This window comes from Microtus oregoni, unplaced genomic scaffold (assembly GCF_018167655.1).
Source record: "Microtus oregoni isolate MIOR12 unplaced genomic scaffold, Mior012 000001F_ref0000356, whole genome shotgun sequence".
Classification (NCBI taxonomy): Eukaryota; Metazoa; Chordata; class Mammalia; order Rodentia; family Cricetidae; genus Microtus; species Microtus oregoni.
In genome coordinates, this window is record NW_024543060.1 from 2553992 (window position 1) to 2842349 (window position 288358).

The window sequence follows — 288358 nt, forward strand, 5'->3', positions numbered from 1 at the left end:
GGGACTAGGGCTTTATATTTTTAAAAATGCCCAGGCATTTTGGTGGAGTGAGGCTTCAGAACCATCAGACTTTAGGGTATTTATTTATTTTTATTGTTTTTGTTTATTTATTTATTTATTTATTGATTGATTGATTTCTATACTGGGGTTAGAGTCCTGGCCTTCCAGTATGCTAGGCTAGCACTGTACCACTGACCTACATCTTCAGTCTCCACCAAACCTTCCTGCGGAAGGAGCTCGTGTGGCGGTTGAAAGGAAGGGGAAGGAGGAAGGCAGATGGTATGTTTTCTACTATTCTTGATTGGAATGCAAGTGCGATTTGTCATAGTGCTTGTACACTGTAGAGTGTAAGTAGATGCTTCTTGTCCGGACTGCTGATGTTCCCAACTACCTGGCAGCTGTTTCCCAAATTACCACACAGAGGCTTATGTTAATTATAAATGCTCAGCCAATAGCTTAGGCTTATTATTAGCTAACTCTTATGCTTTAAATTAACCCATATTCCTTATTTACACTCTGCCACATGACGGTACCTTTATTAGCATGGCACGTTCATCTCCTGCTCCTTCTACATCTGGCTGGCGACCCCGACTCTGCCCTTCTCCTTCCCATCCTCCTTAGTTTGGTTGCCCCACCTATAGACTTCCTGTTTAGCTACTGGCTAATCAGTGTTTTATTAAATCAATTTGAGTGACAAGTCTTTACAGTGTACAAGAGGATTATCCCACAACACAAGAGCCTTTGAGTCAGTCAGAAAACTCACTCAGGTCCCAAACTGAATTCTAAACCAATTTACACAATGAAGGAGGAAGTTACTGTGGATTTCTTATCCTCAGACTTTTAACAAGTCTTCACTTTTAACAACTTCTAACTTTAACTTTTAAAAGCTGAGTGAGACTTTTACCACTGCAATTTGGTCTGACTCTGATGGTGACCCATGCCCCTTACTAGCAATCCATCCCTCACCATTACATTCCACGGTCTTGAGACAAAGGTGTCACCTCTGTCCCATGTCTTCTCTTGAACTTCTTCCAATTCCTTCCGTCTTGCCCTTGTCCTTTATAGCTGTTCCTTGCAAGATACAGGGATTATTCCTCCAAATGAAGGCTCTCCATTTTTCTTCTTCCTCCTCCTCCTCTTGTATAACCACGGTATAGAGTTGGCACTAGGAATGTCCACAGATGTCAAATACAAGGCTCGAAAGATTTAAGCCATTTGCTTCAGTACACCTTGTGAAGCTCTCATTTCCCATCTCATCCCTTTGGTTTGGAATATCAGTTCCTCTCCCTCCACAGCCCTTTGTGTCTTTCCTCTGTTGCCATGGATTTGACCCTTGCTCTTGAATCCCTACCTGAAGGTTGGTGTATGGCCACCTGCCAGGTAATGTCCACTTATGACGGACCCACTACCCCTATGGGTCTCAGACTTCTGGATGCACCTGGACTCCTGTGTATTTCATCAGACTACTCCAGGGGCCCAGACCCCACCCTGTCTTCTGTTACCAGTTTAGGTTGCTGAATGTGCCAGAAAAATACAAGTTGTTTGTTACTAAAATGGGCTGTGGAGTCTGTTGTGACCCTTGCTTTTCTTGTCTGGAAGTCTTTCATAACTGGCCATTCAAGAGTGAGAAGTTAATCTAATAGAAATCATTTTAATACAATGAGCAAAAATAGCCTTGGTAGTGGGTTACAGAGATGGCTCAGTAATTAAGAGCACTTGTTAGAGAACCCAGGTTTAAAACCAAGCATCCATGTCATGGCTTACAATAATTTGTTTTTTAAAAATATTTATTTATTTATTTATTTATTTATTTATTTTGCAGTATTCTGTCTGCTTGTATACCTACAGGCCAGAAGAGGGCACCAGACTTCATTACAGATAGTTGTGAGCCACCATGTGGTTGCTGGGAATTGAACTCAGGACCTTTGGAAGAGCAGGCAATGCTCTTAACGGCTGAGCCATCTCTCCAGCCCCGGCTTACAATAATTTGTAAATCCAATTCCCAGGGTCCATCTCCTCTGACTTTGGTGGGCTCCTGCATACATGTGATACACATACATATATTCAGGCATACATACATATACATAATATAAAATAAAAAAAATAGTTCTGGAGAGATGGCTCAGCAGTTAAGAGCATAGGCCACTCTTCCAGCAGAACCGTATTTGATTCAGAGTATCTGCTGGAAGCTCACAACTGTCTATAATTCCAGTTCCAGGGGATCCAATGCCCTTCCCTGGGCATCAGGCACACACATGGCATAAGAACATACATGACCCCAAAAAACCCTCAGACTGCTTTAATCCTCCCTTTCTCAATTCTGTGCAGTCACTAATCAGATTTTTTTTTTTGTCCACGTAGTTTTGCCTCCTATGGATATTTTATGTAAGTGAAATCTTAAAATAAAATAAATGACTCTTTATGACTGGTTCCTTTTACTTTGTATTTTTCTTTCAAGGCTCTCCTATGTGTAACATGTATCTATATTTTATTTCTTCTACTAAAGAAACGTTTAGCTATTTACAGCATTTTATCTGTTAGTAGATACTGAGGTTATATGCACATCTTGGCTATTCATTGTTTTCTTGGCATTATCTTTCCAGTTCGCACATTATCTCTTGAACACTCAATGGCTTTTCTAGCCAGAGATCTTCAGTCCTCTACCTTTCTCCCATAGAACTGTCCAAGACATAATGTTGGCCATAAACAGCTAGGGGGAGGAAGGGTTTCTTTTATTTCACAAGTTACAGTCCATCACCTTGGAAAACTAAAGTGGGATCCTGGGGCAGGAACCTGGAGACAGGAGCTAGAGCAGAAACTACAGAGGAACACTGCTTGTGTTCCGCCATGGCTTGCTCAGCTTTTTTTTTTTCTACAAAGGATGGCATTTCCTGTAGAGGGCTGGTCCCTCATTTATCAGTTATATTTCAAGAATATCATCAGTTGAAGTTTCTGTTTCCAGATGATGCTAGTTTGTGTCAAGTTGACAAAAACTCGCCAGCACAAATAGCATATTCAGTTTTGTGTGAGACCATTTTCATCTTTCTTTGGTCTAGATGCAGAAGTGGAATTGCCAGGTCACATGGTATCTGTCTTAAGTAATGTCATGACCGCTCTAAAGTACATTTGAGTAGATTTTTGTTGTAGATACCAGGGAGAGCACAGTCAGAGATTTCTGGGATAGTTCAGCGCAAGGAAGGAAAGTAATAGACTAAAAACCATGGCCAGTAGACTCCAGGCCACGACAAAAGAGAGAGGGGGAGAGTGAGAGAAGAAATGTCAGGGTTAAATAGGAGTGAGAAGCTGGGGGAAGTGAGCTTGAGAAATTTAGAGTTTAGGGTCGGGGGGCAGGGTGAGAAGAGCCACAGGTCCTGTGCGAGCCTGGAGAGCTGGCAGGCACTTTGGTATTTCAACCGGCACCACAGATACCTAGTTTTCAGGAGTTTTTTTTTTTTTCCTCAGAGACCAAGCCATTTCACATTCCCACCTGCAGTGTCTGGAGTTCCATTTTTCCACAACCCAGTCAACGTTTATCATCTTTATTATAGTCATTCTATTAGGGTTTTTTTTGGGGGGGGGGGGGTTCGAGACAGGGTTTCTCTTTGGCTTTGGAGCCTGTCCTGGAACTAGCTCTTGTAGACCGGGCTGACCTCGAACACACAGAGGTCTGCCTGCCTCTGCCTGCCTCTGCCTGCCGAGTGCTGGGATTAAAGGCGTGCGCCACCACCGCCTGGCTCATTCTGTTGTTATTAACTGTCCATTGCTGGGGATAGGAAACAAGAACAGACAAAAAGGCTAAGTTCAAGTCCTTTAGTCATATAACACAAAGAGATGATCGACATCATGATTCCAATATATCCTCGGAGAATCCTGTTTGATTCTCTTTCCCTACTCCCAATCCCCAACTACGAGGGGTGGCGGTGTTTGACACAGCGAGAAGACTTGCTCAGCAGGGTCTGCTCTTTAGTTCTCCCCCTTAGATACTAGCTCTGACAGTGACTTGAGCAATCACCCACAGAAGCCGCTGGGTTTCCTTTTCCCACACCTCTCCTCCAGGGCTGAGAAGTGGGAGTTACAGCCTTCTGGAACAAGGACCGGGAGGATGAAGAAAACTACAACACCCAGGAGTCCAGGCGGTGCTGGCAGGGGCGCGCGCTCCATTCTGGCCGATAGCACAGCGCCCTCCCCGGTGTACTACTGTTAAAGCCTGGAGGCGAGTCTCTCTTCAACTAGTTTAGCCTCTTTCAGGCCCTTTTCCGGCTGGGATGACGCAGCTTTTCCCCGCCCCATTCTCCGTAGTCTGGAGAAGGAGGGGCTCTAAGCAAGCGTCTTCACAGATTTTAAGGGGCGGAGAAGGTAGGCTAGGGACCTCGGGAACAGAGCGCATGCGTCCCAGAGCTGCACGGTTACGAGAGTTTACGGAAGGCGTGTAGGGGGGCGGGATGACGGGACACGGGGCGGAAGTGGCTGCTGAAGTGACGCACGCGCATTGGCCGCTAGTGCCCATCCTCCGGAAGTGGGGCGACCGCCCTGCGACAGGCCCCGCCCCAGCCCCGCCCCTGCTCCCCGCCCCCTGTTCTCTTAGGTGGCGCCGGCTTGCGGCCGGTGTGGCGCCGGTATTGGTTCCAGAAGCCGGAGCGGGCACGTTCCCTGGACAGGCGTCAGGGCTATGGTCGCCAGCTTCCGAAGGCCCGCTTTGCATCTCAGCCCGATCCTGAGCACGAACCTGAACTGTCTCCTCAGCCCAGTCCCCCGGAGCGGTCGGCCGCTCCCCGGGCGCGCCCCCTCCGATGGCGGCGGAGATCCAGCCCCAGCCCCTGACCCGCAAGCCGATCCTTCTGCAACGGGTCGAGGGGTCTCAGGAGGTGGTGAACATGGCGGTGATCGTGCCTAAGGAGGAGGGTGTCATCAGCGTCTCGGAAGACAGGTATGGACTGCTTGCCCCTCGGCCGCGCGGAGGTCCGACCGGGGTTTGGTGGGAGTGGAGACCGCGCCTACTGGTCCAGTTCCGAGCGCGGGGACTGGCTCCTGGCGGAGTCCGAGTGGCCCTTGGGCTGACGGTGCCGGGGACACCAGACCAGGGTCCAGATTCGGGGGTGGGAGGGGCAGAGGAAGGAGCCGCCCGGCCTTGCAGGTGTGTTAGCTTGGAAGAAGCCCGCCGCGCCAGGATGATTTGGGGACGCTAGTTGGTCCAGTTCTTGACTCCCCAGAAGAGAAAGGAAACGCTACTACTTTCTTCCACACAGTCTATCTACTGACCTGTGTATATCCAGGACAGTTTTCACCGAACTCAAGGACTGTTAAATTGTGAAGACAGTAACTGTGGGCTTCTGCGTGTCGTGCCTTTCTTTCCTAATATCTTGGAGCTCAACAGGGAAGTTTCTGGAAGTTGCAAGGCGCCACTTTTGCAGACATCTACTTGAGTTCCTTCCCTTTGCCTGCTTCCTTTCCACTTGCTTAGTTAGCAGAAGTAACTCTAGTTCTTCTGCCGTCAGTGTTCTCCCCTGCACTGCGTTTTTGATTTCCAGAGGAATGCCGCTTGAACGTGGGAACTAGGGTAATAGATATGAAATATATATGAAGTTGGGTAATATCCACAAGCATCCTAAAAACAGTTGTAACACGGGAGAGGAATGTGAATATCTGAGTTTTTAGCTTCAATTAGGTGGTTTGGTTTGGTACCATGCTGAGGTAGTTTTCTTCCATAATGACTCTTAAACTTGTAAAGGTAGAGCAAAAGTGTTCACTTTTTTTTAAAAAAAATAATCGTTTCGGCACTTTCTATGATGTAAACTCAGACATTGTTACTTGATTGGTCTCTTAGGTTCTTGAATATAACTAGGAAGAGCGTCTTACATGTGTATATTACACATCTGCATCATGCTTGGAATAAAGGGCACAGGCTTCATTTCCTATGCAGATCCGTGGGAAAACACTGGCAACGTATGGTCAATGGCAGTCAGTCCCGGAAGAACAGAAGAAGTTAATTGAGGTGAACGTGGGAGCTTTTTGAAATTCATAAGGAAGTCTTATGACAGTGTTTCACTTTTTCCTTTGGTGCTGCATGCTTAGATGGCACCAGACCGCTTCTGGGCTTCCTTTTTTTTTTTTTTTTGTCAAAGAATTATCTTTTGGGAATATTTCCCATAAAATATATTGAAGAACTATATTGATAAATGTCCCTTGCCATTACTGGAGATGAAATTGTTCCTAATTTGTAAGCAATTCATAAGTTCATTGAATCAAGTCAGAGGAGAAAGCTTGTCAGACCTCAGCTCCTTCAGATTAGTTTCGAAGCATCTGATTCTCATTCCAATGTCTTTTCCCTGAAGGGAGCAACTTTAGTGGAGGTGCTAGTTCAGTGTCTAGAGAAGCTAACAGTGTATGTGTAAGAAAGTGAAGAGTAGGTTTCATTTCATCGCAGGACAAAGGAAGTGCAGTGTGTAGTTATCTTTTGCTTCTCTAGTTTGCAGTGTATATAACAGAATTTATCTTATTGTGGAGTTACTGTTGAATCAGCCCCTACAGAAATCCAGGGTCCTTGGCTTCGTAAATCTGATTGTTCAGGTTGGCAAGGCTGTGCTTCTTTGGGTCACTCAATCATGAAAGTAACTGTTTCAGGGAGCATTTTTAGTTATAGTTTTCACTAAAAGAGAATTGATCTGTGTGTTCTTGCTTCTCAGAATCAATGTTAGTGCCTCGTGATATAATGCTAAAGATAGGAAGACAGAATATTGATTTTTTTTTTCACCAGCACTTACAAAGACATTACCATTAGCTGCTTTGCCAATTCATTATTGAACCACGAGGGTCAGCTACAAATAATGCCATAGTATTGTTCTTAGGAGACCCTCATTTCCTTTTCTAGTTCTGGCTCATTATATATGTATGTGTACCTTTGAAAAACACTCAATATTCTTTGTTTTAAACAGTAATATACATACTTCGTGTCTATTTTGTGTTCTGTGAATTCTCTAGGGAGCTTTGTGTGTCTTATCAGTTGTGATCTACACAGTGCCTGGCACACAGGAGCCCCTCAATATTTGTTGTATCAGTAACTGTATAGAACCTCCTTCCACTCCGTTTCTGGAAACACAGCATCTTAACTGTTCTGGATTTAATTGATATTTGTTGAGTGACTACTTTGACGGCCCATGAAAACCTTATGTAGATGAATACACATTTGTGGGGGAGGTATTAGACTAGCTGGCCTTAGACGCTTTAAAACTGAGATGTCCAAACATTGCTTCATTCATCCCATTAGACAGTTGGGTTACTAATGTGTTCTCGTGTGTGTGTGCATGACGGTGATGCACACAGTTGAGTAGCAGAAATTTTAGAGTACAGGTTTTGTTTTGTGTATGTGTGTGGTGCTAGGGATGAACTCTTAAGTCTTGTGCATTCTAGGCAAGGACTCTACCACTGAGTCACATCTCCGGGCCAAGAATATTATGTAACAGAACAAAACCCCTTTGTTTAAGATACAGTACTGGAAAGAGAACTTTCAGCTGGGGAAGGATGGCTGGGCTCCACACTCCACAGCCCTTCTTCTCCTCTGAATCCCTCTTCCTTCGGAAGATTATTTCACTTGAAGAACATTTTCGCCTCAGCCTTCTCTCATTAGTAAGCTGATGGTTCTCAACTCTTCAAGTGAAGAATAGGTAAAAGTAATCTTCGTTTTCATTGTTAGGGATTGTCATACATCCTAATTTTATTTGTTATGTTTCTGGGATTAAACTTGAATAAGACAAAGTGGTTAAAAAAAAAGAAGTCTTTGCTTTCAGGTTCATTGTGGCACAGTTTGTACAACTTGGAACTTTACATGATATCCAAGGAGGAAACACAGGGAAAATAGGGAATATAAGAACAAACGGAGTCCCTCACCAGTTAATCTCTCTGCCCTGACGCAGAACCTGTTTCCAGAACTCACTGGCCTTGAGGACGCTTTGGTTTCCAAGGGCTCCAGGCATTCACACGATGCACATATATACGTGCAGACCCGACACTAATACATACATACAAAATAAGAATTTAAAAAGATGGACAAAGCCATTTGAGAGCAGAGCAGCAACTCAGACCTCTGTGCTGTTTCAGTAGAGCCTAAGGTGAAGAAAGCCAGGCAGAACCTCTGTCCAGGGGGGAGCCAGCCTGTTCAGATCCCTATTTTGGTCTTAGTTAGGTTTCTATTGCTGTAATAAATCCTTTCCTCAGAGAACTTGGGGAGGAGAGGGTCTATTTTGAGCATGAAGAGAAGTTAGGGCAGAAACCTGGAGGCAGTAATTGAAGCAGAGGCCATGGAAGAGTGGTGCTTACTGGCTTGCTGTCCCCAAAGCTTGCTCAGCCTGCTCCCTTGTACTGGCTAGGACCTGCCCAGGGTACCACACCCACAGTGGACTGGTCCCTCCCACATCAACCATTAATTAGGAAAATGCCTCACAGACTTGCCAGTCTGGTAGAGGTATTTTCTCAGTTGATATTTTGTCTTCTCATGATTCTAGCATGTGTCAAGTTGACAGACTAACCAGCACACCTTCCTAAGTTCATTATATGCAACACTATCTTACCATACAGAGTCTCTGTAACAGGTAGTTTCTGTTAGTTGTTGGAAGCTGATATTTTCCTCTGGGTGGTCAGAGAAGTACAGCAATCCCTCCCTCAGATGGGCATTGTAGGATGAATAGGAGTTAAGAGGAGAAAAATGGGATAAGCCAAGCCTGGTGGTGCAGCTACTCTTAGAGGCTACTCAGAGGGTGAGTGAGTAGGGTTACGTGTTTGAAGCCACTGCAGCAATTTAGGGAGATGAGCCTCAAAATAAAACAGTGAGAAATGGACTATGGGTATATCAGTGGTAGAGAACCGTTGCCTGGTATTCACAAAGCTCTGGATTCAACCCCTAGTGCTACCAAAAGCAAGACCAAGATCTGTGGTAGAAGACATAGCAGGTCAGAGGGACTAGCACCTGTGGGCAGGCGCTAAGGAACCAGCTAAGACTGCAGCCAGCCTGCACTAGTCAGGATCAGCTCTGAGAGTTGCTGGGCCTCCAGGAGTCTGGGAAATGAGTGTCTTCAGAGGAATAACGAAAGCCAAAATGAAAAAAAAAATGACTGAAACACCTGGGTGCAAGCAAGCATTTGAGATTCTTTTTCTGGATAAAGGACTTGTGGAGGCAGGGGTGGGGCTGGCAGGATAAGAGGGGACCTGAGGGAGGGCAGCCTAGTTTGATTTCTGTTGGTGTGATAAAGCACTAGGCCAAAAGTACCTTGGGGAGGAAAGGTTTTATTTGGCTTTCTGGTCCAATCGCAGTCAATCATTGTGGGAAGTCAGGGCAGGAACTCCAGGCAGGAACTGAAACAGAGACTTGGTGGATTGCTGCTTACTGGCTTTCTCTCCGTGGCTTGCTCAGCTCATCTTCTACAACCCTGGACCAGCTGCCTAGTGGCTGGGCCCTCCCCCATCAATCATTAATTAGGAAACCGCCACATAGACATGCCTGTAGGCCACTATGATAGTGAGAGTTCCTCAACTGAGGTTCCTCTTCCCAGTGGACTCTAGTTTGTGTCAAGTTGACCAAAACCAACAGACTCAGAGAGGTTAAGCACTGAAAAGAGGACCTTGGAGAACTTCCCTGTACTTTGGCTATTTGGAACCAACCCTTTCAGCAGCTTCCTTTAGGGGAGAACTCATGAATGATAAAGGACATCAGAAAAAGGAAACCTGGTGCCCAATGGCTAGCACAAAGGAGACTGTCAAATGGACCCCTGACTTTGAGTTGTAATGGGCTGAGTTTCCCAGGCAGATATTAAAGCTGAGCCTGAGGCAGCTTGCTTTAGGCAGGCTGGGGTGGAGATGGCAAAGAACTGTACTAGAGAGGACCTGGCTGTCTGTCTTTAAAGCTTCACACCTCTAAGTCTTGCAACTGTCCTGTTCCTAAATGGCCTTCATTACTTAATTTTATTTGGAAAAGATAGGTTAGACTTTTATTTCTTATAAATCATCATAATAGTGGTTAATTTACTACTGATTCTTTCACTGTGAAGTGAAATTGCACAAATACTTACATAAAGCACAGGAGCTGGGCTCGTGATGGAGTTTTATGTACCATGGATTTTTAACATTTGTATACAGTTTTTGGAAAAGAGCAAATCAAAGTTTTTCCTACAATTGAAACATAGTTATGAAAGTTGAGGATTTCTTAGAGTGATGGGCTGAAGTCCAAACTCACTTTTGACTATGTGAACTCTATTGAATGGCATAAAATAAGTAAACTTTCACCTTTGTACTAGAGAGCTGTCAGTTGGCACTAATGTTCCTGTTTTCAAGTCCCAAAGGAGTTTGCGCCATGGCCATGGGATTGTTGAAAGTGAAACTTTTACTCTGCATTCAAGGGTGCCCAGGAATCTGCGGGGGGGGGGGGGGGGGGGGCGCTGCCTGTGTGGCCCGGAGGTCAGGAGCAGGCTGACTGTCAGATCTTTGTGGGAAAGTGTGTTTCGGATTACTAAGACCTCAAGGCTGTTGACAGCTCTGACTTTCTTTTAGATTGTGGAACCGGATTTTCTGCAGGACTCTACAGATCTTAATCACTTGAATTGCAAAATTGGAAAGTGCCAGGATGGCATTTCTGACACTCTTGACATGAGTGATTTTGAGCCTGTGATACATACTCCTAGTATAGAACAGAAGCCACTTGAGAGAGAGAACCTGTCCAAGCAAAGGAGATCAAAACTTCTTCGAAAAGCAATCCTACTTTGTACTTACACAGTGTCTTTCCATTGCCGTTTTTGCTTCGTTGTTTGGCATAGAGATAGGGACATTTTTTCATTTGTTACTGAGCATCATCTTGATGTCATTAAAAGAATTTGGAAGAGTGGGGATGTAGTTCAGTTGGTGGAGAGCTTGCCAAATGTGAAGGAAGCGATGGATCCACTCCAGATCCAAATAAAGGGGGCCTGGTGGTGTACACCTCTAGTATCTGCACCTGGGAGGTGGAGGCCAGAGGAGCTGAAGCTCAAGGTCAGCCTTGGCTAAATATGGAGTTGGAGGTTGGGGGGGGGGGGTGGTATACTGAAAAAAAAAACACTTTGGAGTTTGGAGGAAATAAAGCCACTTTATGTCATTTAGAGGTTAGTAAATTGTGATTTAAGACAGGAGTATTAATCTGCTGATATCTGTAGTGTTAAACTGAATGGTATATAGTATATACTTACTTACTGAGGCAGAAAGCTCCTCTGCTCAACTAGACTGTTGAACGGAGTATCAGGATGCTGAAGGCAGCAACTCCTCCTCCCCTCAAGCAGGAGGCCTCTGGGGTTAACCATTAGTAAAAATTAATCCAGGGTTCTAAGAAATAGCCACTAAGGCCGAAAGAGGAAAGGAAGTGGCCTACTTGTCCTCCGCAAGGGTGCTGCTTCATGCGCTTCTGTTTTTAATTTAAAATTCTTGGAAGAAAGCTGGGGCAGAGGCTGAGACCCCAGCCAAATCCATTTCGCTGCATATTCAGTCCGAGTCTCTTCATCTTGGAAAAGTAGGGAGTTTGTGTCTCAGAACTACTTTGTGCCCTTGGGGTGACTGGATGAACAGAAGGTCCCCGCAGCCACCTCACCCCGAAATCACCAGTGAAAAAGAGTAAGGTGGGGAGAAAGAGGCATGCTTGTGTGAGATTGTCCCCAGTTCATGGAGAAACTGAGAAGCAATGCTCTTCCGAGCTTTTGGATAGCAGTGGTTGTTTCTTCCCGGCAGAAAGCTTGCAGATGTGTTTGTTTTGTTCTGGTGCCTAATACCCAGTCGGACAGGAGTCACTTTATTCCTGCTTCTAGACTGATCCTTAGGTTTCAAGTAGTGAACATTTTAGCCCTGGGTAGCTCGCTAGCACCCAGTCACGCCTTGGGGGTGCAGAGTAATGTTTGGGAAATTGATCAGAAATCATAATATTTAGTGCCCATCTCCCTCCCCCATCTCCCTCCCTCCAAAAGAACTGGGGCAGGGAGTGAGATCCCAGCCAGCTCTGCTCTGACCTCGGCATTTCTTGGGTTTCCTGTGCTGTGGTGACCTTCTCATGTGACTTTCTGCTCTGTCATCTCCCTTTGATTGACTTCCTGACCTGCTAGTGGGCTGGGAACCAGAGTTTGGAATTCAGTTCTCTAGAGGGGCTGCTCAGGTCCTTTCTCTGCCTTCATAGTTTTAGTTTTGTGTTCTTTTAAAACAAAACTGGGTGTGGTGGTTCATGCTCTAGAGGCAGAGGCAGGCGGTTTGGACCTCTGTGAGTTCAAGGCCAGCCTGGTCTAGGAGTGAGTTCCAGGACAGTCAGGGCTGTGTAAAGAGACCCTGTCTCAAACAAAACAACAATATGAAATGCAGGTCAACGTAGGGGCCTATTTCCTATGATCCGACCCCTACCCCTGGTCTTCCCTGCCTTTCTGAAATTTGTACTATAGTTCTGGAACCAATCCAGTTTGAATGGAAGTGGATGGAGTTCACAAAAAGCTGGGACTGCAGCAAGGGAGGAGTTGCTTGAGTGGCCCTTTGGCTTCTTGTGGTGTGTTCCCTCATTACTGATTTATTACTTGAAAAATGATGCATCTTACCTAATTGTGAATGTCATTGCTGACCTGTATGAGGAAACTTTTCTTTATAGCTGGACAGATATGCCTGTAATATGCTGCCTTAAAGACCTTAGTGCATTTTCTTATAACTACATTTATTTTATTTTATTTATTGAAAACAAAGTTGTTTTCATACAGTATATTCTGATCACAGTTTCTCCTTCCTCATCTCCTCCCAGTTCCTGTCCCCCTCCCCACCTTTCCATCTCCAGGCCTTCTCTCTCTCTTAAGAAAACAGTATCTTTTCTCTAATTCTAATGAACAACTTAATTTTAAGTGATCATGATAATCCTTCTGGAATATTCTTTCATCTTAAATGAAGACAGTATCATTACAGTTAAAAAAATACCTGCCTATTGACCTTAACACACTGTGCTGTCATGTATTACCTTCTAGCAGCTTTCCTGAAGCAGGCTTCAGAAGTACAATCTAGTCATACTTGTCTGTAGAATTGTCCCCACTTAAAACTCTGCCAGGAGCTAGCTAGTCCTTGCCTGTCATTTTGAGTGGGGATATGGCTTTCTTTCCTTCAGTGGTCACTGGTGTCTAATTGCAGTGGCCTGTAGCACTTATCGTCGTCACTCGTCTTACTGTTGGTTCTGTGTTTAACAAGATGGAGCGTGGGTGGTGGGGTAGAAACCCTTGTCTCACTCTTGGTTTTAGTGGAAGTGCTTGTTTTTTTTTTTTTCTTTTTTCTTTTCTTTTTCCTGTTCAGCAGGATGTTCACTCTGGGCTTGCTGTATATTGCCTTTATTATGTTGAGATATGTTCCCTCTATTCCTAGGTTCTCTATGATGCTTATCATGAAAGGATATTGGATTTTTTTCTTCATTTAATGAGATGATCATGTATTTTGTGCCCTTGAGTCTATGTGATGAATTCAATTTATTGACTTATTTATTTATATTGAACCACCTCTACATCTCTGGGATGAAGCTGACTTGATCATGGTAGATTATCTTTTTGAAGTGTTCTTGAGTTCATTTGGCAAGTATTTTATTGAGAATTTTTGTGTCTGTGTTCATCAGAGATATTGGCCTAAATTATTATTATTATTTTTTTTATTGGATCCTTGCCTGGTTTTGGTATCAGGGTAATACTGGCTTTGTAAAAAGACTGGGAATGTTCCTGCCTTCTGCAGAAAAATTTCAGTAGTATTAGTGTGTATTTTTCTTTGAAGGTCTGGTTGAATTTTGCACTGAATTCATTCAGTCTCTGCTTTTTTTCATTTGAGAGATTTTTAATTTCTGCTTCTATCTCAGTGAATGTTGTGGGTCTATTTAAGTAATTTATTTCCTCTTATTTTAGCTTTGATAGGCCATATATATCAAGAAATCCATCCATTTCTTTTAGATATTCTAGTTCTGTGGAATACAGATTTTTAAGATACATCTTTAAGAGTCTGAATTTCCTCGATGTTTGTTGGGACGCCTCCTTTTTATCTCTGATTTATCCACTTTGATCCCCACTTTCTTTTTCTCGGTTAATTTGTCTAAAGATTTTCCAGCAGTGTTAAGCTTTTCAAAGAAAGGACTCTGTTTTATTGATTCATTGTGTTGTTTTTTGTTTCTGTTTCAGTAACAGCCCTGATTTTGGCGATCTCTTCCAGACTACTGCTTTGGGTGTTTTTTGTTCTGGTTTTCCGAAGGCCTTTAGGGGCATTATTGAATTATTAGCTGACATTCCCTCAGTGTTTTTGATGTAGATCTTTGTTGTTAACATCAGATGCGTTTTAAGAAGGGTCATGCACAGTAAGAAGACTGAATATATGACCTATTCTATCAGTCAGAATAGAGAACCACTCAGACTCTGACCCTTAGTATAACCAGCTCCCTCTTTCTTTAGACACCATAAAGAGACCCTGGATTGTAGCCTGGGCCCTGGAACAGCCGTATCCCTGTGGCCTGCTATCAGTCTTGACAGTGTCCTTTAATCTACAGCATTGTTTTGCTCCAAATAAAGTTTCCTTGCTGCTTCTGCAAATCTACGTGTGTCCCCATTTTCAACTCTTTGGGTAAGAGGCCAATCTGCCAGTTACCGTCTGCTGGCAAGCTCTCATAGTACTGGGAGGTGCTGTCTGGCCACCTGAGGAGAAGAAGAGCTTCCAGTGCTATTACTCATTGGTGAACTGACCTGCTAAAGCAAGATGTCCCCCCTGGTGCAGTAGTGGTCTGGCTCTTATAGTGGAGTGGCCAACTAATCGCTTTTGTATTGGATTCGAGGTCTGCTCCACAGGAAAGAGTTCCTGTCTGGTATTGTAAGTCTAGTCAAAGGCCCTAGAGGGCCTTTCTGTTGTCTTTCTAAATGGACGTGTTGTCAAACTGCCTTCCAGATGTTTATGTGTGTACACATAAATTAGAGGCTGCCCTCTGCCTTGACCAGAGAACCTCCTCTCTCTGTAGAGCTTGGCAGTTAATGCAGAGACTCTAACTAGTCAAAGTGCTGAGAATAAGGGACTGTTGAGTGCTTAGCCGCTCTGTATGTCACACACTTATCCCCGCCCCTACCCAAGGGATCATAGGAAAGGAGAGCAGAAAGAATGTAAGAAGCAGAGGTGGGGGCTGGAGAGATGGCTCAGTGGTTAAGAGCATTGCCTGCTCTTCCAAAGGTCCTGAGTTCAATTCCCGGCAACCACATGGTGGCTCACAACCATCTGTAAAGAGGTCTGGCGCCCTCTTCTGGCTGCAGACATGCACACAGACAGAATATTGTATACATAATAAATAAATAAATGTTAAAAAAAAAAAAGAAGCAGAGGTGGGGAGGCGTGCTCTGAAGTGCTGTCTTCTGGATGTGCTATGGCTGTTGTACTTGTGAACTCTCTACAGCTGTGGTTACCTACGCAAGACCAAGCAAACAAGATCAGCTAATGTTCAATCAGGCAGCACTTACTAGATTCAGTTAGTGGGGTGTGGGAGGGTGATAACATGCAATGGGGGAGCATGCAGAGGAGGGAGGAGAGAGTTGGGAATGGACATGTTTAAGATACATTATATTATTTTTTGAGACAGTGTTTTTCTGTGTAACCTTGGTTGTCCTGGAACTCACTATGAAGACCTGTGGCTGGCCTCTGATCTCTCTCTCCAACGTGCCACCATGCCCAGTAAGATTCATTGTTTATTTTCCAACATTGTTTAAATGTATGAAATTGTCAAAGAGTAAGTGAAAGGTATTTTATTAATAAAGAGAAAATAAAGTTCCTTACAATTGCCTCAGTGCACTTGGGTGTCGAATACCTGCATTCAGTGTGTGGTAAACTGGGCAACCTGGTCTTCATGGGAACACTTCAGCGGCTTCCGTGGGAAGCTCCTGGGACATTTGAGTGGGAGCTGCATTCTAGGTCTAACTCAGAGTGCACACTGTTTTGTTAGCTCCCCAGGAAAAGTCCTCTTGAACTACTGCTGATAGGTCAAAGATGGATTTGCATTGTGGCTGCATATAGTTCACATTTTCTTCCTGCCCACACCCCATGCCCAAGTCCAGAGGGTCCAAAAGTGGCAAAGGTAGAGTCCCCTATGTGAAAGGTTGGCTGACTTTTGAGGTGGGATATGTATTATTTACTCATGGCTACAATAAAATACCTGACAGAAAAGCAAAGGAGAGAGGCTTTGTTTGGTTTGCGGCTGAAGAAAGAACGCAGTCTGTTAAGGTGAGAAAGACAAATCTGCAGTGAGCATGAGCCTACCACGTCACATCTGCAGTGAGCATGAGCCGACCGCGTCACATCTGACAGTAAGCATGAGCTGACCGCATCACATCTGCAGTGAGCATGAGCCGACCACGTCACATCTGGCAGTGAGCATGAGCTGACCACATCCAGAGTGTTCTTACCCCTTCAGTTAAATCTCTTAGAAAACACCCTCCCAGATATCCCAGAGTTGTGTTTCCATGTGGGTTCTGAATCTAGGCAGGTTAACATAAAGATTAATCATCATAGGATGTGAGTGCATGGCCCTCCTCTTACTAGCTAGAGCTAGTCACAGCCATAAGTGGACTCAGAGTTGTGTCATTGTTGCTGTCTGTCCCAAGCCTATTTGTCTTTCTTTACCATAATGCTCAACTATCTAATTTCTTTCAGTGGTGGCAAATTTAGTAAGCTTTTGAAAGGGGGAATCTTAGCCAGGATATGGCAGCACACACCTTTAATTCCAGCATTCGGAGACAGAGGCAGGCAGATTTCTATGAGTTCCAGGCTAGCCTGGTCTACAGAGCTAGTTCTAAGAAAACTAGGGCTACATTAAGAAACTCTGTCTTAAACATAACAAACAAAGAAAAAAACAAAAAGAAAGGGGTATCTTTCTATCTTACATTTCCCAAGCCAGTCTCAAATGATCCTCTTGCCTCAGCCTCTTGGGCTACAGGTATGTGCCAGCATGCCTAGTTTATTGGTTATTTTCGAAGTCTACACATTGACTTGTTATTCTTAAAGACTTCTAATATTGATTCACACAGAATGCTTGTCACAAAACAGTTATGTAGGTAAGTATTCAGTGCGAGCACCAACAAGCAGGGACTTTGTTCTATTCTTTGTGTTTAGTACCATGTTGGATACATAGCAATACTCAGAAATTTAGTGAGTGTGGATTGAAGGTGTCCAACCACTGAAAACTGTTGCTGCTGCTTCATTTAGTCAGTTTGCATGTGTAGTATTTGAAGAATACATGTATTCACAATAGTTCAATATTTCACATTTTATAATTAGGTGATGGTCATTATAGTTTTTAATTTTGTGAATTTTTAGAAAGTATCTTTTGTTTTCAGAGAATCTCTTCATCATTGAGATTGTCTCTCTCCTTCCTTCCTTCCTTCCTTCCTTCCTTCCTTCCTTCCTTCTTTTTGACAATGTTTCTCTGTGTAGCCCTGGCTGTCCCACTACTCACTCTGTAGACCAGGTTGGCCTTGAACTCAGAGATCCCTTTGCCTCTGCTGCAGCTGGGATTACAAGCATGCACCACCACTGCCCATCTGAGATTTTCTTCACTAAGACATGAAATGTCTCCCTAACTGAATGATAATCTTTACATTTATAAATCATCTTTATTTATTTACTTTTTTGATTATTTTATTTAAATAGATTATTTTCTTACATAATATATCCTAATTACTGTTTCCTCTCCCTCTACTCTTCCCAGTTCATCTTCTCTTCCCTTCCCATCTGAATCCACTTTCTTTCTGTCTCTTTGAAAGAATTGGCTTCTAAGAGATAATAATAAAATATCACAAAGTAAAATATAATAAGACAAAACAAAGCTAACACATCAGAGTTGGACAAGATAAACAGAAGGAAAAGAGCCCAAGAGAAGGCCCAAGAATCATACGCCCGCTCATTCGCCCACTCAGGAATCCTATAAAAACACTAAACTGGAAGCCGTATTATGTACATGCTTGTATATGAGTGACCCGTTGCAGACCCGGGCAGGCTCTGAGTTCACATGAGCCCTGCTCATGCTGATTTGTTTTCTTGCTGTCTTCTGTTTCCTCTGGCTCTAACGTTCTTTCTGCTAACTCTTCATTAGGGTTCCCTGAGCCATGAGAGGAGGGATTTGGTGGAGAAATCCCATTTAGGGTTGAGTGTTCCAAGGGCGTTCACTTTTATAGAGCATTTTTAGAATTGGCAGTTTGTTTTCACGCTTCAGCGTTTGATTCTTACTATAGTACTGTGAAGTCATAGTTTCTCAACACTCTTATCTTCACAGTTGTTTACTTCATCCTTTCTTTAGATTTATTTTATTTTATCTGTATATATGTATGCCTGCATGTATGCATGTGCATCACATATATGCTTGGTGCCCTCAGAGGTCAGAAGAGGGCATTGGATCCCCTGGAACTGTGTACAGGCAGTTTCAAGCTGCCATATGGGTGCTGCGAACTGAACCTGGGTCCTCTGCCAAAACAGCCAGTGCTTTTAACTGCTGAGCCGTCTCTCCAGATCCCATCTTCATTCTTGATGGCTGAGAAGTTAACTAGAATCTTCTGGTTTTTTTTTTTTTTTACAAGTTTTGTTCGGGTTTCTACCCCTGTCTCATGTGACTCTAGGCTGAATCCTGTTTTGTTCAAGCCTGTTAACATTAAGCTCCCTTTGGCAGGATTGGTTTAGGTCTAGGCATGTGATCAGACATTTAAGAAGAAAGACTGATGGAGGTAAAGCAGGGAAGCACACGTTCCCTCTTTGCTTGGAAGGGATTCTCAGAGAAGGAAGGACTCCTTTTTTCCCTGTGCCCGTTATCTTGGCTGGTTGTCACTGTCGGGAGCTCGTATTGCAGAAAGGAGAGGGAACCTGAAAATGTGGACATCTGTTGCATATAGCTGAAGAAAAAGATGGAGAGAGCCAGTTGCCACATTGCCAACTTTGGGGCTGACTTACTTCATGACTCCTAGCTAGACGCTGTCACTCTACAGGAAAGGAATGGAGACCCAGAGAGCTTGAAACGGAGTGACCACCAGCAGCTGATGAAGCCACTCTTGAAGTCATAACTGTAATGTGGTTACTGATTCCTTCTCTGGTGGCCCCTGTTGGAGTGGACAGCATTTCTGGAAACAGTCTTGCTTGGATTTGAGAGGAACTGGATTGACAAGGGAAAGTGTTTTATGTCTGAAATAGTTTTAGATGGTTCCTCATTATTTGATGATTGGATGACCTCTTACAAATGCTGCTCTGGAATTCTTACTGCTGGCCATGGCGGCATTTGCCGCACCATGTCACGTTTGCCACAACCCCAGCCTTCAGGAGGCAGAAACAGAGGATGCTATGGATTCTAGACCAGCCAGGTTCACATAGTGAGTTTCAGGTCAGCACAGCTTTGTCAAGAGGACCTTTCTCAAGCCACAAGCAAACAACAAACATGAATTCTTACTTTGATTTCATTTTCTACTTTTCTTTACCTGAGATGAGGAATAAATCAATATATGTTCTTGGGAAGGATCTTCTTGGTAGCAGAGTGGTTCAGTAGTTCCTCTGCTTGTCCTCATCTGCAGAAACACTAAGAATATGATCGATGGTGGTAGAATTTGGGACATCTTCTGGAATATTTCCTTAATTGCAGATTGATTAATAACCTCAAAAAACCCAATCAGTTTTTCTTTAGTACTAAAAATTCTCCAACTGTTTTCTCCCCTTGCGGTGCCCTGATGAGGGTGCTTTAACACCAGGGGACCACAGGTGACGCCTTGTGGTCCTGGTCACTGACTTCTCTGTAAAGACCACTCAATGTCTGCTGTAGTGCTTCATGATTCGGTTCCTCTTTTTAAAGTAAAATGTGGTTGTGAATGTAGAACTTGCCCTTTAAGCTAGCAGAGCTTTTCTTCAGGAAGTCGCTCAAGTTATGAACGTGGAAAGGGTGTTTTGCTGTGTGGTTTAGATACTAAATTCTGCTGAAGTGATGAGAAACCCCAGGTCACTAGCAGTGTTCTAAGTCAGTTGGTGGGCTGCCCGCGAGTGGTAGGAGGCTCAAAGAAGCCATCCGAGGCCAAGCTGCTTCTGCCTGGTCATGCAGCCATTGCGGTGATCTCGTCTGGATGCTGCTCTCCAGTCATCCCTGGGGCTGCCTTCCAGACAGCAAGGAGGAAGAGAGCAGATGGCAAAGGCATCGCCAGCTGCACCTGTTCTCAATCAGCCCCCTGGAAGCTCAGTTCAGTGACTTGTGCTCACGACTCTTTAAGCATCTAAGAATTTATACCATTGTTGTCTGTAAACTAGCGGGACTTGGGGAGAAGAGAGTGTCCGAATATTTATAAAAAGCCTGCTGCACACTGGATGAGGTGCTGGTTCTTTTTGCGTGACAGCACCCTGAGAGGCCATATATGCATGTGAGAATAAGTAAGTTTAGGGAGGACCTAAAGAGCTGAAAAGGGAGAATTAATGTATTATTTGTGAAAGCATTCACTTGATTGTCATGCGGTTGTAGTGAATTTAGAGGATGATGCCTTGATTATTACAACAGGAAATTTTGGCAAATGTAAATGACATTCATTTCAAAAGCCAGTGTTAAGAGGCTTGCAAGGTGGGTCAGTTGGTAAAGGCCCTTGCCTGAGGACCTGAGTTCAATCCCAGGACCCACATGGGGGGAAGAGAGAACGGACTCCTTCCTGCAAGTTGTCATCTGATCTCCACATGTGAGTCATGGCACATGCACCCCTCCCCTAAATAAACAATAATTTAAAAAAAGGTTGGTGTTGAAAGCCATTATTGTAAATGAAAGCCTGTAGGAAAAGTATTAGAAATATATATTAAAAACTATATTTTTTCAAAATAAAAGTCGCTACAAATACATAATAACAAAAACTCAATTTTGTTAAAAACCTAAACAGGAAGACATTACAAAAATGTTGGAAATAAATAATTGGATCATTACAACTTAAACAATGAAATACACTGAGTTTTCCATCTTGACAAATGTTTTTAAAATTTGATATTATGCAGTCTTGCAAGGCTCTGAGGAGAGAAGGAGCCTCCATCACTGTGGAGAACAGCTGGGCGGGGCATACTAGCTGAGATACAGCACGGCCTTTGACTGGGTAAATTTTAGACAGGTGTTAACATGGTTTCACATTGTGACTAAGAAAAATGTGGGCCAAGCTGTGTATCTGTGAAGGCTTGGATATCTAAATCGATTGTCCATGGGCTATTAAGTTGCAAAATAATGTGTAAGCCGGTTTTATGTAAATGCTTAAATTCCATGTATGTCTAAAAACATGTAGTAAAAGCTCTCGTTAATGGTTTTTATTTTGAGACAAGATCTCATTGTGTAGTCATGGCTGGCCTAGAACTCACTATGTAGACCAGGCTGGTCTTGAACTCATAGAGATCTGCCTGCCTCTGCCTCTAAGTGCTGGGATTATAGGTATATGCCACTCTCCCAGTTGTGATTGTTCATTTTTGATGCTTATAGTTTTGAATTTTTAAAGTTTTACATTATGTGTGCAGATGTTTGACCTACATGTATGTATGTGCCATGTGTGTGCCTGGTGCCCAGAAAGGTTAGAAAAAGGCATCAGGTTCCCTGGGACTGGAGTTATGGATGGTTGTGAGCCATATGGGTGCTGGGAATTCTGGAAGAGCAGTCAATGTTTCTAACCACTGGGCCATCTCTCCAGCTCCATATTTGAAATTTTTGCAAGGGTAAATTGACATGTACGTTTTGCAAGAATGAGTCATCAATTCTTTAATTAATAATCACCTTTTCAAAGGAAGAATGTTTGAAACTAAGAGGACATCTCTGCTTGATTCCTCAAATGTTAGAATGCAGAAAGCGACATTTATGACTTGTCTTCAGGGAGGTGTGAGGGTAGCAAAGGATGGTTATGTGGTGACTAACAATTCTCAGAGAAAGGCCAGCTTCCGTTTCACTGCATAGTGTTCATTTCAGCTGGAGTTGAAAGGCAGTTAGCAGGCAATTGCCCAATCTTGGGGTCTTCTTGGTGATGGTCCATGACAGAGCGGATCACAAACAAGCCAGAAGAAACTTGAGCAGTGTGAGTGAGGGTTTGGGAGCCCCTGCATTTGCCAGCAGGAACTGTGTGGGGTGTGGCTGACCATGATGCTCACTTAGGAGAAAGGAAATGGGTTTGGACAGTTGCTGTGTGAATGAAGGTCAAGCCGTGCGGAGTTCTGTCTTTTCAGGATGGCCTTCTCTTTGTGGCATCCTGCAGTTTCTCTTCCGGTCTGACCTTCTTTCATTTTCCATAATCATCCTACTCTTTTTATTCTTTCTGTTTCCAGGAACTCTGCTCTTGTATGTTTTCCTTTCACTCCTGTTTTCTCACAAATGAAAAGGCTTTTGAGGACTTCCTGTTCCTCATCATGGACCATTTACACAATAGATCTTCCCCTAGAATCCAAGATAATGGAGAAGAATCTCAATTGCTTTTTGAAAACAGTGGGCCGAGTCTCAAGAGATGTCATGCATTATGTCCTTAGAATTCCTCTCCTGAGATAACGCAATCAAACACTCTGAGCCCTGAATTTTCCGTATGCTAAATTCTTTGACTTATTGGTTTAATTTTCTTCTTTAGTCATCAAACAGGAAAAAGCTTTTAAAAGGTCTTTCCGAGATTTCAAGCTGCTTTATAAAACATGAAGTTGTGTGTGCTACTCGTTATTGCTGATTCCCCACCATTATTTAGCAGTCTTGGTCTGACCATAGCATAAAATCCTCTAACGAGGCAGCTACATCTTTATTGATGTAGATGTGTGCTCTACTGTTCAAGTGTGGAGTGCTGTGTAAGGAGAAGCTGCACACACTCTCTGAATTCTACAGAATGTTGAGTCCAAATGTAGCCCCCCTCCAATATTTACTGCTACATCTTGGCAGCACTTCCTGAGGCGTGCCAGATCAGGAGAGAGGACAGGGAAGAGAATTGCTGGACGCATGCACAGACAGACACACAGACACACACATACACACGAGCACTTCTTATGTGCTAGCACATTACTTCAAGAAGTTGGGGCAGTGGCTGACTCTCCTCACGTGATTGGTGATAAATTAAGAATCAAGATGGAGCTTTCTTGGTCTGTTAATAGCTTCTGAGCATCTTGAGAGCTGAGATTGTAGGTACCACACAGGTGGTACATGATGTGTGACCAGCAAGTTATAGAGTCTCCCTGACTTACAATAGGATTGTGTCTGCTTGCTTATGGGAAAGCTTGAGAAACTTGATATCCTAAGAGCTGTGTTCCTTAAGAACAGAAAGGATTAAAAAACAGGATTATGGGGAAAGGAAGAAAAGAAGAAAGGTTCCCATCATTAATAGAAAATAAACGTCAAAAGCATTTATTCCACCTGCGCTGCCTACCATCTTAATTCAACAACACTGCACGTGGAATTAGTTGTTTACCCTCATGTTTTTTGACTGGGAGCTGCAGTTGCTACCATCCAGCATCCGGAGAGAAGGCTGGACTATAAATTGCTACACTATGGAGAGAAAGAACCACATTCAAAGTTGAGTTTCTACTACAAGAGTTTCACTTTTACACCATTGAAAAATAAGCAAGTCAGAACACTGGAAGCCAGTGGCCACCTGTAGTTGGATGAAGCTTGTGAATAGATGGATGAATGAATGAAATCACAAAAAGACCACCCGGTCCTCAGTCTGGAGGATTTTGTGATTTAGATTAGTTAATGGATCTGGAAAATGACTGGTGAATGCTTGAAGCATTTTCTAACTGGTGGAGCACAGTGTATTCTGTCTGTCCTGTGTCAAGTGAGCCTACCCGTTCCTTCCATTCCAAATGCCATTCTTAGTGTGTCGCACCCATCCCCAGTGAACTAACTCAGATTCTCAGGGAATGTTGTTGGAATTTCTTCAAACACACAGAGCATTATAGTTCTAGAAAATGGACACTTGCCAGTGCAAGACAATAAGGACTTTGCCTCCTCCCTGCGTGTGACTCCTGGAGGGAGGGGATGGTGAAGAGGGATAGGCGTCCACATACCTTCACCTAGCAGTGGCCACTTGGCTGCTGTGAAATGGTAGATAGTTGCGAACTGCCGCACTCAAAGGAGGAAAAGGGCCAATGGTGCCTCGCTTTCTTTGTGTCCCCTTCTCTCAGCTGTGACTTCCCCCTTGTTTGTCACAAGAGATCCCTTTTCTGCTGATAGATAGACCAGTTTTTGCAGTGATTCTCCTACCTCTTCCAAAATGAGGTCCTTCAAATAAGATTAGGGATGACTTCCCTAATGCTGCTTCATGGATGGCTAGTCAACCTCTAGTGAGAAGAACCATTTCCTGTTTACCTGTGTAGACAAAGTGAATGCTCTTTTGTTTTCTATAATCTGGGCTGATCTTTCTCACAGAAACATACACAGAGGCATATTCTCAACACACAAACAACAGCTCTCATTTTAAAGGGAGTAAGATGTAGCTTATTCTGGAGCCATTTTGAATGATCATGGCCTGGGGATACAGATTTAGGTTACCTGATATTCTGTGTTCCAAAGTGAAAGCAGTTTCAGGACATTTTATAGTTTTACAAAACAAAGTCACAAATCTCAGCCAGTTCACAGTACCAGAAAGGGAGTTACAGCAAGATGGGAGAAGCTTTTCTGTAGTCCCAAGATGCTCTCTGATGACATTCTTAGCTTGCTTGGTGAAAGTGAGTAGTCTATGTCCAGATGCTGGTCCTTCACCTTTCATTTTTCTAATTAAGATGGTGTCTGGAGAGGGGGAGTGGGTAGGTTGTCTGTGGGTAGGTGGACTCCGGAGATGCTCTAGTCACCTCTGGATCCTTTTTAGCTCAACAGGGGAACAGCTGTGGCCCATGGCCTGAACTGAAGAGTGGTAAAGAACGATTCCCTCCTTGATGTCCCCTAGTGGAGACTTAGGTGGTTCTTGTCCCTCTTGACCGGGCTATGCTTGTCAGTGCTTCTGACCAGCTCTGATTCACAGAACCTTCTGGCTTCCTTCATCTGGTCAGGCTTTCTAAGTCTTGTGGAACCAAAGCCAGGGTGGTAGGGGAAAAACAAACTGTAGCTGTTATTCTGACTGGCCTTATCTCTGGATTTTTTTTTTATTATTTTTTTTTATTGAAGAAAAAAAAATTTCCGCCTCCTCCCAGCTTCCCATTTCCCTCCCCCTCCTCCTACTTCTCTCCTCCTCCCCCCATTCCTCTCCCCCTCCCTCTCCCGTCTGAAGAGCAGTCAGGGTTCCCTGCCCTGTGGAAAGTCCAAAGTCCTTCCCCCTCCATCCTGGTCTAGGAAGGTGAACATCCAAACTGGCTAGGCTCCCACAAAGCCAGAACATGAAGTAGGATCAAGACCCAGTGCCATTGTCCTTGGCTTCTCAGCAGCCCTCATTGTCTGCCATATTCAGAGAGTCCGGTTTTATCCCATGCTTTTTCAGTCACAGTCCAGCTGGCCTTGGTTAGCTCCCAATAGATCAGCTCCACTGTCTCAGTGGGTGGGTGCACCCCTTGTGGTCCTGACTTCTTTGCTCATGTTTTCCCTCCTTCTGCTCCTCATTGGGACATTGGGAGCTCAGTCCGGTGTTCCAGTGTGGGTCTCTGTCTCTATCTCCATCCATCGCCAGATGAAGGTTCTATGGTGATATGCAAGATATTCATCAGTATGGCTATAGGATAGGGTCATTTCAGGTTCCCTATCCTCAGCTGCCCCAGGAACTAATTGGGGACATCGCCCTGGGCACCTGGGAGCCCCTCTAGGTCCAAGTCTCTTGCCAACCCTAAGATGGCTCCCTTAATTAAGATATGTGCTTCCCTGCTCCCCTATCCAACCTTCCTTTATCCCAATCATCCCGTTTCCCCAAGTTCCCCCCATCCTCCCCTTCTCACTTTCTCTCCCCATCTCCCCTTACCCCCCCTCCCACTCCACCCCCAAGATCCCAATTTTTTGCCCGGCAATCTTGTCTACTTCCCATAACCAGGAGGATAGCTATATGTTTTTCTTTGGGTTCACCTTCTTATTTAGCTTCTTTAGGATATCATATTATAGACTCACTGACCTTTATTTATGGCTAGAACCCAATTATGAGTGAGTACATCCCATGTTCATCTTTTTGGGTCTGGGTTACCTCACTTAGGATAGTGTTTTCTATTTCCATCCATTTGCATGCAAAAAAAAAAAAAAAGCGGGCTGCCTTAGGCAGGAGATGGTGTGATACAGCCTGTGCGTCAGTCTTTACCCAGAATCCCATGTGGAAAGTGCGGCCTAATCTTCTGGCCTCTAGGTTTCTTTTACCCCGTGAGTGAGCATACCTCGTGGGAGGGAGGGAGGAGTGGACACACATGCTCATGTACTTCCTCTCCTGCTGGTGACTTTCTTACAGTCCCCAGGTCCCGCTGGCCTCAGTGATGAGGTCCATTCTTTTCTCTCTCTTTCTCATGGCTCTCTAGCATTTCTGCTAGGAGCCTTGCCCAGAGGGCCTAACAGATTGGGGCTATTTGTGTTTAGAACATAGCTTTAAGAAATAGCCCTTCATTAGGTGCAGAGTTAAAGGGGAGTTGATTACCTGGGAAAACAGACTTAGACACACTGAAGGGCTATTTTGATTTAAGAGCCTGAAGGATTGATTCTTCAGATTTTAAACAGTTTTGAGTAATAAATTATTTGAAACAGTTTTGAGTAATAAAGTAGAAATGTCTCAGCACTCTGATTAACAGTTATAAAGGGCGTATTAAAGATTACAAATTGTTGTTCCTGGTTCCCTCAGACACAATTGATCAAGGACAGTTTCCCTTGAGTTTCACTAAAATAAACTGAAGTTTAAATAGGGAAAACACGTTTAAATTTATTGATATATGTAATAATTACTCAAAATGGTTGATTTTTTTTTTTTTTTTTACATTTATTTGGTTGCTTTGTGTAGGGGTAGGTTCTTAGGTGTCAAAGCATGTGTGTGGAGGTCAGAGGACAACTTTCAGGAGTTTGTTTTATCCTTCTGCTATGAGTTCCAGAATTGAACTCTATCATGAGGCTTAGGGGCAAGCATCCTTCACTGCACGAGGGAGCCCAAATGGGAAGATAACATCCTGTAATGAAAGTCCTGGCAGTTCGAATGAGAATGGCCCCCATAGGCTCATATATTTGAATGCTTGGTTTGAATTGCTTAGGAAAGTTTAGGAGCTGTGACCTTGTTGGAGAAGGAGTATCATTGGCAGTGGACTTTGATTTTCCCAAAACCCCTACCAGGGAGGCTTGTTCTCTGTTCCTGTCATGTGCTTGTGGGTCAGATGTGAACTATCAGGTAGCGCTCCAGTGCCATGCTTTCTTTATTGCCTGCTCTGCTAGGTGGTCATAGACTACCTCTGAAACTGTAAAAAATGCTTTTCTTTTTTTTCATGAGCTGCTGTAATTGGAATTTTCTTTGGGCCACCAACCAGCTCCCAAATAAAGACATGGAGACTTATTATTTATATGAATTCTTGGCCTTAGCTTAGGCTTGACCTACTAGCTCTGTTAACTTAATTTGACCAGTTTCTATTTATCTACATTTTTCCTGGGGCTTTTTCCTTTCTTTCATTCTATGTGTCCTACTTTCCTGCTTTCTCTGTGTCTATCTCTCTGGCCCCTGATGTGTCCCTGATGTTTCTTTTCTTTTTTCCCCTTCTTTCCCACCTCCCCAGCCTAAAGTCCTCCACCTACTTAATTTCCCTGCTCCTCCAAAAACATTCTCATGGTGTTCAGAGGCTTGTATCCTAGGTGATTCTAAATCTAGTCACATATTGACAAAGAAGATTAACTGTCACCCCTGTTTTCAGCCCATGCATTTATACATGTGTTACACTGCACACTTGTAGAACCTCAACAGCACCATGAATTTCCTTTTGCTGTGCCTTGTAGAGAATTAGAAGCCTTTACACATAAATCAACTTGAAAGTCCCTACCTGAGAAGCTCAGTTTCTCAAGAAACCCATGAGATATGGTCAAGGGCAGTTGAGCTTCCTCTTCCCTTCAATATCACTTCCCTTTTATTTCTTTGATTTATACACATTTTCCCTTTTTAGCTTATACAAGTATTCTTAGGAAAAATATGAGCGGTCTAAAAAAAGCATAAGAAGCAAAAGATGATGAACTACTCATGATCTTTCCAGTGTGTTCAACCATGATATATCTGTACTTACAAATGCATATTCTTTGTCTCACACTGTAGTACTGACTGTAGCCTGACCTGGCCTTGGACTCATAGCAATCCTCCTGTCTCTGCTGGCCAGTCTGAGATTAGAGTCACAAGCCACAATGCCTGGAATTCATGTATATGTGTATTTATAAAGTTACAAAAAGCTGTCAGGTGGCAGTGCACACGTTTAATCCCAGCATTTGGGAGGCAGAGGCAGGCAGATCTCTCTGAGTTCGAGGCCAGCCTGGTCTACAGAGTGAGTTCCAGGACAGCCAAGGCTATACAGAGAAACCCTGCCTGTAAAACCAAAAAAACAAATTACCAAGAGTTTATATTCATTTAACATGATATTCTCCACAAATCTGAAGCTAATAGAGTAGAAATATGGAGTCTACGATTATGAAGGAATTAAGTTTCTTCAGTCTGGAACCACGTATCTTTACAGTCTTTTGTTTAAATCAAGTCTTTTTTCTTGAAATCATTTTAATTCAATCTTCTGTTAGTGGCAGCTAAATAACACTCTAAACAAAGAAAACTATGTTGACTTTATTAAGTCTTCCCATGTATGAAATTTGTGTGTGTGTGTGTGTGTGTGTGTGTGTGTGTGTCATAGTTTGGGTTTTAATTGCTATGAAGAAACACCATGACCATGGCAACTCTTTTCTTTTTTTTTTTTTTTGTTGTTTTGTTGTTTTTTGTTTCTGTTTTTATTTTTCAAGACAGGCTCTGTAGTTTTGGAGCCTGTCCTAGAACTCACTTGATTGAGCAGTCTGGCCTTGAACTCACAGAGATCTACCTCTCTCTCTCCTGCCTGAGTGCTGGGATTAAAGGTCCACTCCACTGGTGATGTGGGATTCCCTTCTGTATGCTGTGAATACCATTGGTTAATAAAGAAACTGCTTTGAGCCTATAGCAAAGCAGGGCAGAACAGAACTAGGTGGGGAACTAAACTGAATGCTGGGAAAAGCCATGTAGCCCTGCCGGAAAGAGATGCCTGAAGTTTACCTGGTAAGCCACAGCCTCGTGGCGATACACAGATTAATGGAAATGGGTTCATTTAAGATATGAGTTAGCCAGAAATATGCTTAAGATATTGGCCAAACAGTATTGCAAATAACATGGTTTCTGTGTGATTATTTCAGAGCTGAGCAGCTAGGAACTAACTAGCGGCCTCTTACAACACACCTCTGACTATTTTGACCACAGCAACTATTATAAAGAAAATATTTAATAGAGATGGTTCACTTACAGTTTCAGAGGTTCAGTCCATTATCATCATCATGGGGAGCATGGCAGCATGCAGGCAGACATGGTGCTGGAGTTGAGAGTGCTACATCTTGATCAGAAGGCAGCAGGAAATTGACTGGCTATTACACCGAGGGAACTTGAGCAAACAAAACCTCAAAGCCTGCCCCCACAGTGACACACTTCTTACAACAGGGCCACCCCTCCTTTGGGGGCCATTTTCTTTCAACCACCACAGTGTATGGGTACATGTGTTTTTGCCTTTGCTTGTGCATGCTGGAGGTTGATATTGGGCATCACCTCAATAAATCTCTGTTTTCTTTGAAACAGTGACTGTCATTGGCCCTGGAGTTCACTGGTTTAGCTAGGGTGGCTTCCAGTAAGCCCCAGCGATCCTCTTATCTTTGCTGCCCAGCACTAGGATTAACATGCATGCACCTGAGCAGTGGAGCCATCTCCCTGGCCTCTGACTTCTTACTTTTACAGCAATGAACAGTCGAATAAATATAACTAGAACTTCTTGGTTAAAGAGAATACCTGGTCTTGCCAGCTTATTATGAGACTTTAACTTTGTTTTTAATATCTTTTTGAATTTGATCTTAGATTTTATACGTGTATATAGTGAGTTCTGATTAATGATTATTCACCCTTCTCTGAACTTCCAAAATCCTTTTTACTCCCACCCTTAATCCACACATATCTCTAACCCTCATTTATGGCTTTCTGTTTTGTTTGTGACACACTGAGTTTAACCAGGCTGTCTGTGTAACCATGGATGTGGAGGTGTCCAGTTCAGTCTGGTGGGCTCAGCAGTGGGTGTATGACTCAAGAGAATGTGTGTTCCTCCCTTGGCACCATCAATAGTTTTCTTTTAGTTTAGTAAATTTTTTGTTTAAACAGGATTTCTTTTTTCTTGTCATTTCTTTCTGTTTTGTTTTGTTTTTGTTTTCAAGACAGGGTTTCTCTGTGTAGTCTTGTCTGTCCTGGAACTCACTTTGTAGACCAGGCTGGCCTTGAATTCAGAGATCTGCCTCCAGAGTTCTGGTATTAAAGGTGTGTGCTACCATGCCTGGCTTTTTATAGAAGAAAACTGTTCTTTATGAGTTGGGAGTTTTAGTTTTTGATCTTTATTGTAGGTACATTTAAAATTTGAACTTAACATTTTACCAGTGTCTGTGGGGTTTCCCCAAGGCGTATGAGCATTTTAGAATGTTGTTTTCTTTTTCCCTTTCTCTTACCTCCTAAGTTTCGTTGAAATAATAAGAAATATTTTGTCATATGATTTTTAAACAAAGTGTGCTCTTTCTAAATATTTGCACTGTGACTTCAAGTCATACAGCTTTGGGGTGGTATTGCTCACTGTTATTTCCTTTGTACTTCCGTGTACCTTCTAATTTCTTAGGTTCTTCATCTAGTTTGTTTCCCACTTGATTATGTATCTTCCATTAAGAACATTTTCCCAGAGAGAATATACAGAAAGCATATTTTTGAGTCTTTTATGCTATTATATTTTTTCTTTATGCTAATGATAATTACAGAACTGATGATTTAGTCAAGCTTTGAATTCTTTTTTTAACTTTCCATTTATTTTTTGTGTCTTTCATATCATGCATATTGATCCTATTCATTTCCCGACACTTTGTATCTGCCTGCCCTTGCAACCTTCCCATAACCCCCAAATAAAATAACATAAAATTTAAGAGAAAACAAAAAGGGAGAAATCTTGTCTTGGAAGTTGCAGTTTGACATAGTGAGTCACACAGTAAACTCTTTTACCATCTATCTTTGTGTGCAAGTGTTCATTGCAGGGAGTCATTAGTTTGGTTTGAGGCCTCTGGTTTCTGCTACACTATTGATGCTGGGCCCTCATTGGCTCTCCTCTCTTGGTTACCCTGTTGTGTTCTTGGGTTTGTGGATACTGCAGCTTTGGGTCTGCAGGACCGGCCCCTTCACATGCTCCAGCAGATGATAGATGGGCTGGATGTTGGTGTGGGCCTATTCACAATCCCGGTTCTGGGCCTGAGTAGTTGCAGGGCTGGCCAGCCTGTCAGCTCTCCTGCCTTCACTACCAGGATGAGCTCTCCAGCATTGCCCTTGCTAGTTCTCCCCTTGCTGCTATGAATGAGGGGCAGGCAAGTTTCCCTGCTTTTACATCCTCAGAATCAGCTCTGCCGCGCCTACACCATCAGAGCTAGCACTACTGTGTTGCCCAGGAGAGGTATGGGGGTAACTTGGAAGAAAGGTGGGGGGCAGGAACAGTTCTCCCACTCTTATGACCTCAGGGCCAGTTCTCCTACCTGCTGCCGGCAGTGAGGGTCTTGGGGGTGGGGTGGCATCTCTCTCCCCCACCCACACTACCGTATGGCTGGTGAAGGGCAGGATCAGATCTCCCATGCTCATGTTCTCAGGGTAGTTCACCTCTACCCTGTCAATAGGGTCAGCTCTACTGTGCTCCCCAGCTGAGGTACAGGACCCACTTTCCCAAGTGCTGCAGCTGGTAAGGAGAGGATAAGTCAGATCAAGGGGAGGAGGGCATCTTTCCTTTGCCCTCATCACCACTTGACTGGTGAGGGGTGTGTGGCCAGCTATCCCATTCTCACACCCTCAGGGGCAGCTCACCTGCGCCTCTGCCACCAGGGTCAGCTCTACTGTGCTGCCCAGGCGAGGAGCAGGGCCTGCTTTCCTGAGTGCTGCAGTTGGTTAAGAGGGAAGGTCAGTTCCTTTGTCTGTTGAAGGCAGTGAGGGGCAAGGGGTAAGGGGGCATCTCTCCCTGCTGATACCTCCACATGACAGACAAGTAGTGAAGACAGCTCTCCCACACCTCCACCAACAGGGTAGGCTCTACTGTGTTGCCCAGGTGAGGTGCAGGGCTTGTTCTCCCCAGTGCAAGCTTTGAATTCTTATAGGAGTAATGAAGTAAGTCTTAATCCATTGACTTAGCACCTTGTATGGATAAATGAAAAACCTCAGGTTGGACTAAAAGATGACTCAGTGGTTAAGAGTACAAACTACACTTCTAAGTTTGGTCCCTAGCGTCCCTGCCAGGTGGCTTACAACTGCTATAACTTTAGTTTCAGAGGATCAGACTCCCTCTTCTGGCATGTGCACACTCCTCGCTCATATACACAAAATAAATCTTAAAACCCTCTCCGAATGCAGGTAATAAACACGAGTTAGAAAAGAGACTATAAAGCTAATTGTTTTTCTAGGTCTAATTCTATGATGGATTTTTTGTTTGTTTGTTTTCAATGGTGGATAAGTGCATAAGTATGTGTTTGGTAATGAAAGTATAAAATCCGTTGTGAAGCTTCATAACTTCAGAACTGCTGTTCAGACTAATAGTCTCTCTCTCTCTCTCTCTCTCTCTCCCTATCTATATATGTATACACACATATATATGTATATATGTCTCTGCGTGTATAAATATATGTATATACATGCTTTGGGTCTGGTTAATTTTGGTGTGTGATTTTTTTATTTGCAAGTTTTTTTTTATAATAAACTTTATAAAATAAAAACCCTCAAAGTCTATCTTACTCCTCTGTGTCTGTGATGTATATTATGGTGGTAAATTGTCATGTTTTTTTTTTTTAGCTCACCTAGAAGCTAGCTCTGGAAGTAAGGATGACTCTTCCCCGATTTCAGATCTAAGCATGTTTGTCTTAAAGTGTTTTCCAGGGCTTTGGGGATGATTGGACCCCATGAAAGAGAGAATAGTGTTAAAAAAAAAATTCTAAGGCTAAAAGATCATGCCCTTGAAAACTGATTGTAGTTAAACCATCTCCAGCCAAGCTACTGTTGTGTATCCCATGGCATAAAAGCGCCTGCAGGGGAAGAGAAGCTGAAAGTGCAGCCATGGGAAGCGCAACAGCGTATAGAAAGCTCAGCCAGGAACGCCCGCCCTTACTTAGGCAGTTAGTTTCTGTTGGTTGTGAACATTCGATTTGATGACATTATCAGGTGCTATTTCTTCGATTACTTGGAAGCCTCACCCAACAGGACAAACTTCTCTACCTGAGACCCCTCTCTCTATGGGGAACTCATGCTGGCTGCCCTAGGGAGGCTGCCACAGTGGACTTCACTTCTGCTGGATGGTTTGAACACCTGCTTTGATGATTGTTCCCTTCAGCCCTTGCTATTTATTTTTTTGCTTAGGTTTGCTATATACTTAATGTTCCAGTTTGGTTGTTGTTGGTTTAATAAAACATTCTGACCAAAAGCAACTTGAGAAGGAAAGGTTTTGTTCCAGTTTATGGCTAGTCCATTGTCAAGGGAGGCCAGAGCAAGAGCTCAAGGCAGGAACCTGAAGGCAGGAACTGAAGCAGAAATCAAGGAATACTGCTCGCTCCTAGGCTCACATTCTGCTGTCTGTCTGTCTCTCTCTCTCTCTCTCTCTCTCTCTCTCTCTCTCTTTCTTTCTTTTTCTTTCTTTGGATTTTCGAGACAGGGTTTCTCTGCAGCTTTTTGGTTCCTGTTCTGGAACTAGCGCTGTAGACCAGGCTGGCCTCTAACTCCTGCTTCTGGTCCCGAGTGCTGGGATTAAAAGTGTGCGCCACCACTGCCCAGCCCTGCTGCCTTTTTTATACATTGCAGGCCCATTTGGCTAGCCATGATACCACCCATAGTGGCCTGGGTCTGCCTCCATCAATTAGTAATCAAGAAAATGCCCCAAGATACTTGCACAGGCCAGTCTGACAGAGACCCTTTTTCACTTGAGGTCTCCCAGGTGTGTCAAGTAGACAATCAAGATTAGTATCACACTTAATAAACTCACTCATTCAAACTGAAGATACAGCTATCATAGATTACTATCTATATCAAACAGAACAGTGTGGCGTTTGAAGTGTGTGGGTGTGTATATGCAGGTGTGCTCATTCCTTTGGGTGTGTCTGGAAACCAGAGACTGACATCAGGATGTTGGCCTCAGTTGAGACAGGACCTCTGGACCTCACTATAAGCCCTGAGCATCTCCTGTTCATAGTGATTTTCTTTTCAAGCTTTTGTGGAAGTATAGATGTTTATTCCTTTTCTTTACTTTAGAATTTCCCCAGGCATCCACTGGCCTTTTATGGTGAACTTTGCTAACCATCGAGTGAATAATTTCAATCTGATCAGCTCAGGTTTTAAGCTCTGCTCCTCTCCCATTCCTTACTCAGTTATTACATTTGTAACTGTTAATTCACCTCAGAAATCCTGGTCTCCTTAAAACTCATGTTGAAATGTAATTGCAATTGTAAGAGAACTGTGGAGTAGGATGGCAAAGAGGGCTCTCCCCTCATGGATTGGCCAATGCTGATAAAAGTCAGACAACTGAGCCTGGTGACTCCTGACGCACTCATTTCAGGACTTGGAAGGCTGAAGCAAAAGGATTTTTGTTTTGTTTTCTTGTTTTTAGAGAAAGGGTTTTTCTTGGCTGTCCTGGAACTTGCTCTGTAGATCAGGTCTGCCTCTGCCTCCTAAGTGCTGGGATTAAAGGCATGCACCATACCGTAACCTGGCAGAATTTTTAATTCAAAACTTCTCTCAAACAAACAAAAATGTTTGGGTGGGGAGAGAGGGAGGGAGAGAGAGAGAGAGAGAGGGAAGGAGGGAGGGAGGGAGAGAGAGAGAGAGAGAGAGAGAGAGAGAGAAAGCATCTTAAAAGGCTGAGAGTTTCAGCCATTGCGGAATGACAGGAAAGCAGGAGGAGGTCCCTTGACCTTGGGCATCCTGGTATCCAGATATGTAAAGCCAGTGAGCCAGTATATTTCCATTCATTTTAATGCCCGGTCTGTGGTGCCCCATTAGCAGCTACTTGAAGCTGACAGACACTTTATGTCTTTGACCAGCTGGTTCTATCAGTCAGGTGATGAGTTTATCTAATTATTCTTTATCAGTAAATCTCAGGAACCAGATAACTGGGTAAGAACCTGAATGATTAGAAAAGCAGCAGAGAAGTGACCAGTGACAACCTATCTCTGTTTTTCTAAGCTCCACAGGACTACTTCATGTCTTTCTATCCTCAGTCCTCCAAAACCTCTATGGTTAATTTTGGACGGCTAGTAGCTAGCTCTGCCTTCTCATTCAAAGCAGACTTTATTGTCAGAACACAGTCAAAATATCACACAACAGTCAGATCTTCTCATTACGTAATTTCTTGCTTTCCTGTGCATTCAAGACTGGGTTGACCTGGTCTCCAAAGCAAGCAGGTCAGTTGTTCTGCACCAACAAGCCTGAACCTTATGCACTGCTCTTGGGCTAACAGTTCTGCATTCCGCCATCAAATACTATTTTCTGTTGCTTGGTTTTTATCTTTTCTCACGGTAGCCCTGTATTAGTGATTGCAGCATCTTTTTTGGATCACAGAGAGTATTCACAGAGAATGTATATTTTGACAAATGGTTCTTACAGTTACCCTAATTATTCAGGCTTTTCTACTTCTCTTAAAACAATTCGTCTGGCCTGCTAGATTCTCTCTCCTCTGCCAAGTGAGTGGTAGTTGGTTCATTTTAGTAGTTGATACTGTGTTGTCAGAGATTATGTAGGTCGTTGTTAATTCTCCTCCAGGCATAAATGGAGAAGAGAGTTGAGATTTGTCTTTTTTGTTTGGGGGGCAGCTTTGAATTCGAATAGTATGGGATAGCGATGGGGCTGCAAGTAGTGGGAGACAGTTGCAGGACAGAGTGGACCTTTGTTCAGAAACAGTGTTCTTTTGTGTCCCCTTGGCCCCTTGAGGCATGCTGGGGCCTGGCCTTGGCATCTAGGCAGAAGTGCCTACACAGCTGCTTCATTCCCTGGCCCCCTACAATACAGGAGCCACCAGAAGGCTCTGCAGGGAGGATTGTGTGGGGTTGGGTTCTCTGAGGATGGCCGCGTGATGGAGAGTTTAAGCTTGATTCCTAAGGTCATTGTGTTCCTATCCTAGTTTTGCTTCTTGTTAGTGTGTGGCATAGGCTGTCTATTGACTCTCAGCAACAGTTTCCTCATGTGCTTGAGAATCTGAAATTTGCAGTGGCTTAAGGTGCTTATAGGGTGTCTGGATCTCCTAACTGATGAATGGGAGCAGTTTACTGTCAAAGTTCTGGCTGCTGAGTGAACTGTGCCTTTCTTAATCTATTTTTAAAAAATAATTAGAAATTATATATGTATATACACATACATATATGTATTATATTACATATATAAATTTTACATAAATAAAAGTAGTTAGTCATTGGTAGAGAAATTTCCCTACTAAATTAAGGGTACACATACCCTTGAAGGGATGAGTAGAGTCTTAAGTGTCTTGGTTCTAAATGTTCATGTGTAATTCTTTAAAAGTACCTAAAGTTCATTTTTTCAAATCACCTGAAGTGAGTAAAAGTTCCACAATTATTATATAGCTATGATTAAATTCACATTCTGCACATTATTTTTAGTATGTATTCAGTGTGCTTGCTAGTTGGATCTGTGTCTTAAAGTGGCAGGAGAGGACAGTTGGAGCAGGCACTTGGGTGCAGATTCTTTAGGCTGCTTTTGAATTCCTAAGAGGCTAAATGACTTACTTGCTTCTCTTTGCCATTTATCATCTTTAAAAGGGACATAGTGATAATGCTAGCTTATAGGACTGTAATAAAGATTAAAACAGGTAATTCTTTTAAAGTAATTAAAACTGTGCTTGGCTGAGTGTAAGGGCTTTAATAAAGCTTGCTGTTCCATTTTAAGATTTACCCCCTGCTCATTGTGGACTTTCTGTTTTGGATCTAGTTTCAGAACTAAGGAGCAGAAGAATGTAGATTCTTCTATTTCATGATTGTCGTTCCTCCTCATTTCTAAGCAACAACCATTAAAAGACTTCAGTAACACCAAGAGCTAATTTTCTATGTAAGCAGTATTGTTCGTTACTTATTGTAACCATACCTGACCAAAGTAACTTAGAGAATGGTTTACTTTGGCTCACAGTTGGAGAGGAAGTTAATCAGCAGGGAAGGCATGGAAGCCGGGCTGGGATTATAGCCTTGAACTACCAGACCCACTTTAATATGTGCTTCTGAAAATGCGGAATAAGTCTGTAGTCCTATTGCCCTTAAATGTGTCCAATCTTTCTTGATCTTGGAAACTAAACAGGGTCAGGCCTGGTTGGTACTTGGAGAGAGACTGCTTGGAGATTCTAGGCTCTGTAGGTGAAAAAATAAAATAAAGTAAAATAAAAAAGAAGGAAATAAAGAGGAAAGAAGGAAGGAAAAAAGAAAGGAAGAACAAAGAAAAAGCAACATTCTAGCCTTTTTATACTCGGGGTTTTAAAGTATGGACCCAGGTGAGAGTTAATTGAGCTAGTGTAAATTTACAATACCTGCTACACATTAAGACTGCAGAACAATTTTTTTTTATCCTCATGCATTCACTACCAAGAAATAAATACTAGAAAAATAAATACTAAAGAAATCAAGGAAGATTTCTTTGCTAAAACATTTATGTGCCGACCAACTGGACATGTTATTTGGATTAAATGAATTTCCTCTATAAAAAAAAAAAGCTGGAAGACAGCATAGTTGGGGACTGTCTTGTAAAGATCTGACTTCAGAGATATGTCCTGAAGGTTTTGAGTGACTTACGAGGAGCTGGCAGATGAATTATGAAATGAGCATTTTTTTTTATTTTTTTTATTTTTTTGGTCATCCTGTGAAGAACACAGCTCTGTGTAACAGACAAGTGGCTTTGTCATGCCTTCTCCTGCACCTGAAGACTTGGCTTAGGATAGGTGGGGCTAGGTACCAGGAGGCCCAGGAGCTTTTCCATGGTGGCTTCTCAGTCGTAAACCTGCTGCCGTGCTTCTGTACCCACCTCTTGTCCTCTTGGTCTGATTTCCTCTTCTCTGAGTAGTAAACAACTTCAGAAACAATTTCATGGCACATGTTGAGGATCTCCAAAATCTGAAATTGGCAATACTCTTAAGTTAGGACATTTGAGGACCAAGTAAGGCTACAAGTGGAAAATTCCATTCCTGATCTCATGTGGTGAGTCATGGTCAGAAGGCAGATGCACCGAGAATGTCAGTAACATCACCTCGGGCTGTGTGTGTGAAACAGTGGGGTTTGTGTGTGCACTTGAGTCGTGATCCTAGGCTATTTCATTATCTATACACAGGCATACTAAAATATGAAACGCTACTTTCCTATGCATTTCTTTTGCCCCTTTTCATGTGGCCCAGACTAGCTTCAAATTGCCTCTTAAGCCGAGGATGACTTTGAACTTTCTGATTTCTTGCCTCTACTCCCCAAGTGTTGGCGTGCACACTTGTTTTATGTGGTGCTCGGAATCAAATTTCATTCACGTTAGGCAAGAGCCTAGCAACTGGGGCTTCACTCCCAGTCTTAAACAGTTCTGGAGAGATTTGCAGTCTGTAAGAGTTTGCCTTTCCTGTTACACATTGTTTCTGAAATGGAAATACAAATGGGATTGCCATCTTAGAACTTATATGAGAATTAAATGATGTAAACCAGGGAAAGCGTTGTGTGTCCTAAAAGTACATTGTCACTGTTTTGTTTGTCTGTTGTTTTATTTAACTCTCTCTTCTAGTCGAATACTGTGGTTTCGAAGTGGTAGGCAAGGAGAAGTGTGTTGCCAGTCTGTAGTGCTACTAAGAGGTAGGCTTTAAGAGGCAGTGTCTATACATGGATGCCCGGGGTCTGGGATACAGTCTGTGGCCAGGTGGGTGTCTGAAGGCTGGGCCCTGCCAGGGCTATAATGTTTGGAGTGGCCTGTAATCTCCCCGAGGCTATGATGTTGTCCAGGCTAGGGCTGCTGCCTAGGGCCATGTCTGGGTCCATGGCCTTGCGGCAACTTGGGTCTGGGTGATGTCCATGGCTCCTATTGCCACTGAGGGCTCTGCGGATGCCCTGGTCCTGTCAGCCACCCAGGACCGTGTTGGTGTGAGAGTGTGTGTGAGTGGGCTGGATCTGGGGACCTGTGGACAGAAGAACTGGCCATTCTGCCTGTTGCGTTGGGTGAGAGCCTGGACAGTGTTGGAGAGTTTGCCTGGGTAGTGATGATGAGGGAAAGCTGGTAGGTTGACCAACCCAGCTACCACCCAGGCCCAGAACCAGGATGTTGGGTTAGCTCAACACAACATCCACCGCACTATGAACCACATGAAAAGGACAAACCTACCAATCCAAAACTCCATGTATCTCCATGACATAGGACAACAGGCTATCTAAGAGGAGCCCCAGGGAGAGCCCAGTATTGATGATGTAACAGAAGCCAGAGGCCTCAGACCAGACCAAGGACTCGTGGCAATGAACACTTGCAGTAAAGATGAATGGAATAAAGGGTGAATTGTGTGACTCACCAGGCCGCACTAACAGCTTTCACAAGATTCTTCTACCCCCCTTCTTTTGTTTGTTTGTTTGGTTTTTCCTTTTAAATTTTGTTTTGTTTTGGGGATGAGGTTGCATGGGCAGAGGGTGGGAGTGAGGGGATGGGGCAGTAAGTGGAATTGGGATTGCATGATGTGAAATTCACAGAGAATCAGTAGAAGCTGATGAAAAGAAAAGAGATGGGTCTAGAAGGAGGACACTAGCCATTGAAGAGATCACTGGGGCCTAAACTTTTGATTTTCTCTCTTTGCTTCTTGACTCCAAGAAATGAATAGGTTGTCTCTGCCACATACTTCCACTTTAATGTATGGTGCCACTAGTGGCCAAAAACCATGGCTGGAAACTACCCAAAAGATCCTTCCCTCCTCCCAGCTGATTATCTCAAACATTTAATCACAAACAGAGGGAGAAGTGGTGGTTTTGATCAAGCCACCACTCTCCACTTCTCTTCCCGTATCAGGCTGGGACAGACTAAGTTCCCCTTTAAATGGAAGTGCCTCATACACTCTCATTAGCCTTTTAGCTCTTAATGGAAGGGATAGAATTTTGTCTTTTGCTGAGTTTTGCTTATTTTTCACATCCATATGTGGTGTGTTCACGTACTCTTGACTTATAAACGTGTTTTAGACTAACAGGCCCCTCTTTTACGGTTAGCAAGTGTAGACAGAGGTTTTCATTGGGACTACCGTCTCTCCAGTAACCACACAGAGACTTAATAATCGTAAATGCTCAGCCGTTAGCTTGGCTTGTTACTAACTAGCTCTTCAACTTAAATGAACCCATATTTCTTTTTTTTTTTTATTTATTATGTATACAATTTTCTGTCTGTGTGTATGCCTGAAGGCCAGAAGAGGGCGCCAGACCTCTTTACAGATGGTTGTGAGCCACCATGTGGTTGCTGGGAATCGAACTCGCATCCTTTGGAAGAGCAGGCAATGCTCTTAACCACTGAGCCATCTCTCCAGCCCCATGAACCCATATTTCTTATCTACGCACTACCATGTGGCAGTACTTTTTCTCAGCATGTTATGTTCATCTTGCTTTTCTCCGCTTCTTGCTGGTAACTCTGCCCTCTTTCTTTCCCATGCTCTATTTTTGTCTGCAAGTCCCACCTGACCTTTTCCTGCCTAGCTATTGGCCAGTCAGCTCTTTATTAGCCAATGAGAGTAATACATATTCACAGTATACAAAAGGACTATTCCACAGCAATCAGGTTACTTTGCCTGTCATTAATAGACTTGTTTCTGCCAGAGGGGACAGAGAGGGAATTGATCTTGACGTCTTTTGGTATGGTCAAAACCAGTTAGTACTCGTGCTTTAGGCCAAGGAAGATCTTCTTAAACATGGAAAGCAACATCTGGAAGGAGTCAAAAGACTTTGCATAGCATATTCATGTCAGACAGACAGAGGCACAGGAGGCAGTACAGTGGACCTGGTCCAGGTCTTCTTTCATCTGCACGATCTGTCTATTCTTGGATCAGGAGCCATGTAGAGAGATGTGGGCTTGCCAGACAGGTGAGGGACAGACTACAATTCAGAAAGAGACCCACATGGTCAATTTGATTTTTGGAAAAAGAACAAGGGCAACTAACTGAATAGAGAAAGCATATTCTTTTAAGCACACGGCTCTGTAACAGTTGATATCTGTTGTGGGAGCCGCGGGCCTGCTTTTCGTCCTGCCAGGCTCCCGCAGGGCTAGCTTTACACCAGAAATAACAACACACAAACTGTATTCATTTAAACACTGCCTTGCCCATTAGCTCTAGCCCTTACTGGCTAATTCTGATATCCCCATCAACCCATCTCTAATAAACTGTGTAGCACCTGTCTTACCGGGAAAGATTCAGCATGTCTGACCTGGCGACATGTGTCTGCCTCTGAGAGGAGCTGCATGGTTTCTGAGCTCATTTCCTCTTCCTCCCAGCATTCTGTTCTGTTTACTCCGCCTATCTAAATTTTAACCTATCAGGACCAAGGAAGTTTCTTTATTTAACCAATGACCTTCCTCCATCAGATATCTACTCTGAGAAAATGACTTCAGGCCGTTGTGTACTCCTCCACAGACAGATATGGACACGAAACAGTTACAGATCCAAATGGAAACACAGGCCAAAATATTTGTGGTATGAACTGGATTGCAGTGGCACATGCCTGTGACCCCAGCACTCCAGGAGGCTGAGGCAGAAGCATCATGTGTTTGAGCTTGCCTTGACTATGTGTGAAGGCAGAGATCAGTCGCTTAATAAAAGGAATCCCACCCTAGCTCAGAACTAAGGAAACAGATCAGTGTTTATTAAGGGGAGACTTACAAAGTCAGGATGTTCTGCTTGAACGATGGACGAAGATCAGATCCAAAGCAAACTGAACAGCCAAAAACGGGGTTCAGGGGCAAGCAGAGAAAGGAAGGAAGGAGCCAGACATGTGTCTTGGTAAATAGTCCATGAGGCCACGCCCCAGTAGGGGATTAGGTATTAGCTGTAACCTTCCTGCAGCGTGAGCAGTTCAAGGCCAGCCAAGCCCATCTCAAAAGAACAAGGGCTAGGATTTCAGTTTGGCGGGAAATATTCACCTAGCTTATGTGTATTGGTTACTGACAAATATCTGATCAAAGCAACAGAAGGAAGGGAGGGAGGAAAGAGGCAAGGAAGGGGATAGGTTTCTTTGGCCCAGTTTGGAGGTATAGTCTTGCATGGGGTCCTTTTCCCCAACAGGACCGCGAGGCAGCTTGACCATATGGGAATGCTGGGACTCTGTTCATTTTCTCCTTTTCATTTAATTAAGGACCGTCATCCTTGGGATAGTGCTGCCCACATTCAATGATCTTTTCTCCTAAGTTAAATCTTTCTTCAGACTCCCCATTGACACACCTACCTAGAAATGTGTTTCCATGGTGATTCTAGATCCTGTCAAGTACAGGATTGCTACTAACAATCACAATTGGGTTGGATTGCCAACACTGCACACGAGTGCCAGAATACACACACACACACACACACACACACACACACACACGGCCAGAATTTGTCTTTTATTAAGATGCTCAGAAAGTTCCACTGTAAGGTGAATATTGAGATGCACTAGCTAAGCAGATGGTGGATGCTGGGGAGGACACAGTGTTTTAGCAGCAGGCCAGTGTGCATAGGGACACAGAGGAATAATGAGTCAGGGCAGCCAACTGGTGAAACCAGCCTATGCAGGTTTATAAGTGTGCAGTGACACAGAGAGGACAATGCAGTCAAGATTTTTATTCTTAAAATTTGATTTGTGCAAGTTCTAAAATTGTAAGGTTTTATTTTTCATAGCTTTTTAAAATAGTAAAATAAAAGGACTAACATTATAAGGTTTTTTTTTACTTGAATTATTCTTTTATTTGGTGTTTGCCTTCTTCTGTATTACTTATCTTATCGGCTATTTTTCTTATTGTTCCTCCTGATGTATGAAACTGAAAACTGGCAACTGCTGAGCAAGAGGACTAAGAGTAGTTTAGCGAGAACAAGGCATATTGGGAGCTGGGCTGTGTAGGGCAGGAGCAGCAGACATAGGTGAGATCCTGGAAGACCTGGTAAACCATAGAATTGTACTTGGTCCCGAGAATGCCGAATGACTAATGTAATTAGGTCATCTCAGAGAAGGGTGAACTAGGAGCTAGCAGTCTGGCTAGGAGTGTATCATAATCAAAGTGTAGTAAGGCAGTGTGGCTAGCAGACAGGACCCAACTCATACTAAGGATGGAGGTTGAAATGACAGAGGTTAGTAATTTATTGGTTGGTAGAGAAATTATCCCCTGACTTTAATTTTTGGTTAATCTAATATGCTTGAATGAGTGCAAGTCAAACTTAGCAATGGATTGAAATAACTAGAGTGATTGAGCTCTGTGCAGTGTGGTCTCTCAGAGTCAAAGAGAAACTCATTAAAGTGTTATCAGAGAGTTAATCCATCTTCCCAGTAAGTACCCATTCATGAAAAGCTATGCTGTGTGACTCAGGAAATGCAGATCTCATTCAGCGTTTTCCATACATCACTCCTGGGACAGTGCTGGCTGGCAGTCATACTGGGGACCGCTAAGCTGCTCATACTTTCATCTCCGCAGGGCTTCTCTCCATGCTGGTGCCTATTACATAGAACAGGGGTTTCCCCATCAGGCCTGCATTATAGAATGGCCTTTAGTGCCATGGGATTGTGTGGCTTCCCAACTTTCACTCAAGAGTTTTAGGTATTCAGTTCTTTTTGCAGTTTAGTGAATTCTTGGAAGTTTTAGGGATTAAGCTGTAGTTGCTCCTTTGCTTCCCCAACCCCACCCCAAGAAGCATAGATTCACAAATAAATGTTTCATGACCACCATTTCTCCAGCTTCTTGACACATTTAATCAGTTTACTTTTATGTTTTTTGGTAAGTAGAACTTGAAACAAAGGAGATCAAGAAGTAATCAATTATTTTTGCCAATAGTTACTTCTCCAGCCAACATATAGAGAAATTTTTACTGTTTTAGGTCCATCTCCATTTCTTTGTACTATGCATTTGACATGTCGGGGAATATTGATGCTAATTCTTTGGAAATTATAGGAAAGGTTCAATGTGAAGAAAAGCTAATCTGATTTGACTCTGAGGTGTATAAACATCATGAACAGACATTATTTTAAAAACCCACAGGAAGGCCGGTAGGCTCATTCCTTTATTCCCAGCACTCAGAAGGCAGAGGTAGGTGGCTCTCTCTGAGTTTGAAGCCAGTCTGGTCTACAGAGTGGGTTCCAGGATAGCCAGGACCACACAGAGAAACCCTGTCTCAAAAAACAAAACAACAGCAACAACCCCCCCCCCCAACCACAAACACCACCCTCCTCCTTGCAACACAGGAAGAGGTTCTTATGGGGAGGTACGTATATGCTTTGATGCTTTGGTCTGTCTTCCTCCCTCTCTTCTCCTCCCTCCCCTCACTCCCTCTTGAGAAATGGTCACTGAGTAGCCCTGGCTGTCTGAAACTCTGTTGACTAGGCTGACCTTGAGCTCACAGAGATGCTCCTGCTTCTGTCTCCCAAGTGCTGAGATAAAAGGTATGCTCTACTATGCCTGATTTGATTTCCCAAGATGGCAGAAGTTTTGTTGTTTTTGACCCATTCATTCTAATTCATCACTTCATATCAAACAACACTGTAGAGGGCAGTGGCCACTCTTTTTATGTCCATTTGACTAGGCAGAGTAAAAATGTAGTTCATTGCCTTCGATTTTCATGGTTTATGCTTCCTTTGTACAGAACATCAGATTTGTATTAAATTTGTCAGAATTATATTTAGTTCTAGTTACTTTAAGAAATATTTACATGACCAGGCAGTGGTGGCACATGCCTTTAATTCCAGCACACAGGAGGCAGAGACAGGCAGATCTCTTGAGTTTGAGGCCAGCCAGGTCTGCAAAGCAAGTTCCAGGCCAGCCAAGACTGTTACACAGAGAAACTCTGTCTTGAAAAACCAAAAAGAAGAAGAAGAGGAGGAGGAGGAGGAGGAGGAGGAGGAGGAGGAGGAGAGAAGAAGAAGGAGGAGAAGGAGAAGGAGAAGAAGAAGAAGAAAAGAAGAAGAAGAAGAAGAAGAAGAAGAAGAAGAAGAAGAAAAAGAAAGAAAGAAAGAAAGAAAGAAAGAGAAAGAATTATTTACTTATAAATGTGTTTAGGTGCTCCAGAGACCAGAAGGCAAACCTTTGGACTTGGAGTTGCAGGTGTTTGTGATCCATGTGACTTGGGTGTTGGGATCTGAGCTCCCTCCTCGTGCTCTCCACTGCTCAGCCCTCTCTCTACCTGTTCGGTTACTTCCTGAACAAGGCGGAGCTATAATGGCTTCCATGACTCCACCTAAAGCTCAGTATTTGTCTCTCTGTCCTCAAAGAGAGCAGGCACATGTTTAAAATGATTAGATTATTTAATGTGGAGTTATTTTATGTCATAGCAGTTTTCTGTTGGGAGAAGTATGTTGTGTCTCCCCACTCCCCAGGCATTATGGATAGCACTGCGGAAATCATTTCACTTGGGTCAGCTCACGAGAAGCCCATGTACCACTGTGCTTTGCTCCCCCTCCACTGTTTGCTTCTGTCTCAGAAATGTATTCAGAGATTTTGATGTGACAACTTAAATTTTTTTTTTCTGGTGGGAGGATTTGGTACTATGTACAAATTTCTTAACATTTGGGTACATCTGTTAGATAAATAGCACTAAGTGGCCAGTTTTAAAAATATAACCCATGCAAGAGTCTTCAGAACCCGTTACCTAAGAGTAAAAGATATTTTTTTTCTGTGAACTATTTATTAATATCAATAGAGGGTATTAAACCAATTCAAATCACTAATGGATGACAAGTGCTTAGTATCTCTCAGATTAATATCCACTGCAGTTTTCCTATGATCTCTGCACTCGCAGAGGAGGCTGTTGTTGGTAGAATATGCATATATAGTTGTTGATAGAAATCAAGAACTCAAATAATCTAAAAGCAATTTAGTGTGAACAATTCCAAGCATATACAAGAAACAAATATAGTGAAAAATCATTCACTGGCTTCAACTGTCATTCTCTGTCACTCTGTTCCTACATCTGCTATCTCCACCCCTCACTGCGAAGGAGTGGGGTTCTCTTTAAACAGAGTCTAGGGCTGGGATGTAGCTCAGTGCTGCTGGGTGTGCTTGGGGCCATCCCTGGGTTCATTCTCTGATGTATGCACACACATTTCATCTGATAACCCCAACATGTATCAATAAAGGATAACTTCTCTGTGTACCGCTGTCATATAGAAGAACTAAGGTAACAGTAATGTCTTAATATCATGTCACAGTCTGGGGCAGTGTCTAATCAAGGGTCGCATTGTATCCATGATGGCCTGACTGGGACTGGATGTGACCTTGCCCCATCCACCTGCTGCATAACTTCCATCAAATCATTAAAGTCCCCTAGGGTTCCAGTGCCTTCACACAGCCCTTGGGGGTGCCTTTGCTTTGCTCATTTCAGGTGACTGTAAAAGGATTAAGAGAATAGAGGAGGACAAGCAGGATGGATGGTGGTCTTTGTTTTCTGCTTGCTTTATTGTTTTGTAAGTAGAAAATGCCTCTCAGCCCCAAGTTCTGCTCCACTCAGGCCCATCTTATCAATGGAGCTATTCTAACAGTGGTAGTTTATGGACTCATGTAGACTAGGGTTGATTTCAGTGTGTGGGCTTTTTATTTGCAAGCTCTTTCTAATAAAGTTTTAACAAAAAAACTAAGAATTATGTCTAAAATTTCATTTACCCTCAGAGATTCTTATATAATTTTAAGTTGCATTTTTTTTGGGGGGGGGGGAGAGGGGAAGGTGTTTTTTGAGACAGGGTCTCCATGTGTAGCCTTGTCTCAAAAACCGCTTTCTAAGAAGTGAATGACATTGATTTTGTCTGTCCTTCTCAAATGCTGGGATTACAGGTGAATGTATTACCATGCCTGGTGTCTGTTCCCTGCTTTAGTTTCCTTCACTTTTCAAATATTGTTTACTTACCCTATTCATATTTTAAAGGTTTGTTTTATTCTTGAAATAAATATGATTATCTTCTATTTAATGTCACCTATCTGCTGTTAATTATAAATTATTCATTTTTGTTTAGCTTTCTTTGGTATGGGGACATTCTTGGGGGCTTCCTTGAAGGTGGGTGTTTCTAGAGGCCTGGTTTGTTTTCATTCCTGTGTTGTCTGAGGACAGTGTAATATTGGACCACTGGAGACTTTTTTGATGATCTAATTAGATTTTGTCCTTATAGCCTCATTGTTTAGATATCTTCTTTTTATCCAGACATTTGTCCTTTGCTGTCACATTTTTGCAGGGTGGGATTTATTGTCATTCTCCAGAGTGTCACCCTTGAGGTCTCCACCTGTACATCTTGACCTTTGCTTCTGTGCTAGGCCCAGTGGCCTTCAGAGTTCAGGGGGGGGGGTCTTGGAACTAAACCTGGGCGGTAGACATTGGTAATAGGTGTACCTATTACCTTGCGTTTGGGAACTGCAGGTTATTTATGGGCAAGTTGGCAGTGTTTTTTGTTTTGCTTGTTTTGTAAACACGCATTCCTTCATTTTGATGGTTTAGTCCAGGTCTTCCTCTGCCACAACACTAATTTTTCTCTCTTGGAAGAGTGGTTGGATTTTGTGAGGCTTTTTTTATGTTTTCTTGTTTTTAAAATATGGGTAATTCTGTTTTAGTCAGCTAACTTCCAGACTGGAACAGTGGCAACCATGTTGGCTTCTTTGTCCTTTGATTCCATCTTCCTTCCTGTACCTCAGTTGTTACTGCTGTCAAAATCAGTGTCCGGAGACTTCTCTCATGATGCAAACATGGTTCAGAAACTCTTTTTTATTCTTCCTTTTTAGGGTATCATGCCTGATTCTTTGAGCCCAAGTTTCAGTTGGACTGAAATGCTGCCCTGCTCTGGAGTGCCCAGATGGATCCCATTATCACACTGTCAGCTAGGCTGGCTTTGGGTCACTCTGCTTGCTGCTATATTCTAATTGCTGTGTTATTGATGGCCCTATGAAAACGCCAATTTTAGAAATTCTGAGTTGTATTTATTTATTTGTTTAGATTTTTTTTAAAGACAGGGTCTTTCTGTGTAACTCTAGACCAAGCTAGCTCTCACAGTGATCCTCCTGACTCTAGCTCCTGAGCGCAGGGACTACAGCTGTGTGCCACTGCTCATTCCCTTTTTACCACGCATAGCTAGCTGCAGTTTTAAGTATATTTTAGGTGACTTTCCGTATATAACCAGTATTGAACATTAACACTGTTCACTTCCAGAACATCTTCATCATCACAGAGAGACTGTCCTTTCCTTCCCTGTAGCTCTGCTGTGACTTAGGTGACAGGAGAGAGCAATTGCTTCCACTTGCTGATCTGGGGTCCTGACAGTCAGGACATTCTGAGAGTGGCTTCTCTTGCTTCTCAGTGTTAATATGACATTCCTCTGGAGCCTTCATTCCATGCCTGCCACTGTCACAGGTGACAGGAATTTACCCACAGTGGATGGAGTCAGGATCAACATTTAAGTATAGGCCATTCCTCCAGTGACATCCAGGTTCTTCCTTCTGGGCAGTGCTGACAAGCATGAGTGAATCACTTAGGTTCAAGGTTTCTACTCATGGTTCGGTTCCTTTGCTATGAGAACAGATGACATTCCTGACAACCAGGCTCTGCCAGCCTGTGACCTGCTAGCACGTCACTTCTGCTACCCTCTGTTATCAAGAAGATGTTTATTTTTCTCTTTTATGTTTTATTCTTTTTCCTTTATATATTCACCTTAGCATTTGAAAGCAACCCCTCTGTTAAATAGCATAGGTGATAAAAATATCAGTATTAGAACATGTAAACCCAGAGATATTCTTAAGAGTTTAATATAAAAATACTAAAGAAAATACAAAATATAAAAATACTCAAATTTGCACAGTTGTCAGGAGGACTCCTGTCTCCCAGGTGAACAGCCTTGCTTACTGGTGCTGACTGCTGATGTCATGTGTCCTCAAAAGATGCAGCACAGGGTGGTCCTGAAGCTTTGTCATGTCTGACGAGTCCCAAAGGCCTCCTGAGGGCTCTTCCTTAGTGAGACGTGCTGTGCAGAAACACCACAAGCAGGAGGGTGTCGGGAAGCCAGATGCCCACAGTGGTGAAGGACAGAAACTGCAACACTCTCGCCACAGCCTGAGGGAGCAGAACACATAAAAGCCAGACCACAGAGCAAGGACACAGTTTGTAGACACAGGTACTGCTTACTCCCACAGCTACTCAGTGAAGCCCCTGGGACTTTCTCCAGGGCCCAGACTGCTATCCAGAGACCCTGGCCAGAAAACCTGCCTCTGGGTACCAGTACTTGCTCACATTAAAACTATAAGTAAAATGAGTTTACTTATAGTTTTGCCTAAAACTGGGGAGAAGAAAAGGTCCTAGCCTGTCTCTACTTTGTCCACAGCACTCTTCCAGTTTACAAACAAGGTGGCAGGGAGACTCAGAAGTGCTCAGTGTTAACCATGATCTGTTACCAGGACTGGAGCTAGAGTTCATCGGCATTCCCAGCATGGTGTGAGATTTCCTCTAGGAACCCTAATCCCTGGGACTTCATACATGGGTGGTGACAGATGATAGTGCAGTTGTGGTCATCATCTTCGTTATGTGTACCTGTCACATGGGTCCCTTTATCATTTTAAGGCTCCATTTTATCCACTTAAAAGTACTTTCAAACCTGATAGTCATGCCTCTTGTGATTTCTGTAACCAGTGTAAACTGTGAAGGTTCTCCCAGACTGTGGAGTAAAAGAGACACGCCTCCGGTGGTAAACTGTCCAGGGAAGGTGGCTGTCACGTGCACACCTTAAAGCTGATAATGTTTGTTGAGCAGTAATTCCTTCCACTCAAGGAGCTGGGCTGTGGCACTCTACACCTCTTCTGCAGCTACTGACAGATGGCGCTGCTTAGAGGTGCTGCATCGAAGAACATGGCCAGTGTCTGTGAGTCAGCAGAGCAGCGTAGGTCTTTAACAGTGGGGTCCTTGATTTGAGGAATTGAACTCTGAGGCAGAAGCGACCAGGGACTGGATGGCACCCAGCTTTAATTGTCGTTATGCACTGGCAGCTTCTGGGCATCAAAAATACGTAGGGCATCAATGAAGATTAGATTTAGGTTATTTACTGTGCGAGCTGAATGCAGTATTAGGAACAACATAGTCATTAGAAATCTATTATCCAAGCGAGAGCTTTTTCCTTTAGGTTAATCTCTCACATCCACTTTCTCAGAATCTCTGCAGTTGTCTTTGCGTTTGGAACATTTTTTATCCATTAAACCAGTTACTGTAAAAACTACCAGAAGACACTGACTAACATCCCATTGCTCAAACTCTTCCTACTAACAGCTTGCCAGGGCTGCCCTGTTCCTTGTCTGTGTGTTGCCGCGGCAGCCAGTAATCTGTTGGAGAGGCTTTCCCTGGAAACCCAGATTTACCACACACAGTGGAATTTGCTCTATACTCCTTACCCCAAGTTACTTCAGTGATGCAAAAACAGTTGTCCTCAGGGAATTGAAGCTTGTTGCCATGGTAACTAATGAAGGTTGCCTCATTCTCAGGCACATTTTTAAAGCCTGGATTTCAACATGGATTGTCTTTTTTTTTTTTTTTTAGTAGCTTAGCAACCTGTGATACAATGTTTGTTGACACCCCAACCCTCCTTTTTCTCCTCAGAAAAATGAGCTCTGAAGATAGTATTTGTTCACTGTGAGTTTAGTGTAGTTTTTTAGGTATTTAGATGAGAATGATCTTACTTTCTAGATGAAATCAGGGCGCATTCTGTCTCTAAAGGGCCGTTCCTTTGCTTTTCAGTGACCTAAGCTGGGAGATCTCTGCACTTGTTTTTCTCCCACACCCCTTGGCTGTTGGCGCTCTTCAGGGGCTGTGCTCAGCGTTCTCTTCTCATTTACTGCTCTCAGCTCCCGTGTGCTATGACTCCTAGCTCACACCTTACACTGAATCCCAGGCAGGCAGTTCTTGCTATGGCAGCCCTGAGTGTACTCTCCCACACTCAGTGTGTTCCAACGTAAACACTGCTTTCCACAAACAAACAAACAAACAAACACCACTTGCTAATAATGAAAGGTCCCACTGTTCTCAGATAGCCACAGTCAGTCGGCACCAGAGCCTGACACTACATTTCTCAACCACTAAAAATCTGTCCTTGTGGTTTTAGACCCTTGGCATGCTCTCTTTCTACCCCTTGTACCATCACCCACTCGCTCAGTGCTAGGTCAGGATTGATCAAGGCCATATGGAAATAAAATAATAAACCAACCTCAGCAGAAGCAGGACGATGGAAGGACCCCAATCTCTCCCTGGCAGTGGAGTCATTGCACCCAGGCGCAGGGGACTTGGGGCTTTATCGGGAAGTCAGGGGACCTTTGGGGAGGGAAGTTTTATCAGTGGAAGGAAGTTTTATCAGTGGAGGGAAGTTTTATCAGTGGATGTGCCCCTTACAGGCTCAGGGCTGAATGAGTTCAGCAGATGTTCTGTATGCTGTTTTCGGTCAGGCAGGTGTTCTTATCCTTACGTTGAGTTGGGAGTTTCTCAGCTGTCTCGGGTTGTTTTAGGTCATTAACCCCGCACTGTGCTGGAGATATGTTGTACATGATAGGCAGTGCTCTACCACTCAGCAGAGTCCCCCAGACATCTTGTCTTTTGCGGGGAGGGGGGGGGGTTAGTATAAATTGCAGTTTATGGAGGTGGGTATAAAGCCAGGTTTGTGTTAGAGACTGAATCACTGAGTAACCTTTTGCAATTGTTGACAGAATGTTGCAGCTCTGGAGCCAGTTTTCTGGGGCTGCTTTTCAGTCTCTTTGAAAGTCTTTTATTGCCCACTCTGTGTCTGGCCTGACATCCTTTTGACTACCACTTAAACCTTTGACATGTAATTTTTTATGCATTTATTAGCATATGTTAATTATACTTATTAGGCATCATTGTATCATTTTCATGCATGTGCATAATGTATTTTTACCATCTCTTGTCCCTGTCTACTCCTCACTTTTCCTATTTAAGCAGCTTCTTAGCAGAGCACTGGCTTCCACCAGTAAACTAAGAATGTCATCACTCTTGGTCCCAACCAGTGAATTGATTTGGTCTGGCTTTGTTTTGCTCTGTTACTAATAAAAGCACATGTATTTACTGTCAGTGTAGAACACACTATTTGATATAACCCAATTCCTGTTCCCAGACCATGGCCTGTCATAATTGGCTCAGAATAAATTACCTCTGAGGAGAAAGCAAACCAATTACTTTAGGGCAATCAGGACTTTCCCTGCTTCCCGCAAACAAACAAATGGGGTTCTGTCTCTAGCTCCTTATTCTAAGTGGCCTCTATAGCCCTCCATGCCCTTCTGGCTGCTCCTTTTCTCACCATTGCAGCTCATAGGGCAGTCTCCCTGTTTGTCCCTCGGCTGTCCTCAGTACCCCCATATGCTCTCATAGTCTTTAGTCCTTACCTCCCTTTACTGGAGTTCCGCCTCTGCCAGCTATCCCTGTGGATGCCTGCAGCTTTCCCCTACTGACCCCCCACCATGAAAGAGGGCAGGGCAGTCAGCAGGGGCCCAGTTTCCTTTCCCAGCACACTGCCCTCTACTGGCTTAACCCTGTCTCTGAGTTATAGTTATTTTCCTGTCTTCTTTGCTTCCCTTCCTCCCTCCACCACCATCCCCAGGGAAGCAAGGGATATGAGGTAGCTGGTCACACTGTGCCTGCAGCTAGGAAACAGAGATGAATATTACGTTCTGCTTTTATTCAGGGTAGGACCTGAGCCCTTGTGGTGGTGCCAGTCACCTTGACAATGAAGACTAACCATCACATCTTTTATTTGTTTGACTAGTTATCCAGGTTGTGCTGGCAGTGGCTCAAAAAAGGGGAGCATACCTTCCTTCTTCCTAATTTTTAGGGGGAGTTTTCTGTAACCAGTGAGGATGCTCTGAGTGTGAATTTTCCATGAATGCCTAGTGTGGCTCATCTTCATTGTCTGCTTGGCTGGATTTGGAATCACCTAGGAGACGTTGGGCATGTTTGTACCAGCATTTACAAAGAGAATTTCAGAGAGAAAGACTTGCCTTGAATGTGAGTACTTACATCTTGTAGGTGGGGTTCTGAGTTGGATTAAACCGAAGGAAGAGAAAACCAGCTGCTTACCAGCATTTGTCTCTCTGTTCTGTGCTTTGTTCTCAGGTGACCACTCATCGTGTCTTCAGACTGTAAGCCAAGATAAAACCACCCTTTAGCTGCTTCTTTAAGTATTTGGTTTGTAGGGACAGGAAAGTAGCTAGTAGATGCCCTACATTAAGTTAAGGAAGACTCCTTCCACTTGAGGTGTTAAATGCATTCCAGTTAGATCAGCTACTTTCAACCTGTGGGTAGAGACCCCCTGGGAGTCAACCAAGACCGTCGGAAAACACAGATATTTATATCACAGTTCACAATGGTAGCAAAATTACAGCTATGAAGTAGCAATGAAAATAATTTTTTGGTTGCGGGGGTCACCACAACATGAGGAACTATATTAAAGGGTCACAGCATTAAGAAGGTTGAGAACCACTGAGTTAGATGATCAGAGATGCTCTACTTTACTGATAAACTGTGTTATATGGGTTGATTTTCTTACTCTAAATGACCCTTGGATCTTGGAATAAGTCCCAACTGATCATGATGTACGATCCTTCTGTTGTGCTGTTGAGTTTGATTTGCCAGTGTTTTATTGAGAATCTTGGCATCTATATTCATAAGAAATATGAACTTGAGATTTTTTTTAATGATGTGTTTGCCTAGCTTTGCTGATTTTTTTCTTCATTTATGGGATGGGCTGGGTTTTAAGTTTATTTTATTAGTTCTTTGAGGGTTTTTGGTTTTGTACAGTGTGGTTTGATCATACTTGCCCTGCTCCCCTACCTCTTTCCAGATCCACTCCACTTTGTCTACCCACTGACCTTGTGCCCCCCTCCCCCGTCTTTTTAAACAAAGCAAAACAAATCCATTGAAGACCAGTTTGTGCTGCCCAGATATCCTTGCTATGAGGTCTTCCGCTGGAGCATGATCAGCTCATCAGGAGATGTACTCTTAGAAAACTGTCTCCTCCCTCCCAGTACCTAACAGTTGCGTCACCATTTGCGTCACTGCCGGGGTGGACTTGTATGCCAAGCCCTCCCTCCAGGCTGGCGTTTGGTCTGCCTTGATCTGGCACAGGTTTTGTGCTCACTGTCACAGTTGCTGGGAGTTGACGGTGCAGCTGTTGTGCTGTGTCCTGAAGATGCTCCTCTGGAGTCATCCACGTCTCCTGGCTCTTACACTTTGTTGCCTTTTCTGCAACGATCCCTTAGCCTTGGGATGTTTGTGTGTGTGAAGTATATAAATTCCCACTGGGGCTAAGTAGTCACTTACTCTACACTTCCGTCAGCTTTGGGTCTCTGTGTTAATCACCATCCACTGCAAATGGACACTTCAATTAGGGCTCAGAGAAGCCTTGGTCTGGATGCCCGCTTAGACTTTCATTTTTGCAGGGCAGGTCAGCAGATAGTTTTGGTTGATAGTTGTTTCATTAAGCACCTCCCCTCTTTCTGTCCTCCAGTCTGTGAGAAGTTGGTTATTGATGCCCTATTGAATGGAATGAGTTGTTTTCTTTCTCTGCCTTTAAGATTTTTTTCTCCTTGGTGTTTGATGATTTGATTTTAATCTGTGTGTTAAATCTGGTATAGTCTATCTTCTTGGAGTTCTTTGAGGTTCTTGGATGTGTATGTCTTTCACCAAATTTGGTAAATTTCTATCTGTTTTTCCTGAAGTGCTTTTCTCTACCTTTCTCTTCTTGCAGGACTCCCATGTTTGTGTGCTGCTAACCTAAACCATGCCGCCCAGCTCCCCTAAGCTGCGGCTTTGTTGTTGCTTATTTTGTTTCTGTCAGTTATTCTTTTCTGTGGCAGCCTCTCATCAGGGCTCAGTTGTCCTGGCTTCAGGCTTGCCTCTTCTCTTTTGTCTGCTCAGACCTCCTGCAGGTCTTTCCTGGTCTTTCTTGTTTCTCTAAGCAGTTTGGTTTCAGCTACCATGCTCTGCAATATTTCAGCCCAATTTCCTTATAGAGTATCCATCAGAAGTAATACTTTCAGTCCAATCATACATTCATACCGGTTTTGTTTTGTCGTCTGTGAGTTCTTAGGCGGTCTGCCAGTAAGCCCAGTGCTTGGACTTCTTCCTGGTTAATTTTTGTCAATTTTGTTCTCCCCTTGAGATGATCCGTGCTTTCTATTTCATTGTATACTTCACAGTTTCCTGTTGAGAGCGGGTAAGAATGCAGTAACCCTGGGAGTCAGATTCTCTGTCTTACTTATTTTGTGATTTCTACAAGAACTGTATTCCCTGTGTATAATCTTTGAAAACTCTTTTCCGCCGTCTCTGAGGTCAGCCAACAGTCTGGGTCCAATAGGAAAAGGAATGTTTCTGTTATTCATTTCTGTAAGGACGTCCTTCAGCCCTAAGAGGGTTGAGCCTCTGTTGTGGTCACTCACTGGACACTCAGGGAAATCAGAACACATGTCACCACATTGTCGAGGACTTGTCTCCACTCTCGCTCTAGCAGCTTCCATGGCTACCTGCCATATGGAGCCTGGATGGTGGAAGATACTGAATGCTGGAATTCAGTGCCATGCCCCTCCCCCCTTTTGTTCCTAGTTCAGGTTCCTTCTCCAGGTGATGAAAACGTTATTTAGTAGACCTCAGAATTCGAAGTAATTGATTTTAGCAGTTCTTGTCAGCTCGGTAGTTGATTTGGTAGAGAGACTGATTTTTCAGTGTTTTACCTCAATATCTTCTAGGATATCACTCCTGTATTGATTCCTTAATTTAAAGGGGGTTTTATTTATTTGTTTTATTTATGTGTGTGTGCATGTGTGTCCATGCATGTGTACCTGGAAAAACTGTTTCTTGAGATAAAAGCCTGGCTTACAAGGCATGAACTTATTGTTTTGTCCCTTTCCTGTTATATGTTACATATTATTTTATGTGATCTCTGCACTTTACACAGAGCAGTTTCTCTGTGGTGCAGTAGTAATGACCTGTGATTTCCTAAAACAGTGGATGCTTTCAGCTCACTCATGGAAAGCCAGACACTTGGAAAGACAAAACAGTAAAGTGAATTTTTTTTAAACTGTAAGGAATATAAGACTATTGGATAGACTCATGTAGTACGCATCTCTGTTATACCTGCCATGAATCTGTACATGTATAATATTGAAAGGTTTGATTTCTGTGTATTACTGTCTTTGCATGCCTCCAAAGGCTGTGATTTCATGTATCCATTTTCCTCTGCTCTGTTGTAGGACAGTTCGTGTTTGGTTAAAGAGGGACAGTGGACAGTACTGGCCAAGCATATACCATGCAATGCCTTGTAAGTATCTTGGTTTCCTGAGAACACAGATTCTATCCCAGTGACTCTTCCTTCCCTGTTTACCTTTTTGTATTTTTTTTAAAGATTTATTTATTTATTTATTTATTTATTTATTTATACAGTATCCTGCCTGTAGGCCAGAAGAGGGCATCAGATCTCATTACAGATGGTTATGAGCCACCATGTGGTTGCCGGGAACCGAACTCAGGACCCTCGGAAGAGCAGTCAGTGCTCTCAACCACTGAGCCATCTCTCCAGCCCCACCTTTTTGTATTTTTATCTCGAGTTGTTAAACCATTTATTCAAAATTCAGGACACTCAGCATTGAGTATTCCATTCTCAAGAATTGAAACATTCTAATTGGAAGTGAATCTGTTTTTACCAAAATCTTTCTGGAGAAATATGCCCTTGTACTACTAATTGGTTCAAGAGTTTACTGGTTTACATTGTTGGCATAAACCATCAAGGCAATAGTGGACTCAATCAATGGCAGCAACCAGTTTTCCACTCTGGGAGATCACAGATCTGAAAGGGGAGGAGAGGACAGGAGCGAAGAGGTGGGTGAAGAAAAGAATTTCCTAGATTCTAATACAAGTTCCTCTTCAGCTGAAAAACTGACCTGTCAAGTTAAAACATTATTTTTAGTCTAGAAATTTTATTCTTTAAAATTAGTGAGATTTGCCAGGCAGTGGTGGCACATGTCTTTAGTCCCAGCACTTGGGAGGCAGAGGCAGGTGGATCTCTATGAGTTCAAGGCCAGCCTGGTCTGCAGAGCAAGTTCCAGGACAGCCGGAGCTGCAACACAGAGAAACCGTGTCTCAAAAAAGAAAAAAAGAAAAAGAAAGGAAGGAAGGAACAAAAATTAATGAGGTTATTTATTCTATTGTTTGTTTTGGTGTAAAATAATTGTTTGATTTTATACGGTAAACATTTTTTTTCTTTTCTTTTTTGTTAAGATTGGGTCTTACCGTACACCTTGTCTGATCTGGAACTTGCTATGTAGACCAGGTTGGCCTTTTGGTTTTTTTTTGTTTGTTTTTTGTTTTTTTGTTTTTCGAGACAGGGTTTCTCTGTGGCTTTGGAGCCTGTCCTGGAACTAGCTCTGTAGACCAGGCTGGTCTCGAACTCACAGAGATCCGCCTGCCTCTGCCTCCCGAGTGCTGGGATTAAAGGCATGCGCCACCATCACCCGGCTCAGGTTGGCCTTTTGCTTTTGTCTTCCCCTATATCTCCATTGTCAGGGACTGGAGTACTGGGATTAAAGACCTGTGCAACCATGCCCAGCGTCCATTTAAATCTTAATTAAAGTTGGCATTGTAGAAAAATCTCCCTGACTTGTTAGGGCTCATACGCTCTTTGACTGCTTGTAGTGTAGGTCTCGTCCCATCAGAAGTATCCCAGCTTCAGAAGTATATGACACTATACCAAGCCAAAGTAGGTTCTAGGTGATTTATTTATGCCTCTGACAGAGGAATACTATAATATTTTGCCTATTCATGAGTAAATGATTTATTTTTTATAGTTTTTATACAGTGTATTTTGTTTATTTATTTATTTATTTTTTGGTTTTTCGAGACAGGGTTTCTCTGTGGTTTTGGAGCCTGTCCTGGAACTAGCTCTTGTAGACCAGGCTGGTCTCGAACTCACAGAGATCCGCCTGCCTCTGCCTCCCGAGTGCTGGGATTAAAGGCGTGCGCCACCACCGCCCGGCCTATACAGTGTATTTTGATTGTGTTCCCTATAACTCATCCTAGATCCTCCCCATTTCCTTACCCATCCAAATTCTTGTCCTCTTTGTACAACCCCCCAAAAAACAAACAAAAATCACTAAGATCCCATATGTCAAAGCAAAACAAAGAGCCCCCCCCCCCCCCCGCAACCTACCCATTCAAAACTAAACTCATGGAGTTCATTGTGTTGGCCAACTACTCCTGGAAATGGGCCTGCCCTAGAGTATGGTTAATATAGACAGTGACAAATCAATTGAAGGGGGGAACCCCGATTTCCTTTTCCTTGCAGGTATCAATTGTAAATAGCTTCCTAGTTAGTGGTAGGGCTTTGTGTCTACTTGCTTTCTGGGATTTGGCTGGGTTGACTGTGCAGGGCTTGTTTGTGCTACCACAGTCTCTTTGAGTTCCTATGCGAATTAGTCCTCGTATGTCTGCAAGACATTGTTTCTTTGGGGTCACCCATTATCTGTCTCTCATACTCTTTCCACCTCCTTTTCTGCATAGGTCCCTGAGATTTGAGGGTAGGGGTTTGATAAATACATCCCCGTTAAGACTGAATGATCCAGAGTCTCTCATGCTAGGCATATTGTCCAGCTGTAGATCTCTTTGTTAGTTACCATCGACTGCAAGAAAAAGCTTCTATGGCTATGCCAATATGTCAGTTGGAGGTATTATGTTATGTTCCTTTATCAGAATAGTAGTAGTGGGATTTCCCTTGGGCCCATGACTTATCCAGTCTCAAATATTTGGCCACATTAGCAGGGTTAGATATGGGTTCCACCTCTCAAATGGGCCTTAAATCCAATTTTAAAAAGTTGTTGGTTACTTTCATAACATTCATGCCATGGTTGAACCAGTATATGCTCCAGGCTTGTTGCTATGATAGTCAATGGTATTGACAATGACTTTTCTCCTCTGGTAGTGCGCAGAGTGCCTTTTAGTACCGGGAGTACAAGTCAGTATGGGGAAAGCTTCTAGCTGATAACACCTCAACTTCTCTATGTTTTGTGATTTAAGCGTTGTCAATAGCAATAGGCCTTACCATCAGGTTGTGAAGAGCAACCAGTAGACCTGTGATGTAAGGGGTGGGGTTCATGGAACCATTTTGGGCAATAGCTGAACAAGAGCCCTGGCGTGTGAAGTTTTACTTAGTGACATAAAATGTCTAGCTAAGACAATTGTCTTCTCCATTATAAATGACTCCATTTGAATTTTTTCCATTCATGTATATATTTTGGGAAGCTTCTATGGTTATAGATTTCCATCTGGGTTTTAAAAGACGTTTATTGTGAGTTGTCCTTCACCACATTCCTTTCTTTACCCTGCTCTCCCATCCTATTCTCCACTTAGTCCTTCTTTTCTAGTTTCTCCTGTATCTTTATATAACCCTTTATCTTCCCTTCACTGAAAGTTCTGCTTCTGTTCCTCCTCAGTGCTTTACTAGGTGCCTAACATTTGTGGTTATTTGGATTGAAACACTTATCTGCAGGTTAAAAGCTAATATTATGTATAAAAAGAAATAATGCAAAAAGAAATAATGCAATATACATTTTTTTGGGGGGGGGTCTAGGTTACCTCACTCAAGAAGATTGTTTCTGCCTGCATCCATTTATTTACAAATTTTATTTTTTTCCTAGCAGTTAAATAATATTCTACTGTATAAGCGCACCACATTTGTTTGTCAGTTGATGGACATCTAGCCGTTTTCAATTTCTGGCTATTATGAATATAGCAGCAATGAACATGAATGAGCAAATATCTCAGAAGTAGAAGTAGAGACCTTTAGGTATATGTCCAAGAGTGGTATAGCTGGAAGGTTGATTTTCAGCCTTTTAAGGTACTTCCACAATGGTTTTCACAGTGGTTGTACAAATTTCCATTCTTACTAGCAATGAATAAGTGTTCTCCTTCCCCCAAATCCTTTCCAGCATGAACTGTCATTTGTTTTATTTATTTTGACCATTCTGACTGGGGTAAGATGAAATGTCAGAATAGTTTTAATTTGCCTTTCTCTGATGGCTAAAGATGAGTACATACATACATACATAATGTCTTACATTACTTTAAGTGTCTCTCAGTCACTTGCATTTCTTCTTCTGAGAACTGTGCTTAGTTCTTGTGACAGTTTGAATAAAAATGGCCTCTATAGGCCCAAAAGGGAGAGTGGCACTATTTGGGGGTGTGGCCTTGTTGTAGGAAATGTGTCACTGGAGGTTGACTTTGAGATTCCAGAATCTCAGGCCAGGCACAGTGGTTTACTCTCTTTATAGAACTCTCTGCTTCCTCTCCAGCACCATGTCTTCCTGCGTGCTCATGTTTCCTGCCATGATGACAACTGACTAAACCTAAATCTGTAAGCCAGCCCCAATTAAATGTTTTCCTTTGTGAAAATTGCTGTGGTCATGGTGTTTCATCACAGCAAGAGGAACCTTAACAAAAACAGTTCTGTCCCCCATTTTTTTTAAAAATATTTTTATTTATTTATTATGTATACAATATTCTTTCTGTGTGTATGCCTGTAGGCCAGAAGAGGGCACCAGACCTCATTACAGATGGTTGTGAGCCACTATGTGGTTGCTGGGAATTGAACTCAGGGCCTTTGGAAGAGCAGGCAATGCTCTTACCCTCTGAGCCATCTCTCCAGCCCCCCTGTCCCCCATTTTTATATTGCATTGTTTTCTTGATATCCAGTTGTTTTAAATTCTTTATATAGTTTAGATAATGGCCTGCTATCAGATGTGTAATTGGTAGCTTCCTGCTTTGCCAAATGATGGTGTTCTTTGGCATATAGAACCTATTCGGTTTCCACTCTAGCCCGATGCTTTGTCCAAATGATGGTGTCCTTTGCCATACAGAACCTATTCAGTTTCATGAGATATCAATAATTAATTGCTTATCTAATGTCTACAGTATTGATGTTCTGATCAGAAAGTCCATCGCTGTGATAATAATGAGGTCAAGCCTGTTCCCCACTTTCTCTTTTTACCAGATTCAGGGTATCTATGTTATGGTCATATCCTTGATTTGGGGGTTGAGTTTTGTTCTGGGTGATAAATATGAATCTGTTTGCATTCTTCCACATGCAGCCACCCAGCTTGACTACCTAGCACCATTTGTTGACGATGCTGTCTTTTCTCCAGTGTGTATTTCTGTCTTCTTTGTCAAAAAATCAGATGCTCATATACGTGTCGTTTTATGTTTGGGTCTTTGACTCAGTTCTATTGATCAATGTGTTTATGTCAATACAATGCTATTTTTTTATTACTATAGCTTTATAGTACATCTAGAAATCAGGAATGATGACACCTCTAGCAGTTATATTATTATTTGAGATTATTTTAGCTATCATTTTTTTTCTTTTGTTGTGTGTGTATGTGTTTTCCATATGAAGTTGAAGATTATCTTTTCAATTTCTGTGAAGAATTATGATGGAATTTTGTTAGGGATTGCATTGAATTTGTATATTACATTTGGTAGGGTTGCCATTTTTAAAGGATTAATCCTACTAATTCATGAGCATCTTCTGATGTCTTACTCAATTTCTTCAGTGTCTTTTTATTATGCGAGTCTTTCATTTGCTTGGTTAGAGATACCCACATATATGCAGCTATTATGAAAGTTACTATTTCCTTGGTTTGTTCCTCAGAGTGCTTTTCATTTGTGTCAAGGAAGGATACTGATTTTTATATGTTAATTTTCTATCCTGATACTTGTTGAAAGTGTTAATCAGATGTAGAAGTTTCCTGGAGGAATGCTTAGGGTCTTTTTTGAATAAAATTGTATCATCTGCGAATAAAGACACTTTGACTTCTTCTTTTCCTATTTGTATCCCTTTGATCTCCTTCAGTTGTCTTATTGCTCTAGCTCAGTACCATGTTGACTAGGTATGGAAAGAGTAGACAAACCTTGTCTTGTTCCAGATTTTAGTGGAAAAATTCTGAGCTTCTCTCCATTTAAGAGGATGTTGGTTGTGGGCTTGCTGTAAATATCCTTCTGTATGTCTCTTGTATCCCTAGTTTCTCCAGGACTTTTATCATGAAGGGATGTTAGATTTTGTCAAAGGCACTCTTTGCAATGAATGTGATAATTATGTGGTTTTCTTTGAGTCTATCTGTGTGATAAATTATGTTTATTGATATTTGTATGTTGAGCCATTCCTGTATCTCTGGATTGAAGCCAAGTTGTTCATAATGGATGATCTTAATGATGTGTTCTTAAATTGGGTTTGCAAATAATTCTACTAATAATTTTTATTTCTATATTCACATAAGGGAAACTGGCTTGTAATTTTCTTTTTTTTGTTGGGTCTTTATATGGTTCAGGTATCAGGGTAATAGTGGGTTTGTTAAATTGAAAATGTTCCTGAAGCTTCTATTTTGTGGGATAATTGGAGTATTAGTGCTAATTCTTCTTTGAAGGTCTGGTAGAATTCTGTGCTGAATCCATCTAGTCCTGGGCTTTTATTTGGCTGGGAGATTTTTAATTACTACTTTGATTTTATTAGGATTTATAGGCCTATTTAAATTATTTCATCTTGATTTAACTTTGCTAGATTGTATATGTAGAGAAACTCATCCATGTTTTTTTAATTAATTAATTAATTAATTTATTAAGGATTTCTGTCTCTTCCCCACCACCGCCTCCCATTTCCCTCCCCTTCCCCCAATCAAGTCCCCCTCCCTCATCAGCCCAAAGAGCAGTCAGGGTTCCCTGCCCTGTGGGAAGTCCAAGGACTACCCACCTCCATCCAGGTCTAGTAAGATGAGCATCCAAACTGCCTAGAGTTTTCAAATTTGGAGAAATACAAGTTTTTAAAATATATCATTATTTTTTGAATTTTCTTGATTTTTGTTTCTGTGTCTCTGTTTTTATCTCTATTTTTATTAATTTAGATCTCTCTCCTTCTTCAGGTGAATTGCCTAAACATTTGTCAATCTTGTTGCTTTTCTCAAAGAGCCACTCTTCATTTCACTGACTCTTTTATTTTGTTTTCTGTTTTAATTTCATTGATTTCAGTCCCCAGTTTCATTATTTCTTGTCATCTACTTCTTTTGGGTGTTATTCCTTCTCTTTGTTCTAGAACTTCCAGGTGTGAAGCTAAGTTGCTGATATGAGATTCTGCAGTTTTTTGGTGTTATAAACTTGTGAAATTATGCTATGAACTTGCCCCTTAGAACAACCCTCATTGTGCCCCATAGGTTTGGGTATGTTGTGTTTTCATTTCGTTCAGTTCTGAAGAGTTTCATATTTCCTTCCTGATTTCTGCCTTGGCCCGTTTTCCATTCTCTAGTGAGTTGTTCATTTCCCATGAATTTGTATACTTTCTGCTATTTCTAGTGTGGTTGGTATCCAGCTTTACTCAAGGGTATTCATTTAGGATGCAGGGCGCTATTTCACTTTTCTTTTGTTTGTTGGGGCTTGTTTGTTTCCTAATATGTCAGTTTTGGGGAAAGTTTCACAAGCTGCTAAGAATAAAAAATTTTGTTTAGCATTTGGGGAGAATGTTCTGTAGATGTCTGTTAGATTTTTGATTTATGATGCTATTTAAACCCAACATTTCTCTTTTTAGTTTTTGTTTGTATGGTCTGCCTATTGGCGGGAGCAGGGTATTGAAGTCACCCAATATCATTGTGTTAGGGTTAATATGTGATTTTTAGCTGTAGTAGTGTTTCTTTAATGAACTTGGATGCTATGGCTTGGCACATAAATATTTAGACTTGTAATGCCCTCTTGGTGGATTTTTTCTTTAATTAGTATGTAGTGTCCTTCCTTATCTGTTCTGATTACTTTTGGTTTGACTTTTACTGTGTCAGATATTAAAATAGCTACAGCTGCTTGCTGCTTGGTTCCAGTTGCTTGGAATACCCTTTCCTTCCTTTACGTTAGGGTGCTGTCTGTCATTGATGGTGAAGTGGGTTTCTTGGGTGCAACAGAAAAATCAATTGTTTTCTAATCCAATTTGTTATTCTGTGTCTTTTTATTGGAGGAATTGAGGGCACTAATATTGAGAGTCATCAGTGTTATTGATTTCTGTTATTTTGATGTGGTGGTGGTATGTGTCCTTCCCCCAACCTTCCTTGATGTTCTGTTCTGAGATTATTTATTCCTTGTGTCTTCTTTTGTGTACTTAACCTTCTCTTCAGCATGAAGCTTTCTTTTATTGACTTCTATAGAGCTGGATTGGTTTACAGAAATTTGTTAAATGTGGTTTTTATCATGGAGTGTTTTCATTTCCCTCTCTCTCATGTGATTGAGAGTTTTGCTTGGTATAATAGTCTGGGCTCCTTCTGCTGTCTCTTAGAGTTTGTAGAACACTTGTATAGGCCTTTCTGTTTTTTAGAGTCTTCATTAAAAAGTCAGGGGTTATTCCAGTGGGCCTGCCTTTATATGTGATTTGGTTTTTAACTCCATGTAGCTTTTAATATCCTTTCTTTGTTCTGTACATGTAGTGTTTCTATTATTATGCACTATGGAGAAGGTTTTTTTTGAGCTTGCCTGTTTGGTGTTCTATATGATTCTTGTACCTTGATAGGCACCTCTTACTTTGGATTAGGGTACTTTTCTTCTATTTTTGTTCTTTTATTGAAAATAGATTCTTTTCTCACATAATATAGTCTATTACAGTTTACCCTCGCTCTGCTCCTCCCAGTTTTTCCCCATCTCCTCTCCCATCTGGATCTACTCCCTTTCTGTCTCTCATTAGAAAAGAACAGGTTTCTAAGTGATAATAATAAAACAATAAAATATAATACACGTGATAATAATAAAACAATAAAATATAATATAATACAGTAATTATCACACCAGAGTTGGACAAGACAACAAACAGAAGAAAGAGAGCCCAAGAGAAGGAACAAGGTTCAGAAACCTAGTTGTCAACACACTCAAGAATAAAAACACCAAAGTGGAAGCCATAATATGTACACAGAGGGCTTGGTACAGATTCGTGCAGGACGTGTGCATGATGCTCTGGTCTCTGAGTTCATAGGAACTTTGAGATTTAGAGAGCCTTGTTTTCTTGGAGTCCTACATCCCTTCTGGCTCTTACTCTTTCTGCCTACAGTTCATCAGGGTTCTCTGAGCTTTGAGTGGAGGGATTTAACGGAGCCATCCCATTTAGGGTTGGGTGTTTCTGCATAATCTCTGCATAATGTCTGACTGTTGGTTTCTCTAGTTATTCCCATCTGCTGTAGAAGGAAGCTTTTCTGATGATGCTGAGAAAGGCACTGATCTAGAGCATAGCACAATGTCATTAGGAGTCACTTTTTTTTTTTTAAAGACCAGTAGTATTGGTTTTATCCTAGACTATCTAGTTCTTGATTGCTCAAGCAGTGTTGGGTATGGGTTCTATCTCATGTAGTAGGCCTTAAAGTCAAATCAGATATTGATCGGTTCCCATAAGGTTTGTGCCACCATTGCCCTAGCGTATCTTGAAGACAGGACACCATTGTAGAACAAAAGGTTTATGGCTGGCTTGGTATTTAAGGTTTTCTTTTGGTAGCACGCCAAGTACCGTACTGTACCAAATATGCTAAAACATAGGAGTGAAGGTTCTATGTAGGCACCGGCTTGACTTCTCCATGTTAAATGAGTTGTGTAGGTATTATGTTTAGCAGTTGGGCCTTGCTGTCTGTTTGTGGAGAGCAACCTATTTCTCTTGGCAACAGCATGGGTTGTTTGGGGATCCCCTTGGGACCCTTTTGGCCAACACTCAATTAGATGTAACACAATCCCCAATCTGGAAGCTTCATTTGGTTACATGAGATGGCCCTTTGGGACTGAGTCTCCCAATTATTTGACGATTTCATTTAGATTGCCTTCATATGTGTATATATTTTAGGAACATTCTACTATATAATCTACCCCTCAAATGGTTCTTACTTTTAGCTGTCTCTCCCTATATTCCCTTTTTCACCCCCTGCTTCTCTTTCTTACTTGATCCTCTGGTTCCAGCCCCTCCCTCCATCCATAGCTATTCAATTTCTCTTTCCTAATGAGACCTATCTGTACCTTCTAGTTCCTTACTCTTCCTATCATTGGTTCTATAGATAGTAGCCTGATATCATTGACTTAGTTATTAGTACACAGCATGGTATTGACACAAAAGCAGACATGTTGATCAATGGAATTGAAGACCCAGACATAAATCCACGCACATATGGACACCTGTTTTTTTGTTTTTTCGTTTTTTTTTTTTTAATAAAGAAACCAGAAACACACAGTGGTAAAAGATAATATCTTCAACAAATGGTGCTGGTCAAACTGGATGACTGTATGTAGAAGAATGCAGATAGATCCATACTTACAGTTTTGCGTATAACAACTCCAAATGGACCAAAGGCCTCAACATAAAACCAGAAAAACTTAACCTTTTAGAAGAGAAAGGGGGAAATAGTCTTGAACTCATTGGTACAGAAAAGACTTTCTGAATAAAAAATCATTAGCACAGGCACTAAGATGAACAATTTAAGGAGCTGGAGAGATTGCTTAGTGGTTAAGAGCACTGGCTGCTCTCTTCCAAAAGACCCAGGTTCAAGTCCCAGTATCCACATGGCAGCTCACAACTGTTTGTAACTACAGTTCCAGGGCATCTAACACCCTCATACAGACATGAATGTGGACAAGATACCAATGCACATAAAATTAAATTAAATCTTTTAAAAAAGATCAACAATTAATACATGGTTCTTCATGAAATTGAGAAGTTTTGGCACTGCAAAGGATACCATTATTGAAACAAAGCGGCAACCTACAGAAAGAAAGATTTTTTTTCTACCAACTACACATTTGATAGAGGGCAGTTATCCAAAATTATTTTAAAAAAAAAAAGCCTCGAAAACTAGACATCAAGAAAGCAAATAACCTAAGTTAAAAATGGGGTGTAGATCTAAACAGAGAATTCTTAATAGAGGAAATTCAAATGCCTGAAAAACACTTAAAGAACTATTTAGCATCCTTAATCATCCTTTGAGATTTTATCTTATCCCAGTCGGAATGGGGAAGATCAATAAAACAAGTTACAGCTCATGCTGGCAAGGATGTGGAGTAAGGGGAACACTCATTCATTGCTGGTGTGTCTTAGTTAGGGTTTTTTATTGCCATGAAGAGATACCATGACCATAGCAACTCTTATAAAGAAAAAATTAAATTGGGATACAGTTTCAGAGGTTCAGTCCATTGTCATCATGATGGGGAGAACCGTGATGTGCAGGCAGATGTATAGCTGAGAGTGCTACATCCTGCAGGCAATAGAAGTTGACTGGCTGTCACACTCAGGGAAGCTTGAGCAAAAGAGATCTCAAAGTCCGCCCCCACAGTGACACACTTCCTCCCACAAGGTCACACTTCCTAATAGTGACATTTCCTTTGGGGGCCATTTTCTTTCAAACCACCACATGGTGAGAGTACAAACTTGTGCAGCCACTATGGAAATGAGTGTGGCAGTTCGTCATGAAGATGGGAATCCACTTACCTCAAGATCCAGTTCTACCACTGGGTACTTCATCCTAACACAAGGACACTTGCTCAGCAATGTTCATTGCTCTATTCATAATAGCAAGAAATTGAAAACAACCTAGATGTCTTTCAACAGAAGAATAGATAAAGAAAATGTGGTACATTTACACAACCGAGTATTATAGGAGGAGGGGGCTGCTTGTTTGTCCCACTGCCCAGTGTCTGGCCGCCCAGCTAGCTTAGCCCTGAAATACTCACACAGAAACTGTATTCATTAAATCACTGCTTGGCTTATTAGCTCTAGCTTCTTATTGGCTATCTCTTACATCTTAATTTAATCCATCTCCATTAATCTGTGCATCACCACGAGGTTGTGGCCTACCAGCAAAGTTTGAGCACATCTACCTCCTGCCGTGGATCCATGGTGTCTCCCTGACTCCGCCCTTCTTTCTCTCAGCATTCAGTCCAGTCCTTCCTGCCTACCTAAGTTCTGCCCTATCAACAGGCCACTGCAGTTTCTTTATTCATTAATGGTGATCACAGCACACAGAGGGGACTCCCACATCAGAGCATTACTCAGATATTTAAAAAAAAAGACATCATGAAATTTATAGGTAAATGGATGGAGCTAGGGAAAAAAAATATCCTGAGTGAGTTATCCCAGACCAGAAAGGCATACATGATATGTATTTCCTTATATGTGGATGTTAGCTATTAAGTCTATGATTAAAAAAAACCCAAAAAACATTTCCTTTGCTTTTTGACTTGTGTTTCTTCCTTTTCATCTGTACCCATGGTCTTTCTATAGTGTCCCTGATTTCCTGTATGTTTTGTGTCTAGATATTTTGGGGGGGGGCGGGGAGAATTTAACATTTTCTTTCTGAGCTATCCATTTCTTTTACCTTGTTTTCAAGACATGAAGTTGCCTCTTCAGTGTCTTGTAATCACTTGTTGAGACTTACCTCTGAGATTTTTGTTTCACTTCCAAAAGTTTTAATATTCAGTTTGGGTTTCCTTAATGATTCTATTTCTTTGTTAAATTGTGCCTTCATACTGTGATGTTTGAAGTCATGATGTTCTTGACACAGATATCTGCTGTCTCCTCTGTTGGGTGGGGTTCTGTTCCTTGGTTGCTGTTGTCCACTCTGGATCCTATCCTAGTGTGCCTGTGGGGATCCTGATAGAGAATGAGTCTGTGGGTGACCGATTGTCACAGAGGACTGGAAATGGGGTGGAAGAAAGTCAGGAGGGGTTGACAGGAAAGAACTAGGGGGCCCTGGGTCTGAGTCAAGAGGTAGAGTCTCTAGGGGAAGGAGGAGAGCTGGACACATGGGCTTCTGTGGTCAGGCTGCAGCAGGACTGAGAGAATGTGTGGAGAGACCAGAACGGAGGACAGGAAGGGTAATAAAGGTTGCCGCCCTGAGTCCCAGCCTGGTGTGGCCACTGGAGTCCCTTGTGGAGAGTGGTTCTGCCGGTCAGCCAGGGGGTGTCACAAATATAGGTGGGCTAGATGGACTGAAAGGCCAAAACATGCATTATTAAGGATATGGTGGTTTTGGTTGTTTTTCAAATTATCTTTGAGGCTGTCGATGACTCCAGAATTTTCTGTTAAGTAGGTGGTAGCCACAAAGCTGACCCATTTTTCAACCCATTTTCTATGAAGAAGAAACTTTTGGGGATTCTGTGCTTTACCTGTTTTGGTTCTAGCAGACGAAATTATAGGGTATAGGCCTGCCATTTTAGCTGCCTCACCTTGCTAACGTGAACTATTAAGCTGTGGTAGGAATCATGTTTTAGGAGCATGGGCCGGGGGAAGGAAAATTTTTCATTTTTTTTTTTCTTCCCTCATGACTTTAAGTGAAATAACCAGTTTTTTCCTCTGGTCTTGCCTGTTCATCGTATTTGACACATGGCTACCAAGAAGAGACAAGGAATGGCCATAACTGAGCAGGGATTTATAGCTCCTTTGTTGTGCAGAACAGGCAGCAGAAGCACCTGGGCAGTGTGACGTAGGTATTGAGTAAACACCAGTGGAATGATGGCATCTAATAACAGATGTGGTTTCCCAAGAGCATGAGCTCTGCTTCTCTAATTGTGGTACGTTAGCTTTGAGAAGTAAGACTGTTTAGTTATTTGCTCAGCCTTCAGAAGGGAATTAAAGCAGACCTACTTCGATCCTTAGATGGTTTTCAGCATTGCCTGAGCAATTTGTTGGAATTATGCTATTGGGCTCTACCCAAAGCAGCTGACTTCGAATCTGCGTTTTAGTAAAATCTCCAGGTGAAATCAATGTGTATTAAAGCTGAGAATATGATCTTGTAACACTATAGCTTATGCGATGTGTACATATTTAAATGAACCCAGGTGAAGCCCTGTGTATATACAATATTGATTCATAAATACATAAATGATGTTAGTCAAACATTTACAACACGTCTGTTATACATAGGCCAATGATGGGTGCCAGGGGTTTGCAGATGAAGAAGGTTCATAGAGCAAGGCGATTTCTGAAATTTTTCATTCTTGGGTACTTTCAGTATTGCACACAGGTAAAAGAACAAACAAAGTCCGTGTATATATTCGTCACAGTTGTCAGAAATTAGTCTTTATTGTCATAGTGAAACCCATTACGTTATATGATAATTTTAAAATAAGTTGAAAAAAAAAACCAGAATTTGGTTTTTATTTTCTAGGAATCTTACAAATCCAGGGCACATAGTAACTAACTGCTTAGCAAGTATTTCAGTTTTACTCAGCTTGAGAGTAACAATCATATTGCATAAGGAAAAAAAGCTATACTTGACCATAGAGAACCTGAAGTGGATTTAAACTTCTAATGAATTGTTCTGCAAGCTTTCCTATTAGGAGAGAGAGAGAGAGAGAGAGAGAGAGAGAGAGAGAGAGAGAGATTACTTAGTATTATCCCTAGTTAATGGTTAACTGGTATTGATTATAAAATAAATGAAAAAGAAAGAGAACCAATTGAATATATACTACAAGGTAGCTATGACCGTGTTGTGTGTTTATACTGGTACAAAGTAAGTAATATTCCAAATGCAGAAGGTAGCTTCTTGACTTTGTCCTCTAGAATACTTTTAAAATATAATAATTGTTGTGTTTGGTAAGAGAGTAGGTATTCTGTATCTTTGGTAAGAAGTTGACGTTTAACAGAGAAGGGGTCAGGAGCCCCTGGGTGAGAAGAGTGATGAAGGCTGAGTTTGATGCTAAGTAACTGCAAGGCAGTGTGTGATAACACTGAGTGACCTAGGGGAGTGACAAGCAGGCAAGTGATGATCAGCAGGTGCATCCATACAAGTCCCAGCTGCTGTCCTTGCTAGTGTCCTCATTGTTTTTTCTAAGCTGTTCATTTACCTGGAGGAAGGAAACTAAGAGAATCCAGCCCTGTGCAATTAAGGTTATTTTTCCTGAATCAATCTGACTTTTCCAGGAGTTTAGCACTTTGACTAGGAAATGCTGGTCTTGGTCCTGACAGGCCCCTAGAGCTGGCAACATTAAACCCAAGAGCTTCTGGGCATTTGTGCATGGAGATGCAGTAGGAACTGATGGCGGGAAAGGAAGGATGAGCCAGTCAGAGGACCCTCTGATTCCTGCTGGGAGAAACCCAAGTGGTGATGTTGGAAGGCTTCCTTCCTCATCCTCCTGGGCCACCCAGAATCCTGGCAGGGCTCTGCCTGTGAGTGCCAGGCAAGACCTCTTGGCCTACCAGGTGCATCCCATATGCTTCTATTTCCCTGGCTGTCGCTGCACATATGTGTCTAGCCTGCCTGTCACAGTCTCCTGGACCTCTGTGATCTGTAAAGAGAAGGGCTGACTTATAATCCTGTTGATGTCACTGTAGTGTTGAGCTGAACGTGGTCTGGGAGGACTGAAGCCATGGAAAGAGGGAAAGCAGAAAAGAATCGTCTATCTTCCTCTTTAGTTTCCTGGGACAGTTTGTCCAGCTAATGTTAAACACTGCTTCTGCCTGTGTGCAATATGCAGAGGATGTGGTGGTAAACACGGTGGTCAGTTCCTGCCCTCTGGATGCTCACACTGGGTGAAGGAGGCAGGTGCTAGCTGAGCACTGTCCACAGCCCTTGAGATTACAGCTTGAGAAATAATGCAATAAGGACCCGGTCACTGGTATTCCCTGAAGAAAGTCTACTTAAACTGTTCTTAGCAGAAGTTTTGCATATGTCTGTGATGGGAATTGGACCTTGTGCCTGTCTACTAAACACACTTGACTATATCTTTAGTGCTTCTGTGGAGAATTCAGGGTGCTTATTGCCTTGTTTTGAAGTTTCCTTATAAACAAGCTGGTACTGAGGCAAAAGAGAAATTGGAATGCATATTCTTTCACTCCTCCCATGGCGTGTCCATGCTATTGCTGCTAATTGCTGTGGTGGTGTCAGCTTACAGGCTGCCGAGCTGGGACCCTTCCTACCCACCTTGGTTAACTGTAGAGGGACCTTCCTTAGGGCCCAGGGTTGAGACTTCACTGCAGCCATCCTTGTGTTCTAGGCTTGTAATGGGTACTATTTCAACCACCATATTCTCATTATACTACAGATAAAATAGCACATGAAAGTCATGGGTGTCCACGATTGATATATTTTAGATTTACTTTACTAATAAGCTTTGTCATTCGTGGATTTAAGATAAAAGAAAGATAGGGAGGAAACTGAAATGTCAGCTGGGACGGCAGGTGGTGGAGATGTTTGTGTGAGGGGGTTGGGTGTCACAGTTGGGCTCGTGTGTCAACTTCTCCTTTGGGAATAGAGGAAAGGTAAACTCCCTTCATTGCCAGAGATACAGTGCCTAGGAGGTTGAGGGGTGAAAGCCTCAGGCAGGGAGGGCCATTGGAGAGCCAGAAGCCGCTGTGGGGTCTCTTTTCAGGCCAGGCACGTGGAATTTACATTTGCTCCTGAGCTTTTATGAAGTTGTCCCCAAAACAAAACAGAAGGCTGTTTTCTCCCCCCCAAAATAATTACAAATACAAAGATAGACACATCTTACAAATAACCCAGAGAGCTTGTTTTGTTGTCTGTCCAGCTCTTGCATTGGCTGTGAGGTTGTGGTCAGGCCACGCAGATCTCACAGGTACAGCCACTGGACATCTGCTCAGCTAGCAATGTGAAATTCTCTGTGGCTATTTTTTTTTTAAAGGGAATAAGAGACAGTTTATTGTGGAGCCAGTTTGAATGACCATGGCCCGAGAATGTAGATTTAGGTTACCCCAAATTCCATATTCTATTGTGGAAGCAGTTTCATAAAGTTTTATGGTTTTACAGGACAAAGTCATAAATCAAGCCAAGTTTAAAAACATTGGTGGGTACATCAGAGAGGCAGGTACAATGAGATGAGGGAAGCTTTGCTGTAGGCTCAAGATGCTATCTGAAGCTAGTGGTCTGCTAAGTTAGTAGAGTCCTAAAGACTTTTATCCTTTAGTCACGGGGTGTTTGTTCCAACAGAGATGGGCAAGGAGTGTCTGTCTCTGGGGCTAGAACAAGCCAAGATAAAGAGTCACTGTTCTGTTGTCAATCCGCCCATACACACTTAAATTTGTAAAAGATAAATTGTGGGCACCAATGTAATAAATATTGTTCAATTTAAAAGTTATACTCTAGGGTGTTTTAGGTATAAGGAATACAGTAAAGGAACCACCAGAATGGCTGCTCAGCTGCACGCTTCCAGTTCAGTGAGAGACCCTTGTCAAGGCTATAATGCAGAGAGAAGTAGGGGACGACAGCAGGACATTTTAATTGGACATCCCAAATGACCTTTGGATGTGTGTATAAAAGCGCACCCATCTGCACACTTATGAAACACACACATACACACACTCACTCTAATAAGATAAAGTAAAATGATGAATTGGGCAGTTCTGTTTTTTTATAGGGGAGTAGGAAAATCCTATCATTCTGCTAAAGGAACATAGCATGACTCCTGATGACATATTCCTGTAGCCATAGGTCAGTGCATCTCTCAACATCCATAAGGGAAGCTTCTTCTTGCAGTAGATGGCAGCTAATACAGAGACCCACAAGTGAACAACATGCAGAGAGTGAGAGACTTTAAGAGAACACTTTTTATTCTTAATACCACCACACAATGAAGTAACTCCTACGTTCGTTTTCTCAGGCCGCTATAAGGAAGTGCTACCAAGTGAGTCACTACAATAGCAGGGCTGTCTGTCTTGCCTCCCAGCTCTGGAGACTGAGATCTCTGGGGAGGAGGTCCTGTGCAACTCTGGCTTCTTCTGAGGGCTGTGAGGGAGCCTAAGCTTCACTCCCCTCTGACTTCTGGTGGCCTCCTGGGCTCACCCTCAGATGCTGTTCTTGCTGTGTGCATGTCTGTCTAATTCTGCTCTTTCAAAGACTTCAGTGATGGCCTGCATCTTTGCTAATTAAACCACAACTCACAAATAAAACCACTGTGTACCACCATAGATTTCTATGTTTTATTTGCATTTAAACTGAGGTCTCTTTTAGCTTCATATAAAGAAAATGATTCCGCAAGCATTTTCAACACTGGTAGCTTCCATTATACTTCCTGAACACTTGGAGTAAAACCCCCCAGTAGTTTATTTGCTCCATAAATTCTGAACCAATATACTTTTCAACACTGGTGTGTGTATTTGAATGTCTAGCAGTGGAGGGTAAAATCTTTCTGTTTTCGCTCCAGCTCAGAAGACATTGCTTTCTTCTGTTTAAGTTGGGATTTGAGTGGGATTAAGAGAGTGGTGGCCAAAGGTTTACACAGCACAAAGTAGAGTCAGTCTTATGGCCAGCACAGGCCAAGACTTTGGGATTTGCCATGTCTGAGAATGTCTTTCTTGTGTATTCATTAAAAGGACAACTTAAAAACTAGGTGTTTCGTTGCAAAATTGCTGTTTTTCCTTTGTTGTGAGTATGGTTTAAGTGAACTGTTTCAGGAGACAGTGGGATGAACCTAGCCACACACTTAGCTCATTAGACACCCCTGAATCGATGAGAACCATTGTTTTGTTAATTTCATCAACATGTTCATTTCTTTCAGCTCCATGTTCATGCATGTCTTTTAACCCGGAAACAAGAAGACTGTCCATAGGTCTAGACAATGGTACAATCTCAGTAAGTACAAATAAGTAAGATTTCCAGTTGAAATACTTGCCCTCTTGTGGAGTGTTATGAACTGTGATAACAAGTTATCTAATAGTTTTTTCATGTATACAGTCATTTTCTGGCTAAGCGAGTGCCTGGAGCACAGTAAGTTATGGTGAGGGGGAGGTTCTGTGCCAGGAGAGGCTATCTTTACTTATGTGCCGTGGCTCAGCATGCCCTGCTGCTTTGCTGGATGCTAGGCTATGGACCTTAGCAGGCAAAGACAGTAGCTGTGTGTGTCTACATCAGTGAGAGGGAGTGGACTTGCTGTACTGTGATACTGAGCTTACACCGGCTGTGACATCTGAGTGCTGGCAACAGACACACAAGGGAAATGCTTTCTTTTCCATCTGCGCGTCTGATCTTGTGTTTTGATACTCTGTGTTCTCTTGACTTTTTCATGTTGTCTCAGCCCTGTTGTAACGGGAATAGAAAGCTGTAAACTTGAATGAACTTGTGAAGAAAGTACAGATAAAGGTTTTGGAACTAGATCCAGATCAATATTAGACCCACTGGTTATAGGACTTGAGAGAACTGAAGTGCTTAGGGGTCGAACATTTAACAAGTTTTTATTATCTTGTTTCTTACTGACTTTCATCTAGAATATTGACTGGTAGCAAGTGTGATCTGGCCGTTTCTTTATTGAATAAGTTATTCAAGCCGGGTGTGACGGCATATACCTTTAGTCTCAGCATTCACGAGGCAGAGGCAGGCAGATCTCTGAGTTCAAGGCCAGCCTGGTCCACAGAACAAGTTCCAGGACAGCCCAGGGCTACAGAGAGAAACCCTGCTTTGACAAAAACAGAAGATGATCCAGGGCCCTGGGCGAGAGAAGCTCTGCTTTGGCACTTGTGAGCCGAAAGTCCTACACTGACATGCTGTGAACATTGTAATCCAGGTGCTGGGCAGGTGGTGGTATTCCAGTGCTGTGGATTTTATAACCTGGGTACTGGGCGGGTGGTGTGAACTGAAAGTCCTACACTGAGATGTTATGAACCTTGTAACCCAGGTACTGGGCAGGTGGTGGAAGCCTGGAATATGGAAAACATTGTGATCAAGCCCAGGATGGGGGACATAGCAAGATCTGCTAGAGAAAGGGGTAAGGAGGAGGGAGAAGAGAAAATGGAAGAGATAGGGAGAAGGGAGCGGAGTGTTGGCAGAACTGGGGATAGGAAGAAAAGGGTAGACTTGTCCTCTGTGCCACCATGCTATGGTAGGGGACATCAAAGAATCTAAGAACCTGTCCTTCAAGGTAGTTGGAGGTGTATTTGTCAGTATCAAACTATAAGATCATATTTTATTTAATAGCCTGACTTAAAATTTATACATGATAGAATATAAGCCTCTGCCTGCAGCCTTATCTCAGCTCTTACAAATGTTAGAGGTGTGTTTGGATACTTCTTAACCTCAAAGTAGTTGTTTACCTGCCTTTAAGAAATATTGATAGTATTACTAAACATAACAACAATATTTATTGGACTTCTAATGCTGTTACTTGGTAGGATTTTCAAATTGCATTTGTAGTTCTATAAACTGCTCCATAGGAAAACAGAGATTATGTACTGGTCCTTGTTAGCTTTCAGGAGGGCCACTCTTTAAATGAGAGTTTTGTATGTGATAAATTTATTTTAATATTTGTTATTTTAATCTTATGTGTGTATTTTGCTTACATGTATGTATTTTATCACATGTGTGTCTGATGCCTGCAGAGGCCAGAAGAGAGCATCAGATTCCTTATAGGAGGTTGTGAGCTGCTGTGTGCATGCTGGGAACCGATCCTGGGCTGTCTACAGGAGCAACAGATACCACCACAAGAGATGTTCTCTGCTGAATCGTCACTCTAACATCAGTTATTTTTAAAATATGAAAGAAGCAACTGGACTGCTTAGTGAACTGGAAAAGATGAACTGAGATCCACGTGTTGCCCACCAGTTCATCAAATTATGTACAGAGCATTCACTGTCTCTGGAAAGTCTTGGATCTGTGTTACATATGAGTGCTTCTTTGTACTTTTGAAATCAGTATAGATGGTTAATTGGCATGGACAAATTTGACTCTAGAAGCAATTTATGGATAGATGTAGCTATTTATTCTATGGAAGAAGAGAAACTACTGAATCATTAGTTCTCTTAGTCAATGGAACTTCTAGGTAACAGGACGTCAGTCAGGGGCAGGCCTCTTTTGTTTCTCTGGCTATTTACCACAGTGTCAAGATGCCAAACCACCTTCCTCTAAAGGACTGAGGGTTCTGGCTCACGTGAGAACTCCCTTAGAAGTGCCTCCTTTGTCTCACTGAGGAAAATTAATTGCCCATCCTACTGATTTATATCTGAAGCCTTATAAAATTCTCATATGTTAGGGAAAGATAAACTGAGAGACCAGCATGTTTAAGATTCAGGTTTCTTATCACTGTAATAATAGAATTCTTGCTTTAAAAATTTACTTAGAATCTTGTCAGTTTAGTGGTTTATTCTCTAGACACAGGAAATCCTTTTTTGAGACAGTGTGTTTGAATCATGATTAAATTCTAAAACAAGGTGAGGATAAAGCCAGAAAGTAAATCCTTATTTTACCTAGCCAATCCCGTTATCAATGTATAGTGGGTCAGAGATGAAGACTAAATACCTGTTTGTAGACAGAGGCTGCTTGTTAGTTTCCCAGCTGCCCTGTAAAGTTGCAGGGCATCTTTCTCCCTCAGCAGCTACATGGTGTCTCCCTGACTCCGCCTTCTTTCAGCATTCAGTTTAGTTTTCCCATCTAGCTCTCTTCTGTCCTGCCCATTGGCCAAAACAGCTTTATTCATTAGCCAATGAATGGTTCACAGCATACAGAGGGGACTCCCACATCACCCTTTGACCACTGGACCAAGAGTGGAGAGGAGACAAGCAACAAAAGAAGTGGGAATGCTTAGGAGACATTAGCAGAGGGAAGGATGGGGGCAGTTCTGAAACAGAAGGGAAAAAGAGAAGTATCGCTTGGCTGTGGGGGACAGGGAAAGAAAGCATTTTATTCTTTCTCCTGAAGTGATGACTACAGAAGCCGCAGGTGGGGAGGCTCTGTTTTCACCTATCCTTTCACTCTGTTTCAAAATAGCTCAGAACCTTGCTCTCACCAACCCAGGCTGCAGCACTCTATCCACCTTTTAAGATGTTGGCAGAGGTTGTATTTTACATTTATTTTATACGTTATTTCATGCAGATTGTTTCTGGACCCCAACATTAAAATCAGTCACTTGTAATGCTTAGTCGGGTTCCTGTGTTATTGCCTACTTCATTTTTGTTTCATTAAAAGGTTTTTAAAAAAATCTGTCTCTTCTATTAAAGAATTGAGTAATTTCAGATGTAGTTGAGTTGACAACCAAACAGGTAGATAATTCATAATTAATAGGGAGGAAGTGTCAACAGAGAAATAGTTTCTACACAAGGAGTTTTCATTAATCCTGCAGAATAATGGTTCTCGGATACTTATATAACATGTATATGTGTTTATCTATATAAAATATATCTTCACCAAACTGTTACAAATTCAACATTTATATTTTCTTTAATTCTTTAAGGAGTTTTTAAACAAGTACTGTTTTTATAGTACATGCTTTAAAAATTATACTTATTTATGTATTTATTTTGTGGGGATGTTTGATCCATAGCTTGAGTTTTGAGATCAATGACCTTGTGGGAGTTAGTTCTTCTCTTCCACTGTATGGAATACTAGGGATCAAACTCAAGTAATCAGGCTTGGCAGCAAGTGCCTTTGCCCCCTGAGCCATCTCTCTGTCCCTCGAACAGATTTTTAAAACAATATGAAAATTACCTTGGAGTCAGATGTGGTGTCACTCACCCATAATCACTTTTGGGAAATGGTAGCGGTATTATAATCAGTAGTTCAGGGTTACCCTTGTTATATAGTGAATTAGAGATCAGCCTTGATTCTGTGTGATCTGTCTCTAAAACAAACAACCCAACAAAACAAAAGCCAACAAGAAAACACCTCTGAAGGTTATGTGTTAGAGAAGTTTGGCTCAGACAAGAAGAAAGCATTAATCTATATTATTGTTATTACTGTGTAAGAATAAATGTAATTGATCATATATGGATTTACTGTTTGGATCATGGTTTTCCTACATATGTGTGTATATACTTTGTATGACGATCAGAGGTTAAGGTTGCATGTTTTCCTCAATCACTTTCTACCTTATATTTTGAGACAGGGTCTCTCACTGAACCTGGAGCTCACCAAAGAGTAGCCTGACTGACTAGCAAGTCCTAGGGACCCTCTTGTCTCTGCCTCTCTAGCGCTGGGATTTTATGTGTGTGCTGCCTTTTTGGGGGGGCAAGTACTATTGGTGTCAAAGTACGTCCTGACCCACCTCCCTGGCCCCACGATATTCTTACTGCATCACTTTTTGTTAGTTGACATGGGTTGAGGAAATAAAGGTATAAGAACTAGAAATTTATCAGATATATTCCCTGTATAAGACACTAAGCATTGGCACCCTGCTTCATCCCTGCCTCACATTAACCCTGCGGTGTGGGCAGTATTCCTCATGTCTCAGGTGGAAAGAAAGAAGCCTGGAGAGCGTACGTGTTTTACCCAGCTCAGAAGCGGCCGACTGACATTGGGAGTCTGTCAGTGGACTTGGGAGTCATTCTCTCAGTTTGTGAGTCTGTCTCCTTCCCAGTCTGTGAAAGCTTCCAGTTTGTGTTGAAACAGTTCCTTGGAACACCATGGTGCATTGCTGCATGTGAGGTGAAAAAAGAGAAAGAATTTGAGCTCATCTCACCAGGGCATGAGCATCGAGTTCTGCACTGTGCCGTGATGTTAATGTGCTCTCAGTTGACACGTGAGCAGGTTGTGTTTATATGGTTAGCTTAGGCCTATAGATGTCCACCCAGACTCCACTTCTTGGAATCACCAGACTTGTATTAAGGAATCAAGTAGAAAAATCTAAGTAAGATTGGAGGTTAGCTCTTAACATTTGCAAAGCTGAGAGGGAGGGAGGGAGGGAGAAAAGAAGAGAGGGAAGGAGGGCAACATGAATGGACACCAGGGCTCAATAAGTAGAAACAGAATGTGCTCTTGACAGTTTGAGGAAACTTAAAGCATCTTTGTCTTAATGCAACTGAAAATCTCATAAACTTTGGCCTTCTTGCATATACTGTTCTGAAGAGATTCATATTTTGCAAGTTAAATGAACAGCATCCTGGAAATGTCACTGTTTTCTTCTGTTTCATTAGTGGTATTCTTCAGGTGGCCCAGCTTGATGCTGTGTCACATGATGGGGCTCACAGTGGTGTGTGTTTTCATGGAAACCCCAGGGACAGAATCTGTTTTCCCGGTAACAGGAGATACCCAGGTGGACTCTTGAGCCCTGTTCTGTGGCTTGTACTAACCTGCGTCCTGATGTCATTTCCCATCTGTGTATTTGTCTTCCAGGATGCCAGCTTAGTCATCACTAATCCAGTGTGGCCTCATCTTAACTTGTTACATCTTCACATCTCAACCTACTCGGTTTCTGGATAAGGTCAGGTGACTTTGTGACTCAGCTCAGTTCATCTACAATGTCCTCTTGCCGTGTTCTTACAGAGTTGCTTTATGTGAGACATGATTTATGAAGAAATAGCCAAAGATGTTAAAGAGGATGAGCCAAAATTCCTCTTGGGACAGAGAAAGATCAAAATTGGAAAGAACATTCTCCTGCAACTAACACTGCCCTCCTCTAGATAAGTGGCACACTGGGTAGGTCACAGGTCAGGACAGTATGGCTGAGCTGGCCTCCCTGACCCTGGGTGGATTTTCCAAGTATTGTTCCAGGCGGATTTCTTCTTACCATAAGGGCAGTCCGACTCCTAGGAGTTGTGTACAGCGTTTACTAGGGCATTGGGAGCATTTGGCCAACACTTACATGTTTAGTCATTGTTTTTAAAAGAGGAGGGAAGAATTTGACCATTTATCCTAACAAGATGCTTTGAGTAGATTTTGATTATTAGTGCTTGCCATGGAGTATTATGAGCCTATATGGACTCCACCCCACCTATGTGGTGAGGTCACTCTGTGCGGTAATGACTGGCAGCAGGGAGGAAAGCTTTTCCGCTGTGTCCAAGTGTGCAGTCAGCCCATGAGTGCTAAAGGAAGTCCTTTGAACTCTTCTCTTAGCCCAGCCGCAGCACTGTTCTAGCTGGCACATGAGACTGTTCTCTGGGGTTTCTAGTTTGACTCCGTCTAAGAATAAAGCCTTAATTCTGAGATCAAAGACGGTTCTAAAGGAAGCCCCCAGAAGTCTTGTGTTCACAGAAGCGTGGAGCTGGGGTCTTGAGGGGCTTCCTTCAGAGTGGTTGTTCTTGCAGTTACTGATGCTGCCTGATGGTGATTAGTCATCCCAGTTCCTTCCACCACAAGCCATTGTCAGGGCTGGTGAGATGGCCAGTGGTGGACTCCTTGTCACCTGTCAACATGACCTGGGCTTGAGTCCTGAGACCCACGTGACAGAAGAAGAGAACTGGCACCCACAAGTTGTCTCTGACCTCCAAACAAGGCACAAACACGCACCCATGCGTTTACATGCACATATACTGCCCCAATAAATAAACAAACACCATTTATGAGTTTTGTTTTGTTTTTTAAACACGTAGAGTCCCTGAGCTTTCAGGTGAGCTCTTTCTAAAGATAGCCATGTTCTCCTGCTGTTGTGCTGAGTTATAGTGAACTTAACACAGGTTTTAGAGCTTCGCTCGTGAGGAAATGGTTCTAAGGCGCCGACACACGGAGGCTTACTATTCCCCAAGGAGGGTTTTTAATCAAAGAAAACTCTGGTGGTTACTGTACCTTTGGCATTTGTGTGGGTGATGGACTTTTCTGGAACCTCTCAAGACCATACTGTCTTTCCTAGTGTTGTCGTCACCCGTGTAGCCCCTTCACCTTTTGTCTAGTGCCTTAGTGTCGATGTGAGTCTTGGTGGAGCAGTAGTGAGTGGATTTAATATCAACAATGTCCTTTGACCGGAGATTATTTTCTAGTACCTGCATTGTAATTGGGGATTTTTTATTCGTTTGGGTTTTAGGGGAGGCAAAATCTTACCATATTGCTGAATTTGGCCTCAAAGTCTTGATCCTCCCAGCTCAGATTCCTGAATGCTGGGCCACCATACTACCCTGTGGCTGTGGATTTTTTAGAAAACCTTTGTTTGAGACAGGTTCTCATGCAGTCCAGGCTGGCTTTGAACTTGCTCTGCATCCGAAGATGGCTCTGAGCTCCTCCTGTGTCTGCCTCCTGAGTGCCAGGATTACAGGCATGTATGACGAACCAACACCTGGCTCAGTGGGTGTAGTATATATGCACATATTTGTGTGTGAGAGCGGGTGTGCATTCTCCTGTGAGTACAAAGACAAAGATTAATGTTGGGTATCTTCCTCAAATGTTCTACAAAGGTTTTGGACCTGTTTGACTGAATAACTTGTTGGCAGGGTTGAATGCATTTCCTGTCTCTACATCCTGTACTGGAGTTACAGATGAGCTACTACATCCACTGACTTTTACATGGATTCTGGGATCTGAGCTCACAACACAACACGTGTGTTACCCGCTGAGTCATCTCCCCAGACTCCTACAGTAGTTTTCAACAATAGGAATCAATTTTCTTTACTATACCCCTCAAATAAAAGAATATTCTCTGTAGACATAAGATGCTTCATTAGTTTTCACATGGAGTTCATCTCGTGGAGAAATTAGAGCCATGCCAGTTTTCTCCTGTCGCTGTTCACAGCCCAGCTGGTGTGGTTAATCACCTGTGAAGCCATTCCTCTCTCTAGACCTCGACAGCAGCAGAACCACAGATCACATCTCCAAAGAGTCCCCTGACACTTGTTCTGTGCTGTGAAGCTTCAGAACTCACTAGAGCCAGAATATGGGAGGGAGTAGTCATTCTTTCATTGCAGAATGGCTGTCAGCTGGTTTTGATCCTAGGCAGTCATTAGGGCTTACATCATCAGAGAAGGGTATGGTGTCATGTCTGCCCTGGTCTCTGGGGTTCAGTGCTGGGCTGTACAGTGACCCAGAGTGTTGTAATTAGGGTAGGTTTTCTTTCCAAGGCGTGTTCTTCTTGCCATTTATGTTCCCTCCCAACACACACACACACACACACACACACACACACACACGCTAGAATGTGGATGTGCTCCACACCACTCATCTCCAGCTCCTCTGCATTACAGATGGAGGAACAGCTGTTCTCTTCATGTTCTAGCAGCATTAGACTATCTCAGAGATGATCGAAGAGAACTGCTCACCACATTGATGCAAAGATCAGCATGACTTCCCCATTAGTAACCATCGCTTTAGAGAGAAGTCAAAAGTGTTAGAGCAAGTCTGGTGTAGTGGAACGTGTCTGTATTCGCAGCTACTTTAGAGATAGTGGGAGGAATCTCAGTTTAAGGCCAGCACCGGGCTTCCCAGAAAAGGGTGGAGCTGGTAGTCTTGAGCTTTCTGTTTGGGGTTGGACCGGAAGGATGCCTATAGGGTGCTATGTGGAGTGGATTCATGGTTCAGTATTTAATATGGTTTTCAAGTCTCCAAGTCCCTCCTGATTCTTCCATTTGGCACTCTTGAGGTGATATTCCTGCTCCTTATTACTCCTCCCTGTAGCTTCACTTTTCTGTTCTTCCACTCCCTGGGACTGTGCTGTGTGCTGCCCTCCTGAGCCCCAGACTCTGGCTGCAGAAACTGTCTGGACTGTCAACCTCGGTGTCTCAGAGACACTTTAGAGTTAACCCTTTGTCCCTTGTTCCTCTACTAAATGACATCATCTAGAGAGAGCCCCACCCAGAAACATACGGCACATCTTCCCTCAACCCCAGAACTGTCTAGTCTGTGTTCACTAGATTTAAAATTTTTCCTATTCCTTACAGTTTTGGCTGTGGCCCATTGCAGTAACCCACTGGATTGCCCCTGTTGTTTGTTGACTCTTATTTCCTCTTTTCTCTCATATCCAAATTTATAGTTTAATTTTACCCCTCCTTAGGGTGTAAGTTCTCAACAACTCAGGAAGAATGAAGTTCAAAGTACTTTTTTACCCCTACTTGTTAATCTACCTATCATAATTCTGCTGCCCAATACCAGATATGTGTGGTTCACATCCATACCAGGAATTTGGAGCCTCATCACTAAAATCAGATGCTAGCCCTCACCCCTGACCCTGCCCTCAGACCTGCTTTTTAGACTTGCCCTGGAGACCCAGAGCAGCGAGAGGCCATCTGCACAGCTTGGTTGGAAGGTTCTTAATTCACATTTCTACCTTAACATTTATGTATATTCCACTTCTATCCTTTTGTATTTAATGAAATGATACATGGAGTCACTGAAAGTGTCTGAGAAATAAGAATTTAATACGTGTTGTTCCTTTGTTTTCTCTTAGCATAAGTACCTTCAAAGCAGGGAACATATGCAGTGATATTTCCCATATTCTGTAGAGAGAGAGCATTGTGAAATTGAATTCTGAATAATACTTTTTGAATGAATGAAAACCCAACCAAGCCAGGTACAGCCTCGGATCCCAACATGCAGTAGACTGAGGCAGGAGGATCGAGAGTTCAAGGACTGCCTAGGCTACAAGCAAATGAACGAGCCAGTTACATTTGGTTCCATGCAGAAGCTCCCACTCCTTATGCCCTCATTTTTTATTTTTTAAGATTTAGTTTTATTTATATGTTTGTGTATATTTGTGCATATGAGTATGGGTGCCCACAAAGGCCAGAAGAGGATTCAGATATCCAGGAACTGGAGTTCCAGGTATTTGAGAGCCACCCAATGCTCTCAAACTAGATGATCAAACTAGAGTAAATGTAGCACACGCTCCAACTACTAAGCCATTCCTCTAGCTCTGTATTTGTATTCCTATAATCTAGTCATTTCTTCCAAACAGTGTTTGTTGCCAGTTCTCTGGAGGGCAGAAGCCATTCTCTTCCTGTCTTCCCTCCCTGCTTACTAGCGTTCCTGGGAGAAACCACTGTGCCTCCCCACTGCTGTCCCTCATCTGTGTGGCATGAACAAGGTGGCTACGTACATTTACTGTTGGCTGAGGAGAATCATACGTGGAATTGTTGTGATGGTTCTAGGAGTGACTCCCAGTCCTTTCCCAGTAATAATTCCTTGTATGACAGAAGTGGTTTTCATTTCAACAGTAGGTAAACTTTACTTTTTTGACAAACAATTATTTTATTCAAAATTGAATTCCTTTTTATACAATGATTCATCATCTTGAATTGAAATTGGTTTTTTTTTGTAAGCTTATCATTTTCAGACTAGTTTCCTTATTCCCTCCCCCATTTTTGTTGGTTTTGAGGGAGTATGGGATTGTGTGGCTATAACCCTGGCTGCCTAGAACTCTGTGTAGACTTACCTCACACATGTAGTGATCCTTCTTGTATTCTGGGGTCATAGAGGTCTGGTAAACTACTTTGCTTTTTGTGAGTGCTGTTTTATTAGTAAGACTTGATTTTATTTGTAATTTTGTCTTATTGTTGTTGTTACTTATATTTTATGTCCATATTTATTTCATAAATAGTGTTCAGGACTAAAAGAGCTGTGGACTTAAAGCCATAAAAAGATTCATAGCAAGTCAGAGTGGACACCTTGGCTATAAGTAGCTTGAGATGCAGGATATGATGTTTTCGCTGACCCAGGAAGTGAACATTGTTTAATCTTGAGGTTTGAGTCAAAAGTCATTGACTGTTCTAATTGTCAGCACTGACTAGGAAAAGTAAAACCATAGTATGGGTTCCGTTCCTTTTTAAATTATTTGAGTGTCCTTTATTTTTACCCATTTTTATGTAATTGGACTTTGGGAAGCCTTGAATCTCCAGTTGAGAAATCATATTTCCTACTTTAGATAGTCGCTGGTGGACTATTTAAATAGTAAAAAGTTAGTATCTATCACCCTTATTTATAGTAGCTCTCACAGAGAATAAATTTCAGTTTTGTATGGCATGTTACTATTTTGTGTCCTCCAAAATCTGTTAGTATTAATAGAGAACTAACTGCTCTGTCTGAATGGACACGGTCACAGAGCATTTCTTTGCTGCCTCAGAGTCTGGAACCCCAGGACATCTATGCCTTTCGTGAGCGGATCCTAGGTGGAAACAATAGTCTTGCTGAGTTTTTGTTGTAGCAATCATGACATCATTTAGAAACAGTTTTCACTTCCATGGGGCAGCTCTTTTGTGTGTTTGGAATCCATTTTCTCAAAAGTTTTGAGCCATTTTTAGAGCATCAGCAGCTAGCCTTTTGTGGTCTGGGTGAGAATGGTCCCCATTGCCACCTGTACTTGAATATTTGGTCCCCAGTTGGTGAAACTGTTTGGAAAGGATTCAGAGGTGTGTCCTTGTTGGAGGATGGGCATCACTGAAGGCGGACTTTGAGATTTGTAAAGCCAGTACCAACCCCGGTTTGCTTCCTCTGCCTTGCTGTTGTCTCAAGATGTATGCAACACTGCTGTAGTGCCTGGCTGGCTGCCTGCTTACTGCTGTGCTCCCTCAGTGATGGTCATGGACTCTTACCCTCTGAAACTAAGTCCCAAATTAAATGCTTTTTAAATAATTGCCTTAGCCCTGATACTTTAGCACAGCCACAAAAAGCAAACTAAGACACCTATATAAAGTAGGTTCTGATATTATTTCCTGCTCACTATTACAGCCTAACTGATTATATCCAAATGTTATTTAAAATATCCATTCTCTTTCACTGACCATGAGAGTAATAGGGCTTGAACAGGGGCTTTCTTTGTGTAACTTGTAACTCGTCTGTGATTTTGGCCTTGAGATGGACATTCCCATTTATTTGAACACTTTCCAAGGACATTCGTTCTTGACTCAGAAGTTGGTCTGGGTTTCTTGAATAGATGTGTGAGCCGTTGTCTCTTGACCTTCTCCTATCTTGAGCATCAATGTCTAGGCTTATTTTCACTCAGCAGTGGGAAAAGCATAAAAACATTGCTGAGAGAGAAGATGATGGTAGATGATAAATCATGCACCAGGCAAGCCTCTGGGGAACAGCCAGACAGCTGAGCGGTGTAGAGAGATCTTGAAATTTCTAGTTTGCTGTTTTGTGTCTGAACCAAAGTTTGTGGAAGAATTTCTAAGAAAAAGTATGTGTTATATAGTTTTTCTTCACTCTGACAAAATACTCATGAATTAACCTAAAGGGAAGAAAGGTTTGCTTTGACTCTCAGGTTCAGAATTTTCCTTCTGTGATTGCTTGGGCCTGTGGTGGCACAGTATGTCACATAGGAGCACATGGTAGAAGGTCCTTGTTTACTTCATAGTGGCTCGGACACAAAAGACAGGAAGAGACTGGGTCCCAATATCCTAGAGGAGGGCACACTACTTCCTCCCACTAAGCTCCATCCCCTAAAAGTTGTAAGGATAATGATACCCTGAGACCAAGAATACTTCAACACATGGGCCTTGGGCAACAGTGAAAATCCAGACAAGTAGTTTGTACTGTTTCTTGTAGATGATGCTTTTGCTATGGAAAGATGGTCGGCTGCTGTTCCTGCACACGCCCACTTCGCTTTTCCTTACCTTAGTCCAGTTGCATCTGTGTGCCGTTGATCTGAGTAGCCAGGAATGTGATTAGAGGTTTCTTACACAGCTGAGGAGTTTGAAGCTAAAGCTTTTCCTTCCCTCCATCTCTTAAAATACCCTGGTCAGAAGGGTCCCTGGGTCTTTGTCAGGCACAGAAAAGGGCACCTCGCCTCTCGATTCCTAGGTGCAAGATACACGGTAGGCAGCAGAACCCCTTTTCATCATTGCAGACAGTCAGGAACAGCGCAGGCAAGCCAGCAGGGTCTGAAGTCAGGGCTGAGCAAACCTCAGGCCAGCTGAATCACTAAAGCCAGCCACTCCCCAAACCCCCAAACCGAGGTCAACGAAATGGAAGCTACTTTATGACAGTTGTAAGACCTCGTGACAGATGGACAGATTGAGTGAAGGAGCAGCATGAGGCTCCATCCGTCTTCTCTTCAGCCAGACATTAATGAGACTTGTTAATATGCTAAACAGTACAACTATTGTCATGAAGTTTTGTTTTGAAAAAGTTCCACTTTTCATGGACTTTATTAATCAATATGAACTTGTTATTAAGTTGGCTTAAAATTTTGTCAGGTTTTATTTCTAGTATAACAAATATCAATTCATACAGCCTACATAAGTGAATGGTCCTTCAGAGTCCTCAGTTTTCAGATGCATGCAAGCTCCAGGGTACTGTTGTGAAGCCTGCAGACTGCAGCCTAAGAAGGGGAAGCTTAACCAGAGCAGCTTGCAGACCTCACCCCAAGCCTGTCAGCCTTCCTGAGTTCTTATTCAAAAAGTATAACTTTCCTTCGTTCTGTCCTTTTTGAATACCCGCCTAGAGCCAACACATGCTCTCCTTAACAGCATGGCTTCCTCATTGCTCCTCCAAAGACCCTCCCTTTCCAGCACCTACTTGCCTAAAGCAGAATCCTTAATTCTTTTCCCTCTCCCTCCTCCCAGCAAGTGTTGGGGGTTTCAGCTTACCTGCCCTGTTGCTTTTCTCTCAAGCTTTAATAAAAAGATTCTCAAGTTAGAAGGTCACTTTTGGCATTATTATTCTAGGATTTGAAGTTTTATTTGTGGACTTCTTGCGTACTGTTCTGATGTAGAGATGAAGGGGTAGAGGTTCACCCGTGCCCCTGGCGTCCCTCTCACACTCGCATCAACATCTCCCTCCAGAGTGGTGTGTTTATGATCAGTGATGAGCTCATGTGGACACATTATCACATGTGCCCCTGCTGCACCCTCAGGGCTATCAAGCCATGCTTGTCATTGTTGGAGTTCATGGTGGGCTGGGCAGAACTGTTGATTACTTCCCTCCTTTGGAGCTTGCATGGTACCCATATCCACTGCCCCAGTCTAGACTAGCATCTCTGCCTCTGCCACAACCAACTTCCAGGTTTCAGACAGGACCTTTCCTGCCTGTCTTCCAACCTACCTGTCCATCCCATACCACGTCCAGGTACTCCACCCAGCCAGATCTAATCCCTATTCCAACTTGGGGCCAGGGCACACAACTGTACACCAGCCCACCAGACTTCATTCCACCTAAGCTGTTTCCAGCTTCTAGGTCTAACCTGCTCATACATCCTCTCTTATGCCCCAATTATTCTGTCTGTATCAAACCTAGAACTAACAAAAGAAGTCCACATACTCAGGTCTCATCACAAAAATATAAACAATATGAAACATCAAGCCAATATTTCACTTCCAAAATCCACTAGTCCTGTAGAAATGCTTGCCAATGAACCTAGATGAACCCAGGACACAGAATTTAAAAGAACCATCATAAACTTCATTTAAAAAAAAAAAGGTTGAAGGAATTTAAAGAAGATACAAGCAGCTCAGTGAAAATAAGGGGGAAAATTTAAGAATAAATACCTGAGCGATGCCCGAGAAAACACAAACATAAGACTAATGAAGTGAGAGACAGCCCAGAACTTGAGAGTGCAGTTCAATAATGAAATAGAAACATCGACAAGGACCAGGCTGACACAAAGATGGAACTGGAGTTGAAAACCCAAGTAGCTCAACTGGAAACCTAAAGGAAAGCAACAAGTCGAGTGACTCAAGCAGAAGGCAGATTAGGACTTGAGAGAAAGGGGAGGAGCCAGACAAACTAGAAATCAAAACCGAAAGCACAGGGAAGGAGCATGAGAGAAGTGTGGGGTACCACACACAAAACAAACCTCCATTAGGGTCATAGATGAAGAGGAAGCACCCCAAGTCAGTGGCGAGGACCAGCTTATCAAACTCTTGTTGTATGTCTCTCCTCCTTTCAGGAATGACTTGTGCAGCACACACCTTGTTTTAAATCTGGGGACTTCTTTGTGACCTTTTGCTAGGTAATGAAGCATAAGCCAGTATTTTCCCCTTCATTCTTTATTAATGAGGGCTGAGTTCTTTATTTGGGTGTGACCTTGGTGACTGCTTTGTTTATTTTTCTGAGAATAAAACCTTCTTCTGGCATGTAACTATAGTTTTGTTTTCTTGATAAAAGTAGACTTATTGTGCCTTCAGTCAGAATGTCTTTGGTACACCACACACTTAACAGACAGTTAGTTGGTAGCTAATGACCTAATTTTAGATTCTGTTTTTAATTTGTGAGGTGGTGTTAGATTTTAAGAAGAGAGATTGTTGGCAGGCTTTCAAATAATGCAAGAAACTTAATTTAAAAATTATTTATTATTATGTGTCTGATGTGTGTTTGAGGGGAGGGTTACATACATGCTGAGGGCAATTTTGTAGAATTGATTTACTCTTTTTTTTTAACATGAATTCTGTGTTATAAACTAAGCTCACCAGCCATGCATGGCAGGGGCTTTTGCTGTTGGACCATCTTGCTACCCAGTAGATGTTTTAATGTGTAAGGTACTGTGGTTTCATCATCAGGATTCTTACAGATCTGTCTCATTGATCCTTACAAAGCAAGTGAGGTGGTGGACAGTGCTTAGAACTGTGTAATATCCCTTGACTGGTCACTCCAGAAGAGAGAGACAGAATGACTCGACACTATCAAGAACTTTTGATGTGTAGGATCCTAAGGATGACCAGAAACCAAAATGGTATGTTTATTCCAGTGAAAAACACACTATACTACCTACTGTGCTTGGACTGACAAAAACTTATTAACAAATGGGAGTAGTTGAGGGAACTCGATATTACCAAACAAAAGCCGTGGTGTATTTGACAGATGTATTTCAAATGCAAATAAAAAGTGGCAACAGTTCTTGTGAAGCATTCAGCAGCGTTGTGATTGGCGTGTGTCTAGGCAAACGTGGACTTTTTAATACTTTTAAAAATGACAGGACATGTTAACAACTTTAAAAAATACCATAGCCCAATTAAAGTAATTTTACCATCTGATTGACTAATTTTGCTAGGCTTGGTTTTAAGAGAAATTGAGAGACAAAGGAAAGCAAAACCCTGGTTGCAGATGTTCAAAACTGCTCAAACTAGTCAAGGAGATTAAATAGAAAGATCTGAGTGTAATTCCTCATGGAAGACATTTCAGTTGAAGTTATTTTTATAAACCAAACTTTAAAATTATAGTGCTGAGGATATAGCCCAGTTGGCAGAGTGCGCGCACCTAGCGTGCATGAGGGCCTGGCTTCCACCTGCAGCACTTTGTAAGTGGCATGGTGGTGCAAACATGCAGTCCCAGCTCTCTGGGTCACATAGGGAGTTTAAGGCTAGCCTGGGCTACTTGTGACCCTGCTTCAAAACTCCCCCCAAGTGCAATTTCAACTCAGGATATCACAGTTGCTTTTGTTTATCAATGATTTTTTAATACAAAAGACCCAGTAAGTAAAGTTCAAGGGCAGGATATTGGGAGAGGGAAAGGTTTTACTTATTAGACAGTGGGTTACAAAGTCTGGTAGTCAGAACCTTTGTATACGTCAGTAAGAATATTACAGAATATAAGATGGCAGGGGCCACACTGTGTTCATTGCCTCGGGAGTTAAGTTACTGCTATCCAGATCTGCTGGGTTTACTGTTACAGTCTTAACCAAAGCCCAGAGGGCCTGGTTCCTCTGCCACTTTCTCACATCTAGAAACACTGTTCTGCTAGTTAGGAGACATAAGTTCTCCAGGCTGCAGATGGGGCTAGGTTACACTATTTCCCAGTGGGTAGGGGAAGCTGAAGGCCTGCAGAGCTAGTATTACAGTCCAAAGGGAGATGGAGAAAGCTGCAGGGAAATCCCCTCCCCTCCTGTGTCCTTATTTCTGTCTGTCCAGCCAACAACTTCCTGTGTCCTGGAGACCAGCTGGATTTCTCTGAGACTCGGGCCAGCTTGGTAGTGATGTACCAGCATATTTCTTGATTTCTATTTGTTGGGCCTTTGCTTGTGTTGCTGAGACTTCACACCCAGATCTAGCATCAGTTGCAGACTTTCCTTCAGAGTCAGCTGTTCGTTCGTTTGTTTGTTTTGTCTTAGGGTTTTTCTGGGGGGGTCAATAAAAAAATCTAAAGCAAAATCTAAATAGAAATTTATACAGAAAAATGAAAGCCCCCCCCAAAAAAAGGAAAGAAAGAAAAGAAAATAATCCCATATACATGAACATTCGTGTTTATTAAGCCACAGCGAGATGCACTTTCTTGCACATTAGTTTGGCAAAAGTGAAAAGGTGAACACATCTGTTGATGGAAGGGAGTAGTCACTGTGATGTGAAGGTAGGAGCTGGGTGCCGTTAAGTTTCATGGAGAGTGTTATGTAACTCTCAGTTTTGAGTCAGCAATCTTCTGTGTGCATCATGTCATATGGACATGCATGCTGTTTTATAACAGTGAAAAACAGCAGATAACTAACGTTACCGTTTAAAAAGGGCAGGACTTGAAAAACAAATGGTATACCCATTTTATAGAGTTTTGTAGGGTCACCAAAAAGAGTAAGTTAAATTAAGTGATTTTTGGAAAGATAGCTCTGATATGTATTAAGGGAAAGTAGCTGTTATCTTATTTTTATACACCTAATAACAAAATCCATAAATGTGTATTTTTATTCTCTGTGTATGTTTACAAAAGTGTTTATATTTTTAAATAAGGTTTATTAGTACACACCAAATGGTCTAAGTCTGTTTGCTTATAAAGGAAGATTGAAGTGCAGTCACTAACTTCTCCATTGTGCACCTCTTCGTGTTTAATGTTCTGTAAGATGCATTAAAATTAATTAGGTGATAGGTAGACAGTAGAATGGAAGAATGTTTTTTCCAAAATAATTTAAAGTGTATGTAATCTAATTTTGACTGGTCAATCCTAAAGGAAATAAATGTGAGCTTTAGCCAGAATGTCACATTAGATTTTTGTGAGTAGTAATATATTAGATATATATAAAATTCTGACTGGTCAATAATCTATTAGTATCATTAGACATATCCCATCATATAACACACCCTCTGAACAGTACAGCATCCTGTGAACTCATTAGAAAAAGAATGCAGTTGGTGAGTAAAGGATGACTGTCTAATTTGTTAATATTGAAAAAGCATCACCAATTTATTTTTACCTTGCATTTTATTATAGATTTCATTATTAAGCTGTACAATACAAGTATAATAGATATACTTTCAATAATATTTATATCAAAGAAATGATCTCACAAAAGGACCTTTAAATATTTCTTTTGTATATTTAGACTAGCATGTGGTTTCCATAGTATATATATAAAGTGACAGGATCACCCCCAAATTTTCCTTGTCTACATGTTATTATCAGTGGAAGAAAATATTTTTTGAAATTACTAGTACAAAATAAACGTGTAGTTTTATATTTTGTATACATTTCTTAAATCCTAAGTGAAAAGCTGCATCAAATTGTTTTATTGTATGCTTTGCCTTTTTCCAAGAAAAACTGCAGTCTTTGCTTAGGACGATGAACTATTTCAGTATATTTAATATGAACTAAACAGATTTGTCCAGTTATCAGTTGTGTTTACAGCAGACATGTTCTCTCTGTCTCTCTTGGAGGCTCTGGAGAGATAGTCTGTCAGTTCCTCAGAGGGGAGTTGTATATTTCCTTTCAACTTTATCTGTCACACTGAGTTGAGCTCTTCAGAAATGAGTAGATATGGTGCCATTCCGTGAAGGGATTCATGGTTATGAGGTTAAACTGGCAAGTTGAAGAAGCTGAATCCCAGCACTCAGGAGGCAGAGGCAAGCAGATCTCTGTAAGTTTGAGGCCAGCCTGGTCTATAGAGTGAGTTCCAGGACAGTCAGTGCTGTTGTTTCACAGAGAAGTCTTGTCTCGAAAAACAACAACAATAACTGCAAAAACCTGGCAAGTTGAGTAATGTTTTTCCCAAGAAAAACATAAAGAGGTTCCCTTTATAGAAGGGCCTATGGCAGAAAAGCAGAACCAAAGAAACTAGTATATTCTGTCATGCTATTTTACCTTTGTGGCATCTGTCACAAAAATAATACAGTATTTTCACCTAAAAAATTACATAATCTATGTGAACTCAGTAAACACCTAATAGCAAGAAAGGAATGTCCATGTCTGTCCTCCCACCGGCTTTGTCAGTCATCAGAGAAAAATTCTAGATGTTTCCAGCTGTTGTGAAAAGCTTCATTGTTTTGTCGTAAGCCCAGAATAAAGCCCTGCTTTATTTCATGCTGTTCCTCCACCCCTGCTCAGCAGTTCACCTTCAGAGATATGTGGGTGTTTGCATTTGAGAAAGCGGGAAGAGCTCAGCCCTTGGCCAGGCCTTGTAAATACCTGGTTGGAGTCCACACTGGCATCAGCAACTGCATGGGTGCTTAGGTGCGACCCTTTCGTGTGTTCCCACAGGTGTGCTGTGTAGAGACTAATGTCTTCACGGCTTTTGTTATCCAGACTCGGCTCATTAACTTCGGGGGTGCCTTCCACACACTGGCAGACATGGTGACAGCTCATTGTGCCCCTAGACACACAGGGACTGAGCAGGAGCAGCCACAAGGAGCTTGTTATAAGGGAAAGTGAATTGCTAATGCTAACAGTATTTCTCAGTAGAGAACTGTCGCCTAGTTGCTCACTGCTACCGTCTTTCAGTGTTTGCTGTGGCGCCAGTGAGACTTTGAATCCAATTAGGATTGGCATTGACCAGAACCCTAACTCGGAACATGATCTCATGTGAGTTTGGGCTACTGTTGGAGAGAGTCACACATGTCAAGTTGATTGACAAACCATTAATGTTACATGTTTAACTAATGTTAATGTTATATAACATACATTCTATTATGCAGTCTGTTTACCAAAGCATAATTGCTCATTAAATAGTTTATTTTTGCTTGGGAGCCTGAAGATGACTCCACTGTTAGGAGCCCTGGCTGTCCTTCCAGAGGACCTGGGTTCAATTTCCAGCACCCCCATGACAGCAAACAACCATCTGTAGCTCTAGTTCCAGAGGACCCGACTCCCTCTTCTGGCCTCCAAGGGCACTGCGTGTATGTGGTGTGCAGACATACGTGCAGGCCAAACACCCATACACATAAAATAAAAATAAATAAAATCTCAAGAAAAAAAATCCTTTTGCCTTATGGTTTTCTTTTGTCTTGTAGGAATTTATTTTGTCTGAAGATTATAACAAGATGACGCCTGTGAAGAACTATCCAGGTAGGAGTCGGAGCACTGTTTTTAGCTGGCTCTAAAACTATTTCTGGGTAGTTTTCACTCTCTCTAAGAACACTCCAATTACTTGGGGTAACAAAAAGAGAAACCCTGTAAGGTCAGTATTATCTTAGTTGTGAACTAAGTTGCTGAGGCCTGAAGAGCCTGGGTTTCTCGCAAGCCTTGTTCTACAGAGGTCAAGCACAGCCCAGAGTAGGTCAGGGTGACTGCCACGCCCATAACTTTGTCTTTCTATACCATGCTTCCTGGAGTGGTACAGCAAGCTCAGGAAAAGTGGAGTCAGCCTCAGGTTGCTCCAGATGAACTTCATTTTATGTTTGGGGAAACGCTTTGACATGTGAGGGATGGGGTGGGAGGTGGGGTTGGAAGTGGGTTATGTTTCTATTGCATTTTCAGCGTTGTCTTATTGGCCAGATTCATTCTGTCTGTCAGGAGTAGTGTCTGGAAGGTGCCTGTTTTCAGACCAACAGTATCATGTAATCAGAGCAGTAGGCCTTTAAGACCCAGATGTCATTTTATCCAGATATCCTGACCTCATTCATTCTTTGTGTTCACCCAGCATCACATCCATGACCTCCAAAGACACTATGTTATCATGAGTTTGGAAGGTTCTAGACATTGCATTCTTTAAGATTTAAATTTCTTTCCCTGTGGATTTATTCCTTAGTTGTTTTTCATGCATCACTAATGAAATATTTACTGAGTACCTCCCATGTTCTGTTAGCTCGGGGGTGTAATAATAATATTGAACAGACGTGTATGGTGTCCATCTCTAAGCAGCTTATGTGAGCTGTAATAGATCGTGCCCTTCCAGTTTTTGCTAAGTTTGTTAGAACAACAGAAATCGAGTACCGCCTTCTTCTCAGGACAGCCTTTGGCTTGTTTTAAACAGCTGTGGAAAGCCAGCCTGACCTTTCTCCTCCAGTGTTCTTTCGCTTCTCTAACATAAGCATTCTATGTCCCAACCATTTGTGGTCTGAACTTTTGTTCTCTAAAAACGTGTTTGATTGTCTTACAGATTTGAGGTCTCATGTTGTACCATTAAGATCTTTTTCAAATATGACATGATGTCTCATGTAACTTTTAGCATCGTTCCTAATGATCAGTCTCTCACCCCCATTAAGTGTGAGATGGACTTAGAACGTGGGACGAGATAGAGACCACTCCCACGATTATGTGCAGAGATTAGGCATGCGTGACACTCACCTTCCTGTTCCCTGGTTTGCGTGTGTAATGAGGGGAGCTATCTTGTAGAGAAGCCTGTGTGCTAGGGAGCTAGGAAGCAGCAGTCCCAGAGGAACTGGCGCTCCCAGCTCAGCAGCCCACCAGGAACTGGACCCAGCCCAGAGCTGTGAGAGCTCAGCCCTCCCTCTGTTAAGTTTTCTCTTAAGGCCCCCACGCTCTGATTTCCTCCTAGGAAACTCAAGGATTCGGCATCCAGCTAAGCTGTACTAGCATTATGACCCACAGAAACTCTGAGATAATAGAATGCTCCAGGATAGTTTATTACATGACAGAAGATGACTAGCACGTGCGTGTTATCTGCTGGGCACGTCCTACTTCCCCTCCCTCCTGGGCACTCTTCTAAGAGAGTTCTGGCAGCCGTTTTCTACCCTGTGCTCGTGTGGGGTAGGGAATAATCGGTATTCTCATGGGTTGTTTTTAGGCTGAATCCTATGTTTTGGGACTTTCATTTTTGTTTTTATGCCAAACCTTGGACTTTCCAATCTGTTACTTATCATCTCATTTAGCCTGTCCGCTCAGCTGAGCAAGATGTTCCAGTGTCCTTACATAGATACAGTTGTTAGTGCATATGTTCCCAGTGTCATTACGTGTATTAACTCCCTTTTAGTTTTGTTTTTTTTTTTTTCTTGCATCTTTGTTAAATATACTGATGAGTCTGCTAGATGCTCATCTGACATTCCCACCACTAGGAACCGTTGTTCTCATGCTCTTCTGTGGCAGGTTTTCTAGCATAGTTCACGTGCTTTCTATCACATAATTACAAAACTCAATGCCCAGACTCCTGTGGATGCCTTCTTCCCAAACACCCAGAGCCAATGGTAAAATATTGTGTTTTCGTTGTTTCCTTTAATTCAATGTTAAGTTTATGAGAAAATCAAACTTTTCCGTGTTCCAGAGCAGAGAGAAAACTATATCCCGGAGGGCTGTGTATGCACATGCGCTGACTTTGTAGCTGTCCCGTGGAGACAGAGAGGCTGTATGTGACTCATGCCCTTAGCAGCACGAGGTACAGCCTGAAGCCTGAGTAAGATGAAAAATTGGAACTGAGATTTCCATAGAAAGTCCGCAAAGGATCATATCCTTGTGAAAAGGAAGGGGTGGAAATCCTCCATTCATTGGCCCAGGAGACAATAGGGTATTTATTCTGATCTCAACTCTCTGTAGATGAGAAAAATCTCCTATGATAAGTCAAACCCTATCTGAAAAATCCTGCTCACAAATTATAAATCTAAAACAATTATATAGAGCTAGAAGCTCTATGTTTTACAAAATGATCATAAAAGTAGCTATTGATCATGATATTCCCAAGCACCACCAGAAATAAATGCAGACCTCTTTAAGACAAATTGCATATGTGTCCCTAGAGCTGAACAAGAACAGCTGGACTAACGAAGGCTGTATGTAGGTCAGTGGCAGAGCATTCGCTCAGTACACACAAGGTCCTGGAACTGAGCTCCAGCACTACGGAACGGACAAGCAGAAGGACTGCATAAGAGTGACTTTTACCTTTAAAAGTATTACAGAAGCACATGAAGCCACCACAGATATGTGTTAGCAGAGATGACGGACAGAAAACTTAGACCGCCAACAACGCTGGAACATGATCAGTAATCTGAAAGAGATTGTAACATCGCTTTTTAAATTTTTAAAGAAAACTAAAGCTAAGCGTGGTGGCATATGCCCACTCTCTCAGTCTAGGGCGGTCAACCTGGGCTACATAGTGAGTGAGAGCCTGTCTCAAAACCAAACAGAAGAGATAAACAAAAAAATCAAGGTAGGAGCTGGAGAGATGGTTAACTGGTTAAGAGCACCTGGTGTGCTTTGAGAAGACCCAGGTTTGGTTCCCAGTACCTGTGTGGTCGTAACTGTAGCTGTCTGTAACTCCAGTTCCTGGGGATACACTGCCTACTCTGGCCTCCGTAGGCCTTGACCCATATGGTGCTTTTACATGCAGACAAACATTCAAACACATAAATTAAAAATAAATATATTTTTTAAAAAGGCATAGAAACTAGGAGCTAACAAAACAAAAACACTGTGATTAAAAGTCTTTGTGTGGGGGACTTGTCTGTGTAACAGTCCTGCCTGTTTTGGAACTCATTTTATAGACTAGGTTGGCCTTGAACTCATGGAGATCCATCTGCCTTTGCCTCTGTTTCTGGAGTCCTGGGATTAAAGGCGTGTACTAGCACGCCTGGCTAAAAGTCATATTTTTAAAAACATGAAAAATACCATTGAAATTCTAAAAACCAGTGGGGAAGTAGATTAGACCATAAATTATTAAGCTAGTGGTAGATTTGATGTCAATAGAGCAGTATGTTTAAAGTATGAAGGAATTGTTAAAAATAGAATTCTATACTCTGAGAAGGTATCTTTCAAAAATAAAAATTAAATTAAAATTTTTTCAGTCATAAAGAATCCAAAGAATTAATTTTATATAAACCTCCACTAGAGGAAATGTCAACGGAAAATCTTCAGGAAGAAAATGTCAATGGGAAATATGCATCTACTCCAAGACTGAGAACAACAAAATGCTCACTGCAGTGCAGTCTCTTTAAAAGATATTTACTAACAACAACATAGAATTGGTGTCTGTCAGATATGAAATTAATGTGTGTAATGATATTTAAAAAAGTAGAAAGTAGAAAAATAGAAATATGCTGTTGTAAAGCTGTTATGCTAAACATGAAAACTGGTGAATTAGAGATACATACTCTTTCCCATAAACAACTGTTACTATGACAAACAGCTAGTAACCAATGAAATAAAATAGAATTGTAAAATTATTTCAATGCATAAAAACAAAGGCCAAAGTAAGAGAAAAATGGAGAAAGAAAATGGAAAAAAGAGAATAGGAAGGGGATAGGTTTAAACCTAAAATATCAATAATACATTAAATATAAATAAGGTAAAACTAGTGACTAAAAGTCGTCAACTTTTAATCAAGTCTGTTGAGTGAGGATTTGAGATTCAAATGTAACCTGTAGATAAGACACTGTTAGTCATTTGAGAAGCAAGTTGATGGTAGAAAGGTAGAAGTCAGACCACAGGAACACTAACCAAAATGAAGCTCAGGTAACTTTATTAATATCAAAGCAGATTTCAGATCAAAACTAAAGAGCGAGTCCAGCAGAAGGCCATAATGAGTCTTTTTGTATGTTACTAACATAGCTTTGAGATAAGGGTAACAATGAAACTGTAGGGACAAATGGCCACACACACAGTTGTAGTCAGAAATTAACATTCTCTTCCAGGTAACTGATAGAACAGACATGCAGAAGGTTGTCAAGGACAGTTCAGTGCCTTTCCCAGTGGTCACCTATAGAAATTCTGTTCAACTGAAACAGAATATGTCCGATTTCAAACTGCACACAGAACTTCTGCTAGGATTAAAACCATAAAGCAAGTCTTGATAAGTTTCGAAGGATTTAGACGTTTTCTAAGAATGAAATTAAAGTTAAATTTGATGATGAATATAGATTTTTGGGAAATCCTAAAATATTTGGAAGGTTAATAATACAATTCTGAATAATCCATGGGTTAAAGGAGAAACCACAAAGCATAAATAACATGAACTGAATAAAAATGAAAACAAGGATAGCAGTATTTATAGGATACATCTGCAGCAGCATCTGAAGGGAGACTGACAGCTCAAACATTGGCATCAGAATAGAAGCAAGGTCTCAAATCAGTGACCTTGGTTTACTGCTTTGGGAGAAAAAAGGAAAGGAACAAAGAAACCTAAGCTACCCAGAGGGGAGGGAAGACAGATTAGTACAGCAGTTCAGGAGATATAAAGCAGATAGAAGGGAGAAGCCTGCGCCATCAAAGGCTGTTTCCTGAGTGATAAACTGCTAGCTAGACTAGCAAGGGGAAACACTGGAAATTGTCAGTGTCAGGAAAGAGTGACCTGACTCTCTTCCAAGGCTTCAGTGTGCACAGGGTGGTAACATGCCTTGAGCACTGTGACCTGACACTCATCCAGAGGCTCCGTGTGTGAATACTATATTGATATGTGTTGATATAAAGAAAAAATAAAGTCAACAGGTCTTTGAAAGTCACAAACTGCACTGCAGATCACTCAAGAAGAAATAGATGGTCCTAATAGCTCTATATGTATAAGAAGAAGTTGATTTTTTAGTTTAAAACCTCCCCTTAAAGAAAACTTGTATTAGTGAGGGCTCTCTACAGCAGGGGTTCTCAACCTTTTTAATGTTGTGACCCTTTCCTCATGCAGTGACCCCCAACCATAAAATTACTTTTGTTGGTACTTCATAACTGTAAATGTGTTACTGTTTTGAATTGTAATGTAAACATGTGTTTTCTGATGGTCTTAGATGACCCCTGTGAAAGGGTCATTTGCCCTACAAAGGGGTCATGACCCACAGGTTGAGAACAACTGCTCTAGAGGAGCAGCACTGAGAGAATGAATCTCTCTAGACAGACAGCCCAAACATTGGCGTCATAAAAGAAGCAAGGTTTATGCCATTGGGGGGAAAGGGAGAAAAATATATACATATGTAGAGAAAGAGGATTTATTAGAATGACTTACAGGCTGTGGTCCAGCTTGCCAATAGTGGTTGTGCCAATGAAAGGTCCAAGATTTCAGTGGGTTGTCCAGTCCATGATGCTTGATGTCCCAGCAGTCTTCAGTCTGTGGCAGAGTCCTGAAGAAGAAGTCACTAGTAGCAGTAAGGAATGGACTTGCTAGCAAGAGAGAGCGAGCAGGCAAAGAGCAAAAGCTCCCTTCTTCCATTCCCTCTATACTCCTACACCAGATGGTTTTACTGATTATATTTTATGAAACATAAAGGAAGAAAATATGTGAAGCTACAGGGACTCTTTTGGAAATTGAGGAATGAAAGACTTCCCAATCTATTGCAGGAAATCAGTATTTCCTGATACTAATGTTCTACAAATCAATATGAGAAAACGAGGATGCCATTCTCCACACAAACAGATGCTACAGCCCTGAATTTTACTACATGCAGAAATATGCACAAAAGAATACTGTATGGTCAGGTGATGTTTGTCTCAGGAATGTAGTGCTGGATTCACACTAAAAACTAAGTGGCAACTGGTCAGTGGTGGCGCACACCTTTAATCCCAGCACTTGGGAGGTAGAGGCAGGTGGATTTCTGAATTCAGGGCCAGCCTGATCTACTTTGAAAGTTCCAGGACAGTCACAGCTAGGTAGAGAGATCCTGTCTCAACAATTGAAACCACAAAAACTCAGTGCTGTGTTCCCCAAATAAGGGAACTAAAACTCGGACAAATAGTTGTGTGCCCGTTTTCATGGCAGTATGATCACAGTAAGCCCAGTGTGGAAGCCACCAGAGTGCATCAGGAATGGAGTGGAATGATAAGCAATATATATATATATGAAGGCATATCACAGAGCCTTCAGAAGGAAGGAACGCCAGCATGCTCCAACATAGCGAATGCCTGTTCCAAATGAACATATTTTGAAGGAATCCATGTATGTGTGGTACTTACTACAGTCAATGCTGTAGAGATGGAGATGAAATGGTAGTTATGATGCGCAGGGGAGCAAGGGAAGTTGCAAACCAGTGTTTCATGGGCTCAGGGTTTATGTTGAAAAAGATGTGAAAGTTCTAGAGAGGTGATGACTATCATATGTTAATGTGAATGTTTTTAGTTCTACAGAATGCATGTCTGAAAGTGGTTAAAATGGTAAATTATATGTCATTTTCTATAAAAGTTTTTAGAGAGATTTTATTTATGAATTGCCTGTTAATGTGTCTGAAGCATAGTTGACTATGTCAGTAGATATGAATTCCTTTAGAAAAATTACTCTATGCTTGATGACACATACCTAAGGCAAGAGAATTGTGAGTTCAAGGTCTGTCTGGGCTGTATAAGGAGAACCTATCTCAAGTAAAACAGCTTTGAAAGTAATGTGGGTAGACTAGAGTTGATGATGGGAATATGACATGACATAGTCTCTTTGAAAGATCTTCCATCAATTTTTCAAAGAGTTAAAATAGTTATCTTGGGGCACAGTGTTTTTACTCACCCCTGTATGACTAGAATTGAAAAAAAATGTATTGACTCAGGATGTGTAAAGAGATTTTTAGAAACACTATAATAGCCAAGAGAGGGAAGTAATCCTGACTCTTATTAGTGGGTGAATGGAGCTTTTGTGTGTGTGTGTGTGTGTGTGTGTGTGTGTGTGTGTGTGTCTGTCTGTCTGTCTGTCTAACAGAATGGAATGGTGATAATACATGCTGTAACATGTGAACTTAAAAACATGCTTAGTGGAAGAAGTCAGACACAAAAGCCACATCATATGACTACATTTATGTGAAGTGTCAAGAATAGGAGACTCAATAGAGACAGAAAGTATATTGACTCAAGTCAGGGAAAAGGAAAATTGAATTGTTTGGGGGTGAGGGAAATACTCCGGAAGTAGGTGGTGATGATCATGTAATATGAATATGCTATCAGCCAAGGAATTGCTGATCTCTAAAAAGGTCAGAAGTGTAGTGAGTTTTGTCTCAATAAATTCGTTTTTAAAAATCAACCATTGATGATATGCAAGATATTCGTCAGTATTGCTATAGGATAGGGTCATATCAGGTTCCCTATCCTCAGCTGCCCAAGGAACTAACTGGGGACCTTGGCTTGGGCATCTGGGAGCCACTCTAGGTTCAAGTCTCTTGCCAACCCTAAGGTGGCTCCCTTAACTAAGAATTGTGCTTCCGTGCTCCCCTATCCAACCTTCCTTTATCCCAATCCTCCTTTTTCCCCAAGTTCCCCCCATTCTCCCCTTCTCCCTTTTCTCTCCCCATCTCCCCTTACCCCCATCCCACCCCACCCCCAAGATCTCAATTTTCTCCCCGGCCATTTTGTCTACTTCCCATAGCCAAGAGGACAACTATATGTTTTTCCTTTGGTTCACCTTCTTACTTAGCTTCTTTGGGATCACCAATTGTAGACTCCGTGACCCTTGTTTATGGCTAGAAACCAATTATGAGTGAGTACATCCCATATTCATCTTTTTGGGTCTGGGTTACCTCACTCAGGATAGTGTTTTCTATTTCCATCCATTTGCATGCAAAATTCGCGAAGTCATTGTTTTTTACCGCAGCGTAGTACTCTAATGTGTAGATATTCCACACTTTCTTCATCCATTCTTCCATTGAAGGGCATCTAGGTTGTTTCCAGGTTCTGGCTATTACAAATAATACTGCTATGAACATAGTTGATGGAGATAAAGACAGAGACCCACACTGGAGCACTGGACTGAGCTCCCAAGGTCCCAATGAGGAGCAGAAAGAGGGAGAACATGAGCAAAGAAGTCGGGACCACGAGGGGTGCACCCACCCACTGAGACAGTGGAGCTGATCTATTGGGAGCTTACCAAGGCCAGCTGGACTGTGACTGAAAAAGCATGGGATAAAACTGGACTCTCTGAGCATGGCGAACAATGAGGGCTGATGAGAAGCCAAGGACAATGGCACGGGGTTTTGAACCTATGTAATGTGCTGGCTTTGTGGGAGCCTAGCCAGTTTGGACGGAGAGGGGAGGACCTAGGACTTACCACAGGGCAGGGAACCCTGACTGCTCTTTGGACTGGAGAGGGAGAGGGAGAGGAATGGGGGGAGGGGGAGAAGGGTGGAAGTGGGGGGGAGAAGGGTGGGAGGAGGGGGAGGGAAATGGGAGGCTGGGAGGAGGTGGAAACATGTTTTTGTTTTTGTTTTTTTTTTCTCCTTTCCTCAATAAAAAAAAATGGAAAAAAAAATCAACCATTGATAGCTGATACCTGTACCAAAGATATTACTTCCTTTCTGTAGTACAAGAAAGGACAAGTGTAAAAAATAGTCCAAGTACACCCATACATAAATGAGTTTTCCAGCATGACCCAGCAAGAGTTATTACCGCTACGCAGAGCTGTTCAACCAAAAATCAGGATAGTCCCTCACATCAACAAGCCAAAGGAGAAAAACCCTACGGTATATGTCAGTGCAGGAAAGGGCTGGGGATGTAGTGCAGTAGTAGACAGCTCTCCTGGCCTGCACAGGGCTCTTTTCTACCCCCAACACCACCACCAGGGTGGGAAAAGGCAACACAGGAAAAGCATTTGGTGAAATCGTGATTACAGCTCCGAAACCCCAGGGAAGAGAAAAGCACTTCAGCGTGGTGAGGCACTGCCTGCAGATCCTGATGGCCTGACGGTGAGAAAGCTTGCTCCCCTGCTAAGACTAGGATCCTTCTCTGCCCAGTTTCTCTTCACAAAGCCAGGGGTCAAGCCCAGATTTTCCTATGAGTTTCTGAAGTGTAGAGATAACTATCTGTCTTCAAAGGGCTTTCTTCTGAGTAAGAGTTCTTTCTCCTTAGACTGTTTTGCGTTTGTGAGATTTGGTTTGTTTTTCCACTGATAGCCAGACACTAAAAGAACTGACTTTGCCATAGAAATTAAGGTTTACTTTGCTGATGTGTGTGTGTGTATGTGTGTGTGTGTGTGTGTGTGTGTAAGACAGACAGAGAGAGAGACAGAGAGAGAGAGAGAGACAGAGAGAGAGAGACAGAGAGACACAGAGAGAGAGAGAGACAGAGAGAGAGAGAGTCAGACACTCCACTCTCATTCTCCACAGTGACTAAATGAATGTGTTAAACACCCTGAAGTTGGCAGATGGTTTTGCTGCAGTGGGCTGCAGACAGCCACCCACACTGTCTGACGCTGCTTAGTAATCAGGTGGAAACTCTACACCTCACCATACTCAAGAGTGTACTCCCGGCCCACCAGACCACTAGCCAGGCTGCAGAGTGTGTCTTTGTTCATTCTTTAACCGTGTTCCATTGCCTGGCATCACATAACAAGAAAGCAGAACTCACTCTTCCTGCCTGAGCTTATTTAGTAACTGAGAACCATGAGACCTTAGCCAAACCACTGAGCTTCACTGCACCTGTTTGCCCAGGTGAGCAACAGAGAGAGGGCTAGAAGGTATGAGCAGTCTCTTCTCACTCTGAAGTTGTGTGATGCGAAAATTCTTCTAATAGGGTTGCTGTTGTATAAAGTACCATGGGATTATTTTTTTCTCTCATGTACAGAGTTCTGCAAAACAGGTATTTCATTCTTATTGTAGTTACTTTTTTCTGTTGCTGTGGTGAAACACTATGACCAAGTCAATTTATAAAAGAAGGCATTTATTGTGGCGAATAGTTTGAGAGGGAAAGTCCCTGATGGCAAAGCAGAGACAAGGAAGCAGTAACAGTCTGAGAGATCCCCTATTGATCCACAAGCAAGAAAGAGAGAGATTCCACACTGGGAATGGCCTGAGTCTTTGGAAACGTCAAAACCTATCCCCAATGACACACCTCCTCCAACAAGGCCACATCTCTTACTCCTTCCCAGACATTTCCACCAACTGAAGAGCCAGCATTCAAATAGATGAAACTGTTGGGAGCCATTTTCCTTCAACGGCTGCCATCCCTGTTTTGTAATTATTCTCCAAGCTTTTGGTTCTGACAGAAAACTTTGTTAGGAGTTTAAAAATTGGATTTCACCACCACCAACAAATAATATACCTTTCCTTTGTGGGAAGTGCACATAAACTGACCAGTCACTGTGTTGTAAATATCTTTCCTAATGTGTCTTGTGGTCACACTGATCCAATAGCCCTAGTATGCTTGGCCAAGCTTTGGGGAAGGGAGCTCTCTGAGGAAGTAATTCTTGGATGGACACAAGCAAGGATGTGAAGAGATCATTTTTTTAAAGAAGAAAAGAAAAACAAAACAAGTGTCCAAGGAAAGCTGTTGTTTTGTTCTGTCCCTGGTGGCTGTGTCTTTCAGCCTCTTCTGGGATGGGGAAAGGATCTAACAGTGGGCTGCATTTTCCCATTTTCTTCAGGATGCTTTCTTTATCATTTTCTCATCTTTTGATTTTTTTCAGCACATCAGAGCAGAGTGACGATGGTCCTGTTTGTTCTGGAGCTGGAGTGGGTGCTGAGCACTGGGCAGGACAAGCAGTTCGCCTGGCACTGCTCTGAGAGTGGGCAGCGCCTGGGATGTTACCGCACCAGCGCTGTGGCCTCGGGCCTGCAGTATCCTTTGCTGAACAAATCCCTTTCTCCTTGATGCATAGAAATTTGGGATATGTGCATTGTTTTCTATTTTTTATTTGCTGTTTTTCCTTGTGTGAAAAAGATGCTCAGAGACCTTCTTAAGGTTCAAGGTATTGGGGGGGGGGTTCCCACCTAAATGGGGTGAAGTAAGGTAACAGGCCTGCTGACTGCTATGACCAAGTTCTGACACTCAGACAGGACATAGTCCACAGTGTGGTCCTCAGGTGTCAGGACTGTGGTCCACAGGGCTACAACCATCAACAAAATACATTTGGTTTTAATAAACAAGTTATTTCCTTAATAGGAACCCCCCCCCAACCTTATAAATACCCCATTCGTGCTTAGAGAGTAGACCATGAGATTTCTGTTCATTTAGGAATATTTTGGGGAACATTGGGATTGCTTAGCAGGTAGATGTGCTTGCTGTACACGTTTGGAACTGAGTTCAGTCTCCAGAATTCATGCTGGAAGGAAACAACCAGCTGCTGGAAGTTGTCCTCTTAGTCCACATACACACTGTGGAACACGCTAATAATAATAAATTAAATTGTAAATATCTCTTGACAGGCTGCCATGCCGGGGACCAGTAAGCTAGCTGTCTTCTAGGTGGTATCCTGCAGACTTTGTTCCAGGCATGAAACTCTGAATCCATAGTGGGATGTTCTTTCTCCCAAGTTGTCAGTCCATGTGCTTGGGGTGGGTACCTGCTAATACCAGAGAAGCCTCAGTTCTTGCTGGCTGGGCTCTGACAAACCTAGCATCAATTGGTGCGTGACATGTTTCTCCCACGGCAAGGAAGAAAGTTCTCTGGTATAAAAGGTGGATCCTCCAATTCTGACTAGTGAGGCAGGACCCGGAAATCAACACCATTCACAGATGCAGGAGCAGGGGACCTGCTTTGAGTTTTATCTCTGTGCTTACAAAGTGTCTAGTCAGTTGTCGATAATACAGCAGTTTGCCATCATCTCCTTGCGCCTGCATGGCAGTGGGTGTGTTTATGAGTGCACAGAGGCTAGTGCTGCCATTATTCTCTCACTAGAAGGGCAAGATGAGGGCCCATCTTGGTGGAGGGTTGTAAAGGGGGAGAGTGATCAAGACCAGAGACAAAGTTAACAAGGAGAGGGAGCTTGTCCTTGACAGGGCAGCACAACACCTAGAGGCAACGTCCTCAGGCATCAGATGAGCCAGCTGAAGCCTGGAAGGGGACCGCTGTTTCTGAGGTATTCTGCCATGGACTTCTGCCTTGTCCCCTTCGCTCTTGGACATCAGAACTGATAGCATCCTGTGGCTTGTTCTGGTGCCGGCAGCATCCACAGGCCATGTAATGGTGCATCTTCCATTTATCTGTATCTTACTCTAGCCAAACCAGACAGGTCGAGCAAAGACACACATATGCCATCAAGAAGATAACTTTTCAAACTATCTGAAAATGAAAAACAAAAATTGAAGTTCAACTTGCCTTGACCATATTAACATTTGTTTAAGATTATAACCACTAGTTCCAAAAGTCACCTTCATGTTGTGACTGTTTTCCAAGCAGAGAATCATGTTACTGGTTATCAGAAGCCCGGGTGTGTGTGTGTGTGTGTGTGTGTGTGTGTGTGTGTGTATGAGAGAGAGAGAGAGAGAGAGAGAGAGAGAGAGAGAGAGAGAGATAGTTTGGACAGCCCCTTCCAGAAACTGTGTGCCCCACCAAATTCATCTTAACAGCTCCTGTTTTCAAGCCACAATGCCAGCCCTTGCTCCTGAGTATCTTTGCAGTACCACCACTGCCCCAGAAATATTTTAATGACACTTATCCATAATTCACATCCACTGTTGATACTTTGGCCCCCCTTTGTCACAAATTCTGAAGCAAATTCTAGACCCTAATGTCATTTTAACTAAATATATTTCATTATGAACCTCTAAAACTAAATATTTGTTCGTAATCACAAAGATAGAGTTACCTCGGGAAATTAATAATCCCTCATAGTTCTAAATCCTCTATTCTCAGCTTGTGCTTGCTTTGCAAGTCACTTTTTGTAATAGATTTTGTTTGAAATTGGATGTGGACACTACGCCTCGTCTAGACATTGTCAAGTGTTCTGATTCCTCCTCTGGAACAGTTCCCACTGTCTCTGGAAGCTTCTGAATTTGCTCTCTAGATAGTCCTTATTCTAAACTGACCCCTCCATCGACATCACATACTTTGTTCATCTGCCTGCCCCCCGATTCTGTGTACGTTTAGCCTTTTGTCCTTCCTCATGGTGATGGTTCTGTTGCTTCACCCCGCGCTTCCCATCAGGAGCCCCCAAAACTGGGTCGTCATCTTCCATTCAATCTGAGCACAACTCACGACTCCAGGGACTGCAATGGTTTAGAGATTGGGATTGTTGCCCTCCTCTTGTCCCAGGAAAATCAGTGACTTAGCTCCCAGCCCCCGCCAGCATTTCTGTTAAGGTTCTGTTTAGTGGCCAAGCTTTAGCTGAGTCATTTCCTTCATGAAGGTGCAAAGTGGCCATTTTCTAGCCCTATCCTCTTTTTCCCGCATGTGCTAGTTGGAAGTGTCTGAGTTTCCTTACTAACTCGTGCTGTATATTTACCCTTGTAGGAAATTATTGTAGAAGAAAGGTACTCATCATTCTTGTAATTTTGTCATTTTGTGCTTTGGTGTTTGTTTGAGACAGGTCTTGATACACAGCCCAGGCTGTTTTGAAACTCATCGTATAGTTAGCCTGGTTCAAATCTCCATCCTCCTGCCTCAGCCTCCTGAGTATTTGAGGCTACAGGCCTATACCACCACATCTGACTAACTCTTTTTCCTTAACTGCTAGTTTAGGTAGAGAGTTATTATCCTGCCATCCTTCAGAGGAGTTTTTTTTCTTGTAATGTTAGAAACCCTTAGGGTTTGTGTTGTTGTTGTTGTTGTTTAGGTTTTAAAAGAATATATTTTAATAAAATTTAACATATTTTAATAAATTTCATTTTTAAATATTAAAATATTTGACATATAAAATATGTTCCTTCTTTGGATAGTAAGAGTCATATAGTAGTGTGTGTGTGTGTGTGTGTGTGTGTGTGTGTGTGTTTGTGTTTGTATCTGTGTCTGTTTGTATGTGTTGCTGATGACCACACCCAGGCTTTCACAAATGACAGACAAGCACTACCATTGAGCTGCATTCCCGACTTTCCCCCATCTTATTTCATAGTTTTTTTTTTATTTTCTAGGATATTTTATAGCAGTTTTAGATTCACAGAAGACAATTAAATACTGAGATTTCCAGTTCTCCCCATGCGTTACAATTCATAAACCTATGTTGGCACGTGCAACTTTTATCAACTTGTGGGCTTTAAAATCGCCCTGGAAACAAAGCTGTAATCATGAGTTATGTGACACTCTTCCTGGGGAGATGTGAGCAGTTTATCTTTTCGTCTCAGGTAGGGGGCAAAAGACAAACCAAAGTAAGGATGCCACCAGAGTTCATCTTGGTGAACCAGTAAGTTTTATTGGGCTAGGGATTATTTACAGAAGCAGAGATTACTCAGTGATAGCCTCATACCAAAAATCCACTCCAGCCAGATGACATCTCATGAAAGGTGGAAACCTGGACCACACAGCACAACCTGCAGGCAGCTCAGCAGTTGAAGGCTATCTCAGGCAGCTCGGGATGAGCCTCCTCCAGGTGCCTCGCTGGTCACTGCTTCTTTTCAGTGGCCTCGTTAGTTTCTGTTTCTTCTGCAGTTCAGATGCCCTGGACGTCTTCTAGGACACAGCTGTGTCTGTCACTGTGTTGCCATACGCTGCTCTGGAAGTGGCTCTCTGCTGTCCTTACAGCTTCTATGTGCTGGGGAGGGAGGGACTGAGTGAATCCAGTCTTCCAGGTTCTCCCAGAATCTTCACTTCCTAGGGCATTAAACATTAAACGTCCCTGCAGAATGGAATGTTTCACCTCCTTTACAGCAAGCATCTCTGTCATAAGGAATTTCCCTGCAACATGGGAGATTTGCTCTGAGATCTCAGAGTGCTTACACAACACCATCCTTGCGAAGGATTCTAGGGTAGGTTAATTGCCATGAGAAGACATGCCCTAAATGTGAGTGGTGGCATTTCATGGGCAGCACCCCACACAAACACACTGAATGGAGAGGAGAAAGTGAACTGTGCACATCCTCGCTGTCTGCCTACGAACCGCAGGCAGTGTGGTCAGCTGCCTCCTGCACCTGTCACACTGGACTTTCCTGCCATTGTGGACTATATCCCCTGGACCAGGGAGTCACAGTAAACACTACTTAAGTTGCTTTGGTCAGATATTTTGTTACAAGTGAGATGAGACTCCCGGCATAATGGTGCACGCCTTTAATCCCAGCACTCGGGAGGCAGAGGCAGGCGGATCTCTGTGAGTTTGAGACCAGCCTAGTCTACAGAGTGAGTTCCAGGACAGGCTCCAAAGCTACACAGAAAAACCCTGTCTCAAAAAACCAAAAATCAAAAAACAAAACAAAACAAATGAAATGGGATGAGACAAATAACTAAGGTAATACGTCATTCTCACCCAGAATCCCTAGCTTTTTTCAGGGTTCACTTTGGCTGTTGTGCATTGTGTGGTATATGGATCTGAATAAACGTGTCCACCATCATGTTGTCCTACAGAGGAATGTGATTGCCCTAGAATTCCTTCAGTATTCTGCAACACCAAAGGCACTGTGTTTCTGTGGCGGGAGCCCACTGGCTGTATGAGATTCGTCTCCTGTTGCTGTGATAAGACTGACAAAAGCGACATGGGCAGAAAGGGTTTATCTTTGTTTCAGTTTGTTGTGCTGTCTCTGTATCTCTGCAGGTCGGCTTTGCTAAACAAGTGTCTCGGGGACTTGGGCTGTTAGGAATTCCCATCAGTAACCAGTAAGAGTGGCCTGCTCTGTTGGGACCACACAAATGGTAGGGCTTATGTCAAATCCCTGCTTTCTGGAGTCTGCAGTTCTGGAGAAATGGTTCATGAGTTAAGAGAGCTTGCCATTTTTTGTGTGGTTGGAGTTCAGATCTCAGCACGAGCTGCCGAGGGGAGGGCTCACCGATGCTAGAAGCTACAGCTCCTACTGTCCTGATGACTTCTCTGTCCTCCACGAGTGCACGTGTGTGTGTGTGTGTGTGTGTGTGTGTGTGTGTGTGTGTGTGTGTGTGTGTATACACATGCTAAAATAATAAAAATACATAAAATTAGAAGATAAAAATCCTCCAAATTGAAAACAAAGTAAAATGGATGAATCCTGGGTTTCTGTGTTGTCTTGAGTATCTGATTGTAGGCCAGACATTTAGCAGACACTTCCTCTAAAAAGAGCAATCACCAAACTAAAAGGTGGGGATTTTGCACTCAGTAGGTCAGCAGCCCTCCCAGGCAGACAACATACTGTGATCAGGTCATAGAATCTCATCTGTACATTCCTCACTGATTTACCACAGCAATAAGGGCAAAGACTGACCAAAATATATTATATGAAAAAATAATAAGTACAAATTTAAAAAATCAGAACAACAATAAAAAAATCCAGATGAAGTGTTTCACTTTCATTTGCAGATCTTGAAAAATATGCTGAGGGTTCACCTCGCCCAAATATACGCGCTTGAATCAGAAAAAGTGTAAGCCCCACTCCAGACTCCCTTCAGGCATGCATAATTGAAGATGGCCGAGCAGTGACTGGTCAGCTGCCACAAGGACCTCAGTGGAGAGCTCCCACCGGGTGCCCAGCATGGAGGAGTTGGCAGCTATCAGCTCCTAATGCCTGAAGAGCAGGAGGCAGCCCTGACCTTACAGCAGCTGCAGGTTAGAACACGAAAGCCTTGAAACTTAAACGTGCTGAGAAGGTGTTTTCATTAGAGCATATTTTACCATCCCTCTCTAAACAACAACAATAACAACAAAAAACTTTATGGCATATTTTAATATCTGGTAGACATGGCCTCCTATTACATGCTGTTTTGATTTTCAAAGTATTATTATATCTTCTTCCTTCTATTTATTTTTCTGTGTGGAATTTGGAAAGAACATATCATACTCCAGAAAACATGTTGATATTTTTATTGTGGTTATATTAGATGTGTAAATTAATATGATAAGTGACAGGTCAGTCATGTTGTGTCTGACTATCTAGCAATATTGTATGTCCTTCATTTTCTTAAGTCCCCTTTCATGTCTCCCAGGTCCTCTCTTCAAGTTCTGCTAGTATGGCCGTGAACATTCCTTGTTAAACTACTCTAGACGTTTTGTTTCTTACTCTCATAAATCCCCACTTTACAGTCCTTAACGATTACATGATAGATTTGATGTTGAAACCCGTCATGTGTTTATTGGTGATCACTCGGGCCAAGTCACCATCCTCAAACTGGAACAAGAAAACTGCACACTGCTAACGTCCTTCAGAGGGCACACAGGTAAGATCTGAGCAGAGGCTCTCATCACCTGCAGCTTATTCTGGTGCTCCCGTGTTTGAAGGTGGCAGAGAACAACCCGGGCTTGGGTAAAAACACAGAGGATACAGGTGTGCTTAGCTGATTGTAAAATGGCTCAGTAAGAGATAACACCGAACCATTCTCTCCATCCTTCAAATGGAAGAGAAACCACTCTCTCTTAATAATGTTAAGAGCTGGCTTTTGTGTTGCTGTGGAGAAAGTCAGTGCTGGCATGTGTTGAAGGGGTGCTTGAGACATGTGACCATGGTTCAAAACCCAGGAGACTAGCAGGACACTTGTCCTTGTCATACTTGAAGTAAGAAGACAGTGTGCAAGAAGATTCCCACATCCTGACAGAGGAAAAGGGAAGAAGCGAGACTACATAAGAGAGTACAGATTCATCTTTCCTGTTGGGTCCCTGAATTTATAACAAGGTCCTCCCTTACATCACTAGTGTGCACAGGATCATCTCTGCAAGATAAACAATAATCATTCATAGCCCTGGGAAGACTGGAATCGATGACAGTAATGAATACTGGCATTTTATTTTATTTTTGGAATGTCATTGGCTCCAGAAAATATTCATTTTGAGGAAATGTGCCACTGCCTGGTTTTATGGTTGCTAGTGGGCTTTGGTGTGTGTGCGCGCACGTGCACGTGTGTATGTGTGTGTTTCTTTTTTGTAAACAACTAACCCATGCTCTAGTATAGAGATAATACTCCATCTGGATGTCATAGATAAATAAAAGTAGATGGGAAAGGGTGTTATTTAAATGATGCCCATTTAGTCATAAGGGATTTGCAGAGGCAGGTTGGTAAGAGGGCCAGAGAGATGGCTCAGTAGTTTAGAGTGCTTGCTGCTCTTTCAAAGGACCCGAATTCAATTCCCAGCTCCCACATGGGGTGTCTCCCAACTGCCTGTAGCTCCAGCTCTATAGATCTGACCTGTGTGTCTAGGCTCCAGTACCTCCTTCCTTTGCCACATGCTTCCCAGTACCTGTGTCTTCAGTTAATAGCATCCCTCCTTGGTAATCTTGATAATAAGAATAATCTACATTCGTTGCTTGTGCGAACCAAGAGCCCCATCTTCAGGTCACTCTTGAGATTTAGACCATCGACACCATTGCAAGGGCGTGATTTCCTAGCCGGTCTCAGGCTGGCCTGCTTTCCCTCAGCTGTGCTCAGTACACTCCGCATGCCAGCCTCATAACCACCTTTTCTTTTTCCTATCCTCCAGCCACCTCCTTCAAAAGCTGTCATAGCTTTTAAATGGTTTATTTCTTACCGATTTCATACTCTGCAGCATACCTAAACAGACTTTTCTTTGTCTCTTCTCACTTCTGTATGGGAGCCAGCCTTCCCACAGACCCAGGCTAATTCTTAGGATCCTTACAGCAAAATAAACTCACCTTGGGCAACAGCTCCTCTTCTTTTATTAGTACACTTAAATTTCTTGCTTCTCTGTTCAAGAAACAAACCGAACCCTCTCAAACCCATATCCTCCTGTAGCTGTTTCCATTACTCTTCTAATTCTGTTCTTAAATTCCAAGACTTGGGCTGGAGAGTTGGCTCAGTAGTTAAGAGCGCTGCCTGCTCTTCCAAAGGTCCTGAGTTCAATTCCCAGCAACCACATGGTGGCTCACAACCACCTGTAATGGGGTCTGGTGCCCTCTTCTGGCCTGCAGGCATACACACACAGACAGAATATTGTATACATAATAAATAAATAAATAAATAAATAAATATTTTTTAAAAAAATTCCAAGACTTACAGAACATAGAATTTGCAGTTTTAACCATCTTGTTTGGTGGAATTAAGTACATTGCTGTTAGTGTGCTACCATCACCATATCCATCACAGAACACTTCATCTTGTGAAGCTGCAGCCTCTACCCTTAGATGGCAGCCCCTCCCCCATCACCCTGTGATATCTCCTAGTGTGTCACAAAAGTGGGATCTTTAAGTACTTCTCCATTTGCAATTGGATGATTTTCACTCTGCTACTGAGATTCATCCTTTTTTGTTGTTTTTGAGGGTTTTTTTTTTCTTCTCCATTTGGAAAGGGCTTGTTTTCCTGCAGACTGTAGCAGCTAGTTCTTAGAAGACTGCCATTCCCCTGGTGGCTCCAGGGTCCACAGCCTCACCTTCTATTTACCTTCCAGCCTAGAGGCAAACATCTGGTTTGCCTCTGTTATCTCATTTGACTTGCTCTCCCTGAGGTGACCCAGGGTCTTCTGGGATGTGTTGAAGACCTTGTTATGCATCATCGTCTGTGGTGGCTGTCCCTCCCTGCAGTTGCTGGTCATACCTGTGACCTAGCTTTTCTCCTCTGCCTTCTGCCTCTGGCCGTTCTCAGAATTCTCTTCTCCTGAGCCTTTGCTCCAGGTTCTGGTCTCAGTGGATACTCAGTCAGAAAGAAAAGCACAGCTGTTGTCCTCAGATTCCTCAGAACCCAGTGAGAGCCAAGCTCTGCTGTCATGGTGCCTGGTGACAAGAGGCCCGGAAAAGAAGCCCCGGGGACTTCTGAAGTAGAGCATGAGCACAGTAGCTAATTAGGAAGGAGGGGGCATTCAGGGAAGCTGTTGCTTGACCTGAAATCCTAGGGAATGTGTGAGTGTTGAATTCTTTGGGGAGAGCAAGAGGTAATCCAGGACGTCCAGGAGAATGCTAGCATGGTGAGAGCGGAGAGAGCGCAGAGACCCAAGAGTCCACGCTCAGAGCACTGACGCTGCTGCCCACCCCTCCAAGGCTGTGCCTGAAGGAGAGGCCAGAACAAAAGCCACAGTCCCTTCAGATCCCTAATGCTCACACACACACACACACACACACCCAGCCCGTGACTTAACTTTGGCATCCTTGAGAAACCATTAATGAATATGAAGCCAAGAAACAGGCATCCGATCCCCTGGAGCTAGAGTTGTAACATTCTGATCTTCTGTAAAAACAGCATGCACTACTAACTGTGAAGCCATCTCCCTAACTCCAGAAACTGTCTCTTAAAATGGGGTGCTGATAGGGAGCAAGGGGAGGAGTGGATAGGTTCAGGGTACAATGTAGGAAGTTGAAGACTTATCATTCATGATAGTACAGGTAAAAACATACACAGTTGAATTTAAGTTTCATACACATATATACACAGAGTTAAAGCTAACTTATGTTCACACATAAAGTTAACTCAGAAGTCACATGCATGCACACACACACACATTAACAGGAGTTAGGTGAAGTGGATGCTCTGGTGGGCCCTGCCAAAAGCATACCACTGTGTAAAACACACATGTAACAGAGTCAGTAAGAGGAATTTAGAGACAAAAACTTACGTAAATGGTGAGACGAGGCAAGGGATACCTCAGTAAAGATGGCGACTTGGTTACCTGCCCTGCCCTTAGTCAAGATGGCGGTGAGATTGTCCAACCTGCCTTCCTTGTCCTTAGTCTAGGTGGCGGAGGTCACATATTACACAGAGAAACCCACATTTTCAGAGCCGCAATGGAAATTTTAAACAGATAAAAAAAATAAGAGGGACATAGAAGATGTGTAGAACATACATTTAAAACAGAATCATGTCCGTGTGAACACATCATTCACACATGGTTTCATGAATGAAGTAGACAGGAAAATTACTTAGTGCCACATGGGCAACGCAGGTTGGGACTGAAACAGCTGCCTCCTGGATCCAGCCAGTTATGCCGGTTCCTGCTGGACCAGTGAGAGACAGAATAGAAGAGAGAAAAGGCGCAAGGAGAGTTTGCAGGTGTGTGTGGGGGAGCGGGATGGGGAGACTGCCCAGCGAAAGGAAAAGCAGATGGGCATGAGATGCTGGCGGGACAGAGTTTAGCATGGCTGGATAGAAACTTTTCCATCTGCCTGTTTGTTGATAGAAATTAGAAAGCTCCCACTTTAGGTTGTTATTTAAGGGGTACGTAGGTCATTGTTACTGCAAAGGTGTTTCTGCCCTCTGCGTTGTTGACTGGCATGACTCTGTCTTGTGTTTTCTGCATGCCTGCTGCAATATAAACGGTTACTTAGGTGTCGGGTCTTCATCTTTCCCATAGTTTAAAGCATTCTCTCATTTTTATCATGAAGTACCTCTGAGGCAGATGGCATGGCTCAGGAAGGTTGCTAGCTCACATGAGTTAATGGAGATGCTTTAACTTCTGGCAGAGAGGAGCTGCACCAATTGGCTACAGCACAGCTTGCTCAGCTACCTTGGAGGCACAGTTTGCAGTATTCTATGTAGGAGGCCTCGTCTATGCCTTGTAGTTCCAACTTCTAGAAAGGGGTTTTTATTAAGGGCCAAACAAAGACCAAAGCCAGATCCATTAGAGAAGGGAGGTGTCTCATCAATTGAGACCTGACTCACACATAGAGATCTTCAGTGTTCGTGGATGGAGCCATGATCATTCTCCCCATCATTTTCTTTTCTTTCTTGGGGAGCCGTGGCCATTGGTCTGATTGTTCTCATTCTTGGGGATTCATGGCCATTGGTCTCACTGTTCTCTATCGTAGGGAGCCATGGCCTTTCGCCCCATCACTGTCTCTTTTTTTTTTTAAGGCATTTTAAAAACTTATAGTTTTATTTATTCTATTCAGTCTTTACAAAATTCGTATTAAGAGGTTACAAATGAAGAAATTATGTTTAGCATGAGGTAATAGAAAAGCAGAAGAAAGATGTTAGTCTACCCCAGGCCTAACCCTATCCCTGACTAACCCAGAACAATATGAATCCAAAACTTATTTTCTTGTTTGCAAAAAAATCAGACATAAAATAGCATATTAGGTCATTAACATCCACATATTAACTCATGCACAACATAAGAACTAAGTGCAAGGACTTGCTCCCACAGAATACACAGAGATAGTCCTGTTCAAATGGTGGAGGCAGGCTGGAATGGTCAAAGTGTGGGTGACTTGGAGTTGGTGGCCTAGAGCACAAAGCCCAACACACAAATGCCTGTTGGATGAATGAACATCTCATAGAGCAAAAAAAAAAAAAAAGTTTCCTCATTCACTCTAAGTCTCTGGCTAACTCTGATACTCTGATGTCAGAACTTAGCAGATGCTTAGAGGATTTCAGCTAAAGAAATATATTAAAATGTCCCTTAAAACTCCAGAAAAGATGAATAGCTGAAGACGTAATTCAGGCTGAATTACACTTGCACCGATAGCCGTGATTTAAACCACAATGACACAGGCAGAGAACGTGTGTATAAGGCATAGACTAGTGCAAGTCAGGTTGGTCAGTGGAGTAAACAGAGAGGCTTAGCATGGCAGACTAAGCTGCTTTCATCTGCGGGGTCCACGGGAGTCAGGCTCGCCTCTTCTGGCCTTAGATAATAAGTGTGGGAAGGGCGAGCATTACTTCTTAGAGTCCTAATGTGTGCTCTGCACTCCGCTGCAGATTCATTCTTACTGTGACGGATAACAAAGGATCTAAAAGCTTCTGCTTTACAGACTAGGGGAGCCACAAGGAAATTATGTTCTTGTCAATGGTGAATATGGACATGAACTACTGTTATTTGTTAGAAAGAATCACGGAGTTGGAGAGATGGCCCAGTGGTTAAGGACACTTGCTCTTCTTCCAGAGGACACAAGTTTGGTTTCTAGCGTCTATGTCATGTGACTCATATATCTCCTACAACTCCAGCTCCAGGAAATCTGATGTCTTCTTCTAGCCCGTACAGGTACACACACACACACACACACACACACACACACACACACAAAATCGTAAAAGGACAGAGTGCTGGAGACATGATGGTTAGTCAGCCTTATAGACCAGGTTATGGTAACACACACCTTAAATCCCAGTAGCCACACTAACACACACCTGAAATCCCAGTAGCCACAATGACACTCACCTTTAATCCCGGTGGTACATGCCTTTAATCCTAGCCCTAGAAAGGAACGTAAGACAGGGGGAGGTAGCTCTCACGCGTGCAGTTTTATTCCGAGATTCCTAGAGGCAGGATTGCCATTCCAGACTGAGGTCAAGGTAAGAGCCAGTGGCTGATTGTTTTGCTTTTCGGGTCTTCAGGTTGAACCCCAGTTTCTCCCTTTGAGTTTTTACTAATCATGCTTCACTTCTAGAACTAGCTCTGTAGACCAGGCTGGCCTTGAACTCACAGAGATCTGTCTGCCTCTGCCTCCCAAGTGTTAGGATTAAAGGCATGCGCCTCCACTACTCAATATATGTATTTTTTTTATAAATTTATTTATTTATTAAGGATTTCTGCCTCGTCCCCACAACCGCTTCCCATTTCCCTCCCCCTCCCCCGATCAAGTCCCCCCCCCTCATCTGCTCGAAGAGCAATCAGGGTTCCCTGACCTGTGGGAAGCCCAAGGACTGCCCACCTCTATCCAGGTCTCGTAAGGTGAGTATTCAAACTGCCTAGGCTCCCACAAAGCCAGTACGTGCAGTAGGGTCAAAAACCCACTGCAATTGTTCTTGAATTCTCAGTATTCCTCATTGTCCGCTATGTTCAGCTAGTCCGGATTTATCCCATGCTTTTTCAGACCTAGGCCAGCTGGCCTTGGTGAGATCCCAATAGAACATCCCCATTGTCTTAGTGTGTGGGTGCACCCCTCGCGGTCCTGAGTTCCTTGCTCGTGCTCCGTCTCCTTCTGCTCCTGATTTGGACCTTGAGATTTCTGTCCGGTGCTCCCGTGTGGGTCTCTGTCTCTGTCTCCTTTCATCACCTGATGAAGGTTAATATTCCTGAGGATGCCTATGTGTTTGTCTTTGGATTCACCTTATTTAGCTTCTCTAGGAACATGAATTATAGGCTCAATGTCCTTTATTTATGGCTAGAAACCAAATATGAGTGAGTACATCCCATGTTCCTCTTTTTGGGTCTGGCTTACCTCACTCAGGATAGTGTTTTCTATTTCCATCCATTTGTATGCAAAATTCAAGAAGTCCTTGTTTTTTACTGCTGAGTAATACTCTAATATGTATATATTCCATACTTTCTTCATCCATTCTTCCGTTGAAGGGCATCTAGGTTGTTTCCAGGTTCTGGCTATTACAAACAATGCTGCCATGAACATAGTTGAGCTTATACTTTTGTTGTATGATAGGGCCTCTCTTGGGTATATTCCCAAGAGTGGTATTGCTGGATCCAGGGGTAGGTTGATCCCGAATTTCCTGAGAAACCGCATCACTGTCTCTTACAGTGTAGAGAGTCATACAGAAATGTGGAGTAGCAATGGAACCATCCCAACAACTGCAGTTTCCAATCAGTGAAGATTTAGGAAACTAATTTTGTGTTCTTTGCTTCCTCTGTTGGTTTTCTTTTACAAGCTCTAAATTGAGCTGAGCAAATCAGGGAAACTATTTTGACCACTGTAAGTTAATAGCATCAGTAATATCTTCTTTATTTTTATGGTTTTTGTTTTGTATGGTAAGATCTTGCTGTGTAACTCAGGCTGGTCTCAAACTCCTCCTGCTTCAACCTCCCAAGTCTGCCTCAACCTTACTTGAATTACTAGAGTGAGCCACCGTGCCCAGCCCAAGAACTGTTTTAATTAACATAAACATATGAAAAATAAGAGGGTTTGAATAGAACCTGCCAAAGCCTTCTGATTCACAAGCAATTAAACACAGCCTTATTTACTGTTTAGGAGAACCAAAAGAAATACTGTGGCTATTTCAAAAGCAGCTGAGAAAACCAGGAAAGTCCTGTGCAGATAGGCATCTTCAAATGGTCACAATGAGAATTTTAACTTGTGTTAAATGGACACTTGCACCTAGATCTTTCTCTGAGGTCTCACTCAGTGTAGAGACTGCACTGAGTTGATCAGCATTGACTTGTTCTCTGTGTGGATGGTGTCAGTGTATGTGTGTTTGGAGGGTCAGTAAAGCAAATGTAACCCTTACCTCCACTCACCTGCAGTCTAGCCTGCAAACACAGCAGATCAATGATTGCAGGTAATTAATCAAGACGTTGTGTGGGCAGAAGTGCTGTGAAGCCGCAGTGCCTCCTGTGGGAGATGACTCAGCAGTTGAGAGCACTGGCTGCTCTCTCAGGGAACCAGGTTCAATTCCCAGCACCCATTTGGCAGCTCACAGCCATCTGTAACTCCACTTGCAGGGGATCCAGCACCCTCTTCTGGCCTTTGCAGGCACCGGGCATTCACATGGTATATATGCAGACAAACACCCACACAAGTAGAATGAATCAATAAGTTATGCAGGAGAAATAGAGAGTGGGGAGAGCTTACAGGGGGAGCTCACAAATCCTCACCCCTTCATCTTAGAGCAAAAGGTAGTGACTACAGTGGTCTGAGCACTGGCTCGGGCCCTCTGCTAGCCAATTATTAGCCTGCCTAACTTACTGTTGAGGGTGTGATGCCAGACTCTGAGCAAGTTACTTGTCACACTTTGGCAAAGGCAGACCCAGCAGTTTCTATCTCTTGAGTTCACTTTTGCAAGGCTTTTGTACATGCCTCAAAAAAATTAATCATTTAAAAAATAGTTCATAAACATTTTGGTAGTAGGTATTAAATTTCTAAAAACATTTAGACTCTGACCCAGTTTCACATTTGACACTCTTGTTTATGTAACAATAAAAAAATGTAGAGCAAATGGATGGAGTTACACAGCTACCTGGGAAGCTAAGACAGGGGACTCACCTAGCCAGAGTTAGAGGCCAGTACGAACAACCAAGTTCTTGCTGTTTAAAAAACAATAGTAAAGAGAGGCCAGAGAGATGTCTACCCAGCAGTTAGGAGTGCGTGCTGCTCTTGTAGAGGACTGGAGTTGGTTCCCAGCACCCCTGTTAGGAGGCCCACAACCACATGTAACCCCACCTCGGAATCTGACTCCCCCTTGGGGCCTTCACAGGCACCCACATGAAAATTCACAAAAATTCTCAAACACATAAATTTTAGAAGTTGAAAAATAGTCAAAGAATTGTGACTAGTTTTTATTGAAATGCTTATATCTGTAAATTTATAATATTCAGTTAAGAGTTGAGGAAAATCCAATAAGTAAAAATAACCCAGTATGTATATATGTTCTAGGATTTTACGCCACCTGTAAGAATTACATTCATAAAATATCTGTAACACAGATTTTACTATTTCAACTCTTCTGGTAGCTTTTTGTTTTTGCATGCTAGACTGCTCTTTCACTGATGGCATCCCTGGCCTTTTTTGTCCATTTTTAAGTATACAATAGTTCAGGGAAGTATTTCTGTAGTGACCTAATTTGATAACAGAGCCCATCCTCCACCGAGTCTCTGAGTTGGTGGATCTTTTCCTACCATTCTTTCTCGCAGTGCCCACAGTTGTTGAAATCTGATGTGGTGCTTTAAAAAGCCAAGCTACCCATTGTACAGTTTATAGAAGTCACGTCTGTCACCTTGCTTTATCTGTGTCCCTGAGTGGGTAGCAAATGGCTTCACTGGTGAAGCAGGCCACTTCGCATTTCCGAGCATCTCATCGGCCACACTGCTTACCCAGGAAAGAGGTGTTTCGGCCCTGCTTCATCTGCCAGGGGGAAGGCTGAGAGCATTCATTCCTATTCGTCATCCCTCAGCGCTAGCTCGTCTGCCTATGCAGACGGAATGTCTGCCGCAAACCCGGCAGAGACACCGGTAAACAAGCCACAGCTCTAGCCTCCCGGGGCCTCTTGTCTGTGAAGTAATAGCCACTCTGGAGGAAGACATCTGTGAGTAATGAGGGCAGTGGGGTCGCCTCTAAGGACGTGGGGTTTAGGTAAGGCTTAGCATGCACTGGAGAAAAAAAGGTTTCAAATTTTCATTCATCTGCCCCACATTCTGCCCTGGCACTGTGCTTGGCTGGTTGGGGGAAAGTGGAGTGGGTGAGGGTGAGGGTCTGGTTACCCACATGTTGCTAGGGGACGTGAGGCTTGTTGTGAAGAGTGTATGCAAGCAGAGTGCAGAGCAGGGAGAGGAAGAGGCTGACTAAATCCATAGCAGTGGGAGCAAGGGGCCCACGTGTTCCTAAAGGACTCTGCTGCGACAGTTAGGAGAGACACTTCCCTAAAAGCCTCCAGATCATTTTTAAAATGTCAGGTTCCAATAAATATAAGCTACTTAATATTCTTAGAATTTTTTTCAATAATATTTTTTTAAAATGAGCATCTTTGACATTCCTTGGTATTTGTTGGCTATGTGTTCATTTTATATAGAAAATGTGTTTCTATTCTCAGTATTCAAAGAATTGGAGGGGATTGCTGGAGAAGAAACTGTCGTATATTGTGTAGCCATACACTACAGCACCTGCGGCTTAGGCCAGTGGGTCTCAACCTTCCTAATGCTGCGACCCTTTAATACAGTTCCTCATCTTGTGGTAACCCTAACCATAAAATTGTTTTGTTACTACTTCATACTGTAATTTTGTTACTGTTATGACTACTGTTGTGAAAGGTAAATATCTGTTTTCTGGTGGTCTTTGGCAATCCCTGTGAACAGGTTGTTGATCTACAGATTGAGAACCACTGTCTTGGTCCATCTGATTGATCCAGTCAGTTCTCATCCAGGAGGTACTGAGTAGTTGTAGGGTACCACCTTCCTCATGTCACAGTGAGTGTTGGTCTGCTTCCCTTTTTGTTGCTGAAATACAGCATCCTGACTTCAGAGAGGAAAGTGTTGGACTTAGGCTTCCAGACCAAAGTCCATCACTGGGGGAAGTCAGAGCAGGAACCCAAGCACGAATCTAAAGCCAAAACTGAAGTAATGCTGCTTGCTGGCTTGCCCACAGCTGTTGTGGACGTCTCAGAACCACCTGCCTAGAGATGCTGTCCCCCACCATGGGCTGGGTACCCTGCATAAACAAGCAGGAGACTCCTCCACAGGCATACCCACAGACCAGTTCAATCTAGACAGTCTTCAGTTGAGGCATCTCCTCTCAGGTGACTCTAGACTGTGTCAAGTTGACAATTAAAGCTAAGTAGGACAAGGATACTAACACTTAAGGTATAATTGGTTTATAAAGGAATTGTAAACTCAAGTTCCCAAAGAAACAATTTCTACCTCTAATATTGTCCTTAATTATACCTAATACCCAAGTATAAAAGCACATCACAGCATTCTCAAATAAACACATACAAAAAGCCAGCAGTTATAAGGGAAATGCTCAGCATCACTCATCGTCAGAGAAATCAAGCCTCTCTTGGCAGGTACAGTGACGGGCTGCCTAGTTTCCTGTCAGCCTCACAAAAGCCTGAGTCATTCTGAAAGAGAAGCTGCGCAAATGCCCACACCAGACTGGCCTGTGGGCAAGCCAGTGGTGCCTTCTCTTAACTGATGATTAACGTGGGAGGTCCCAGCTCACTGTGGGCGATGCTGCCCTGAGCTGGCAGCCTTGTATGCTCTAAGCAGCACTTCTCCAAGGTCTCCACTTTAGGGTCTGCTTCCAGGTCCCTGCTCTGCTTGAGTTCCTGTCCTGACTTCCCTCAGGGTCTGACTGAGGACATAGTGGAAGATGATAGAATCGCTCCCTTCCCACGTTGCTGCAGGTCATGGTCCTGATGTTGTATCCCAGCAGCAGAAGCCCTAGCTAGGACAAACGGTATTGATACACGGTAGCACGTGGAGCAAAGCTGTGCGACATGGTACTGCACACTGGTGGGAGAACTGTAAATTATTTCAGCCTTTATAGAAAGTGTGATGGAGGGTCTTCAGACAATTAAAAACTAAACTTACATCCAGGCATGGTGATACATGCCTATAATCCTAGAACTCAGGAGACAACACCAGAGAGATCATCAAAAGATTGAGGCCAGGCTAGGCTATGCAGTAACACCCTGTCTCAAAACAAATGAACAAAAAATAAAATCCCACATGATCCAGGTACTAAGGTCATATTCGAAGAAAATGGAGTCGGTGTACCAGATATAGCTGCTTCCATTATTGTAGAATTCCTCACGTAACTGAGGAATGGGAACAGACAGCTTAATGCATTATGAATGGAATTATAAAGGAAATGTTATATGTCTACACATATGACGGAATACTGTCATGCCATAAAAATAGATGTAATTTGTCAACCATGTTGAATGGACTAGAGGACATTATGTTAAATGAAGTAAGCTAGACACAGAAATAAGTACCACATGATCTCCCGTGGGATTTTAGGAAGTTGGCCTCATAGAAGTAGTGGCTAGGTTGGTGGTCCCCAGTTGGTCAGTGTGTACCAGATTGCAGTTAGAAAGAGTAAACTCTGATGCACAGCAGGTAGCTGTTACTGGGAGAATGGTATTGTATCTCTCAAAATAACTGGGAAGGATTTTGAATACTCCCACTTAGGAATGTTTGGTGAGTTGAATATGCTAATTACTCCTTTGGTTTGCTTGTTAGTTGATGTATAACTAAATTAAAACGTCACATTGAACCCCACAAGCATGTACAGTTGTTATGTGTCAAGAAAGGATTGTTATGTGTCAAGAAAGGAAGAGATCTAATTTAGCATTTTAATTCTCATTTTCTTCTCATTTATTATTGTCAGGGTGAGGAGCAGGTAATAGCTAAGAAACAGTTAATACTTCCAAATAATGTGATATTTCCCTTAGAATTACACCAGTGGATTGCCTTCTGTGTTTATAGTAGTTGATTTTATGATATATTACAATGGATGTGGCTGCTTAAAGACTGAGTTTTTTATTTTGGGAGCAGTTTTTCTTTTCTGGGGCTTACTTACGTACCCACTCATTTAACAAATACTTGAGTCAGAGACTGTGTGGGTCCTGATCCCTTCAAGATCCCATTTTGTGGCAAGGATATTGTTCTGTGACTAACACCTGGCTGTGTCTGTTCTCTCAGGAGGGGTGACAGCACTCTGCTGGGACCCGGTCCAGCGTGTGCTATTCTCAGGCAGTTCCGATCACTCCGTCATCATGTGGGACATCGGCGGGAGAAAAGGGACGGCCATCGAGCTGCAAGGACACAAGTAAGGCTGTGGGCTGCTGCTCCCATGGAGTCTTCACAGCAAAGGCACACCCCTGCTCAACTTTAGCTTACTTTCTTAAGACAAGGTCTCTCACTTGTGAACCTAGAACTCAGCTAGGCTGACTGGCCAGAGTCCTGGGGATCCTCCTGTCTCTGCTTCCACAGCACTAGGAAGCATACTTAGCTTTTTATGTGGGTGCTGGGACCTGAACTCAGGTCCTCATGTTTGTGTGGTAAGTACTTTCTGGATTGATCCATCTCCGCATTCCCTGTGGATTGATTGTTGTAGAACCCATTGAATAGCTGTATTATCCTGAAAATTAAGGGAAGTCTTAACAGCTTTGATAACAGTTGTGGATAGTGTAAGTTTGACTGGTTTTAAATGTTTTGTTTTAGATTATAAAAGTAGAATTTACTAGATTGTAAGTTAGACATGGCTTAACAGAAGAGGAAAGACATCATTATATATCCAGAAAATAGAACATTAAAACATCAATGGGATTCTAGACAACACATCCCCAATTTGTGGTCATTTTGTTCTGAGTGAGCTGTAATTCTTGTTCTGCTGGATCCTGGTTTGGTGGTGCCTGTTCATGATGCCATCTGTCCCCAGAACAAAGTGAGTTTCCATAATCTAAGGGAATCCCGATTAGTCCACTGCACAGTTTAAACACTGTCTAATCAGTGCGATGACACTCAGCGGTTTGTGACAAGGGAGCTGCTGTTCTTCACAGTGTCAGTGTTTTCAAACTGAAGCCATCCTGTTTGGGAGTCTGACTTGACCTTCAGACAAGCAACAGAGTAATACAGAGAGTATCTGTAGCCTGTAAAGAGTTACAGAATTCACAGGGCCTCACAAGATAGCCTAGATTGCCTTGGAACTTGGTGTAGCCCATCCCAGCCACAAATTCATGGCAGTTCTCCTGCCTCAACCTCTCAGTGCTATTACCAGTATGAGGCACTATGCCTGGAACTATTTTGTTTTGCCTTTTGTGGTGCTAGATTTTAACGTAGAGCCTCGCCCATACCAGCAGCATTCTGCTACTCGTCTCAGCCCAGACCTTGGTTCTATAAATAGTAGTAACACATGCAGTGCAGTTGTGTGTAGTAAAATGTAATGCAGTTGTACATAGCATCGGATTTTAAGGTGAAGGACCAGATCATTATGGTTTTCCAGGACTGTTGTGTGATATGTTGATTGCATTCTGACAATAATGTTTGCTTTGAATCAGAGGGCAGAACTAGCCACTAGCTGACCAAAATTAACCATAGAGGTTTTGGAGGAGTGAGGACAGATAGAGAGACAGGAAGTAGTAAGACAGGGCTTAGAGAGGATCTCAGGATTTTGGAGGGAGGAGCAGAAGAGATGTCACAGCTGGCTTCTCAGCCACTTCTGTGATCATTCAGGTTCTTATTCCAATATTTGACTCTCAATTTTTTAGTGATAAAGAATACAGTTAGGTAAACACATCACAGGACCTCTCTGGGAAATCTCTTGAGAGAGTTTGACATAAATCATCTAGAAGATTGTATTTTTTTCTGAGTAGTGATTCAGTGTGGAAAGTCAGAATCAACCGTGCTGCTGAGTCTGGGCCTTGCTGAGATAGGAACACTGGCTATCTAAGCAAGGCAGTAATAAATACCTTAACATAGATAATGAAAGGCACACCATTTTAGGGAATGGAGCCTTTTTCACCAGCAAGTGCCTTTTATCTCCCTCCTTTCGAAAGAAAGAAAAAAAGAAAGAAAGAAAGAAAGGAAGGAAAGAAAGAAGAAAGAAAATCAAGGACATTAGTCAAATTAATACAAAGAATCAAACATAGTTCTGAAGACAGATTGTCAACTTGGCAGTTCCACTAACTTGGAGGATCCTCTCACACTTGAGTCAAAGGCTGTAATCAGCACCTCAAAGAAGCATTTGCAGCTGAGGAACATGGCCAACCCTGTAATGGACTTCCTGCAGAGACCATAAAACAGAGCTCACCACCTCCTTCCCAGTCCAGACCTTCCAAGGTTCCACACCTGGGACCTTTGTACATTCTTCTCTCCAAAGTGTATAGTAGGGTTTTCTGGACATTCTTCTCTCCAAAGTGTATAGTAGGGTTTTCTCGAGCTAGATGCTGAGTGGCCTTAATGAAGTAGGACGCTGAGAATACCTGTATTTGACCAAGCCTCTCAGTAGGAACAATGTTAAGGACATCAAACATTGACTTTCTCTCATCACATTTTTTTCTGTTTTGAAAAATTATTTTTCCACTTAATATGCATAAATGTCCAAGTGGAATCGATTCCTCGTTGCAAATATCAAATGAATCTGTTTTATTATTCTCATTTTAATCTAAAAATAGAATAAATACTAGATCAATGCTTTAAACTAAGATTCTCTGGCTTCCTCAGTAAGTTTTAAAAGTAAAGGGACAATGGACTCGGTCCTAGTGCCTCTCCCTCTTACGTGCTGAAGTTACAAGTCTGCATTGCCACAACTGACACGCGCCAACAGTCTTAACCACACCCTTTAACTGTAATAATTACCAAAGTAGCTAGCTGATATTTCATGGAGAGAACCAGGAGGAAGGAAGGTAGAGACAACTGAGAACTGCCTTGTACAAGCATTTCAGAGACAAGCCAGCAAATGCACCGGTTTCCACTGTGACACATAAATTCCCTCAAGGGAGAATCAGCAAGATGTTATAGTCAGTTCAGTAATCATCTATTATTTGAGTGTCTGTAACTGACCCCAAGTACTTTCTCGTGGGCCTGAGAAGGCTAAGGCAACATTTAAACTCACTTTAGGTCTGGCCCTTGCATGTTGAAGAGTCTGCAGAGATGCCTGGCTCCTCGGAGCTCGGTGTCGAATCTGAGCTGTCTGACTCTGATGGCCTTTCTCCTGTGGAACCTCTCGTTTGCTCCCGAACCGGCTCCAACCCTTGGTTTCTTCCACAGTGACAAAGTCCGAGCCCTCTCCTATGCACAGCACACAAGGCAGCTCATCTCGTGTGGCGGTGACGGTGGCATTGTTGTCTGGAACATGGATGTGGAAAGGCAGGAGGTAAGTGAGTGGCACCGCACTCGGGGGAGGCCTGCAGCTGTCTGCTGCCCTCCTGCTTGCTTCTGCTGTGATCAAGTGCGGAATAAGACACTTGATGTCTTAAGTCAGGAAATGCTGAGGAGTCAGAGCCCTTGGTCTAATAGTGCCCAAACATGATGCCTTGTCCTCTTCGGCACAGATTTAAATTTTACCATGACACTTTTAACATCAACTTTGCTTTTTAATCTATAAGCATTTTAACAGTTTATATGTTTACTGACTATTCCCTTGACGAGCATTTTGAAGTTAACCGTTTCCTGCTGACCTAGAATTTTTCCAGGTAAACTTTCCCTTTGACAACCAGCAATCTTGTCATTTATTTCTTACAGGGTGTAAGAATTAAATTTAAAAAGCATGCTTTATAAAGACAAAATCTCCTCAGTTTTTTTCTATCCCCTCACCCCAGTCTCATCTCAAGGGAGTCACTGGTGTAACCCATAATGTAATGCCTTCAGATGCTAGTAATTAAATGCTTAGGAAGATTGCAGCTTTGCTTGTGGAATCATAAATCCACAGGAGTTCTATTAGTAACTCATTAAAATGATCCTTAGTGGTAGGAGGCCGGGAAATGTAGAACATTGCTTTTGGAAAGTCCATTTGGCCCCATCCGTGCACTGGCAGGGGATCCTTGAGGCTGGTGCTGGTCATGGGAAGCAGGTTCCCCTAGTGCTGGGGCTTGTGTCCTGGCTTGCTTTGGGTTAGGGACAATCAGGCCTGACACAGGCCTGGCTTTTGTGGCCTTTCCTCTTAGTGGAAGGACAGCCCAAAGGAACATAACAGTGTTGTTTCCAAAGATGAAAGCCGGCGTTTGGGAGCCAGCTTTGAACCATTTTGACATGCATATATATGAACATTCAGCTCTTGCTGATGGGTTTAAAATCTTGTTAATTAGAAGCTCTGATGAGCAGTGGGAATGATTCCATCCATCTTTTACAAATGCCATACTTCATACACGTCTGGGAATTGCTTCCTAGTTATGGCAGGGGCTGCGGGCTGCTAACAATAGTGAAGTTTGTTCTAACCTGGAGAGCTGACAGACTTAGAAAGTCCAGAGTACTAGTAAATGGTATAAGTAATGAAATTACAGTCAGCACTGGGAAGACAGAATGTCAGTGCTGGGTACAAAAGGGACGTTAGGACTGGCTCAGTGGGCCTGCACTAGGAGAGTCATAGGCTTTACAGGCTAAGAAACACCAGGAGTAAGAGTGGGCTGGGTGTGAGAGGCAGCTGTGTGTGTCAGTGCTGATGGGAAGTTAGCAGCAGCCAGACATCAGAGACGGAAGACAGTTTGGGGCAGGCGAGGGGAACCTGCTTGTCTGGATGCAGGTTAGCACGGCATCTCAGATGCTAAAATGAGTTTGTCTATACACCTGATGGGTTCAGTTGCTTACGTATTATTAGATATAGTACATACTCTTTTAGAAAAGGTAGAAAATACTTTTAGGAAAGGTAGAAAATACTCATTAACAGCTAGAAAACAGATCTGTTAATCATGATACTTTCATCAAGAAATACCATATTTACAAAATCTGTGACTTAACGAAGATTCCGTGTTGGCAAACCTCCGTCCTTCTGTTTTTCTCTACATTTACAGAAACTCTTTTGACAAAAATGGAATCCTAATAAATGTACTGATTTCTTCTCTGAATGCCTTCATCATAGGCACCCACTGTGGTGCATTTTACGCCCATATGTGTGTGTGTGTGTGTGTGTGTGTGTGTGTGTGTGTGTGTGTGTGTGGAATGTGTGGTGAGAGTGTAGATGTTTGTTGTGTGTGTGTATGTGTGTGTGTGGAATGTATGTGATGTGTATGTGTGAGTGTGGGGGTGGAGGGAGGGTAGTATATATGTATGTGCATGTGAGTGTGTATTTGTGAGATGCGTGTGTGTATATTGGAGTGAATTAGTGTCTGTGCGAAATGTATGGGTGTGTGTATCAAAATATGTGGTGTTTGCACAAACAGTGCTGTACTACAAGTCTAGTTCTGTCTCCACCCTCTGTCCCAGAACCATTTTGAGCTCTTCCCAACCTGCTGTAGCTCAGTGATAGAGTTCTTACTTAACATGCAATCCCCAATACGACACCCACACTTACACACGTTCTCAGCATGTATGCACATGGACACGTGTAAGATGTAGACAGCACACACATGCAAGATCTGCTAAAGAATGCCTTCAAGCAGAACATACTTTTAAAACCTATCTGACAATTTATTAGACTAATTACGGTGCCGTGACATATGTGTAATTAGACATCATAGTGTGTCATTAGAGAACAGGACTTAAGTTCTCAGTGTGATGGCCAGGAGCCTGCAGAGTATGGCCCCGCCACTCCCCCCAGCTCCACCTCCCCTCTGGTCTGCCTCTGCCTCTTCTCCTCCCTTCCTGCTTCAGGTCTCAGCTCACGCGCCTTCTACAAAGACTCCCAGCCTGAGTCAGAGCCTGTGGTCTACCTCACCAACCCCTAGCCTGCCAGAGCCGCTGTTACCCTTCCACAACACTGCTTCCCTTAGGCTTTCAAACCCTCAGACATCTTGATTGCTAATAGTATTTCCTGACATCTTCCCTAATGGATAACAGTGTCTATGACTTTAGGTTCTTTTTATCTCATCCTCGGGGCCTGGCAATTAGCAAAACTTCTGTAACTACTTTTGACTGAGGAATCTGCTGTTTCTGATAAAAATGTTGTGATTCTGGAAATCTAGCCAGTGCCCATGGTTCCTTTGTTAAACTGTCTCTCACTGTGGCTGCTCTTGTTTTATTTGGCAAGACCCCTGAGTGGTTGGACAGTGATTCCTGCCAGAAGTGTGACCAGCCTTTCTTCTGGAACTTCAAGCAAATGTGGGACAGTAAGAAAATTGGCCTAAGACAGGTGGGTGTGCTCTGCTAGAGTGTGATTATCCGGGAGGGACTCTGCCGTACGGTCATAGAGTAGTAGCCCCCTGGGTAGGAGCTGTAGCTGACTAAGTGATTTTATACCTGTGATACCCAAGTGTCTTCGGCAGCCCCGCCCTCATAGATTGGGTTTCCTAGTGGCTTGTTCTGAGTGCCTGAGGGTACAGTTTTAAAACTCTGGGGGCATCTCTTGAGGCATACCTTAATATTAGAGGTGTCCCATTAGCTCGTGTTGGCTCCAAATCATGAAATTAGATGAGGATGTTTGCTTCTTAATTATTCATGTTCCCTCCTCCTGACTTGGTTTAGTTGTTTCGATCTGTTTATAACACAGCATTTTCAAATTCTTCTTCTATGGTTTGGTCTTCCCCCATGGAAATCAAATGTTAGGTTCCCTGGGCTGGGCACTGCTGGAGTCTAAGACACTGGGCTAGATCAGAAGTCATCAGATTTGTAATCTCTCAAGGCAGCTCTTCCTCAGTTCAGTCAGCTTTAAGATCTGGCTGCTGGGTGCTCACAGCAGTGGTAGGCGAAGAGTGTGGAGAACAGGAAACAGAAGAGGGGAGGCACGCTGCCCAGAAGTCCTCACTCTGAACTGAGACCAAAATTAAAAGGTGTAGAAACCCGGGGTGCCCTTGGTGGGTTTCAGGACACTGTTGTATTGTTGTATGCTGCGGTGTGTGTGTGTGTGTGTGTGTACTTACGTGCACAGTATGTAGTGTGGTATGGTGTGGTATCATGTATATCATGTATTCAGTAAGTTACTGAGGGATAACTGGTCTTTTAATCCTTTTAGCACTTTATAGTACAGTCAAATCATGTTAAGTATTCTGGTTTTCCTTCATCAGCCATAAATTAAGCTGTTCTTCCTAAGACACAAATAAGTCCCAGTCTGACTTTAAATACTCAGCTACTTGGCATCAGCCTCTCCCTGGTGCTGGGATTGTAAGACTGTGCTACCATGGACAGCTCTGGGACACTAACCTGGTATCTGCCCGAGAGCAGTGGGTGTGTGAGTGTTCCAGGCCAGACCATGGCAGCCTGTTTCCCTTTCCCCCAGCACCACTGCCGGAAATGCGGGAAGGCCGTGTGCGGCAAGTGCAGCTCCAAGCGCTCTTCCATCCCACTCATGGGCTTTGAGTTTGAAGTCCGGGTCTGCGACAGCTGCCATGAAGCCATCACAGACGAAGAGTAAGTCCCACGCCCTGCCCCTTCCTGGTTATGGACAAAGCCCAGCCTGAGCGAAGAGTAAGTCCCACGCCCTGCCCCTTCCTGGTTATGGACAAAGCCCAGCCTGAGAGTCCCACTCCAGAGCTAGTCTACGCCTCACTCGCTGGGGGTGTAGTCCAGACCAGAACATGCAGTAAAGGCCCTGTGTGACCAAGAGGTTTCTGTGACCATGAGAGAGACAGGTGAAGGGGGACAAACTCAAAGAACTCCCCACTGGGCTCTCAGAAATCTCGGGGCATGTGTCTATAGCAGATGCTCTCCAGTAAAGCTGTCTGCTCGCCCACCGAGACTCTCCCAGGGGAGCTAAGACGAGGGCTTGCATAGGTGCCCAGGCAGGCATCTTCGCAGATGCTGGATCAGTCAAAGGCTCCAGCAATTGTTGGGTTCTGGGAAGAGCTAAGCCTATTTTTCCAGGATGGAACTAGTTCCAGGTGCCTACTACTCAGCTGGTGCATTCTGCCTGGTACCCTGAGATCTTAGCTGGTCTGGAAGGAGCACCTCTGAGAATTCAAAACTACCCTAGACACTAAGAGAATGCACAGAACCAAGTTTGCCCCAAGTGAGTGCAGGATAACCAGCCTCCAGCCTCCCAGCCTTTGTGGTACAGCCAGATCACATCACCCTATCAAATACACATGGAGATGTCCTTGCCAAAGTAGTTGTTCGTGAGCACTGATTATTTGCCCACTCAAGCACATGATGAGATTTACGAGAGTTCTAGTTAGTGAAGAAGACTGCAGGACGCCGTAGAGATGGTCAAGTTCAGCTTTCATTCTATCAAGACAGATCTGAGTCTAAGGAATTTTAAGTTAAGCAGAACTCATTTACAGTGATGATTTTACTACTGAAAGTCTTTCCAGTAGTTTCAACCATAGCCAAGAGACAGTCATCTTCTGGGCACTCACAGCAGTGTAGAGACCCTGAACCACGATGAGGGGGGTCTGCGTGGCCTGCCCAGCTCCACCTCTGACTCTTTTGCCTTGTCTCTGGCAAGCACTCCAGACCTGCCTGTAGAGTGCCGAGGCAGCCAATGGCCTTCTCACTAAAATCGGCAGCAAAACCATAGGTCCAGGAACACAGAGCAAGCAATGATGTGTGTATGTTAAAATATGGTGTTTGGTCATGTACACAAACACACACATTCATACATAGGTTTCACTTAGTGAAGCTTTAGAATTCCATTTTTAAAACTTTTATTTGCTTTGACAGCGGTAGGAAAAGGAAGAAAATATAGATGGTCTTCAGTTAGATAGACAGTGGTGTCTTGGGCATATTAACAATAAATAAAAATACTTTAAAATAAGTAGGCCAAGCTAGAGCATACCCCTTCCTCCTAAGCACAGGCTTGCCAGAGGCACTGTGGTCTTTGAAAGACTTCTCCAAAGCACAAGTAGAGATTTTCCTGGATTCTATCACAGTAGAACGCTTTCCTGAAGGACTTTGGGAGCTTTCATCTTTTCTCTTCTGGAGACCAGAAGAATCATTTACTTTGCTATCCTTGTAAAGTCATGTAACAGGGCCAATGAGACGGTTCTGTGAACAGCGGTGGTAAATAGAGCCGCTCATGCCTAGGCCTGACCACCTGAGTTCAGTCTCTGGATCCTGACGGGAGAGAACAACTCCAGAGAGTTGTCCTCTGAGCTCTACTGTGCGCTTCCACACACACACTAAATGAGTAATAAAATCGAGGAGCAGATCACCAAGGAGAGAAAAGAAGTGTTTCTAACAGTGAAGCAGTGTTAGCCATTAGGCTACGTCATCCCGGATGCCTGTCAGTCATGTGCCTACCTTTTACTCTGGTCTTGCCCCTTCCAGACGCGCACCCACAGCCACCTTCCATGACAGCAAGCACAACATTGTGCATGTGCATTTTGATGCCACCAGGGGATGGCTGCTGACTGCTGGGACTGACAAAGTGATTAAGGTAAGGTGCCATCTTGTTAAGCTTCCTGTTGTGGGCTCTGTATACAGACTGGAGGATCTGCGGGACTGCCCGAGAGGTTACCCATGAGTGCTGTTGAGGGCACACTGCTCTCATCGCTCTGGTTTGCGGGATAATCTGTTTAGGATATGGTTTTTAAAAACCAGTAATACTAGGAACCTATGGAGATGTTCAGTTGTTAAGTGCCTGCAAGGACCTGAGCATTGAAATGTGGGCATGACGACAAATGCTTTTAGTCATAGAGCTGGGGAGGTGGGGTTAGGTGTACCCCAGAGGATAGCAAGCAGCGTAGCTTAGGCAACGAGCCATGGGTCTCAGTACGCAAGGCTGTCTCAGAAGACAAGGTGGATGGCTCCTGAGGAGCGGTGATGGAGGCTGTCCTGTGACTTTCACACACATAAGCACACACCAGACAGGAAGTTGCCTATGAGAAGTCACAGGAGTAACATGAACAACAGTACCTAGGATCCACAGAGGGAGGGGCTGCTGGAGAAGCTCTCTGAAGCAGGTGGCTTGAACTGAGTGGGGCTTGGAAGGCAGGGCTGAATCAGTCACCAAGTCACACGGGAGCTTTTCCTGCTGAGATGAATACTCCAGGCGTGTTTATCCAAGCCTCCGAAGCCACATGGGTTCACGGCTACAGCAGAGGCCCCAGACAGAGGGGCCGACTCTGGCATCCTGTCCTGTTTTGGGGGCAGAAACAGGACAAAGTTGTTAGAAATGACATCAAGAAAGGTTCAGCCAAACCCTGAGGCCTGGACCCTTCCTTTTTGATGTCTTAGAGAATTGTTTGGAAGGTTATCTAGGGGATCTGTGGAAAAGCATGTCCAGGGTATGTTGGCCCCTCTCCCCTTCGGTGGATCTGGTGTGCCTTTCTGCTCCTTAGCTGGAACAACATGTAGCTGCCCTTATGTAGAAGTCAGGCTAGTGTTAAATATGCTGGCTTGATAGCTGGGAAAGAAAGCAAAGCCCCACTTTGAACTGAGGCCAGTCTAAGCATTGCTCATGCTCAGTACAGTTTCAGCTTAACTCATCCTTGGCATTTCATTTGCTTTTTTGCAGTTGTGGGATATGACCCCAGTAGTGTCATGATATCTCGCCCAGGGACTAGAAGATGGTTTTCACTAAAGAAACACTTGTTTGAGCCTGAAATCATCACGGGAGAAGCACAGAATGCATATGAGCAGGAAGAGAGACCGAAGGCTCCGAGTGAATCTGTGTTCTCCCTGGACTGTGGGGTGAACTAGTGGAAGAGTGCTCTCGGGACTCTTCAGCTGTCCTTACCTGTAAAAGAAGATATTTTTTTATCAAATGGTTTATTCAGCCTGGCTGTGCTGCGTTGTGTTGAGTGCACTGGAAAATCTGTGTGGGGTGTTAAAGCTTCCGTGTTCTAGCCTTCCATTAAACTCATTGCTTTCTGTGTCGGGGGGCGGGGGGAGAAGAGAGAGAGAGAAATATCTGTGGAAAATGTTATGTCGTATAAAACAGTGTCCACATTTTCTTCACCTCAGCATGTACCAGACGGAGCCTTTCTCTTCCCTTGAGTCTTCCTCTGGCCGCACTCGCCTCTCGCCAGGGTGTGTGATTACAGTTTGTTCCGGTGTTCTGCTTTCGTGGCCAGATAAGAGTTGGAAAACCGTGCGTGTCCACAGCTGGCCTCTTGAGTCACCTGTGGGGAGCAATTGTGCTGTAGGCAGTGCCTGTGACTCCGCTTCTGCTGTCTCTTTCGTCCACACTAGGAAATGCTTTCAGAAACTGCTGTCCCCACCATCAGCCCGGACAGCGGTCATGTGACTCAGCCTCACCCAGCAGTGCCTGTGTCTTTCCGAATTCAGTGAGGGCTGCTTGAACCTTTTGCATTTTGGATTTTGGGAATTTTGGTTTTTTGATTTTGTTTTTATAGCTTTCCTTTACTCATAATATGAAAGACAAGCAAAAACGTCCAAGCTCCAGAAGTGTCTTGAAGGTGCGTCTTTCTACGTGGTGTTGTCTCTAAATGTGAACATTTATAGCTTACAGATTAGCGCCCCAATCTCTTCAGCCGTTCATATTTAGCTCCCTTTTAAATCAGGTACTTAAGCATCTTTATGGGAATGTACACTCTTCTGTGAAGCCAGCTGTGATCTAAACAGAAGCAGAGAGGCACAGAGAAACGAGCGGGGTTCTCCTAGGGAAATCAGTCCATCTTGATAAGGTGCAGTCCAAAGGACTCACTTTGGAATATCAAGGTACATTAAAAGTAGTAGCAAGCTCGTGCCTGGAAAAAGGCCTGTCCAGTCACCTCACACATGCTCCCCCATCAGGAATATCAGTGGGGCTGCCAGGTCAGAGTCTCATGGGTAAACAGGCTGATTGCTTGCCCTGCCTTTCCATGTCACAACTCCGCTGTGTCTTCTTCACTCCTGACTTGACAGGTATTTCCTGGCAGGAAGTACGGAAATGAAATTACAGCCCTCCCCTTTTATTTTGGTTCTGTTCCTAGAAAAGCCGTTTCCTTCCTGTCATCGTTGCTTCTCTTTCTGGAGGAAGCTGCAGTAGCCATACTCTAACAGCCCAGAGTGCTTCCTAGGACACAGCGTCCTGGAGTCCCTTCTGCTGCCTGGCACTGGGAAGCAGGGCTGGTGTACTCCTCCCACAGCCACGCCCCTGGCAACTGTGATGTGCGAGCGGAACTCTGCACACACTCCAGGAAGTCGTCCCCACTGTGGTTTAACAGCCCATTCCATGAAATGCCACCTAGGTGTGTTCTCTGTGTGACCGCTCCATTACAGAGCCTTGAAGAGGGACTCAGAGCTAAAATACTCAAATATCGATGATATGGTTGATGCTAGAATCTCCGGCCTCTCCGCAAGTTGTAGAGAACTGTCTGTTGGAAATCAGTCATGGAAGTCTCTGAACGGAAGCATGACTGCATGTGGGGAAGGAAATACAGTATTAGGAAAGCGGAAGCTCGGGCACCCAGCAAGCCTGTGTGGATTTCCGCTCATGTATGGATGAATTCAGACTCCTAGGAAACGAATTGTCTTTATTAGAACCCTTTATACTCTTGGATGGCCCTACATAGCTCTCTAGTCACCTCCCAGCTACAGCACATCCTGAAGAGTCCCCAGAGGTTGAAGTTCACAGTGATGAAAATCATGGTTGTCACCACAGATAACCAGGGTCTCCACAGCTCTGCCCTTTCCTGTTACCCATGTGACTACTGAATCCATCGAAAGGAGTGCATCAGAACAGCTACATATGCACAGAGCAGTGCAGTGCGGGATGCTTGTGTCTGCCTGGTGTTCTTGACGCAGAGAAGTGTGTGCTGCCTCTGATAGGTTTCCAAGCATTCTCTGAAAAAGAAGACTTTGTCTGTCAGACATAAACACTGGCACGGTGCTTGGCTTGTGTCTCTTCTGAACAAAAGAATCACAAGTCTGTCTCTCCCTTAGCAAAAAGTGATTTTAGAAATAAGTTCTTGGCCCAGCACTTGGGAGGCAGAGGCAGGCGGATCTCTGTGAGTTCGAGACCAGCCTGGTCTACAAGAGCTAGTTCCAGGACAGGCTCCAAAGCTACACAAGAGAAACCCTGTCTCGAAAAACCAAAAAAAAAAAAAAAAGAAATAAGTACTTGGAATTTTGTGTCCTTTTATAAAAGGTCAGTCAACATAATATGTTTCTCATTTAATTGTTTGAATTATTCGTGAAATTTCAACATTGGAAGGGAATCTTAAGATCTTGAATGTCCTAGGTTAGGCACACCGAGCTGTTATATAGAGCCATGGTAAAAACAAAGAGAATCTCAAAGAACACTCAAGAAACTGGCATTTGCTATTATCAATGGCAGCCCGAGTAGACAGAAGTAACCACTTGCGTGGGGCAGGAAGTCTCTGGAATCAGGTTGGATACTGTTTTGAGAAAATTTGACATAACTTTGGGTGTCTGCCTGTGGTTCCGAGTGGAGCCTGTTTACCCAAAGGCAGGTAGTCCTGCTTACCCCTGTATGTCATACCCCACCAACCACCCTGGGGACAAAGTTGAATCTCGCAGTCAGGGCTCTGGAGTTCCCACCGCCCTGCTGTCTAAGAGCTACTCCACCGAGTCTGGGCTTCCGACGTCCGTCCTTGGGAGACGCCACCTCAGCATCTCAGAATCACGTTTCTAAAGTGTACTGTGGTTTTGTTTAACATCAATCCTTAGAAAGCTTGAATTTCAACTTCAAAGCAAAAAATAGCTTGGAACTATGTGTCACAGTTGGTTCACAGAAATATTCATTAATGGGGCCTTTGGTTTCGTTTTTTTCCTAATATTTAGATATATATATATTTGTATATATGTGAGTTTATTAACTAAGATTTATATTTTAAAGTAAAAGAAAAACATTTTTCCAAAGTGCTCTTATTTTTCTTTCCTTTAAAATAATGTTAGGGTTCATTTTTGATGGTGTAAAGGTAGATAGATACTCAGCACCTCCCTGAAGTGACACTTAAGTTAATGGTTTGTCACCTTTTCAAGCTGTAATCCCTACCAGGGAGTGTCTGTGTGTTCTGTAAACTGTAGCTCAGCTCGACAGCCAAGAACTACCCACTAATCTTCAGGGGATTGGGTCTGCATTTTCACGTCGGATTCCCACCAAGAAGCCTCAGGGCTACCACGGACAGCAGTGTGTGTTGCTGGCATGAGGTCCTCCCTTGGACTTCCCACACCAGAGCCTGTTATCAAAAGGCGTTGGAAAGGAGATCAGATCTCTGAGTGAGGCATGAATTCCACCCGAGTGCTTCTAGACTTGTGACTCTGACTCTGTGAATGTTGACCAACCTAGTTGTCGTCAGCAGCCAGCCGCAGAGCCCACCTCACTCAGGCATCTGAAAACTTTCTGGTCTGTTCCAATAGGACCTAATAGGTGTGGTTTTAGATAAAGATGGTAAACATATTTGTTAGTACTATCTCGTTTAAGATACCTAAAGTGTTTACCTTTAGGGGCTGAGGGAATCTGACTGAAGAGACAAAGTGTTTAGGAAATTCAGATTGGTTCAAAAGGTAGGTTTCAATTCTGATTTAAATATTTCTATTTTCTCTTGGTTCTTTGAGGTGTATGAGAGGGTGATTTTTATTTTTAAAGGGAAAGCAGCTTGAGTGTGTACATCTCATTGTTTCGATGGATATGGAGCCTTTCATTCATAGATATGCCAGTGTGAAGTCTGGACCAAACACTCACGTCACCATTGCCCTTGTTCTGTGTGTGCTTGCGATTCATGCCATTTGCCTTGCATTGTAAGTGGCTTTTTCAAGGTATTGTTGTTCTGGGGAGGGAAACAATCTCACATGGCAAGCGTAAAAACTGTTACTACCTTGACAGCAGGGAAGCTACTAACCTCCCCCACCATCATGCCTGCCCATGCTGTATCTTAACCAGGGCCTTGGGCTCTTCCCTTTGCACAGCTGCCACCTGGGGCCTACATCTAAGTTTGTTACTTTATGCCTATCTTTTCCCAGAAAACTCTGGAACTAGGAGATTAGGCAAGGATTCAGCTAAGCATGCTGTAAAGCCCAAGCCTAGAAGCTGGAACGGGCATCTCCATGGTGACTCTGTGCTCTGTGCCACGGGATCCCACCAGCCAGACCCACCACTCTTGAGCCTGCCCTCCTGATGTGATGAGGTGGTACCGAGGGAGAATACTCTGTGACATTAAGATAACTACCCATGCAAATGTTGCTCGACACTGTGAATGTTTCTCTCTCCTTGTTTTCCCCTGTACTGTCCTCCAGCCTCTCATGTATGTGTAGCCTCTGCCAGTGTACGGCTCTCAGAGCAGTAGCCTCTGTGGCTCAGAATAAATGTCCAAACATCTGACTTCTGCCTTGGTCCCATCATTGTCAAATGTAGCTGCATAAACCCAACAACTCTTATTGTTTCCACCCTGGTGGGTTCTGACCCGTCAAGGCGGGGTGGGAAAGTTTTCACTTCACTCTCCACCTGGCTGTGTAGACTTCAAGAAGAGTCGCCATCATAGGTAAGTCATTGTTGGCCACCTGAGCTCAGCACATGGCTGCAGCCATGTGTTTCTTTTTAACATAGGGTACATTTCCTGTACACAGGGTGATTTCCAAGTAAAGATCAAGAACTTGAGTATGAACAGAGTCAGGAGCCTCAGTGAAAACCCTTTAGGTCCACATTATGGAGAAGAAAATAGGTACTAAGAAATAGGGGACCCCCGTGAGGAAGAGCTAGGGAGGGGCGTGGCAGGGTGGCCTTACCCACTCAAAAGCCTGTCTCCCTGTTCTTCCAGCACAGCAGGCAGCACAGACTTCCTCTCACAGAAAGGAATGAGGCAGTAGACAGATGTTTCCAGCCGTGCCCTCCTGCTAGTCTGGTGTACGCCCTCCTAGCAAGTTCGTGCTGAGAGCTCCCTCCTTCGGTGTTCCCTGCAGCTGAGCCACATGGGTATGGCTCCAAATGCATGGAGAAACAGCCGAGTTTCTTCCACTGTGGGGATGGGGCCCATTCAGTTTACCTTCGTCACCAAGAACTTATGCCAGCAGATTCGAAACTCACCGACTGGTTTTGTTCCAACTTTGAAGTTATAAGAGCAATTGAAATATAGAGTTTTTGTTGTTGTTTTTATTTTTGTTTGTTGTTTAAAGTGTATAACTCAAAGGCCAGGTGGTTCTTGAAGCTTTACAATCAGGCCTTGTTTAAATTGCCACTGAGAGCGTGTGTTGTCTTCCAGAGACATGCGCAGCCAAGCAGTATGCAGTCTTCTGCCTGGGTACAGAAGCAGCTGTCCAGCTGTCTGTGGGCTCTGGAGTCCCCTCAAGCTGACAGTGTCCTATCTTATAAAATCAAATAAAAGAGGAACCTTCAAGGGCCTGGTGGTTTGGTGGCATCCTTGGGGAAGAAGCCTCATTTTAGGCCTCTCGTCCACACACACGCCTGGCGTTTTCCTGTTGTTGTTGGCCCTGCACTGGGTGTGGCCTGGTCTATCTCAGACCCACGTGTCAGGTTTTCAGTGAACTCCTCTTGTACTGGCCAGATAGCAGCCAGGGCTGGGTGGTATGGGAGGGACGTTTGGAGATAGTGCCATTGTCCTAGTACCCAGAGGGCACCAAAGAAAAGGGACTGGCTTGTGCAGGAGGCCGCACGTTCTCTTCAGACCCAGTTCCAATCTGCCAGACCAGTGAGTGCTTCCAAAGAGAAGCAAGGTCAGTTGCTGCCCTTGAGTTGCTGTTGTGGCCAGTTGTGGCCAGTTGCTGCTCTCACGGGACTTGGTCAGCTTCCCAGTCATCCACCACCTAGGTAGGAACCAGGAGCAGCTCACGTGCTCAGAGAACTCAGCAAGTTCATCAAGATAAACGAGAAAGGGATCAAGATGAAGGCTCAGTCACATCCAAAAGCTCAGCCAGAACTGCTGAAGGAATCACCTCCCTAGGGATTCTAGGCTCAGTCAAGCAGAGGAGAAAGTCTCGTCCCCAGGTGACCTGGCCAGGTGGGCACCATTAAGGCCAAGTTTCTGTCCCAGCCCTTCATCGCCTGCTTCATTACCAAGAAGGAAGGCACCGTGAAGAAAGCAACCACTGAGCAGTGAGGCTCCTGCAGATGGGTCGAGGGAGTGTCTGTCTCTTAGCCTGGCAGGGAAGGCTGAGGTCTCACCTGGGAGGAGGAGGGGAGCTCAAGAGTGTGTGTCTGCAAAGGAAGGGATTTTTTTTCTTGTGGTTTGACTTCTTAATGCCAAAAATATCAAACAAACGAAGTGGGGCCTTAAAGCATTCTCTAAAAATAGCACATATAAGCTGGGCGGTGGTGGCGCACACCTTTAATCCCAGCACTCGGGAGGCAGAGGCAGGCGGATCTCTGGGAGTTCGAGGCCAGCCTGGTCTACAAGAGCTAGTTCCGGGACGGGCACCAAAGCAGAGAAACCCTGTCTCGAAAAACCAAAAAAAAAAAAAAAAAAGGAATCTGAAACTTCCTACTGGACTCCTGAGACCACAGGTGATCACTACTGGGGTCCACTTAGCCTTCTAGGGCCCCTGGCCAGGCAGGTACCAGCACTGGTCTGTGCCTCCTCCCTCACGTGAGGCCAACACATGGCCACATGCACAGTAACTCAGACATCAGATCCCAGCAGTGGCCTTCATAGATACAGAATATGTAGATACAAGTTAATGTTGGCATGTTCAGGATGGTAAACTTCCAGTTTAAGAAGCTGGGGTCCCGGACAGGAGAGACAGTATTTTTTTCCACAAAGAAAGAAGAATTGAGAAACTCAGAGTCTCAACTCCACCTGGTAGCTTCAGTGTCATGTGACTTTCCTAGAAAACCTCCTTCTGTTCACCCCACATAAAGAGGGTAACTCACACTAGAGAAACGAGCCCATCCATGCCCAGTGAACCGGTGAGTTTAGTGGCATTACATGTAGGAGCGTGAGAACTTACTGGTAGCTATACCACAGAGGTGCTCCTGCACCCCGTAATTGTTGACTGATCATGGATGCTGGGGGAAGCTCAGAACCCCTTCTTCCCCAGGAGGCGATGTTAATGGAGCCAATCGTATGAGAGCCTCGTGTAATTACTCACACCTGTTCTGATTTCCTTCCCTGCCGTTTCATGCCCAGAGGACAGAGCTCACACACAGTCTCCCTGAGAGCCAAGAATGTCCTTTCTGTGCACATGACAGGACGCTGTCACTGTCCTAGTCTGGCAAACCCCTAAGCTGGTTGTGGAGCCATTTTCTCCCAGTTGACACCCTGAAGGGAGGAGAAAGTCAGGTGAGTTCCCAGAGTCTCAAGACCTGGCCCCAAGGTCAGAAAGGCAGCAGGACCTGCTGGGGAGAAGACTCCTGCCAGGCGAGCTGCTAACAAGGCTTGCAGGGAGCTGCAGGGGCAGGTTCTGGGTCTTCACCCAGGCTAGGCTGGGCTTTTGGGTCGTGCGGTTGTTTGAGTCTCCCATGCCCCTGTGAGTAATTCCAATAGACTCGTTTCTTTGGGCTGTGGTGCACAGATGTCCCTCGCCAGGAAAAGTCACACCACCAGGTCTCTGGGATGCAGCCAGCAGCAATGTATATGCCTTTTCCTAGAGGAATGTGGTTGGAGCAGAAAGGAGATCCTAGGACCTGGGTGTTCTGTTTAGAATCTGATACCTGGCTGGGCCTGGCAACTCTCACCTATAACCCAAGCACTCAGGGAAGTCTACAGTAGAGGACTCATTGATCTGTGGCCAAACTGGTTATCTATTGACGCCCACCTCGAAAAGTAACATGACCTCAGATGTCTTTACTTATTGGTATGGTACAGACAGCTTTGTTTTGCCCTGCACATTTATCGTGACAAGGAGAGTGGAGAATGGATTTCCTCTGTGCTGGAGCTCCGTGGTTAGTAATCCATATCTCTATTTACCAATGCTGTAGTGAGCGGCTTCATTTCCCATGGCGTCATCCCTTGGCGTTAAATCTGCCAACACAGGTTGACTGGCGACACTTACACCTGGAATGTGTTTGAGAGCCAGGATCTCAGAGCTGTGGCAATAGCCTCTGGGCGGGCATGGCCTCTTGTGCCTCAGTCCCCTCCTTTGCTAACAATGTGGTGGCAAACAGTACCCAAATATCTGGTATATTCACGTGCCCACTGAGGGCTTGCGTTTCCCACTTTGCAGAGGTGCAGAGCGTCCCCTCCTCTTCCAGGTCATCCCAACTCTCATTTCCTCTGTGCTCCTGTAATTTCCCAAATCCTAGGTGCTGTTGAGATGACTTAGACCTGCCCCCCATTATCTCAGGCCATATGCAGTCCCTTCTACCCTGAAAATAACCATGCTCTCCAGGACACAGAGACACCCATGTGCCTACTCTTAACCGTGCACAAGGCAGACTTGAGAGCAAAGCTATGCATGGGAGGAGGTTCTGCCTTCCGTGTCCAGGCCCCTACTCCATGGGGAGGAACACAGCTCATCAGTCCGGGTCACGCTGGCTCTAGGTCAGGGAGATTCAAGCCCGTGGGGCTGTGTAGATATTTATAAATGAAGCATAGTGGCTCAGCCATGAAAGTGACAATGTCACTGAAGTGTCACCCAGCTAGCGGTACTGAAGAGAAGTGTCTGGCCAGGTTCACTAGGGACCGTAGCTTAAGGAGAGAGAAGACTCCCTGAGGTACAGGGCCAGCCAGGGCTGTAAGCAAGTGCGTGAGACAAGCCCCCGCCACAGCCTGGCAAGGATTCTCGAACTTGTTTCCCCGTGATTCCACATCTTCCTGATGTCTCCTCGAGCCGTTTATGGACTGTTCCATCTGTGTGGGGACAAATTAAGGACCTTGCTTAATTATGGCTTCACTTGGAAACATGGAAGAAATTTGTTTCTGTGTTGCTCCTCCTCTTTGTAGGAGACTAGACACAGAAAAGAGTCTGCCAGGTGAGGCTTCCGTGGCTCCCCGAACAAGGGAACAAGTGACCATGTCACCGTTATAGAACATTTTGAGAGGAGCCCCCACAGACCCCTGGGACATAGTTGACCTTGGAACTCACTGAACAAAATATTGTTCCTTTAAATCCCTCTGTCTACATTAAAGCAAGTTACAAAGGTCTGAGACAATAATGTGAAAAATAAGATGTAGATATTATATTTAAGTAATATATGTTAAAATCTCTGAGACTGAAGTCCAGTAACACCAAACCTCTACATAAGTATCTACATTTGGTAATGATTACAAAGACTGGCTTAAAGAATCAAAGCATATATCCAGTCAAGGGTTGTCTAAAAATGTTCAGCTTTGGCAGACAGAGGGTCCCCCTAGTTCTTTCTCACTGCTGCTCTCAGCCCATCTAGCCCACCTATATTTGTGACACCCCCTGACTGACCGGCAGAACCACTCTCCACAAGGGACTCCAGTGGCCACACCAGGCTGGGACTCAGGGCGGCAACCTTTATTACTCTTCCTGTCCTCCGTTCTGGTCTCTCCACACATTCTCTCAGTCCTGCTGCAGCCTGCCCACAGAAGCCCATGTGTCCAGCTCTCCTCCTTCCCCTAGATCCAGACCCAGGGCTCCCTAGTTATTTCCTGTCACCCCTTCCAGTCTTTCCTTCTATCCCATCTCCAGTCCTCTGTGACAATCGGTCACCCACAGACACATTCTCTATCAGGATCTCCACAGGCACACTAGGATAGGATCCAGAGTGGGCAACAGCAACCAAGGAACAGAATACCCACCCAAAAGAGGAGACAGCAGATATCTATGTCAAGAACATCATGATTATTATGACTTCAAACTCCAGGTGCCTAGATCTCAGCGCAAAAACATCCATGAAAAGCCAAGGCAACATGGCTCTTCCAGAAGGGCAGCAGGCACATCGTTCGTCATAGACCCTGAGAAAAGCTATTAGCTGAAGCACAAGATAAGGACTTCAAAGTATTGATTACAAGTGTGTCCAAGGACCTTAGAGAAGATATGAATAAAAGCCTTAACGAAGACCATGAAAACAATTTAACAAAGAAGTAGAATCACTGAAGAAAACCCAAACTTAAATAAAACTAGAAATGAAAAAAATCAGGATGTAAAATGAAGACCTCATTGGTAAGCCTCATCAACAGATTAAAAGACAAAAGAGAGAATTTTAGGTCTTGAAGAAAAGGTCAAAGTGGATAGCTCAGTTATAAAAAATGTTAAATCTGAAGAATTCCAGGTACAAAACATGAAGGAAATCTGGGACCCTATGGTAAGACAAAACCTATAGAAGAAGAAGACGACGACAAGGTCAAAGGCACAGCAAATAGTTTTTTAAAATGTGTAGCCCAGAGTGGCCTCAAACTCATGATCCTCCTGCCTCTGCTTTCTTCAGCAAATCCTACTAGGGTGAGTCACCCCAACCAACTATTCAGCAAATATTTTAAACAAAATTATAGGAGAAATTTTCCCCAATCTAAAGAAGGTTGTGTCTATCAAGGTACAAAAGCATACATAGCACACAACTAGACAGAACCAGAAAAGAAATCCCCCATAGCACAAAATAGCCAAAACACTGAAGTTACAGAACAAAGAGCATTAGAAGACCTACAAGGGAGAAAGATCAATAACGTATGAAGGCAGGCCCATTAGAATTAACCCCTGATTTATCAATGGAGTCTGAAAGTCAGAAGGGCCTGGATATATGTTCTACATCTCTGAGAGCAAAACTGCTGACCCAGACTACCACACCCAGCAAAGCTATGAATCACAATCAACAGATAAAGAAAAACATTTCACAATAAAAACCAACTGTACAGTATCTGTCCACCAATGCAGCTCTTCAGAAGGTACTAGAAGGAAAGTTTCAGTCTAAAGAGAAGGTTAACTACATCCAAGGGGACACAAGGAATAAACAATCCCAGGGAAATAAACAATCCCACAAAATAAAATGTCAGGAACCAATACACACTACTTATTAATAACAATGTTAATGGTCTCAATTTCAATAAAGAGACACAGACTAACAGATAAGATTATAAAACAATCTGGGCGTTGGTGGCGCACGCCTTTAATCCCAGCATTGGGAGGCAGAGGCAGATCTCTGTGAGTTCGAGGCCAGCCTGGTCTACAAAAGCTAGTTCCAGGACAGGCTCCAAAGCTACAGAGAAACACTGTCTCTAAAAACAAAACAAAACAAAATTATATATATATATATATATATATATATATATATATATATATATGTATGTATGTATAAAAACAGGACCCATCTTTTTGCTGATCAAGAAACAGACCACATCATCAAGGTCAGACATCACATCAGGTGAAAAGAATGGAAAAAGATATCCCAAACAACTTATCCCAAGAAGCAGGCAGGCATAGCTGTTTTAATATCTGACCAAATAAATGTCAAATCAAGAGTGATCAGAAGAGACAGGGAAGGGCACTACATACTCGTCAAAGGAAAAATCCACCAAGAGGACACTGTAATTCTTAACGTTTATGCGCCACACACGAGGGCACCCACGTTCATAAAAAGAGCAATACTGTAGCTAAAATCGCATGTTGACCTTGGCACAGTGATGTGGGTGACATCAGAACACCACTCTCACCAATACACAGGTCATCCAGACAAAAGGTAAACAAAGGAGTACTGGAGCTGATGTCATGAATCATATGAACCTAACGGGCATCTATAGGACGTTCCACCCAAACACCAAAAGCTGACCACACCTTAGGACACACACAAGCCTCACGGAAGAAAATTGAAATAATGTCCTGCATCCTATCTAACCACCCTTGTTAAAGCTGGATATCAGCAACAGATAAGCCGAGAGTATACAAACTCACGGAAACTCAGCAACTCACTGCTGATGAAAATTCAGTCGAGACAGAAATCAAGAAAGAAATTTAAAACTTTTTAAGAGTTGAATTAGCTCTCCTGACAAAGTCTGTTGCGCATGCTTAGACTTGAAAGTTGCGGGAGCCTAGAGCTGTTTGCTTCTGTTGGTTGCAGGCAGACTCAAGAAGTGAAGCGGTGAATAGCTTATTATTTTTGCTTGAGGTTTTTTTTTTTTTGTAATTTACTTTAGAAATATATAAACTATACATAAAACCAGGATGGGAGGGCAGGGAGGTGTTGAGTCTCCCTGGCTGTCCTGAAGCTCGCTGTGTATGTTTGAGACCAGGCTGGCCTCAAACTCACTGAGATCCATCTTCCTCTGCCTCCTGAGTGCTGGGATTAAAGGCATGTGCCACCACCACTTGGCAGACTTATTTATCTTTATTTTATGTGTATGTGTAAACGTTTTGCCTAAAGTATGTATGAGTACCACATACCTACCTGATGCCAGCAGAGGTGAAATATGGGCATCTGATCTTTTGTAACTAAATATAGATGTTTGTGAGTTATCATGTGGGTGCTGAGAATTGAACCCAGTTCTCTACAAGAGCAGCCAATGCTCTTTACCAATGATACATTTCTCTAGCTCCTGCTTCTGTGTTTTTCAAATGTTTAAGTAGGGGCCTGTGTGGTAGTGTGTGCCTTTAATCCTAGCACTCAGGAGGTAAAGGCCGGAGGATCTCTGTGAAAGAGACCTTGCCAAAGGGGGAAAAAAAAGAGTTGAATTAAAATGAAAAGACAACATTTTCAAACCTATGGGACACCAGGAGGCCATTCTAAGAGGCAAGTTCATAGCACTAAGTGCCTACATAAAAAAATTAGAGAAATCTCGTATTTGTAACTTAATGACACACCTGGAAAATCTAAAAAAAACAAGAAGAAATAATACCCAAAATAATCAAGTTTGGGGCCAAAAAAAATCAATGAAATAGCAATAAACAACAATTAAAATATAACAATAGAAAGAATCAATGAAATGAAGATATTAAAACTATAACTTAACAAATGAGACCTCATGAAGCTGAAAAACAATATAGCAAAGGACACCATTATTCAAGCAAATTGGCAGCCTAGATGAGACAGACACTTTACCAGCTGTACATCTGATAGAGGATTAGTATCTAGAATATATGAGGAACTAAAATAAGTAAATAAAAACCTGCACAGAAGAAAACAATAGCCCAGTTCAAAGGAGGATACACAATTGGAAACAGAGTTCTCAAAAGATGAAATTCAGATGGCTGAAAAAATATTCAATATTCTTAGCCATCAGGGAAAGGCAAATTAAAACTACTTGGAGACTTCATTTTATCCCAGTCAGAATGGCCAAGATCAATAAAACAAACGACAGTTCATGCTGATGAGGATGCAGGGTCAGAACAAGTATCCATTGCTGGTGGGAGTGCAAAAAGCCAATCTACCACAAGGTCTAGTTGTACAACCCTTGGGCATATACTCAAAGGACTCTACACCCTGCTACAGAGACACTTGCTGATCCATGTCCACTGCTGCTCCACTCATAAGAGCCAGAAATTTGAACAACCTAGATGTGTATCGGCTCATGAGTAGATCATGAAAGTGTAGCGCATTTACACGATTTATTATGTAAAAATGGAATCATCGTGAGTGAAGTAACCCATACTCAAAAGACAAATATTGTATGGTTTCTCTTGTTTGAGGATGTTAGCTTTTGAGCTTAAATGTATTTCAATTCAAGAAGGCTTACAGCTATTATGAATTATCAAACTTCTGAATGTCTGCCTTGAGTTTTCTCACCTATTGGTCTGTTTGATTGCTTGTGGCAGAATCCTTGTAGCCCGAGCTCCCCTTGAACCTGCATGGTCTTGGCTTTGAAATGCTGATATTCCTGACTCTATTTCGTGTTCTAGAATTACAAGCCTGTCTGCACTGCCACTCCAGTAAATGTTCTGATTTATAAATGGAAAAAAAACGTATTTCAATTCAATTAACCACAGAGGTTAGGTACCTAGTAAGGGACCAGAGGGAGTGGGGGATCTTCCAAGGAAAGGGAAACAGAGAAGAGGAGAAAGTAGGGTGGGAGGATTAAGTGCAGGAAAATGATGGAGGTCAGGTTAAAAGAGGGATGTGGGGAGGAAAACTGTAAAGGTCTTTTGAAAAGCAATATGGAAGCCTGCTACTAGTAGTCAGGGTTCCCCAGAGGAACAGAACTGATGAAATAAATATACTGGTAGAATTAATATATATTCATTGGATATGAATATAGCTTTAATATATTCTGTGAGTATGAATGTTAAATGAATATATTCTATGAATAAGAACTGAATATAATTATTGAATATGACTATTAATTAAATATATTTAACGAATATATTTTTATATTCATCCTATCACTATATCATATATAGTCACACCTATAAGCGTCATAGGCCATTGCCAATGTTTTTGGTTACGCTCCACCATCTGGTGACAGGATCCTACTGCTGAAGACAACACCTACTTAACGCCATTGAACATGGAGAAGTCAAGCTGGTGCCCAACGAGCAGCTTCATCCCTCCTGACCAGCGATGATGCTGTAAGTTACTCTCCGTGTTACTGGAGGAGAAGGTAATCAATATCACCCAACTACAAGCTCTGTGACCTGTGACAGCCACCTGCCTGGCATGCTGCTGCTGTAGCGGCACAAGTGTGATGGAATGAATATCCACTTTCTGATTCGGCCCACTCCTTGAGGTGGAGCTCATATCTGATCCCGATAAAGGGGCCAAAAGCCTGAGCCTAGATCAGTGCTGGCCCTGGGGGAAACCTGATACTATTATTCTGCTAAAGGAATGACATTCTGTAATACCCGCAGACCAGTGCCTCTTTCAACTCCCATCAGAGAAGCTGCTTCTTGCAGTAGATGGGAACTAACACCGAGACCTCTAAATGGGCAGTGTGCAGAGAGAGCGAGAGACCTTGGAGCACCCAGTGTTTCATCAAGCCCCTCCCTCATCGCAGCTTCATGCACCCCCGTTACCAGATCTGCACACAGCTCGGTGCCGGAGGTGGAGCAGGACCTGATTGGAGACTTGGATCTAGGACATGGAGACAGAGTCACTACAGGCTGTCTACACTGCTTTTTATTTCAGTGCTGTGGATTGAAGCCAGGGCTGTATGCATGCTAGTCAAGTGCCTACTACCAAGCTACACCTTCATCCCCTCACACAGCAAGCACTTTACAATGCCTGGAAGATCACTGGGAAGTCATGCATTGCTGCCTTCTCTGTTCTTGTGAGGTCTACCCTCCATCTAAACCAGCCGTTCTCAACCTCCCTAATGCGGCAACCGTTATACAGTTCATGTTGTTGGTGAACCCCCAACTTAAAATTATTTTCGTGACTACTTCCTAACTGTAATTTTGCTACTGTTATGAATTGTAATGTAAATATCTGTGTTTTCTAGGTGACCCCTGTGAAGGGGTTGACCCCCAGCACTTAACTGCCCAGGTCCAGGTTAATTCTGGAGGTGTCTGCCTTCTTCATACTTACGGATTTTCAGCCTTGATCTCTGCTGGCGGTCAGCCTTCTCTGTATGCATGTCCATGTTTGCTGCTTGTCGGTTCCTCTGTGGCTGCATCTGAGAGAATCAGAAGGGTCTTGCCTTCTCAGCCTGCTCTGACAGAACACCGTGAAGGACACCTCAGAGGAAAGGAAGAGAAGATGGTAGAAGGCCAGCTCTCTCTGCTGGGCGTCCCTCTCCCCTGAGAGCAGACCCCAGCATAGTGAGTTCACACAGTCCCTCCCCTTCCTACAAGGGGGTTTCCCCATTTCGTTCCCTGCCTCCTTGTGGAAACATGCCTGCCTTAGTTCAGATGCTTACAGAGTCCCCAAGGAGGATTAGTTGGGCTGTTCTTCCCGCCAGACCTTCCACGACCGCAGTCTAGCACACAGGGAGCAGTTTCTGCTTACCTCACATGACTTAAGAGCCTCCGCTCTGAAGACCCTTCCCGAGCGCCCTCAGAGACTGCAGCCAGCAAAAGGAAGTGCAAAATAAGATACAATATATGACGCGGAGGTGTGTGTCTGTACAGTAGTAGTTCTCATAGAGAATCTCAAAGAGTGTCTGTCCCTTACCCAGGCTCCCACAGAATGGACAACAGAGGGTAAATCTCCTCTTTCTTGAGGCAATAACCAGATGAGTCCCAGCCAATGCTGTGAGAATCAATTTTTATTCCCTCAGTGAGCACGGCGCCGACTTCTCCCTATGCAGTTCGTGGGATTCATCCACAGGCTTGTCTTTGACATGTGAACCGGTGTCGTTCTCCTTCCCCCAGAATCCTTCAACGTTCTCAGCTCTCTGATGAATTAAGGAAGGGAACCCTTCAGCCCCACTGCTAGAGAAGTCCCCATCCTCTCCCCACATCCAGTTTATAGCAACACTTACCTGAGTCTTTACTCTGTACCAGGGGCCGTGTCTGTCCCATGTAGTCTTGACCCCCACAGGCAGAGTGGAGTGAGCCCAGGATGCCACCTGATCTGGACTGTGCCAATGAAACCCTCCCCTAAGTGTAGAAATGGTCATTGGACGGGCACACCAACAGCTGCATTTGACCCTGTGAATGGAAGGAACGAGCTAGGCAGTTGATAAGAGTCGCTGGACAGCAGTCACAGAGAGGCAAAAGTTTACCCCAGTTTCCGGCAGCCCTCCATGCTGGCCTGGCCTTCCTGGACACCAGCTCTGCCTCTGGTTCTCCAAGGCTACCCGGTTACCTCATGCTGATAGCTTGTTTGAGTAGGTCTCTGTTTTCCATAAACAATCTCAAGGGCACTCATAAGTTACAGGATCTCCAGAAGTCCTTCTGGAAGAGTCAACTAACTTTCAAAATAATAATGTTTCACTGGGGAGCCTGGTGTGGTAACACATGCCTTTAATCTCAGCACTTGGGAGGCAGAGGCAGGAGGATCTCTAGGAGTTCAAGGCCAACCTGGTCCACAGAATGAGTTCTAGGACACCCGAGGCTGTGACACAGAGAAACCCTATCTCAAAAAAACAAAAACAAACAAAAAGAATGTTTCTTTGGAAAGATATGGGCCAGCCATGGCTGGAAATGGTAATGAGTGGTTCCCGTCATCATTTTCCAGCACGATCCAATCCAGGAGCTTCTTTTCATTAAGACTCTTACCCAGTATTGGGGACAGCCAAGAACTTGATGGGGAGGGGGATGAAACAATGATAAGGGTATAGACTCTCAGGGGATGACAGGCCTGGGATGGGGAAGGTACTGTCAGCTATCAGGAAATTTGCCCACGATCAGTCTTGCTGCTAGTAACAGGGGAAATCGTTCATCAGCATTGCATATATTATAAAAATACTAATCAGTATTTCTAATGTACACAATTCCTCCAGAGAAAGTCATTATCTCAATGGAGGCTCATTACACGGAGATTTGGGAGTGGAATTTATGGTGGATACAGTCTTCTAAATACAGCAGCGAGGACTTTTATTACATGGATACATGCCTTGGAGCAAAGCTCTCACAATAAACTAATTAAGGAAGGATGTAAAACCATGCTCTGGGAATGGTAATGGAGAGATGCCATGTTCTTAAAGTATCACTAAAATAGGAGAATCTAAAGATGATTAAACTGCAATGTCTCAGGTGTGATCACCTGTATCAGCAGTGAAGGTAACTGTTTGATGGAAAGTACAAATTGCAGGTTGTCCTGGCTAGTTTTCTGTCAACTTGGCACAAGCTACAGTCATCTGAATGGAGGGAGCCTCAGTTGAGAAAATGTCCCACAAGTTCTGACTGTAAGGCATTTTCTTGATTAGTGATTGATGGGGGAGGGCCCAGTCCATTGTAGGTGATGTCATCCCAGGGCTGGTGGTCCTGGGTTCTATAAGAAACCACGAGGAGCAAGTCAGTAAGCAGCACCCCCCCCCCCATGGCCTCCGCATCAGCTCCTGCCTCCAGGTTCCTGACCTGTCTGAGTTCCTGCCCTGACTTTTTTTTTTTTTTTTTGATGACAAACAATGATGTGGAAGTATTATCCAAATAAACCCTTTCCTTCCCAAGCTGCTGTGGTCATGGTGTTTCATCACAGCAAGAGGAACCCTAACTAAGACACAGTTTTTACACAGAGCATAGGAAAACTGATTCTATTTCCCTTAGATACCTCCCGGGGCCTGGGATGTAGCTCAGCAGCAGAAAGTGCTTTTCTAACTTGCACAAAGCCTTGAGTTCAATTCCCTGTATAGCAAAATGAAGAGCATGCCTTTAAAAAGACAGCGAGGTGACTCGGAAAGTAAAAACATTTGCCTGGGGACCTGATCTCATCCCTGGGACCCCCAGAGTGGAAAAGTGAATGATTCCCAAAAGTTGTCCTCTGACCTTCCACACACACACGACGGTGCACACACATAGGCACGTGCACATAAATTATTTAATAAACAAGTGAACAGAGTGATTTGAAATTTTTGATTAAAACAAAAGACCTTTAGGGCTGGAGAGATGGCTCGGCAGTTAAAAACACTGGCTGTTCCTCCAGAGGACCCTGATTCAATTCCTAACACCCATAGGGTAGCTCACAACTGTGTAACTCCAGTTCTAGGAGATCCAACACCCTCACATAGATTTACATGCAAGCAAAATGCCAATAAAATAAACAAACTAAAAAACAAAAACCAAAATGTTTAAAGCCACCTTGAATTAAAATTATGGTGCAGGGCCGGGCGGTGGTGGCGCACACCTTTAATCCCAGCACTCGGGAGTCAGAGGCAGGCGGATCTCTGTGAGTTCGAGACCAGCTTGGTCTACAAGAGCTAGTTCCAGGACAGGCTCCAAAACCACAGAGAAACCCTGTCTCGAAAAAGCAAAAAAACAAAAAAACAAACAAAAAAAAAACAAAAAAAAAATGATGGGGCAGGCAAGGTGGTCCAGCAGATGAAGAAACTATCATAAACCTGGTGGCCTGGGTTTGATCCTGAGTCCCTCAAGGGAAGGAGAAGACAAATTGTCCTCTGACCTCCATGCATGTACTTGTTCACACACACACACAAATTAAAAAGGTTTAAATAAAAATTTAAGGTTTTGCTTGACTTTTAAAGGCCAATTTGATTATTGCCCAGTGGGTTAAATACTTTGCACCTTGTACTGTGTACCAGGGAACACTGCAGTCCTTCCATTCCTGGGCAGATCCTGGTGTTGAGTCAGAAAGACAGACTGCTGCCCAGGCTAGCACCATCTGGGGAGCTCGGGCACCCACCTGCTAACCTTCCACATTATACTCAGGTGATTTCAAAGCCAGTGGGGTGGAGTCTCACTAGAAGGTCTATCCAGAGACACCAGCTTGCTGTTGGGGTTCTGGCCATAGGGTGGAAGTGGTAGAGGAAGAGTTGGGGTCCTCCCATCTCACCCTCAGCTCCAACACTCCCTTATCCAGTTCCATTCACTCCACACATATTTATCAAGGGCCAGCAAGTGGGCTCACTGCTGGGCAGTACCCACCAGCATCAGGGCAGCAGGCAGCCAACCTCCACCTCCACTGGAGGCCATGGCCAAGCTGAAGTAGTGCAAGCTACCGTGGACACAGGTGGAGCACGGTGGCTCCTGCAGCAGTGGAATGACCGGTCAGCTAAGTCCTAGGAGAGAGGCAACGAGAAGCAGATGGAAGGCCAGAGTGTGGGGAGGGAGAATTCAACCTTGGAGCGCCACTTAGTGGGCAAAGCAGGAAGTTCCAGGGACAGTACACGTTAATGTCAACTTGTATGACACAAGACACAAACTGAAGCAATGAAGCCGGTGTGTGTGTGTGTGTGTGTGTGTGTGTGTGTATGCGTGTGCGTGTGTGTGTGTGTGTGTGTGTGTGTGTGTGTGTGTGTGTGTGTCTGAGGTCCCTCTACCAGGTTTGTGAAAGAAGCCTTTGGCAAGAGTCAGTGAGAAGAGAATCCTCCAAGAGCACACAGCATCATGGTGGCCAACGTCTTTAGACCAGAATGGCAGCATCGATGCTGAAGGAAGGGGACCGACTGACGGCACGTCTCAGAAGTATCTGGAAGGCATCGCCGATGGAGTGTGTGAGGCCAGAAGGGAAGAATCAAGGATGGATGAGCAGTGCACAAATGGATGATGCCAGGCATCACCATGGAGTCACAGAGGGTGACAAAAGGCCATTGTTGGCCATGCTGAGTTTGGGGTATTCGAGGTGTAGACTTGAAGTTCAGAGAAGGAATCTGGGTTGGGTTGAGGCCCCAGGACCCACGATAGTGGGAGAAAGGGTAGAGGACAGAAGAGAACAGGGTAGGGCTGGGGGATTCCAACTTCTACAGGACTCATGAGGAGAAGTCATAGCCTAGGGCAGGGCTTCTTAAACTTACCCACTAGTGACCCTTTTCACATTAGAAACCTATACATGGTCCTGGGTATAGAGGTATAAAAAGTTGGCATGCACGTCAAGCATTTATTGATAACAAGTCATAAAGAAATTTACTTTATAAGGCAGACACCTAATACCAATCTCCATATGCATACACACCTGCATATACATGGGCACATGCATGAACATGTTTGCATCTATGTATGAGCCACACACAAAATAAATATTAATGTTTGCCCTAGTTTGCTTTCTGTTGCAATGTTAGGCACCATGAACAAATGTAAGTTGGGGATGAAAGGGTCTGTTTCACCTTACAGCTATCTGAGGGAAGTCAGGACAGGCGCTCCAGGCAGGAACTGAAGCCGAGAGCATGGAAGAGTGCAGCTCACTGGCTTGCTCCCCGTGGCTTGCTTAGCCTTCCCAAGCCACTCAGTACCACCTTTCCAGGGGTGGCACTTCCCAATGTGGACTGGGCCTTCGCCCATCAGCCCCAATCACAATTTCATCAATCTGATGAAGGCATTCTCTCAATTGAGGTTTATTTCCCCAGATAATATCAGCATGTGTAAAAAAATCAATCAGGACAACTGGCCACTTGTCAAATTAGCATAGGCAGCCCATCACCACCAAACCAGCCTTTCATTTCTTGTCTATCCTCAGGACTTCATATTAATGCCAATATCCACAATGTAAAAACATTCCAACTTTTAAAAGTCTCACTGTGTTTAAAAATTGAAATATCTTAAAAGTCCAGTCTCTATAAAAATATCCAAAGTTTCTCTCCTATAAAATAAGGTGGACTCCTATAAAATAAAAAATAAACCAATACTTCTTACACAGAGGGAAGAACCAGGACGTAGCTATAATCAAAGCAAAGCAAAACCCCAACAGTACACGTTACTGCTGCCTCCTGCTCCACTTCTGGAATTCACTCGTGATCTTCTGGGAGCCAAAGGCCTTAGCCAGCGCCACCTCTCTGGCTCTTCCATCCACAGCTCATACAACTCATCTCATAAGCTTAGGCCATCTCCAAGCCACGGCTGCTGCTGTCCTTTGGGACTTTCCTATGGTACTGCATGCATCTCCAAAATTCTGAGGTTTCCGCGGCAACCCTAAACAATAACTTCTCCTGCTCTCTCGTCCGGGACCATGACACTGACATGTAGTACTAAGTCTCAAGTGTTCCTCGTGATCCCTCCAATCCTGGGGCTCCAACTGAGGCTGCATCTCCACTAGTGGCCTCTCACTGATGTGGGCTGTCCTTCTGTATATGTGTTGCTTTTATTGGTTGATGAATAAAGCTGTTTCAGCCAATGGCGTAGCAGAGTAAAGCCAGGTAGGAAATCTGAATAGAGATATATAGAGAGAGTAGATGGAGTCAAAGAGATGCCATGTAGCTGCCCAAGGAGAAAGACTCCAGAACCTTACTGGTAAGCAACAGCCTTGTGGTGATACACAGATTAATAGAAATGGATTAATTTAAGATGTAAGAGCTAGTTAGGAATATGCCTGAACCATTGACCAGTGTTGTAATTAATATAGTTTCTGTGTGATTATTTGGGTCTCAGCAGCTGGGAATCAACTGTACAGTCTCTGCTTACATCTCACAGTGCCGAGCCTTAGCTGATCTCCGTGACCCCTTCATGCCTTCAAAATCAGTAACCACATGGGTTACTCTCCCAGCAAGAGACAGCCTTGGCCTGCTCTGTATAGTGTGGCTTCTCTCATCCAGAAGATTTCACTCCAGTGATGCTGGGATTTTCTTAATCACAGCTGACTCTTCATCCTCAGCTGACCAGAACACAGATTCTTAACTCAAAATATCACATGAAAGGCCCCAGTAGAGCCTATAAGGGACTCCCAACCCTGCCTCTGAAACTTCACCATCAGGCCTCTGCCTCTGCACTGCTCCCAGCTCTCTCTCCCAGATTCCCCCAAGAGCTCATTAAGTTCCACCACGCAGCAGCTTTCCAAGCCCAGAGTTCTAAAACCCTTCACAAGCTCTCCCGTGACAACAAGGTCAGGTCTGCCTCCACATTTATCTACTCTCTGGAACCAATTTCTGTCTTAGTCTAACTTTCCATGGTTTTGATAAGGATCATAACTGACAGCAGTTTGGCCAGGGAGGGATTTATCATCTCCCCTCACAGGTTACAGACCCTGGTGAGGAGGAACCTGGAGGCAAAAACTGAAGCAGAGGCGGTGGAGGAACACTGCTTACTGGCTTGCTACCCTTGTTTGCCATTTTTACTCTTCCCAGTACATACAACACTGCCCCCTAGTGGTCTAGGCCCTCCCATACCACTATTTAACAAAACACCCTACAGACTTGCCCACAGGAAATGCGAGGGCATCAGTCTCTCAATTGACATTCCTCTTCCAAGATGCTTCTACATTGTGTCAAGCTGACGAAAACCAACCAGGACATTTTAAAAAAGAGATTTATTTAAAAGCAGCTCTTTAATGTCTATAGATATGTGTTTTACCGTTTATTAAAGGCAAAAGCAAATTTATATACTGACGAGATGGACATGCTTGTTTATTTTTATGTGAAGAATTGAAGCGTGGCTGAATATTTGATCCTGTAGGGTAACCTCTTGCCTACTACTCGCTGTCCCAGGAGCTCTCTCGGAGCTATTGTCGTCAGGGAGGCTGCACGAGGTGTGGACCGGGTGCCTGTGTGACCCAGAGTCTCCCCCACTCCAGGGACGTCATCCAGCACTCACTCAAGTTGACTGCCTACTTCCACAGGCACGAGCAGGAAGATACTCCTGTGTTTCTGATATTCAGCTTGAATGGAGCAAGCTGTGGGAACCAGGCCTCTAAGGACAGCATACTGATCCGGGAAATATTTGGAGACTCCTGGAGATCTCGAATCCTGGAGGTCTCCTCTGCCAGGGCTCTTCAAGCACCTTCGACCCCTTCCTGCGCATCCCCTTGGATATCGAGGGGGCTCAGAGGGTGAGCGAAGTCTTGGAGAATTTAGCCAAGGCGTAAGAGCTGTGCTCAGAAAATGCCTAGCTTTGTGGCTGTTGTCGGGGAAAGATGCTGCTTCCAAGACTCTGACTGTGCAAACTGCCTCAAAGGTTCTCCTGATGGTGTTGAATCGCTTCTCAGACTTCATGGGTGACAAAGAGGGCAGGGATGTGACCGTGACCTGCAAGCATGCACTTCAGAGCCTAATAGAAGACCATCTGGGTACGCCCTCTATGCTGTGATGGTCCCTGTCGGTTTAACTTGCCCCAGAGGACATCTCTTCTGTTTTATCAAAGCTGGCAATGGCCAGTGTTATAAGGTTGCCAGGTGTGACATGACTCCTGCCCTGCGGGAGCCTGCTTATATGCTCGTCTACGTCCAGCAGACTGATCTCAAAAAGGATGGTGCCACTGTGCCTGTCGGCAGAGTAAACAAGGCTCTTGGCCCCTGAACACCAGGTTGGGAAAGCCCAGCAGAGGAAATCTCAACAGAGGATCGCGAATGGAAACCACAGAGCCACAGGGACACACGGAGAATACAGCAAGCAAAGAAATCTCTTTAGACCTCTGGAAAGTCCTTCAGGAACACAGCAGCCCGAACCCTGTGCTGAATCTCAGGACAGTTGAACCCACTCTGCCAGCCAAGGCAGATTCACCAGGCCAGACACAGAGAATGGTCCTGACGAGGAGAATTCCAACAAGCTCCTGTCTGCTGGGAGTTGGGGGTAGCTGGTGGAGCCCGGGATGGTGAGTGGTGATTGTTGTAGGGTAATGAACACTGCGCAGTTCTGTAGTCCGGGACGGAGACCAAGAACAAGGGCAGGAGATCCAGCTGTTTACTAGCGCTCATTCCCCTGTGGATACACTGTGAAACGGAGCAAGAAATGGATTTACCCACCAGGCCGGACAGAACGTCTCACCCTCAGGTGCTCTCCATTTGTCTGCTGTGTCCTTGCCTGCCCTCCCCTCAACCTCACCCCAGCTGAGCCACGGGAATGACAATTTGAAAGTGGAAGAAACTGCTCAGGGTATTGATAAAAGTTAAACTTTCCTGGATTCTTGGGAGAAGTCTGCAGCGCCCTCTGCTGGAGCTCATCGGCTTTGCTCAGGGAAAACTTAACCGTGCACAAGCCAGGATTCAGGATTTCAACTCAGCTGATGACTTGTTTGCCAAGCCCAGGTTTGTTTGCTGTATTGAGTACATTGTAGGACTTTGTTTTGATTCATTGTACTTGAAATGCAAATATTTTGACCAAGTCAATTTTGTTACTTGACACTTTGTCAGTCTTTTATTTTGCCATGAATGCAAATTGATTTGAATATTATCCGAGTTTTTACTGAATATTGCAGTAATATTGGCCTCATAGATGTTTTTTCCATAGTTTTCTTTAGCTAGGTCTATTTCTGAGACATGGAATACAACGGGTGAAAAGATTATCTGTTATAAACAGTGTGAAGAAAGACAAGAGGGTTTGAGTTTTGCTTTAAAGAATGTCCGTCGTGGAATAAGAGGGCACAGGTGCTATGATGCTATGAAGGAGAAATGGGGAAAACGTGGGTGTAGGAGAGGGAAGGGGGAAAGGATGTTTGAAGATGCTGGCCGTGAGAGGACATCTAGAGAGATGGCTCCAATTTAGGAGTACCGGCTGCACAATAGAGCCAGCTCTGTTAGCTGAGGTGTGGGTGAACCAGCCCCCAAATTGTAACCAAAGGAGAGCTAGCTGTTCCCATGTCCCACTTCGCAGACCAACCCTACAGCTGCGCAGGCCCAGACCCAGGGTTATGACCTGGCCTGCCCCAACATCCACCCATCTATGATCTGCTGGAGTACGCGAAGGGAACGGACGCACGGACCCGAAGTTGCAGGATTTCCACGACACAGGGCGGCAGCAGGATGTCCAGGAAGAATCCTAGTGGGGCCCGGCATCAAGCGTGTAATTAAGACCAAGGGCCTCCCTAGACAATAATAAGGACCCTAAGAGAGACATACATAGATCTAATCTACATGGGTAGTAGAAAAAGACAAGATCGCCTGAATAAATTGGGAGCATGGGGACCTTGGGAGAGGGGAGAGACAGGGAGGGGAGCAGAGAAAAATGTAGAGCTCAATAAAAATCAATTAAAAAATAGTTTTCTCCAGGCGGTGGTGGCATACGCCTTTAATCCCAGCACTCGGGAGGCAGAGGCAGACAGATCTCCGTGAGTTCGAGGCCAGCCTGGTCTACAAGAGCTAGTTCCAGCACAGGCTCAGAAAGCTACAGAGAAACCCTGTCTCAAAAAAACTAAACTAAAAAAAAAATAGTTTTCAGTATGAAATGCTGCATCTTAAATGCTATTCTGGCAACATAGATATATAAGTGAGCTATTAAAACATGCAGCAATTTGTGGGTTACTTTTTACTAATATCTTAATATCCTAACTTTTCTATTGCATTTTTACTCTACAGAATTGTTAAATAGGAAATTAGCTGGAAAGGACTGAACAACAGGACCCAAATGATAGGAGACTGACATCATGCAGACTGAGCAGGTTGTAGTCATGTATTTAGGAATATACCTATGTATACATATATATATGCATATATATATATCACAACAATTAATGTAAAAAGAGGCCATGAATTTGATAGCAAGCAAGGCAAGGTGCATTGGAAGGTTTGGAGGGAGGAAAATGAATGAAGAAATGGTGTAATTATACGATCAAAAAGAAAAAAATACAGAAAGGAAAAAACTTTTTTTTATAAAAAAAGAAAAGCAAGAACAATTGATGAACCAGTTCAAAGTTCTACAACAGGGTATAAAGAGGAAAATGGTCGACTCATTATGATAGGCTCCAGGTGGCTACAATGAATCACGTAGTGTATGCTAACTACGTCAGATTACAGCAATATCAGGACTTCTTCTCCAGGTGAGCATGCACAGAGAGAGTGCTGATACCCTTTCCACTGGTAAATCTTTTTTTTTAGTATTTATTTATTTATTTATTTATTTATTTATTATGTATACAATGTTCTGTCTGTCTGTATGCCTGCAGGCCAGAAGAGGGCACTAGACCCCATTACAGATGGTTGTGAGCCACCATGTGGTTGCTGGGAATTGAACTCAGGACCTTTGGAAGAGCAGGCAATGCTCTTAACCTCTGAGCCATCTCTCCAGCCCCTGGTAAACCTTTCTTATTCATAGATACTTAAAACTCTATGATGCATATGCCTGCATCTTATACATCTACTTATAACAGAGCTGTAAGCGTCTGGGCAGTGCCAATCCCGAGAGAGATAAAGGGAAACTCGACAGAGAGCAGTCTAAGTCTCGTTGCTGACAAAACTGAGACCCCTGCTGCCCTGTTCAAGTCTCTTTTCTTTCTAAAAAGTATATTGTCTCTTCTCCAATTGATGAATCTAATTAACATAAGATACACTCTCACGTCCCAACTGAATCCTTCTCTTTGGAGAGTTCAGGAACCGAGACTGCTGCTTCATTTGAGACCAAAAAAACAAAACAAAACAAAACCAAAAAAAAACAAAAAACAAAAAAGACCAGGGGCCCCGAGCCAGACCAATAACTCTTTGCAATGAACACTTGCCAGTAGAGATGCATGGTTAAAGCGGCACACGGCGTGACTCGGGTCGCACTGCAGCTTCCGTGATGAGACTTTTAATTCCTTCCCTTAAATTTTTTTCTCATTTTATTTTCTTCTCTCTCTCTTTTTCTCTTGAATTTTGTTTTAGTCGGGGAGGGGTGTGTGCAGGGGCGGAGGGCAGATGCAAAGGGACAGGGAATGAATGGAATCAAGAACAACACATAGAATCAATTTTTAAAAAATTAAGAGTACTAGCTGCTCTTCCAAAGGACCCGAGTCTGATTTTCAGCCCCCATACTGCCCTTCACAACCTACAACCTTTTGTAAGCCCAGTTCAAGGAGATCAACTCCCTTTTCTGGCCTCTGCAGGCAGTGCGCACACATGAAGCATGGATGTACACACAGGCAATAACACACACACACACACACACACACACACACACACACACACACCATAAACATAAATAAATGACATCAGAGGCCTTGAGAGACTGGTTGCTCCTGCAGAGGTCCCAGGTTCGGTTCCTAGCAACCCGATTCACACAGGTGTCTTAACCCTAGCTGACTGCCCACGGCTGGATGAAGTCACCTGCAATCCCTTACACAGTCCCTTCTGCATTGAGGCCTGAGCTAGAGAGGAGGTTCTGTTCATTCAGCTAAGGAAAACAAGACCTTGTGGCGGATGGAGCAAGAGGAGGTATGGTCAGGACGATGCTGTATCAGGAAGGGCTCCTCACAGCCTGTGCCTAGCACTTTGCCGGGATTTACAACAAAACGGTTAGCTCTCGTGTGGGAAAATTGTCTATGTGGGTAAGTGTGAAGGCATACATAATCTGTAAGCGATTGTGCCATTCGTTCATAGGAGCAAAACATCAAACTGTTAGTTGGGGCCTTTCTTTTTGAAGTATTTAAAAAGCAAAATATTTAAAATTTTAAAATGTAAAACAAAAATTAAATTAATCAGTAGAAGTTTGATTTTTCTATTGATTAATTTAAATTTATTTCTATTTATATTGATTAATGAAGCTAGAAGCTTTTAGCCTCTTCTGTTAGCTTTCAACCTCTCTCTCCTTCCACCCTCTCTATTTTATTTTTTTGCTTTCATATGTTTCTGATTAATTATCATACACTTAATGTCTTCATATATTATGCCAAATCATTTTCTCCCTTCCTTACTCCAGTCCTCTCTCCTCTCCCTAGAGCTCCCTTCCTCTCCACTCTGATATGGTCTGGAAATCTCTGCATTCTATCTTCTAATTTATTTGTTCTGTTTGTGCAGATTTAACTATGTTTTATAATTTTATCTTCATTGATCCCAGTTGTTAATCTGTTGAATTTCTATTACAGTTGGAAAAAACATTTTTAATTAAAAAAAATGTATTGTTTTTTTCAGACAGGGTTTCTCTGTGTAGTCCTGGCTATCCTGGAACTCATTCTGTAGACAAGACTGGCCTCAGAGTTAAAGAGATCCACCTGCCGCTGCCTCCTGAGTGCTGGGATTAAAGATGCGTGCCTCAACCGCCCAGCCTGGAAACAAGATTTTAAAAATTCTTCTTGTTTCTATTTTATGGCGATTTGTGTTTCGCCTGCATGTGTGTATGTGCAACATGTGTGTGGGGGGATCTGTGGGGTCAGAAGAGGGTGCTGGAGCCCCTGGAACTGGAGTTGGAGATGTTGTGAGTCAGCATGTGGGCGCTGGGAAACTGAATACGGGTTCCGCTGAGGAATAGCCATCTCTCAGCTCAAAGGGAGTTTCTCATATTTAAATATTTTGCCTAAATTTGGAAATGTCATAAAGAAATGGTATCTGAGCACATTTGAAACCAATATTCAATTTTATTGGCAAGCCAAATAGAGTCTGGTTAAAGAGCTGGAAGCGTTCAGTGTGGAGATTACATTGCTTTAGAGGCACAGAGCTCTCCTTGGGCTGTTTACCGTGGTCTATTTTATCTTTTTCTTGAGGGGTTCTTGATAGTCTGAAAAGATAACTGGGGTTGGGATTGGCACAAGAACCCACCACATCCTGCAGCATTTCCATCTTCTTCGGCAACCGCCGATTTCATCTTCTATTAGTTTGCAAATGTCTCGTCTGCAAATGCCTTCCAGGTTGAGACAGTGGGTCTCTGCAGCACCCAAACCACTTCTAACTGCGGAGAAGAAACCAGGGCAGCAGTTAGCCCAGTGTCTGAATGCCAAAGCATCAGCATCCTCGCACGCGAAGGCATAATAGTTCTGGACTGAGTACCTCTCTCTGTGAGGGAAAGGAGTCAGATCAAAGATCCGCTAAGTAGCTGTTTCACACTGACCCCACACTCACCCTCTCTCCCCTTCTCCCGCAGCCTGCTCTTTGATTTTCTTATAAATACACGGGAAGTCTAGATAAAGCTGCAGAAGTTACTTCGTTGAATATCAGACTGAAACAAGAAGGGTAGGGACAAAATAGATTCCCCGGATATACTGCTGTCTTCATCAATGTACTCCTTTATGCAGAATGTCAACAAATCCTTGCTGTTCACTCACCAAACACTTTTCTTTATAAGAAAGAACAGTACAAATGGTATAAAGCCTCCCTTACTAACACAGAGGTGTTACAACTGGTCAAGGAATCTAACCATACAAACAAAACAAACAAACAATCCATAGAGTAATGAGGTGATTCAAAAGTGGCAAATGTTCCAGACAAAAATAATACAATAAAAAATCAGATACAACCTGGAGGACAGAAGCGAGAAGACAGACAGAGACTGTTTTCTGAGGTGGTGAAAACAATAAGCAATTATCCAAGCGGAAGCAAAAGAGCACTCAGGACAGCAAGACCTGAGTCCTCAGACTAAGACTTTGATGGATGAGCATGTCAGAAAAAGTCAGCTGAGATTAAACATAGACTCCAGCCGGTACCAGGCTCACGGGGCCGTGGTGAGGAGGAAGATTCACATCTCTGATGCTGTGGTTGCCTTACTTCATCTCCTTTCAGGCTGCTTATGGCAATCGTCTTAATGTTGACTGTTCTCACTTTTTCTTGCTTTCTTTCCCTCTCTCCCTTTGGATAGGGCAGAGTCAAGATTTCATGGGAAAGCATTGTATGGTAGTCAGTTGCGGTGCTAGTCTATGCTAAGCTAATATTCCCATTTTATTATTTTGATTGATATATACATATGAAGTTATACAGCAGGAGATCAAATAGTATTAGTTCATATTATGGAGTCACGGTTTCCATCCGGTGAGGCTATCTCTGTGATGGAGCTGGCATCTGCAGCCCTGATATACACTGAATTTGGCTCCAGACTTGAGGTGGAAGCTAACTCCTTATAGCATTGACTGTGGATCTTGCATTTCATGCAGACTTTGACCACTGGTGTGCATGGCCACAGTGGCTCTGGGATCTGGTGCGTGAGTGAGTTCACTTTGGTGACTGATTTGGTAGCCTGGAGCATAGGCGTGCGCAGAGAGCTGTTAGTGGTTTTGGTTTTTCAAGACAGGATCTCTCTCTATAGCTTTGGCTGTTCTGGAATTCACTCTGTAGAGCAGGCTGGCCTCGAACTCACAGAGATCTACCTGCCTCTGCCTCCTGAGACGAGGCAGACACCACCACCGCCCTGCTACAAGACTAATTTTAAAGCTGGGGGTCACCACAACATGAGGATATATTAAGGGATTGTAGCATTAGGAAGGTGAGAACCACTGTTTGAGTGAGTATTCGTAAGATACATAGGGTAACTCCATGTGGCGGGCATGCGGGGGATATTCCTATTGAGGCCTTAATTGGAGACTATTAAGACCTTACTCGGAGTCTCGGGTCACAATTCCACCCCTGTAAAGGGAACATAGGAGCTGGGGGGGGGGGGAGGAAATATACAGGTAGAGCGACTGAAGAGGTTTAATGACAGGGCAGAAGACAGGACACACTGTGGGGAGGAGGACCCTGATACCCAAATGGACTGAGAGACAGGAGCTCCAACAGAGCCCCTTGGAGGTACAGCAGGGAGAACGCCTGACGATAAGTGGAGACCCAAGGAGTCCCCTGGCATGGAGGCCGCAGCTCTCTGTGGGCAGAGACTACTCATAGAGGAATATGAAACAAACAACCAAGAGTTCTATTTTAGACATATTCATTTTGAAATCAAGCTTAGAGACAGCCGAGGTGCCCTTGGATCATTCATTCCAAGTCTGGAGTTCTCAGGAAAAGTCCGAGGGGGAATTTAAAGGACTGAGGCTAGCTGAGTCCTTAACAAGTGGATGAGAGTAGCCTGGAGAAGAGGGCCAGGAAACTGAGCCCGGGGGCTCGCTCCAGGAGGAAGCCCAGAAAAGACGAGGGAGCAGTGGGGAAACAGAGGTGAATCAAGTGACTTCCATACTGGAGTCTTTGGGTGACTCTGGCATGTCATAAAGAGAGGAAGGGCTGACTTTGGGGAAATCTGCTAACAGGCAAAGTAAGTTAACCGTGATGACTGGCTGGCTGGGCCTTGTGCAGGGAGGAAGAGAAAGCTTTTTCTTAATGAGTAGGTAAAGACAAAAGCAATTTCAGTATCAGAGTTTGAGGGTTGGGGAGGATGTTCAGTTGGGATCGATTTAAGAGAGAATGGAAGAGGATGATTTCAAGGACAAGACTGCAGGTCAGGATTTTAAGGCGTTTTCCACAAAATGGAACAGGAGAAGCAAAGTTTTTTTTTTTTCAAAGATCAGTTGAATATTAAAATGTTTGTATTTTGATGATGATAATCCAGTAGGAATATGATTAATGTTAAATCACTGATATAATGAACTGCAGCAGACAGATCCTTAAATACACAAGAGGAGATGGATATATGCAATATATATATATATATATATATATATAATATAAACACACGTTTATAATAAATCTTCTAGTTTCTCTTTGAGTCTTGGGAACACTGATGGAGATATCCACCCAGTCATCTTTGAAATAACTATTTTAAATAAGTTCTAAATTTTTTCTTGATCAGTATTACCAGATTACTATAAACTATGTTATTCTTTCAATAAATGAATAAATAAAGTTTTTTGTTTTGTTGATCTTTTGTTTCCTTTGTTTCTTGTATTCATTAGTTCCTTTTCAATTTATTCTTTGGGTTTATTATGCTATCTTTTCTGACGTCACGTAATGCATGCTCAGCCTCCTAACTTTGAGGAACCATTTGCCATTCTTTGCATCTACGCGTATGTTCAATCACCATGTCTAAAGTTCTTACCTACCGAGTCACTGCAGCTCGGTGTCTTTGCTTATTTGTCTACAGCTGTTGCCCTCTTCTCATCCCACAGGTTGAGTTTGCAAAGTGGTTTTTGTGTATAACAACTTTTATTTTTTAATAAAAGTTTTAATTTTTGTTGGTTTATATTTTGGCCCATTTCACAAAGCCAGTAAGTTCCCTCGCTAACTTCCTGTTAGCTGACAGTGGCTCCGACCTTTACTTGTTTTGGAATAATAATCACTTTGTAGGTTTGTATCTTCCCATCAAATGTCCAGGTATTTATGACCCTTGTTCAACATTACCTCTCCCTGATGAGATTCCATCCTTCTCCTCTGAGAGAGCAGATGCCATTATGGATGTCCCTGCCCGTGTCCTAGAAGAGTTGAGCATCTACAAAGAAATTCCCATGCCTCACAAGGCACCAGAGACACACACACACACACAAAAAAAAAAAACGATATAGTACAGTGTGCATTTGGCATTTGGGTTAATGGTACTGGACATCTATTTTACTCTGACATAATCTTAGTGGAACTGTTGCTATTAGGTTTCTGAACCTGTAAGGTTAATTAGTTTCTGACCTTCCAAAGAGACTTTTAAACTGAAGGCCCCTCTCTATAGTCGGCCACCAACTTACCTGGGGGTAAGAGAGTCAAAAGAAAGAGGATAGTATAGAGGATCAGATGGAATCTCATGGCTGAAGGGTCCGCGATGTGAAGACCAGAGACCTGCTCAAGTCTGAGGTCTTGGAGTATGGCAGATCCAGGGCTTTTTATGATGGTTTTAGGTCTGTGGTTTGTTCTTGGCTAGCAGAGCCTAACCAACAGAGAATAACTTATTCTCCCACATGGAATCTTCAAACACACAAGAGGACACAAGTGTGGCAATAATTCAATGGGTGAAAATCAGTAGACCTAAAATAGTCAATATAGTTGTTGAGGGAAAGAACAAAGTCAAAGACCAAGCAATACCCAACTTCGCTACTTACTGTAATATAACCTCACAATAATAAAGCTATATCACAAACTAGTAAATCAATGCATCAACAGAAGATAAAAGTCCCAGAATTAGACTTACACAAAAATAGTTTGTCAAAAACCAAAGGTAACTCATTGGGAAAAAAAATAAATTTCTCAACAAATAATGCTATAGCAAAACTTGAAACCCATATTTAGAACTATGTATCTAAGTATATATCTTATAACTGTCACAAAAATTACGATGGATGTTATTGCTCAACATAAAACAGAGTGACGTGATGCCGAGAAAATAATGTTGGAAACGATCTAGGCAACCTAAGATTTAGCGTTGACTCCTTAAAAGATGAAATTTCAAAAGTGGGACTTAGAAATGACAGAAGCGACAACTTAGACTTCATTAAAATAAGAACTTTCCTTACGTGGAAGGCATTCCTAGGAAGATGGGAAGGACGTGACGGTTGGAGGAGAGTCTTTATAAAATATCTAATAAAGTACTGGGATCCAAAATACACAAACAATGCCTAAAAATCGATGAGGAAGCCAGCAACACAAACTTAGGTCAAAAGAATGAGCAAGAATTTTTACCAGTGATGGACAGTAAGCCAATAAGCTGAAAAGACAAAGAAGAAAACTCACTCAGCATCATACTTTATCGCAATTGTGAACACTGACGTAAAATCCCACTACAGAACAGGTGGCGCTACACTATTGGACATCAGGAAAGGTGTGAAGAACAGGAGTGTCCACTCAGCTTAGGACACCAGTATAACTTTGCCACTGAGTGAAAATGTTCAGCCAAGTTTATCTTCACCATGTTAATCCTCAGAATCTACCTAAATAGAGAGTTTTATACTCATACAAAACCTGCACGTGAACTATATAATTAATAGCAACCTTTTATACTTGTTCACAATTTAAGAAGTTAACAGGATATTTTCCAATAGACATCCAGATACAGGGAGCATTTAGAGTTCAATGAGACATGACTTAAAAAGAACCGCTCCAGGGCACATTATAGTTAAAATACCAAAAATGCAGGACAAAGGAGAAAGTTTAAAGCTGCAAGGAAGAAAATCCAAGTCACAGATAAAGACAAACTGATCATCAATAAAACCCTGTTTCTCACCAGAAGTTCTAAAAGTCAAGAGGACGTGGGCTGATATGCTGCAGGCCCAGCTCGAAGATTACTGCCAAACTAAAACACCATACCCTGCAAAGCTACCCTTCAAAACTGAACAAGAAGTAAAGGCTTTCCAAAATAAGCACAAACTAATAACTTTATAAGTACCAGACTAGTATCATATCAGATACTGGGAGAAATCTGGACTGCAAAGAAAAGTAAGGCAAACCATGGAACATGAAGAAGATTATCGTTAGAAGAACAGCCAAGCAAACGAGAATTGGGAAGAAACCACAAATGATTGAGTAAAATGCCAAATCTCCAAGATGAAGGGAAAAGAAGTGAACATAACTTAAAAAGAAAGAAAGGCTTTTAAATAGCAGAAACGAGTATATATTTTTTAATAATAACAACCTTTAATATAAATAGTCTTAATTCTCTAATTAAAAGATGTAGCCAGTGGTGGTACACATCTTTAATCTCTGCACTCAGAAGGCAGAGGCAGGCAGATCTCTGTGAGTTTGAGATCAGCCTGGTCTACAGAGCAAGTTCCAGGACAGGCTCCAAAGTTAGAGAAATCCTGTCTCAAAACAAACAAACAAAAACGAGTAAATTGGTTGATTTGATTTTTTAAAATAAATAAATAAACAACTAAATAAATCTCAACGACTTGCTGCTTGTAGAAAACTCACCTGACTGGTCAAGATATTCTCAGACTGACTATGGAAAGAATAGAAAATTGTATGCAGGTAAACAAAAGACAAAAGCAAGCAGAAGGAACCATATTCATAATTAATACAGCAGGCTTCAAGGCAAAATTAGCCAAAAGAGACGAAGACAGTCATCACGTATTGCTAGAGAGAACAATGGGCCAAGAAGGTGTGAGGTGTGTGTGTGTGTGTGCGTGCACATGCAGCTAAAACATCATATATACAAATGATGTCAGACTACACTATTTTATAAAAATATAATACTGGGTATAAATCAAGAAATAGACTCAATGTAATACTACTGAGTGATTTTTTAGAATTCCTTTATTTAATGACTTCATGTATTTATTTTATGTAAATTTGTGTTTTGTCTACATGTACGTCTGTTGTATGAGGGCATCAGAGCCCCTGAAGTTACAGACAGTTATGAACTGTCATATGGGTGCCTGGAATTGAACCCGGGTCCTCTGGAAAAGCAACCAGTGCTCTTAACCACTGAGCCATCTCTCCAGCCTTCTAGTGAGTGATTTTAATGCCCCTCATTCATCAATGGATGGACATCCAAACAAAAAGAATTAGCAAGGAAACCCTGAAGTTAGACACTATATTAAAAGGACTTAGCAGACCTCCACAAAACATCCCATTTAAAAGTCCCAGAATCCACATTCTTTACGAGCTCATGGAATTTTTTTTTTTTTTTACCAAAACAGATAGTGTCTTCAACTATGAATCGGATCTGAACAAATATAAAAATGCCATAATTTCTTGCATTTTATTGAATCATAACTGAATTAAACTAAAAATAAACAGCAAGAGAAATGTACAGATCTTTAATACACAGGTATTATAATTACACCCTTGGCCAGTGTCACCAGAGGAAAATGAGAAAAATTAAAAGTTTCCAGGATCAAAAGAAAATGGAAATGCAATGTGCCATGAACTTATGAGACACAGTGAAACAGTTCTAAGACGAAGGCTTAGAGATGAGTGCTTGAATTTATAAGACAGATATTGCCAGGCAGTGGTGGCGCTCACCTTTAATCCCAGCACTCAGGAGTCAGAGGCAGGTGGATCTCTGTGAGTTCGAGGCCAGCCTGGTCTAGTTCCAGGGAGGCTCCCAAAGCTACAGAAAAACCCTGTCTCGAAAAACCAAAAAAAAAGACAGATACAGATATCAAATTAATAACCTATTGTTTTCCTCAAGGTCTTAGGGGAAAAGCCAATGAGATTGTTGAGCAAATAAAGGTGCCTGTTTCCACGCCCGATGACCTGAGTTAATCCCTGTGTCACACATGGTAGAAGGGGAGAACAGACAACGGCGGGTTAACGTCTGATCTCCACACGTCAGTGCGGCACGCTGGAAACTACGTGTGTGCAAGGACACATGGCAGGATACAAAACCAATAGCTTTTTTTACTGCATATGAATTTTCTGGGAAAGAATCAAGATGACTATCACATAAATAATAATGGCCACACCCCTAACCCACCTACCAAAAAAAAAAAAATCTGAATCTCCCTTAGGCCTGGGTATGTGAACACTTTGTCCCTAGTTTGGGGCGCTGTTTGGAGTGGGGGTAGGAAGTGCAGCCCTACTTGAATAAGCGTTTCACTAGGGAGCGAACTCCAAGAGTTTTAAAGCCTTGGGCCCCTTCCATTCATCCTCCCTGCTTCCAGTGCTTGCGATTGAAGATGTGCGCACTTAGATTCTTGCTTCTGTGCAGCTATGGAGCTTGCTACTCTGCTTCCCTGCAGTGGTCTATTTTTATATCTCCGGAACTTTTCCTTCTATAGATAAGCCGCTTCTGCTTTTGGGGTGTTACTACAGCGACAGAAAAGTAACTAATACAATCTCTATCAAAGGATGAATGTATAAAGAAAACATAGTTTTTTTATTAAGTTAAATCTATAGATTGCTTTTAGTAGTATAGACTTTTACACAATATCTACTGATTTTTTGTTTCTTTTTTATTGATTTTTTATTGAGCTCTACATTTTTCTCTGCTCCCCTCTCTGCCTCTCCTTTCCCCCTTCAACCCTCCCCCAAGGTCCCCTTGCTCCCAATTTACTCAGGTGATCTTGTCTTTTTCTACTTTCTACTTCCCATGTAGATTATATCAACGTAAGTCTCTCTTAGTGTCCTCATTGTTCTCTGGGATTGTGGTTTGTAGGCTGGTTTTCTTTGCTTTATATTTAAAAACCACCTGTGAGTGAGTACATGTGATAATTGTCTTTCTGGGTTTGGGTTACCTCACTCAAAACAATGTTTTCTAGCTCCATCCATTTTCCTTCAAAATTCAAGCTGTCATTATTTTTTTCTGCTGTGTAGTACTCCATTGTGTAAATGTACCACATTTTCCTTATCCATTCTTCGGTCGAGGGGCATTTAGGTTGTTTCCAGGAAGAAAACGTAGTTTATAGAGACAACACTGTGTCACCAGTCATAAGGAAGAATGAAATCATGTCATTTAGATGATCGTGTCGAATGAGATAAGCCGTCTTATCATCAGGAAGGTAACAATCCCATGTACTCTTTCACGTGGCTTCTAAAGTTAACTAAGTCAGAAGCTAGAGAGGTGGCCCAGCAGTTAAGAGCACTTGCTACTCTTGCAAAGGAGCCCAGTTTAGTTCCCAGAACTTATATAAAATGGCTCATCACTGCCTGTAACTCCAGCTTCAGATGATCTGACATCCTTTGGCACCCACATGGACAAAAGCAGATGCACACACACATGCAGGTGTATGCACACACACAATAATAATAGTAATAATATTAAATAAGTCATTTAAAGGGCAATTAAATTTAAGTAAATAAATAAGACTTGGAGATAGAAAAGTCCTGCTACAAAGAAGAAGGAAAGCTGGAGCGAGCTGCAGCGGTGAGGGGGGAAAGTAGGGGCAGCCAGTGTGAGCAGAGCACTTTTGTCTGTTTCTCACCGTTGTTTTGTGCAGCTAAATGTACTTAAGAAACAAGACAACAACACAAAACTTCTGAAAGAAGAATAAACTTTACCCAAAGAGAGGTGCGGCTTTGCCCTGGGTTACTAGAGGGATTCTGGAATGTTCCCCCTATGGACATCTTCCTTTTTCTGGGCCCTTGCCACAACATAAGTCCGTGTGCCTTAGGATAAGATTTGGGAACACTGTATTCGATGCTCACATCCGGAAGAACTAGACAGCTTAGTCCAAACCTCAAGCGGTTGATGGAGACTAAAGGTCATCAGCGTAGGCGGGCTGTGGCTGGGCTCAACAAAGAGCAGACACCTGAGCTTCCTGCCCATGAGAACACAGAAGCTCTTTCCCATGTTGTCAGAACGAGCACACGCCTCCAAAGATGGCGTAGGTCTAAGCTTGGACCGCTTCCAGACGCTCTTCCCGAACACGTTCTTCTGCTTAATCCTTGTGTTTAAAAATACACATTAAAATGTCTTTACAACTCCAAATGTGCTTCAAAAATACTGCTACTATTGTTATTTACTCATTTTTGTAGGTCTACCTCTATTTTCTATTCGTTTGCGTCGTAGGAATGTGTCCATTGCTTCTGTATGGACCACTGTTGTCTTTAGCACCCCTCAGAATTCTCAGTTCTCTAAGTTTGTAGTCTTGTGATCTATTTTATTCCTGATTTTAGTAATTTGAGTCTCCTCTTTATTTGTTGTTGTTTGTTTGTTTGTTGTCAATGTGTTTAGTTTTACCCACTGTTTGGACTTTTAAAAGAATCATCTTTTGGCTTCACTGTTTTTCCACTTTATAGTCCATAGACTCTCACTCTTCCCTTTATTGTTTCTGTTGGGTCCATGAGGGTCGCACAAAGATGGGGGACCGACCACCAAAGTTTATTACACCTGAAGCAACTTTATTCCAGGAAAAAAATAAAAAAATTAAAAAGATAAATCTCCATGGGGCACAAAGCTTATCAGCTAGCTGAGCCCACAGCCAGAGATGCACTTGTAAGGCTGTGGCAATGGGCTGTTTCCCAACTCCCCTTTTTATAGCAAGAAGCAAGCATTAGATGTGAACAAAAGAATTTTTACAATCTCGAGGTAAAACTCAGATACAATTGCCTTTTTTTTTTTTTTTTACAAATTCCATTAACAAGTTTTTTTGTTTTTTTGTTTTTTGTTAAACTAGTTTAGCAGGGAAGGGTATGGGAAAATGCACAATCAAAAAGTCAGGTATATCCTATCATTTAAAAGTTAACTCAGCTCATATCAATTTCTGGTCATGAGTGGCCAGGGGGTTATCTAAAAGCTGATCCTCAGCTTGCAAAGGCTGCTTCAGCCTTGCAGACAGAGCTATGGTTGTAAAGCAGAGTCACCCACTGTTAATAGTTAATCTTTAAGCTGCTGAGAAAGCTGCCGACAGTCTGCTCTCCCTCTCCTAGGCTCACAGCTTTGTATTTCTCTATTTCTACATTTTTTATTTCTGGAATCTACATTTCTATATTCTTATTCTTGAACTCTTCCGTTTCCTTCTTTTTTTTTCCCCTGCTCTGAACATGGTTTTCTGTTTTCCTCTGTACTCTTGAGGACAGTTTAGACTAGCCGCCTGTGCTTCCTTGTCATCTAACACAGGTATTTGAAACTATACACACCCCTCTTCACACTGTCTCCATAGGAATCTGGGACTATACACACCCCTCTTCACACTGTCTCCATAGGAATCTGGGACTATACACACCCCTCTTCACACTGACTCCATAGGAATCTGGGGCTATACACACCCCTCTTCACACTGTCTCCATAGGAATCTGGGGCTATACACACCCCTCTTCACACTGTCTCCATAGGAATCTGGGACTATACACACCCCTCTTCACACTGTCTCCATAGGAATCTGGGACTATACACACCCCTCTTCACACTGTCTCCATAGGAATCTGGGGCTATACACACCCCTCTTCACACTGACTCCATAGGAATCTGGGGCTATACACACCCCTCTTCACACTGACTCCATAGGAATCTGGGGCTATACACACCCCTCTTCACACTGACTCCATAGGAATCTGGGGCTATACACACCCCTCTTCACACTGACTCCATAGGAATCTGGGGCTATACACACCCCTCTTCACACTGTCTCCATAGGAATCTGGGGCTATACACACCCCTCTTCACACTGACTCCATAGGAATCTGGGGCTATACACACCCCTCTTCACACTGTCTCCATAGGAATCTGGGGCTATACACACCCCTCTTCACACTGTCTCCATAGGAATCTGGGGCTATACACACCCCTCTTCACACTGACTCCATAGGAATCTGGGGCTATACACACCCCTCTTCACACTGTCTCCATAGGAATCTGGGGCTATACACACCCCTCTTCACACTGTCTCCATAGGAATCTGGGGCTATACACACCCCTCTTCACACTGATTCAAATATGTTCTGCAAGGTTGTATGCTTTGGTTTCATTCATAATACTGATTCCCAGTATGAATTTCTTCTTTATTTCATCCATATATTATTTAGCAATGTGCTGTTTGGTTTTCAAATGTTTGCTACGACTCCTTCATATCCTACCCCCGAGTTCTTTCCCGTTTAATTCCACTCAGACTGGAGAACATCCTGTTGGTAAAGGCAGTCCCATGGATATTTTTTTTTCACCCTCTGCTTGACCACATAATAATGGGTCAGGACACTTCATCACTGAGCTATAAACACCCCACACATTCTGGCATATGGCGCTGTGTGGGGGTAGCTTTCCGGGCCTCAGAGTCAATGTGTACTTTTTTTCTGCTTAAGCAGATTTTTACAGGTTACAAATTGCTAAGGATGTAAAATAACCAATTGTCTTCATACACAGCGCTACACCCCTCCGCAGAACAGAGGGCTCCTTCTGCGTGTCTGTACTGAGCCATCTCAATGGCCTCCGGAATTAATGCTCAATTTTAGAAATGATAAAACCTCTTGGAATGGGACTAAGTGTCTTTACAGCAACCCTCTTGATCAGCGTTGTACACAGCTGTGACTGGGAATCAGCTGAAGCAGAATCAAGCGCTCGGGAGCTAGGAAGGGTTGTTAGTGTTTTTTTTTTTTTTTTTTTTTTTTTTTTTTTTTTTTTGGTTTTTCGAGACAGGGTTTCTCTGTGGCTTTGGAGCCTGTCCTGGAACTAGCTCTGTAGACCAGGCTGGTCTCGAACTCACAGAGATCCGCCTGCCTCTGCCTCCCGAGTGTTGTTAGTGTTTAAAGAAGGCATTTTTCCTGCCTAGGCCCACATCTCAAGCTACTAGCTGGTCTAGAGACTTCGAACTCAAACCCAGGTCCCCTACTCTCCCTCCCCCACAGTAGCATTTACCACCCCTGTCATTCCATTGATGACAAAAGCCTTGAGAATAAATGACCATGTCATGCAATGCCTTCATTCAATGCCTCCCTCAAAGCAAACATTCTCAGCACTGGGTTGGAAGCCAGCCACCATGCAATAGGGTAAGCTGTCCAGGACGAGCAAAGCACTGGGGAAGCTCAAACCAAGAATTCGGTGGGTGATTAATCATTAGCAAGTCTAATAATTTTGGGAAATAGTTGTCACTGGTCAAATATCTATATTTAGGGACCTAAATACGCTAGCAGGCACCTACCAGAGCCTAACTCGCTGTAACTTAACAGAGGTGGCTGCGTGATCACACACTTTCATCTGTAGCCAAACTGTTTGGAGACCATGTTCCTATTTAGCAAGGTTTTCTGATCAAAACCGGGAATGCAACCACATCCTTGATGTGTCCAGTGATCAACAAAACAAGGACTCTTCTGTCTTCCCATGGAGAGCTCTCCACAGAACTCTGCCATCCATGAACATCCCTAATGAGGACAGAGGGACACTCTTTGTCCAGACAAAGACATCCCACAGATGTCATCAAGCCACAGGTAGAAGTCTTCACTGCTTCCCGGAAGCAAGGCCAGGCTTTCATCCTCCACCATGAAGATCGCTGTCCTCTGCTTTACCACTGTCTTCCTCACGACTCAAGTTCTATCAGGTAATGAAATAAACTCGGCAGGGGCTCGGGTAAGAGGAGGTTATGGGGAAACAGTGCTCCAAGGCTAGTCTCTGTCACCTGAGGCCCAAAGAGATCCAGAAGACCCGCTGGTGGCGAGACTCATCCATTTTCCTCCGCAACTGTGGTTAGAGAAAATGAAGCCGAGGGGGTTCCAAGTGCTTGTAACTCCTTTACTCTGTTGTAAGTGTGAGTTTAACTGGACAAAGTTACTAGCAGTTTCTGGGTAACTAAAACACTGGAACAATTCTAGTAAACCTTTATCTTCAGAGCTCCGTTAACTTCAGAAAAGTTACTGATCTGGGCCATAGACCTAAGAGCTCTGTAGGCCCAGGTAGGTGGACGGGTGGGAGTCGTGACCTAGCGAGGATTGCTGCTGGCTACAAAAATCCCTATTCCAGGCTACAAAATCCCTACTCCAGTGCCCAGTGCATGTCTGGCCTTCAGCATGAACCATAAGAAGTGGCGTTTTGCATTTTGTATAGGCTCTTGACTCTAACCTGGCAATGCAAACAAATCAAGAAATCTCCCAGAATTCCTAAAAATGTAGAGCCAAGAGACGATAAGTGACACATTGCTTTACGGCAGAAGGAATTTATTCTCATTGTCTCTGGTGCCTGCTGGACCTCCAGGGATGGGTGGGGTAGAGGCAGAAAGTGGTCTTTCCTCTCACTTTGACTGTGTGCATTATATGGGCAAAGAGACACTGCTGAAGATGTCCAGCAGAAAATGTCATGGGAGGTATGATTGTCTTGATAAATCACATTTCTTCTCTAAACACGTTCAATTAAAGACTGCTGACTGCTAGCTAGTTCACAGCGCTTCATGCTGGGGGAGTGACGGATGGCTTATAGCGCAATTCCAACTCTGATTCAGGAAATACAAAATGGAAAAGGGAAAGACGGAAGTGGGAAGAAAATGGAGATCAAAAAGCAGTTTAGCACTATAGATATTTACCAGGCACTGACACCCTGCCGGGCAGCAAGTCCACAGAGACCAAAGTCATATGACGACCTTTGGTTCACAGAAAGCCGTACACTCACTACTCAACTCTGATTGCTACAAGAGACTCTATCTCAAAAAACTTTTGATTAAAAAAAAAAAAAACACCTTGAAATTTGGAATACCTGTTCTGATTTTTCTGTGTTTGTTTGCGGGTTTCTCATTTTGGTTTGGTCTGGTTTGCTTTTAAGAATGTGGCGGGGTTTCTTGTGACCCTTGAACTGGTTGGCAAGGCTGTCAGGGATGACTCTGAGTTTCTGACCCTCCTGCAGCCACCTCCCATGTGGTGGAATTCCAGGCGTGCACTACCATGTGCCAGTGGCGCTGGGGATCAAACCCTCACACGGGCTAGGCAAGTACTCTAGTAGCTGAGGTATGCCCTCACTCCCCCCTTATTCATGTTCTCATTGCCATTCAAACAAAACAGAGGACATGTGATGTCATAAAATGAACAAAAGGAAGGCCATTTCTTGTCATCAAAACAGAATTAGGGACAATGTTAAAGAAGCCGTAGGAAGGTGGGTCCTCTCCACAGTCCTCAGGCAGACACGTATAGTCCAGTTGAGCTTTGGGAGGTAAGATTAGGAGAGAGGAAGAGAGAGAAAGCAGATAGGGAGAAGCTGGGAACGTAAGTTGCAAGTCTGTCCTTATCACCTCCAATACTAGGTCACTAGATGATCTGCTCCATTCCCTCAGTCCTCTTTCCTCCTCGACCAGTGCTTTGGCAGGACAATCGGTGGATTTGCTCTGAGTCTAGATTCTGCCTGCATTCCAAGTACGTAGACATGACAGGGGGGTCCGCACTATGAAATGGACAAGGTTTATCAGCAAAGAAGTCATTTTACAAAAGTAAAACCAAGTTTTCCTTCAATTCTTATGAGTCCGCATGACATGTCACATAGGAAATTTTGTAATTTCTCAGTTGCACAATTAGCAGCAAAAAGCACGAGAACTGAGGGTGACAGCAAATTTCCTCACCTGTTTGCCCCAGAATGGAAGCAACTGCCACTCAAACCATTGGTCCAGGGCCATGTCCTGAGTTCCCGCTGTAAGCCAAGACTTGAGCCTGGCTCTAGGGTTCTCTGAGATTCCAGCAATTCATTACCACACAGTGAGTTCAGCTGAGCACACGGCCATGGTACGAGGCAAGAGCTACTGAGGTGGAGAGACACTCGGTGATTCAGCATGGTGATCATCCTCCCTGGGCTTCTAAGCTAACGTGAGTCTTCTTGCTACCACGGGACAGCCTAATAGAAAGGGAACCTGTATGTACAGCAATTGGCTAATGAAGAGATACAAAAATACAAGAATCAATCAGTTCAGATTTCAATTGGCTTCTGCCTAGCACTCAATAGGCTTAAATAGGATCATTGGCTTACAATCAAACCAAACCAAACTATACCCTTAAAATTATTTCCCAATTTACATTCTAAATAAAAATGGGTTGTTGCCTACATACTTGATCTTCTCATTCATTAGGTATTTTTTAAATATTTATTTTTTTATCTATCTATCTATCTATCTATCTATCTATCATTTATACAATATTCTGTCTGTATGTCTGCAGGCCAGAAGAGGGCACCAAACCCCATTACAGATGGTTGTGAGCCACCATGTGGTTGCTGGGAATTGAACTCAGGACCTTTGGAAGAACAGGCAATGCTCTTAACCACTGAGCCATCTCTCCAGCCCCTAGGTATTGTTTTCTATAAACCACAAAGAGTTAAATCAACTTAAGGCATTTGGATGTTAGCTCACTTCAATTTAATAGCTCATACTGATTAGAAAGGATTCAAGAATTGGTGTTGGCCAAATGAAGGGAGGAGCTAGGAGTGTGCTGATGAAAACACATTGTATATATGTACAAAATTCTCGAGGAATAAAAAAATAAATAAAATGTTTGCTGATATAGAATGAAGAAAAATAAAGCATTGGCCTTTAGGGGAAAAAATGCTTTGGTGCTTCTTTAGCTCAATGAAAAGCTTAGGAAATTGTCAAAGGAAACATTGGTTTTGTTGCTCAGAATAAAGCCACTTCTGACAGCATACACGTACGTGTGACCAACCTCTGCGGCAGTCCGATCGCAGGCCGTAAAGCAAATACCAGGCAATGTTTCAACAAGTAAATCTGTCTGCCTCTTAAGAAACCGAATGATTCGCTCTCAATGCAACGGTTTCTAAAGGAGGGCTGTAGCCACAACCAGCGTCAGAGAGGAAGGAATGAATGATGTTGCACCAAGGTGCCACAGATAACAGGGAGGGCGCACGAGTCCGTGAGAGGCAGACATACGGCCGCCTTCCCCAGAAGAGTATCATCTCTCTAGTAATGTCCTTGAGGTATATTTTCTTTTAGGTCAATATTTTAGTTCTAATTCTGAAAGACAAATATGTAAATATGGGAGATAGATAGATAGATAGACAGACAGACAGACAGATACATTCATACATACATACATACGTATGTATGTACGTAGATACACTGATACATGGATGCATAGGTAGATAGGTAGATAGATAGATAGATAGATAGATAGATAGATAGATAGATAGAGGTAGATGCATAGATACATAAATATATTGGTACATAGATACATAAGTAGATAAATAATGGATAGACAGCATATAATGTCTAGAGCGTTATCCAACAACCTAGAAGAAAAAGCAGTGAAGAAATGGTATTAAAAGCTTCTCTTTCTTGCCATTGTTGTTAGAAGATGGGAAAGAGAAAGAATAAAGAACTGTGCACATGCCTAGAACTCTTAAAGCAGAGAGCACTACTCAGTCTCGTCCTTTTGTTACTTAGAAATACCCAGTGTTGCCAGATTTCTCAAGGAGAAATTCCCAAATGTTTTGTGACATCGGGTTTTTAAGTGTTGGTGTAAGAAATCAAATAGCAATAAACATACATACAAAGTCATTTTCAGATGTGACTCCTGCCCAGTCTGTAGACTAAGTAAACATTCATCAAGTTGAATAAACAGTTACAATAACCCTCTTCTGTATGCAGTCAGGGGCAAGTTCAAAGAAATCTGCGATCGCCCAAATGGTGTTTGCCAATTGTATTGCCTTGAAACGGAAGTCTACGTTGGGAGGTGTTTAAATAGACGACCGTGCTGCCTGCCCATGGGGAATCAACCCAGAGTTGAGGACGTCACACCCAAGAGCTGAAGCCTTTCGCTCGGATCCCTCACAGCGTGTTTTATCCTCGCTTCTCTCTCTCCTGTCCTCTCTTTCTCTCTTCTGTGTTTTTAATAGGTTCTTGTCCATTCCTCAATAAGTAATAAAGAAAATTAGCAGAGAGAAGGCTGTGTTTTTAAGTTATTATTTTGTGTGTGAGTGTTTGGGTTGTATGTATGTCTGTGCACTACGTGTGTGCCTGGTACAGGTGTGGGCCAAAGACGGTGTTGAATTCCCTGGAACTGGAGTTACAGACAGTCATGAACTGTCATATGGGTGCTGGCAGTCGAACCTTGGTCCTCTGAAAGAGCAGCCTGTGCTCTTAACTGCTAAGCCATCTCTTCCTGAGAAGGCTGCTCTTTAAAGTGTGTGTTCTGGGACTGGAGAAATAACTCAGTGGTTCAGAGCACTGGCTGCTCTTCCAGAAGACCTGGGTTCAGTTCCCGACACTCATGTGGCATTTACAACTACCTGTAAGTCCAGTTGCTGAGGATCTGTTGCGCTCCTCTAGCCTGTGTGGGCACTGCATGGATGTGCATGGATGTGGTGCACAGACATCCACGCAAGCAAAACACCCATACAAATAAAAAGAAATAAAATATTGGAAGTTTGTGTTCTACCTCATGTTTGACTGTGGTTGGATTCTCAATGTGGCACATCCTCCTACCTGGCTTAGGTGAACTCCTGGTTCCCAGTGTTCCCTGCAGAGTATGGAAACCAGGCTCACATCCACTGCCTTTGTTCAGCGTCTCAACCAATCCTTCTTCACCCTTTATCTGAGTCCACTCCCTTCTCCCTTAGGAAAAATACCCTCCCTCTCATGAAAACTTGCAGGTTCTCGCTCCCTGTAAAGGGAATCCCCAAAACAGAAAGCCTTTCCCCAGGCAGTCAGACATCACTTGGAACGACTCGGACATGAGGAGAACGCAGAGAATTAAACACATTTGCTTCATCACCTCTTTCAAATGCCGTGTCCTGGACCTGCTCTATCCTGAGACTCATGGGCTTCCCCAGGTCACCGCTTTCTCCACCTTAGAAATCACTCATTGGTGTGCTGCACACTGGGGAACGCAGATCTCTTACCTGTCAGTTCGGTGGGCGGGACGTTTAGTGTGGCTACAATGGGTCAGAACCACGGTCTGGGTGCTTCCTGGGAGCTTCACTTGTCCTTCCTTCATTTTTACCTCAGTAATGGTGGTGTACCAGTCATGGCTCCTTCTCTTTGTCTCTAAACCCAACAATCACAAGTTGAGCTCGGCTCACACCCAACACTCCATTCATCCTTGGCCCCTACCCATCTCACGTGTCCCAGGACGCTTGTGGCTGCATCTGCTCCAGCTGCATAAGCCAAGACCAGCTCCCCGAATTAAGGTTAAATGGGTAGTCACTTTGATTCTTACCGCAGTTTCTCCTTGTCAGACTAGATGATGTGTTCATGCAGGACACTGAGTGGCTTCCATGCGTCTCCCTATTGTGTGACCCAGGCACAGCTGTAGAACCAAGATCTCATTGTTAGGGTTTTCTTGGGACATGAAGCTGCCAACTCTGCTTGTTGAGTGAGTGTAGATTCAAGATAGTTAAAGGTTGGTTCCCAATTTTCTGAGAAACCACCATACTGATTTCCAATGTGGTTGCACAAGTTTGCATTCCCACCAGCAATGTATGAGTGTTCCCCTTACTCCACATCCTCTCCAGCATAAGCTATCATTGGTGTTTTTGATCTTAGCCATTCTGACAGGTGTAAGATAGTATCTCAGAGTTGTTTTAATTTGCATTTTCCTGATAGCTAAGTAAGTTGAAGATGTCCTTAAGAATCATTTGGCCATTTGAAATTCTTCTGTTGAGAATTGTCTGTTTAGTTCAGTACAGCATTTTTAATTGGGTTATTTAGAATTTTAATGTCTAATTTCTTGAGTTCTTTAGATTTCTCAGAAAATTGGGAATCAACCTACCTCAGGATCCAGCAATACCACTCCTGAGAATATACTCAAAAGGTGCTCAGTCATATTACAAAAGCATTTGTTCAACTATGTTCATAGCAACATTATTTGTAATAGCCGGAACCTGGAAACAACCTAGATGCCCCTCAACTGAAGAATGGATGAAGAAAGTGTGGAATATCTACACATTAGAGTACTACTCAGTGGTAAAAAAACAATGACATCTTGAATTTTGCATGCAAATAGATGGAATTAGAAAACACTATCCTGAGTGAGGTAACCCAGACCCAAAAAAATGAATATGGTATGTACTCACTCATAAGTGGCCATAAACAAAGAACATCGAGCCTATAGTTTATGATCCTAAAGAAACTAAGTAATAAGGTGAACCCCCAAATATATATATATATATATATATATATATATATATATATAGAGAGAGAGAGAGAGAGAGAGAGAGAGAGAGAGAGAGACCCACCTGGGAATTGGAAACAGACAAGATCGCCTGACAAAATTGGGAGCATGGGGGCAGGGATAGGGGTAGAAGGAAGGGGAGAAGAGGAGGGTTGAGGAGAACTTGAGGGAATGGGATAGTTGAGATGGAGGAAGGACAGATATGAGAGCAAGGAAAGAGATATTTTGATTGAGGGAGCCATTATGGGGTTAGCAAGAAACTGGCTCTAGAAAAATTCCTAGGAATCCACAAGGATGACCCCAGCTAAGCCCCTAAGCAATACAGGAGAGGGTACCCGCACTGGCCTTGCCCTGTTGTCAGACTGATGATTATTTTAAATATCACCATAGAACCTTCGTCTAACAACAGATGGAAACAGAGGCAGAGACCCACATCGGAGCACTGGACTGAGCTCCCACGGTCCAGTAGAAGAGTGGAAGGAGTGAGAGTATGAGCAAGGAAGTCAAGACCATGAGGGATTCACCCACTGAGACAGTTTGCCTGAGCTAATGGGAGCTCACCAACTCCATCTGGACTGGGAGTGAATGAGCATGAGATCAAGCTAGTTCCTCTGAATGTAGTTGACAGTTGGGGCAGACTGAGGGGCCACTGACAGTGACACTGGGGTTTGTCTCTACTGCATGTTCTGGCTTTTTGGGATCCTATTCTCTTTGGATGTAAACCTTGCTCAACCTAGATATAGTAGAGAGGGGCTTGGACTTGCCACAGGGCAGGGTGCCTTGCCCTCTCTTAGAATTGGAGGGGGGAGGAGTGGGAAGGTATGTGGAGAGAGTGGGAGGAGGGGAAGGAGTGGGAATTTGGATTGGTATTTTTTTTAAGTAATAAAATAATTAAAAATAGATAGTTAAAGGACATTATTAGCAGGTTGTATGTGTTTGAAGACATCTTAATTTGTATAATTACTATATGTAAATATAAAATAATTAAGTAAGTAGATGGCATTTAAAGGATTTTAGCTGTATTTTATTCTCCTAGATCTGAATTGGCCAAAAGGACATTTTAAGTCTGCCATAGGGGCAAGTTGAAACCTTAAAAAGTTTAAAACTTTTGAACTCTTAAAAGATCAAAGTTTTCTGTTTTGTTTTGCTTTTTTTAATTTCTTAAGGGGGAGTTTTTTTTTATTTTTATTTTTTTGCTTTGTTGTAAAGTTAACTCAATAAAGTAGCTCACCATATTTAACTCTAGTCCCACAAGTTCTGGAGCCTTCTGACCTCCAACAGGCACCAGGCACACATGTGGTGCGCAGACATGCAGGCAAAAACAACCTTTGCTATAAAATAAAATTAAATAAGTCTTTTTTAAATGAATTAATTAATTAATTAATGAACAAACAAATGGATGAGATGTCCCAAATCTGGGGAAAGATAGGAGCAACTAGGTACAACTAATCTAAGTCTCCAAACATGGTGAACCCCAAGAGCCAGGACATGTTATCACCAAAGGGTAAATAAGCATCACGGTATCTCCAAAGAAACAGATATGCAGGCAATAGCATGCAGTGCTCGGGAACATCTCACAGATATGCAGGCAATAGCATGCAGTGTTCGGGAACAATCTCACGCATCTGCAGCCAAATGATTCTCAATAAAGGAAACAAAAACATGTGGTGGAACAAAGAAAACCATTGGCAGAGTGGTCCAGGGAGCCATGACACACAAGGTCGGAAATGACCTCCATCCCTTACTGAAAATGGGCCAACAACCTAAATGTTAGCTCAGACACAATAAGCTACTAGAAGAGAATGGTGGAGGATTTAACAAGTTGAGTAGACAGCTGGGTTTTGTTGTTGTTGTGTTTGTTTCTGTTGTTGACTCACACCCCAAAAGCAAAGGCAACAAAGTGAATCTATACAAACGGAATAACATCAGACCAAAAGGCATCCTTGCCTCAAAGGGAAACAATCAAGGGACAGACCGCTGAACGGGAGAAGATGTTTGCACACCATTAATCTGATGAGGAGGTAATATTCAGAATCTATCAGGAACTCAATGTGCAGCAAGAAAATCTGATTTTTTTTAAAGAGGAAAAGTTATCTGAATAGCTTTTTCTCAAAAGAGAGCACACAAGTAGTCAAGAAAAATATGGAAAAAATGTAAGTGCCCAGAAAATGCAAATTCTGTTCATAATAAGGTGTCCTCTCAGCCCAGTTGGGATGGCTATTATCAAAAAGAAAAAACTCACAGAAATCAAGGAGATGGTGAGGGGAAATGTCTCACACAATGCCAATGTGGATAGAAATCAGTACAGCCAAGAAACGGAGCTGAGTGGAGGCTGCCCGGAGTTCCAAACAGAACCACGGGGCCAGCAGTGGCCCAACTAGACAGAAATGCAAGCGTATTTCCAAGAACCATCTATCTGCACTCAGATGTTCACTGCGGCAGAGAAACAGAACACACCTAACTACCGTCTGTGGAGGGATGAAGAAAATGTGATATCCAGATCATGGGCACAATAAAATAGTGTCCCATCATTTAAAAGGGACAAAACTCTACCATTGTCAGGAATGTGGACAGAGCTGGAGATTAATGTCTTAGTCTGTGAAACCAGCCACAGGAAGACAAACACCACGTTATTCCAATCTGCACTGTTCTCTCCATGACATAGACGTGACCTCAAACTGGCGACTCTCTAGTGAGCTCTTCTCTCATGAAGTTTTGGAAGGTGTCTGAACATCGTTTTCATCTGTGACGGCATGGCTAGAATCAGGAAATGTACGAAGTGACATCAACCAGGCACAGAAATGCAAACCCAGTGAGCTCTCACTCGTTAGTGGAAGCTTACAGGAGCTGATGAGATATGAGAAGAGAGTGGACAGCCGTCCTTGGGGTTCAGCCGGGGGATGGCGAGGAGTAGAGAATGGGGCCGAGACAATACCAGTGTGGGGAAGAAACTCTAATGCTATACAGTTTGCAATATTTTTAATGTATCAATTCCTGAGACCGTCATACATGTCTACGATGTATTTTAATCATATCCACCACTACTCCTCCCTCTAACTCCTCCCAGATTTACCTCTCCTCCCTGTCCCTCCTCTCCCTTCCCCCTCCTCCCTCTAACCCCTCTCAGATCCACCTCTCCTCCCTACCCTTCCTCTCCCTACCACCTCCTGATATGGGAGGTGATGTATGTTGTGAATATGTTTTATTGCCATTGGCTAATAAAGAAGCTGCTTTCAGCCAATGGCTTAACACAATAAAGAGAGAGCAGGCAGAGTCAGAGAGAAGCCATGTAGCTGCCCACAGGAGACAGACACACCAGAACCTTACCGGTAAGCCACAGCCATGTGGCAATGCACAGATGAATAGAAATGGGTTAATTTAAGGTATAAGAGTTAGCCAAAAATAAGCTTAAGCTATTGGCCAAACAGTATTGCAATTAATATGGATTTCTGTGTAATTATTTCGGGAGTCTGGGCAGCCAGGAAACAAACAAGCAGCCTCCCCCAACACCCTCCTCCCTCTAGCTCCTCTATCCCTCCTCCTTCTCTATCCCTGTCCTCCCTAGCCACTTCCAGCTTTGTGTCTTCTATTTCTTTCTTTTTTTGCAAGACATACCCATAGGAACAATTATGTCAAGAACATAGAACATTTAGTTCACAGTTTAAACCCCGGCACTCGCGAGTCCAAGGAAGGTGGATCTCTGGGAATATGAGGCCAGCCTGGTCTACAAAGAGAGTTCCAGGACAGTCAAGGCTGTCACACAAAGAAACCAAAAACAACAAAGAATAACATTCTATGATGTTCTTCTCAGATTTAGAGCCCCTTCCTAAGAAGGAAACGCATGCCTAGTGTGTAAATCTGGCCAAGGACCCAGAGTTGAGGAGCCGGTGAGCCCCAGAAGTAAACTTATACAACTATTTGACAAAAATACCCTGGTATCATAGGGTCCTCTAAATGTGTGTCTTTCTACCAGCAAGCTAGAGCGTGGATCTTATTAGAGAAGATTCTTTGTGCAGTGGGTGGAGGTTAACACAGAAACTCACAACTGGTCAGAGGGAAGAGAGTAAATGACTCTGGAGTGCCACAAATAGGACACACACGGACACACACACACACACGGCACACACACATACACACGGACACACACCAAGGAACCACTGCAGAAGAAAGGAAGGAAAGATTCTAAGAGCCAGAGGTCAGAGATGAGCAGAGCAAACCATTTCTTCTCTCCACGACAGGAACTGTCCTCATGGGCTCACGGCAGTGGTGATGCGCCCACATAAGTCCTGAACAAGATGATGCCAGTCACCATTTCAGCCCAAAGTGGGAAGGGGTTCATGAGCACCCCACCCTAACTGAAGAGCTGTGGACAGCTGATGGCTTCTGGGGGCGGGACGAGTTTGTTTTCTTTAAAGTGGTGGTTCTTGGTGGGTGGGCCATGCCCTAGTGGATAACCTCACCCTGTAAGTATACAGACAGCGCAAAGGGAACACAGTGGGCTATTAGAAAAGGATATGCAATGGTTAATTAAACAGTTCAAAACACTGGGGGATAAGTGTTTGATCTCATTGAGGAAAGGAAGTTGCTAAGTATCCTAATTTAACCATTATATGCTGAGTACGAGTAGTTGAACCCAACACTGCCCTCCACAAACAGGTGCAAACATTATATGCCATGTAAAAATGATCATCATGAGCTGTGTTTTCCAAAAAGAGAACTGGCTACAGGTGCTGACCCTTGCTGAGACTGAGCACACATGGCAGAAGGAAAAGGTTACCCTCTTGGTTTACTATTCGTTAATTTGTCACCAGATTTAGAGACTCTCAGGTTTGGGACTATTCCAACAGAAGCAGGTTTTCTTCTTTGCACGTTAAGCTTCACTGAGCAGAAGGAACCTCAGTCCCCCAGAAACGAATAAAAGCCCCGAGCATCACCATTGGCCCACCTTCCACACTGCTGGCCGCTTAGCCATGAGACCCCATTCCTGCCTGGCTGTCCTCGTGCTGTTTGTGATGATAATGCCAAAAGGTAAGTGGGGAAATGACGGCAGGATCGGGGCTTCTGAGGATGTCTACTGAGGGGCTTTGTCCCCCATAACCCAGGTGTCAGCACATGGACCTGAGGATCCTAAAGTCCAGCATCTTCAGAACTGATGAGGTCCAAATTCAGAAAGATGAGTCTTAGCAACATAAAAAGGGGCCCAAGAACTCCACCATGGGGAGCGAAAAGCCCAAGTCGAGAAACAGAGACTCAGAAACTACTTGACATAAAACTTAAGTCAATAGACTTTAAAAAAAAAAATGGCTACCACCAGCACCCCAGTCTCCAAAGGAGTGTGAAGATTAATTCATATTGCTGAGTGGATGGAGAGAGATAAAGAGTCCATTGATGAGATGTGTGTGTAAACACTAGAAGCAAATAAGACAACTTAGGAGCAGAGGAATTAGGGGGAAAGTGAAGATAATGGGAAACGTCGATTTAAAAAATGCTACTTGTAAGGCTACAGAAAGCATGTAAGAGTCTGGTTGCAACCTCAAAACCCGCAATTCACATGCTTGAATACTAGAATACAGAATCAAAATTAAAGTCACTCCAGTCTCTTCTGGTTGTTTCATGCAGATTCTGGTGAGAACTTAGAAAATTCATTCCCTGCTACTTTTTGGAAAGAAGGGGGCTTGCTGAATATACCTGAGGGAGCAGTGGGCTGCACAGCAGTAACGACACTGCCCACCGCCAGCAGGATGCCCTCATCTCTCTGTTTTCACTGAGGGAGAGAGCCCTTCTTGGCTCAGCTCTGCGGTTCATTTAGAGCACAGCCAAAGCCTCTCTCTTGTGGGTTTGGACCTAATTTAGGAACATCGTCACATCTACCTGGCACATAGCTGCACTCTCAGAGGGGACTTGATACAATTCCCAGCTCATTTCTTAGCCCTCCTCGAAAGTTTGACTGAGGTGGACAGACTCGCAGGGACGTGTGATGTAAAATATGACGGTAATTATTTGAATGTGGATAGCACTTTAGTGGTCCTGTCTGTCACTTTAGATAACAGAAGCCATGCTCACTTGAAGAACACGCTTCCACTAAGATCCCACGTGTGACCGCAAGGTTGAACCAAGTTCCCCTTCCTCTGGGATTTCTTTCCCCCAATCTACATGGACGTAAAAATGGCAGCTGATTTCTGCCACACTTTAGCCTCAAGGTCTCTTAACTGAGTAGTGAAGAGACTGGAGAGATTCTTTGCCATTTTGCCATGTGTGACAGCATTAAAGAACCCAGAGGGCACTCAGCTATGTGGAGGAAACCAGAGGTGGTGTTTCAGTAATACGAGGACATGAAATAACCGAACTTGGAACACACACTACAATGGTGGTTATCAAAGCCAGAGGTGAGGGGAAGCAGACTGGGGAGTTATCAAAAACTCAGTTGGACAATTTGATGAGTAAATTTTATAGACGAATTCTAAAACTTTCTGGCCATAGCTCTTAAAGATGTGAGGATGTTGGGCCTCGTGGTGAGTATTCTTATCATAATAAAATACAGAGAATAGTGGAAGTCTGTTTAGGAGGACGGGAGAGAGAGCCTGCTGCAGAGCCGACAGGGAACCCAGAGGCCTGCATTGCAATTCAGGGTCCCTGGCCCCTCGCTCTTCCCACATGGGTTGTCCCTCGAGGACAGAGTAAACCAGAGTCACGCAGTTCTTCAGTGCAAGCAAGCACTTCACACGACCAGGTCTCTTGGGAACCCATGATGTCAGAGCCCCAGGAAAAGATCAAAGCATCTAACTTCCAGTGTGATCTTTTATTCTTCTTACTGTTTGAGAGCTTTATGCACGCCCACAATGTGTTTTGATCAAGCCCACCCCCAAGCCCTCCTTTCCAATTCTTCCTCTATCCCCACCACTTTTCTCTCGCAGCGTCATGAGATTTGCTTGTGTTTTTATGGTTTATTATTTTTGCTTCAGCAGCTGTTAATTGACATCAGGTGGGCACTTTGTCCCAGGCCTGGAGACGCTGTGGCAGCAGAGGGGAAGGTGGAGAGGGGAGTCTGTCTGTCTGCAGAGACAGCTGAGTGGGGTACACAGGAGAAGTGGGGGAGGCCAAAGCTGTTGGGGAAGCAAGTCAGGCCCAGGGCCAAAGGTTATCTACACTGCAACCTGGACCCCATGCCCTAAGCCCTTGTGGGCTTTGCTTTTAAAAGCCAGCTTCTACTAAGTCAGCTTCTACTAAGGACCATAAGCTGACGTGTGTCTTTTCTGTGACATCTGTTGTCATCATCAGTGGGAAGAATGACTGACAATTCGTGGTGCTGGAAAGACAAGCTGAGGGCACTGCCATGTAGCTATGTTCTCCTCAACAGCTAAATGAATTAAGAAAACATGTGGATATACGTGAAGGGAAATTTCAACCCTGAGAAGTCTCTCCATGCACGTACACACGAAAAGCCATCGAGTAACTCAATAACCATGTTCTTAGACCGTTCTGAAGGGTGAGCTGAGGTGAAGGCAGAAGGGTGGGTTGATTTTCTACAAAGTTAGTTTGAGCTAAGGACATATGCTTCTGATAAGGGTGCTGTTGAAACTACTTCTTGGTGGAGGTATTGATGCCTTCAGTTCAGGGTGATTCACTAGAGAGGAAACTGAGCAAGCCATTGCTAATCCAGTAGAGTCCCAACGATACCTTCTCCATCGTGGTTACAGCCAACACTTCCATGCACTTACAAAGTACTGCCCAGGATGAGGACCACATCTCTAAATCCCACAAGTTAGCCTGCTCACTCCAAGGTGTATATAATTCCAAGCCCCTAACCTCTTTCCCTAAAAAAAAAAAGGACACTATTTCTGTAGAAGCATATGATCTTTCTGTGTAGACAATATTGTGTCTTCCATTCCAAAACCATCTTCTGGGGCTGTGGTTTACTGCACACTTTAAGCACTTTGAACATGAATTCATGGTGTTGTTCAATTCCTTCCTGTGCAGGAAAAGCTGGCGTTATCCCTGGGGAAAAGCAATGCATTTTGTTGAAAGGGATATGCAAAGACATAGCATGCACGTCCACAGATGATACCATTGGCGAATGCAATGATGAGAAAAAATGCTGTCGGAAGTGGTGGGTGTTCGAACCCTACCCAACACCTATTCCTAGAGGAAAATCTCCTTAGAGGGGAGAAAACTTGCAAGCCGTCAAGTTTCAGAAAGCATGGACAAACTGTGTAGATTTCGACTTAAGTACACTCACCTTCTCCCTTGCCTGGAAATAAATGTTCTGAGTCCGTTCTTTCTGCTCTCTCAAAGTCTCTTAAAAATCTCCTAGAAGTCAGTAAAAGGGGCTGAGGGGGAAATGCCCTCCCTTCCTCAAGATGTATTGGAACATCTCTGCTTAGTGTCCAACTTCAATAATTTTAAAACATGGCTTGAGAAATTATTTGGGATTTATCATAGCAATATTCTCCTTTCTAAATAATAATAATAAGCTAGAAGAAAATGTATGAGAACTTCATACCTTGAGAATATCTGAGCAAAATGAGCACCCAATAAAAAAGATCAAGATAAAACCCAGCAGTGGTGGCGCACGCCTTTAATCCCAGCACTTGGAAGGCAGAGGCAGGTGGATCTCTGTGAGTTCGAGGCTAGCCTGGTCTACTAGAGCTAGTTCCAGGACAGGCTCCAAAGCAACAGAGAAACCCTCTCTCAAAAAAAAAATCAAGATAAAACTTGAAACATGTAAAACGATGAAAATGAAGTACGCAGTGTTTGATTGTCTTCACGGGAAAAGAAACACTGTCTCTCATTTGCCCCCGGAAAGGACAGCATTTTTCTGGACTGAGAATGTAGCTCAGAAACAGAGCATTTGACTGATCCTGGCTCGAGCTACTAAATATAAATATGAATTTCACTACTGATGAGATCTACTTAGAGCCTATGGGTAAAAAGGCTGTCAGTCATGTGATCTTGCTGACACTGCACTGAGATTAGGCTGTAATTCCTACTGCCTCCCCCCAAATACAACCTAAAGTGACAGAATCCAAATCCATAAAATCCCCAAAGATTACATTTCTCCGTGTCTATCTCAAAAGGTTAAGAAACTCCTAAAATATACACGATTCTGGGAGAAAATGGCTTTTGAATTTCCTTACAATACAGCTATTAACATAAAGGTAATTTATCTGTGAAACTTTAAAACATGACAGACCATCTTACAGGCTATTATATACAATACAGTACTTAAGATAAACACACAGGGTTTCGCATAATAACAATGATTGCACAGGTAAAAAACAATTATGAACAAATCAGATACATCATAAATAGTCAAAGTGAAATATATAAATGCATACTGCTGTTATCGGTGATTGTGTGCTCCTCCTTTTGTAACTATGGTGGTTTAAAAAAAAATCATGACAGACCCATGAAGTCTATTAACGAAACCATTAAGAAGACACTATGAATTCCCACTACAATGGCCACCAGAAGAGCCTAAGCCTTCTCATCTTCCACAAATGAAGATATACCAAAAAATGTGTTTATTCACTGACAAAGTCTCAACGTTCCTATGGATATGCACAATATTGAAACAGAAAGAAGCCCTGTTACACTCTATGCGCTGATTTCGGAGCATGAAAACCTGTTCTGGTTGGTTTTGGTCCACTTAACACACCATAGACATTAATTGAGAAAATATCTAAGATTGGCCCATAGGTAAGCCTGTGGGGACATTTTCTTGATTGATGATTGATGCGGGAGGGTCCAGCCCATTGTGCGTGGTGCCATCCCTGGGCAGGTGGTCCTGGGTTTACCAAGAAAGCAGGCTGAACAAGCCATGAGGATCAAGACAGTAAGCAGCACCCCTCCATTGCTTCTGCTCCAGTTCCTGCACCGAGTTCCCACCCTGACTTCCCTCTGTAATAAACTACGAGCTGTGAGCTGAAATAAACCCTTTTCTCCCCAGGTTGCTTTTGGGCACAGTGTTTTAAAAATTCTAACTAAAGCAAAATCCATTCCTCTTGCTCCTGCACACAGACCCAAGTTGACAGAAATAATCCTATTGACCCAATAGCAACTTCAAAAGTGTCTTCTCACCTCACAGGTGGCATGATTAGTTGTAAGTAGATAACAATTTTCAGGCTCCTTTAGGCAAACAGTGCTTTGCTTTGGTGGAAGATCTTGAAATCTCATCAGCTGGAGGAATGCCAATCAATGCAGGCCAAGGTGTGTGTGTGTGTGTGTGTGTGTGTGTGTGTGTGTGTGTGTGTAAGTGTGTACAGGTACCTGCAGAGGCCAAAAGAGAGCATCAGATTCCCTGAAGCTGGAGTTACAAGCAGTTGTGAGCTGCCCAACATGAGTGATGAGAACCAAACTTGGCGTCTTGATGGAAGAGCAGCAAGTCCTCTGAACCACTGAGCCACCCTCCAGCTCCTCCCACTAAACATCTAGGGAGAAACTAAAGTCTGAAATCAAAACTCAAATAACAAATCTCTCTTGAAAGATGTGCCAAAGCCCAGAGCCATTAAAATCCAAATGAATTAGTTCGTGGAATTGTCTTTCCCACACTGGAATTCAAGGTTTTCAATTAAATGACTGAAAACTGTCAGCAGCGGTTTTTGATTCCTCATCACAAAGATCCCCCGGTGGCTCAGGAAGCTTTAGTTAATTCAATATCGAGTCTCCTGTGGTCTTCCTGTTTCATCTGAGCAGAGGATTAGATAAGGGGGTTGGAAACCATACCAAACAGCCCGGGAGATGGCTTATTTGGTGAAGTTCCTACCACATAAGCAAAAAGACCTGAGGTTAGATCCCCCAGAGCTCTGTTTAAAAGCCCAGCGTGGAGCCATGGGACTGTAAACCCAGGCTTGGGGTGAGAGGCAAACTGGAGTATCCTTGGAGCTCCTTGGCCGGCCAGCATAGCCAAACTGATGTGAGCTCCAGGTTCAGTGAGAGATGCTTCCCAAAAAGAGAAGTGGGGGGCAATCAAGACACGGACTCCACCAGCACATGCAGACATGTACGTGTGCACCCCTCCACACACGTACACAACACCACACACCACAGACACACAATCGATAAAAATAAGATTAATTCCTCAACATAAAGCCAGCCACACTGAACCTTAGAAGAGTGAGAAGTGAACATGTTGGCACAGGAATCCACTTCCTAAATATAATCCCAACACCACAGACACTGAGAGAAACAATTAATAAATGGGACCTCCTGAAACTGAAAAGCTTCTGTAAAGCAAAGGACACGGTCAACAAGACAAAACGACAGCCTACAGAATGGGAAAAGATCTTCACCAACCCCACATCAGACAGAGGTCTGATCTCCAAAATATACAAAGAACTCAAGAAATTGAACACAAAAGAACAAATAATTTAATAAAAAAAATGGAGTACAGACCTAAACAAAGAACTCTCCACAGAGGAATCTAGAATGGCTGAAAGACACTTAAGGAAATGTTCAACATCCTTAGTCATTAGAGAAATGCAAATCAAAACAACTCCGAGATTCCATCTTACACCTGTAAGAATGGCCAAGATCAAAAACACTGATGACAACTTATGCTGGAGAGGCTGTAGGGTAAAGGGAACACTCCTGCATTGCTGGTGGGAATGCAAGCTGGTACAACCCCTTTGGATGTCAGTGTAGCAATTTCTCAGAAAATTAGGAAACAACCTTCCTCAAGACCCAGTAATACCACTTTTGGGTATATATCCAAAGGATGCTCAATCGTGCCACAAGGACATGAGCTCAACCATGTTCACAGCAGCATTGTTTGTCATAGCCAGAACCTGGAAACAACCTAAATGTCCTTCAATAGAAGAATGGATTAGAAAAATGTGGTACATTTACACAATGGAGTACTACACAGCAGAAAAAAATAATGACAGCTTGAAATTTGCAGGAAAATGGATGGAGCTAGAAAACATTATTTTGAGTGAGGTCATCCAGACACAGAAAGACAATTATCACATGTACTCACTCATAAGTGGTTTTTAAACATAAAGCAAAGAAAACCAGTCTACAAATCACAATCCCAGAGAACTTAGACAACAATGAGGACACTAAGAAAGCCTTACATTGATCTAATCTACATGGGAAGTAGAAAGTAGAAAAAGACAAGATCTCCTGAGTAAATTGGGAGCATGGGGACCATGGGAGAGGGTTGAAGTGGGGAGGGGAGAGGCAGGGAGGGGAGCAGAGAAAAATGTAGAGCTCAATAAAAATCAATAAAAAAGACATTAATGAAAAGCGATGTTCTGAAAATGCCAAAAAATAAGATTAATTAATTTTTTAATAAAAAGAAACAACAAGATCAAAAGAAGGTGAAACAGAAATTCCAGCGCTGTCTCCTCCACAGAGAAGAAGCAAAGGAAGTGAAAGATGACATTCTGGAGTGAGCGGCCATGGGGCTCAGCAAAGAAAAGACGGAGACCCTTTCAGATGTGGAAACTTGAAATGCTGACTGTAGAGTCATGACCAGGGCACTTCCTGGCCAGGGGACTTCCCACAGAATAAAGGGTAAATAGCATAGCTGAGGAATCTCCATGCCTTTGAACACATCAATCCCAGCTCCTGGAGTGTGCCTCACTCATCCCAGGCCAGAGGGCAAACTGGGAGACCCAGGATCCTCACAGTAGCTCTGCTTCAGGAAAGGAACTTGCCTTGCTCCACCCCCAGCTTCTGACACACTGTCTGCAGTAGTCCCTATAAGGATCTTTCTTCCTGGCAGAACAGGGATTTCAGTGAACAGCATCTCTGGAGTCCCATCACATTTGCCCCAAAGTCGGCAGCTCCATAAATCTATATAGACCCCCCCCCCAAAAAAAAAAAACAGAACTCAAGACAAGATAGTGCCCTACAATACAGGGGCAGGGGCTCAGCACAGTGGAAAGTGTCGTTGGAGGTTTGACCACTGCATTCCAAGACTGATCCCTGCCGCACTCCCTAACCCCCACCCTCACCCCTGCACCCTTGGTGCCCATTGCTGCCTTCATCAAGTGCCAAGACTTTTGCCAGAGTGCCTTCCTTACTTCACCAGTAAAAGCATAGACAAACCAAAAGTAAAGTGCTGGAAAGAGCTATCCCATGCAAGCAGAAAAAAAGGCATAAGCAGATACAGTTACACTCAGTCAGTTAAAACCGAGAGGGGGCGGGAGACGAAGGGATCAACAGGCCAATTCAATACGAGGAAATAACAATTTTACGTACAGCCAATTAGACAGAGCAAAAGCAGACATTGTCAGAGCTTATGATATTGAGTGCCAACTGTCAACTGGCATGATCTGGAATTGCCAGGGAGATGGGCCTCTGGGCCCAGGTATATTGCTGTGCAACTGCTTCCTCGGAACTGAACCTCTCAGATGGAAGAGGGGGACTCATAAGACACAGAACTCACACAGCACCTGTAAGACCAGGCAGCTCAGAAAGCCACAAGATCCAGGAGGCCCCTCTCCAAGGTCATATGCATGTTGAGCGAGGAGCTTCAGGTTCAGGAGTTCTCGTCCGTGCTGGGGTGGGCTTTTGTCATTTGAATCACCAGTGTTCCTATAAGCAAACCTTCACTCACGTTGCTGTAACGCCAATACATACACGGTCACCCCAGTAAACGCAATGATTTGACTGGAACATCTTGTTGGTACAATGCCTGTGCACTGCTGGGGTGAACAGATGTTTGTTCATACACCTCCAAAGTCCGTGAGCCACGCCTCACTGGCCTGAGCACAGTGCACACTTGGATCCCCTTTCCCTGCTCCACATAAGTGAAGTGTATCTGCAACCCCAGGAACCACACAGTGAGAAAACTTGGCCAGAAATTGATGGGTGAATAACAACAACAACAACAAAAACTCTAGGGTAACTTTATAGCATTTAAACAGTGAAAGTAGAAACAAGTCAAGCTGTTGTGGAATATCCGTGAAGTGTGTTCTGTAACTGTGAAAATTATTTTGTTCACACTGCTCTCAAGGGAGGCTTGACATGACCACAGTATGGCATATGCACACTGGAAAGGTTACGGTAAAACACAATTTGTACAACTGGCATGCATTGCTTGCCCCGGCGGGCACACATGCTAACGTTGAACTCATACGGAGATTAGCGTGGCTCCTGGGCAATTAATATGCAGTAGTCGCCGTAATTTCAAACTGTTATAGGGAAAGAATGGAATGGGGAAAACACTTGGGACAAAATTAGAAGCTAGGAATAGATGAGGGCTAGCTGCCATTCTATCATTCTGATTAAACACCTTGGTCAAGGCAAGTGATACAAGGAAACATTTCATTAGAGGCTTGCTTGGGGTTGGCCCGTCGTCATCATGGCTGAGAGCCTGGAGACAGAGAGATAGGCATGGGGCTGAGCAGAGGCTGAAGCAGACAGGAGAGGAAGACTGGGGCCTGGTGTGGGCTGTCACCCCCAGTGACACACCTCCTCCAACAAGGCCACACTTCCTAATCCTAAACAGTCCCACCAGCTGGGACCAGCCGTTCAAACATATGAGCCTATGGAGGCATTCCCACTCAAACCACAAGATCCCAAGAAGGAGAAATTTGACCAAAAAAAAAAACCCAAATAGACCAAAATAATAAACATCTTTTAATTGTAAATTCTATAATCTATTTATCACTAGGTAGAGAATCTTATTCATTTTTCTGGTTTTCAGATAAACTGTTTAAGAATAAGAATAAAAAGATTAAGTAGGCTGGGTGAGCTAATACACACCTTTAATCCCAGCACTGCGGAGGTAGAGGCAGGTGGCTCTCTTTGTGTTCCAGGTCATCCAGGGCTGCACAGTGAGCTCAGGGCAGCCAGGGCATAGGACTGACAAAGGCCCTCTACAAAAATGTGACAGTCATACAGCTTAGTCTTCTTGTGGGACTCCTACCTAGTGACTTTTTGGCAAGCTACATTCAATGAAACCCATGATGCCTAGGCCACATTTACTATCTGATAGTAACTTATTATCTTTCTTCTTCTGTAACAACTTGTACTTGATGGCTGGTGACTCTCTGACCTTTGAGGAGAGGCATTGTCAAAACATCCTACCTGTCCCCACGGAGGCCCCAGGTGATCTGGCAATACCTCAGTGTTCACCAGCCTATAGCCTGAGTAGAACAGGATTAGTCCTTTGATGTCTATGATGGCAGTCAACAGCCGGGCATCACACAGTGTTCCTGGGCCTCCGGGCAGTACCATCTCGTTCCAAACCTACCACGCAGGGAAACACATATTGATTGGAAATATCAAAAAGTCCCTAAAAGCTCTGCCTTCAGTGTTCCATAAAGGACTTCTGTTTCTTCTCATAAATTCTGTCACTCCACCATGTAAACTCTGCTTCAGGAAGTCAAGGGTCTGCAGACGTGAGAGCAAACTCGGTATATTCTGGACTCCCGATCAAAGAGGGCAAAAATTGGAGCCAGACTGCCCCGAGTGAATGCAAGAATTGCCAACAAGTAGCACATACCCCCAAGGGCCTTCTAGAATGCTGGAGAAGTGGGGGCCCACGTGCGCCTCTGTTTCAGCAACGTACAAGGAGAAAGGACCTGAACCTCATGTGAACATTCCTGTACACAGACACACACACACACACACACACACACACACAGTTTTGTCTTTTTAATTTAAAGTTATAAAGATCAGTATTAAGGATATGGGCATACTTTATAGTATCTAAAGTTGGGGTGCTTCTGCCTCCTGTAAACCTTCCCTGCATCCCTCAGACTACTCTGGTATCCACTATGTAAGCCTCATCAGAGCCCAGTAGGTAAGTCATGCCACGTTGTCAGAAATACACTCACGTTGCCGTTCCATTTGCTTTTGTGCTATATGCCTTTGTGTGTTTTATAATGTCTTGATTTTTCCTACATTATTTCACAACTGCAAAGTGTGAACAATTTGTGTTCACTCAGACTTGTAGTAAAAACGTCAGCTGATCTCATTCAGTTAACTCAGAAATAAGTTTTCCCTCCATATCTCACTAGCATGTGTATAGTTTCACGTCTGACTGTCCATTGCCTAAAACACCGGCAAATCGGCACGCTGTCACGTCAAGGGCATTTCTTCCCATTATGAGCGAATGGGGTAAATAGTTTCCCTTGGTAAGTGGGGGCTTAACTTACATGGCTCCAGAACCCAGGAGGTGACACAGATTGTTAGCTGCATGTCTCCCCACCTTCTCCAGGACTGCCCCTTCCCTCTCCACTGTGTGCTCACCATCTGTGCCCACACCACGATTTGATGATCGTGCTTAAAGTGAAGGCCGGTCACAGCCATTGCACGCTACCTCCCGGTACAAAGCCTCATTGGAACCTAGACATGTTCTTGCTACTGAAAGGTTCAATAACCATGCAGCAGCTCACGACTCCAGGGCCAGAAACCGGCTCTCCTCAACCTGGCCTCTGCTTCTTATCAGTCTCCTTCCTTGGCTATGAGGGTCCTGCTCTCAATCCTGGGAGTCCTCACCTTGCTGTCCATGATTCCTCTGGGTAAGACAAAAGCTTCTCATTCCAGGGACAGGAAATTAGAGGTGAAAGAACGATACAGTGTGTAAGAAACTTGAGGAATTCAAGAAAAGAAAAGCGGTCAATTAGAAGAAGGTGGGAAGCCAAGTGGTGGTGAGGCAGAGGCAAGAGAATCTCTGAGTTCAAGGCCAGCCTGGTCTACAGAGTGAGTTTGTGGAGAGCCAGGGCTACACAGAGAAACCCTGTCTCAAAAAAACCAAACAAAAACAAACAGAAAGGAAGGAAGGAAGGAAGGAAGGAAGGAAGGAAGGTGGGAGAAGGGCTACCTTTGTCCTGGGTTCACAGAATGCTGTCAGCATTAAGTGAAGTCCTGGGTTTTATATTTCTTTTGTTTGTTTGTTGTTTGTTTTATTTGTTTTGTCTTTTTTTCAAGACAAGGTTTCTCTGTGTAACAGCTCTAATTATCCTTGAACTAGCTCTGTAGACCAGGTTGGCCTCGAACTCACAAATATCCGCCTGCCTCTGCCTCCCAAGTGCTGGATTAAAGGTTTGTGCCAACACCGCCCAGCTGTATTTCTTTAAAATCAGTTGAAACTTGGATGGTTTAACTTAATCCGTGTGGGAATTACATAAGGTAGGTGAAGGTCCTGCCTGAACTCATTTTTAATGTTTTTTAGCATATACTAATTATACATAATAATGGGTTTTATTGTGACATTTTCACACTTATACATGATGTATTTTGATTATATTCAGTTTCCCATCTTGTCCCCATCCCTTTCTTCTTCCCAAATGGCTTTCTTCTACCTCTGCCTTTTTTTTTTCATATGGTGAATACCCTTAGGTTTGTTTGTGAATTTGGATTTTTGTTTTGTTTTAGATAATAATAAAATTACTTCATTCTCCCCTTTCCTTTTCTCCCTCACCCCCCCATACACCCCTCTTTTTCTCTCTTTCAAGTTCACACCTTTTAAAAATTATTATTGCAAGCATTATTAGGAATATACACATATATGCAAATATAACCTGTTCGCTCTGTATAATGTTGCTTGTCTGTATGTTTTCAGGGCTGACCATTTGGTACTGGATAACTAATTGCTGTGTGCTTTCTCTCACTCAGCATGCCTTAGCTGCCTGTCGTTCTTTGTGTAGGGATGAGGTCTTTTCTGAGCTTTCCCCTTGCGCATTGGCGACTCTATGGCTGTTCTTGTTCAGCTCATGTCTAGGCAGTCATGTTGGTGAGACTTTCTGGATGTAGCTTCTGATCTTCTTAGGAGACACAATCTCACAGCCATCTCCCTTCCGTGTTTTCTGAGCCTTGGATGCAGAAGCATTTTAGAGATGTGTCCCCTGGGACTGGGCTCCACGACGCTGCATTTTGGTTGGTTGTGTTTTTTCTATAGCAGTCTCCATGTATGTCTGTTTTTGTTTTTGTTTTGCCTTTTTCTCTTCCTTCTTTTAGAATGTGTGTGTGTGTGTGTGTGAGAGAGAGAGAGAGAGAGAGAGAGAGAGAGAGAGAGAGAGAGAGAGAGATCCGGTGAGTCTCATTAGACATGTTTATAGGCGCATGTGTGGGAGGTTGTTTGCAGAAACATGGGCAAATTGCCAGTGGTTACACCACTGAAGAAAATGTTTTTCCCTCCCCCATCAGCGATTAGCTGAGCACACTTAGTAACCCCACTGTCCCCCTGACAGGAAGTTGATGGCCTCTGTAGGAATCTTGTGCAGGTCATCATGTCATACCCGGAATTCAGTATGTCACACACACACACACACACACACACACACACACACACACAGCCCTTGTCCCCTTCCACTGCAATCCGTGAGCCCTGAGGGGATGATACAGAGGTCCCCTTTGTGCTGGATATCCTACCCTCATCTTGGCAATCACTGATGCCCAGTGCAGGGAGAGACTTCTCTGATGGTCTCTGGCAGCAGCGCTGCTCTGTGGGCACAGCAGCTACTTAGAGAGTGTTGCTGGCTCTGTCATGACCATAGCAGCCTTAAACTAGTGCCCACGACCTCCCCAGCCATTGGCTTTTCACCGGGTTTGCAGCACCAGACATGCTCACAGAACTAGACTTCCCGTGGATCAGGATCAAATCTCATTCGAAAGTGGTTGTCTGTCTGTGTGGGAGGCTGCTGCTATTGCACCAAAGGGCTGTCTGTATTGTACACGGAGCTTACAGATGAGTAAGACTGTTGGCGACAACCCTCCCTGGAAGCCTGCACAACCCCTTTCTGCAGTATGAGGGCAAGCCAGCAGGAGGAAGCCTCATCACTGTCCCAGCTCGATGCTCTGAGTCCTGTGACCAAGGCATGTGGCATTGTCAGCATCAGGGTCTTACCGATAACAATGTCGCCTCCTTAATCACATGCTAAATCACCAATTTAATCTTTCTAAATTAAGTTTAAAATCTACCAGTATTATATAACAAACATATATGCTTGGTTTTACATTATTGTCTATTGATTTATCTTTCCAAATGCACACATTACCTAAAATACATTTTACTAGATACAATTAAAGATTTCCTTGACCATTAGTGTTTTTTTATATTTTTACTGAGACATAATTAACCATACATTTTAAGTTTGCCTTTAAGTAGTTTCTGTATTTGTGAAGTTATGCAGCCATCAACCCTATGTATCCTAGAGATAGTGTTCCCCCTTCTGATACCCTGCAAGTCTCCCCTACGCTGGACCTTGAATACAGACATAGCAATATGAGCTACGGTCCTTTGGTCTGGCTTCTTCCACTCAGAACAATGTTTCTAAGTTTCATTCCTGTGTTTCATTCCTTCTGGTATTGAAAATGGTCCCTCATTGTACTGAGGTGATGGTTCAGTGGTTAAGAACACTGACTGTTCTTCAAGAGAATAAGTATTTGATTCCCGGCACCCACTTGGTGACCCAACCATCTGTAATCCCAGTTCCAGGGGATCCTATGATCTCTTCTGTCCTCTAAAGCACCACCTACATGTGGTGCACAGGCATACATGCAGACAAAACATAGATAAAATTAAAAAATAACAATAACGTGTTTACTAATTAATAATTCAATAATTAAATAAAAAATTTAATAATTAAAATTAATTTTTTTTTTGAGACAGAGTTTTTCTATGTAACCCTAGATGTCCTGGAACTTGCTCTGTGGACCAGGCTAGCCTCAAACTCAGAGATCTGCCTGCCTCTGCCTCCTGAGTGCTGGGATGAAAAAGTGTGTGCCACCACTACCTGGCTAAATTTTTTATTTTAAAATTATACCGTATGACTACTGTGTGTTTGGTATCAGTTGGGTTGATTGTTCCGTTTCAGGGTTGTTGATAGTGATTCCATCTGTACTCGGGTTTTATGTGGATCTGTTTTCAGTTCTCCTGGGCATAAACTCGGGGATTGAACTTGTGTGCTCTGTGTTTCTCAGGATTTGCCAAACTGCACTCCGTGGCTGTCTGTTTTGAATCACCACGGCAGTGCACAAGGTCACCACTCGCTATTGTCTGCCATTCTGTCCCTCACGTCAGCCATGTGGTGGAGATGAAGTGACATCCCATTGTAGTTTTCATTTGAATTTTTCTACGAGGAACAATGGCTGCATGTTTCATTAGCTTCTTGGTCATTTATAGATCTTTCTCGGAGAAATAGCTGTTTAAATGTTCTGCCCATTTCTATTTTTTTTATTATTGAGTTGTGAGCTCTTTATGTATTTCAGTACTAAGTCCTTGTCAGACACAAGTTTGCAAATATTTCTCCCACCCTCCAGATTGTTGTCTTAAAATATTTATTGGACACACTCGTTATCGTTAAGTTTTCAGGGTCAAGTTATAGCCAGGCCAGCCTCAACAGTTTTTAAATAATTTAAAAACATTTATCATCATACACGGGAAAGTGTTCATGATCAGTCAGTTCGTAATAGACCTTCTGGGGTTTGTATGGCTTTAGTGAATTAATTAGCTTGATTGAAGTAAAAGGATTTAATAATTGTTAGCTGGATGTGGCGGCACATGTCTTTAATCTCAGCACTCAGGAGGCAGAGGCAGGCAGATCTCTGTGAGTTCAAGGCCAGGCTGGTCTACAAAGTGAGTTCCTGTACAGTCAGGGCCACACAGAGAAACCCAGTCTTGAAAAACTACTAATAATAGTAACAATAAATAATTGATTAGTGGATTTTTTTAAAAAGCTGAAAAAGGACCAGTTCTTCTGATGATGCCCACTGGCACCTGGCATCCTCCCCTTCCTGTATATCCCTCCCCAGTTCTTCCTCCCTTTTTACTTTTCTGATGGTCTCCGTCCTACTCAGAGTTTTTCATTTTTTCTAGATTCCACATGTGACAGAAAGCATGAGGACACATACCTGTAACCTCAGCACTTCTGGGGCTGAGCCAGGAGGCTTGGCACGGGTCCAAAGATAGCCTGGACTACTGATAAGTACCAGGCCATTCAAGGGTACATAGTGAGTTTCTGAATACAGATCCAGAGGAGGAAAGAAGAAGGAACATTCAATGCTTTCTTTCTGGTCCAGATGGTTTTGCTTATATGATGACCTTCAGTCCCAGCTATTTTCCTGCACATGGCATGCTCCATCCTTCTTTATGGCTTGACCCCTTCCTTATCCATTGCGGATAAACACATAGGCTGACCCCATGTTGTAGCTCCTATGAGCACATCTGAAAGAATTTTGCTTTAGGAATTAGCCCTGTTTTTAATTTATAATTTTTTATTCATTTTTTTATTTTTGCACCATAGACAGAAATCTAACTAGTTCTCTGCCCCTGCTTCATTTACATGCTCTTTCCAGAAGGAATAATCATTTGCCTGTACCTATCGCCTTCTTGTTTCCTCTTGCGTTCATTTTAATGTTTTTCTGACATCCTGGGAAAGTTCTTTATTCTTTTCTTAAATCATAAGCTATTTTAAATGATAAAAACAGCAAATAAAGAAGCCTAGAAAGATAGCTCAGTGGTTAAGAGCCCTGGCTGTTCTTGCATAGAACCAGACTTCATATCCTCAGAACCCACATGACAGCTCACATTTAAGTGTAATTGCAGTTCTAGGGGACCTGCCTGGCAGTTCCTCTGGCCCCCATGGGCTCCAGGCAGGCACACGGTGCACAGATACATGTGCAGGTATTCATACCAAATAAACTTTCAAAACGTAAATTAATACTAAAAATAAAAGTATCAAATAGAGGGACTGGGGAGGCAGCTCAGCAGTTAAGACACTGCTCTTGCAGAGAATCTGAGTTTGAGTCTCTGCACCCGTGTTGGGTAGTTCACCACCGCCTGTAACTCCAGCTCCAGGGGATCCAACACCCTCTTCTGGACTTCATGGGTGTTGTGGTCTGGGACCAGCCCAGACCAGAAATTATTTCTCAGACCAGAGGGGAGGCGTGGGAATAGAGGCCCAACTCACATGGTTTTTTTTTTTTTTTTTAGTTTTTCGAGACAGGGTTTCACTGTGGTTTTGGAGCCTGTCCTGGAACTAGCTCTTGTAGACCAGGCTGGCCTTGAACTCACAGAGATCCGCCTGCTTCTGCCTCCCAAGTGCTGGGATTAAAGGCGTGCGCCACCACCGCCCGGCTTCAACTCACATGTTTTTATCAGGAGGGAGTTTTCAGGGATTCTTCATGAAATCTTGAATTCTCATCCTGAAAATCACTCACATTTATTCTCCAAACAGCTTTTATACTAAAATGTAATCTGAGGGGGAAGTTCATTAGCATTCTGTTTTCTAGGTAGAATCTCAGTACCCATATCGGGGGCTCACAACCACCTGTAACTCCAGCTCCAGAGGATCCAACACCCTCTTCTGGACTCGTACACATGTGGCACACACACACACACACACACACACACACACACGGAATTTTAAAGTAGCAAAAATGAGTTTTTTCCAAAGTAATAATATATAAGCAGTTCCGTGAGACATATTTGTCTTCTCTTTTCAAAGCCAGAAGCTTCCTTGAGAGCCGGGATTGCTCCTCTGTGTACCTCCACTGCAGAATGAAGTGCGAATCCACTGAGTATGCCATCAGGTACTGTGAGGACTGGACCATCTGCTGTCGCGTAAAGAAGAAAGAACCAAGGAAGAGTAAGATGTGGTGACAAGCTGAACTCCGTCTTCTTCGGAAAAGCCATCAAAAGTCTTTCAAAGTTCCTTGTCTATCTGAGAATAAATGGGATGATGCGTAAGAGGAGTTTTATGTTTGGATGGTCACATTGAAATAAATTTGCTTTATCACATCTTACAGTCTATTTTCACAGGCATAATATTTTACCAGATTGTGTTTTCAATTGTGTATACCATCACGTATACAGGGTGATGGTAATCAAGCTCAGTGGATTATGAAGAAGGAGGAGGAGGAAGAGAAGTAAGAGGAGGAGAAGGAGGAGGAGAGAAGGAGGAGGAGGAGGAGGAAGAGGAGGAGAAGGAGGAGGAGGAAGAGGAGGAGAAGGAGGAGGAGGAAGAGGAGGAGGAGGAGGAAGAGGAGGAGAGAAGGAGGAGGAGGAAGAGGAGGAGGAGGAGGAAGAGGAGGAGAGAAGGAGGAGGAGGAAGAGGAGAAGGAGGAGAAGGAGAAGGAGAAGGAGAAGGAGAAGAAGAAGAAGAAGAAGAAGAAGAAGAAGAAGAAGAAAGGGAGGAGGAGGAACAGGAGGAGGAAGTAAAAGTTTGATAAAAAGTATTGGGAAGAAGACCTCAGCAGGAGGGAAAGAGGCATAAGAGAAAGGAGTGGGGTAACTATAAATAGTATGTATTATGCACATGTATGAAGTTCTCAAAGAAAAAATTTAAAATTATTAAGAATGCTACCTATAATGAGATATCATGATGATTACATAAATTAGAAGGTGATCTTTTTACACTTCTTTTTTATTTTTTATTTCTTTAATTTTTTTATTTTTTGTTTTTTTTTTTATCTTTTTACACTTCTACAGGCCATTCTGACTTTAAAGGTTTTCGTCAAAGACTGCAGTGTTATCTAATTCCTTGTAAGAGACAAGCTTTCAATGTATTAACACTAATGAGCTATAGAGAATTTCATTTCTGGTCTTGACCATTTCTTGTTCTATGGGCCTCTACCTGGATAAGCATCTTGGTCTAGAGTTGGGATATTTTCTTCTATAACTTCATTGAAGATATTTTGTATGCCTCATTGTGGTATTCTTCTCCTTCTCCTATGCCCATGATTTGGAGGCTAGGTCTTTTCATGATGTTCCAAAAGTTTTCCAAGCTCCATTCATCTTTTTTTCCTCTTTAAACTTTTCTGAGTGATCCAATGCCTCTTCTTTGTCTTAAATCCAGTACTCTGTTTTTGACATGATTCATTTTGTTTTGTATGGCTTGCCACCGAGGTTTTTCTTTGGTTTGATGTTTTTCCATTTCGAGCATTATTTCAGTTTGGTTTTCTTCATTTCACTCATCTTTGTTTTCTTCTTCTTCTTCTTCTTCTTCTTCTTCTTCTTCTTCTTCTTCTTCTTCGAGTTGTAATGCTTTAGTTCTTTGTCTGGGCGTTCTTCCAGGTCACTTTCATTACAGTACATCACTGTGGGATTTGTGTTTTTTCTGGAGGTGACAAATTCTTTGTGTGTGTGTGTGTGTTGTTGTTGTTGTTATTATTATTTCTGCCTTGAGATTTGTGCATCTAGAATTAGCTTGTTAGTTGAGGGTTTTTTGGTTTTTTTTTAATCCTTTCCTCCCCCCCCCCCAATCACCTTTCTTCTTTCAGCAGAGGTGTGTGCAATGTTCAGGAGGGGGTTAACTCATAGCAGCGTTAAGACGTGGGATCCTCTGTTTATCTGGTATTTGGGGATGCAGCCTCTCTCCCAGGTCTTGCTTCTCTGTCACCACCTGGTGCCTTGATCTATTTGGTCAAGGAGTCTGGAACAAGTTTCTCCTGACAGTGTGAACTAGTCCAAGGTCTCAAACCCAGACGGAACAACTGGAGGGTCCCAGTTGTGCGGCTCTCGGGGCTCTAGGGCTCTGAGCTAAGTGTGGGAGCTAATGAGTCTCTGGTAGCGAGCAGGCTGGAATCAGCCATAATAGAATCTGAGCCAATAGAGAATACGAGTGTCAGCCAGAAGTGGTGGAGCATGCTTTTAATCCCAGCATTCAGGGAGCAGAAGCAGATGGATCTCTATGAGTTTGAGGCCAGCCTGGTCTATATAGCAAGCTCAAGGCAAACCAAGTCTACACAGTGAGACCTTGTCTCAAAAGAAGGACAAGGAAAAGGAGAAAGAGGAGGGAGAAGAAAAAGGAAGAGGAGAAGGAGGAAGAGGTGAGAAAGAGAACACTTTGCTAACAAGGACCTTATAACAATATTAATTCTCCCAAATTAGTTCTTTTCTTTCACTGTGCCCTTAAAATTATTTTTCAGCGTTTTTTTTTTTTATAGTTTTATTGTATAGGCCTTTAACATCTCTGGCTAAACTGTGTTTGGTAGGGGGAATGTCTGCACTAGGCTATTACGTATAGGGAGAGGGTTAGTTGAACTTACACTTTTTCCGATCATTGGTTAGTCTGTACTGAAGGAGAGAGGCTGATGTCCACCAGGGATGTTTTTCTTTGGGTATCAGGGGCCTCTGCTGGCCACACTTGGCTTTTCAGCCTGTGGGTCGGGCAAGACTTCCCAGACTGTACCCTTAGGTGCGAGTGCTTTAGCTAAGGGATGTCTCTCAAGTGTATTGGCTGTGTGGGAAACAGACACAGCACTGAGGTCAGTACAGGAAGAGGGCCTCTTGCATTATCATACCTGCAGGAAGGAAGCAGCTGGGGATGTTGAGTCCCCCCACCCCCAGCACAGAGCTCTTGGGAATTTGCAACAGCAACTGACAGTCACTCTCTGACCTCAGGCTCAGAGCTATCAAACTGCAGGGTAATTCTCAGTTGATGAGATCTGTTTCTGACTACTGTGGGCAGCTCGTTCTCTCTCTCTCTCTCTCTCTCTCTCTCTCCCACTCCTCCCTGGCCCTTCTTCTCCCAGAAGCACAGCAGGCCAAATTGAGGCTCCTTTATCTTTGAATGTTATCTAATTGTGGGCCCTCCACCGGGGTTCAGTGCTTAACGTACAATTATCTCCCAAAACACCTCCGAGCTGTTCTGTCCACTGCTGACCCATCTGGCAGATGAAGCGTTTTCTCCACCAAAAGCTCCAGCTAGATCTGAGGTTTTCAAAGGCTGTGGCTTGTCGAGATAGGACTACATGGCTCTCGTTTGCCTTACTTTCTGGAAGTGGCTTCTGTTTCCCCTCCCTCTGCCTGGCTGAAAGTGTTCGGCTCGCTTCTCTACTTTCTCTGCTCGTTTCCGGTACCTTCCATTCCCTTCGTGGATCTCAGGAGCACTTCCTCTCTGCGTCTCTCTCTGTAATGCAGTCCTTTGTCTCGTTCCGATGCTTCTCCTTCACCAGCTCACATAGAGGCAGCCTCTGGCTCAGCTTCTTATCCAGAAGTTCATTTTTGTTAATGGTTCTCCACAGTTTCATTGTGGATGTAGACTGTGTGTGTTCATTCATCTCCTGGTGGGCATCTAGGTAGGCCTGTGTCATGGCTGCTGTGAAGACAAGGGTGTGCAGTATCTCTGTGTGGTGCTGACTTCGATTCCTCAAGGCACAGACCGGGGGAATGAAACGGCTGAACCACATGCCCACTCCATGTTTCGTGTTTTGCGGGACCTCTGGCCTGATTTCCGTAGCAGCTGCACTAGTGTATCCCTGATGGCAGCGTATAAAAGTTCCTTTCTCCTACAACCTCGCCGGCATTTGTTGTTTGCTTTCTCTCTTTCTTGTTCAAAAGAATATCTTTTTTATTCAACTGACAGAGTATCATGCGTTTTTTTTTTTAAATAAAACCTAGGAAAGATTGTCATCACAATGTAATCAAGGTCTCTTGATTTTTATTTCTCTAAATCCTCTCATTTTCTTTTTTCCTTTTGTTTTTTTTCGAGACAGGGTTTCTCTGTAGCTTTGGAGCCTGTCCTGGAACTCACTCTGTAGACCAGGCTGGCCTCGAACTCACAGAGATCCGCCTGCCTCTGCCTCCCGAGGGCTGGGATTAAAGGTGTGCACCACCACCTGGCCTCTAATTTTCTTAAATGTTGTTATTGTTTACAGCAAATGTTTTTAAGCCTGAGCCAAATTCTTTTCACAGTCTCCTTTTCTGTAACTTTGATCTGTTTGCAGCGATCAGTTAGATCCTGGGCTACTGCTGACCCAGGCCCTGGGTTTTCCTTCACCCGGTCTTAAGGTCCCTTTTGTTAAAGGCAGCTCCCATTAACCAGAGTCAAAGCACGACCTTCGTGGGGGTCCTGGTTTTAGGTGAGAGCCGCACTCATGAAATCGTCTACAGCTGGGTCCTGGGTTAGACCGCGCACGCTCTGTGCTTAGGCAAGTCACACTTCTTACCTTTCAACTTCCTGCCTTGTAAGAATTGTCCAAGTCATTCTTAAATGGTTTAAAAATGGAAGTCACCATTTCTAGATTCGGTGAAAATTCGACTTTTATTCAACAGTTCTGGTAAAAGTGACGCCAACCGTCTTGGTTTAAATAAAAAACCAAACTGTGTAACACTGTGAAGGTTTACCTGGGAAAAATGAGAATATGCTCTAGATAAGAACATACCAGTTATGAAACAGTCTCTATCTCCAAATAAATAAACAGTCCTTCTTTGGTCACAGTTCAGAATAAATACAATATTCACATAACCACTATGGTCCATGAAGAAAGTATATTGTTTTATTGAATTTTCATTCATACATGTTTCCACTTTTATTAATCAAATTCAATAAATTTGATTCGTTAATCATAAAAACATGCTGTACACATTGTTTACATGTTGCCAAAATCTCTACTCCAAACATATCACAAAAGCTTCACCGATTCTAAGACGGGAACCATCGCACAGATGGGGGTGGGGGATGGGGGGCACTAATTAGCATGCATTCAAAGAGTGCATCGTAGAAATGCATAATTTATTTGGCACTGTTCATTGATAATGCAGCATTTTCTGGTCAGAAGCAAGCATCCAAGGCTCAGTCATAATGTACCGGAATCTGCAACTACATCTTAATCAGCTTTTCGTCTTCATGCAGTAACCAGTCAGTTTGAAGAAGCAAGCCACAATCCAGCTTCAGAATGGCCTTCAGACCCTCCAGCTGCTTTATGTGCACCAAGCTCCCGTCTGCAAACTGGTTCAGCTTGGCAGTTTTTCAATTGTGGAGAATCTCAAGAAGAAACAATTTAAATAAAACACCCTTTAATACACACAAAGACTTGCATCTCCTCTGATGCTCAAAGGGGCTTTTGGTGGTGCCCAGCTTGAGATGATTCTGACACTTCAAGCTGTCTAGATTGAATTAGCAATCATATAAGAAGGTTCTGGAATGTTCACACTTAAATCCACACCCTAGTTACTTGCTTAAGCAATTCTTTTTCAGACTACAACAGACTTAGGATTTTGATTCTATCTCAATGGGCTTGTTTTTCTGAGTGTTTTTTATTGTTGTCTTTGGCTTTTGTTTGTTTGTTGCTTGTTTTTTGTTTGTTTGTTTGAAACACGGTTTCTTGGTTTAGTCCTAGCTATCCTGGAACTCACTAGTAGACCAGGTTGGCCTCGAACTCACAGAGATCCACATGCCTCTGCCAACTGAGTGATGGGATTAAAGGTGTGCACGACCACATCCAGCTAACCAATCTTAAATCCCTTTTCTTCAATTAAGCTAAGTTTAATTCACTAAAACTGACTAAACCCTGGAAGATCTGTTAAGAATATGTATATCATGTTAATGAAAGACATTAACTTTTTTAAAGTTAGTCCCCCTAGGGGGAATAAAAACCAACGGAACATAGATCACTGCAAGGGACACCAGAAATGGGAGATTTTCTAATAATGTTTACATATGCTGTAGCTTCACACAAAATTTTGGCAATAATTAAGACCTTTAAAAAAAGAATTTGTAAAAAAAAAAACCCACTTAAGTGCGAAGTAATATTACTGGACCAAAATTCATTTTAATCATTTTTTTTTTTGGTTTTTCGAGACAGGGTTTCTCTGTAGCTTTGGAGCCTGTCCTGGAACTAGCTCTTGTAGACCAGGCTGGCCTCGAACTCCCAGAGATCCGCCTGCCTCTGCCTCCCGAGTGCTGGGATTAAAGGCGTGCACCACCACCGCCCGCTATTTTAATCATTTTTATTGTAAGTATATTTTTAACATCATAATTGGGGTTTGTAATTCCAAGCTAAAACATATTCTTCCCCTCTGAATCTGAGAAGCTATTCTGGATTATACTTTTCAAATGCAGTTTTTTTTCTTGACTGTTTTTCCGATTTCTGGGGCCTGGTATTTAAAGGGCTCCACTCTAGGTGTGCATGACTCTTGCTGGGAAGAGCTTTTGGAAAACTGTCCATCACATATAAAGAGTGGCTGCCATCAGAACTTGAGCAGTATGGGAAAAACATTAAATCCCTGTCAAGAACAGACTTATTCTTAAAGTAACAGAGCCTATTCTCTGGGACACTAGAGAACATAAATAATCAAGCTAAATTGTCTTCCTGGACTTTGATGGCAAAGGCTCCATCCTACTTAAACATCTATGCAAGACTGTTCCTGAGATTTACTGAGGGGCGGAGGGAACCCCAGGTGTTACTCGGAAGGGGAATGGGCTACTTCGGAGGAAATGAGCTGCCTGGTAGCTTTTCTCAAATGCTCATTTTAATCAAAAGCTAATGGAAATGTTTGTCGCATGATACGCATACCAGCTAAGGCATCAAAAACTGCCTTTTTAGGGAATTTTCCACCTCTAAGAAGATTATTGTTGAGGTTTTTTTTTTTAAATATTTATTTATTTATGTATACAATATTCTGTCTGCGTGTATTCCTACAGGCCAGAAGAGGGCACCAGACCTCATTACAGATGGCTGTGAGCCACCATGTGGTTTCTGGGAATTGAACTCAGGACCTTTGGAAGAGCAGGCAATGCTCTTAACCGCTGAGCCATCTTTCCAGCCCCCTCTAAAAAGATTATTAATCTAGTTTTTGATTGCCTAATTCAACATTTAAAATTTTTATTTTCTGCACTTCATTCAATACTGAACGATTTTACTTTTCCCAATGATCTTCACAATTTAGAACACAGGCACCAAAGCAGTATTCGAAAGTCATCGCTTCCTAGAACAAAGCAATGGAAGCGGCCGGAAACCCGAGGAGAGAGAGTTGTTCTGAACCTGAGTGTGAATACAGGATCCCGCTCCTCTGAATCGCCCTCAAAATGAGAATACTCCCATTTAATAAGTCAATATATTAGTCTTAAAAATAAAAGTTTGGTTACTAGGATAAGCTGAACAAAAATTACCCTCACCCCACTCCAAATGGCCAGCTCTAATCACCCCTGTAATTCACAAAACCGGGGAAGTTGTATAGCTGAGGCCTTTAAAGCCGAAGGCTCCCACCTATTTGCTGCATTCCCGGCTGCCTCTCTGTTTCTTTCCAAACACACACGGGCACTCTCAAGTAAGATACTCTGCGTCTGCTGATAAATTATAAGGTTATGAACTAGATGTGCACAGGGTCTTATAGGTACTTTGTAAACATCAGAGTGATGTAAACATCACTGGGGTCCTTTGTTTCAAAAGCCTGAATCGCATCGTGCGAACAGGGACCACTACTTTCCCAGACGCGGTTCACTCGCCGCGTACAGACAAAGGGCAGAGAAGAAGTCCTCGTAACTGAGGTTGAGGTGAGATGGCAAGGAGATGATCTCAGTCAGTCTGATTTGCCAAGGGAGAAAGCCTAGTGTGCTCTCCACAGAACCAAACTTCAGTACTAAATCCGGATCCGGGAAGCCCTGGGAACGAAGCAAGCCGTCAAACACGTCCACGTTCAGATCTGTGGCTCTCCGTTGCTGCAGCGCCACCAACTGGCAGAAGTCCTGGGCGGCTCTCACTACGTCCGCTTTTCCGTCTTCTGGGGACAGCACCTGCACTGCCGACCAGCAATTTAAAACTAGACCGTCTTTGTCAATACTCTCTTCCAACTCTGCTGAGTATCTGGAACAATCTAAGCCCGAAAGTTCCTGTCGTCGTTTTAAAATTTCCCCCATCAGTCTGGAATTATTTCTCTTAAAAATACCTTGGTGGTCGTAGACGCTAACGTAGGAGATCCCCGCGGCCACGCACCACACCACGATGCTCGCCACGTCGGAGAAGCTGTGCTCCAGCTCCGTGATCAGCAGAGTCAAGTGCACTGGCAGCTTGTGTAGGGTCCGGCCGTCGGCGCGCCAGCGCAACCCAGGGCGCATGGCTGCCAGCGCAGGGTCCCTGTGTGGGAGGTGGTGCAAGTGAGGGTGCTGATATGGGTGCTGGCAGGGACTGCGACGAGGGTTCCCACGGTTCGCCAGAGGCTTGGGGAGCCGCCGGATCCAGCTCCAGGTGCCCGGGTACACGCGCAGCGCCGAGATGAGCGTACAGTGCGGGCAGAGCAGTGCGTGTAGTGCCCGCCACACCAGTGTGCGCAGCACCCGCTGCACCAGCGCCTGCAACCCGGCCATCATCGTGAGAGCCGGGCGCCGCCTCCTCCCACGGCCAACATACACAGCTGTGACCGGCTCCCGCGGCCCCACCCCCACTGCCGTGCGACAGCTTGATGATAGCCACCCAGACACAAGTGAGATGGGATCTGGAGACATTTTAATAATTTTTAAAAAGAATTTATTTTTTAAAATGTGAATGGCAAATGCGTGTTGTACTTGTATTAAGTTTATGTACACCTCTTACCTGCAGGAGCCAGTGGAAACCAGAAGAGGGAGCCGGGCCCTATAGAACCAGAATTACAGTTGGGAGCCACTGAGGAAGCTGAGAATCAAGCCAGGGTCCTCTGCAATTTAAAGTGCAGGCGGTGAATGACCCGTCTCTCCATCCCCTGGAATATGCACTTTTGATTTTTCATTTTCCTGACAGATAAAAAGACTGAACACTTTTCAGAATTTAATTGGTCGTTTGGAATTCTTTCTTTCTTTCTTTCTTTCTTTCTTTTTTGGATTTTCGAGACAGGGTTTCTCTGTAGTTTTTGGTGCCTGTCCTGGAACTAGCTCTTGTAGACCAGGCTGTCCTCGAACTCACAGAGATCCTCCTGCCTCTGCCTTCCAAGTGCTGGGATTAAAGGCATGTGCCACCACCGCCCGGCTTGGATTTCTTTTTAATGACTATATATTTAATTCGTTTACTCGTGTGTGTAAATTGGATGATTTTAGAGATGGGGAGTTTTTTTTAAATTTGTGTAGTTTTTATAGACCTAAGTCATGGGGTTATGACACGGCCTTCAACCTCCTGGGGCACCGCTGCTCCTCGTCAGAACAGATTTTAATCCTCTCACCCCCTCGTTTCCCAGTCCATTGTGTAAGGTTTCTAGGCCAAGGGCAGATGGTCCCAGACACTTTGTAGCTAGCTTCCTGTCTTTAAATGTCATCTGAACTTCTACATTGCCTACTAGGGAGACTCTGGTGGGTGGGCACAGATGCGCTGTGTACATCATATTATTTAACCAAGACAATGATCTAACCTTGACCCAGTTTAGCCCTAGCCTTCCAAGAGAGTCTTAGTAGTTAAAGTAATTGGGGCTGGAAAACACTTGAGCCATGTAGACCAGGCTGGCCTCGAACTCACAGAGATCCGCCTGCCTCTGCCTCCCGAGTGCTGGGATTAAAGGCGTGCGCCACCACCGCCCGGCTCAACACTTGAGCCATGAAAATGACATGTTTTTGCATTGGGTCAATGGCCTTCCGTGGAAGCTTAACAGCCTCTACTGGCAGACTCAAAACAAAAACAAACAAACAAACAAACCCCTTAATACACCCTCATTTTTAGTCCGGAGTCCTCATTTAGAGTTCTAACGAGGGAGGATTCGGGTACAAACTCATGGGTAAGTTGTCCTCTCCAGTTTTAAATGTCTTTCTAACCTAGAAAACACTCTGTCCCTGGGGCTGGGATGTCGTTAAACATAGAAGGCGCCCATGTTAACACATTAGTTTTCGTTGCTGTGGCTAAAATCCCCAAGGAATGCCACTTAAAAGGGGAAACGTTTGCTTTGGCTCGTACTTCAAAGATTTCAGCCCACAGTCCTGTGGTTCCTTGCTCCTGGAACAGCACCAGGCAGAATGCCAGGGCAGGGAGCATGTGACAGAGCAAAGCTGCCAACCTAGGAATGAAGCCTGGGACAGTACGTAGTCCTTGGCGCATGCTCAGTCAGGACTAGCGCCCTTCAACTGGTGCCCTTCTCCAAAGTTTCCCTCACTTCCCCAAAGCCCATCACCTCAGGAGCACAGGCTGGACTAAGGAAGTCAGAGCCCTCACCATCTGCTTACTCCTCTAAAGCTGCTGTCTTGAAGACTACGCTTCAACAGAAGAGCCTTTGCGGGGCATTTCAGATCTGAGCCATAAAAAATGTGCAAGCGACACTTTAGACACTGGTTACTGTCACTACTCGTTGTGAAAGACATGAGTTACATAAACAGGGCCATGAAGATGGCTCGGTGGGTAAAGGTGCTTGTGCCAATTCTGGCAACGAGAGTTCCATTCGTCATAGTGCAAGGAGAGGGGCTGGAGAGATGGCTCAGTGGTTAAGAGCACTGACTCTTCTTCCAGAGGTCCTGAGTTCAATTCCCAGCACCCACATGGTGGCTCACAACCACCTGTAACTTAAATTCCAGGGTGTCTGACGCCTTCTTCTGACCTCTTGGGGGCACTGCACACACATTGTGCATAGGCATACCTGCAGGCAAAAAACTCATGCACACACAAACACTAAAAAAATAAAATAAAGAAGAAAGTACCTGTTCTCAGTGTCTTACAGAGGGGTGGGGAGGATTACTATACAGTGTGATGAAGAGGAAAGGTCAAAGGCCACCAATTAAATACAAAGAAAACCTCTTGTCTCAGATCAGCTACATGGACAATCTCAAAGCATCTATTGAAAACAATTATGGGAACTAAGAAATTAGTTCACGTCCGGTGGTGATGGTGGTACACGCCTTTAATCCCAGCACTCAGGAGACAGAGACAGGTGGATCTCTGATTTGAGACTGGCCTGGTCTACAGAGCGAGTTCCAGGACAGCCAGGGCTACAGAAATATACCCTGTCTCAAAAAACCAAATTAAAAGAAAAAAAAAAGAGTTCAGCGAAGTTACCAGATAATGGGTCAATATGCAAAACTCAATTGTATTTCTAGAAAACATCCACGGATAGTAGCACTAGCTAGTGTAACATAAACAGAGAGGTCACAAGGCTTCCAAGGCTCTAAAAGCTTAGACAATTATGAGACTCACAAAGCCTGCCTCCGAGGTTCCATCCACGGTGGCCACTCCAGGATACGCTGCAGTGCAGCTCCCTACAGGCTGGTGCAGGAAGCTCTGGGGATGCATCGCCCATCTTGGAATGGGCTTCTCAGTGATGCCCCTGCCTGAGGGTCTATCATCATCATCATCTCCCCCCACTCCACCCCCATAAGCAACTCCAATAAACTCAATGACCTGTCAATACACATGGTTGGAATCATCTCTTGGTTGTCTTTGGTGCCCCGGAGAGAACAGACACCTATTCACCTATCCCTAGAAAATGTCCCACGACACAGTTAGAGCCTGAACATGGACAGACAAAAAGCCAAGATGGGGTAAGGCTGAGCAGTTACATGGCCCCTGAGGTGGGTGGCAAGGCTTTGTGTAACTAAGGCTGATTTGACGGAGGGTGAAGCCATCATGAGGGTGGTCCCACCGTGACCGCCTTCCCCACTGGTTGCTGAGTTGGCAGTGGTATGGCCTCTGTTGTGAGTGATATGAGATGTGCCACCAAAGTCAAGCCATCTGCGCGTGAAGCATCCCAGGAGGCATGGAGACACATGACCGATCCTGCTCAGACAGTGGTGCAGAGATAGAAGTCTGTCTTTCTCCTCGTCCCGCCTTTGCTTTTATCCACTCAACGAAGCAGAGAGTGTGCCCCCTCTCTATACGAGTGTCAAGCCTCCTTAATAAGTGGAGGCCGTCACACAAATATGGAGATGTGAAATCTATGATTCGGTGTATACACAGGGGCCTTGGTAGTGGCCCCATACAGAAAACTGGGAGTTATAACTGGAAATTATCAACCTGCATCAGAGCTGTTTGAATTGAAGAAGTCTTTTAAACGGAAATGAGAGAGAGTCCTTTATAGCATGGCCCATGAGGTCATGGGTCATGGGGACAGCTGGGATCAGTCTGAGGACTGAAGAAGTTGAGAAACGGAGCAACATGACTGCTTTCCCTTTCTTGAGATCCAAGCTGTGTGATGTGACCTGATATGAGAGGCTGGTCCATACGAGCCCTTAGGGACACTTGCTTTAGTGCTGGCCGTGGGTCCCAGGAAGGACCGGCATTGCTGAGAAAACTGGACAGGAGAGAGACAGGGTTTGGTTTCCGGTTTCCCTAGCCTGGGAAAGCAAGAAACACAAGCTAAGTCCGGGGAACTTTGGGAACTGTATAGGACTTTAGTTATTCTGTTGCGGCTCATGATGGGGGATGACTGTCACAGGCTCTGGGACACTGTAGTGATGGGGACCAGCATATAAATGGGATTTTAGGTGCTAAAAAATTCAAGATGAGATGGGGGCAGGGAAGCAGATGGCAGAGCCTGTCTGAGTTTCAGAAGCGAATGTGACAAGATTTGTATTGAATCAGAGTTCCCAGGGGAAACTTTTGGCAGAAAAACCAAAATCCTCTGAAAGGCTTTAAAGCCTGGGCAGCAGTTTACCAGGGAGACAAGAGAAGGGGTGAACGGCAGAAAAGTGCAAGATAAAAAACTAAAGTTGAGCTTGTCCTGGAGCTGAGCAGTTATTTCCCACGGAGAATATACTACTCCAATTTCCCTCTGCCGAAAACGTATACTGGAAGAGGGGGGTTGTTTGCACAGCCCGGGGCTCTTCCAACAGTCAGCTGAGGCCAATTGAGAGGCAGCAGGACTAGAAACCAGCCTGTCAGGATTGGGGAGCCAACCCCAGTAGCACACATGGCCATCGAGAACACAGCCATGATGATACATGAAGTAACTCGTGGCTCACCCTTCCTCCCGTGCACATGAACAGGAATCGCTCCTTTGTGTCTTCACCACCATTTGGTCTCGGGTTTGCACCGCTGACTCGTTGGTCTTAGACCTCTGGACTCAGGCTGAACTAGTGTAGAGTTTCCTAAGTTCCCAGTTTGTAGATGGAAGATACCCGAACTTCTCAGACTCTAGAATCACAGAACTTGTTTGCCAAATAAACACATAAAGAGATTTCCAGAAAGCTTAATCATTAAGGAACCACAATGGTCACAATGAATTAAGACTGCATACACAAGTAAGGGTAATTATTTTAATCCGAAAACAGCAAGTACTGGTAAGAATGATGACCAATTAATTCTCTTCTGCTGGTGGAAATGCAAAATGGTGCAGTTTGGGAAATACTCTGTTCCTCAAAAGACTAAATATATAGTTTTTATATAAACTAATACTCTTACTCCTAGTCATTTATGGGCACAAAAACTCATATTCTCACCAGCTTGAGGTAGAAAAAATACAGATATAGAGAGATACCCAGAAATTTCTTTAGATTTGCCCAAAACTCACAAGTTACATGATTTTCATCTGTTAAACGAATGGACTACGATTACTCTATAAATTGGTATTTTCCAATATATAGGAATGGACTACGATAACTCTATAAGTAGGTATTTTCCAATACATAGGAATGGACTACGATAACTCTATAAATAGGTATTTTCCAATACATAGGAATGGTCCCCACAAGTCTCATCGGTATGTGAGGAGACTGGAGGAGGCTACTGACCCTAATGAGCAAGTGAAGAAAATCAAAAGTCCACTGTTCCTCTTCGAGCCACAGAGAATAAGATCACGAGGAGCAAGCGAAATTTTCCCCCGACCGGCCACAAGAGGGCGCCAGACCTCAGGACAGATGGCCGTTAGTCACCGTGTGGGTGACGGAATCGAACTCCTGACCTTTGGAAGGAAGGGCAATGAACAATTTCGGCCGGTTGCAAGCGCAATTTTAATCAGGCGTGAGTGAGTGCTTTCTGTGGCTCCCCTCCCCCCATTAACACAGAAAGAATGGACAGGATAACCAACTCCCACCTTCAACCTGGAAGTGGTTTGTTTGTCTGCTCACTCCCAGACAATGCTTGAAGATCAGGTTTCTAACTGGCCTGGGTGTGATTGCTGGCAAGGCTTTTCATTAGGAGACACTTCCCCATTCCCCAAACCAAAATTTCAATGAGGGTGTGAGAAAAAAAAAATCACTCTGCACCAAAGAGAGAGAGAGAGAGAGAGAGAGAGAGAGAGAGAGAGAGAGATTTCATAGTTGAATAATATAATAACTGAATTGAAATCTTTAGTGAGGAGGTTTAACATCAGACAAGGTCAAGCAGAAGGAAAGACCCACCGGCTTGGAGACATATCCCTGACAACCAACCCATCTAAAAATAGAAAGGGAAAGAGAATATACAAATGTAAAGATAAATTATGAGGTGTAGCTACAGAACAGCCAAGCAGATACTGCTCCGAGAGAGTCAGGGAGAGTCAGAAAGCTTATACAGAAAGAAAAAAGTATTTCAAGTTCTTCCTAATGTTTTTTTTTTAATTTGAAAAGTATACGTGATCATCACATCTAAGAATCTAAGTAAACAAAGCAAAAATGGACAGATCTGAGAGGAGAAGTTGATGGGAACACAATAGTAAGATGACATCATACTCTGCTTTTCACATGGATAGAAAAGTCAAAAGCCCAGGACCGTTGGGCACGCCTGTAATTCAGCCCCCGGGAGCAGAGGCTGGGGAAAGAGGTCAAGGCTTCATGCCTCCTGGGAAAGCGCTCTGCAAACCGAGCTGCATCCCTGCCCAACAGAAAGCTTTAAATGATGTCGTCTCACTAACCAATAGAAAAATCTACTGCTACATACTCAATACTTCCATTTAGCTGCTTTCCAGGTGACTTTTATTTTCCTATTTTCTACATAAGCTTGAGTAAGCCCTTTGCAAATAGGGATACACAGTACTCCAACTTCCAGCTGTACCCCAGTCACAAAGAAGGACATATGACCTGAGAGTAAAAGTTTATTAATCATAGGTGAATTCAGTTACTATGTATCATTAGTATACATACCCTAGAGGGAGGCCGGGGACAGAAAACACTAGCTGGGAGCCAGAATAAGAAGTAACAGCAAAGGTGAGAACAATCATCAGTACAATCAATTTGAGAGACAGAGGCGAGGTTTCTGGGTCCGCAACTACACGTGGATCTACTAAAACTGAATGTGACCTATAAAAAGGAAGAAAGAAATGTCTGTCACAACACTACTTGTAAAAAGTCCCAAACTGAAAACTGTAGATGCAATCATGTAGCTACCCAGGAAAAGCCACAGGTAAGTTCTCCTACAGAATCCTACACACCAAATGGTGACTACAGTCACGTGAAACAATGGAATCCATTTCCCCAAAGCATTTCAGAGCAGAAGTCAGACCAGGAGGATCCAACTGGGGCTGATCTAGCTCAGTTGTAGAACCCTTGCTTAGCATGGGTGAGACCCCCGGATCTGTCTGCAGCCCCTCAAGAGCATGTTTCAAAGAAGTAAGTACTAGATAATTCCTTTGATACAAGGAATTATCCTTGATCCTTTGATACATTTAAAATACGGGTACTGGGACTTCTTTAGAAACGCCTGAGGAAATGTCCCTCATGGGGTCATGAGAAAAACACAGGCGACAAAGAATTTAATTCAAAGTATTTCCCGAAGAAAGGCAAGCCTACAGAAGCGCTGACCGACCACAGCCAGCATTTTAACAGTGCGACTGAGCTTCTCAGAATTCCCAGAGACACCGGCAGGAGAGCCTGGATACTCACAATTACTTCACGAACAGCGTGGGCATGTCCTTTTTGCTGATACAGCACAGGAAATGAGTACCACAAAAAATGTTATAAATTTCCTCTTTCTGACATTTTTCCCTGCAAATGCCTTTTGCTAACCAGCATGTATCAAAAATTCGTCGTATGTAAATATTCAGTCCGCTTCTAGCTACAAACAGACAAAAAAAAGGTTAATGTGATAGTTATTGTCTCCAGTGTCATGGATAGATTAGACTTCCAACTCACCATACAGTTTAATAAGAAACTTCACATAATCGGATAGATATATCCATCATATCTATGACTACACACCCCTTCTGGTTGCTTTGGCCTCACCTTTCAGGGGCCCTGTTATAAGCCATTGGCTCTCATGATCCAGAATTACATGAACTACTGATCATTTATATGTACAGGACAACACAGTAGGTTCAGCGTGCCGCTGTTTTCTACATGGAAAGATCATTCAGCAAAGAAGTTCCGGGGGTCTGCAGAGACTCCATACCAGGAGACACAAACATCTCCCAGGTAGCTTTTGGTTGTCAAAACTTCATTCTGAAGGAAGGAAGACCAAGGGCCTAGAATTCAGAAGCCATCAGTCCCATCCTGATGTGTCCAATGATTTTTTTGCTAAGTGCCCCGTTACCTGTCCTAGCTCAATTACAGAGTACTCAGGGGTATCCTATGGGATAATAGGAAAGAAATGGCTCGAAGTACCTAAAACCCATACCTAAGTCTATCAATGTTAATACCTAGGTGCCCTTGGAAGCCAAGGGATAATGGACAGGGAGGTAGGGGGGGCAGTTCATGGGAATGGATGTAGCCCGGGCTATCCCTCTCTCCTATGGCAAGCCTTGCTCTCTCTTCTAGCTGCCAGCATAGACCCATGGATTAGATTTTGATCTGCAGAAAGAATCAATGTGTGCAAAATGAATAGCGTATGGTCAAATGCTACTGGTAAGCAAAGTTGCCTGCTGCATGTTCACTAGCAGAGCAGCCCCTCTGGAGACAGAGGACTCAAGAGGAGACACGGTGCAGTATCCAGAGATCCTGCCACACCCAAGAGCAGCAACCGTCTCAGTGTGTGCCCAGGTGTGTCTGTCTTTTTCATGGCTCACTCTTGATTCTCAAGTGGCAACTTTTGAATGTGAAGGTTTGAGTTAGGAAGAAGGAGCTTTCTGAACACCCACAAGCCTCTATGTTAGTTACTTAAGTGGGGGTTTCTCCATATTCTCACGTGACTCCCCCCTGTCCAGAGCACAGTTTGGCTACTCAATCTGATGCCCTCACAGGATCCAACTATGCTACAAAGGAATTTAATGCAGACTGACAACTAGCTCAGTGTTTGGATTCTTCTCACTGTAACATTTGCCTTGACTTCTAAATAAACAAGAAAGTGTGGGAACAGCCAACCATGAGAGGGGAGCCCCAAGAGTCCTTGGGGGACAGCTTCCCTTCTACCTTATGTCCTGTCTTTGCTCTAAGAGAGTTTTCACTCCCCTCTGCCCCATTTCTGCCCACATCCCTCCAGCCTCACTGACAAGCTTCCGAGATGCTCAAGACCCAAATTCAGAGCCAGTTCTTCTCTGAAGAGAGCCATCTCCTGTTAGTGCCCTCGGGTCATCTCTTTGTCCCCTGCAGCGACCCACAGCATGCATCTCTGCCCATATTCCTCCTGCTTTTACTACTGTTCTCTTGGCCCTGCCTTTGTCTCGGTCTTGTAGAGCCTCACACCACAATTCTGTAAGCAAAGGGATTCATTTTACCTGGTGGAACACAGCAGAGCAAGGCAAAGGCCACAAGGACCAGCTGTAGGCGCCTCATGGCCAAGCCGGTGAGCAAAGAGTCAGCTGAGCTGCAAGGCAGAGTCACTGTATGTGTGGCTTATGAGACATGAGGACCCGTGTGGCTAGTGAACCTTTTGGAACAAAGACATCTGCTTGCTCCACTGAGCAGCCCAATAAATGCAAGGTCTGACTTTGAATACAGCAGCTCGTCACTAACAAATGCTTGCTGGCTGCCACTTCTGAGTTTCCAGCCCAGTTTACACTGTGTCAATTCAATAGTCTCGTTCAAAGCCCTACTGGGGTTCTGTGTAGATACCTTTACGTCTTCAGAGTACAACCATTTAACAAATGCCTAATGTGTTCTCAAAGCCCTAAGTCTCATGTGTTGGGGATGGTTATTTTCACCCTTCCACAGTCAAAGCTCAGGTGTGAGTTCTCCCCTTTTGAAAAACGAGTCTTCTGAATTGTAGCTGGACTAGACAGCTTCACCGAGTTCATGTAAAGCGTCAATGGCAGCAGCACATTGTACAAACTGCCTGGCCTGAACTGATTCTAGCCTGGCTGCAAGCTCTTTAGAAAATCCCCCAAAGGTGCAGGATAACCTGCGTAGTACCACCAGCACAGTCCCAGAGAACACTGAGCCACGGCCTTCTACTGACCTCCTACGTGGTGTGAGGTATGCACAGGAAGTATGATAAAAATGTCTTCTTTGATGACTGAGGGTCAACAGGGCTTGGCAGCTTCCGAGGTGTTTAACAAAAGCCGTACGGTCTTGTGTGAAGGCCAAAGATCCCTTAAGGCATAAAGCCGAGCACTGCTCTATACAAGTTTTTAATAAGGCGCTTCATCTGGCTAAACAACGGTATTCTCGCCTGTAGAGCAGGTTGAACATCAGTGGTCTATCTTCCTGTCCCAGAGACTTTTGAGAGCAAATGAAGCAATTGTCATGAAAAATCCTTGTGAGCTGTACATCAGTAAGACCACATAACAAAGACCTTTAAAACAGAGGGGACACACCTTCAACTAGAGAGCCAGCACTAGAAACCCGCTCTTCCGTCACTGACCTAGGGCTGGCGCTATAGCTCAGGGTTAGAGCCCTTGTCTCGGATGCACAACATTGTAGGTTTGACCCCAATATAAATAAGTAAATAAACAAGCAAACAAACAAATAAATAGATTGCTATGGCTTTGCCCTATGTTTTGTCTACCACAGTAGGTGTGCAAAGATGATGGTGGCTTGAAAGAAAATAGTCCCCAAAGGAAGTAGCACTATTAGGAGGTGTGGCCTTATTCGAGGAGGTGTGGTCTTGTAGGAGGAAGTGTGTCACTGTGGAGGCAGGCTTTGAGGTCTCTTATATGCTCAAGATACTGCCCAGTGTTAGAGCACTTCCTATTGCTTGCAAGTCAAGATGTAGGACGCTCGGCTACTTCTCCAGCACCATGCCTGCATGCAAGCCACCATGTTATACCATAATGATAATGGAATAAACCTCTGGAAATGTAAGTCAACCTAATTAAGTGTTTTTCCTTTATAAGAGTTTCCATGGTCATGGTGTCTCTTCACAGCAATAGAAATCCTAACTAAAATGGATAGATAGATGACAGGTAGATAGAAGATAGATAGATAGATAGATAGATAGATAGATAGATAGTAGATAGATAGACAGACAGATATATAGACTGACCACCTGACCACTTCAGTGGCCTCTTGTTTTCAAATTCCATGAATCTTATAGCATGGCATGGGTTCATATCTGTGAAAGATCCATGAAAGACCTACAAAGCAGAAAATCAGCAAATAATGAACAGAAGACGTGAGTTCAGAGAAGCCTAAAGGGTCACGTGGTCACAATGCTGTGAGAGACACTCCTAAAGAGCATGTTCCAACCAGAAGCACAGCCAGATTTTCTTTCCCATAGTCCATAAGGTTTCTGATCACCTCTCCCCCAGCCAATCACCTTGGCCTCCATTTCAACCCTTCCTCTGTGTCCTACAGAATCCCGACTCCCTTGGACACATCTTTACCCCTCCATCTCCGAGTTAGTGGTTCTGGGTTCTCTGAGGGCAGTGCTTCTGTGCACTGCTACTGTTCAGAAGTAACCTACCTTCTGGGGCATCCCAAGCCATGGGGCAGGCAAGTAGCTTCTTTCGATCTCCTAATGGCCCCCTGCCCCTTCCACAGCAATATCTTCTGTGAAATGGGTACCTCCTATCCCTCTCCCTGCTCACACTGAGTACATCATCACACCTTACCAGGTTTACCTCCAACATATAGTTCACACCCATAGACTGTTCATCATCTCCACTACCGCGCCTCAATCCTCTGAAGTCATCACCGTCTGTCACTAAACTAAGAGGCCTTCTATCTGGTCTCCTGTACCATGTTTAGATAACTACCATCTGTCCTCCCCTCAATAACTGAAATATCCTTTATAGAAACCTGATTGTGAATTTGCCTGGGAAAAGCCCTTCAGTGGTTCCCACAGTGAGATCCACTAGCAAGGACAACTAATGTGTGCTGTCCTGGTTTGCTTTCTGATGTCATAATAAAACACTACAACCAAAAGCCACTTGAGGAGCAAAGCATCGGTTGGGCTGATACATCTTTCTCAATTACAGTCCCTCACCCAAGGGAGCCAAGGCAGGCTGCTGAAGGCAGGAACTCAAACACAGACTAGACAAGAAAGCGCCTTGCAGGCTTGCTCTCCACGGTTTGCGTGGTTTGCTTTCTTCTATACCATCTGCCCAGGGGTAGTAGCTCCCACTGTTGGCTAGGTCCTTTCACATAAAATGTCCCTCCCAGGCCAATCCGATGGAAGCATTTTCTCAGCTGAGGTTTCTTATTCTCAGATGAGTCTAGTTTCCTTTGAGGATAGAGACTAGCGTAAATGTGCTTATATGGAAAGGTTATAATGGAACCATTGGCCCCGAAATTAATACATGCTAATAAGGACTAAATAAAAATTTCAAAATGTTGTGTATCAGCCATGTTTTTTCTTGTTATTGTTATTTTTTTTCATTTTCTACTACCTGACAAATCAGGTTATTTATTGCATTCTAAATACTCTCTATAGGGCTGGCAAGATGGCTCCGTGGGTAAAAACACCATGATGCTGAGAACTTGCGTTTGAACCTTGAATCCCACGGTGGGAAGGAAAGACTGACTCCCATCAGCTGTCTTCTGACCTCCCTACGCTGGCCATGGCTTGTGTGTGCTCCCACTCAGAGGCCCACACACAATGATAATACAGTATTTCTAAATGGAAATACTATGTACAGAAGAAGAGTGGATACAAAGATGTCACTTTGGATTTGCTTTTGTTCACTTCTGACTTCTGGTGCAGCGAGGGAGGCTAGGCCAGCGGAAATGTGTTCAATAGACTTCCAGCATTGTTTTTATTGTTTTCAGCCATTTCTGTTTGGGGATTTTTATTTGTTTTGCATCTCTTTGCCTCGCTTTTTGCAGCAACTTCAATTCCAGTTGCCATGAAAAGTGCAAGTGATGTCTTTTTCCTTCTGTCTATCAATCGTCTTCCAGTTTCTCCACCAAACTTGAAGACGGAGTCTGGGAGCCTAGGAGGCAGACATGGGGACTAAACAACTGGTTCCCAAATCCACAGATGTCTAACCTTCATCTCCTTTCTCCTCTAATCCCAGGCTTATTTCCATCTGGAATTTGGTTTATTCAGGCTTCTCCACCCCCCCCCCCCCCAGACAGGGATTTTTCTGTGTAGCCCTGGTCATCCTGGAACTCACTCTGTAGACCAGGCTAGCCTCAAACCCAGAAGTCCGGCTGCCTCTGCCTCCCAAGTGCTGGGATTAAAGGTGTGCTCCACCACTGAGACGTCACCAGGGCTTTCTTACACCTCCTGCTCTTGGCTAATTCATAGAAAACTGATTTTTATTTTGCTTAGGATTGCCACTAAAAGGCACAGAGTTCTTTTGCTCTAACTAGATGGCTTGCAGGATCTTCTTTAGTTTCTTTGTTATAGACAGTCCCTTACTTAAAGTAGTTTGATTTATCATTTTGAAATTTTTACTACAGTGTGAAAGTGGTATGAAGATTTGCTGCCGGTTTTTCCTTTTTTAAAATTTGTATCTTCTTCAAGGGCTGTATGGTACAATACTCTCAGGATGCCCGGCAACAGTTCCCAGCAGCCACACAATCACAAGAGCAAACTACCTATATTTGACACAATACTCTCTTGCTAGGTGGTTTGACAGGTTGTGTATACTAAATGCCTCTTTAACTTACAGTATTTTCCACTTAAGACGATTTTTGTTACTATGTAAGTCCATCTCAAGTTGAGGGGCATCTGAAGAAAGACCACCTAAGATTAGTAATGTTTGACTCCCTGTTTCCACACAGAACATTCTCTGCTTCTGAGTTACTAGACGAGGAAGACTCGTAAAGCTGGGATTTGAGAGTTCAAGTCCCTCCACCCCCTTTTTTCCCCACTAACCAGGACTGCGGAGTCTTCCTGAGCCTAAATTGAGCACTTGCATTAGGCATGTTGAATGAAGGCAGCCGAAAGCTCGCCAGCGGTTCACTTAAGCTCGGCAGCGGTTCACTTGGGCGGAGGGGGCTGCGGGGACGTTTCCTGGAGCAGCTCCGCTGAGGATGGCACAGTTGGTGTGATGAAGTTAGAGAAGGATTCTGTGGGTGAGAGGCACGGGGTAGAAATACAAGGGAGGTGTACCAATATGGTCTTCATCTGCTACACTGCTCTTCTGATCCAAAAGAATCCGTGTCCATCCTTCGTACTGAAAAACGTTCATGGCAAGATACTAAAGTCACCCTATCAGTCCCTTCTGCCACGGGGGTTAAAACATTAAGAAACTGAAGAAATAAAAAAACGGCATCTGTGTACCTGAATTCGAACTCGTTTTGTCACCTCCGTGTGACTCATCACGTTTCCTGGAAGCTTACTACTTTGAATAATCCAATGGTGTAAAAGCAATGGTAAAGCGAGGTTATAGCGCCCTCGTGTGGTTGTGGTGACTATTACATGAGATCATTTCTCTGTCAGAGACGGGGAGGTGGATGGCTCAGTGGGTGACAGACAGCTCTCAGGGTGCAAGCCTGACGACCTGAGTTTACAGCCTCAGAGCACATGCAAAATCCCAGTGTAGTGGCATGTATCTCTAAACCCAGAATTCCTGGCAAGATGATAGGCAGAGATAGGTGAATTCCCTAGACTTCCAGAGACCAACTAGTCTGGAGTACCCAGAACAGTGGGAAAACAAGAGGTATCCTACCTCCCAATATACGCTGTGGTATGTGCACACTTAAATCCCCCCTTCCACACACACATACACACCTATACATACAAAAGATTTTAGAATGTCTATGTAACGTAAGAAACATCATCTAGTAAGCATGAGGGAATGATAGCTATTTCTGTTGTTATTATTAATTGGTGACAGTCAGCAACCAATATTTTGATGACTCATACACTTTTTTAATAATTGTAGACTTCAGTATATGCAGAGATCGAGAAATAGAGCATCTACAAGGAACAAGGAGAAGGGAAATCCTTAGTAACTGTGGCCGCCGTCCTATGGCAGCCTTTGTCCTTCATCCTGCTCTGACGTGCACAAGACTGTGTGTGGGACGCGTGGACCTCCTCCCCATGGACACGTCCTCACACTCACACTTCCACCACCAGCGCCTCTTACACCACCCACCAGAATGGTCCTCACCCAAGTCTGCTTCGTGAAATGCTCGAGAAATAAGGCTCGGTTTTCTGAATTAGACAGCAGCTAACTTCAATTTTACCCAGAAGAAAGTGGGGCCGTGTGACTGTTGCTGCCTCCTGTGGCATGGTGTTACACACACTAGTATTATTACGTGACTATGGCTGTGGGTGTGTGGAGTTAAACACTCAAATTTTTGTCAAACACCTGAAATTTGCACTTTGATTCTTTTTTCTTTCTTTTTAAAATGATTTTATTCTATTTTCAAGATGGCTTCCTCTATGTAGTCCTGGCTGTCCTAGAACTCTGTGTGTAGACCAGGATCTGGGATTAAAGGCTTGTGCCATGAATCCTGGCATAGGACTTAGCTTCTTGGTCTTTAAAATCAATGGTTGAATTTATTGTATTCTCTTAAGTCATCCCGAGCTCTGGTAGAAGGCTGTGAGCTCACCAACATCAAGCCAATCCCCAAAGCCCACCCATCAGGTCCTCTATAGACCCAATGCCCCAAACCAACCCCCATGGATTCATTTCAGAAGTCTATTTTAACAGACCTTACGCTCTAGACCCAACCCCACAGGCCCAAGACCGAAAGCTGCACACCTGCTGTCCCAGACACCAGGCCTGCCCACATGATTCCCAAGGGCACCCGCACCTACACGCCGGAGCCCTCTCACAGACGGAACTGTTAGCCAAAAACAAGAATAAGTTCCACTTCACATGTTCTGGTGCCAGCATAATGCATACAACAAACATGATAAGCCAAGGAGAGAAAACACCACACACACACACACACACACACACACGCGCACGCACACCCATGCACACACACGCGCACACGCGTGCACACCTCCCGGTAGTTGACCTCAAGGAAATGGAGATGTATCAGCTTCTCTGTGATAATCCCGAATTAATTGTTCTTGGGAAGCTCATTGAGCCTGAAAAAAAAATACAGTAAAACAGTTTGAGGAAATCAGCAAAATAAAGGAATAGAATGACTTAAACTAGAAATTTAGAAGGGATTATAATTGTTTTGAAACAACAGAAGTCCTGGAGCGAAAAGGATCCGATGAATAAAGCCGAGACCGCAGGCATTAGCTGCAGAGCCGGAAACAGAGGCACGTGAGGTCAGAGAAGAATCATTAAGAAACAGACTGTCAGGCAGAACAAGGAAAACTCGCCCAGTAAATGGTTAAATGTTTCCTTTTGTCAGAGAACAATTTTATTTCCTGATACACCCAGCTACCAATATTAAATCGCTCCTCCAGGACTCAGTGGCTTGGGACTAACTGTATGTTAAAGAATTGCCCTAATTTCTTAAACTGGACATGGCCACTGTGGATCCAAATACAGAACTTCATCAAATGCTTAAGATGAGCAAAAATAAAGATAACAGGGAGCCAGGCTGCTCTTTGTTGGAGGGGAAGGCAGGGGCATGCTCGTGGGTTGGAGGGAGAGGCAGGGGCATGCTCGTGGGTTGGAGCGGGAGGCAGGGGCATGCTTGTGCAGCTCTCCTGGAGGCCAGAGGGCCACGTCTAGAATCTTCCTCTATCACTCTCCACCCCTTGTTTGTTTGTTTGTTTGTTTGTTTGAGGCAGGGCCTCTCACTGAACCGAGAGCTCATAAATTAGCTAGACTGACTGGCCAGGGCCCTCCCATCTCCTCCTCCTAACACTGGAAAGGTGTCATGCATTTAAAATAAGATGTTATATATATAATTCTTTAAGTAAGTCTCGTCATAACCAAAAACATTAAGCGTCTGGGACAAACAGAAAACATAAAGAGAAATATAAAGAAGAAGCAATCAAGGGATAATGATTACCACCAACATCATCCGTGCACACACACACACACACACACACACACACAAATAAATAAATAAAATTATAACTTCATATAAGTCTCTTCTAGCCATATTACTGGAAGGGAACTTTCTCTACATCTCTGGAGATACAGATAACAAACTGTAGAGTGGCCCAAATACTGACCCCATGGAACTGAACCAAATCTTCTCCCACTCTCTGGAACATTTGCCTTCATTCCGCTCTATTAGCTTTTCCTTCTCACACATCTGTAATGAGCCTCATCCTCTGAAGTTTTGCCACATCAGCTCTGTGTCTCATTTATTGCAGAAGCTGGGTCTAAGAAGAATGGGCCAGGGGTCCCTTCAGACATGTAACTAAGGCTGACAGCTCAAGCCAGATTCCCATCCGGCACAGTGGCGCTGCCCCTCTGACAGCCCCTCGTCATTCCCAGAAGTCCAAGGAATAAGCACAGCCTTGCTTGATACGCTTCTGCTAAGAGCTCTGAGAACAAGGGAGATGTTAAAATGTCCATGGGAAGAAAAAGGCAGTGCGGACATTTGGCAGGAGCCAAGAAAAGCAGCCCTGAGCCCTGGGGACTTCTGGGCAGCTATCCCAGGGTATGAGCGCATGAAGCCTTGAAAGCAAGCACCAGGGACTTTTTTTTCTCTTATCAAAGGCAATATTGGTTTCATCTGGCTATACCATCCCTTAAGGCAACTATGCTTCCTGGACACTTGGACAACCAGATCTTACAACCTTTACTGAACTTGCCTTGATACAGAATGTGATTGATGGTTGGTTGGTTGGTTGGTTGGTTGGTTGGTTGGTTGGTTGGTTGGTTGGTTTATTGGTTGGTTTGCCTTGTACCTGAGCAATGTTCTGTGTGGCCAGTTAGATTCTTCAGCTTGGGCTTGGGTTTTTGGTCTGAAGTCACCTCTCAGTGATCATAGGTTCTCAAGGATCCTGAAACTGTACTCTGAACCAAGTCTTTTAAAAATATTCTTTTATTTACTCTTTGAGAACTTCATACATGTTTACTATTTGGCCAAATGCATCCCCTACTCCATCTCCTCCAACTCCCACCAGAACCACGCTACTCATCTTTCTTCTAACTTCAGGCACTGTCTTCTTTTAACCTCCTGAGTGCATTTAGTGCTGCCAGCACGTGCATGGGTGGAGGGCTATCCAATGTAGCATGGGCAACCTATCAGGGGTCACCTCCCCAGAGAAAATGACTGCACCCCCAGCAGTAATCCTTGGTAGTTCCCTGGGTGGGACAGAGCTGTGTGATCCCCTCTTCCCTCCATGCTAGACTTTTGATTGGCTTAATTGTGTGCAAATCTTGTGCCTGCATCCTTAGATGCTGTGCGATTCCAAGGCTTACCCTAATATACAGGTCTGCAGGAATGTAACTAGAGAATAGAATGTTCTTGATAAGGCCTAAAGGCAGGGCATGTGTTCAGTTTTATCATAACCAGAGGAAAGGCTATGTAAGGTCCTCAGTTCTGAAGAAGCCAGAAGCAATGATGGAAGTCATTTTTTTTTTCTTTTTCACAGACGTCCTCCACCTGGTACTCTGTGGGGCTGGGCAGAACTCTAGAGCAGCCCCATTCAGTGACCTACCCAGTTCAGTGAGGGAGATTCCCCTACCACCTTCCAGATAATCCAGGCTCTGGGATCTCCTCATCAGATATGAGAAGGTATCAACTTTCATGTCTAATCTCTCTTCTGATACGTGTGTGCTCTTGCTAATAGGTACAAGTCGAGCAGAGACATGGGGAACACATACCAGCTCTTCCTCACACCTAACATCTCCCAGGATTCCAAAGGATTGAGGGTGTGTGTCAACAAAGATCCTCTAGGCCAGTGGTTCTCAGCCTTCCTAATGCTGCCACTCTTAATACAGTCCCTCATGTTACGGTGACCCCCAACTATAAAATGGTTTCCGTTGCTCCTTCATAACTGTAATTTTGCTACTGTTATGAATCGTAATGTAAATATCTGTGTTTTCTGATGGTCTTAGGTGACCCTTGTGAAAGGGTCATTCAATTTCCCCCAAAGGGGTCTCAACCCACATGTTAAAAAATCACTTCTCTAGGCCGTGGCTGGTCGAGGTTGTTCATTACTTTTGTTAACTGATAAATCCATAAAAATCTCCACATGTGGTAGTAAATATCTGTAATACTAACACTAAAAACCCCAAGGCAGAAGAATTGGGAGTTCAAGGCCAGCCCAGGCACATTGCAAAACCTGGTCCCCAAAAACGAACTAAAATCTTACATAGTCAAAGGACACACAGACATTGTGCAATGTTTAAGTCAGATTAAATATTCAAATTCACAACCATTTATCATCCTTTTTTTTTTTAGTGAAAACTTTGTTTCACTTTGTTTGATTCACTGAGACCAGCCTCAAACTCTTGATCCTCCTTCCTCATCGCCTGAATGCTGGGACTAGAGGAATGGCCCATCCTGCCCAGCTGGTGAAACATTTAAAACCCTTTTCCTAGCCTTTAAGAAAATGTACAGTGTATTATTGTTATTTCTAGCCAATCTAGCATGCAATAGCACACCAGAACTTCTTGTGTCTAATTGGAACCCAGTTCCCAGGGAGTGGATGTCCCATGGCCCTCTCTGCCTATCGCCTCCTCTGGGAACTACCTTTCTGCTCTAACTTGTGTGAGGTCAATGTTTTCAACTCAAGATCATGTGGTACTCCTCTTTCTTAATTCACTTTACAGGATCTCCAGTTTCACTCATGTTGGGGGTGGTTAATATTAAATATAGTCACCCCATTTTCTTTGTCCAGTCATCAGTTGCTAGACATGTAGGTTGTTTCAATGTCTTAGATATTGTGAAGCATTTTCACAATTAATAAAGAAGTTCGGTTGTCTCTTGACATGCTGATTTCCTTTCCTTTTAAGAAATCCCCACTAGTACCATTTCTGGATCACAAGGTCATTCTCTCTCAGTTTCTGAAAGACCCTCCATGTTATTGCCCATGATGGTTCTAGCAAGACACTCCAGTCAACAGTGTACAAATGTTCCCCTTTTTCCTTGCCCTCCCCAGCAGTTGTCACCTTTAGTCTTTCTGTAGCAGCCATTCTTATTGAAACCAGATATGCACCTCCAATATTCATTAGTATTTCTAGGCCATTAGTGATGCTGAGAAAGACTGTTTTTATAAAAAGCATCTTTTCCTTCTGTTACACTGCTATCCATCGGAAGGTGGTCTAGCGTGCGAATTCAAAACAAAAACATGATTTTAGGTTTGTTGACTAACAAGTACACATGTAGAACACAGCTCCAGCAGCAATTGCTCTCTCCAGGCAAGCTCCTTCAACCCCTCTGAGCCTTAAATTTTGCATCTCTAAAAGAATGGCCAAGCCTCTTTCCTGTATTCATGGACAGCAGATGTTTGGGATGAGGCTGAAGCCCTGTGAGTCCAGAAGTCCAATGAGAGGTGCTCTCATGGCAAAGAATCCTTCCTTGGAAGAGACAGCTCACCCCTGGCCACCAAAACACGTCCATGCAAAACCCACTGGGGTCTCACCCCGAGTTTAACTCCAAGTAGAGACCAAAGCAAGATTCTCTCAGCAGTTTTCTGTCACCGAGAAGACATTTGGAGGTCTCTGAAGGAGAAAGAAAAGATGGCTACTACGGTGGGTTATTTAATAATAATAATAATGAGTACTTACGGTATACCATAAGTATACTTACGGTATATCATGCGTGCCAGCAAGATGGCTGAGCTGGGCTCACCACTGGAGTTCCATCCCTAGAACTCACGTAAAGGTAAAAGGAGACAACTCCACAATGTTGTTCTTTGACTTCCACATGCATACTGCACACACACACACACACACACACAGACACACACACACACAGACACACACACACACAGACACACAGCATGGAAACATGTGCACTCATATTTTTTAAATAAAGTATACCAGCATGAACACATTTTTCATTTTATTCTCATATCCTCAAAAGGAGGAAATCCTTCCTACGATGTACCTGGTTCTGGAGAAGATGCAGCTGGAGCTGAGATGCTAAATAAAGTCTTCAAGAAAGTAGTCCTTCAAGACAGAGTGTAACCCATAAAACTGCACTCTGCTGACCTCTTACAGACTGAAGAGTGTGGGCCGCTTGGCCGCAAGCCTACCTCCAAGGGCAGAATAAAATCAAAGTTACTGTCAGTCGTCCATTGCTGGCCCCGGGCAGAGCAAAGCTAATGGCTCATATCAAGGGCCACATTTTTAGCTCCAGGGACGTCTTGTCCAGTTCCTCTTCTGAGTCTAGGCATCCAACCGTGAACGCAGCACAGAACTGGCCCTCCCGTGGGAAAGCAGCAAGACTCAGCCATTCCAAAATGGGAGCTTCTACCCTGACCCCTGAGGTCCTCACACCGTGATTGGTATCTCAAGCCAGCTGTTTGGAAAAGGAAGTGCACCTGGGAACTTTGCTCCATTTATATCTGTCTCCGGACAGGAGAGTAAGTGAGGACCCTTCCCTTCTCTACTGCATGAGTAATTAATCAATCCTTCTACTCTTGGTCAAGCTCTGTTGAAATGTTAAGACCCTTTTGTTTCTTGGAACACTGTGAGCACTCCTTACCTTTATTCTACCCAGTCTTGAATTACCTGTACTCAGGAATGATGTTTCTGGGACCCTGGGCTTTCGGTGTGACTTGAAGGCAAATGATGCAGCCATTTTTCCCCTGAATTTTCAAGAGGTGAGGGGGAAGGTACTTAGGTCTGACGTGGGGTGTCCTGCTCTGCTGGTGGAGACACTCTGCCCTTGGCTGAGTGCCTTCACATCATGTGGTTTGCAGAAATAAAGGTAGCGCTGAATGGCACGGGGTTCTCCTCTTCTTCTGAACCCTGTAGGAACTGTGGTCTTCCCAGAAGAGGGAGCCAGAATCCAGCCCCACCTAACCCAGAACATCTCTATAAAGGAGGCTTCCTGACGGCTAAATGGGCAGTTTCGGCTCTGCATTCTCCACAACCATGCACCTCCATCTTTCAGGGTTACTCTTCTTCCTGGTGATCTCACTGCCTGCAGGTAGGAAGTGAACTGTGGGTCTGAATATGTAAAGGTCTCCTAAGGGCTCAGATCCTAAAATTCAAATAAATTAGCAAGCAAGCAAACAACCAAATAAATAGCATAAGCCCAGCACGGAAAGTTCCACCCATAGGAGATGAGCCAGTAGGTTAGGGCTAGGATGTGGGTAAGGAGTATCAGGGTGTCATTCTCTGTACGAGTTATCTTGCACTATTTCCTGAAGACCCCCAGGTTCTTTAAAGAGGGGAGCCCATTTCATGATGCGTGCATCCCTGTTCAGTCACCAAATTCCTATCTCCTCTAAATTGTGCTTTTGTTTGTTGAGACAGGATCTCTCTATGTAGCCCTGGTTTTTCTGGAACTCACTCTGTAAACCAGGTTGGCCTTGAGCTCCTAGAAATCTACCTGCCTCTGCCTCTAGGGTGCTGGGACTAAAGGTGTGTGCCACCATGCCCGCTTGTTGTGGACCTAGACTCTACAGTCTCCCCGAGATAAGAAGGGAAGCCAGAGGACGAGTCCGGAAAGGGGAATCAACAGATACCAAACCCTCCACCAACAGGAAAAAAAAATGAGACTGCCTTTGCTCCACACCTCCCGAACACTGATTTGTCTTTTTCTCTATTCCTTCAGGTAACTGTGCAGTTGGGAATAAAGGTGTAGAATTTCAAACGTGTACCGCAGTCAACGGCGTTTGTTTCTTTGGCTGTCGGCCAGGATGGATATGGGTTGGCTACTGTAACAACCTAATGTCCTGCTGTAAAAAGGACACTGTATTTGTACTTCCTCAATCCAAAGGTATATGACCTATGTATGCTTCCCGGCTCCAATTAAAGAACTATGTGAACGAATAAAGAGTTCCCAATCTGTCTCCAAGGCCCAAGAGCTCATTAAGAGAGGTTGTGGGTGGCAGACGGGGATCACACTGTCAGATCTGCGATTTACTAGGTTCCAAATGTTCCTAGTAAAAAGCATTGCAGTGAACGGCACTTCCTGGTCTTTCTTTCTTGTCTTAAATCATACATCCCTGCTTGGGACTGGAGATATGGCTCAGTGCACCAGCTGCTCTTCCAGAGGACCCAGGTTCGATTTCCAGCACCCACATGGTAGTTCACAACCATCTGTAACTGCAGTTCCCGGGGATCTGATGCTCTCTTCTGGCCTTTGCAGGTGCTTCATATACGTGATACACTGATAGATACCACATATATAAAGTTCAATTAAACTTAAACAAAAACAATAAAGTCCATACAAGTCCACAGACCCAAGGAAAGGACATTCTCTGTAGAAACAATAGCTGCCATGATGCTATCGGTCTTTAAACTGTTTTTGCATATATCAAACTGCTTACCCCTCAAAACAAAAATTCGATTTCTTCAAATGATAATTTTCCCCAAGATCACACAAGTAGAAATTAGTTTGTCCTGCATTTGAACCCAGCCCATTTTCACTTGCTTCTTTTTCTTGTTGTTATCATCATCATCATCATCATCATCATCATCATCATCATCATCATCATCAATTTCTCCAAGGAAGAGCACACCAATTGATTATCCAATACCAAATGGTCAGGCCTGAAAAACATATACACACAAGTAATATACAAACTGAACAGGTGTAATTACTTTAAAGGGACCAAACACTGGTCTGTTGCCTGTGTGGAGCCCTGAATGCCTTCCAGGTTCATCCTTCCCCTTGATGAGTGAATGACCACGAGCAGCCATAAAAATACCCAAACCAGATGATTACAAGTTCGGCAGCTACCAATCCCTGTAAATATCAGAATGTTCCATCTTCCCACACGTCCTGCTGTTCTGAAGTCCTAATGGCCACGGCTCTTTTCCAGCTCCACAAAGCATGTTCTACAGATGATGGCTCCTTCTCGCCACCATGTGGCAGCTGTCGCCCATTTTACTTCCTCTCAGTCTTTGCACACCAGATTTCAGTCCACGGTGGGCATGCTGGAGAATTCCAAGGCTTTTCTAAGGTCTCAACTGTCGATTGCTTTCTTTCCTTTGGTCAAAAGCAGCACAGAGCAAGGTCTGCAGTCAGAATTCAGTAACAGAATAGACTTTGCTAGAGAAAGTTCTAGAGACTAATTGCATAACCATGTCTACCCTTAAAATGGCACTGAATTGTACAGCTAAAAGGAACTGGGAGGGAGCCTTGCGGTATGGCTCTTTGGGTGAAGGTGCCTGATGCTATACCTGACTAACTGAGCTTGATCCCCAAAACCCACATGGTACAAGGAAAGGGCCTTATGCATGCACTAGCACCTGTCTGCATGTGTAAACACACACACATACAATACACACACACACACACACACACACACACACACACATGCACGCAGACACCACACACACGCCACATCTGACTGAAGACCAGTGAAAAACTGAGTTCAGAGAGGGGAGAGACTTGTCGGTTACACTTCTGGTGATGGACCACAATTAAGAATTGTTTTATCCCGCCGGGCGATGGTGGCGCACGCCTTTAATCCCAGCACTCGGGAGGCAGAGGCAGGCGGATCTCTGTGAGTTCGAGACCAGCCTGGTCTACAGAGCTAGTTCCAGGGTAGGCTCCAAAGCCACAGAGAAACCCTGTCTCGAAAAAGAAAAAAAAAAAAGAATTGTTTTATCTCTTTTGATCTTTGTTGTTTGGAAAAATGGACACTTGGGTAAGACTAAAAAGAACATAGATAAAAAGTCAATGCAATCCACCATTGACCCCCTTCCCCCCTGAGGCGGTGCTGGTCTTTGAAAGTCCTGGGGTTCCCTCAGCCCTGGAGGTCTGGAGAATGGAAACTACCAGGGTAGGAAGGCCAACTGCTAGTTTTTGCTTCTGTCAGCAGGAGACGCAAGCACAGGCTTCAGGTTTCTTCCCCCTTCCCATCTGAAGTTTGCAAGATCCGAACAGAGCTAAAAGAGCATGATCTTGGATACAAACTTCACAGCAATAAAGGGAGGAGAGGAATGGGGATGGTGAGAGACAGTTTACTAATACTGGTCATAAAGACAGAATCCATTTCTGGCTGTATATGGTCATGAAGACCCTTAGCAAAAGTAATGCTTTGATTGAAGTTTTATTTTAATTGCACACGAATGTAGACTTGAAAGCCATCTGTCTGGACTCAACTCCTTGTCGCTCTTTGTTGAGGGACATTAGAAAAGGTGCTTACCAAACTCTAGCTGCCTGTCTGTGGATGGGAAACAATAGTCACGGAACAGACACATGTAAGTTGATGACCCAGAGATATTGAGTGAGACCGAATGTGTCCACTAGAACCCAGGCTGGCCTCGAACTCGTGGTCCTCCTGCCTCTGCCTCCTTCAGCAAATATTACCGGCGTGTGCCACCACAACTGTCACCGTGGTGGTGCAAACCTTTAATACCAGCACTCGGGAGGCAGAGGATCTCTGTGAGTTCGAGGCTAGCCTTGTCTAAAGAGTGAGTTCCAGGACAGCTAGGGCTGTTACATGGAGAAACTCTGTTTCAAAAAAACAAAACAAAACAAAGGAACCTTTGGAGAAGGAATCCAAAAAGTATGTACACATGGAAAGGCAAAGACATTGGAATGCAGCAGCTGTGCCACCCCTTCCTGTCAATTCAGCAATCGCATGTAATCCCTCCCACTAAACCTTCGACTAATCCTCAAGCAGCAGAATTTCTGACAATGAGGAGTGAGCCTGAGTCCCTTCTAGACATTGGAGCCCATTATCCAGACTTAACAAAGGGAGGCAGTAACAGCAAATGACCCGAAACATTGTCAAGTGGGAAAGGAAAGTTAAGGATCGCCCCGTAATTAGGGCCAGGGACACTGGCCAGCTCTCTGCATCTAAGGCTGGAGGTTCATTGCACGCATTGCCCTGGACTAAACTCAAAATGAAGTAGCGGTAGGGAGTTACAAAAAGGGAGCCGGAGGGTTACTTTATCATTGTCATACCTGAAATAAAATACAAATGTCGTTAAAAATAATCATAGATGACATCAGAGGAACCATTTCTTCACAGAAGAGTCAAAAAGGAAAATAATCAGGAAACAACAGATAATAAATTTTTAGAGGTTGAATTAATAGTTTCAAGTAAAACCTTTCAAATGTTAATAAAAACCCTTGAGATTCCTTCTATCTACAAAGATGTGTGTGTGTGTGTGTGTGTGTGTGTGTGTGTGTGTGTGCATGTGTACACGCCATAGCCCATGTGTGGAGGTCAGAAGTCAGTTTTGTACAGTTGTTTTTTTCCATTCTATCTCTTTGTGCACATAGGTTCTGGGGGTGGAACAGAGGTAACCCCTGAGCCATCTCAGTAGCCCAATATTGGGGTGTTATTATACTGGCACACACCCAAGCTGAGAACGGCTTCTGCTACTCACAACAGCACAGCCTTGCAGGCAACTTTCCAGACAAAACAATGAGGAAGAGAAGTTAGACAGGACAGGGACCCCACTGGCTGCCACTCACTTGGACTTAAGGAGCACAGCACTGTCAGAAGTAGGGGAGTAACTGTCTCTGGCGCTGAGGGGGATGAAGAATTCTGAGAACACTCTGGGAACATGTGTGTGGACATGGGCATAGGCTGGCACATGTTGACATCTGTAAGTAGCACTAGGAAGTGGTTCACATAGCCCCCAAAAATAATGGCGCTGATAGCCAAGCTTTCCTAGGTGGCGGCCTCCGAAAATCTGAGACGCTTGAGAGGCCGCCTAGGATAATGGCAAACACCAGAAATTTTGCAGAACAGAACAGACTTCAGATGTCTTGGGGGGGGGGGGGGGGGGCATGATGGTCCCCTCTGCCAGTTGTAGGCTAGTTCAGGGTCCACGTGTACCAACTAGACCCCAATCCCGCGAGGAAACAACAGAAAAGGAGGGCTCAGCCCCTCAACTGTGCTCCCATTTCTCTTCCAGACTTCCCAACAAAGCACGGGCTGCCTCGCGTTCCCTGACCTCGGGAGTCCCCGTACCCTCTCATCACCCCCGCCCACCGCATGAGGCACTGTCCAGACAAAACCCAGGCTGTCCACCCTGTGGCGCCGGCAAGGGGACAGCAGACAGCATGGCCCCTGCTCCCACTACCTCCCGTCCCCTGCCACCATAACATATGACCTCATCTGAGGATCCGGTTCCTATCAGCCACGTCGCTCCAGGCCAGCAGAGGGAGCATCGGGAGGAGCAGAGAGGGCACTGAGCTCTGGTTACTTTGGCAGAAATCTGCTCCTGCTTCTGCTGCAGCCTTCAAATCAGAGGCACCTCAGTCTTGTTCGTGGGACTTAGACACTGGGGGAGCTCCACTCCTGGCACGCAGAGCTCTCTCAGTCGCCTTCCTTTGTGCTAGCCTTGGGTACACACAGACATAAAGGAGAGCCACCACACAAATAGCCACAGGACAGAGGAGGCTACGTGTGTGTGTGTGTGTGTGTGTGTGTGTGTGTGTGTGTGTGTGTAATTATACACATACTCATGACTCTGACATTTTGTTGTTATTGTGGTTTGGGTTTTGATTTTTTTTTTTTTTTTTGCATGGATACTGGGGATCTGATTCAGGTCCTGCAGCTTACAAAGCAGGTACCTTACTGACTGAGCCACCTCCCCAACCCCAGGAGGATCCCTTTAAACAGCCTCTGCTACTTAAAGATATTACAGGTACCTCAGCCACAGGTATCCCAGCCACAATGCCTTCACTGTCCTGTAGAGTCATTTTACCCAGTCTAGAAAGTGAAGTCCAGGACGCAAACTGTTCCACGGTCCCATTACCCCATGGCCCACACTGGTACTTCAGTGGTGTGGGAGAAGCCTCCTGCAGGTGATGGGGTGGCCACTTCATTCCATCAGATGTTATGACTACCCTGGTGGCAACGCTGGTGTCTTTTTCCCGTCAGGTCCATCATTTAAGGATGGTGTTCATGTACTGAAAACAGCCTGGAATTGTTATAAAAACAGACAGGAAGACCAATGGAACCAAATTGAAGACCCGGATATTAATCCACACACCTTTGAACACCTGATTTTTGACAAAGAAACAAAAATATCAAATGGGAAAAAAAAGAATATTTAACAAAGGATGCTGACATAACTGGATATCAATGTGTTGAAGAATGAAAATAGATCCATATTTATCACCATGCACAAAACTCAAGTCCAAATAAATCAAAGACCTCAACATAAAGCCAGCCACCGAACCTCAAAGAAAACAAAGTGGGAAGTACACTTGAACACATTGGCACAGGGAACCACTTTCTAAATATAACCTCAGTAGCACAGACACTGAGAGAAACAATTAATAAATGGAACCTCCTGAAACTGAAAAGCTTCTGTAAACCAAAGGACATGGTCAACAAGACAAAATGACAGCCTACAGAATTGGAAAAAATGTTCACTAACCCCACATCAGAGAGAGGTCTGATCTCCAAAATATACAAAGAACTCAAGAAACTGGTCATCAAAAGAACAAATAATACAATTTAAAAAATGGAGTACAGACCTAAATAGAGAAATCTCCACAGAGGAATTTAAAATGGATGAAAGACACTTAAAGAAATGTTCAACATCCTTAGTCATCAGAGAAATGCAAATCAAAACATCTCTGAGATTCCATCTTACACCTGAAAGAATGGCCAAGATAAAAAACACTGATGACAACTTATGCTGGAGAGGATGTGGAGAAAGGGGAGCACTCCTGCATTGCTGGTGGGAATACAAGCTGGTACAACCCCTTTGGATGTCAGTGTAGCAATTTCTCAGAAAATTAGGAAGCACCCTTCCTCAAGACCCAGTAATACCACTTTTGGGTATATAACCAAAGGATGCTCAATTATACCACAAGGACATGTGCTCAACTATGTTCATAGCAGCATCGTTTGTCATAGCCAGAACCTGGAAACACCCTAAATGCCCCTCAACTGAAGAATGGAAAAGGAAAATGTGGTATATTTAGACAATGGAGTACTACACAGCAGAAAAAAAAATCTTGAAGTTTTCAGGCAAATGGATGGAGCTAGAAAACATCATTTTGAATGAGGTAACCAGACCCAGAAAGACAATTATCATATATACTCACGCATAAGTGGTTTTTAAACATAAAGCAAGGAAAACCAGCCTGCAAATCACAATCCCAGAGAATTTAGACAACAATCAGGACCCTAAGAGAGACTTACATAGATCTAATCTACATGGGAAGTAGAAAAAGACAAGATCTCCTGAGTAAATTGGAAGCATGGGAACCATGGGAGAGGGTTGAAGGGGAGGGGAGAGGCAGGGAGGGGAGCAGAGAAAAATGTAGATAGAGCTCAAAAAATCAATTTAAAAAAAATTAAAAGTATGATGTTCATGACGTTGTTCACATAGGTGCAGGCTCTAGAGCCTTCCACAGTATGTGACCTTAAGCGTAGTTGTATATAACCTTTCTAGATCTTGGTGTGGAGTCTATCAAGGGGGGTGCAGCTGTTCTCCTCTCCAAGCCCTTGTAAGAATCAAGTGAACAACAATATCAGTGCTCATGCTCCTCATGAAGGAAGCAGTCCACAAATGTGCAACATGTTTGTTACCAGGGTTCCTCTAGCGGCGACCTGGGAAGGTGGTCAGCTCTACCTGGCTCTCTATCTCCATCAGTCTGAATGAACCACCTGTAGAGTGTGTGAACAGGGGGCTCAGTGACCTTCCCAAAGGCAGCTGGAGTTCCCATATGCTGGATCGCAGGACACCCACTGGCCTTTCTACGCCTACCCAGGACAGCACACATTGTGATTATGTGTGCACTGCAAGCACCTGCCTTCAGAATGATTAGCTGAGGGCCGGGATTGTAGCTCGGGTGGTAGAGTGGTTGCCTTGCAGGCGTGAAGCCTTGGGCTCCATTCCCAACACAGCATAAACCGGCTACGGTGCTGCTCAGCTTTCGTAATCCTAGCACTCAGGAGATGGAGGCAGGAGCATCAAAACACCAAGATTCTCCTTAGCCACGTAGTGAGTCCAAGGCCAGCCGGGGAGACAGGAGACTTTACCTCAAAAAGGAGGAGGAGGGGAACATGAAGAAAGAAGAGAAGAGAGGAGGAAGAGGAGAGGAAGCAATCATTGGGCGAGGAGTGGATTTTGTTCAGCATCAGAAAACACCTGTGTTAGGTCACCCCTTTTCCCGGAGGACAGCAGGTGAAGGAAGTACCTTGGAAGCTGCCCCAAGTAAACAATGTCCTTGTACCTCTGCAGAGGCTCCAGCCCAGAGACACCTCTTCTCAACAAATGTCTGCACAACGGGACAGATGGTCAGACACTAACCTGAGACAGAAGGGCCTTGGAGGCTCACCGTCTCCCCCAGACCCCACATTCCCACAGTGCTCCCGAATGCCTGCAGGAGCTTTCTGGGATTTTGTTAGACTTCTCTCCTTCCATATCCCGACTTCAGCAGGTACTGCCTCCCACCACTCGTGTGGGAAAGATGCTGGCTGAGAACATTGAGAAAGGAGGGTCGGTGATCCTTCGAGGACACACAGCTACCACACAAACTAAGTTTTCTGCTCAGATAGAAACACAATGGTTTGATTTTAAAAAACAAAGACCTTTAATATCCACCCACCATTACTCATCAGTGTGCATCTTGGGAGTGCACTCTGTTAGAATGCCAGATTTCCAAAATTGCTATTTAAATTGCTGACTTGGGTTTCGTTTAAAAAAAAAAAATAGTGGGTGTCTTAGTCAGCATTCTATTGCCGTGAAGAGACACCACGGCCAGGGCAACTCTTAGAAAGACAAACATTTAATTGGGATGGCTCACAGCCTTAGAGGCTTCATCTGTTATTAGCATGGCATAAACATGCCACCCTGCAGGCAGACATGGTGCTGGAGGAACTGAGAGTTCTACATAGGATACACAGGCAGCAGGAAGAGAAAGACACTGAGCACACTTCCTCCAACAAGACAACACCCACGCAAACAGGGTCATACCTCCCTAATCTTTTCAAATAGTGCTTATAGGCCTATGGGATCATTTTCTTTCAAGCCACCACACTGGGCGAACAAGATGGTTCAGTGAGTAAAAGCATTTGCAAACAAGACTGATAGCCTGAGTTTGAATCCTAGGTCCCACAAGGTAGAAGGAGAGAACAGACTCCAGCAAGTAGTCCTAGCACACATAGTCCTAGCACACGCACACACACACACACACACACACACACACACACACATACACACACACACACACACACACACACACACACGACAGCTGTGCCACAGCTTCTGTAGACCAGCCCTCTTCTGCTGCTTGAGCAGCTCCAGTCCCTCACCCAGGAGGCCCGCAGCAACCTACTGGCAGGCTTCTGCTCCAAAGCAACTACATGTGACTGGAAGACAGTGATTTAAAAAAATGCAGACACTTCAGAAGAGATGCAACAGGATTCAAGACTCAGGACACCAGACTTTTTGTTTCTTTCTACCTGGGTGGCCACTGTTCTGTTCAAATCTGGTTAAAAGCACCGACTGTGCCAAACAACCAGTGATCCACACCAAAGCAAGGACTGCGTCCTAAATTCCACACTTCCTAAGGGAACAGCTCATTTTGAATCTGTTGTGTTTTAGACAGGGCATCATCCTCTATATGAGTTTGTATTTAGAATTAGCAAGCTCAAATCCATTTGTATTCATTTCCTAGTCCATACTTCTGTGCCCCCCCACCCCTTAGGCCATTTATTTTAAAAAGTAAATCTGCTGGAGAAGTAAATGAATAAAAAAATAAAATAAAATTGAAAGAGATTACCAAGTGAATTTTGTCTCCAGGTTAGAACAGAATTTCTCATGGCCTCTGAAACAGCCCTAAACACGTTTCTGCCACTTTGTGCTGTGTACTTAGGAGAAACAGTCTCAGAACAGGCAATTAAAAATTCAGAGTCCAGAGTGCTAACCAATACACTCTGCCACCATCGCGGCACTATAAATTCAAACTCTAGATCAACTCTGAAAGCTATTGATGTTCCATATCCTGCAGGACCAAATATCCAGTCCAACTTCAGTTCTTATGTAAGAACCAACAAGCACACTGATCTCATTAGTATACAAATTAGTAAATAAAAACAACCTATGCATACCAAAGAAATGTTTGAAATAAATCGCTTAGGGCTGGAGAGACTGCTCCTCAATCAAGGGTGAGACTGCTCTTCTCCAGGACTGTGGTTCGGCTCCCGGAGCCCGTACCAGACACGACATTGTCTCCTGTAACTCCAGTTCCACGGGGTCCTAATCCTTCCAGCTTCTATGGGCACATGCATGCACGTGCTCAGACACACGCAATACACATACATGATAAAATAAATTCTTTATGAACTCTTATGAGTAAATGTTTGATTTGTGTGTGTGTTTATACATCTCTATGCCTGAGAGTACATAAAAATTTCTCAGACCAAAAGTGGAGAAAGTTTCAAAGCCCTGCTTTAAACAATAACCCAAAGCAGGGCTGGAGACATAGTTAAACGTCCTTGCTTTGAAATTCTGAGGACCGCAGTTTGAATCCTAGTACTCACATGACAAGTCAGGCATCCAGCACACACACCTGGAACGCCAACTCAGACACGAGCAGAGACAGGAGGACCAGAGTTTGCTGACTTCTAGCCCAGCAAAACAAAACAAAACAGGATCCCCAGGTTGAGGGACAGACCCTGTCTCTGCCTCACAGGAACAGGTAGACAGCAATAGAACACATCCGATGTCGCCCTCTCCTGACCTCTCGACCTCTGTCTGCACATAGACACATGCATCTGAACACACAGGTCCACATACACTCATACAGACACACAAAATAAAAAAAAACTTTTTAAATTAATGACACAAAGCAGCTGTACACATTTCTGGGATACAGGGTAACCTTTGATAAAATATATGATGCACAATGATCAGATGTGAGCAATTGACACATCTATCGCCTCAAACACCTATCTTTTTTTTAGTGTTAGGATACAGATCATACAGTCAGGGAGGTAGGGGAAAGAGGGTGCAGGGCGGGAGAAGCAGGCTCCATCCTTCACATTTTTTGGGGAATGGGACAAAGAAAGAAAGGGGGCTTGTGAGTCTGTGCCCCGTATTCTCTGAGTTGACCGCTTGCCATCTTCCCTCCCTGACGTGATGCCTTAGATCCTCCACTGCTACACGGGAGCCACAGTCTCAACCTGTGGGTGGCAACCCCTTTAGGGATCAAGCAACCCTTTCACAGGGATCACCTAAGACCATTGGAAAACACAGATATTTACATTACGATTCATAACAGTAGCAAAATTACAGTTATGAAGTAGCAATGAAAGAATTTTATGCTTGGGGGTCACCACTACATGTGAAACTGTATTAAAGGGCTCAGCATTAGGAAGCTTGAGAACCACTTCTCTGGAGACTCTGACCTCCTGCTGTCCCCTCTTGGTGGTTCAGGGCAACTGTGAGTTCCAAGGTCCCCCCACCTGTGGGTTTAGGTCCTCCACCTTGACTGTCCCTGTCCATTCCTCTGGCCTACTCCAAGCCGTGTCCCTGTCCAACTCAGCCCTGATGTGGAAGTCCCAGGATGGGGGAAGCTGCCCAGAGGCTGTCAGTCTGGGTGTTATTGTCCAGATCTTGGCTGTCACTTATCTGGGCCGCCCACACGGGGAAATGAGATAGTCCAACATCACTTTTCCCATTAATATTCTTATCTCCACTGGAAAGGATGCTGTTTGTGTGTAGTGACATGTGGGTGTGAGCTTACAAACCCCCGGGGTCTCTCTCTCCATCCTCTGACTTCTGACCATAGGGATGCGTATCTGAGACACTGTGTAACTTGGACACGGTGTGTGAACATATGAAGTATGTCTGTGTGATGCATTGCGGAGAAGTAGATGGGAAGCAGGGAGGTGAAGGTAGATGGATGGCGGGGGGCGGGCATGCTTGAGTCCATGTGTCTGGACCACACTAAAGAAAGAAAAGAGCAATCAGAGGGTGAACCTTTTAAAAGAGCTAACCAATTCTGGTTGAGAGGATTAAAAAGCCGGGTCATTTCATTCATTGGTCATAAAGAGTGTGTTAGCCTAGTCCTCTGGAGGGGCCACTTCTAGACACAGAATAAAAAGGCTAAATGTGTCTTCTCGTCACTGGAAAGTCTACCTTACCTGTTTCCCCAAGAGAAAAACCTTTGTGTACAGACAAGAGATAAACCTGAGAAGTATCATTACAGAATTATTCATAGTAGCAAAAGTTACAAACAAGCTAAATGTCACTTGGCAGAGTGATGAAATATACTAGAGTATAATAAACCAGGTCTGTGCATTGCTGTGTATCAATCAGAAATAAAAATATCTTTTTATATGGATTATGCATATCATTATGGGTTATGCATATCATTTAGTTCCCGGTCTGCTGCTGTGGTAAAACATTTGGATCAAAAGCAATCTGGGGAAAGAAGGAATTTATCTGGCTTATACTTCCAGGTCTCAGGCCGTTGTGGAAGGAAGTTAGGACAGGAACTCAAACAGGAACAGGAAGCAGAAACCACAAAGGAACGCTGCTTACGGATTTATTTGGGCTTATGTTCAGTTAGCTTTCTTATGTAGCCCAGGATGACTTGCCCAAGGAATGGTGCCGCCCACAGTGGGCTGGACTGTCTCACATCAATTAATAATCTGAGCTAGGCAGTCCATCAGTTAGTTGAGTTTCTCCTCTCAGATGACTCTAGGTTGTGCCAAGTTGATAATTAAAGACAACTCTAACACCATATACAGACCCCAAAGTGTCAGGGAACATAGAGCTCTGGAAGGCTCACACAGCAAAATGGCAGGACTGGAATGAAGGTGAAGGAAGTGTCTTTGGGGGCTGGAGAGATGGCTCAATGGTTAAGAGCATTGCCTGCTCTTCCAAAGGTCCTGAGTTCAATTCCCAGCAACCATATGGTGGCTCACAACCATCTGTAATGAGGTCTGGCGCCCTCTTCTGGCATGTGGGCATACATGGACGCAGAATGTTGCATACACAATAAATAAATAAATCTTAAGAAAAAAAAAAGAAATGTCTTTTGCATTAGACACACGACCTGAGTTGTTCTGTAACGGAAGTAAGTTTCTCTATTACTTGTGGAATTATATTTAAAAAAAAAAAGTCACAGTATTGTAATTCATTAGCTTTAGAGCTAACAATTCAAACACAATCAAAAATGTTTTGGTGGCAAATATGTTAGAGGTTAACATATTTATTATGTTATTAGCAAATGTGTTAGAGGTGAGAAAGGAGGCAAGCACGGAGGTGAGGCGGTCAAGACTTTGAGCCATGTGATACCAGGTCTACCTAGCACACATGGTAGAGAGGGGTTTACTGAAAAGCAACAGCCCCAGCAGAGTTAAATCCAGAAAAGAGTTGCATTAGGGCCAGCTTTTTAATTTGTAATTTTCTCCACTCTATTTACCTGAGGCAGGGTCTCCATTGAGCCTGAAGCTAGGCCTGTGGCCAGCAAGCTCCAACAACCCTCCCTTCTCTGCCCACTGCAACACTGAGGCCACAGACATATGGACAGGCCTGGCCTTTTAAGTGGGTTCTGGGGATGTAAACTCCGGTTCTCACGCTTTACAACCAGACCTTTCACCTGTCTAGCCCTCTCCTCAGCCCCAATTTCCCCCTTTTTAAGGCAAAGCAATACTTAAGTTTATGTATATATCACACTTGTCTGTGCGTTCATCCCTGGATGGACTTCTGAGTTGCTCGAGATCAGCATTTAACATGGGAGACTTTTGTCCCATTGAAAGCCCTAAACAAAGCCTCCCTCAGCAGCGGGTTTTTTCAAGGAAGCTCCATCCACTGAGCATTCCACCTTTCAAGGGCCCTAACTTATGCGAGCCCTTGGACCCAGCTCTCTTCTATGGGCCTTCGAACTCATCACCGCACTATACACACTGTGAGATGCAATAGCTTCTGGACAACAGGATCTACTTCTTGGTCAACAGGATCTACTTCCTGGTGCTCAAAACCTGTCCAGCCCAAACTCCAGCCACTGAAACCAGCTCATAGTTAACACTGTCTTTCAATTCTCTCTATAACTGGAAACTCAGGATTCTCATCTTGCTTTGAAGTCAACAATTGAAGGCTTTTTTTTTAAAAAATCCCAAGACACAACCCGAAACAATCACTTTCAAGCCTGTAGCTCAGGTTTTTTATTGTTGTTTGTTTTTGTTGTTGTTGTTGTTTGGGTTTTTGAGACAACATTTCTCTGTGTAACCTTGACTGTCCTGGAACTCGCTCTGTAGACCAAGGTGACTTCCAACTCACAGAGATCTATCCCTCTGTCTCTGCCTCCCAAGTGCTCGGATTAAAGGCATGTGCCGCCACCACCCAGCTATACTTTTAAAATGTATAGGAACAACCTAAATGAAATGCACATATAATGTTAATAAAAGTGCAGGGCGTGCCTGGAAATGTTTTCTCTAAGATATTCTGAACCTGTACCAGAATGGCTTTGCAAGGTGTCTCTGAACTGAGGCCACACAGTGGGAGAGTGAGGTGCCAGGTGTGTCACTATGTCTGCAGCTGTAACCTTGGCAACCTCCTCTGTCTCCTGTGAGTTCTTCCTTGAAGTCCAGAGTCCGTGCTGTCCATGTTCTGATGGTTCCGGCCAAATCCTCCCAGGGAAAAGGACTGTGGTTTGCAACAGCAGATAAATGAATCTGTCACATATGTCTTCCTATTGTCACCTCTGCTGAAGGACACCATTCTTCTCTCAGCCACACAGGAGTCTGAGGGCTGCTCAGAAAGCCTGGGAATAACAACCATTGCCAGTAAGCATGAAGTACTTCTGCTATTAACCCAGCTGCTGCAGGAGCCCAGGCAGTGCATTGTACATTCTTGTGAGTGGTGTTGGTTTTTAGATTTATTTCATTTTTATGTGTATATGTGAGCATCTCTGTGTATGTATGTGTATCACGTGTGTACCTGATGCCGAGAGTGGTCAGAAGTTATCTGATCCCCTGGAACTAGAGTTACAGACAGTTGTGAGCTATCTATCATGTAAGGTCTGGGAACGGAACCAAGGGCTTCTGCAAGAGCAGAAAGCGTTTTTTAACTGCTGAGTCATCTCTCCAGCCCTCTACGTTGTTGCTATTGGTTACCCTTATATGGAAGTAGATACATAACATGTGATGATGCAGAATCTCATATAGCATAATAAAGAGAGTTATGCTGTATAATATGATTACTACTGCTAACATGACAGGCTATTTTAAACACGAAGACAAGCACATAAAACCGGGTCCCAATATGAGCACCTGTAAGTTTTAATAGGTGTTACTATTTCGCCACTCTGGCTTTAGATACCTGCAGAGAAAAAGCAAATCATTACAGTACCGCAGAGCCTTTGTCGAAACCTCTATTCCAACCCAGACAGACAAGCCTGTCACCGGGAGGCTGTGTTCATCATTTAAAGTGACGTTGAGAGCTATTTCTGCACATATGCTTATAAATAGCAGACAGAGCCACACAAGCTCACATTTTTCACATAAGTTAGATCGCATTGGAATGGTACAGGCACCTGTGCAGTACCTTAACAGTCCACTAGATGGCACTAGAGTTTCTACTAGCGAGGAATTTTTAATTTTTTTTTTTTTTATTTACTTTCGTTAGCAGTTAGCTGTGTTTTGCAGATTGAAGACAACCTGCAGAACATAAGGGCCTTTGTTTTCCGTTCTGGAATGATTACCTGAAATCATTTCTTCCTATTCTTTCCCTAGGCAGAAGGCTCGGTAGACAGGGACGCTGAACAGAGGTATGGGGGACTAGAGTGCCAAGGTTCAAGTTGCTCAAATCAAGGTGTGACCTTGAGGCCCTTCTCTAAGGACAGGCTGGCTCAGGGACAAAGCATCCTCTCACAGTACCTCTGACTGTTTCCCTCCCGACTGTTCTGAACAGACAAGCAGGAGGCCAAAGACTCAGAGTCAGAGAACAGAGACACTGGAACTCCCAGAGCTGTGTGGGTTGTGATCAAGTTCGGCTTCTCCTGAAGATTAGCCCCCGCCCCCAAGTTCACAGTAGCCAGGACATAAGCATCCACTCCTAGCCCTACCCACGAAAATAGCCAACTGATAGGGTAAAATGGAGGAAATAGAACAGTCACTCTGATGACCTTCCAGAACGCCTGGTGGCCATTGTCTGCCATTACATAGCCCCCCAGTCCTGATGTCTGGGCCTGAGGTAGGGGTGTGGACCCACACGCAGATCCTGGGGTTTCTGGAAATCTCAGGTTCCCAACAGCTATGCCAGAGGTTTAGAGACCTGGCTGTCCCACACTACCTCCTCTCCTGGCCCCTCCCTGACCTGCCCTCTCTCTGGCCTCCGGGCCTGAGAAGGCCTGGAGAGGCCGTGGGAGTTTGGCTGCCATTATCTGGCCCTTATCACCAGTAAGTTCAGGCTGACACGGAGCCCTCTTAGTTCAATGACGAGGGGCCCACCCGAGGTCATTCCTGTCTCCAGAGAGCCGGAGCCCTATCTCAGCGACCTACGGAAACCTTGGCATGAGCTCATGGTTTCTGACGACAGAGAGGGTCCCTACCCTATCACTGCCCAGACACCCTCCCCCACCTCGCCCCCCTTACCCGGCGTCTGACATGAGCCTGGTAAAGGCTCCACCGTTCCTCACTGAAATAGCAACACTGATAACCGCAGCAGACAGAAGTACATTGACGAATCTCCATTCAGAAAAGCACTGCTCCCTCCTCCCTCTGCCTTGGTGCAGTCCTCCTTCCTGGGATGGGCGTGAGCACACAGGCTGAGTCCATTCCCTGCATAGTCACATGAAGACTGAATGTCCAAAGCCCTGCAGAATCCAGGCTAAAGCACACTTCTTCTCACGTGGGAAAATAATGCCCCTGGATGCCAACCTCCCACGTACTAAGGGTGCTGGTAAGACGGATCGTGCCTGGATTGGTGCCAGAGTGGGAGGCGGTTCGTGAAATATTTGGGGACCTCCCCTGTGTAAGCAACTCAGCACCCAAAACAACTGTAAAGCCATCCTCTTCGTGGCAGTTTCATCTTTTGGGGTACAAAGTTATCATTCCTATGTCAAGCCCATTCGACTTGAAAACCTACTTACCGAAATTCTTTCAGACCCAAGATGAAAACCACTTTCCTTCGAAGAGAATTCTGTTCTCGGGGATGCCTCTCCAGAACTGCCTTAAACCAAGTTCAAAACTTAAGGCTCCTTGGACCACCCACCCCTGGGAAACTGGCACACCCCTGGTTTAACCTGACTGGAGGGTGGAACTCTTCAGGACACCTGCAGAGTGTGAGGCAATTTTTCTGTTCAGCTTCTTGACTGACTTGAGCTCAGATTTATTTCTGCCTCCCACTCTCTGTGAGGCTTTCAAAACAAAAATCCAATTGGCTAGAGATGACAAATGTCTTTCAGGCAAAAGTGGCTTCGAGACTCTTCTGGTATCTCTAGGGACCTGTTGAGACTGGGGTTTGGGCCTAATTTGGTCCTTGTTAATGACTATAATCAAATATTTGAGAGAATGTTCTTAGTCTAAAATTCGTGCTCAGCCTCTCCCACAAGGGCCTCCTCTGAGGCTCGGTTAGGGTGGGACCTGCTTCTGGAGTCACTAGCACTGCTGGGGGGGGGGTTCCTTTCAGGAGGGTGAAATGACATGACGGTTCAGCTTCCAGCTGGCCAGGGGCCAGTGCCTCTCCTGGGCTTGCCATGTGGTCCTCAAACCTTATCTTGTCAAAACCAGCGAGGGACAGTGTGACAGCAAGACCAAAGTCAGACTCCTGCAGGCTAATCGCACAAGTGACATCCCTCTTGTGGCGGTTACTAAATTAACCAGAATCGAGCTATCGTGGGAATTCACGGGGTGAGAATACCAGACAGCTGGGACCCCCAGAGACACTTGGAAACTGGGGCACAGCCATCCCCAGAGAGGTTCTCAGGTGTGGACATCCACCTAGACCTGAAGGTGTTCCGTGGGACACCTCCTCTCTGCCTAGAGGACACAGCATTTCAAAGCCAAGGCTTCAGAGTCGGCCTTTATGCACAAGAGTCTTGACTTTCTTGCTCAACTGTCGATTTACCTACAGCAAATCGCCTCCCTGAACCTTGGTAATCTGGTCTTTAAACTAGAATATGAACGATGCCTACCCTCCCCCAAAGCTATGCACACCACAGCTTTATGATATTACAGTATCGGCAGTAATACCTGGCAAAACCCCAGTTGGATGTCCCTTGGCCATCCCGGTCTTAATCCCTGCCTCAGGATCCCCATGAACTCCACGTATTCCAGCAACTGTGGGAATAATGTCCAAAACTGGCATACTGGCAAGTTTATGTAACAAAATGCTGCAAATGACACGTATTTACTGTCACCATTTCTGCGGGTTAGGAATCCAGGAGTAACAAGCTGGATCCTCTACTTGGAGTCTCCCACAAAGTGGCAAACTGTCAGCTGGGGCTGGGGTGCCCCTGAAGGTCTGAGAAGGGAGAGAAAGGCTTTTGAGTCACATGCCTGGCACCAGATCCACAAGGTCCATCCTGAGTGTTTGAATAACATCACTGAGTGGAGTGTTGAGCATAAATATTCAAGCATCCAAGACAACATTTATTATATGGCAAATTCACTTTGCTGATTACACTCTAAAAATATAAAAGCACACACGCGCGCGCGCACACACACACACACACACACACACACACACCCTTTCCCTGCCTCCCCTACCTACTGATAAACCAACTGGTAGTCCTAATAGGTGGCAAATTTGAAAGGGTGCTTCCTACAGCATTTCCAAACTTGGATTAAGTCTCCCCCTACCCTGCCTGTCTCTGCCCCCCCCCCCCTGCCCACCAAAGCAGAGGGCATGAGACCATCCTTGGCTCCCGGGGTCTATCTAGGAAATGCTACTCAAATCTAAATCCTGTCCCCTTGTCACCTCAGTGATTGTCCTTTCCCATGTAGGAAAGTGTCCCCTCTACTGAACGCCTACTAGAATATACTGAATTTCCAGAGCTTCTGTTTCCCAGGTTCCTCATCCTTCTGTTGTCAGCCACCTGCTATGCAGGTCATCCTGTGCTGCTGGTCATCCTGTCTTGGCCTGTGCCACCAAGGGAGGCAAGTGGACTCGTGAGCCAGGAGTGCTCAGGGCAACAAAACCCAAAACAAAGAAGTGGGAGATCTGGAGAAACTGGGTCAGAGTGCCCTGGGAACCTCGCTGCAGGCTTCCCAGGGAAGGAGACTCCTAGGCTGAGGTCCAAACATGCACACATGATCGCGTGGCTGAAGAGGGAAGGGTGGGTATGAGAGACGAGCTGTCTGTGCAAGGGGCAGGTGGGAAAGAGCAGAGCCATCTCCGTGATTATGACAGGGGAGTGGTTAGTGTTGATTGTCAAGTTGAGAGCACCTAGATTCACCGAGGTGACAAACCTCTGGGCGTGTCTGTGAGGGGGTTTCTAGACTGGGTTAACTGAGGTGGGGAGGCTGCCCCCCATAACTGGGGCAGCACCATTCAATGGGTCGGGATCCCCAGCTGTGTAAAAGGGCCAAAGCGTTGAGGTGAGCGTTCGTATTCATTACCCTCTGCTGCCTGGCTGAGTGATGCCCCCACAGGCCTTATCCTGCTCCATGCCTTCTTCACCATTACAGACAATTGCAGGCTGACACAGAGGCCACAGCAACACCGGCATCCAGACGTGCTCAGAGCAGCAGCCAGAACCCCCTCTGCTCTGAGTCAGAGTTCCTTTCCAGAGGGTTCTTCCTTCTTATCTCTGTAAACCCCACCTTCCCCTCAGCTGACCCCGGAATCCCTCTTCCTAGGGCTTGAGCTCACTGCCTCTCCAGTCCCATCCCCACAGGCAGTTAGCTGACTGCCTGGGCTCAGCGTCTGCTGCCGCATCCGTACTGGTGCCTCTGAGGAACTCCCAGGCCAGGGTTAATGGACTTGCAGGCAGCCTCCTGGGAAGACAGCGGGGTGATGGCGGGTGCAGAAGGAGACGGGGTGATGAAAACAGGAAGGTGAAGGTGATAAGGGGGGATCCTATTTTTAAAAACAGTGAGGTTTGGGGAAGTCCTACGTTCCTGGTCAGCTGGCTCAGAGCAGAGCTGTCCCAAAAATGCCGTCATTCACAGGATCACAGAGGAAGATGTGTCCGTTGCTGCTCTGATTCCTCCGAGAGGCTGGTCCTTCACTCATGCAGTAAGGCCTTTATCAAGGGGCTGTCTCTACACGTTCTGTACCCATGCAAGTCTGGCCTGTCCCCAGGGCTTACGTTTCCTGAACATTCCAGGTGCGCTGATGCAGTCTTTGCATTAGGTTTTGTTCCTCTGCCTGGAGTTATGCTTCTGCGCTCCTCTCCGCTGCTCACGCCACCTTCGCACCCACGTTTTACATCATCGTGATAGCCAGAATTGTACCCCCACCCCGCCCAGCTCACGCTACACCACCAGCTTTCAAAGTTCCCTAACTTCCTCTACCTGTCCTGTGAGCTTAGAGCCGAGTAAAACTTGCTGGCCTCAAAAAAGAGCCAGTTGCACAACCCCGTGCAGAAGAGGATGCTGCGCTTTGTTTACCGGCACGTTCTTAGGTTATTTACGCTCAGAATCTGGCATGGCAGACAGCTGGGGCTCAACAAATACTTGGAGAAGGGATGACGGACTTGGTAGTTTCCTAGTCCCAGGGGAGAAAGCCAGGGGAGGGGAAGATGTGTGTGCAGAAGCAAGCTCCGTTGTTCCAGAGAGCTCTGACAGGAAGGTCACAAGGCGAGTAAGGCAAAACTCCTTCAAAATGGGCAAAGCCCATCAAGGATGCACTGAGCTCTGCTCCCTGGAAGACAGTGAGGAGGGCGCGCTGGCATTTTGCAGCCCCGTGCACAATGCTCACGTCAGCATATATGCATAGCCACTATGTGTGGTGACCCAGCTTCAGTCAGGCTCCTCGGCCCTCCTGCTCTGTCCGTCTCAGCTTTGCCTACCTTGTCTTGGCCAAGAATTCCATCAGGTCAGTTTGATAACAGTCCCTGTGTCTTGATATCCACCTCCACCTCTACATGTGATCAAGTTCCCCATTCTTCATTCTTTCTAAATCTTTGGCCTGCCTTCAGACAGAATCCCCCTGCCCTAGAGACTCTTTAGTAATGTTCAGCCCCCTGGCTTGATCACCCTGTCCTTGCCTAAAAATGCTCCCTCTTGGCCTTGTGGTAGTAGAGTTGAGACCATCGTTTCCTGATGTTTAGGCAATTGTCAGAACAACTTCTCTTTAACAGGAATCCAGAGCTCAATTAGACAGGATCTCAGAGTTCCAATCAGGGAGAGAAATTTGGATGCATAAATCAATAAGCAAATACAAGACCACAAGGAGGGCGGCAAAAGCATGAACGAATATTGTCAAACTGCCCGCTAAATACTTTCCTTTATAGCCCTCACCCTTGGCCAGAGAGGCCGGTTTTTCTGCAGTGGGCAGCAATGCCGAGACTCACACTGATCAAAGGGCTGAGAACAAGAGGCTCTTGAGCTCTCAGCCCTAAACGGGTCTCTATCAACTCCTCACCCCAAGGCTCGGGAGACAAGGTAGAAAGAACATGAGAGCTGAAGGATCCGGATGAGGTCCATGGGCTGCTGTCTTCCAGGTGTGAGACGGTTACACTTGGATCCACTGCAGGTGTGATTAATGGCACACAATCAAGCCAGTAAGATGGCTTGGCACTCCAACAGGCCGCACTAGAGGGGCGGGGAGGGAAGGAGGGGAAGAGTAAGGATATGTTGCACATGTCTCGGGGAGTTGTGAAGTGAGGGTTAGAAGTGGGTATGCTCAAGATGCATTGCATACGGCTGGGTGGACTTTGTGCTTCTGGAAGCTCAGGGGTTAGAGGCAGAAAATGTTTCCGTCTTCAAAGATTATCAATGTATATGACCCTTGACACCCAGAGCAACTGACTCTTTTCTTCCTTTTTTCCATTTTTTTTATGCGGTATGTGTGTGTATGTGTATGTGGTTTGTATGTGTGTGTATGTGTATTTTCACAGTAAAAGAAAAAAGAAAAAAACCAAAAACTTTAAGCTGGGTAGTGGTGGCACACGCCTTTAATCCCAGCACTCGGGAGGCAGATGCAGGCGGATCTCTGTGAGTTTAAGGCTGGTCTATAAGAGCTAGTTCCAGGACAGGCTTGGACAGGTTCCAAAGCTCAGAGAAACCCTGTCTCGAATAAACAAAACAAAACAAAACTATAATCTAGAAGGATATATTCATAGAAAATCGAGTGTCTCCAGAGTGATGCGATCAAGCAATCCTTCCTTTTTCTGGAAGCCGTTTTGTATGGAAGCAGATTCACTTCATCTTTACTGTTAGAAACTGCGGAGGTGACAGGCAGGTTTCATCCCTACACCCACAGAAGCGCGTGTGGATTCAGGATGAGTAGCTGATGAAAATGTTTCCAGCCACAGTGTGGAGGTGGGGAAGCATGGGATGTTTGGGGGACAGGGAGAGCCTACCTGTCTGAGTACAGAGCAGCTTGAATTAAGACTGGGAGATTCTTGGCCCCGAAATCGCAAAGCAGATGAAGCTTTGGGCCCATAATCTGCAGGCTTGGGGGCTTTGGAGCAGTGCTTGAGCAAGGAGGCTCTGTTTGCCCCACTGATACCACTGATATCATTGGCAGCGAGGTATTCAGGACAAATGCAATGGAGTCTAGCTTGAAGTCACATGACCCTGGTTCAGTCGGAGGCTAAAGAACCTAGGGGTCCCGACACCTCGAGTTTGGAGAGGCGCAGGTTCTGGAGCTGGTGTGCGGACTGGGCTGTGGAGTGCACGTGGCATGGAAGCGCTGATGCAGGAGACTGAGATGGAGATGAAGGTAGACTTGTGCCACGGGATGTGCTGCAGGCCCGAATGAACTAGAGGGTCATTAGGCTCCCCAAACACAGCTCAGTATACAGACCCCCTTCCCTCAGAAGCAGGAAAGGAGGCACACCAAAGTCATGGCACAAGAAGTCAGGGCGGACAGCACTGGAATGCTCAAGCAGGAGCATCGGCATCGGTGTGAGAAGAAAGCACTCACACTGGGATGGGTCCATTTACTCAGGCAATTGACTGCTCCTCCCAGATCTGACGCTTGGTGGCGCTGTGAGCACGAAAGGAGAGCTCTGCAGTCCACAAGCCCTTTGCGAAGACGGGAGACGTGACTTGGGGAAAGGGCTTTGCGGCCACCTAAGGAGCCCAGCCTACATCCAGGCTCCAGCTAGAAACAAATACCGACCTGGAAATGTCCTGCGAGACACCAGGAAGCAGACAGAGCAGGGATGATGACTGTCTGTCTCGTGGCCAGGAAACTGGACTCCTGAGGTTACGGGACCTCTTCCACTTTCCTTGGCTGCGATTGGATCAGGAAAGGGCATACGTGTGCAGTGGACAACACGGGGGTCGGGAGTCTACAGGGAACTGGTGAACTCAGCTGTCCCCAACAGACCTCCGGTAGTGAGGAAGAGGAAGACATGCTAAGTGACCCCATAGGAAACTTACAGTTCAAAAAAGTGAAAAAGGAACTGTTTAGAGAGGGCTCAGAATCAAGGGCCTGACTGAGGCATGGCTGTTCTCCAACCCCTCAGAGGCACGCGCCTGTTAAATGTGTATACACAGTAGGGTGACCATAGATGACAATAGTAGACTATAGATTTCAAAAAAGCGAGAGCCGGAATCTGTTTATTTGTTTGTTTTTGAGACAGGGTCTCTCTATGTAGCCCTGGAACTCGCTCTGTAGACCAAGCTGGCCTCAAATTCATAGATTTGACTGTCTCTGCCTCCCGAGTTTTGGGGTTAGAGGTGTACAGCACTATGCCCACCTGCCTTAGTTAGGGTTTGTATTACTATGAAGAGACACCATGACCATGGCAACTCTTATAAAGGAAAGCATTTCATTGAGGGAGCTGGCTTACAGTTTCAGGGGTTCAGTCCTTTGTCATCATGGCAAGGAACGTGGCGGCATGCAGGCAGACACGGCGCTGGCTACATCTTGATCAGAAGGCAACAGCAAGTGGACTGTGACACTGAGCGAAACTTAAGCAAAAGAGACCCCACGGTGACACACTTCCTTCAACAAGACCTTGCCTACTTCAACAAGGCCACACCTTCCAATAGCACCACTCCCTGTGAGCTTATCGGGATCAATTACATCCAAACCGCCACAGCAGCCAAAGGGCTGATGTCTTAAGCTTGTGGTAGGTCACTTGCCCAGCACATAGAGAAAACAGGAGGAGCTAGAGAGATAGCCCAGGGGTTGAGAGTACTCACCGCTCAGGCACAGGATCTGAGTTTGTCATCAACGCCCAGTCAGGTGCTCACAGCCACTCCAGCTCCAGGGGCACCTGATGCTCCCTCTTCTGGCCTCCTTAGGAACTGCACTGATGGAGGCATATAAAAATAAGTATTTTTCTAAGTTTGCTAAGTGTGCGTGTGTGTTCTCAGGAGACACCCACCTTGTTATTTTGAGGCAAGGGTTCTTGTTGGCCTCAAGTTTGGCCAAGTGGGTAGATGTAGATGGCTGGCCAGCAACGCCCAGCAAATCTTACCTCCACCTTCCCAGGGCTGGGATTATGATCACCGTCATCACACTCAGCTTTTCCATTTGAGCACTGAGGATCAAACTCAGGTCTTCATGTTTGTGTAACATCATCACTTTGCCAACTGACCTATCTCCCCAGACCCGGCTAAAAATTTTAACTGATACATAAAGACATAATAGTACATATTAAGGTAGTACTGGGTGATGTTTCGACACATATATACATTCTATAATGTTTAAATCATATTAATCATCTATTTTCTTAAAAAGTATTTTTGGGTTGTTTTTTTTTTTTTTTTTTTTTTTTTTTTTCGAGACTGGGTTTCCCTCTAGTTTTGGTGCCTGTCCTGGAACTAGCTCTTGTAGACCAGGCTGACCTCAAACACACAGAGATCTGCTTGCCTCCCAAGTGCTGGGAATAAAGGTGTGTGCCAACACCACCTGGCTCAAAAAGTATTCTTTTTAATTTATCCTAAGACACCCCCCTAAAACAAACCACAGTTATCCGTGTTTACACTAACCCTCTCCAGTGTTCACCCTATTGATGGCAAAAATCCCTGAGTGGAACTTTTATTACAACTTAGACGTGGTGGAGCCTAATCTCAGCAGTGGAGAAGCAGAAGCAGGAAGATCAGGAGTTTGTACTGGGGCTGCTTTTGCTCATATCTCAAAGAAACAAGTAACCAAGCAAAAACAGAAACAAACAAACAAAAAAATCAGGGAAGTTGAGGATTTGTAGATCAAGGGTTGCTTATTATTGGGAAGTCCTTCATTTGATCCCTGGCACCACAGCGAAGAAAAGAAGATTGGGGGGAAGAGATGGGGATTTCATGGGAGACAGCCTCTCCTAAGAACTTCATGTTGCTCAACTCCAGAGCAGCACCAGCTGACATTATGAGAACGCCAGCTCTCTGCTGAATGCTTGTCTGCTGAGCAGCTTGGGCAATGTTTTATCACATGCAACATAGTCCTCAATGGCCTCCTGAAGTCACAGTTATGCAGTGGCCTCTGTTGCACTTGACTGCAGGAAAAACTGACCACAGAAACGCTGGCTTGACTTCTCAGACAAGGTCCTAAAGACATTGTATTGCTTTCTCTTAGATTACTCGCGGTGGGGAAGTCAGCCACCTCGTTGTGGTGGACACTCCAACAGCCCCGTGAGGCACCATGGGGGTGCCTGCCCTCAGCCAGCACCAGCTTGCCAGCCATTCCGAGAGCCACCATGGCAGCAGGTCTCCAGTTGGGCCTTTTAGGAACTGATGTTACCACAGAACAGACAGGAGGATGCTGGGGATTCCTGGAGACCCTGAGCCACAGCAACCTGCCCTTCTGCTCCCAGACTCCAGACTCCCAAGAACTACTCCATCACTGTTTCAGATTGGACAGAAAATGGCCTCCACAGGCAGGTGGATTTGAAAACTTGGGTGAAAAGATCTGGACAGGGGGCTGCTTGTGGCCTTTGAAGACTAGTCTCACTTCCACCGATGGTCCCTGCTTCCTGGTTCAGCCACCACTTGAGAAGCTCGGCCATAGGCTCCATCCTCTTTAACTGTCGTGTTTTGGCCATCACGATAGACCCTGGTCCCCTAAACTGTGACCTTTGAGTTGCTTCTGTGGGTCATTCAACTAATGCCATCTTAAATGATCATCCATAGCTGAAGCTGTGTCTGGGAATAACTTGTTGCTCAGCAAAATATAATTCAGCAGATCAGTGTTTGCCGTGCAGCCTGAGGACCAGAGTTCAGATTCCCCAGAATCCAAGGAAAAGCCAGGTGGGCACCCCGTAGGTACACACCTTTGATGGATCCCAGCATTCAGATAACAGAGGCAGGCAGAGCTCTGTCAGTTCAAGGTCAGCTTGGTCTACACAGTGAGTTTCGAGGCAGACAGGGCTACATGGAGAGACTCTGTCTCAAAAAAAAAAACAAAGCCAAAACAAAACAAAACAAAAATCAAACCCCAAATGAACAGCTGCCATCCCGGTGCCTGATTAACAAAGACAGGATTCCTGGAGAGCATCAGCTAGTTAGGTCACCTAAAGGGTGACCTCCGGGTCCATCAAGGGACCCTGACTAAATGTACAAGTCAGAGAGAGAGAGATCAAGGAAGACATTCAGCATCAACCTTAGGTCTCCACATACTTGCATTAGCGTGCGTACACACACACACACACACACACACACACACACACACACACACAAGCAGAAGAGCTGAGTTTCTGTTCCTGCTCCACCATTACTGCTGTGTCATTTTCTATCTTTGAACCATGATTGTTATTCTTTTTAAAAATGCTGCAAGATCCCCGCAGCAGTAGGCAGCAGAAATGCTGTAGGTCCCAAATGGTGGTAGCGGGCCATGTGGTGGCAGGCAGCAGGCTCTGGGAGCAGTCAGTCCCAGGCAGAAATGGCTGCTGGTCCCAGAGCGGTGGCCTGAGCGGTGGCGGCAGGCCATGTGGTGGCAGAGAGCAGGCCCTGGGAGCAGCCAGTCCCAGGCAGAGACAGCTGCTGGTCCCAGAGCAGTGGTGGCGGGCCATGTGGCAGCAGGCAGTGGGCCCCAGGCAGAGTAGGCTGCTGGTCCCCGAGCAATGGCTGTTTCCAGGCAGGGAGACACATGGTGGGCGGACAGAAGACAGAAACATGGATAGACATGCAGGGTGAGGTTGAATGTTTATTCAGGGGGTTATGGAGTAGGAAGGGTGAAGGGGGGGGACAGAGAGAGAGGGAGAAAGAGAGAGAGAGAGAGAGAGAGAGAGAGAGAGAGAGAGAGAGAGAGAAGGAGAAAGAGACAGAGAAGAGGGGAAGCAGAGAAGTGGGGAGAGAGGCAGAAGCTGAAGATCAGCCAGCCTCAGCGATGGGGAGGGGAATGGGTGTGGCTTGTCTCTCAAAGGGACCAAAACCATAACAATGATTACTTTAAAAAACAAAACAGGCAGGACAGTGGTGGCACACGCCTTTAATCCCAGCACTCGGGAGGCAGAGGCAGGTGGATCTCTGTGAGTTCGAGACCAGCCTGGTCTACAAAAGCCAGTTCCAGGGACAGGCTCTAAAGCTACAGAGAAACCCTGTCTCGAAAAACAAAAAACAAACAAAGAAAAAAAAACCAACAACAAACAGCTGGGGGCGTAGCTCAGCAATAAAGCAATAAAGTGTGTGTGTGGCAGAGGCATGAACATGCTGTTTGCCTCACACATACACTTGAAAGATCAAACAAGCACAAACCTGGCCAGCGCCAGGCCCAGGAAAGGGACCAGCTCTGGTCCTGTTCTGCACACACTTCCTGCTATCACTCCCTCCCTGTGGGGCAGATCTATCTATCTGCCTTCAGGGCTGCTGGGAGAGCCTCACAGAAATCTGTGTCAGCAGTCAGCAGGCCTGTAGACTCTGACAGACTTTGTAAGCGTGCTGGAGTTAGCATCTGGAGCCCATGCCCGGAACTCCGCCAGCATGACTTCCTCTGTTGGAGGTGAACAGCAGGATTCACTAGGGTTCTGTTTTGCCCCCGGTATCACAGGGCTGCGGGAGAAAAGTGGCAGGAAGCCTGCTCCTCACCCCAAGGACCGCCTGTAGCCACAAAGCTGGGCTATTGAAACTCCAGAGCAGATAAGGCATGTGATCTAGCAGTCAGGAGATGCTGAGCTCGCTGAAGGAGTCTTAGAAGGAAGCAAAAACCCCAGAGTGAAAGGTCTTTAGTGATGACGCTTGAAGAAATACGCTGAGCCCTGCAGTGCTGGGAAATCTGCCCCCCTCCTGGTGGGGCTGTGGGCAGGGTAGCCCTGAGTCCACAGTCCCATGCTAATTTGTCTTTCCCCTTCCTCTGCCCCAGAGTCCCTGTGGCTTGGGGATTGGCTTGTGAGGCGGCTGTGGTCAGATTAAGCAAGTGACCCTCTGGAATCACTCCCTGATGTCCAATAAGGGCTAATAGTGCAAACTGGGGACAGAGAGGGGAGAGAAAATAACTGGGCCCTGAGCAAAAAGGCCTGGAAACTGCTGTTAACATAAGCTTCGGCCTGTGAAATTCTACCTCAAAATCTGAATTTTTAAATTCAGTTTTCCTACAATATCTCCATTAAACAATTTCAAGGCAGGCAGTGATTGGTACACAACTTTAACCCCAGCACTTGTGAAGCAGAGGCAGTCGGAGCTCTGTGAGTTCTAAGACAGCCAAAGCTGTTACAAAGAGAAACCGTGTCTCGAAAAACAAAACAAAAAACAAAGAAATCAAAATAGATAAAAACAGAAAGTGAAGACACAGCTCTGGGGTAGGACACAAGCCTAATGCACACCATAAAAATAAGGTTTTCATGTCATATTTTAAAGAGAAAACCATTGTCTGCGCATATCTGTGATCTTAGCACTTAGGGGCAGGAGGATTGTGAGTCTGAAGCCAGCGTGGGCTACATAACACGATCTTCTGAAGGAAAAACAAACCTATAAAAGGGATTGTAACTGGTGTTCGTGGGCACAAATCTGTAACCCTGGTCTCGAAAGGCTGAGACAGGCCCATCAGTGGTTTGAAAATAGACGAGGCTGAACGTAAGACTCTGTCACCAAAAAAATGAAGAAAGGAAAGAAGAGGGAGGGGAAGCAGGAAGAGGAGAGAGGGAAGGCGGAGACGGGACATCAGACCGAGGGTCCGATGAATCTTCAAGGTTGACCTGGGTTACTTGGCTATACCCTGCCTCAAAATAAAAATAAAGAGCTAAAGGCCTTGGATTGCGTACCCAGTACAGGAAAAGTAAAATAAAATTCAGCATCTTGGTCTACTTCACGGCTGCCGTCAGTGATTTGGCAACCCTGGACTGAGCAATGTCCCCCATAGGCCCAGGTATTGGAACACTTGGTCTGCAGCTGGTGGCTCTGCTTGGGGGGTCGTCCACCTGGAAGGAGGAAGTGTATCAGGGGCCAGGCTTTGCGAGCTCTGTCCTCAACAGAACTTCCAGGTCCCCCTGTCTGCTCTCTGCTTTGTCACTGAAGTTGAAGAAGTGGTCCAGCTTTGGCATCCTGCTGCCATGCCAGCCCCATGCTATTATGGGCTCTCCCTCTGGAACCCCAAGGCAAAATAAACTCGGGAAGTTGCCGTCTGCTGTGGGCTTGGCATTGCAACCGAAGACTAACGAATACAACCACGACGACAAAGTTTGACCCTTTCGAAGTCATGAAAGCGAAGAGAACAGGGACAGAGTAAATAAAAAGGAGATTTAGGGGCAGGGTCAAGGATGTAGCTCACTTGGTAGAGTCCTTGTCTAATGTGCGTGATCCGGATCGAGTCCCAGAGCGCACAAAACTAGGTGTGGCAATACATGCCTGCGATTTTAGCACTTGGGAGATGGAGCAGAAGACCAAGCATTCAGTCAACCAGCAGGCACATAGAAAATTCAATGTCATTCAGAGCTACACAGTCCTATCTCAATAAATAAATAAATAAATAAATACTAAAAAGCAGCTGTCCTGAAGGCTTCTCCCACAATGCATCTGTTTCTGAAGCTGTGGTTGGCCTTTGTGACAGCTGAAGTTAAAAATCCCAGCCAGGAAAAAAAAAAAAAAAAAAAAAAAAAAGGCATTTGCTGCAGGCAAGACAGCTGTGGCCCAAAAAGCCCACAGGCCAGAAAGCTAGCTTCCTTCTAAGGTCAGAAGACTCCAGCCCAGAAAGCACCTGCTCCAGAGGCAGCTGGCACAAAAGCGGAAGAGGAGATCACAAAAAAGAGCAGAGGTTGCCAAGATGTGCTGGCCGTGGTCCCAGCCTTGGGACGTGGAAGCCCGAGTATCTATAGTACAGGCTCTTACGGATACCTGAGATGCTGTCTCAAAGACATCGTTTTTTCAAAAAGAAAGGAACAAGGGTTCTTTTTGACAATCAATCACTCAAGTGGTGATTTCCCCTACTGTCCAATAACCCAGAAGGCAATGCTATTCTTTTGGCTTTCTAGAACAGAGACCCGCCTGAGTGGAAGTCTTGTTTTGTTTCTCTTTGTTTTCTCGGTGGTGCATGGAGTGAATCCAGAGCCTAATGCATGCCAGGCAAGCGCTTCCCAGCATAACCTCGGGAAATCAGTCAGCCCCTCTGTGTAAGGGCTTCATGCTTTGTCGCTTTCCCCCGACTCCCTTCGTTTCTCCCCAACTAGGAGGCCAGCTAATACTACACGTCACAATCCCTTATTTCTTCTCTTACAACAGAAAGTCTGTGTCTTTGACTCTCAAGTGGGGGAGAAGGAGCCCAGTGCGGACCACCCAGGGGAGCCTCTGACGAATTCTAATGAGCGGTGGAAGGGGCTATCCCATGAAACTCACTCCATTGCATATGTGAATGGTGTTCCCAAGGGTGGCACAATAAGCAATTTCCACAGCTGAGCAGGGCTTTCTACAGGCCCAAGAAAGAGTGCATGTGGCCCAGACCTGGGTGAATAGGGTGGGCAGGCTCTGGCCAACTTCCCTGAAGAAAGAAGGAAACGGAAATGAGGTTGGGGTGTAGTGGCAGAACACAGAAGAAAATAAATGTATTTAACCCTCATTTGCTTTCATCTTACAATAAACAGGCAGAGTGAACACAGGAGGCCTCTGGGTACCCTTCTACAGTCTGTATTACCTAGCCTGGGGGGGGGGGGGGGGGGTTGGAAGACACCAGACATGGGTTTAACTGTTCTCTGGACAAGACCCCATCTTGGTTTATTCTACTATATAAAGAGAGAGTTTCTGGACACTAAGAGACAGAGATGAGCGCTGGGGATGTAGGTGGGTAGAATGCTTGCTTGCCTGGCACTGTGTGAAACCAGATGTGGGGTGCACACCTGTAATCCCAGCATTATGGAAACAGAAGCAGAAGAAGCTGAAGTTTAAGGTCATCTTGGGCTACGAAGTAAGGTTGGGGTCAGTCTAGGTTTCATGAGAGTGTGTGTGTGTGTGTGTGTGTGTGTGTGTAACAGCGAGTGAATGAGAGAGAGAAAAGACTATACTGTGAAGCAGGGGACTATACTATGAGTGGAGTACTATAGCCTGCTACCAGATGTGGACAGAGAGACAGTGGGCAGCTTATAGATGGACGCGAACACCAGAAATTGGAGGAAAAGATTCTTTTCTTGCTAGCATTCTCCAGGAAGCAGTACCTACGTGTCCTCACAGCCCGCTCTCATCAGTTCAGACTTGATCCACTCCCGAGGCCATGCTTTCAGGAAGGCATCATTACGTGCTAAGTAGCCAGGATGATGTGAAATCTGGGCACTGATCCTGAGAGCACGAGAGAATGGATCTAAGCCTGTTGGCCCCGTTTGGACAGAGAGTGTAAGCCAGAAGAGGGCAGATGGCAAAGGGCTGAAGTGGACTCCATATCAGGAAAGTCAGAAGTCGGAAAGGCCTTGGGAAGTATTGAGCACCCCAAAGTTAAGTGGCCAGTGGTCAGAGTTTGAATTATAAAAGGAAAGCATTGCTGAGCTGTAAGCCTTTGGGAAATGTATAATATGAAGAGGTTTTAGAGGCTAAGCTTCTTGGAGACAGGGAAGCCATCAGACTCTGTGTCCTCGGCATCTGGGAGAGTGCCAGCACATAAAAGCATGCTCAGGGTGCCTTTCTATCTTACGATGATCGGGTCTCTCAAGGACTATAGCAGCCAAACAATAATGTCGGTGTGGCGGCTCACATCTGTGAGCCTGGCACTTGGGAGGTGAGAGCAGGAAGATCAGGAGTTCAAGGCCAATTTCAGCTACACAGTGAGTTCAAGACCAGCCTGAACTACGTGAGACCCTGCCTCAAAAAAAGCCAAATAACTAAACAAAGTTGCCAAGAGAAAACTTCTTACCAGAGAAACTCTGACTGTAACACTCAGTCAGTGATGAACCTGGTGAACTGTTTCAGTCATATTATAAAGAAGCAAATTCCACACTGAGGTGTGTTACCAGCGTGCTCCAAGACACACCTGCAGTGCGCCGGTAGAATCAAAATGCAGCACACAGTTGTACACACTACCTGAGACGTGACATCAGAACAAACTATGATACAGGTTTGCACACTCATCTTTCTATGCTTCATCTCTTTAGGGTTGTATTGTTTTCTGAGGTTTCGTTGTTGTTTTCTTGTTTATTGTTTGGGGGTTGTTTTATTTGTTTGTTTGTTTAGACAGGGTCTCACGAAGTAGCCTTGGGTAGCCTTGAACACACTGTGCAGATCAGGTGGGCCTCAGACTCTTAGAGATACACCTGTCTCTGCCTCCAGAAAAAGGCGCGTGTAGCACCAGGCCCAACATGTTTTGTTTGTGTTTATGTTGGAGATTGAAACTGGAGCCTCACAATGCTCTGCTACTGTGAGCCAGTTACTGTCAGCATTTTATAGTCTCTCTCTCTCTCTCTCTCTCTCTCTCTCTCTCTGTGTGTGTGTGTGTGTGTGTGTGTGTGTGTGTGTGTGTAGATAATAGGTTGAGTGCAGTATGGTAGATAGATGATAGACATATAATGATTGATAGATAGTAAGATGACACGTGGTGGATAGATGGCAGATAACAGTGATAGACAGATAACAGAGATGGGGGATGGGTATCTTTATGATAATGCAGTGCCCTAGTGTGCCTGTTTTATGTCAACTGGACCCAAACTAAAGTCATCTGAGAGGAGGGAATATCAATTCAGAAAATATCTCTGACTAGGCGTGGTGGCACACACCTTTAGCCCCAACACTTGGGAGGCAGACACAGGTGAACTCTGTGAGTTCGAAGCCAACCTGGTCTACAGAGCGAGTTCCAGGACAGCTGGGGCTGTTACACAGAGAAACCCTATCTCAAAAAACCAAGAAGAAGAAGAGGAAGGAGAAGAGGAATAAGAGGAGGAGAATGAGGAGGATTGTCGATTCTTATCCCCTGTAATAGCCTTTCTAACGAACTAATTAAAGTAAGAAACATTTCTCAAGTTCTGTCAGTCACACTAGCAGATTCTTGAGCTCAGGAAGGTGCCGTGGGAGCCCTTATTTATAGCAGGCTTGTCAGAAGCACAGATTGCAACCTGGTACTCAAAGTTGACATCTAAAAGGAGTGGACAACCATGGGAACTGAGCCTTCTACCTATGAGTTGTTAATAACTCCAGATATATGGTCATGCTTTATATGGTCCAGAGAATGATTTACAATAGCCATCCTTTTGGCTTTGGATGAATGAGTTTATTAAGGATATATCAATTTAAAGTAAAAGAATAAGTAGCAAGAGAGAAATGATGATAGATAGATAGATAGATAGATAGATAGATAGATAGATAGATAAACATAGTCAAATTGAGCACCAAGAACATTTATTAAAAATTGACTGACGGTCAACTGGTATTTCCAACTGAAATTTTTCTTTCCCATGGCTAAGTGTCTCTGGCTGAACTTGTAGCTTTTCCTTCCATGGTAGATACTTTCATATAATGGCATAAAGAATGCTAACCTCTCTTAGAAACAGTTTACAGTGTTTTTTACTCTTGGGGTGTTTGTAATTCTTTTTTCCCCCATAACTGAGTTAGGTGGACAGCTAGCTCATCCCCAGCCAAGGGATGCTGGGCCCGACTATTTTCAGTGCTAAGAGCACAGTAGAAGACAATGACAATCCTTTGGTTCTCTTCCTACCGTGAAGGAAAGAAGAGCCTTTCTTCACTGGCACAGCAAACAGATCAATACAAAAGACATAGAATCTGAGTTGTAACCATGGTTTTACTCAGTTGTAACAAATTTTTGCTCATTTCAAAACCAGAAAACAAGTTCTCAGGAATACTGACTCAAAGAAATATTCCAGAACTAAGTATGATGGCACATGCTCGTAATTCCAAAATTGAGGAGGATTGCCATGAGTTCAATGCCAGCCTGGGCTATCTAGTAAACTACTGGCCAACCTGGGCTATAGTGTAAGGCCCTGTGTCAGGAGAAAGAAAAAAATAGGAGAGGAGAAAGGAGGGGAGGGGAGGAGGAGAGGAGAAAGGAGGAAAGAGAGAAGAGAACTGGGCCAGCAAAATGCCTCAGCAAATCTGGCAGCTTGAGTTCAATCACTAAATCCCATGTAATGTTGGAAGGAGAGAACCAGCTCCACATGGCTGTTCTCTGAGCTCTACATGCATGTAGTACCATGTGTGTACATATCCCGGACGACAGGAGACCTGTGTCACAAAGTAGGCATTGCAGATGTTAGTAGAGGGATTTCCCTGCATGCGTGAGGCCCTAGATTCAATCCCCAGCGCTGCATAAATGCACAACTGCAATACCAGCATTTGGGAGGTGCAGGCATAAGGACCAAAGTTCAAAGTCATCCTCTGCTATGTATAAAGTTCAAGACTAGTCTGTGTTAACCTGAGGTGCTGCCAAAGGAGAAGGAAGGAAGGACAGAAAGCGGGGGAGTGCCTTGTGTTAAATAAACCTCAAAAAGTTTCTACCGTTTGGGGCGTATCACCCATGCTAACAACCTAAACAGAGTCATCTATGATGTTCCGTGCCACTTCGTAAGAGAAACGAAGGCTGGCTCTCTCTGAGAGTCCAGTTTAATCAGTTCCCACTGCCTTAATCATTAAACCAGGAAGGCAATCACCTGGAGTCACCCTTACCAACCAAACAACTCATTGTTCCCCCTCTGGACCCAACAGTGCAAAGAAAGCAAATTGTGTTTTGCTCCTGGCTTCTTCAAGTCTTTTCCTTGAAACCAACCCCCTCTGTCTGGCTTCCAGGAACACTTTAATTTATTCAGTAAAGTGTTGCTCCGTGCTAGAATGAAAAGATAAAGTCAATTAAGATCTACATTATATTATATTTATTTATTATTAGGCAAGGGCAGTTGAGAGCCAACGCATGCTTGTAGCAGTCAGAGAACAATTTGTAGGATTAATTCTTTCCTTCTACCATGTAGGTCCTGGGGATCAAACCCAGATCGTCAGGCTTGGTGGCAAACACCTCTACCCATGGTGTCACCCTGCCAGCCTCCATTTCAAACCTTTGGAGAGAATTGTTTTGATCCTGATTTTCATTGCCAGTAAAGTGACTGCCTAAATGAAAATACTGTGGGACCCAGACAGTCCTGGATCACCCACTGAAGGACATCCCAGGAAAGGCATTTTCTCCTAACGCCATAGAGAGGCCCAGATGTGCTGACGTCATGAATAGCCTCATCTTCCCATGCCTTTAATCCCAGAGGCAGGAGGATTTCTATGAACCTGAAGGACAGCTTCTGGTATACATAGTTCCAGGACCTCCAGGACTACATAGAAAGGTACCGTCTCAAACAAAACAAAGCAACTGCAGAAGTCACCCATCCAGAACAAAGACCAAAGATGTGTGCCTACCGTGTGTACCCAGTTCTCTGCTGTGCCTCAACCTCACTCTGGGCCCATACTTACTTGTATTTAAGGGCCTTCTGCAGCTATTCCAATATTTAGCTCACAACAGCAATAACCATTGGTCAAGTGACTGAGAGTAGGGTAAATAAGAGACTTTTGACATTCAAACCGACTTCTCAGGTAGGGGCTTGGTATACCCACTCTAGTAAGCTTTAAAATTCATAAACTGGACTCCAATATGTGCTATAACGTTCTTCAGAATCAGTTAGACCCAACCCATATGGAAGAGTTGAGAAGATTTAGGCTAAAAATTGTACATAGAGGGCTAGAGAGATGGTTCAGAGGGTAAAGGCTCTTGCTGCCAAACCTAATGGCCTGAGCCCACATAGTGGAAGGAAAGAACCAATTTCCAAAGATTGTTTTCTAACCTCCACATGTGTGCCCGGGATGCGCACACAAACATGCACACACATAAACAATTCAGGATCATTTACATTACATGACATGTACAGGTCACTTGAATAAGAACAAAGTAGAACCCAGGCCTCTGACTAAATAAGGGTGATGGCTCTGATCCCCCAGCCCCAGGCTGCCTGTCCCGAGAGGCACACTCAAATGTCTGTGACACAGGCATCCACCTGGTAGGATCATCTTCTGCTGTGTCACTTGGGACAGAGTCAACAAGGCTAACATTGCAGAACTGGTGTGGGCTAATACCTCAGCCCCAGGCTCGTGTCCAGTCTGGCAATACCTTCTGGGAGCTCTACTGCCTAGAAGGACCAGACCAGCACAGAGATGACTCCCTTAGCATCTTCTCCAATGAGACAAGTACGGGCAAACCTGTGCAGAGGCCAGTGATGGAGTTCACTCTGATACCTGTGCTAGCTAGCTCTTCCACTCAAGGAAGCTCATCACAGCAAGGATGTGGCCAATAGCTATGCCTATAGCCCTGCACCATCAGTAAAAATGTCACTAACTGCATCTCAGACCAAGTTCACAAGCTGGCTGACCGGTGCGCGGGTCTCCAGGGCTTCTTGGTTTCCCACAACGTTGTGGGGAAACTGTCTCTGGTTCACCCACCTGCTGGTGATTACACCAAGAAGCCAGCTGGAGTTCTCCTTTTGCCATCTCCAGGTTCCCACAGGCATTGCTGCTGCCATCCTCATCGCCCACACCCTTGGAGCACTCAGACGGTGCCCTCATGGTAGACAAGGAGGACATGGCATCTAGCATAGAAACCAGGATGCCAAAGGCCCAAACTCTACTAACCTCAACTTCCTTGTCAGCCAGATCATATTTTCCATCACTGCTCCCCTCAGATTTTAGGGACGCCTGAATGTCCATCTGGAAGATTCCATGCCAGCCTGAAACCCTACCCTCACATCTATTTCCATGTGGCCACAAAGGCCCCTGACATCTCTGCTGAGAAAGCCTACTAAGTCAAGAGATCAAAGAAACCTCAGAGGGGACACCGAAGTGTGCCAATGTCAAACTAAGGAATGGAAACAGAAACTTCACTGGTGTGTTTGACAAAGGAAAGGTCCACATTGGACCTCACCACTTCCCTCTGTGTGTCTTCCATCTGTCTGTAGTCTATGATGACTGACTGGCCTGTCCGTAGTCTCTCTACTGTGTGCGTCTGAGATCTGTCCCTGTTGTCTGTTGTGTTGTGCCTGTCCCCGACAAAGGACTCTGCTATGTATTTACCCAACAGCACATTACAGGGAAATGGGGAAGCAACAGGGAATACATTTTTTTTTTTTACAGAAATCTTTAACAAAGTTTTACAAAGGGAGAAAGTTGCCCTACCGACTCCAACTAGCCCACAATAGCACTCAAAACCGCAAACAGACATGAGCAACATGTATCCACAGTTACTTCCAGCATTTATGGGTTATTTGTTTTGTTTAAGGTTGTTCTCAACTTGTTGAATGCTTCCCGCAAATGATTACAATGCACACATTACATAATTCTGGGTCAGGAGCTGGAAGAGTACATAGTTTAAGATTAAAGCTGTATGTATTTAGCTTAGGTTGTAGAGTTGATTGCATGGGAGATCCAGGGCATGGTAAGGCTGGTTTCATTGTTCTCTTAAAGGCAAGTTAAACTTAAACAGGCTGAGCACACAGTAGGACCAACCACAGGCTGAGCACAAGGTATTCACAACATCACGTTGAGAATACAATCTTAAATGATCTCAAGGCATATTATTAACTTGGCCCCAAAGTCCAGCAAAGGTTCAGTCTCTTTGAAGCTAAGAGACATTGTCAGGAAAAAAAAATGATTCAGTACAGCTTGCTAAAAGCATCTCTCTGTAGCAGAGGTGCCAATGACTCCTTTGAGCTAGTCAGCCTGGGTGAAATATGACCCTGTAGTAAAGACACAGCTTGCTGCCTACCGTACCTTGGTGATAGGGTTCCCAACGAAGTCATTGCTGCTGCTGCTACCATCATATCCAAGCACAATACTTGGTTTGTGGACTAGTGTCCTGCTAGCTTCAAGGCTGGCCTTAATCACCAGCTTCCCACTGTGGAACCTGGTAGAGACCAAGCCAGGTTCAGCTCACTGTGTGTGTGCTGTACTACACCACAGCCATTTCTGAAGGCTGGTCTAGCATGGACCACAAGTTGACTCAATGTCTTCTTCACTGGCATATGGCTGAGGGAATGAAAGAGAGAAAGGAAACTAATTACCCCTTCCTGTCAGTCCTGCGGTAGGTTTTAATCCCAGAATGCAACTTTAACCTTGGCTGACAACCGTTAAAATTGTCTCATTAGATTATATTTACAAATAAATAAAAAGGCTGGAGAGGTGGCTCAGCCAGCAAGAGTGTGTACTGCTCTTGCAGAGGACCCAAGTTCAGTCCCTAGCACCCACAGAAGGCACTCAAAAACTTATAATTCCAGCTCTAAGGGATGCCCTCCTTTGCCTTCACAGGCACCCATACTCATGTGCACATATGTACCCATAAAGGTACACATAACAATAATAAAAAATTTTAAAGCCACATGGTTGACTTGGCCATTGCCCATTGGATGAGAATCTGCCTTTCCACTAGACCCTAGATTCCAATTCGGACAGGCTTGCCACTCAGTCCCCACTGCCCAGAATGGTGACTGGCAAGGAACAGACCAGAGGAAGACATAAACATTGCAAGTCTAGAGGAACTCAAGAACGTCATCTTCTTTTTTGTTTTTAAGACCGAGTATTTCTACATAGCCCTGGCTGGCCTTGAACTCACAGAGATCGGCCTTCTTCTGTCTCCTAAGTACAGGAATTAAAGGTGTGCACCTTTAATTTAACTCAGGATCTGTTCATGTAGCGCTGGTGGCTGAACCCAGGGCTTTATGCCTACCAGGCAGGTACTATGCCAAGCCACATCCCAGTGTTTACTCCTGTTTGGGTTGTGCTTGTTTAAGGAGGTGTTTTTTTTTTTTTCCTTTGAGAACCTCATACTTGTATTCAATGTTTCTTAACCATACATAGCCAGAATCTCTCCCTCCACTTTCCCCAGACTCTCTCTCTATTTCCTCCCCCCATTACCTCATGCCTTCTTCTTCCTTATGTTTTTTAGGATGAAATCTACCTGGCAAGTGTGCTCTCTAGTGCTTCTTTCGGATACGGCTGCCCTCAGGTGGTGGTGGGGAGCTGGAATATCCTACCCTTCCCTTACCAGCTGCTAGGTTGGGTGAGCAGGGACACAGCTCAGCTCTCAAGCACAGACAACCCCAGGCCCCATCCTATCTGACCTCCTTAGTTGAACCAAGTAAGTGAAAACAATGAGTCCTACTGACCCCAGAACCCTCATGTAAGGGAACTCTCTTTAACCAGACAGAATAGGTTGGGGTAGATGAACCACCTGTTGTGGGTTCAAAGTCCAAAAGGTCTGTGAAGGGCTATAGTAGGCCCAAGCAAGGCAAATGTAGCTCTGACAGGCCTTACCCTTCTACTCCCCCTTCCTTGCTTAAAACAAAAACAAAACATTTGATTACATTCCTAAAACTAGCCTCTAAAGTCTGTTCCTTTATTTGGCTACTTCCTTCTCCTAAGGCTGACCACAAGGTTCAGTTATCAAAGTATTGAAGTTCAGCAATTAAATGACCCCTTTGATTCACCTGCCTAATTAACATACCTAATCAAAGTTAACCAACTCATTCTAGCATGGGGTTTTCCCTTTGCCCCTTATAAACTGCCATTTTCCCATGGGCCATGTCTGTCTCTCTCTATCCAGAGGCCATCCCTTGTCCCTCCAGAACAAATGCCCCTGCCTCCCCCCTTGTTCCTTTCCTTTCTCCCTCTTCCTAACTCTGTTTTTATCTCTTATTCCCTGACTTTTGTCCCTCTGGTACAAATAAATCTCCTTTGTACTGAGAACATGATAGTGGGTGTCTTATGCCTATACTAGGCCTTGCAGGGTGAGTGTGGAGGTCCGAAAATATGAGCCTATTTCTAGGTTAACCAAAGATCACAGAGTTGGAACTTACTTCTAGTGCTTCAAGGTTATTGTGTTTCTTTTTAATTTTTAATTTTTAATTTTTTATTTTTTTTTAGTTTTTCGAGACAAGGTTTTTCTGTAGCTTTGGAGCCTATCCTGGAACTAGCTCTGTAGACCAGCCTGGCCTCAAACTCACAGAGATCCTCCTGCCTCTGCCTCCTGAGTGCTGGGATTAAGCTCCACTGCCCGGCACCTCAAACAAAGGTTCCACCTAGATTTAGATCAGAGAATTCTGTTGTCTCGAGGTTATTGTCAGCTGGTGTGGTTTGGTTAATAGCCAGACACATATTTCAGGAATACAGAAGTAGGTATGTTTCAACCTCAAACAAAAGTCCAAGGATCCAACTAAGGCTTCAGTTCCTTTATGGAGATAACTTTGGATTCCACCCAAGAGAGTGGTTTGCCCACAGAATGTTTTGTTCTAGCAATAGAATGTTTAACTGTGGACGTAGCCAGAGACCTTCAGTTGGTCTATTCATTTCCTTATATCATGTTAATGCAGTTTTTTGCCTTACTCCTACCTCTCGGGGTCAGGAGTATTTAAAGCAGTTGGGAATTAACCACAGGCAAATTTCAGTGCTCACTGGAATTCCCTCCCAATACTATCCTATATGTTTCTCCATTTGATTATTTTCATTTGTGTGTTTATATTCTTTACTATATTTCTAAATCCCCATGCCTCTGCCCTGGAAAAAAGTGTATTTGTTGAGGTTGGTCCCCAACAGGCAAGCCTTCAGAGAACGAGGGGTCTACCTGGTGCAGGGACAGGGAGGGATAACTGTGTGGAAGGAAAGGGAGATCTGTGAACATGGGAAGATTAAAAACATAGAGGGATCAGGGTTTAGTAAAATATAGAGGGATCAGGGTTTAGTAAAACCCAGATGGACCTGGGAGTGGTGGTGCACACCTGCAACCCCAGTGCTTAGGAAGCTGAGGCAGGGGAATTGCCATGAGCTCAAGGCCAACCTGGGCTCCAGAGTGAGAACCTCAGAGAGAGAGCTAGAGATAGATAGAGACCTATGTTATGGATATATTTATTTCTGCTGCGTTGCATGGCCATTTCTACCTACAAACTCCTCAGTTTACTTAGCTTGCCACGATTCAGATGTGTGTGGAAATTAAGAAGCAAGGAGTCACGTCTTATGGACAGTTTAAAGTGTGAGCAAAGCTCAGAAGCCAGAGTTCAGAGATGGCTCAAAGACACCCACGGCTTGCTGCATCTGACCAAGGTGGAAGACCAAGATAAGGCCAGGTTGGGTTATGTGAGACTCTCTCCAGAAAACTAAAATGACTAGATAGGTAGAAAGGTAGATAGATAGATAGATAGATAGATAGATAGATAGATAGATAGATAGGCAGACAGACAGATAGATAGGAAGATAGATAGATAGATAGATAGATAGATAGATAGGCAGACAGATAAATAGAAAAAATAACTTTCCTCTTTCATGACTCCTATCTTTACAACTTCTAAAATTAATTTTAATTGATTTTGTGTGTGTGTAAGCACGTCTCTCTCTCTCTCTCTCTCTCTCTCTCTGTGTGTGTGTGTGTGTGTGTGTGTGTGTGTGTGTGTGTGTGTGAACTTGTGTCCCGGCCCACATGTAGAGGTCAGAGAACAGCTTTCAGAAGCCAGTTCCCGCTTTCCACCTGTTGATTGCCCTCAGGGTTGGCACCTTTGCTGCTGAGCCACCTCTTCAGCCCTGCCAAGGAGGATGTAAAGCTCATTTTTCCTAGTTTTGGCTCCATCATGGTTTGTGTGTGGTGGATCTGGGAAAGTCAACTTCTGAGCATTGAAGTAGCAAGAGCAAGGCTGCATCCCTTCCTTTGTGTTCGTTGCTGTGACAGACAGACTTTCTTCTGAATTCCAGTGCACGCTGGAGCAATGGGAACCAGCTGCGGCGGTCACTGCTCACATCTGTCTCATTGAGTCACTTTGGAAACAGGATTAAGAAGGCAATTAGGGTTTTTGAGGGGGAGGGCTCTATAGCCTGAAATGTTTCTTCTTTCTCTTCCGTCTAAAACTATATCAAAACATTCGGTCATAGTCTTATTTAATATGTAGATTGTTCTGCTGTACATAAGCATGGCTTTTAAAACTTAAATTAAGAACATCAAAGGCAAGATGAGTGTGGTGATGTACACCCGATAAAGAAAATTCAAGGGCCGGGCGGTGGTGGCGCATGCCTTTAATCCCAGCACTCGGGAGGCAGAGGCAGGCGGATCTCTGGGAGTTCGAGGCCACCCTGGTCTACAAGAGCTAGTTCCGGGACAGGCACCAAAGCTACAGAGAAACCCAAAAAAATAAAAATAAAGAAAATTCAAGGCTAGCCTGGGGTATATAAGACTTTGTTAATAATAAGGACGGATGATGATGATTTTAAATAATAAAAAATGGTCTAGAGAAATGGCTCAGCAGTTAAAAGCATTTCCTACTTCTTCAAAGTTTAGCTCCCAACCATATTGGATGGCTTATAACTACCTGTAACTCCAACTCCAGGGCCCTCTTCTGGCCTCTGAGGGCACCCACCCAAACATAGCATGCATGTACTCGAGCACAAATACACACTTACACACACACACACACACACACACACACATATGCACATTTCACATTAGAGTACTACTTGGTAGTAAAAAACAATGACATCTTGAAATCTGCATGCAAATGGATGAAAATAGAAAAACCATCCTGAGTGAGGTAACCCAGACCCACATGGTAGGTACTCACTCACAAGTGGATACTACTAGCTGTAAAACAAAGATATTGAGCCTATACTATAGTCCATGATCCTAGCGAGGCTAAGTAACAAAGGGAACCCTAAGGAAAACATACATAGATCCACCTGGAAAGGGGAAATAGACAAGATTGTCTGACAAAATTGTGAGCATGGGGGTGGAGGGAGTAGGGAGGGCGGAAGGGGAAGAGGAGGGGAGAAGAGGAGTGGGGAGGAGAACTTGAGGGAAGGAGATAGTTGAGATAGAGGAAGGACAGAGATGAGAGCAAAGAGAGAGAGAGAGAGAGAGAGAGAGAGAGAGAGAGAGATATTTTGATTGAGAAACCTGGCACTAGAGAAATTCCCAGGAATCTACAAGGATGACCCCAGCTAAGACCCTAAGCAATAGAGGAGAGAGTACCTGAACTGGCCTTGTCCTGTAGTCAGACTGATGGATATCTTTTTTTTTTAATTTTTTATTGAGAGAAAGAAAAAAAAAGTTTCCACCTCCTCCCAGCCTCCCATTTCCCTCCCCCTCCTCCCACCCTTCTCCCCCTCCCCCCACTCCTCTCCCCCTCCCTCTCCAGTCCAAAGAGCAGTCAGGGTTCCCTGCCCTGTGGAAAGTCCAAGGTCCTCCCCTCTCCGTCCATGTCTAGGAAGGTGAACATCCAAACTGGCTAGGCTCCCACAAAGCCAGAACATGAAGTAGGATCAAAACCCCGTGCCATTGTCCTTGGCTTCTCATCAGCCCTCATTGTTTGCCGTGTTCAGAGAGTCCGGTTTTATCCCATGCTTTTTCAGTCACAGTCCAGCTGGCCTTGGTGAGCTCCCAATAGATCAGCCCCACTGTCTCAGTGGGTGGATGCACCCCTCGTGGTCCTGACTTCCTTGCTCATGTTCTCCCTCCTTCTGCTCCTCATTGGGATGACTGATGGATATCTTAACTATCACCATAGAACCTTCATCCAGCAACTGATGGAAACAGAGGCAGAGAACTGCATTGGAGCGCTGGACTGAGCTCTGGAAGTCCAGTTGAAGAGTGGGAGGAGTGAGAATATGAACCATGATGGGTACACCCACTGAAACAGTTTACCTGAGCTAATGGGAGCTCACCAACTCCAGCTGGACAGGGAAGGAAATAGGTCCAAACTAGTCCCTCTGAATGTGGGTGACAGTTGTCTGGCTGGGGCAGACTGCAGGGCCATTGGCAGTGACATTTATCCTTACTCCTTGTACTGGCATTTTGGGAACCTATTTTCTTTGGATGGATACCTTGCTCAGCCTAGATATAGTAGGGAGGGCCTTGGACCTTCCCCAAAGCAATGTGCCTTATCCCCTCTGAGGAGTGGATGGGGCGTGGGAAGGAGGGGAGGGAGTAGGAACTGGGACTGGTATGTAAAATAAAAAAGGTACTTTGTTTTCTTTTCTTTTTTTTTCATCATTTTATTTATTTATTTATTTATTTATTTATTTAGGATTTCTGTCTCCTCCCCGCACCCGCTTCCCATTTCCCTCCCCCTCCCCCGATCAAGTCCCCCTCCCTCATCTGCTCGAAGAGCAATCAGGGTTCCCTGACCTGTGGGAAGCCCAAGGACTGCCCACCTCTATCCAGGTCTCCTAAGGTGAGAATCCAAACTGCCTAGGCTCTCACAAAGCCAGTACGTGCAGTAGGACCAAGAACCCCACTGCGATTGTTCTTGAGCTCTCATTATTCTTTTTTAAAAAATACAGGCGGGGCTGGAGAGATGGCTCAGTGGTTAAGAGCACTGACTGCTCTTCCGGAGGACCTGGGTTCAATTCCCAGCACCCACATGGCAGCTCACAACTGTCTGACACTCCAGTTCCAGGGGATCTGACACCTTCACACTGATGCACATAAAATGAATCTAAATAAATTATTTTAAAAAATACACATGCACACACACACACACACATTTTGTAAATAAATAAATTTTTTAAAATAAATAAAATACTGGAAGCCTTGCATATGGACTGTTTCTGCCCATTTCACCTAGAAGAAGGCCTAGTCTTGAGTACCAAGGGTCTGTGTACATGCCCAGTCAGCCTCCTGCCTCGACTTCCAACCCTACAGCCCAGCTCCACTAACTGGGACTCCACTCCGGGGCACGCAGGAATCTTCCCTTTCCAGAGCACCTTGCCTCCGTTATCGGGGACATCTTTGAAGGATGTACTCAATTGCAACCCCTGCCAACCTTCCATGTACTCTTGTGGGCTCGGGGGAGAGCACTCGTAGGTGACTGACAGAGAAGAAGGAACAGGAAGTGAAAGGCCCCTGTGAAAGATAATCCCTGCACCTGTCTGCCGGCCAAGCCCCGCCCAGCTCCTGTTGTGAAATCCACCGGTTTCTGACGCGTCCCGATGACTGATCCACTCCGCCCCACAAAGACACGAGTGAGATGGTTAACAACAGAAAAATACTTTATATACAGTCACAGACATCGCAATTAGCGGAAATCATCTTGCCCACACAGCGCTTTAAATAAACAAACAAGATGGAAAGCCCCCAGCAGGCAAACAGCTGACGAAACAAATGATTTCATGTCTCGACATGGACTTTTAAAATTCAAAGATATCCAAATGCCACAGTTCATGAATAATAAAGGACCAATAAAATAATTTATTTTTGCTCTTGTTGTCCTGGGAATAGAACTCAGGGCAAGAGCTTTACCGATGTCTGCAAACCCATTTCCATAAAACCAATAAATTATTGAAAAGTATTTATTGGCCATCTTCGGCATACCTGCCTGTGTTTCTAAAATGGATATAGTACTGAGTGCATTCTTCAAGGCCAAGGGTGCAAGGGGCCAATATGAGCCAGAAAAAATTCTACATAATAAAGTGAGGACAACTTTTTATTATTGTTTCAGTTGTGTTTTGTTTTGAGATCTCATGCACCCCTGGCTGGTCTCAAACTCTCCGAGTAGTTGACCATGATTTTGAATTTCTAATCCTCCTGCCTCCACCTCCCCAATGCTGGCACTGTATGGGTACACCGCCATAGCCAGGTTTTGAAATAGGACAGTGAAGGTCTCATCTTCCCTTAACAAGGTGAATCTCAGTCAAACTCTTTCTGCTGGCCCACAATCCAGAAACTTCTCCTTTATCCGGCCTGTGAGCTGGGTCGAAATGACAGAGGAACTACAGTGGATAGTCCCCTCTCTGTTCACAGAAATTGAAAGTACAACGCTGTTTTTCAGAGAGCTAAGTCAATAGATCTGTCCCGAGGGGAAATGACAACCCAGGACAAAAAAACACTCTGGAACATTCTATAAGAACCAGAAAGAGGACCAAAGAAACCAGCTCAATTCCTGTAACTCAGAACTTTCCTGCCAGCTTCTCTGAGGGCCTTGGAGAGCGTCCAAAGAGTACATCAGGCTAAGGTGCTGATGGTGACCTCAGCAGAAGGCAGAAGAGTCAGGCTGAATCAGCAGGCCTGACTGCTAAGGGCCTCATGACTTTGTGAGGCTTTCTCATCTGTAAAGGGCCCACCCCTCGGGGCCCGCTAAGGAGCACAAATTAAACTGATCGTGTGGATGGCAATGTGTTGTAAACATCACGGAGTTGCCTGAATGTAAGCATTCCCCTGGAGCTGTCAGGATGGGCAGTCCTTGGTACCCACAGGCTCGAAATCTGCAGATTCCTCTCACCACAGATGGAAACGTTTTAAAAAGTGGAGTGTGCGTGCCTCAACACTTGCAAGCTAGAACAGGAGGATCTCATGTTCAAGGCCAGCCTGGGCTTCCTATGGCCCTGTCTTTAAAAGAAAGAAGGGAGAAAGAGAAGAAAGGAGAAGAGGGATAGGGTGGGAAGTATATACTGTAAGTCAAGCATTGTAGTATACACCTATGATCCCAGCACTTGCGAGGTGGAGCAGTGAGATCGTTCATGGCTAGCCTCAGCTATGGGACCAAAGAAAGAAAAAAAGGGAGGGAGGGAGGTAGGGAGGGAGGGAGGGAGGGAGGGGGAGAAGGAGGAAGAAAGGAAGGAAGGAAGGAAGAAGAAAGGAAGGAAGGAAGGAAGGAAGGAAGAAAGGAGGAAAGAAAGGAGGAAAGTCACATAAACCCAGCCCTATCCCTGGACAATACAGAATAGTGATTATTGATACCATGTACAGAGCACTTTAGTAATCTAGAGATGCTTTAAAGTCTCTGGAAGGAGCTGGGGATATGTCTCAGTGATAGAGCATTTGCCTTGCAACCACAGCCCGTGAGTTCAGTTCCCGTAATGGAAAAACAAGGGAGGAGGCTCACAGTGGCTGTGCTTGGCCTGAGCTAGGCAGAGGCACCGAGTGCTTTATGGGCATCCAGTCCTGAGTCTAGACTGTAACTTGATACTTGAGTGTTTGACCACATCCTCAAGTCTTTCTGTGCATCTTCCAAAATTCCTCTAAACCAACAATCCCACTGGTTTTCATGGCACATGCTTGTGACTGCAGCTCTTGGGAGTTACAGGAGGGATGATAAGGAGTTCCTGACCAGTTGTGGGCTATAAGGAGACCCTGTCTCAAGAAAAAAAAGGGGTGGGGGGTTGCTCAGAGGTTAAGAGCACTGGCTGCTCTTCCAGAGGACCAGAGTTCAATTCTCAGCACCCACATGGCAGTTCACAACTGTCTGTAACACCAGTTCCAGGGGATCCAAGGCCCTTGTCTGGCCTTTTCAGGCACTGTATACCATGTGGTGCACAGACATACATGCAAGCAAATCACATCATAATTAAGTAAATAGATAAATCTCAAAATTTAGGGGAAAAAAAGCTGACGACACCCCTAAGAGGCTAGCCCCATCACCATTATCATGCTGCCAGGGAAAAACATGGGCCTGGATTTCACAAGTTTGTCCAAGGCACCAAGTGGAAAGTGGTGTGATCAGGATCGTAAGCCTGAGGGACAGGTCAGTTAGGGATCCTGAAGTCCTGTCCTTTTCCTAGGCCTGCATCTAAGCCGTGCTTCCCTGCCCTCTAACACCTAAACAGATTTCATCAGTGGACTGTAGTAGAGGCTTTGCAGACTCCACCTGCAGCCAGGAGCTGATTACAGGGCAGGATGTTTTTCCTAGCCGCCCTCTGCAACTGGCTTAGATTGTGTAGCCGGACATACGACAAGAGCTGGGAAAGCAGCCCGAGTCCCTCACTGACACAGCAGAGCAGAGCTTCTACGGCTCATAGGTCTTCAGGTGGATGAGCAATTAGCTGTCATGACGTTGAGGATGTGGCGCAGTGGCATGACAGGCCTTACCCTGCGTGTGAGAGGCACTAGAATTTGTAGCAGAGACAGCAGAGAGGGAAGGAAGGAAGAAAGGAAGGGAGCATTGGTACAACAGGCCTGTCATCGCAGCTGCTAGAAAGGTTAATGCAGAAGGATCACAAGTTCAAGGTCAGCCCAGGAAACTTAGTGAGACCCTGTCTTCAAAGAAAAAGTGAAAATGAAAGAAGTAGCAGCTAAGGATATGGGTCAGTGTTAGAGAGCTTGACGAGGACATGCAAGGTCCTGACTCCAGAAGAGACAGAGACAAAGAGACAGGAAGAGAGAAAGGGCGGAGAGACTTACAAGGTATCTCAGTGGTAGAGCATTTGCCTTGTGTGTAAATGGCCCTGAGTTTAGGTTCCAGACACACACATGAACACATACATGCACATACATGCACACATGCATGCACACACACACACGCACGCACGCACACACACACACACACACGCACTCTCTGTTGGGCTGGTTTGTTACAGATGCTCATCACCCTTAACAGGGAGTATTGAGCCCTCTCTTGACAAGAGCCACAGGCATCACGTACTAGGGTGTCTCACAGGCATCACGAATTAGGGTGTCCCACAGGCATCACGTACTAGGGTGTCTCACAGGCATCACGAACTAGGGTGTCTCACAGGCATCACATACTGGGGTGTCCCACAGGCATCACATACTGGGGTGTCTCACAGGCATCATGAACTAGGGTGTCTCAAAAGTATAAAGTCATCTGTAGAAATCAGCATCAAGCAGGGAGCCAAAAAAGTATTCTCTCTCTAAAAACCTGCGCACAGTCTCTAATTATAAATCCAGAAACAACCCAGCTGTATCTGTAGTGAATGCGGGAAAGATCACTGGTGACCGCTGTTTTCTTCCAGGAGTCTGGCCTTCGATATCTAACACCTAATCACGTGTGAGCTGTAGCAAAGTTCTCTCCTGACTGCCGGTACCCAGGGTATTGTGTGTCACATGGTGGACGCTCAGTAAATATTTGTTGAAGGAATAGCGGCAGGCCTTTGACCCATTTGTTCTACTCCCTACCGTAGTAAGACACTTACAGCCAGGAAAACCCCCTACGTCGTTTTCTCTCTGGGCTCTCCAAAGTCTGAGACAGCCAACTTTTCTAGGTCGGTGTTATAGACTCAATTATGACCCCTGTCAAATTCAGATGTCAAAGCCCGGTCCCTAGCACCCCAGAATGTGACTTTACTTGAAGATGGGAGCCCTGAAGTGGTGATTAAATTGAAATGAGGTCAGTCCAGTGGGCTCCGATCTGATGTGACAGCTGTCCTTCCTCCTATTTCATCTTATTTTAATTTTACTATTTTGAGACAACGTCTCACATAGCCCAGTTCAGCCTCAGACTTCTTGTGTATCTAAGAACGAGCTTGAATTTCTGATCCTCTTGCATCTGTCTTTCGGGTGCAGGGATTACAGATGGGAACCACCATGCCCAGTTTACATGGCTTTGTGCACGCGAGGCAAGCATTCTACCAAGTGAGCTGGATCCCCAGCCCCTGGCTGCTGTCTTAATACAGAGAGGAAATTCAAGCTAGGCCTGGTGGCACTACTCTATAATATTAGCTCCTCCAGATCCTGAGGCAAGAAGACAGCAAATCCAATGGCTGTCTGGTCTGCAGAACAAATTCAAGGCCAGCTTAGGTAGAAGGCTTGCTTAGCATATACAAAACCCTGGGTTTTAACCCGGTACCATAGAAGAAGGGGGGAAGCAACCCAGATGTTGTGACACCCCAGAGATCCACAAGTAGAAAGGCCCCACCCACAGGCAAGAGGAGAGGTCTCCCTTGGGAGAAGCCACCGCTCCCAGGACCTAATTCTAGGCCTTCTGACCTTCTGAACTTTGGTTGTTTCTACCCTGCAGTTTATGTTGTCTTGCTGTGACAACCCCGGTGGACTAACACAGGCAGACTTGCTTCACAGCTTACCTGGGGGTCCAGCTGACCCTCATGAGCAACTGTGTCCCCTTGATGCTTCCCAGGGATGTGTCTTTCCAAACTTAAACTGTCCCCAAAGAACCTGAGTGTGGAAGGAAGACTCACCCAGAGCCCCAAGAATCCTGGTTGCATGATTGCTTATGCAGTGACTAGCCAGGAGAAGTATGCCACTGACTCCAATTTGCAGAGAAAAGAGCTGAGATGCTGAGATAGCAAAACACAACACAGCATGCATGCATGCATGCATCCTTGCGTGGGTGTGTGGGTGCGGGGGGGTGATTGTTAGGCACATGTGTGCATGTGTGTGTGCTCCTCAGTGCTAAGGGGAGGGAAGGGGGCTTGGAGGCCAGAGGTTGATATTGGGATGTCTTCTCTCTCTCTCTGCCTCCCTCCCTCCCTCCCTCCCTCCCTCCCTCCCTTCCTTCCCTTCCTCCCTCTCTCCCTCTCTCCCTTCTTCTTCTTCTTCTTCTTCTTCTTCTTCTTCTTCTTCCTCTCTCTCTCTCTCTCTCTCTCTCTCTCTCTCTCTCTCTGTCTATCTCTTTAACAGGATCTTTTCACTGACCCAGAAACTTGTTGTTTCAGCCAGATTGACTGGCTAGTGAGTCCTGACATCCACCTGTTTCCACCACCTGGTGCTGGAGTTACAAGTGTATACTGCCACACCCAGCCTTGATGTGAGTTTTG

The 288358-nt window shown here is 44.1% G+C and overlaps 8 protein-coding genes across 10 annotated transcripts; 5 read left to right on the forward strand and 3 right to left on the reverse strand.

The window, feature by feature from the left end:
- Positions 1-4588: 4588 nt before the first annotated feature.
- On the forward strand, positions 4589-140843 carry Wdfy2 (WD repeat and FYVE domain containing 2). 3 transcript variants are annotated; one of them, XR_005975883.1, is made up of 13 exons: positions 4589-4927; positions 56622-56689; positions 74914-74987; positions 95114-95168; positions 106345-106495; positions 112813-112925; positions 125731-125857; positions 128800-128905; positions 131714-131815; positions 132899-133029; positions 134884-134992; positions 136073-140031; positions 140114-140843. XR_005975883.1 is itself a non-coding variant. In XM_041668136.1 (12 exons), exons 1-12 carry the CDS (start codon positions 4791-4793, stop codon positions 136100-136102), a joined length of 1203 nt encoding a protein of 400 aa, XP_041524070.1. In that variant the 5' UTR covers positions 4589-4790; the 3' UTR covers positions 136103-140843. The 3 variants fall into 3 exon arrangements, 1 of the variants encoding a protein (XP_041524070.1); XR_005975882.1 differs by having other exon boundaries at positions 136073-136976; positions 137493-140843; XM_041668136.1 differs by having other exon boundaries at positions 136073-140843.
- Positions 140844-165153: 24310 nt separating this feature from the next.
- Defb109b (defensin beta 109B) lies at positions 165154-169117 on the reverse strand. Its single transcript, XM_041664007.1, has 2 exons — positions 169060-169117; positions 165154-165359 (listed from the first exon to the last, which is right to left on the reverse strand). The coding sequence occupies exons 1-2, from the start codon at positions 169115-169117 to the stop codon at positions 165154-165156; spliced, it is 264 nt and encodes an 87-aa protein (XP_041519941.1).
- An 8707-nt stretch (positions 169118-177824) lies between these two features.
- On the forward strand, positions 177825-182448 carry Defb108b (defensin beta 108B). Its single transcript, XM_041663861.1, has 2 exons — positions 177825-178215; positions 182242-182448. Exons 1-2 carry the CDS (start codon positions 178158-178160, stop codon positions 182400-182402), a joined length of 219 nt encoding a protein of 72 aa, XP_041519795.1. The 5' UTR covers positions 177825-178157; the 3' UTR covers positions 182403-182448.
- Positions 182449-189735: 7287 nt separating this feature from the next.
- Positions 189736-192924, forward strand: LOC121456051 (beta-defensin 130B-like). Its single transcript, XM_041663846.1, has 2 exons — positions 189736-189793; positions 192743-192924. Exons 1-2 carry the CDS (start codon positions 189736-189738, stop codon positions 192922-192924), a joined length of 240 nt encoding a protein of 79 aa, XP_041519780.1.
- An 8258-nt stretch (positions 192925-201182) lies between these two features.
- LOC121455847 (beta-defensin 43-like) lies at positions 201183-207323 on the forward strand. The gene is made up of 2 exons (XM_041663586.1): positions 201183-201240; positions 207169-207323. The coding sequence occupies exons 1-2, from the start codon at positions 201183-201185 to the stop codon at positions 207321-207323; spliced, it is 213 nt and encodes a 70-aa protein (XP_041519520.1).
- Positions 207324-214866: 7543 nt separating this feature from the next.
- Positions 214867-215751, reverse strand: LOC121458323 (dehydrodolichyl diphosphate synthase complex subunit Nus1-like). Its single transcript, XM_041667526.1, has one exon. It carries the CDS (start codon positions 215749-215751, stop codon positions 214867-214869), a length of 885 nt encoding a protein of 294 aa, XP_041523460.1.
- A 7373-nt stretch (positions 215752-223124) lies between these two features.
- On the reverse strand, positions 223125-224946 carry Defb135 (defensin beta 135). The gene is made up of 2 exons (XM_041663802.1): positions 224889-224946; positions 223125-223294 (listed from the first exon to the last, which is right to left on the reverse strand). The coding sequence occupies exons 1-2, from the start codon at positions 224944-224946 to the stop codon at positions 223125-223127; spliced, it is 228 nt and encodes a 75-aa protein (XP_041519736.1).
- Positions 224947-237309: 12363 nt separating this feature from the next.
- On the forward strand, positions 237310-238280 carry Defb136 (defensin beta 136). Its single transcript, XM_041663904.1, has 2 exons — positions 237310-237477; positions 238108-238280. The coding sequence occupies exons 1-2, from the start codon at positions 237390-237392 to the stop codon at positions 238278-238280; spliced, it is 261 nt and encodes an 86-aa protein (XP_041519838.1). The 5' UTR covers positions 237310-237389.
- Positions 238281-288358: the final 50078 nt, after the last annotated feature.

Bases quoted from the DNA above. Each gene is read 5' to 3' on its own strand.
- Wdfy2 (XM_041668136.1), top strand. From the start codon at position 4,791: ATGGCGGCGGAGATCCAGCCCCAGCCCCTGACCCGCAAGCCGATCCTT. The intron at 74,988-95,113 runs GTAAGTACAAAT...TTTGTCTTGTAG, and splicing joins TAGACAATGGTACAATCTCA to GAATTTATTTTGTCTGAAGA. The intron at 134,993-136,072 runs GTAAGGTGCCAT...GCTTTTTTGCAG, and splicing joins GGACTGACAAAGTGATTAAG to TTGTGGGATATGACCCCAGT.
- Defb109b (XM_041664007.1), bottom strand. From the start codon at position 169,117: ATGAGATTCCATCTGATCCTCTATACTATCCTCTTTCTTTTGACTCTC. The intron at 165,360-169,059 runs GTAAGTTGGTGG...TCTTCTCCGCAG, and splicing joins TTTGACTCTCTTACCCCCAG to TTAGAAGTGGTTTGGGTGCT.
- LOC121456051 (XM_041663846.1), top strand. From the start codon at position 189,736: ATGAGACCCCATTCCTGCCTGGCTGTCCTCGTGCTGTTTGTGATGATA. The intron at 189,794-192,742 runs GTAAGTGGGGAA...CTTCCTGTGCAG, and splicing joins TGTGATGATAATGCCAAAAG to GAAAAGCTGGCGTTATCCCT.
- LOC121455847 (XM_041663586.1), top strand. From the start codon at position 201,183: ATGAGGGTCCTGCTCTCAATCCTGGGAGTCCTCACCTTGCTGTCCATG. The intron at 201,241-207,168 runs GTAAGACAAAAG...CTCTTTTCAAAG, and splicing joins GCTGTCCATGATTCCTCTGG to CCAGAAGCTTCCTTGAGAGC.
- Defb108b (XM_041663861.1), top strand. From the start codon at position 178,158: ATGAAGATCGCTGTCCTCTGCTTTACCACTGTCTTCCTCACGACTCAA. The intron at 178,216-182,241 runs GTAATGAAATAA...TTCTGTATGCAG, and splicing joins CACGACTCAAGTTCTATCAG to TCAGGGGCAAGTTCAAAGAA.
- Defb135 (XM_041663802.1), bottom strand. From the start codon at position 224,946: ATGAGGCGCCTACAGCTGGTCCTTGTGGCCTTTGCCTTGCTCTGCTGT. The intron at 223,295-224,888 runs GTAAAATGAATC...GTCTGTTTGTAG, and splicing joins GCTCTGCTGTGTTCCACCAG to CTAGAAGCGGACTGAATATT.
- Defb136 (XM_041663904.1), top strand. From the start codon at position 237,390: ATGGGCAGTTTCGGCTCTGCATTCTCCACAACCATGCACCTCCATCTT. The intron at 237,478-238,107 runs GTAGGAAGTGAA...CTATTCCTTCAG, and splicing joins GGTGATCTCACTGCCTGCAG to GTAACTGTGCAGTTGGGAAT.
- LOC121458323 (XM_041667526.1), bottom strand. From the start codon at position 215,751: ATGGCCGGGTTGCAGGCGCTGGTGCAGCGGGTGCTGCGCACACTGGTG.